The sequence below is a fragment of the Simochromis diagramma genome, unplaced genomic scaffold (genome assembly GCF_900408965.1).
Source record: "Simochromis diagramma unplaced genomic scaffold, fSimDia1.1 OVJJ01000026.1, whole genome shotgun sequence".
In the NCBI taxonomy this organism is placed as follows: Eukaryota; Metazoa; Chordata; class Actinopteri; order Cichliformes; family Cichlidae; genus Simochromis; species Simochromis diagramma.
In genome coordinates, this window is record NW_024386985.1 from 5,613,818 (window position 1) to 5,835,013 (window position 221,196).

General features: G+C 41.9%; 12 protein-coding genes and 1 non-coding gene across 35 annotated transcripts; 5 read left to right on the forward strand and 8 right to left on the reverse strand.

The window, feature by feature from the left end:
- The first annotated feature begins 23,851 nt into the window (after positions 1 to 23,851).
- Positions 23,852 to 31,419, forward strand: LOC120738589 (elongation factor 2-like). Its single transcript, XM_040039901.1, has 13 exons — positions 23,852 to 23,953; positions 25,119 to 25,333; positions 25,549 to 25,730; positions 26,148 to 26,359; positions 26,457 to 26,635; positions 26,911 to 27,016; positions 27,292 to 27,544; positions 27,688 to 27,883; positions 27,976 to 28,342; positions 28,470 to 28,823; positions 28,931 to 29,113; positions 29,687 to 29,819; positions 31,044 to 31,419. The coding sequence occupies exons 1-13, from the start codon at positions 23,951 to 23,953 to the stop codon at positions 31,235 to 31,237; spliced, it is 2,577 nt and encodes an 858-aa protein (XP_039895835.1). The 5' UTR covers positions 23,852 to 23,950; the 3' UTR covers positions 31,238 to 31,419.
- On the forward strand, positions 27,147 to 27,214 carry LOC120738992. The gene has a single exon (XR_005697088.1). It is a non-coding gene; the product is annotated as a small nucleolar RNA SNORD37 (small nucleolar RNA).
- Positions 31,420 to 33,900: 2,481 nt separating the features above from the next.
- Positions 33,901 to 38,885, forward strand: hmg20b (high mobility group 20B). Of its 3 annotated transcripts, none has more exons than XM_040039920.1 (9): positions 33,901 to 34,013; positions 34,343 to 34,494; positions 35,220 to 35,420; positions 35,551 to 35,671; positions 35,755 to 35,807; positions 35,894 to 35,960; positions 36,096 to 36,311; positions 36,517 to 36,649; positions 38,301 to 38,885. In XM_040039920.1, the coding sequence occupies exons 2-9, from the start codon at positions 34,414 to 34,416 to the stop codon at positions 38,311 to 38,313; spliced, it is 885 nt and encodes a 294-aa protein (XP_039895854.1). In that variant the 5' UTR covers positions 33,901 to 34,013; positions 34,343 to 34,413; the 3' UTR covers positions 38,314 to 38,885. The 3 variants fall into 3 exon arrangements, with proteins under 3 accessions (XP_039895854.1, XP_039895856.1, XP_039895855.1); XM_040039922.1 differs by having other exon boundaries at positions 33,964 to 34,013; positions 34,357 to 34,494; XM_040039921.1 differs by lacking the exon at positions 33,901 to 34,013 and adding an exon at positions 34,059 to 34,242.
- A 2,828-nt stretch (positions 38,886 to 41,713) lies between these two features.
- Positions 41,714 to 85,803, forward strand: unc13a (unc-13 homolog A (C. elegans)). 11 transcript variants are annotated; one of them, XM_040039894.1, is made up of 45 exons: positions 41,715 to 42,080; positions 47,894 to 47,923; positions 48,016 to 48,115; positions 49,446 to 49,563; positions 49,796 to 49,919; positions 50,270 to 50,340; positions 50,446 to 50,500; positions 51,227 to 51,256; positions 52,833 to 53,028; positions 54,208 to 54,327; positions 55,738 to 56,559; positions 57,073 to 57,166; positions 58,067 to 58,113; positions 58,289 to 58,367; positions 61,453 to 61,458; positions 61,637 to 61,711; positions 61,810 to 62,029; positions 63,050 to 63,277; positions 63,789 to 63,930; positions 64,417 to 64,586; positions 64,718 to 64,833; positions 65,773 to 65,936; positions 66,063 to 66,216; positions 66,408 to 66,476; positions 66,787 to 66,876; positions 67,272 to 67,406; positions 69,406 to 69,539; positions 69,733 to 69,818; positions 70,677 to 70,803; positions 70,919 to 71,015; positions 71,723 to 71,866; positions 72,077 to 72,154; positions 72,288 to 72,365; positions 72,536 to 72,624; positions 72,709 to 72,855; positions 73,593 to 73,716; positions 74,871 to 74,876; positions 76,578 to 76,607; positions 77,687 to 77,743; positions 77,892 to 77,972; positions 78,466 to 78,613; positions 79,377 to 79,433; positions 82,870 to 82,962; positions 83,369 to 83,528; positions 83,610 to 85,803. In XM_040039894.1, exons 1-45 carry the CDS (start codon positions 42,059 to 42,061, stop codon positions 83,896 to 83,898), a joined length of 5,502 nt encoding a protein of 1,833 aa, XP_039895828.1. In that variant the 5' UTR covers positions 41,715 to 42,058; the 3' UTR covers positions 83,899 to 85,803. The 11 variants fall into 11 exon arrangements, with proteins under 11 accessions (XP_039895823.1, XP_039895827.1, XP_039895824.1 ...); XM_040039889.1 differs by having other exon boundaries at positions 41,714 to 42,080; positions 72,536 to 72,855; XM_040039893.1 differs by lacking the exon at positions 79,377 to 79,433 and having other exon boundaries at positions 41,714 to 42,080; positions 72,536 to 72,855.
- A 1,044-nt stretch (positions 85,804 to 86,847) lies between these two features.
- On the reverse strand, positions 86,848 to 100,622 carry si:dkey-110c1.10 (unconventional myosin-Vb). Its single transcript, XM_040040604.1, has 35 exons — positions 100,596 to 100,622; positions 99,859 to 99,969; positions 99,557 to 99,725; positions 97,978 to 98,122; positions 97,712 to 97,868; positions 97,328 to 97,471; positions 97,132 to 97,213; positions 96,926 to 97,033; positions 96,724 to 96,836; positions 96,377 to 96,645; positions 96,205 to 96,286; positions 95,847 to 95,987; positions 95,571 to 95,702; positions 95,364 to 95,447; positions 95,149 to 95,265; positions 94,942 to 95,039; positions 94,767 to 94,853; positions 94,162 to 94,482; positions 93,172 to 93,328; positions 92,729 to 92,968; positions 92,393 to 92,602; positions 92,208 to 92,301; positions 91,969 to 92,117; positions 91,661 to 91,867; positions 91,443 to 91,543; positions 91,187 to 91,301; positions 90,474 to 90,579; positions 90,015 to 90,137; positions 89,538 to 89,689; positions 89,160 to 89,249; positions 88,926 to 89,088; positions 88,551 to 88,848; positions 87,855 to 88,029; positions 87,685 to 87,765; positions 86,848 to 87,596 (listed from the first exon to the last, which is right to left on the reverse strand). Exons 1-35 carry the CDS (start codon positions 100,620 to 100,622, stop codon positions 87,435 to 87,437), a joined length of 5,010 nt encoding a protein of 1,669 aa, XP_039896538.1. The 3' UTR covers positions 86,848 to 87,434.
- On the reverse strand, positions 89,037 to 92,831 carry LOC120738593 (unconventional myosin-Va-like). Its single transcript, XM_040039911.1, has 10 exons — positions 92,393 to 92,831; positions 92,208 to 92,301; positions 91,969 to 92,117; positions 91,661 to 91,867; positions 91,443 to 91,543; positions 91,187 to 91,301; positions 90,474 to 90,579; positions 90,015 to 90,137; positions 89,538 to 89,689; positions 89,037 to 89,249 (listed from the first exon to the last, which is right to left on the reverse strand). The coding sequence occupies exons 1-10, from the start codon at positions 92,567 to 92,569 to the stop codon at positions 89,124 to 89,126; spliced, it is 1,350 nt and encodes a 449-aa protein (XP_039895845.1). The 5' UTR covers positions 92,570 to 92,831; the 3' UTR covers positions 89,037 to 89,123.
- A 280-nt stretch (positions 100,623 to 100,902) lies between the features above and the next one.
- Positions 100,903 to 110,840, reverse strand: mbd3b (methyl-CpG binding domain protein 3b). Of its 5 annotated transcripts, none has more exons than XM_040039918.1 (8): positions 110,717 to 110,745; positions 107,004 to 107,072; positions 106,277 to 106,436; positions 105,125 to 105,262; positions 104,804 to 104,894; positions 104,448 to 104,625; positions 103,249 to 103,401; positions 100,903 to 102,028 (listed from the first exon to the last, which is right to left on the reverse strand). In XM_040039918.1, exons 1-7 carry the CDS (start codon positions 110,728 to 110,730, stop codon positions 103,254 to 103,256), a joined length of 798 nt encoding a protein of 265 aa, XP_039895852.1. In that variant the 5' UTR covers positions 110,731 to 110,745; the 3' UTR covers positions 100,903 to 102,028; positions 103,249 to 103,253. The 5 variants fall into 5 exon arrangements, with proteins under 5 accessions (XP_039895852.1, XP_039895849.1, XP_039895848.1 ...); XM_040039915.1 differs by lacking the exon at positions 110,717 to 110,745 and adding an exon at positions 107,413 to 108,132 and having other exon boundaries at positions 107,004 to 107,069; XM_040039914.1 differs by lacking the exon at positions 110,717 to 110,745 and adding an exon at positions 107,413 to 108,132.
- Positions 110,841 to 111,064: 224 nt separating this feature from the next.
- LOC120738598 (cytochrome b-c1 complex subunit 10-like) lies at positions 111,065 to 114,190 on the reverse strand. Its single transcript, XM_040039923.1, has 3 exons — positions 113,794 to 114,190; positions 111,734 to 111,865; positions 111,065 to 111,305 (listed from the first exon to the last, which is right to left on the reverse strand). The coding sequence occupies exons 1-2, from the start codon at positions 113,934 to 113,936 to the stop codon at positions 111,745 to 111,747; spliced, it is 264 nt and encodes an 87-aa protein (XP_039895857.1). The 5' UTR covers positions 113,937 to 114,190; the 3' UTR covers positions 111,065 to 111,305; positions 111,734 to 111,744.
- Positions 114,191 to 115,170: 980 nt separating this feature from the next.
- On the reverse strand, positions 115,171 to 139,305 carry tcf3b (transcription factor 3b). 3 transcript variants are annotated; one of them, XM_040039908.1, is made up of 21 exons: positions 138,752 to 139,305; positions 135,870 to 135,966; positions 133,922 to 133,994; positions 129,140 to 129,213; positions 128,445 to 128,517; positions 127,874 to 127,914; positions 127,542 to 127,674; positions 127,011 to 127,057; positions 123,132 to 123,228; positions 122,949 to 123,049; positions 122,595 to 122,688; positions 122,410 to 122,468; positions 121,752 to 121,827; positions 121,237 to 121,298; positions 120,879 to 121,076; positions 120,063 to 120,171; positions 119,769 to 119,916; positions 119,446 to 119,499; positions 118,122 to 118,351; positions 117,874 to 118,025; positions 115,171 to 117,744 (listed from the first exon to the last, which is right to left on the reverse strand). In XM_040039908.1, the coding sequence occupies exons 2-20, from the start codon at positions 135,942 to 135,944 to the stop codon at positions 117,880 to 117,882; spliced, it is 1,890 nt and encodes a 629-aa protein (XP_039895842.1). In that variant the 5' UTR covers positions 135,945 to 135,966; positions 138,752 to 139,305; the 3' UTR covers positions 115,171 to 117,744; positions 117,874 to 117,879. The 3 variants fall into 3 exon arrangements, with proteins under 3 accessions (XP_039895842.1, XP_039895841.1, XP_039895843.1); XM_040039907.1 differs by having other exon boundaries at positions 120,063 to 120,174; XM_040039909.1 differs by lacking the exon at positions 135,870 to 135,966 and having other exon boundaries at positions 120,063 to 120,174.
- A 7,789-nt stretch (positions 139,306 to 147,094) lies between these two features.
- zbtb7a (zinc finger and BTB domain containing 7a) lies at positions 147,095 to 172,422 on the reverse strand. Of its 4 annotated transcripts, none has more exons than XM_040039906.1 (4): positions 172,158 to 172,422; positions 158,791 to 159,354; positions 157,066 to 157,949; positions 147,095 to 155,007 (listed from the first exon to the last, which is right to left on the reverse strand). In XM_040039906.1, the coding sequence occupies exons 2-4, from the start codon at positions 159,274 to 159,276 to the stop codon at positions 154,572 to 154,574; spliced, it is 1,806 nt and encodes a 601-aa protein (XP_039895840.1). In that variant the 5' UTR covers positions 159,277 to 159,354; positions 172,158 to 172,422; the 3' UTR covers positions 147,095 to 154,571. The 4 variants fall into 4 exon arrangements, with proteins under 4 accessions (XP_039895840.1, XP_039895838.1, XP_039895839.1 ...); XM_040039904.1 differs by lacking the exon at positions 172,158 to 172,422 and adding an exon at positions 168,220 to 168,389; XM_040039905.1 differs by lacking the exon at positions 172,158 to 172,422 and adding an exon at positions 166,997 to 167,147.
- map2k2a (mitogen-activated protein kinase kinase 2a) lies at positions 164,510 to 185,543 on the reverse strand. 2 transcript variants are annotated; one of them, XM_040039913.1, is made up of 11 exons: positions 184,773 to 185,543; positions 184,371 to 184,581; positions 182,531 to 182,677; positions 182,296 to 182,373; positions 181,293 to 181,344; positions 178,346 to 178,470; positions 177,538 to 177,751; positions 176,214 to 176,278; positions 176,052 to 176,113; positions 175,459 to 175,504; positions 164,510 to 164,522 (listed from the first exon to the last, which is right to left on the reverse strand). In XM_040039913.1, exons 1-11 carry the CDS (start codon positions 184,859 to 184,861, stop codon positions 164,520 to 164,522), a joined length of 1,092 nt encoding a protein of 363 aa, XP_039895847.1. In that variant the 5' UTR covers positions 184,862 to 185,543; the 3' UTR covers positions 164,510 to 164,519. The 2 variants fall into 2 exon arrangements, with proteins under 2 accessions (XP_039895847.1, XP_039895846.1); XM_040039912.1 differs by lacking the exon at positions 164,510 to 164,522 and adding an exon at positions 173,595 to 175,343.
- Positions 185,544 to 188,548: 3,005 nt separating this feature from the next.
- Positions 188,549 to 201,546, reverse strand: pias4a (protein inhibitor of activated STAT, 4a). Its single transcript, XM_040039910.1, has 11 exons — positions 201,422 to 201,546; positions 199,183 to 199,564; positions 198,971 to 199,055; positions 198,822 to 198,863; positions 198,543 to 198,633; positions 196,618 to 196,746; positions 195,205 to 195,310; positions 194,616 to 194,689; positions 193,348 to 193,508; positions 192,429 to 192,580; positions 188,549 to 192,288 (listed from the first exon to the last, which is right to left on the reverse strand). The coding sequence occupies exons 1-11, from the start codon at positions 201,446 to 201,448 to the stop codon at positions 192,014 to 192,016; spliced, it is 1,524 nt and encodes a 507-aa protein (XP_039895844.1). The 5' UTR covers positions 201,449 to 201,546; the 3' UTR covers positions 188,549 to 192,013.
- Positions 201,547 to 205,983: 4,437 nt separating this feature from the next.
- Positions 205,984 to 207,472, forward strand: foxq2 (forkhead box Q2). The gene is made up of 2 exons (XM_040040605.1): positions 205,984 to 206,466; positions 207,098 to 207,472. The coding sequence occupies exons 1-2, from the start codon at positions 205,984 to 205,986 to the stop codon at positions 207,470 to 207,472; spliced, it is 858 nt and encodes a 285-aa protein (XP_039896539.1).
- The last annotated feature ends 13,724 nt before the right edge of the window (positions 207,473 to 221,196 follow it).

The window sequence follows — 221,196 nt, forward strand, 5'->3', positions numbered from 1 at the left end:
TCCTGGTGAAAATCCCCCCAAACACACACGCCAGGTCTTTATCACAGTCACTGTGTGCACTGGCACTAATTTCTTTTGTCATTTCCTTTTTCTCTGTGCCTCTTTGTCTTCTATTGTCATGCACTCTGCTTATCTTTTTCTGGCTGCTCCCGGTCGTCACAGCCGAGCATCTGTTTCCATCTCACACTGTCCCTAGCATCTTCCTCTATAACATCAGCACTTCTTCACTGCCTCCATAATCCTCCTCTGTGGTCTTCTTGCTTTTTCTCCAGCCTGGCAGCCCCATATTCAGCATCCTTTATCTATTCATTAAAAAATATTTTCCATTTATCTGAAAGGGTACTCATAAATTCGCTTAACAAAAATAATATTCAATTTACTCTCACAAACCTGCCAGGCTATACTTTATTATCATTCAAAGCAACAAATTATACTTTGTGCAAGCATTTTGCATATATATATATGTGTGTGTGTGTGTGTGTGTGTGTGTGTGTGTGTGTGTGTGTGTGTGTGTGTGTGTGTGTGTGTGTGTGTGTGTGTGTGTGTGTCCCACTGCTTGGACTATAATTTAATTACTTGCCATTTTTCCCTCTTTCCAGCAGTACACCAGTGATAGACATAAAGCTACATTAGGTCACACACAAGAAGGCCTATCTTTTTGAGATTCATTTATCATACGATTATCATATCAACAGATCTCTGTTATCTCGAGAACTAAGTCCACAACAAAACTACAACCTAGCAATTAGTCATAGTACCATGTAATCCCAGTCATCAGATACACGGTGTCAAGTATGTGATGTCATTCAGTTACTAAACCAGTGACAGTTTTATTAACAAGCTCCTCTACACTGCACTTTTGAATAGGGATTAACAGACAACTCAAAAATTTAAAATGTGCCTGCGTTAATGCAGGTTTATGGTGCTCGTGCAATATGATCTTAGAAGAAAACAGAAGACAGGATGAAGGTCAAATGTGAAAGAAGACTGAGAAGCAGCTGAAACCAGTATCTCCTCCTCAGTGCATTTTAATTTTCAGGTTGTTCTAAAGTCCCCTGCTTTTATTTCCTTCATCTGCCTATTAACAAAATGCATAGTGATTTTGATTTTTCGTTTTTTTTCTTCAACTGTGGGATTAGGTGAGATGCTGGCAAGGAGAGAAGATGATGGCTAATTTACAGTTAAATGAGCTTGTGTAATAATAAGAGTGGCTACATGCTCTAGCGAGGAGTGAGACACCAAAGGCAGGTGGCAGACTGAACAGAAAGCAGAACATTTTGATGCTCCGTAAATGGGCTGCACCTGCTTTGATGATTTTGCACTGGGGCGAAGTGGTCAGTGGGTGAGTGGGTGACTCACGGACACTGAATTGTTACAGCAGTGACTCATATCAACTAAAAGTCCATCACTGAACAAAACCAAAACCATGCCCCTACCTCTCTAACTATTAGACTCCAATTTCACATTGGATAGATTCCTTTGAAACGTTGATGAATTGCTAGGCCACAGTCTATCCCTCTAAAGAATGCACGCATTGCTACGTGTGTCTATCAGAGTGCGAACATCAAATTCCACATAGATCTAATGATATATACACATATGCTTTAATCTTAGTAAAACTTTCTCCTCTCTCTTGACTTGTCTCACTCTCTGTTTGTTTAAGTCAGTCAACTGTCTTGTCAGCTTTGCATCCTTCATGATACCATATACTGCAGAGACCGTGGAGAACAAGATTCAAGAATCCCGATTTCTTTTGTTGCCCCCCAGGGGAAACAAGTCAGTGTCAGCAGCTCCTCGTTGAACCTGAAATCCCAGCAGATTAAGGATGGAGGCTGAGTTGTGTTGTTGTTCAGGGAACATCCCAAAAATAGATCAGAAAATTCCCAAGGTAATTTGGGGGTTATGTTCACCGGGAAGTCTTAAGTTCAACTGGAGAGTAATTTCAGGGAAAACAGAGTAAATATTAGAACCGTGAGAATCTACAGCAATGCAAGTGGCCGTGTGTAGCGGTACTCATGAACAGGGCTGCTGTTTGACAGATGTAAACTTTACCATGACTACCACCTTTGTTTAAAGAGTCAGCATGCTGACATATGCGAAGGGTCTTTTTGTGGAACATTTATACGCGGACCTGTGTGGCTCCCAGCTCCCAGAGAGTGAGACCAGGTCCAGTGCTGGAGGATTTTGTTAAATGGTGTCAGGAGGCAGTTAAACTTGTCTAAGTCAAAAAATACAATCAGATTTTTGAAAACATACTAGACATCACATCCATTAAGGGTCCGATGGTGGAATGTGTTCAGTTTTCTATATCTTGAAACAATTACTGATTTAAAACTGAACTTTGAAGTGAAGTGTGAAGCTGTGCAAAGGGACACCAGCATCTGTCCTGCTTGAGGAAACTTGACTTCCACGCTAACAAAGTTGTAAGAATTTTATTTTATTGTGTTTTTATTGCGTCTTTTTCATCCTTTTCCTTAATATCACGGTTTGGATGTTTATCTGTATAGAACAAAAACTAACTGAGTGAAACTGTTACATGTACTAAACGCTGCTTGACTATGCTGTATTATGTTTATCTGTGGTTTGTTGCATGTGTTTGCCTTGGAAATATGCATGTGCATGTCAATGAATGACTGATCCACTGCAGAGCAAATCTACCAACAGATACACATAAAGCAAGTCTCAACAAGAACCTGTGGCAAGTACAGACACAAACACAATCAGGAAACCTTCATTTATTCATATTTTGTTTGCAAGGAGCCAGACTTCAGCAATAGTTCTTCCGGGCTGGAGAGATTTAACATATTTCTTTAGACATTGACTGCTTCTCACTCATTTTCAGTCCAGCCTGTGTACCTGACATTTTCTTTGTTGATATCATTCTTTTTGGGCCTGTTCCCTTCATTAGATAGTTGACAGGAGAGACATGCAACAAAGGTCCTTGGGTCAGACTCAAACCCAGGTTGCTGCTTTTGAGCCTTGCAGTGTGTGGCAGACATAGTCATCTCACTCACTCGCCAGTGAGCTAAACTAGCATGTGCATCTGACATCTGGGTTTTTGTTTAACTGTTTGTTGAACCACTTAACACTGACCTCATTCATGCATAAAAATGGCTACTAACTCAGGAGATGAACCTGTGTTGTGTCTACAGACAACAAGAACCAATTTTAAATTGCATCTCAGCAGCCTGTCGCGAAAACACAATTTGTCCCCATTTTTTCTGTTGGATCTATGAAAATGTCAAACATAACACAGTTTGACAGGCATATGTTGTATTTATACACCAACAAGATGACTTCTAAAGGTCTATAAGCACATCTTGTCTTATCTCTGCATGGCCACAGTGTGTCTTTTGAGGAAACAGGACAAGTGGAGGAAAAATAAATGATGAACAGTATCTCAAAGTCATCTCATGAAACAGGAAAAAGAAAATCCAACAAAGACCTGACACGGGACCTTAGAGATGCATGAACTTCCATCTATTATTCACCAAAGCCTTATCACAAGTGGCTTCACTGCAGGAGTGCCTGGAAGGAAATTATTCTTAAGGAAGGTTAATGATGCAAAAAGCCTGAGGTATAGCAAATTATGTAAGAAGTGGACTGAAAATCAGTGACAACAAACCTGATGCAGTGATGAATCCAAATGTGAACATTTTTGTTCAAATTGTCATGAATATGCACAGAAGAGGTCGGGAGAGAGGTACAGCAGTAATTGTCTACAGCCATCTGTCACACAAGGTAAAGGCTCTGTCATGGTTTGGGGATGCATAACAGCCAGCGCACTTGGGGATCTTATCAAAACTGATGAAATTATGAGCACATAAAAGCACTTCCCTCTATGCAACAATCTAGACAAAAGCATCTGACTGGTAACTGTTTCATTTTTCTGCATGGCAATGATCCCAAACACACTGTCCTTTGCAAAAAAAATACAGTCATGGATCGGCCTCCTCAGAGCTCGGACCTCAACATTACTGAAGCAGTGTGGGATCATCCTGACAGAGAACAGGACAAACGGCAGAAACATCCAAAGAAGAGTTTTGAAGTTCCTTTGAAGCCCGGAGAACTATTCCTGTAGATCCTCACAGAGATGACAGAGAGCTGCTCAGAGTTCAGAATGTGCTGAAGGTAAAGGTGTTCACACCAAACCTGGTGGAAGTGTCCAAGTCTCTTGACTTATTTTCCACTTTCCCACCAAAACATAAAGCAATGAGCGATGGCTTAAGGCTATCGCACAGTGCTTTAGGTTTGCCTTTACAACATGGTTAGCAAAGGATGAAACACTAAAAATGTGAAGGTTATTTTCAGTCCTTCCTGTTTGCCGTCATTATGTTTCAGTCATGTTGACATATTTTGTACTGGGATTTGTGAATTTTAATGTTCAATAAATAAAAAAATGCTCAGAAACAGGCAGTGACTGAGACAGTAAAGGTAAAGGGGAAAAAAAAGAGCAACATGTTTTTACTGGTTTTAGCCCACAGCATATTAATTACTTAATATTGAGGGAAGCAGCGATGAGCAGAGAAGCAATTCAGCAGGGCAGAGTCGCCATGGAAACTTGATTTGGTCATGTTACTTTTTTAAATGAATAAAACAGTTTTGTCATATCAATTTTTACACTTGCACTTACTCGATGTGATAAAACATTTCAGAGAGCACAGGTAACAGGGAGAGCTGAGCTGATGCAAAGAGATGGTTACCAAGGAGAAGCCAAGCCATGCTCCATAATTTTAGATTAAATCTGAGTTGTTGTTTTTTTTGAAATACTTGATCCATCTCCACAGAATAATAATACATGAAAAAGGACAAAGAATGCATCACCACTATAACCAGGATCTTCATAGAGTAGTTTTATTATTTTAATCTTTGAAGGTTTTCTGTACACGAGTGATTCGGTCCATCTCTTTGCATGTCACGATTTATAAAAGAAATGTGGATAAAACGTCAGTTACTTAACCAAAGTCAAACCTTTATTATGATGAGCAAAAGTCCAAAAGGCAGCTGAAAACAAAGTCTATCCAAAATATGAAAGGAGTCATGGTACAGTTAGTACAATGTACAAGACAAACTGAGAGATCTCGGGATAATAAAGCAAGGGAAATAAACTGAAACATAAGAGCCAAAGACCTACTAAAATAAAACAGGAAATAAGCAAACACATGGCATCAAACACAGAAACGCTGACTTGACACGCAGGACACAAGGCAGGAAAATAAACAAAATATATGACCCAGAATTGGATAAGCAGAATAGAATGATGAATGAATGGATAAAAAAAATAACTTTTTATGACAAATAAAAATACAGTAGAGATAAAGATCATTACCTGTTTTCACAGCCGGGATTGCAAACTTATACCTGAATTTTCACAATGTTTTCCTTTTCTGAAGTACCACGCATGCAAATAAGTGTATATGTAATATTACTTTACAGAGCTTTAAAAGGTATTGATTCTGCAGCTGCAAGTATTTTTACTCGCACTGAACCATCTAGGTCACCATTAATAATCTAATGACATCATTAAAAGCTGCATGAAGCTGTCCTAAAGTTGCTTGTCTCATTTGTTCACAAGCATGCAATATTCAAAGGTGTACCGCATGCTCTGAATAGTAACATCTACATTTGCACAAGATCCCACAGACAGCTAAGATTATCCACCACTTCTCTTAGCTGCTTGTACAATTCTTGGTCATGGGGGCTGGAACCCATCATCTGTCAGTGGGCGACAGGTCGACAGCATATCGCGGTTTAACACAGAGTGACAGATCATCATTCACACTCACATTCACTCCTACTATCACCAATTAACTTAAGATGCATGTCTGTGAGAGGAAGCCCAGAGAAAGAGGTACAGGGAGAACAGCCAGCCAGTGGATTCAAACCCAGAACCTTTTTTGCCTTGAGGCGACAGTGCTAAACGCTTCACTAATGTGCAAAATACTTCACTAAAGTGCCACCCACAGTGGCATATTTTATTTTATTTCATTTATAGAGGATAGGAGGTCAAAATAAGACTAGTTTAGCAACAATACATCAAGGAGTTGGTGAGATCTAACTGCAATTAGTATTTAGCAGCTTTTATTCTGATTTGAACCCTCATTGCTTAATGCAGTGGTTCCCAAACTTTTTTTGCTGGGCCCCCCTTTGTTTTATAAGAAAAATGTTCGCGCGCTCCGCGTGCGCACGCACACGCACGCACACATCCTCCAACCACACACACACATATTTTGCTCCATTGCGGTTTATTTCACACCTCAAACATTTAGTAAACAATTAAGCAAATACAAGTAATCTGCAATAAATTACAGATAGTAAGAAAATAAACTACTAACTCTTTTACGCTACGTCCGCACCTACACGGGTATATTTGAAAAAGGAGCTGTTTCGTCCACACGTAAACAGCGTTTCGAATCACCGAAAACTGAGATTTTTTTTAAACTCCTTTTTTGCGTTTACGTGTGGACGAGGAATAGAGTTAGTCGCGCAACATCAAAGGTATGTGCCTCTTTTCACGTCACGCTGTGCGCCACGTTATTGTTTACATGAGATGAATTAGAATAGCAGATAGAGACAAAATACTGTTAATCTGACTATCTGCCGGTTTTACACGCTTACATATAAACACGCAGTTACTGTCCCTCTATTTACAAAGGCAGAGGCGTCACGATGTGATTATTTTACGTGTAGTTGTTTTTTCCTGTGTAATAATATTCAACATTGCTATCAATACATTTTTCAAAAAAATGCCTCTCTGTGCAAAATGGGTTTAAAAACATGAACAGCTGTGGGATCCTGTTTGTCCGTGGTTTGAACCGGGGGAACAAATCGTGGCAGGATCAGCCTGATGTTATTTGTATCCCGCTGTAACTTTACTGTATAAAGAGCTGACATCTCCAAAATGTCAGGAGTAGTTAGTCATTACAAGAAGTGTTTGTGAACTAAAAATCAAGAATGTGGGATACTGTTTGTCCGTGATTTGAACAGCCCAGCGCTGCTCCCGACAAAGGGAAAAGCAATTCTGCGGGGGAGACCTACCTTGGCACTTGTGCAGGTGAAACCAAAGGGCAGATATGCTTCACCATATTTTCTAGTCTTTGGCTTACAGTGAAGTTGGTTTGGAAACATATTCAGCGATGCTTCATCTCCTGCTTTGCGTTTCTAACGGCCCGTGCTAGCAGTGTCCAAGCGTTTTGTTTTGTTTTTCCCCCTTTTCATCCCCCGCCCCCCCCTGCCATGGCTCTGCGCCCCCCCCCCCCCCCCCCTAGGGGGGGGGCCCCACACTTTGGGAAGGTCTGGCTTAACATCTGGGATCGTTGGTTTCCTTGGTCAACAGAGAACACACGGATATCATGATGACAGATTTTCTGCCAAATTAGATTTTATGTTCCTTTCAAAAATGTTTTACAGGCCACAATTTTCTAATAATCATTAGAAATTAGCCATACCAGATGAGGACTTAAGTTGTTGATTATCCTTAAAAAGAAATGAAGGATGAAGAAAGGTACTGAGCTGCATAACCTTTGGCCTAACTATTTTTTTCAGCCACTCAGATGAGCTTTGAGAGTCTTTGAGTTTCTACCTCGGTCTTCTCAAATAAAAATTATAAGTGAAATTCCTCCAGAGACTGAAAGCTGTGAAATAGGCCAACCATATTACTGCAGTGAATCAAATTTCATTTGTTGCTATTCTCATGGGATTGAGTGCTATCTATCTAAAACATTATCTATGGATAGACAATATTTTCCTGCATTCTATGTCACAGGGCCACAGACCCTCATCCATATCACCATATCTTCCGTGCAATGGTGCAGGACAATAATCTTTTGAAATGTTTTATTCAGCCTCTGCTGCCTGCGGTAGTAAAATAACACGGTCTGTCAACATCAAAACTAATAGAGGTGTAAATCCTTGCACCCAATCAAGGACAAATGTGAAACATTTAAATGAATACATGCCGTCCACAGAAAGTACAGCCTTGTCCGTTTTCAGTCACTGTAAAAAGTAGATATTTTTAGAGTACAGTCGACTGTTATGTTGGTAAAGAAGCAGGACTTAGCTGCCTAACCTTTGCCCTAACAAGGATATATCACTCTGTGTTTATTCACATACAGATTTACAAGCCTTCTAACATAATGCTGTGTGGTGCAATGGATCACAGATTCTTCTCACTTATTGTTTTGTAAATGTTAACATTGACTTGAGAAATTGGACTTAATCTCTTTTATTGTATGAGCAGCATTCACTGAAAAGACAGAAAATAATTTCCAAATAGGATTCAAGGATGGAGAGCGTGGTGAGGTGAAAGTACCACAATCATAATTTCTGAACGAGCCCCAAGGTGACATCTGAGACAAGGACAAAAAAATAGCTTGCAGCTTCTCACCAAACATATTGTCATTCGGTGAGTGCGAGATCCATGTAGAATGTGCACAGAAAAGTCAGCAGGTGTTGTGTGGCCAGATGTTGGGAATATATATATATATATATTCTGACACCCATTTTGAAAAAGTGCAGCACGCATCATTATGTACCCAGTACGCTGCTGTAGCTTGTTGGCCTATGATGTTTCATCTTTCTCTTTTGTTTTTTTGCCCTTTTGAAACCTTATTGCCACATTCATGCGTGTGACATGATTCATTTCCTTTTCATTTCTTATTCTTTACAATAAACAGAAATAACACTACCAACAAAATGACTATTGACCACAATATAGGACTTTATAATACAAACAAAACACCTGTGTTTTTATGCTCTTTATGTTTCTTCAAGGAAAATCCATGATCCATTGCTATCACGGTGGGTAATGTTTGCAGAGCGTGTCAACACTTATAGAAATATTGCTTCACTTTGACTGATCCACTAAATGATACTTTGCAAAATTGCATCCTGGTTACCTGATGTCTTTGTAACATGCTGTCATAGAGAGGCTGACAGAGTCTATTGGCATTATTTTCATTGACCATGTTGCAGATCTCCTGTTCATGCTAAGGTGTAAAGAACACTCTTCTGGCATCACAATAAGGTTGCAATGCAGACCTATACTGATGCATAGTCCTGGATAATAAATTTAGCTTGGAGGATGCAATATAATGCACTTTGACAATTTACATGGGTCATACAAACACAAGAGGAACACATACCGTAGTCCCATATAGTCCACAGATTTAATTTTAAAATGCACGTCTTATGTAATCTAGTGTACAGTTTTGTAATGCCATAGAATCCATGTAGACTGTTTCACAGTGCACGACAATATGACAGCTTGGTGCCTCTTTGGAACTGTATTTTTTTAAATATCAGCTTTTCTGCACCTTATAACCTTTTTGCATGAAACTTGCTGCAAATGAAAAACCTAAAATTTGCAAATAAACTTTACAGTTTCTCCAGAAATCCCTACCTCTGCTGTTTCCCACCCTTGCTTTTATCACACAATCGTTTTGAGATTTGGCTCAAAGACGTTTTTTGAACATTTTGCTGGGGCTGCATGCAGCTTTCAGCTCAGCTTCTTTATGCATTTATTCCCCATCCATGACTCCATATTTCTCCTGGTGTCTGAATTCAAAATCAAAACACATAATGTATTCTTTAAAAACAGGGATATTCTCATGACGAATGGGTACAAAGGGCTTTCTTTGCACTCTGTAAAGAAGTTTCCCCACCTCTCTTGAGACTCTCTGCCTTCAGCGTCAACCTTCCTTTGTTGTGCCATTCTGGATTAGCTGGCTTGTGAGCTTGCAGATTCGTTTGGTGTGTTCAGTGAGTGCACATCACAACCGCCACTAAGGTTAAAAGTTTTACCTTTTTGAAGACCAATAAAAGGTGAAAAGCTCAAATATTTTTCTCGTCTTAAGGCTTTCTATGATTTCTTAGTAGTATTATTTTCACCGGTGATATATGAAACTAAGAAGTAGTGTTTTGTTTTATATAGAGATCAAACTCTTTTGATGTGATTGTGCAGCTTTCCCAGAAGAATCAGAGGTTTTGTGAAAAAAGTGAAATGTTTCGTTTGTTGAAAAACTATAACAAATCATACAACATTAAAATAAGCTTCAACCAGCTTTGGTTGAAGATTGCTTTCCTCAACCCACCAAAGAATTTCCACAGAGAGAGGAATTTTTAAAAAAAATAACTCATGGAAAGTTGCAAAAAAATAGATATAGACTGTATTACTAAGATTTTCATTGACAAAAACCCATCAGTTTCTTCAGCCTCTTTTCCAATTAGGCTAACGAGTTTGTCCCAGCTGACTTGTGTGGGAGGTGGAACATATCCCGCTGACACCGACAGCACAGCTGATTTATTTTTCTGCCAAAATAACACATTTTATATTTTCTCATTGTCACTGCCGCAATAAAGTTTACTGTGTGGAGGAATTTGGAGTACTAGGTTAGGGAAAGATCATGCTGTTACGTGTATACAAAGATGCTGCATACTGAGACGTTGGATTATAAGGATCCTTCTGATTGTCTGCCAACCCATTCAGGGAGTATTCTGCCACTTCCTCTAGGTCACCTTGGATAGATTCGAGCCCCGCTGTGCCTCTGAATTTGATATGCAGTTGAGGAAAACGGATGAATGTGTAGCCATTATGATTATATGCTAAACCATCATTTATTCTGAAAGAAATTCCTTTATTAGGTTAAACCATCGAGTCCACAAGGGGTATGAACCCAGTCTATGGAATCTAGAGATCTGCGATGACTGAATGACCAAAAACTGAATGTGAGCTGGTTCATAACATTGTCTGTGAACATATTGCAGGCGGTAAGCTGTAACTATGTGCCAGCAGCAGAATGTTTCGGTGTGAATTACCTAAAACAGGGCAGATAATAACAGTGAATCAAGGCAAACAGACTGACTTTGCGGGGTGTAACATAGTGGTCACATTTAAACGTCTGCTGTATTTGTTGAGGATTTTTGTTGGTTTTACTCTGACATGTTTTGAGAATAGAAATCGATTAAAAATCCAAAGAACAAACAGATGTATTGTTTGAGCCTTTGACTGTGGTCAGCACCTGATTTTATCAGTAAGATTTTGAAAAAGATATGACTCAAAAACCTGACGCAAGCTTGCACAGCCGTTACATCTTTGATGGCACATACCGTACGCTATGATCCTTTTCCAAATGAACACATCTGTGACGAGCAGAAGCAGCATCTAACTTTTCCTAGATGAGTGCTAATTAGCAGACAAATTTACTCAGTTGCAATTATAGATAAAAGCTTTATCACTGTCATGTTTGAGCAATTTCCTTTTAGTGTAGATACATAGTGAATGACTGTGAGAGTGTCCATGGATGAACTTCCCTTTCACGGTAGGATTGCTGTCCATCCTGAACAGAACACGTGTCGGGTTGTCGCTTAGTATTTTATTTTCCCCCTTTAGCACCTAGAATAAGAAAATCAAAATTTCAGTGCAAACACTGGATATACTGGATGTTTTTTGCTAGTCAAAGAAATCCTTGGGAGTCTTATTCTCTTTTTTTCTCCAGCTTGTCATGCTTGTACTGATGCTGGCTGGTGAAAATTGGACCCTCTGGCTGTAATGATGCTTGAGACCTTTCGCTGTCTCATCAATGCAAGAGATGTTTGACCTTAAAATATGGTATGCACGTGTAAAACAGCAGTGCTGAAAGAAAAAAAATACCTGAACTCATAAGGAAAATAAAAAATTATTTTCTAGATCCATTCAACCATGCAGCTCATCGTAAAGTTACGACAAGGAGAGACATGACAGAAATATAGACATCCACGAGTGGGTGACTCATTATGAAGAGAAAGGAAATGATCAGATTTTTATGTCACTGATTGGTGAATGGAGGAGTGTAGTGATACCAATTTACAAAAACAAGGCTGATGTGCAGAGCTGTAATTACAGAGAGCTAACATTAATGAGCTATCATGAAGCTACGGGAACAGGTTTTTGAAGCTAGGTTAAAACGAGAGGTGATGATCAGTGAGCAGCACTATGGCTTCTTTCTGAGACAGAGCACTACGAATGTGACGTTTGCCTTGAGAGTTAATGGGGAAGCACAGAGAAAGTCAGGACAAGCTTCACTGTGTCTTTGTGGATCAGAGAAAGCAAATGATTGGGTGCTGAGACAGGGACTGTTGTACTATGAGGAAGTCAGGAACGGCGGAGAAGTATTGGAGGGTGGTCCAGGAAATGTATGAGGACGGTGACAGTGGTGTGGTACGAGTGACAGATGGGTGTAATGTGGGAGTGGGATTACATCAGGATCTTTTCTGAGCCTTTTTTCATTTGCATTGTTGACAGGTTGAGAGATGAGGTCAGGGAGGAGTCTTCTGGTATTCAGAGTAGGTAGCAGGTGGAAGAGCGCCTGCTGACGTGGAGGTATGCACTGGGGACGAGAAGAATGAAAGCCAGGAGAGACATGTGCAACAGTAAAAAGTACACAGAGTGTCAGGATCTGGCTTTGTGGCAAGCAGAGGTTGGACCCAAATGCAGGACTCCAGAGACAAAACATGAACTTAAACAGCTTTACAGAGGAGAACTAAAGCTCAAAGTACAAAAGAATAAACTCCTGGTTGTCGCAGTGTGCCAAAGCAGACTGTATGAATTGTGAAGAGTGGACCTAAAATGCAAACACGAAGGAACATGGAACAAAACTTGATATTAACAAAAGGCTTATTTAATAAGCCTGATGAAAAGGGTAAGTGAAGTTGGACCCTTTACACACGTACAAGACACTGACGTGGTGACAGCACTCTTTTATTAAACACTCTTTAACTGTGATTTGTAATGGGACACAGACACAGACACTCCCACTCCGCTGTCACGTCCGCTCTCTCCCTCCTCTTACTGTCACTGTGAACATATAAAGAGTCACAATCACAGTCACATCCCAGCACACCTGCTCACCCTGCCTCTGCGCTACCCCGGGAGCTCGCCGCGCCACCCCTCCTCTGCAGCCGGCCAGAGACCACACCCACGCCACAGGGTACAAAAACAAAGGGCAGATACACACTGGGGAGAAAGTAACTAGAACTACACTGGGAAAACTAAATGCTAAACACAAAAGACAAAGAACAAAACCTTGAACGTGATTTTTTTTTTTAAACGAACAGGCGAAATCCTGGCGACCCAGAGGCATGGAAACATGACGAGGAACAACAGATGACCTGACGATGAATGAATGAAAACACACAGACTAAATACTTGCAGGAGGTGATCAGAGGAAGTGGAAACATGGGGAAACATCTGAGGTTAATATGACTTAACGAGACAAAGGAAGCACAGCCAACTACAGTTTTAGATTTTAGGTTGTGAAGTATAGGGTTGGATGGAGGCAGATGATTCACTGTGGTGACACCTAAAGAAGACAAAAATGTCCAACTTTGCCTAAATTTGTGTTTAGCAAAAATTATATTAAATATTTGAGATCAAGAATCTGATTTTCAGGCACATCCTGGATCGTTATATGCAGCATTATCCTAGCATTTTTATTTTTCCCTTCATTTGTTTACGCAGGACAGATTTCATATCCTTGACTACACCGTGTGATGGAAAGCAGGCTAACTCGAGCACAGGACTCCCTGAGACAATTTATTCACAGGAAACAATTGTGCAACAATTTCTTGCAGCAAGAATCTTTGTTTAGATGCAGATTCGGGTCCACAAATCATAAACCAATCCACAGAGTTGTGAAGCCGAACTGCACTAACACTGCTAGTTCAGCAATCAGGAGGTGAATGAAGTTTTTCCCTTAGCTTAAGAAGAGACAGAGGAAATCGGCAGATGAGCCACAGGTGTGATGGTCAAAGTCGGGTGTACTGGCACGACACGGAGGCGTGGTTAATTCAAGCACAACCAAAACACACAGGAGAGTGAGAGAGCACAGAGCAGAGACAGACAGAAGAAGGGCTGGAGGACCACGACACGCCAAAATCGTTGCAACTGTGCACTTCTGATTACATGCCAGGAACAGTAATACCTTTATCCCTCTGGAAACAAACATCATTCTCTGTTTGCACAGCACTGCTCCTGTAGATGGCTTAGGCTTTTCCGTGCTAGATAACCAGCCCACGTTATGAAAAATTGGAAATTCAACATTATGAGGAAAAACCATTATGTCACACGATTGTGTTAGCATCTGCTGAAATTTGAAAAGTAAAATCACTGGCATGAAGTCATCCCAGTGATTTAGCATTTCAATCAGAATGCCTCAATCATTTGAATGAAGTCAAGTACAATGGAATTATACTGAATAGGTCTTTTACATCAAAGCCTTTGCTGTAAAAGCTCAGCTGCCAAAGACAGCATACTGCATTCAACATGTAGGCTATAAAATACAGTTTATTACATAATCATGATATTTTAGGGTTAGATGATACATTAGCGGTGTAGAAAGCTGCTGCACATTTTTATGTACTCTGTTATAAATCATATGGTTATAGCATTCAGTCTGTTGCCGCGTTCACTGCACTTGATCTCAAAATAACTCTTGTTGTTTTTGATTTCCTTCAGCTTGCCTTGGTCTATTGAGACTAGTGTCAGTAAAGACGCTGGGATCCCAGCTACTTACATAAATGGATTTCTGCTTTGATGAATGTGTATGCTCGAGCAGAATGCTGAGTCTTTCAATCTCGGAGACCGTGTCTCGATGTTTTAAACCCTGCAGTTTCAAATAGTCTGAAACTTCTCTGTAGTTGAGTCTACAGAGTAGTAGCACTGGATAGCTCTCAAAGTTTAGCGTTGTCACAACTAGACTTTTCATTCAAGGAAGAAAACAACAAAATTCTCCACCCTTTGTAAACAGCTGTGATAAAAAGGGTGCCAGATTAAACTTGTACCTTGACTAAACAGCAGTTTCTTTGGCAATTCAAAGACATCATTTGCTAATTGGACATAAGGAAAAGAGTGAGTGTGACGTGTAGTTATATAATCTGGAGTTTCTTAAGTACATTATTGAATGTTAGAGTATAAATTAAAGATTTCTGTTCTGCTAAGAAATGCTAATAGGTAGACTGAAAGCATTACCAAGAAACCCATTTGTGGCAGTGCTTGCTCAAGAGGTGTAACTGACATTTTGCTAAAGGGAGTTTGCATGCACAGTATATGTGTCTAATGCTGCGTTTCAGTAAAGCCTCTTTGCTGGCATCGCTCTGAAAGAGAGAAAAAGTGTCCTGCCAGAATTAGATCATGAGTCACTTTTAAATCACAGTGCTTTTTTTCATGTAAGTGCCTTTTTAAGGCTGTTTGCATTCAGTCACTTAATGCCCACAAATGCAAAATGTGAAATGAGATAAAATGCAAACTGTCAGCCATTGTTAACTACTGCCATTACTTTTGTAATCAGTGCCTGCTGCATGATATAATGTTGGTATATCCTCCCATCACTCTCCACTGCCTACTCTTCTCTATTGTTTCTCTGTCATCTTTTCCCTCTGCTTCCCGCCCCTTCTGTCTTCACTGATCCTGTCCTCTGCTTTTGTCCCCATCTCATTTCTCATTCCCCATTTACCTGCCAAGTGTAGGTTTTGACAAACCTAACTGTGAACTAGTGGATTTTCTTCTAGTCCCAAAACAAAAAAGTTTGTCATTAAAACATTTGCCACTGGAAAGCAAATACAGCCATTTATATACATAAGGGAAAACTATAGAGATATTATATCAGACTCTAACTAACACACACCTCTCTATTGATTTCTCTGGTCTCTGGACACCCTTTAAACATCAGCACGTAAGCAAAATAATTAAACATCAGCATGTAAGCATTGTGATTAAATATCAGCATATTACCACTGTGATTAAACATCAGTCTATAAGCTCTGTGATTAAATACCAGCACATATGCATCGTAATTAGACATGTTAAATTGTCCCAGACAAGAGTCAGACTCCAGTTTCCTAATCAAAGGTATGGTGTGCTGTTGTTGCTGAGACTCTACCTGCCTTCTAATGCAGACTGGTTAGAGTTTTTAAAAAAATGTCACCTCAAGGGGCTTTACACTACAAGGTAAAGACCCAACATTAATTCAGAGAAAACCCCAACAATCAGATGACCACCTGTGAGCAAGCACTTGGTGACGGTGGAGAGTAAAAACTCCTTTTTAGTAGGAAGAAACCTCAGAAGAGCCAGGCTCAGGGAGGGGTGGCAATCTGCTGTGACTGATCGGGGTTCAGGGGAGGAAGACAGGACAAAAGACATTGTTGTCTTACCAACTTAAACACATTAATAAATATGAACATCTGTTTAAAATGTCAACAGAGTGTATTGCTCAACACATGTTACATTCTTTATGCTACCTGGAGAAAGGTTTCACCGACAGAGAGTGATTTCAATCCATGTAAGTGAGTTGTGCAAAGTATCTGCTTGGAAATCTGGTAACACTAAACTGCAGTGCTCTAACAGCTGTTTCAGTCCTACAAGTACAACCTGAACATCCTGTTGACTCAATCAGGGACAAAAGTGCAACTTAAACAGTGACATGAAATGACTGAAGTGCTTTTTGAAGGGGACACATACACAGAGCTATAAATACAAACTTCAGAGCGGAGCGGGCATTGTTGTAGAGCGATTATCACAGCAGTGTTGTTCAAACAGCTCAAAACAGCCTCTGTTTACATTTTACTGACCAGGATCCTCTTGGGTGCCGTGCACGTAATGATTTTTTTTCTGCCCAGAGAGAAAGGACAACATCGGTTCTTTATTCAAGCAACTTAAAGAGACACAAATAAATCTGTCATTTTGTTTGTTTGTTTGTTTTGTTGGGTAGAGAAGGCTGAGATGGTTTGGGCATGTGCAAAGGAGGGACAGTGGATATATTGAAGATGGAGCTGCCAAGCAGGAGGAAGAGGAAAAACCACAGAGAAGAGTCAAAGACATGTGGAAGGAGGACATGCGGGTATTGATATCAGCATGGTTTTTTTTGTTGTTTGTTTTTTGGGGGGAGGGAAGGGGGGGGGTCAATATGTAGAATAGAATAGAATAGAATGGAATTAGAATAGAATTCAACTTTATTGTCTTTGCACATGTCACAAGTACAAGGCAACGAAATGCAGTTTGCATCCATCCAGAAGTGCTTTTGCCATAATATAGATATATTAATCAGAATCAGAATACTTTATTGATCCCTAGGGGAAAATATTTTTCATTACAGTGCTCCATTATAAACAAACATTAACAGAGACAGACAATACACTAAGAATTACAAAATATATATTAGCAATAATATAGATATATAGATATATTACAGAAATGGGTCTGTTATAGGTATGAGGGTACAAAATATGGGTCTATTATGGATATGTTACAATGTACATGGTATAGGTATGCTATGAATATACTATAACTATAAATATGGATGGATGTGTCCTCTCACCACTACTGTTCTCCCTCTACACTAATCACTGCACCTCCAAGAACTCGGCTGTTAAACTCCTAAAGTTTGCAGATGACACCACCGTCATTGGCCTCATTCAGGATGGTGATGAGTCTGCATACCGGCAGGAAGTTGAGCGGCTGGTACTCTGGTGCAGTCAGCACAATCTGGAGCTGAACACTCTTAAAACTGTAGAGTTTTAAGAGTCGCCATATCAGACAGCCCTGTGTCGACTGTGAAGATCTTCAAGTTCCTGGGTACCACCATCTCCCATGACCTGAAGTGGGAGACCAACATCAACTCCATCCTCAAAAAGACCCAGCAGAGGATGTACTTCCTGAGTCAACTGGGGAAGTACAGTCTTCCACAGGAGCTGCTGATCCAGTTCTACACTGCAGTCATTGAGTCTGTCCTGTGCTCCTCCATCACAGTCTGGTATGGTGCAGCCACTAAACAGGACAGGAGCAAAAACGAGCAAAAAAGTTATTGAGCTCGTTGAGAAAGGAGACATCAGAGGATGGGGGGGAGGGTTTGGTGGTCCTGTAGTCTGTAATGGTCTGGAGTCCTTGCCACATGCGTCGGGGGTTGGAGTTGGAGAAGTGTTCTTCTACCTTCTTTTTGTAATGGTGTTTGGCTTTCTTGATACCCCTCTTTAGCTTAGCCCTGGCTGTATTGTAGGCGTGTGCATCTCCTGACCTGAAGGCGGTGTTGCGGGCCTTCAGGAGGAGACGAACATCCCGCTTCATCCAAGGCTTCTGGTTGGGGTACATGGTGATCCATTTCTGGGTGGTGACACTGTCTGTAGTTTTGGAGATGTAATCCAGTACAGATGAGGCCCAAAGACTTTCCCTCTGCTTATTCTCTCTTCTTGTTAAGTAAAGAACATTATTCCAAATAACACACTTTACTAAAATTGTCAAAATGATGAGCATCATACCTGCTAAACATTAGCATAAAATAGCACATGTAGCAAAGTGAAGCATTACAGCTGTTAGCATCTTTGCTTCACAATACTACGACAAGCTCAAAGTACCTTGTTTTTCCTACCTTTACAGAGCCACCAGCAGACTATAAGTCACATGGGCTAACGACATTTGAAATTGGTAAAACTGAACTGAATTAATTATTGTTATTGTATTGCTATTCATCCATTGGTATATTTAATATTTCTTAAAAATCTATTGATATATTTCTTTAACATTATCTACACATACATCTTTTACAGCATCACAGAGAGCCTTCAGGCTACCTCAGCTGACACTAGAGACTGGAGACTTACAGTGAGATCACTTGGATGGTGTTGCTTACCCACTAAAATAATGTGGATTACATGCTCGAGGAAGCAGCACCCAAAGGACACTGGGATTACCAAAGATGACCTTAAGCGGCCTATGAACTTTTCTTTTTCAGGTGTGATGGCAGAAATGAAAATGTTCTGGTCAGTGAACATTTCTGGCTTTTTGAATTTTGCTTTGGGTTTGTTCACCTTGTGGCTCAATCCACTTTAGGTTTCATGTCTTTCTTGTCAGTACTTTAGTTACTCTAGCATTGAAGTGTCCACATACATGTTAAGATCACCTGATTTCATCGTTTTGGACGGAAACTGGCATGCAAGATTTTATGACATCCACATTTCCCCCATTCTATGAATTCATCATATCAGACAAAAACAGGCATTTTTTTACAATCAATGTTTAGATATCTTGAAAATGTGTCCACTGCAACAAATAGATTTAAAATAATTGTGTAATTTTCTTATTTTGGAGTAATTAAATGTTAATTTTCTCTTAAAAAAAAGAAAAGCAGTAGTCGCCCTCGGTAACTCAATCAGTTTCAAAGACATTGTTCTTGAATTGCCTTATAATGGATGTATTATTCAGCTATAGCTGACAAGAAGTCTGACTAATGGATTTCACCTTGCATGTAAAGTTCAGTGCTTCCAATCAAGACCATCTACCTTGAAACAAGCTTCAACATCAACTTCAAGTGCATGTTGTTTTTTATAAGATTGCTTATCTGTAATCATAAATAAGATTTAATCACCCTGAAATGAAAATGAAAGAAAAGGTTAAGGCTTAAGAGAGCAAAGTGAGGCTGATTATTCTGAGGTCAAACTAAAGGAAATATCTGGATTTGGCATCTCAGACTAGTGTCACAGAAAGTATTAGCAGAATAATATTCCTTAAAAAAATTTTGAATTTTAACAAAAACCATTGCCAGGTATGTCTGATGTGAGAGGAAACCATACACCTGTAAGAATCTGTGGTCATTTCAATGCATGTCCAGTTACTCAAGCTCAACTGCCTGTCGTCTCTCCCTGCCAGTCATTCAGCTGAGTGTTGTTTACAGATACGACAGCCCAATGGGAGCAGCAGCACGAGGCTTGAGAAGCAGCACAGGTATGTTAAATTAGAAAATTTTACACAGCCTACTTGTTGTCCTCAGAGGTAATTAATGCTGTCAGACTGGTACAGCGTGTGTGTGTGTGTGAGTGAGTGTGTGTGTTTTTATATGTGTATGCACGTGTCTCTGTGTGCTTTTGTTTGTCCCTGTGTGTCCATGTCCATGTTAGGCGTAACTGTTTTCTAATTCCGTTATTAAAACATTCATCCCCCCAGCGCTCATCTCCTTCCACTATAGTGGAATTTTTAAGCCCTTTAAACAATGCTTTTTAGGGCTATAGCATGTCTGTACAATTCATACAGAGCTCAATCTATCGATGGGTGTCATGTGATTCGTCATGAATTATTTCCTCACACATTATCATTGTAAAAAGGTGTCAATTTTAAGCGTGCACACTATGACGTGAATGCAATAAATGCATTTACATAAGCTTCTGAGTTCAGGCAGAACTGCAGGCATAACCTGGAAAATGGATGAATTATAAATAAGATTTGTGGATTGTGGATTTCGACAAAGATAACATTCATCATTCAAGTTTATTGCCATGGGAGATTAAACAAACATATCCTATGAATATAAACAGAATAGCAGCCACAGCTTCTCTGGCTGTTTTCCCCTCAAAGTTATTTGCAGCTCTCTGTACGCACATGAAAGCCACAAAGATTGAAAAGGGATCTGCAATTATGACGAACAAAATAAGAATAATACTTTGTTTTCTGGGGACTGGTTGGAGCAATCAGTCAAGTATAATCCAACACAACACCAGGGTCTTTATTTGCCCATGATTATAAGTAAAAACTGAGCTGAAACAGAGAGAGGTAACCATTCACGCTCACATTCGTACCTATGGCCAATTTACAGTCACAGTTATCCTAACTCTACTAATTGCATGTCTTTGAGTGGTTTATCTCCAGGTACCCTGCTTCATCCCACAGTCAAACACAGGGAGAGCATGTAAACTCCACATACAAAGGCCCCGAGTAGATGGTGAAGTTGGACCTTCTTGCTGTCAGGCGACCACTGTTCCACTTATTTTATATTTTAAAAAATACCCTTTCAAGGAGTAGTTTCATATCTTTTTTCATGCTTGTTTTGATTTTTGGAGGATAATTTTGTTAAAGCTTCTGGCCTCTGGCTCCTCTGGCAAAAAAAAAAAAAAAAACACCAAGTGGAGATGTTTGGTCATATTGCATAGCAACAGATTTGGTGAAAACTAAACACAGCATATCAGGACAAGCACCTCATATAAGCTGCTAAGATGTAATTGTCATACAAGAGGACAATTATCTCATGCAAAGCACCAAATTTACAATTTACAATACAAAACGAGGACTGAAAAAAACAAAAGAATCGAGATGTCACAATGATCTCGGTGAGACTACCTGTTTAAAAAACAGATTTAATAATAACAATATAGGCAGAATGTATGCAAGTGAGAAATGTGTGGTACAACTAGTGATGAAAATCATCATCAGGGGTTAAGGATTCACAATTCCATCATTTATTTGTTAATTAGAACAAAGCTATTGTTGCTCTATCTTCGGGTTGCCTGTATAACAGGTGAGTGGCACATACAAAAACAACAGAAATGACGATCATGATAATGGATATGAGTAAATCTGAGTAGGCTTCTGTGTTAAAACCTGGAACTGATGTGCCATCTACTGGATAAAAAAAATATTAAACAACATCACATTAACAATCTGATAACAATAAAGAAATATGTGTATATATTTCTGTATATATACATACATATATTGTTTGTTTGAACGTTTTAGCCTATAGTGTACCAAACAAAAGTACAAATATTGTTTTTTGCATATTAGTCAAGTGCCCACTCGTGTCTCATGAGTTTGGAAAATAGGCTGAAGAACTAATTAAGAGAGAAAAAAATTCAATAAACATTAGGAACTGATGTTTGATTACCAACGATTGCTTTAGGAACTAATTACTTATACTTTGGCCTTAAACACAGCAAATAAAGAGGGAAGACGAATGAAGGGCAGCAGCAGGCAACTCTGGCCTTCACTCATCTGTAACGAAAGAAAGGTGCGACTCCCCCTACTGGAGAGCTAAAGCATTACAATGGGTCAACAAACAATTAACCCAGGCATAACCCTATATTAGCCAATTGTTGCACACTTGGATTAAAATGAATTGAAACCAGTGTGGCTTTGTGAGTTCGCCTTTACTGTATCTGCAAATATATATATTGACATAGCACAACGTTACACACTTTTGCAGTCTCACACAACTCTTATAGGCGCACTGCACTGAAATTTATAAAATGCTTGGTACAACATAGACCTATTTACATGTTCAAACTCAGCACCGGATGTGCTTGGAAACTGTTCAGCTGTTCACAGTCACACCTATTCGTAATTTTCATGTTGTTTTAGAACTTGAACACTCAAAAACTGTAGAGAAAGACAACAGGTTAGTTACCAATAATACTCTTGCTGTTTCCTCTTGTTTGAGATTGTCCTCTCTATATTTAGGGGTTTGTCTTAATTCTGTTATTAATTATTATTTTTTTCCTACTTTCCTATTTTTTCTCACTAAAACTCTAACACTTTGCTCAGGGATAGTTTTAGGTTCAGGGCTAGTTTGCAGTGGTCACAGGGGGCATCCAGCTGGTACTTTAGGGTGAGCCGCCCCATAATCTGTCCACTGCCACTTTTCTAAGCCCAAGGTTCGTACACATTCTGTGTGAAAATACCATTCAAATGTAATCAGGATTCTTATATTCAATGAAAACAAACTTATGACAATAGTAATACTGTATGTGTATCCTTAGACATACAGCTGCTCCACTGTGCTCACACTGAAACCTGGAACTGGCTTCGATAAAACACATAAAGGTAGCATAAAGGTAGCAGGTAGCTGTTTAACACCTTCCCAAAACAGCTGTGACTCTGAGTAAATGCAATGATTTATATTGTATTCATAACAGAAATATTAAAACAACATAACAAGTGAGAAAATGTACCATTTTAAGAACGACCGTAATATTTGACAGACTGAGACACCTCAGTGACCCACTTCACATTTATCATTTTTATATGTTTGCATCAAAAAAATGTTTAAAACAAAAACTGGTTTAATGAATCCCCAAAACAAACTACTCAGTCTCTAACTGACATTGGGTAACATTTTGCTGCATTCGAAGACAGCTGGAAAGTCGGATTTCATAATTTCGAATGAAGTTCTTAAGAAGGTTCTTAAGTTTTAACTCGGGAAAATGGGGGGATCTCGGTGGCAGCCAAGAAAATAATGCTGATCTAATGGACCATCTTTTTTTAAAGGAAAAGAAATAATTAACCATCCAGCCATTCACAAAGGCAATCAACCATAATTGACAAAAGATTATAAATCATCATTTAAATTAGTTTACCGAGAGTATGTTCTATATTAAAATGATAAAGACAGGATATCGTATTAACTGTCTCCTTTCTGGGAAATGTTGTTCTGCCTTTAAGAGGATTATCTTCAGCTATAATTTCTAAAAACTCTGTCTTTAGTGTATACTTTTTACCAGTGCCATTTGGGATGCTGTTTTGCACAATAGCTGCCCTTTTTTATTTCTTTAACCTAACTTCATGTTTTATTTCTTTATTTTTATCGCTGTTGTATTTCATAGTGTAAGGACTACACTGGAGACCTGTGGTACTTTTACTTTTAACAGTGTTGTTTTTATTGTTGATTATCCTAATTTGTTTATTTTTACCTGTTAACATATCTAAATTTAGTATTTGTATGACTGGTACTCACTTTATTTTCCTGCTGACCTTGTTAGTGAAAGAGGCAAATATTTTACCGTTATCGAGCTACACTACAAGACGACATCTCTGGATGTGTTTTTGTTTGTGTTTAGAGCATGGTTACACTGGACAGTCCTGTGTTTCCTTTGTCGCCAAGTGTAAACTATCGTGATAACATATAAATCGCATCGCACCCGGAAGCAGCTGGAAATTAAGCCACGTTTTCCTTTATTTTGTGCATGGAACGAAAGTTCGAGTGCCCGATTTCAAATTATCGAATGCACCATTACGTGATGACGCATGTGGCTGACGCAAGCAGTATAAAGCGCTGTTTTCTGACGTCAGCGCCCTCTTCCCTGCCTATGCCCTCGTGAGGTGGGCAGTGTAAAATTCCTTGTCTCTTTTCTCCACCAAGAGAATCCAAAACCATCTGTCAAAATGGTGAGTTGCTGTTATTTTTTAAACTGAGTAATGAGTTGTTGGGCACATAAGCTTTCCTCACTGTCAATATTAAGTTGAGTATGTGAATATTGTAAGGATGTATTGTTACTTGCATAATAGTGTGTGGTCTGTGCTCTGATCAAAATGGCAACCATTTTGTTATCTGCCGGTGGCCTGCAAGGCCCACGAAGACTGACTAAAGGCAGTTTGAAAATGTTGCTAAATCATACATATCTATTTGCCTACGTTAGTGCCTCCGTGGAAGGATTAACGTTTATCTCCCGACTCTTTTAAAGGTTAAAATGATAAATTGTATACCGCTAATGTTAGCTAACTTTACAACGACTGCGTTTTGCGGCATCGTTAGCCGTCGTTCCAGTAAATTGTCACTTATGGCCATACAAATGTCACAGAACCAAGATATGAGTAGGCCTTTGAAAATTGAAAACGTAATGGGTCAAGCCAAATGGTTAAAAAGTGAGCTTGACCTCGTTCTGATCTGTAGGAATAATTTGCCGGTACGTCGGCGCTGTCAGTGTTAGCATTTAGCATGGATTCAAAGTCTGTACACGTGGCCTGCTCACGCCGACGTTATGCCGGGTGTTTGTGTTTTAACAGCCTTTTGCCAACGTATTTTTAAGTAAGGTGATACTTTTTTAAATATGATGGTTTTAAATCGATATTGGGATAAAACCCGGGGCAGACGACTTGGATACTTTTTTAAGCCAAACGTAGACAACAGTAACGTCATCTTTGATGATGGCGGACACCCAACGCCCAGGGTGGAAGTGCAGCACAGCTGAGTTTACCTTATGTAAGCAACATTTTTACAGGGCTGAGGGCGCAGTTATTGTTAGATGTAGCAAATGAACGATCCATGTATACTAAGCAGAATTACACAAAGCGTGAGTTATAGAGCCTGTTGTTTAGAATGAGGGACATAAAGGGGGTGCACTTTTACCGTTATCCCGTCTTTAGTATCTTGTCCCACATTAGTTGGTGTCACAAATGATGCCTTTAACCTCATCTGCACTTAACAGGAGAATCAAAATAATCACAACATTGTATTTTCAACTCACTTTCTTAAATTATTTTTATTTTAAAGCTTAGGGCCAAGAAAATCAGACATGTGTTAAATGGTCTAATCTTGACTCTGTCCCTTCAGGTGAACTTTACCGTAGACCAGATCCGTGCCATCATGGACAAGAAGGCCAACATCCGTAACATGTCCGTGATTGCGCACGTGGACCATGGAAAGTCAACTTTGACAGATTCCCTGGTGTCAAAGGCTGGCATCATTGCCTCAGCTCGTGCTGGAGAGACCCGTTTCACAGACACCCGCAAAGATGAGCAGGAGCGCTGCATTACCATCAAGTCAACGTAAGGAATTTTTTTTTTGCATTTTAATTGATGTGAGATTTTTAAATTGAAGACAACAAATGTGCTGGGATTAAAGAATCTCATCAGTTTCATATAGAGCTCAATTTTCTTAATACCTGTACAGTGTATTGTAGTATTTGGTCATTATGTGGTATGTTGGGCTATGTTGAGCACAGAATTTGTGGTAAATTTAAATGTTTTGTCTTAACTTGCAGAGCTATCTCCCTGTACTACGAGCTGAGTGAAAATGACACCGCCTTCATCAAGCAGTCCAAGGATGGCTCTGGTTTCTTGATCAACTTGATCGATTCCCCAGGGCACGTTGACTTCTCCTCTGAAGTGACTGCTGCTCTCCGTGTCACTGATGGAGCCCTGGTTGTGGTGGACTGCGTGTCTGGTAAGAGCCAAACCAAATATTTGTGGGCTTTTAACATTTTCACCTGCCAGTTCCAAGACCACAAAAAATAAGATACTAGGTGGTGTAGTAGAACTGCAAGATTTATTTATTTATTTATTTATTTATTTTTAAGCTGTAGCCCAGCTGTTTAATAGTGACCTGCTTTAGTGTTTGTGTTTTAGATTGGTTAGGAGAGATGAGTATTGGCATTGGGTTTCAGGACAAGTTTACAGTCAACATGACTAAAGAACTGAGAGTAAATTGTTTCCATGCATTAAGAATATGCTCGCACACCAAAGGAAGACTTGTGCCAGCACAGTCCTTGATAGTTTTTTTTTTTTTTTTTTGCTTATCTGAAATAAGATTTATAACTTTACATGCTCTTCAATTAGTTGTCGTATTATATGTCCCTACTAGGCGTCTGTGTGCAGACTGAGACTGTGCTCCGTCAGGCTATTGGCGAGCGTATTAAGCCAGTCCTGATGATGAACAAGATGGACCGTGCCTTGCTGGAGCTGCAGCTTGAACCCGAAGACCTTTACCAGACCTTCCAGCGTATTGTTGAGTCTGTCAACGTAATCATTTCCACCTATGGCGAGGATGAAAATGGACCTATGGGTAACATCATGGTGCGTAGCAGTCTGAACGTTTTAATTGGAACAAAGATTTGTCCGTTTTTCTGAGTACTCAGCACAGTTGCTGATATACTGTTGTCTCACTTTCAAGGTTGATCCAGTCCTCGGCACCGTTGGCTTTGGCTCCGGACTCCATGGCTGGGCTTTCACCCTCAAGCAGTTTGCTGAGATGTATGCAGCCAAGTTTGCTGCCAAGGGCAACGCCCAGATGACACCCGTTGAGCGCTGCAAGAAAGTGGAAGACATGATGAAGAAGCTGTGGGGTGATAGGTGCGTTTCTAATACATAGAACCTCAGCTGTAGTGTTGAGGGCTGTCCAGATGTCAGATTGAGTGCATGGGGGCTCTCTTAAAAAGACCATTTCAGAGGGAATTGTGCAGAGTTTAAAGTGATTCTGAGCATAAGGTTATGATGGGGAAATTGCACAGGGTGGGGTTTTTTTGTTTTTATACATTTTAATTTAATAAAGTAAATTAACAGTGGCTTCTGTTATATAAATGTTTTTAGTGTATCTGTAATGATTAATTACACTTTTTCTTTTCTAGGTACTATGACACAGCAAATGGAAAGTTCGTCAAGTCTGCAATTGGAGCCGATGGCAAAAAGTACTCCCGCACCTTCTGTGCTCTTGTTCTGGATCCCATCTTTAAGGTATGAAACCTTTGATAATGTTTAAGTATTTAAAAAGGGTTAACTGGAAGAAGAAATGGCAACATTGGCGGTCCTACCTTATGTACTTGTTAGTCTGCCTTAGTCAGAATAAAAGTTGCCTTGTATGCCTGCATGTGATGACTCAAACTTTCTTCACTTTGACCTGACTAATCAGTGATGACAACCTTAAGCCTGAGCAGGCGCAGATGCTTTATTAACGTCCTAGCATGTTCATACTAAATTGCACTGAACTAATCTGAATGGTTTCCCTCTAGGTGTTTGATGCCATCATGAACTTCAGAAAGGATGAAGCTGCCAAACTGATCCAGAAGATGGACATCAAGTTGGATAATGAGGACAAGGATAAGGAGGGCAAGCCTCTCCTGAAGGCTGTCATGCGCCGCTGGCTGCCCGCTGGAGAAGCCCTTCTGCAAATGATCACCATTCACCTGCCTTCCCCTGTCACTGCCCAGAAGTACCGTTGTGAGCTCCTCTATGAAGGACCTGGAGATGACGAGGCTGCCATGGGTATGCAGCTGATGTATTTCAAATTTGCTCATGCACCAAGCAGTTGACATTATTTGAAACACCTGCTTAAAATAACCCAGAATTTTAGTCGTTGGATTATTATTTTTAAGCTTGACATTGCTTTGCGTGTTAATGGTCATTAGGTATCAAGAACTGCGACCCCAAGGCTCCCCTGATGATGTACATCTCAAAGATGGTCCCCACCAGTGACAAGGGTCGCTTCTATGCATTTGGTCGTGTGTTCTCTGGGTCTGTGTCCACTGGCCTGAAGGTACGCATCATGGGACCAAACTTCGTCCCTGGCAAGAAGGACGACCTCTACTTGAAGCCAATTCAGAGGTTGGTTTCAGCATCTTCTTAATTAATTATTGGCATTAAATTTGTGAGGTAGGTAGGTCAGAACTGATTTGTCCTGCTCTGATCTCTACCAGGACCATTCTGATGATGGGCCGTTACGTCGAGCCCATTGAAGATGTGCCTTGTGGGAACATTGTGGGTCTGGTTGGAGTGGACCAGTTCCTCGTCAAGACAGGCACCATCACCACCTATGACCAGGCACACAACATGAGAGTGATGAAGTTCAGCGTCAGCCCCGTTGTCAGAGTTGCTGTGGAGGCCAAAAATCCCGCTGACCTGCCTAAGCTGGTGGAGGGTTTGAAGCGTCTGTCCAAGTCTGATCCTATGGTGCAGTGCATCATTGAGGAGTCTGGAGAGCACATTGTTGCTGGAGCTGGAGAGCTGCACCTGGAGATCTGTCTGAAGGATCTGGAGGAGGATCATGCCTGCATTCCAATCAAGGTAATATATTGACTTTAAGTAAAAGAGTACTGCACTTAATCTTAAGGTTTATACAACAGAGATGAGATATTTAGATGTTATTTTGTTATGTCCCTCTAAACATTTGTGCATTAACACTTTTTTCCAGAAATCTGATCCTGTGGTGTCCTACAGAGAGACAGTCAGTGCAGAGTCAGATATCATGTGTCTGTCAAAGTCACCCAACAAGCACAACCGTCTGTTCATGAAAGCCCGTCCCTTCGAGGAAGGCCTGGCAGAAGACATTGAGAAGGGTGAGGTTACCTCTCGTCAGGAGCTCAAGGGCCGTGCCCGTTACCTTGCTGACAAGTACGAATGGGACGTCGGCGAGGCCAGAAAAATCTGGTGCTTCGGTCCTGATGGAACTGGCCCCAACCTGCTGGTGGACGTTACCAAGGGAGTGCAGTACCTCAATGAGATCAAGGACAGTGTTGTCGCTGGTTTCCAGTGGGCCGCCAAGGAGGTAAGAGCATTGAGAGTATACTTGTGAGTGTAATATAAGCATTTTAAAAACGTTCTATCCAGTGATTCATGGATATTTATTTAAAAGTGGTGTTTGAATGTTTTCAGGGTGTCCTCTGTGAAGAGAACATGCGTGCCATTCGCTTCGACATCCATGATGTGACCCTGCATACAGATGCTATTCACCGTGGTGGTGGCCAGATTATCCCCACAGCCCGCAGAGCTCTCTATGCTTGTGAGCTCACAGCTGAGCCCAGAATTATGGAGCCAGTCTACCTTGTCGAGATCCAGGTCAGTGTTTTCCCTTGTGATGTTTTAGTTTCCAATTTGTAGCTCGTGGAAAATGGCACGGGGAAAGTTATATCCAAAGCTTGTGTCAATGGGTGGATTGTACGGGACAGTAAAATAAAAAAAAACTACAGTTATTAAAGTCATTAAAAGTGAAGTACAGAATACTTGGATTTCAGTGTTGGTGCAGTTAACACTTTGATAGACTGCTACGTTTAAAAGGGAGCCAGAAGGTTAAAAAACAAAGTTCGGTATTCTTGTTCAGTGAATCAAATTAGCGAAGATGAAGTATTTCACTGCTTAATAAGTAACCCAACTTTGACTAAAGCAGAGTCTCTAATAATACAGTTTAAATGGTTGAGTTGCAGGGCTGACGGTTGCTGCCAGCTAAACCTTGTAAATCTCTTTAATTCTAAATCTTGTTGAGCGAGTTTACCACACCTTTCAATGCACTGTGGAGTTTAGTAATGCTGATTTTACTCTTATCAAGTATTTAGTAGAATTATTATCACAGCTCACTTTAATAGCATTAAACAAACTGAAGTCGGTACCACTCACCATCTGTTTGCTCCACAGTGCCCTGAAGGTGCAATGGGTGGGATTTACGGTGTGCTGACCAGGAGGCGTGGTCATGTGTTCGAGGAGTCCAGGGTCATGGGAACACCTATGTATGTCATCAAGGCCTACCTGCCTGTCAACGAGTCATTTGGTAAGTCCTCTTTTGTTCTGAAGAGTCAAACGGCATCATCATCATCTAAGCTTAATTTATGTTCAGGTTTCAATCCCAAATTGAAAAATTACCAACAGGTGAAAGTTTGCTTGTTTTCTGTATTTTAAAATGAATATGAAGCTGTGTTATATTTAGTAGGGGTGCAACAATAATTGTATCGATATTGAACCGTTCGATGCAGTACTTTCGGTTCGGTACGCATATGTATCGAACAACACAATTTTTAATTTATTTTATCAACTTTCCTTCTGACGATGCTGTCTGTGTTGAGCGCTCAGTGGATCTGCGCCTAGGCGGAATAGTCGAACGCAGATTCACTGACCGCAGGGCAAGCTAGCGAGACAGAAGTTAAGCTTTCCTTGCAACATGGCAAATTGAACCTCCCCCACCCTCATTCTGATCTGGCGTTTGGAACTATTTTGGTTTTCATGTGACGTATGACCCTGAAGGTAAGCGCGTCATGGACAAAAGTAAAACAGTATGTTGGATGTGCCACGCAATGCTCAATTACATTAGTGGGAACTAGTGCGTTAGCGCAGTTAGCTCGTTAACATGTTGTCGTGTTGTGGCGTTAAGGTCATTTCAATGAGATTAACGCTGACAGCACTAGTGGGAACACAACGACTATGACTGCACATTTACGCCGACATCATCCTAGTGCAAAGACAAGTGGAAGCAGACAAAAACAACAAGCACGGATGCTACACACTTTACCCGAGTCATTTAGACAGCCGTTAGCACATGATTCTCCTTATGGGGACCTGATATGTTTAATATGCTGCTGACAATATACCCCAGAAGAAGCGTATAGTATAGCTTTTATTTTGGAAAGAGACATTTCTCTGTAATAAACTCTCTTTTCCAAAGATGAGTGATTTCTTGATCAGATTTATTTTTTTTATTACTTTGTTGTTTCAGCAACATTAAATTTAAAAACTGTACTTTTGAGTTAAAATATATATTTATAATTTTAATAAATGACAAATTAAATAAGCATGAACCTTTTTTTTTTTTTTTTTTTTTTTTTTTTTGTATCGAAAAAAAATATTGAACCGTGACACCAAAGTATCGAACCGAACCGTGAATTTTGTGTATCGTTGCACCCCTAATATTTAGATGTGACCAACAGGGGGGAAAATGTGTTTTACAAGTCATGTGATACTCTGAGTATACGAGGTATTAAATAATACTTTCTGTCACCAGGTTTCACAGCTGACCTGCGTTCCAACACTGGTGGCCAGGCCTTCCCACAGTGCGTGTTCGACCATTGGCAGATCCTCCCTGGAAACCCACTGGATGCCACATCCAAGCCTGGTGTAGTTGTCCTTGAGACACGTAAACGTAAAGGTCTCAAAGAAGGTGTCCCAGCCTTGGACAACTACCTGGACAAATTGTAAAAGCTTGGACACCCCTCTTGGCACTTGTCTCATTCCTCCATGCCCAACACATTTAAGTCTACGTTGTGGGACCGGACTGTACAGAACACAGTGAGCACTAATGTTTGCCAAAAGGATTGACAATAATTAAGAAATGACTACAAAAATTGTAAACGATAAATAAAAGAAAATAAAAACTTTTATGTATCAAGCTGCTTTCTTTATTGGGGATGATTGTGTAAGTCGTTTTCGGTTTTTTGTTTTGCCCACTCCTAAATCTGGTGAAAATGTTGAATTTGGAATGCTTATTCTTCATTTGCTTTTAGCCTGGCCTGTACTTCTTTCTTTTCTATATACCCCTGCTGCCAGCAACACCTGTGGCTAAAGACACTGTTCTGGTTGTTGGTCCATCCCATTCCCATTCTCAGTGCCTCAAAGCAATTTCATTTGGCACAAATATTTACTTTTGACTACAATCTAAAAATCAAACTGGGGAGCTGAAGCAAACTTATTGGCCAGAGACAACATTAGTTAATGTGCAGCACTCCACATGTCTAATAGGATAAAGTGATGACAGTTTATACTCTGAAGATTAAAAAGACTGGTGTGTGGGTGTGTACATCCATGAGCATCTTGTTAACTGTTTGATTTTATTGTACTGCAGTTTAGAACTTTGAAATCTAGTTAATGTCTCTTCAAGCCTATGGGGAAAATACACATATTTATTGGCATACAGTTAATAGTATATAACCTATATGGTCTTGTACAGAGATTTGCCTGCTCTGGTTATTGTTTGGTGGACATGAGTTCTCCAACTCAGATGTCACATGGATGTATTCATCTGTTGCAGCATGAGCAAAGTGGCTTTCCTGCATTTCCAGCGCTGCATAACAGCCACACCCAGAGCGTTCAGTGGGGCGGGGCTTAGTTGTCACAACGAAAACTTGTCGTTAGTAAGACTTCCTGCCTTAAACTACTCGGAGGCTTGATGCAACACTGGACATTATCTGTTTTCTAAGTCCTGTGACTTGTGTTTTTGAAGGAGTATTAGAAAAGTATGAATGGGTCTGTCATTCAAATACCCCAGGCTGACTGACCTAAAGCCTTATTTGGCTGCAAATCGCCTGGTTAAGACTTTAGAATTTAGAAATTAAAATAAAATCTAATACGGATGCACAAGAAGGAGCTTTGCCAGTTAAGTGTCAGGATGTTTGATATTTAAAGAGCACAAGTGTAAAAAAAAAAAAAAAAAAAAAAAATTGCATCATTGACTGATTTTGGTGAATTTAATGGTACAGTTTTAGTAATCTTCTATTGAATCTCTGTTCAGTCAGTGAGTAAAAAAGAGAGAACTTAAACGTTTAAAGGAAAAACAATGTTAAAATTCTGTTATGTTTTTTATAAACTGTCAAAAAAGTAGTTTGATGTGTTTTGAACCGAAGTAAAGAATATCTGCCGTAAGTACTCCTCTAATGCCAGCTGGTGACCGTTTACGAGTTCTGCTTGGAACATAGTTGCTATATATATATATAATATTAAATAAATTTGTGTCCCACATCATCTTTGAATTAGTGGTGAAGAACCTCAACAAAGATAAATCACGAATGGCTGAAGAGGGTGCTGCACTTCACATGCACGGCTTCATGGCATTTTAATTAAATAAAAAATCTGACCTATTTCCTTGACCAACACCACAAAAAGTAGAGAGTGCTTTTCACATTGATTAATTCAATTCAAGTACATATCTTAAGGGATATGGGGCAGCTTTTTATGATTATATGCCAAAGTATTATTTCTATTAAGAAGTAAACTTAATATTTCAACAAGCGAGAGAGAGAGAAAGTTTTTAGAAAACAGATTTGGGAGAGAGTTGCACAACAGCAAAGATGCCAAGCAAAAAAAAAATCTTTAAAGCATCAAAGTTCGAGTTAGGTTTTCTTCATCAGATGCTGAAGCGGATTTTCTGTAGGTAGTTTTCATGCAGTGGCATCCACGAGAATGCTTAAAAAACGTAAAACTTTAAAATAACTGCCTAAACGGGTCCCTGGAGGCTTTTCAAGATGGCTGTCGAGTTGCCAGACTTGCTTCAAGCAGGATTTTGTAACAGGTTGAAAACCACCTTTCCTGTATGTGCACACACCAGTAGTTACATACTATGACCACCAGAGGACACCAAAGTACGTAATGGATTTTACAGCAGACGTGGAAAGCACGACCAGCAGCTGACAAGAAGCCCAAATAGCGAATAGAAAACGAACTTCCGGTGAAGACTTAAAATAAAAAAGTACGAAAAGGTCCTATGGCCACGTTGTGCGCATGTTTCACTGATATATGTCACATAGTGGTGAATGCTTCGGTTTAGGCGACCCTGAACTAAGAGCCACAGTGGAAAACATTTTTACTGTCAGCCTTACAGCAATAGAGAAGTAATAATGTAGGAGATCTGTAGAGTAGAAAATAAAGATAAACACTGCTTGTGTTAAGCTGTTTTGTAAAAAAGTACGTAACTTACACAACTCCAACCATATCTACACGACGACAGAGCGTCTTACGTCACTACTTCTATTTTCCACCATGGCGTCCTGCCCTTACAGCTCTTTAAAAATTCATAACATGTTTAAAACCCTGCCTTTGTATTTATTCTATCTGATCTGAGTGCGGTGCATACTGGTTCTGGGTGGAAACGGGGGGGGTGAGAGGGGGTCTTCGACCAGCCAACCAATCACGAGTCTCCCTATCGACCAATCAGGAGACAGGCAGGCTGTTCTTCCTGTTTGGCTGAGGGATTCATTATCGGGTGAGTAATAAAATCCAAAAAGTAGAAATATATTTGTAAAAATCTATAATTTTCCGTGGTGAAGAAACACTTCTACTTTTAGGAGTGTCTGATTTTAATTTTTTCCACCAGAAGGGTGGGCGGTGTGGATTATCTTTTATTGTGTAGATTTCTGCCCGTTGTGTGTGTATGTGCGTGTGTGAGAGCTGCGACCAGTTAACGTTAGCCACACTAAACTGCTAGCAGTCAGGTTAGCTTGAAAATCGGCGTTATTGTGGGGAAATAGCTAATTATAATCGATGCTAGTAAATATATTTTGTACACTACTTAAACCTTCTAATTCTGCACAGATTTCTCCTCACGGAATTACTCTAACGGATAAACACGTTTTTTCTGAGAGTCAGCTGCACGGACACAGATCATGGGAGGGATCAAACAAGAGCAGAGTGATGCATCACAGCAGCCCAAAGCTTCACAGACAGCGGATCAACCCCCAGAAGAGGTGAGCACCGCTGCAGTTGACTAAAGTGGACTGGATTTGATGCAGTCAATTTCATTTAAATCTTTTAATTGGGAAAATAAGGGTGTTCATATTTGGTTAAATACTTTGCTTCAGCAGGTACACTCAGGTTTAAAAAAAGTTTTTGGACTCCACGGAGGGTCCTGAAACTAAGGACACACTGTGACTCATTAGTCTGCCAGCAGGGTCTTGATGGAGTGCTTTTCTGTGTCTCTTCCATCACTTGTTTTTGCATGCTCTTTAGATGTGGGCTTTGACTGGGCCATTGCAGCACCATGCTTCTTTTTTCAGCCATTCTGTTGAAGGTTTGCTGCTGTGCTTGGGATCACTGACCTTTTGCATGACCCAGTTTAATATACAGAGGAGTCGATGGTTGACTCATTGACTGCAAAACAAACCCAAATCATTACCCTTCTTCTGCCATGCTTTACAGATGTTTTGAGGTGTTTGTGCTGATATGCACCAAATGTGTTGTTGTGTTTTATGGACAAACATCTCTTCCTGGGTCTTATCGGTCCAAATGGCATAGTTCCAGAAGCCTCGTGGTTTGTTCAGATCTATATTTGCAATCCTGAGCCCTGCTGCCATGTTCTTTTTTAAGAGCCAGTGGATCTTAGCTGATTATTAAGGCAGTCACTAGCTGCATCAGGAGGAGTTAGATTAGACTGTCCTTGCCTTTCTGAGACTGTTGTTTCATCCATCTCCAGCCCAAGAAAAGAGGCTGGCCGAAGGGAAAGAAAAGGAAGAAGGTGCTGCCAAATGGTCCCAAGGCACCTGTTACAGGATATGTGCGCTTTCTGAATGAACGGCGAGAACATATGCGGGCCAGATACCCTGATTTACCTTTCCCAGAAATCACCAAGAGACTCGGAGCAGAGTGGACACGATTAGCTCCGATGGACAAACAGGTAGCTTTTAAAAGTGTCCCATGCACATGCAGATTGTTCAATATAACACAAAATAACGTCATCAGCTGGATATTTAGTGATGTTTTGCAGAGGGTGTTGTTGTATTTGAACATATTTCGTATACCAATAGCGTTATCTGGATGAAGCGGAACGAGAGAAGATGCAGTATGCCCAGGAACTGAAGGAATATCAGCAGACTGAGGCCTATCAGATCACCAGTGCTAAAATACAAGACAAGAGGATCAAAAAAGGTAACAACTACCCTCTGCTTACTGCTTTAGAGTTGCTCTGTCTTATGTGAGCTGTATGTAATGCACATACACTTTTTTTTCAGAGGACACACCATCTGCAGTTATCGGCACTAGTTCAGGATCCTCCTTAACAAAGGTAGGTGACGCTCTAATCAGTTATTACTGTTTTCTTCAGTGTCACTTTCCCGTCAGTTGTCCATTTGCTGACTCTTTCTGTTTTAGGCTTCTGACCTCTCAAGCAGATTTGACATTCCTATTTTCACCGAAGAGTTCCTCGATCAGAACAAAGGTAACAGAGGAACTGACAGCGCCTGACTAGTAGTGTTAAGACAGAACTGTGCCGTTGCTCTGTTAGGTAATCGGACATTCTCGATTAAACTTCCAACCCCGTCAAACTCTTTTTATTTTTATTCTCTGCGTTCAGCTCGAGAGGCAGAGTTGCGACGCCTCCGTAAGGCCAACATTGAGTTTGAGGAGCAGAATGCAGTGCTGCAGCGGCACATTAAGGACATGTACAATGCTAAAGAGCGCCTGGAGGCTGAATTGGGGCAAGATGAGAAACGTACCCAGGCTCTCCAGCAACACTTGATGGCCATTAAGCACACACTAGTCAACAGTCTCTCATCGGTGCCCTTGCCAGGTCAGCATTGTTTGGGTCAGACTCATGAAGGGAAATGCAGTAGGAGGGCAAAATATTAGATAATGCTGCTGTTATTGAATCTCTCTTTTTTCCTGACTTTTAAACATGTGGCTATAGCAACAGCAAGGTTTAGTTTATACATATTAGAGTCTCATCTGAAATGATCAAAATTAAACATTTGCAGTTCTGTATTTATCCTGAACAGGTACTGGGGAGACAGCATCTCTTGGAAATCTGGATTCATACCTGAGTCGTCTCAGCGGAGTACTCGAGGGCAACCCTCATAAACACCGTGCCCTGCTTACCCAGCTTTGTGAGGTCCTATCTCACCTGGACAGGTAATCTAATTATTATATACAGTACTCAGACTGATAGGGTGGATAATTTAAAATAGAATACTGGGAGCTGTAATGGAGCGAACGGATACTCTGTGTCGTCTTCCAAGAGATATATCGATTTGCTTGCCAAACACTGGCTCTCTGCGAAAGCAAAAGGTTATACCTGAGTTTGAATAAGTCTTTACACTTGAAATTCAATGTGATGGACTCAGACTGGGTGTAACACCATCAGTTTTTTTTCCCCAGTTAGTGGTCTGGTCTTTGTTAATGTCAGCTCAGGTGCAGCGTTTAGTGTTTAATGCTGCCAAACACATTTGACAACAGCTCAACACTTTGGCTTATCACATCCTGTTTTTGTCACAGATGTCACACCAGAGCTTTTTCTCACACTCCCTCCTGTGGCGACACAGGTGTTCGTGTCAAAAATATGAAGCTACGTCCAAAAGCTGGTTAGCTGCTTTGGGTTTTATACATATAAACAAACAAAATGTTGTTTGTTACTTGGTCAGCCTTATTGCTCAGTTATAGAAGAGCAAACATAAGACAGCCTCCTTTGTAACTAGGAAAAGCTGGTGGTTGCCTGGTGATTGCGTTGAACTTTTTCACATTTGACCAACTGTTGACCCAGATGTTGAGCATTCCCCACCATAAAACATCTGGGTGACCACTTTCGATCTCGAGGTGACAGAACACGTCACCTGGTGGGAGGCAACCTGTCTTCAAATCATCTGAGTCGGTGCTACTCAGCCAGTCTGCAACAGCAACAGATTCGCGATTTTTGCCGATTTAGTAGTGTATTATCACAGATCGGATCGAATTGCTAACCCGATCTCAAAAGTTTTATCCCTGACCGTGTCTGCAAACGTTTGCAGTCTGTTGCCATCTTCAAAGCAACTTTTCTAGGTGCTCCAAAGTTGCTTTGAAGGGAAAAACTGATTGCAAGTGATGCAGACCTGATCCCTGACTTCGAACCAACAAGATTACAAGTTCATTGGACACGGTTGCACTAATTGTAGTCATTCTGCTGTCTCCAACCACTGTTTTCCTGGTGTAACCGTAGCATTAAAGGACGCCTGCACAGGTAGCAATTCGCTTTTACACCTCGTTAGTTGTTAGCAAACATTTTAGGCTCTGGTTGCCTGTCATATGTTTACCTTTAGTTTATTCATTTCGGGTCACACCCTTTATCTCTTGAAGTGAAGTTGACTTTCCCTGCTTCACCAAATTGCCGCTTCTATAGTCGCTTCTTGCATGGATGCTTCTTTAAAGGCTGCATTTACTGCACAGGCATGAATGGTGTCAGTTTTCTCATCAAGAAAGTGAACAAACCAGTTTTTAAAATTTCAAACCATTACTTAGACACTCATGCGCTGTTATTAAACATATTTGTCTACGTTATAAATATAACTTTTACCTTCAGAGGTGGTTGTGTTTGAAATGCCTCCAGAACTACTGTGTAGGGCTCCACATTTACTGATTACTATATTATTTTCCTTCAAAATGAAGCACGCTTTATGATATGTGCATTACTATTTGTTAACAAATGCAACACACTGTAATATTGGTGCAAAAATTGCACGTGTCCAGGGTCTCCATTTTATCGTTTTGCTTTATATCTTGTCTCTAATGACGTGTTTTCATTCCTTGCCAGTGAGAAGTTATGAGGAGGCTGCAGACAGAGACACACCCAGTCTTGGATCACAGACACACGAGAGGCTTGGTGCTTTTAGGTCAAATCATTGCCAATCAGCAGAGCATGTAGATAGGAACAGGTACTTCAGAACAACACACATAATCCATGTCTGCATGCCTATAGTTTATGAATATGTGTGGACGTGTGTATTCCCACACATACATTTTGTGAATGTAAGTCTGTGCGGCGGGGTTGAGGGGGCTTTACAATTCATAAATGTCATCAAATAAAATGTCATTTTACTTTCTGAGCTGCCTTAATTAAGTCTTTTAGGAGTCACCTTCCCCTTATCGTGTAGTCGTCTACAGGTACATGGCGTGTACAGCAAGCCGAATTATCAGTTTACTGTAAATGATTTGTGGCGTGTGTTTGGCGGAGGGATGCATAAGTAGTTATTTTTAAAAACTGGAAAGGGGTGAGTATGCATGGTGGAATTTCTATTGATAATGTCAGGTTCTGAAATGGACAGTTTGTTTGCCATGTTGTCAGAAAACTGAATATTTGTATTTTTCCAGATGTTCATTAAACCATTCTGAAAATGGAGAATTTATGCACATTTATTGTTGACATAATTGTTTAAAGTGCACAGCCTCGTGTTTAAAACAAATAACAGAACAGCACGTCACACCTGCAGAGGTAGACCCCACAGCAGGTAACTAATTAGACGTGGTTTTGTTAAATTCAGTGACTGTAAAACGAGGAACTGTAATGATGCAGGGGAAGCTCCGTCCCAGCAGAGGGAGATGTGGGCCCACACACGGTTACAGCAACAGCAGCTGAATCCTGGACTAGCTTCACTGAGGCGTGCTTCATATTTTGCGAGTGTCATGCCAAGGTTTAAAAATGTCATCATTTCTGGTATTTAGTTGGTCACAAACAGCTGATGTGCTTCCAGTCGGGCACACTAAATCAACTTACCTAATTACTACCTTCTTAAAGTGGATGGTTTTTTTGCACCTCTGAAATTTTTAAATCTCAAACTATTAATGGCAGAGGAAAGGGGAAAATCAAGCACCGTCAAAACCATCTCCCAGCCCATCTTGAAGTATTTGATGAATTTTCTTTACTGTTCCCATCTTACCGATAAAGAGCCCCTTGTTGGCTTAACAAGGGGCTCTTTATCGGTAAGATGGGAACAGTAAAGAAACACGGAGGCACTGGAGACAGTTGTGATGGACAGGAGAGACACCTGTGCTGTCATCGTGGCCAAATGCTGCCTAACTACACTTTGGCTGAATGTTAAATTTGTGATGTTAGGAAGACCAGGCCTTCCTCCCACATTTCATCTGACACTGAAATGCCCAGTTCTTCCTGAAACGATCAATATTTACTAACGTCATAGATGTCATGACAAAGGGGTGAGTGTGTGTGTCACATATCTGTCAATTTTTCAGATGAGTAATTCATAAAAACGCTGCTTCGATTGTGAACTCTTAGATACAATCATCTGTACAAATCACAAAATTGAACGTGGATTTAAAAAAGATGAGGATGGGTATATTTACTGTGGAGCTGGAAGTATAAAGCATATTTATCTTTTCTATGTTAAGCTCACCAGCACAACAAAGTCTCTTCTGCTTCCAGTCCAGAAATACACAATCCATCTGTGCTGGTTTGAACAAGTGATTGTATGCTCTCAGGCTGTGTAGCAAGACATTTGGCGGTCCATAAAAGTTTTATTTGATTTGAAATCTGCAGGGAGTTTCTGAGAATGGAGTTATAACCACGTAATTTGTAGGAAGGCTGTACTCTGGAAAAGAACAGCACTCAGAGAGGTCTTTGAAAGTGACGTGGATTTGATTTTTAACCAGAGTGCAGAGACAGCAGACCGGTCGGCAGCAGGGGAGTCCCATTACCAGTAAGGGAGAGCACAGTAATGATACCTAAATACAGGAAGGCCAAAGCCAACCTATGTTTACTTTCTTCTACAAGCCGACTTTAACAATGCAAGGCTTTTCATGTGCCCAGACAAATCAAAGGATTACTGAATCCATTTGTCTGCACACAAAGGGGAAGGTTTTAGAAAACCTATAAGCATCTGCAGCTGATTGTATAATGCAGGCGATTGTGGAAAGGGCACCGATTTCCATTTTCTGCTGTGAGCCTTGACTTTGTCAAAGAAATTCAACTTTATGAAAAATCTGGTCGGATGAATGTGTTACTGTTTACACTTTTTCTTAACTATTTGCCATTAGTAATAGTATAGGTGATGCTAATTAATATAAACCAATATATTTGGAAATGTTTTGAGTCACCCTTCATTTCTTTATGTTTTGCTTCATAGGCAACAGATGTTTTTGACATTTTTAAAAGTGCTTTGAGCAATGCAACGCCAGCCTTTCTGGAGGGAAAGTTTTAAAGTTTTGGGGCATTGGCTGCTTTTTCACTCACTCTCAGTCCAGTCCTTGTCTTTCTTGGTCCGTCTGCCTGCTGCAAAAGCAACAGGTTTTCATTTCTCCAGCTGAATCTATGAAAAATATTTTAAAAAGTGTTTTTTCATCAACTAGGTGATTCACAAACTCCTATTAGCCAAAAACTTGGCACATCTCAGCATGATGTGCAGTGTCTCCTTAAAATTCGTTGTAGTATATACATGGAAAAAGTGCCAGGTTTAAATCTATATCGGATGAACAGAATCTAAAAGTCCTTAAGAAAACTTCCAGCAAAAACCTGACACAAGATCTGAAATGTGCATCTGGACCTTCAGCCGATCCATCTACTGTTCATTGAAGCCTCATCTGAAACGGTCTCAGTGGAAGGAAGAAGTCATTCTTAAGGTAAGGAAACGGGGAGGGAAGGCTGAGGTGTGCCAAAATATACAAGAACTGGACTGAAAATAAATTTGTGCCAACGGGTGTGATGGAGTGATGAATCCAAATTGTCATAGTTTGATTCATCATGCAATACCATCTGGGAAACATGTGATTGGCTTCATTTTTCAGCATGACAGGGATCCCAAACACACTCCCAGTGCAATTTTAATCCACGCCTAGATTAAAACCCACAGTGGAACACTATCAGTCATGGATTCCCCCCCAGAGCCTCAGCATTATTGAAGTAGTGTGGGAACCAAAAGCAGCCAACATCCAAATATTGACTTTCAATCTCATTAGAAGTGGTCAAACTCTGTCTTACATACCGAATTTCCATATTAGGAATATTTGCCAATATTTAAATAAATTGCTGCACATATTTCTTTTCTTTTTCCCCCCAATACCAACATAAAGAAATGAAGGGAGACTCGAGTGGGCTGCACATTACTGTATTTTTCCAAAAATGTCCAAAGTGTAAAGTTAGAAGTTAATAATCGGGGATTTCACTCCCCCCCTCCCCCTCCCCCACCTTTACACACCACCACCACGCGCTCTTACGTCACTGCCAGGAGCTGTCCACGCAGCGGTGGTGCTGAAGCTGAACAAGATGGCTGTGTGTTGGGGACCGGAGAGCTGAGAGCGAAGGGGTGAAAGAGTCTCAGATATAAGCAGTCAGCTCATTCAAACCAGAGCGACAGGACGGCGGAGCTGGCGTTCACCCTGCAACTGTGAAAACTTTCATTTTGATCAGCTGTAGCGAATCCCGTCGGGCTCTGGTCCTGCTCGCTGGCGACGGCAGGCTTCTCCATCTCCCGCCCAGCCATTCATCCCCGGACTGTATACTGCACAGATTAGCTCTGCCAGTTAGGAAGCTGGATCCTGTACTAAAGGCGCAAATAAGAGATGTCATTGCTGTGTGTTGGAGGTAAGAGGAAAAACTAACAGTCCGTGCGCTGGCTTGACTTGCTGTCCGTTTCCTTGACCTGCTGATGTGAGCAGTTTCCATAGCTCCAGTAGTATCTTTACAGCTTTTGGAGGGTTGCTGGTGATACTTTTACAATAGCCACCTCCTGCAGATAACATTACGGAAAAAATCTGGGGCTGTTAAATGATCATTCGATGCAAATAGCAATCTATGAGGCAATATTTCCCATCACCTGCATATTAGTTTGAATTTTTTCGCTAAAATATATACAGAAATCTTGCACTCCTCTTGCTGTCCATGCTAACGGTCCAGCCTCTTTTTATCCTTTGATTTTCTTTTTCTTTCTTTTTTCTTTCTTTTTTTTTTTTTTTACAAAAGCTGGCATTGCTACAACCGGATCGATTTATGTAGTAGGCGTATGCTTCTGGCAGCTACTGTCAGACATAGTAAAGCAATATGATATCCACTCTGCTCGTCCCTGTGAGGAGTGTTTTATTCTTTATTTTATAAAAGGTGATAGCATTTTGATTAAATATGTCGAATGGATCCCTCTCTCAGTTTCCACACATAAATACGCTCTGCAAAAAGGCGTGTTCCTTTAGGCTGCTGGGTTTCTTTACATTACGATTTCCCCTAACCACGTGATTCATTGCAATGCTATAAAATTTCCATTTCTCCCAATCCGTCCTTAAACATTGCGAGATTTTCCAATTGTTTCCTGTTATTTAAAGACCCAAAGGGTTATTAAACATTGTCTATGATGTTTGTAAAAATAGAAATCTGGTGTCTAGATGTAAAGGCTGTCAGTGAGGTGTCGATAAAACCTCAGCTGTCACGCTTTTGCTGTAAAACCTTTGCAGCATTTACAGGAAGTCACATGTGGCTGGTTTGGGGCTTCATTTCAGGCATTTTGTATGAGGAAAGGACTTCAGATCTTCATTTATTAATACATTATTTATTTTTTAACTGATGAAATGTAAATCCCTTGTTCGTAAATACAAATTTACCCACGTAGCTTTCCAGTTTTCCAAGTCTGCTTGTGCTAAAATTTGGAGAGTGAATTTGGGGGTGAGCACTTCCTTTTCCCCCTACATAAGGAACTCAAAGTTTATGTCTTGTGTGAGGAGATTTGTGCTTAAAATGACATTTTTCCTAAGAGTTTTTAAAAGTTTTCTGCTCTCCCTCCCAACAACAAAAACTTTCTCATGTTTTTTACAACAATGTCTTTACAACATATCCAAAGAACTGGCTTCTTTAGAGATGGCATTATAATTGCAGCTACAGCTGTGGGAGAACCACAAGTTTATGTAATCTAATATCTATCTATTTGAATGCATGCTGAAACTGTGCACATCTCTGCCTGTCGTGAGCCACTTCCTGGATACTGCTGCTCCTTTTACTTCTCGCTGAATTGATATGAGTTTTCCTGTTATTACAAATATTTTTTTATAACTATTTAATACTTCTAATGCTTAGGATCAAATATGTGCTATGCAGAGAATCTCTCCAGAGTTTTGGTGCATTTCCAATTCTGAAAGGCTTGATAAGTTTTGTGTTTTAAGGGTTAGTGAAGAAAAGATGAAAAACGGGATTTCCTCGAGCGTCTTCCTGAGATTTAACAAGAGGTTATAACAGGCTCTTGGTGTTTGCAAAGAGGCTGCTTTGCTGCTGACACCAGTGCTGGAGCTGATTGCACAGATGTCAGGATTGAGATTCAGGCTCGTTGGTGGTCCCTTTATGTCCTGAAGCTTTGTTGGCATAGCAACCCCATTGGTATTTTAGGTCTCTGCTGGCATTTTCTCATTAGCTTCTAAACACACTGTAATAGGCCTGCAGCTAGGTTAATATTGATACTATGTTCTTCCTTTCATGGTGGATGGGAGAAGAATAGAGAATTATGGGATGAACAGTATGGGCTGTCATGCTGGACTGCAGCAGTCACACAGTTTGCCTGCTGAGATGTGTGTGTGTGTCTCATGATGTTAGATCTGGTCTGTGAAATGATGGACTGTGCTACAAAAGCTGAGTAAGTAGATGGCAGCCATCCTTACTGTCACGCTTTGTAGCAAGATGCAAATTCAGGCATTATAGCTCTATAAATGAGTGAGCCATGGCACATGCGCTCATTAGCATTACTGTATAATTTAGCACCATATAAACCTTGACTACATTTGTCTTTTACTGTCTCGAAAACACTGCTATGTTACTGTACTGTAAATAAAGATCAGGAGCAATCATAGCAAAAAAAGATGACAGCGAAGGGCAATTTTTTATTAATTGAAGTATGTGCAACAGTTAGAATGAAGCATTCACATTCTGTTGATAACAATGCTTAGGCTGTAGATACTCTGTCTTGTATATGCTATATATAATCTTTAAACCGCTGACTGGCAGTTGTGCTCTCTCAACACAGTTAGCATAATGGCACTCTAATTCTTGTTGCAGGTATTATACTGTAAGGTTTCCTGTAAGATAAAGACCCTATAGTATTCTGGAGAAAACCCCAGCAATCAAACAACCTACGAGCTAGCACTTTGCAGCGGTGGGAAGACAAAAGCATGGCTGGGTGGGGGTGTGAGGAGGAAGAGAAAAGAAAAAGAGAGCAGAGGGAGACAGGTGAAAAACAATGGGCTCAAGGAGAGAAGACACAAATTTAATGGCATGCTACAGGCATATATAAATGCGTGGGGAGTAAAAGAGAGGTCAGTGGAGAAGAAGTGCTCGGTGTATCACATGAAGTGCTGCAGCTGTCTAAACTTATAACAGCATAACTACAGGTTGGTTAATTCACCTGATCCAGCTCTGACTGTAGGCTTAAACATTAAGGAAAGGTTTTATTCTAACCTTTAAAGCAGAGAGGGTGTCTCTGCTGAATCCAAACTGGGAGCTGGTTCCACAGAAGACAGAAAAAAGCTGAAGGCTCAGCCTCCCATTCTACTTTTAGAAACTTTAGGAACCACAAGTAAGCCTGCAGTCTGAGAGTGAATCACTCTAAAAGGATAATATTGTGCTATGAAGTCTTCAAGATACTATAAAAACTGCTAAATTCAATTCTAAAAGAAAATAGAAATAAGCCCTCTCTCACTCTCTCCCTCACTCATCAGTCTCACTGCAGCATTTTTGATGATCACATTGTTACTTACTAATACCTTCGCCTAAAACATTGTGTCTGACCAGATACTGACAGATACTGGTTTCTGGTTTCTAAGGCTATTAGGACCAAATGTAGCAGCCTCAGTTTTTTGGGTTTGGGAGAAAAAAATTGCAGAGCAACCACCCCTTTATGTAGTTTAATGTCATCTGGCTTCATAGATAAATAAAGCTGAAGATCATCTGCATAGCAATGAATATGTATTCTGTGTTTTCTGTTAGCATTGCTTAAGGGAGGCAGGTATAATGTAAATAGAATTGGTCCCAGCACAGAACCCTGTGGAACTCCAAGACTCCCCATTTACATATACATTTCTTAAAATCTTACACTCAACTGTATCAAATGAGGGCTAACAGCAGAAACACAAAAATTAGTCCACTATCAGCCATCGGGCCTAAGAAGGTCATTCGTAACCATCACCAGTGCTTCTTCAGTGCTAAGATCAATTCTGCAAACTGATTGAAACTCTTCAGTTATCCTATTATACTGCACATGATCGCCCCGCTGTTTTACAGCCACTCTTTTGTAGGTCTAAAAGCTAAGACGTCTGGCTCAAGTAAAAGCTTTTAAGTACTGGTTCAATTATAGCCACCTTGAAAGCCTGTGGTAGACATTAGTGACTACTTAGACCTTATTTACTAGTTAACATTATTAATAGACCATCAACTTCTAGTTGCACTGAGGTCACTGTGACTGAATATTATTTAGAAAACAGGGATGAGCTTTAATCACCAATTATTTTAGACTTGCAAGCTGTTTTTTTTTTTTAATGAATGACCATTCAATCAGTGTTCTTTTCTTTTTTAATTATAATATTTGTAATTTCCTTCTGTGCGCTCCCTCTTCAGTACTACAGGTTGATATTGCTGTTGCTGGTGTCAGTATAATGGCTCTGATGAAATAAAAAGAAATAAAAAGCCCCTTTAGCTCCTCTGAACCAGGGCACGAGTAAAAGTATTTGTCCAATTTCCCCGAGTGAAGAAAGAGAAAATGAAATCCTGTAATCACCGTGGCACCGACTCAACATTTTCTGTGGAGGTTTTGCACAAAATATCTAACCCTCTTTATTTTTCACCCACACCGCAGCAGTAACTAGCTACAGCAGTGTTGGTTTAGTCTCATGCCTGTGAGCAAGTAACCCCTCCACCACCCCACCCCTCTTCCCCCAGCTCTTACACACACACACACACACACACACACCTCTCCACTTTCCAGCACCCCCACCCCCCACCCCCACCCCTGTCACACTGAAGTGGTTATTTTTAGTGTTGGGGATGCAGCTCACTCTGCCTGCATCCGGCTCCACAGAGAGATTAATGGAGCACAAGAGAAAGAGATAGAAAGGGAACACACGTGCACACTCACCACATGGCAGGGGAAGCTTGTAGGGGCGAGTGATTGACTGAGAGAGAGGGAGAGAGGACCGATGGCTGGTGAGGAGAGGACTGTATATGTGAGAGAGAGAGAGAGAGAGTGCTGGCAAGGGTGCAGCCGAAGGTGCATCTGTCAATTACTGCCTACTTAAAAGCAAAGTACCCATTTGAGCTCGTCTTTGTCGAATGCATGTTCAGTGCAGTGAACCTTCCTCACCCCTTTGGCACGACTGCCTTGTCAGCAGCTAAAATATCAGGAAGGAGACTTTACTTTGATGTTGGCTAAGAACACACATGCTTCACGACACTTCCTACTCTGGCACTGGTTTCTTGAATCTGAATAATATTTAAGTGATAAGAGTGATCCCAGGGGTTTCCTGGGGTGATGCTATTTTTAGAAGCCAATTTTTCCACAATGATTATCGCGCCTGCTCTCTGTCACTGACTAAGAAAATGACTCAGTGTCTTTCTTTGTCATCATCATATTTGAAACTGTATTTTTTTGCCTTTTTTTTCTATTTACTTTCCTCCTCTATATTAGTGAGTCGGGCTGTAGGCTGTGCAATATAAAGAAATTCTTCTTTACATCCGTTCACACGTGCATGTTGCCGAATTTCCATTAGATAGATTTTAAGTAGCCTGTATTTTTTTCTTTAAACCTAACGTCAGTGAAAAGAAGCAATCATCAGGGATTAAATACCAGTCCGCTGAATATTAATACTTCACTCTTGAACATGGGGATGATGGGAATCGGCAGGGTGCAAGACTAAATGAATAATGAATAAGCTTTTGACGTCACTGTGGTTTTAAAAGTCATTTGGGTACCTCCAGTAGACCCTGCGTGGAGAAAATGGCTGTGGCACCTCAGCAGAGATTCGTCTGTTGTGTACAATAAACTGCAGAACTGTTCAGTGTTTTATCCATCAGCCTGTGTTGACAAGCATGATGGAAAACACACGGGTATCGTTCAGGCCATCTGTCCATCCAACAAGTCACTCAGAGACCCTGACGTCTCCTGCTGAACGGATGTAGTCTTTCATATTGAGAGCCTGGCATCTGCTCAAAGAGCAAAGTTTAGTTGTAGACCTCACACTTTCTCTGTAAAATACCAGACTACTGTCAGTCACCAAGCAACCATACTTTGATGCACATGAGCTACAGGCAGAGGCTCGCACTGCAAGCACAGGATGAAGCCTTTGAGATCCGATGATGGAATATGATCTCTTAAAAAATACACAAAAAAACCCTGACAGGCTAATTTCCTTTTTCTTTTCTCAATTTGTTCACAGTGAAAAAAGGCAAGCTTGATGGACCACAAGGTGAGTTGTGTCACGGATGTACTGCATGAAGCTGTTGATTGTAAAACACTGGGGTCATCGAGACCGATGTTTGAATCTGTTCATTTTCGCAGAGAAATTCAACACATACGTGACCCTGAAGGTGCAGAATGTTAAGAGCACAACCATCGCTGTCCGTGGCAGTCAGCCATGTTGGGAGCAGGACTTCATGTTGTGAGTGCTTCTCGTCCTGACAATGAAAAAAAAAAATCCAGGGAATGAAGTTGGAATAAGGCAAACTTTCCACACCTCTCCGGCATGTGGCTACTTTAGCAGCTACCAATATAGCACAGCCAAGTCTCCAACCAAGATTGTCATAAAACGAGTTTCAGCTTTAAGAAAAGAGAAGAATGCATGAAACGAGGACAGTATTGTGGCGTTGATGTTTTTAACTGCCGGCTGGAATTGAGACAACCTTTTAAGAGTCAAAGCTGCATTACCTTATTAAACTATCAGCTCTATTGTTTTATTTCCATAAGACATTTATAATGTGAACATATTCTTAATTAGTGAAAATAAACCCGTTTTCTCTGCAGCCCTGAACTGTCCTAGACATTACCTGGTGCACGTGCATGTGAGAATTCAGACATCTAATATGAAGCTGTCTTTAACCTGCGTGATGTCCAGTTTCACCCACGTGAGGAGTGAAATTGATGTTATCAGGGTGCTGTGGGAGTCAGCTGTAACATTTGTGTCGCAGTTTTTTTTGTTTCTGTTTTTTGCTGCCATTCTGCCTCCCTTCCACTCATGAGTGATGGGATGAAATAACACCTCTGCTGCTGTTTGCTCTGCTCCGGCAGATTTCACACATCTAGTCATGAAAGTTTCTCCCCATTCAAGCTTTATTAACACCTTAAAACTCCAGAATATCAATCCAACAGAAAAACTCTGCTACAGTCATGGTGCTAAATTAAATGTAAGGAATATCTTTAAAGAAGGGCTTTCCTCTACTTTTCAGCTTTCGGGGCCAGCACACCATCCAGCAAAGTCACCTGAAGATGTGTTCATCTCCTAAGGAAGCACTTTACGCTCATTATTAGGTTTTTTTCTTCATTTAAACCTAGCTTAGGAGCATCACTGTTCAGTAACGGGAGATGCATAGTGAGCTGATAACCTGCAAGCCAGATACGTAGTTGCATTACAAATGTTAGCTGTATATGAGCTTTTGAGTTCACTGTTGTTTATCACACATAAATATAGATAGTTTCTGTCTGTGCAGTCACTTATATGTTGTCGGGAGCCTGGCTGACTGTCACCTGTGCTTTTCCATCTTCATGCTGAATGACTCATTTCCCTGAGCAGATTGAATCATGGTGCATATCCATCACCAGATTAAATTCAGCTCCTCGAGGAATAAACTGTATTTTTGCTAAAAGTCTTGTGTAAACAGCCCAAGCCTCCACTCAGCTCATGACAGTATTCTGTATTTAACTTCTTTTTTTTTATTCCTCCTCATTTTTCTGTTTGCTTGTCCTTTTCTTATCCCGCCATCTCTACTGAGCAGTGAAATAAACCGCCTTGATCTGGGCCTCACAGTGGAGGTGTGGAACAAGGGGCTGATCTGGGACACCATGGTGGGCACCTTATGGATCCCCCTGCGCAGCATACGGCAGTCCAATGAGGTTCACCACATTCATCTTTCTGACTCAGACCTTTGGTTTTATTGGCAATGCTTACTAGCATTTCTGAATTTAGCATACTCAAACTCACATATTAAGCCGTAGATGAGAAGATTGATGGCAATGGTCATTTGTACGAAGACAGCAAATTAGATCCAGGGCAGAGGTGCCAAAATACGTATTGATCACACAGTAAGTGTTGCTGCAGGCATGTTTGTCCTTCTGTCTTTTCCAGGAGGGACCGGGTCAGTGGCTGACCCTCGACTCCAATGCGATCATGGCTGAGAACGAGATCTGTGGAACCAAAGACCCGACCTTTCATAGGCTGCTGCTCGACACACGCTTTGAGCTGCCACTAGGTTTGACATTTATCAGTGTTGTGTCAATAATAACGTTTAATTTATTTTGTATTAATTTGAATTCCTTTTTTCAAAAAATGTTACTAGTATTAGTACTGCTGCTACTTTAGAACTCTAAAGACTGTCTCATGATTCCTATTAGTACTTTTTCTAGTAGTTGCCTGATGCAGTTTTATTACTACTTCTACTACTAATACAACTAGCCCTCTAATGCCAGCCCTACTCTTTGATATAACTTGAGAAAATTCACTTTAAACTTTGGCAAAACAGTATCAGCACAAAGTCTTACAGCGTAGCGCCCAATATTTCACGTGCCAAGTGGAGAATCTCAAGTGTTTCTGTTTCTGCAGACATCCCAGAGGAAGAGGCCAGATACTGGGCGAAGAAACTTGAACAACTTAATGCCATGAGAGATCAAGATGTAAGAATTTTATTCTGCTGAATACTCTTTACTGTATTACCACAACTTTTTCTGCTTTGTATTGTTTCCTTATTCGTCTGTTGTTGCCGCTTTTCTTTGCCTCAGTACGCCTATCAGGAAGAGCAGGAGCGACCACTACATGCACCATCCACACAGTGCTGTGAGTGCCGCCAGCCTCCTCTTCTGCATTTACCTCCTCCTGCGCCCGATCCTGCTGTGCCCTTTTTATGCCTCCTGTGTTTCCTCTCCCCACTCCCTCTCCTCTGGCTCCTCAGCTTACTGAGAAGAGATGTAGACAGGAGGTTGAAATGAAGCTAATAGATGAAGGAAAGGTTAGCTGGCGAGAGGAAGGAGAGCCGATGAGATTAATCACAAATACATGCCTGCCTGAACACTAGAATGACTTACAGGTGATAGATCCGTGATGAATGTGAGATGACATATGGGGGGTGTCAGACACACTCCCACGCCTGTCCGCCTGTCTGGCAGTGGTGACACTGGGAGCAGGTGCATAACTGTGTGGATACTGTGGACCTGTGGAGAGAGGGGTTTGGTTTGCATCACGGTGCTTGTGTTTGTGCAAAGAAGATGTGTGTGTTACCTAACTGCATCGAGGCCAGCTGCCTTAAAAACAGTTTTTTCTAAAGACCTTGTGTTTTTCTCTGCTCAAACACACACACACACACACACACACACACACACACACACACACATACATAGACAGCCACTTATAAACTCTCTCCACACATATTTACATCATAAAACAATTATTTCTGAGGGCTAACGATCCTCCTCGTTTGTTTACCCTGGTTTTGTTGACTGCTTGTGTGTTTAATTTGTGGCCCAAACCTAATTTGGTTTTTCCGACTCCTTTATCTCTTCGCAGGTAATTGGAGTCTGTGGGGAGATCAACAAAGTAAGTTTCTTTCATGCAGTTCTGCTAACAACTTGGAGTAATTCTGTATTTATTGTCCATGTCTCACTTAATGTAATGATCTCCTTGCATAGTATTCCTCAGAGACCATTAACTGCCAAAAAAGTATTTCTTCTCCACATATCCTCCCTGAACTTCCCCTCACCTCATACCCTTGCTTTTGCAATAATACCTCAAACTGTTAAAATGAAATTGAATGCAGCTCTAGCTAAACTCAGGATGCATACATATTTGATGAGATAAAGAAGAGTTATTTTCGAGTGATTCATTATGAGACAGGAAGCACATAACCGAATAACTCCCACTTGCATCTCAGGCACTGAACTGTCTAAAACTCTGTTTCCACAAAATCGGAATCTTTTGCAAATCGTTTCAACCCGCTGGTCGACCTGATCAAACATCTCACAGCTGTATGGGTTTATTAGCAGCAGGTCAGTCTTTCATGAAGACATACTGTGGATAGGATGAATCATTTAATAAAAGACTGCGTGGGGAAAAAGTTTCACAATTTAAAAATAATTATACAGAATCTACAAAACAAGATCAAAAACTACGGTGGCCCTGAGAGGCCAAACGGACTGCAACTTAAGAAAACACCAGCAATAAGAAAGACGCAGCAAAAGCACCCAAACACAATGGAAATAGAAAAACGACAATGGAAATAGGAAAAGCGAAAACATAAATAGGAAAAACAAAAACAAAAATAGGAAAAAACAGATTTCCAAAAGCACAAGGGAAGTGTTTCTGGGGAGACAATAACCCGACGGACCAGTTGTAGGAACCAAAACATGCTAAGAATTGCGCTGGGAGACAATTAAAAGAAGTGGAGGATCTATTGGTTTTGTGAGGAAAGAAAAGATGAGAGGTAAGTGTGCTAGCCTAACTATTAGCCTAAAAATCCGTCATCAGTATTATATGAATCATGATAAAACTAGTTTTGGGTTCCTGCAACTGGTCCGTCCGTTTATTGTCTCCCCAGACACTTCTCTTGTGCTTTTAAAAATCTGTTTTTTCCTATTTATGTTTTCGCTTTTCCTATTTCTGTTTTGTTTTTTCCTATTTCCGTTGTCGTTTTTCCTATTATCGTTGTGTTTTGTGTGCTTTTGCAGCGTTTTTCTTATTGCTGGTGTTTTCTTAAGTTGCAGTCCGTTTGACCTCTCAGGGCCACCGTAAAAGAACAGTTTTCTCTGTTTCCTGTAAAAACGTGTCTTGTTATTCTTTTATTCTAGCCTAACAATCTTTAAGTATTTGTAGGTAAATACAGTTACATTGTAATTTAAATTAAAATAGATTAAAATTCCATTTAATTATAGGGGAATTACATAGTCACAGGCCTACAGATGTTTTCCCCCTGATTTTTAGGCTCTCATTTAGGATTGAATGAGAAGGAAAAAAAACTGGATTCTGAGCAGAGACTTCAACTATCTGAAAAGAAACAAGACCACCCCCCTTCTCTACGCCCCAGCTCTTTCATTACACACTCAATGTACTCAATGGTCGTCATCTTTTTGCCTCGCCAACCTCACTTTGTTCCGTCTCCCGCTGTTTTGGTGAACAGACGAGGACCCAGACAGCGCAGTGGATGACAGGGACAGCGACTACCGCAGTGAGACCAGTAACAGCATCCCACCTCCTTACTACACCACCTCCCAGCCCAATGCTTCCATGCACCAGTATCCCATGAGGCACCAGCACCACAGACACTCCTACACTGACGACATCAATGAGCTGGACTATGATCACAGAGCTATGAGGTAACAGGCGTACTACTACTGAGACTGAAGAACAGGGTTTTATTTTGCCTATGTGCACCATAAAGTTTAAATGCAACATAGAGAGAGGAGTTTTTGGTCACACAGAAGATCTAAATGTTTTAACGTTGTGAATTTAACATCACACTGCTCGTAAACGGAGCACTCCTCCCCGTCTAGCTCATAGCCATGAGACAAGTGAGCCCCTGCGGCCTTGTTTTGTTGCACTGTGTTGTACATAGTAACATGTCCCACTGTGCTCTCCTTCTCTAGAGAATAACCCTGGCCTCAGTGTATACAAGCATGCTGGGGTGCAGAGTTCTTGTATACAGGTTTTGTATGAAGCGGGCCTTTGTGGTTATCTTTCACGTGCGAATGCGTGTGCGCGTGCTTGCATCTGTGTGTGCACGTCGAGTGTGTGAGCATCAGAAACCCCTTGTGATTTCTGAACATAATGGTCGTCACTTTAGACATGTATATATGAAAGGAGGAGAGGCTTTAAACTCATGCATTTCTCAGAAAAGCTTAAATTGAAAGTTTGACCATTTGCTTTGTCAAGGCTGAGATGGATATAATAAATCTCAGCGTCAGTGAGACGTCTTTGTGCAGAAGCTTAATGGACAGGTTCATATTTTCAGCAGGTTGTACTTGCTGTTATTGTTTCTCCTTTTTATACTCTCTGTAAAGAGAGCCCTTCCCCATCCACTTCCAGTGTAAATGATGAGTGAAATCCATATTCCTTGTCCCGTGCAAATGTATTCATCTGAAGTTAATATGAGTTTTCAATAATCTGATTTAGACGAGCAAAGAGGCCGTGTTCAAAAGATATTCGCTTGTTAGTGCAAAATTCCCTAGAAGATGAAATTTCCCACTGAAATGACGGGAATATCTGCATTTGGTTTAAATAACCTCAGCCTCATATTAACTCCAAATTAAGATTGAGCCAGGACTGCTGTGGATCATTAAACGCTGGCGGGAAGAATAACAGCAAGTGATATTTTCATGTTCATGTGGACGCCTGACTGATGTTTTAAGACAACTTTGTGAAGTTATCGTTAAGCAGGCGGCACAGAGGCTCAGTTTGAGTTATAGCTGTCTTTCCAATATTTGCACTGAGCTCTACTGATGCTCCTCTCCCACCTCTCCCCTCCTCCCCACCTCCTCCCCTGCTCCTCTTACCAGACGCTATGATAGTTTAGACTCGGCCACCAACGGGCGCAGTGATATCGACTCAGGCTCAGGGTCGAGCCGGCGCACCAGTCGTCAGTATTCTCTAGACAGTAGGCACTCGCTGTCCGATAGGTGGGTCTCTGTACCTCGTCTCTAACTTCTCCTCCTCTTCCTCTTCTTCTTCCTTCTGCTCCAGCCTGTGACTCCGTCTCGCTGTGACGTCAGTGGTGGACTTGTCCCGTCCTCCTCGCTCGCTGTGCTTGCATGCATGCGCTCTTACCCTATCTTTGTATATGTATATTCTGTATATTTTAGAGGAAACTACCGAACCTGCATCTATCCTTACTGTGTTCCTGTGAAGAATCACAAACGATCACGCTTGTCCCCTCAATCTTTAGAAGTTCTGTGCTGTGTCGTCTTTACATGTGTGGGTGAGCGATCGGCGGGATGCGTGCGTGTGGTGTTTCGTAACAGTCGGAGACAGAGAGGTTAATTGTCTGTTGGAGTTTGTAGAACTGCCCGTGTGAGTCTGTGTGAGCGTGCCCATCTGTTTTCATGACAGCTTGTTATTACAGCTTCACCCTGTATGTGAGACTTTAAGAAGGGCCCTGTCTTATTGTGGGTGTCCCATACTTGGTAATTATACACATTTAATTTCCACTTGTGAGACAGCAGGAGCCCGTCAGCCCAATAATGTGGCCGAGCAGAGAGGCCGAGACAGATTGCGTTCTTTTTCATCTTCATTTCATCATGTTTTGTTTTACATTCTTTGTGAAGAAAGAGGGCAGACATGTGTTTAGACTCACAAATTATGCAAGCATTTGTCACTGTCTGTGTTAGTCTTTGAGACGGAAGAGAGAGAGAGAGATTGCAGGATAGGTTATGAATAGGAAAACTGGGGGTTGTGATTGAGTATTTATTTGTCCATTCAGCCATACTTTTGTGTCCTTTACTGTTCGTGCACTATGCATTATTAAACCAGCAGGACTGTAATCAATAGAGCCGAAAACAATAAAGCCGGTGTTTGTGTGCGTCTGTCAGAGTGTTTAAGGAAATAATCTTTCTATGTGTCTCATATCTCTCGCTGATTCAGTCTAATGGCTTCATTTATCATTGTGAATTTATCTGCTTTTTTCCACCAGTCTGCTAAATTATCCTCAACCTCGTCAGGTTAACTTCTTTTGTTTTAAATTAAACAATTTAAACGTTTACTTTATGAAAAATGCATCGTTGTGTTTCTGCAATCTAGTGTGCTTTTGTATGCCGTGTGATTCTGTACAAATTTGTGTTTGAACTAACAATCATAGTAAGCATTCCTGTTACTAAACAGATGAGTCCCCTTGCAGTTGCATCACTAGTCCAAAGCCCATTCTGGGTGTGATTTAAAGTCACTCCTCTTCTCCTGGTGGTTAGCTCTCTCCCTTTCCGGTCCCAACACAAGCTCCTTTAGTATCTCTGTGACACCCAAACGTGGAAATAGATATAGTTTACCTAATAACCAAAGGCTTATCTAACACGTGTTTTCGTTTCCCCTGCCTTCAGTCCCACAGACAGTCGTTACGCTTCTTCGGGCGAGCTGAGTCGAGGCAGCTCGCAGCTCAGCGAGGAGTTCGTTCCCGAGGACGGTGAAAGCTTGAGAGGTTCGGAATTCTACGATGAGAACGACTCCTATCATTCCTGCCACTCTTCGGTCAGCTACGGCAAGGAAGATTCCCCAGGTTGGGATGGTGAGGATCACCAAGGCATCTACAGCGATGAGGGAGGCTACCTCAAAGATGGAGGGGAGGAGGGGGCTCTGTATGACGAAGAAGAGGGAGACATGTATGGGGAGGAGGGAGATTACAACTATGAGGAGGAAGAGGAGGAGATGTCATATAAGGAAGATGAAGAAATGTATCCACTGGATGGCACACTGAGTGAAGACCAGGAGCCTCCCTATACCCCCACACCCACAAGCACTGCCCCCACCGTGATGCCCCCTTCTGATGGTCTTTCCTCCACCAGGCCGCCGTTGGAGAAGCAGACGTCGCTGCATCAGCAGCGACTTGCCCAGGATCGGCCTCAGTCTCCCAGCACGGCTGCTGGCCTACCTCCGGTCTCACAGGACAGCACAATGGCCCCTTCTCTTGCAGATTCCACCAAGCCTCCCTTTGCACCCACACAGCAGGATCTCTTTGGCACAACTACAACTACACCCACCCCCACAACTACATCACAGGTTCCAGCTCCAGACAGCAAGCCTCTGGAGCCTGAGCCCAAATCTGAAGTGCCAAAGGAGGAACCTCAGCCCCCCGAGCTTCCTCCGGCAACAGAGAGTGTCCCTCTGGCTCTTGAACAGAAGAAAGAGGAGCCTCCTGTTGCAAGGTGAAGTTGCATATTGTTATAAAGGGAAAATGTCAAAATTACATATGTAGTTATGTATAGATGTACTTCAAGTTGCTATGACCTACACATGAAAACACCAGTAAAGGGACAAGGACGGGTCACTACTCTTTACTGACACCAACTCAGTATGTGTGGTCTCAGCTCCAAAGACACTTCCCTTTACATCCAATTTCACTAAAATTACCTACCAGCAAGTATTAGCCTAAACAACACCTGCACAAAATAATTAATTTTAAAGTTAACACTAACCAACCACTTACTATATGGAGATAAAATCACTTAAAATAATGTATTCACATACCAGGAAAAGCGTATTTTTAGAGAGACGCACTTTTTTATTATTTCAGACAAAATAAGAATAATAATAATTTTGTATTAAAGCCTATATACCAATCAGCATGCTTGTGGTTAACAGATGTTGCTCACCTCTTCATTTCACTGACTTAGCGTGCGGCAATTGTGAGCTGACTTCTTTCTCAAACCATATTTCAGCTTCCCAAAAAGGGAAATCATGGAGCCCGGTCCTGCCAGAGCTAAAGCCAACTGGCTTCGACTTTTCAGCAGAGTACGACTACAACTACAAGAGGTACTGCCAGGATGTGTCTGTGTGTGTTCAGTTTATTTGTATGGTCCTCTTGCTTGCAGTCACTGTCAGGTGAATCCCTTCATTGGCAGGAACGGATCTTAGAGTTCGGTTCTGTTGCTGCTCTGCTGATTGCCTTGTTGCATCAATCCCTGCATGTCCTGTTCTTACTCTGTATTTTTCCAGCTTTCGTTGACTAGTCTGTCATTTTTCCCAGTTTTTGGTCGCAGCTGTGGATTATATTGTCTCGTGTTTGATAGTTTCTGTTTACCCCCTGTATTGTTTTTGCCATTTCATTATTTTCTTTTCAGTTGTTTGCCATCCTCGTAGCGAATGCATGTAGTCCATTCTGATTACCCATGGCAGGAGCTGGCTCTCAGGTGGGTGTGCCCTGTAGTGTGTTAATAAATCTAATTTGTATCGTATGTATCTGTATGGCTCACAGATATTTATGATGAGCGCAAGACGCACATAGGAAGCTGTTGCAAGTCTGTTAAGCGTCCTTTCCAAAGCCTGGTGTTTGTATCAATCAGGGCTATTTCTGTGTATAGTGTGACGTTAGTATCAGTGCCGCATGTCATTGTTTGAAGAGGCAAGCGGACAAAGAACATGTCTTTCAATAATGGAGCAGATAGAATTAGAGAAATGATTACACGGATAGCCATCTGGCTGTAATCTTCTTCCACAAACACAGAACTCACTGCTGATGTCAATAATCCCCACACTCACTAAGAAATACACACAGTGTAGTTTTTTTCACTCTGTTGTAAATCATGACTTTGAGAACACCTGCAGTCATTGAGCGAACTACAAACTACAATTGGAACTACAGCGTTGTAGTTTTCTGGAAGGCTGCCTTTTCCCGGTTTTTCCATCTCATCTTTTCCTTCTCTTTCTCCACAGGCCCGAGGAGAAAGTGTTGGCATTGCCTCTCTGCTTTTGTCAGCAGGGTAAGTAACCATGAGGCTGACACCGCTGCAGCTATTGAAAATCTATAACTTACCGACCAAAAAGAAAGACCAGTGTCTCAGTGCATTTATTTTGTAACTTATTCACGGTGAAGGTTCTAGCTGCCAGCTGTTAGCTGAAAATATAGCCGATGTTTAAAGTATGTTTTCTCTCCAGGATGGGTGGTGCTCTGTATAGTATTGACAGCATGCCAGACCTCAGGAAGAGAAAAGCAATGCCTCTGGTCAGCGATCTGGTGAGTTTCTGCACTAATCTCTTTATGTTCCTGTGACTAAGTGTCTCACATTTCTCAGATCCATCTCACTTGGCTCAGCAGTCCGTGCTCTCATCCTTAAATGTTACTCCTGTTTTCTGTCTGATTCTCTACTATGTTTATTTTCACGATCTTTTCTAATATTCTACTATTTTTACTCCTGTTGTTCTCTGTCCTTTACTCCACTGCATCCATGCCGTTAAAGAAAATGCATTGCCCTGCTGTTAAAGTCTGACAGGGCATGAAGCAAGGCAGAGAGGCCAGCGGCAGAGGCCAGAGGTTTTCTCTGACTGACGCTGATGTCTGCTACATGCTGTCATATAACAGACCTTTATTACCCCACCATGCTATGATCCTTATGCCTTTTTGACACTATCTCATTACCAACACAACTCTGACAGACATTAATCTTTCGCAGACTTCTATTGTCACTTTTCTTAGAATGTAGACAGACGCACTCTGTATCTCCGTGTCATTCTAAGGAATGTGCGAATAAAAGAAAACCACAAGTGTATTCAGGTTTTGAGAGCACATTGGTTGTCACAGTTTGGGTTTTTTTATCATTTAATTATTATCACTCGCTTAATCCTAATTCACACAGAGCTAAAGACCAATCGGTGACTATCTGGCAGTGTTGGGAAGGTTACTTTTAAATCCACTACAGGTTACAGAATACATTCCCCAAAATGTATTTTGTAACATATTCCATTACGTTACTCAATGAGAGTAATGTAATGGAATACTTTGGATTACTTGATAGATTATCATGCTTTTTACAACTACATGAATGACTATTGCTGTGTGATTTATTACTTTTACTGAAGGTTACTCACCATAGCAATGCCAACTAGATTTTTAAATCTTAATATAAAAAGAGTAACAGTAAGGTGGATATTAGGTAAAGCTGCACTTTTTGCAGCGATCTCATATAGAAAACTATTCCGTGTGTATATAAAACAGGTCCGCAGCTCCCAACCGTAGTAAAGGGTCCTCTGGCTAATACGTCGGGTTCGTGTCGGGCTCGTAGCCGAAAACAAGCTTTACTTTGTTGTCTGGGTCAACTTTGCTAAAAACACGAACACAGTGTAGAGTCGAGTCTTAATAGCTTACTTACAACTGGGCTACGCTGCCCATGAGGCTACATTCTTTAGGGCTATGCCTGTAACACTCTACCTGTTGCCTTCATATTAAATCATTTTTTGAACAATAATTTTTAAAAATATTTCGTCACGTCATTATGTGGGCCGCAAGTAGAGGTGACATGGGCCGCGAGATTGAGACCCAGGAATTAGAGCCTCTTAATGCGTGTTTTGTTGGAGTTTTCGCCGGCGTGGAATTACCAAAAATAGAGAGGGGACAGCCTAACACAGGGGTAGGGAACGTTAGTCCTCGAGAGCCGGTGTCCTGCAGGTTTTAGATGTGTCCTTGATCCAACACAGCTGATTTAAATGGCTAAATTAGCTCCTCAACATGTCTTGATGTTCTCCAGAGGCCTGGTAACGAACTAATCATTTGATTCAGGTGTGGTGACCCAGGGTGAGATCTAAAACCCGCAGGACACCGGCCTAACATATGAAACAGGAAAAGACCGCCGTGTAATCCCTTTATTTCAACAAAGTAACTGTATTCTGAATACCACCTTTTTAAACGGTAACAGTAACAGATTACAGTTACTCGTATTTTGTATTTTAAATACGTAATGCCGGTACATGTATTCTGCTACTCCCCAACACTGCTATCTGGTAACCACGTGTAACCAAGTGTTTGCTGGAGGTAGCTTCCTGGCACCGGAGGAAAATGGTTGCATAGAGGGTGCTGCACCAAAAACCTCCCTGTGACTGCCACAGTCGACAGTGGGTTGCATCAAAGATGCTGACTTGTCTGCAAATACTTGGCAACTACCAGCTGGGCAGTGTTAAAATTGCCCAGCTAGGGTGATGCTAGCTCGAAACAGAAAGCATTCGCCTTAAAATTTCTGCCTCAGTGCTGCAGTCACATTTCAAAAGGCACAACTTTCACGTTAAAAGTAAGCGAGTGACTGCAGTAATCTGTTAGCAATCATAAGCATGGTCAGAGACATTGGGATCAGTTTAAGCGATTCAGCATCGATAAACAAAATAAGTTACATAATGCACATGATACATGCACAGCTATAGTTACAACTTAATACCATATTACCAAATAAAAGCATCATAAAGCAACGTTGAAATGTGTCTGAAAAACTGATCCTGCTGTTCTTAAATAAACAAGCTTAACTTTGCTTGTCATAAAGACTAAAAGTTAAGGCCTGACTAACCCTGTTAGGAGTTTCAACTGGTGGTTTCACACTTTGGTTTGACATCTTAAGCATAACATGCTATTGATAGCTGTAGATATGCTGGTTTGTCACCTCTTGACAGATCCATGCTAGCTGCTGTCTATAGCTTTTGTTTTCACAGCACAAGAGTGGTTACGTCTTCTCATCGAACTCACAGCAGGAAAGCCAATAAGCATATTTAGCATATGATATGTCAAATTGTTGCTTTGATGCCAAATCACATTGTGCACTGGGAGCTGAAATAATGCCGACTCTTAAATCAGCTGCCAGTCAAAGCTCAGTGCCACGCTCATAAACACCCACCATGCACTGACAGGCAGGTGCACCTCTTTCATCACTCTCATTTTTACACACACACACACACACACACACACACACACACACACACACACACACACACACACACACACACACACACACACACACACACACAAACAACTTGTCAGACTGTCTGCTATTGATTTATCAGAGTGGAACACTGCCTGAATGAGCAGCAACTAGTATTTCATTCAGAAATCTAATATTCAGGTGGAAATGCAGCAGAGATTTTCTGAAAAATCCCAGTCTCCCTTGATTCCCTAATCGCTTCATTGTTGCTTTTTCACAAAACTACCACATATGCATAAAAAGTGCATCCATTTCTCAGCCATTCTTGCAATTGTAATTCTCTGGGTAAACCTCTTTCTCCTCTGTTGCCTTTTTCTAATACATTTCTACCTTTTTTCTCCCAACTTCACTTCACTGCTACAGGCTATGGTGAGTAGCGCACCTTTTGTTTATGAAATATCTGCAGTTGGTTATGAAGATATACTCGTTTTCTGGTACCGACCAAAGTGGTCACTCCAAACAAAAATATGCAGCTGTAATCTCCTACTCTGAGATTTATCACGATTAAAGAAGATATTATACTGACCACCCTTCTTCCATCACACAGTCCTTGGTCCAGAACTCCAGGAAGGCGGGCATCACCTCAGCCCTGACATCAAGTACCCTACATAATGAAGAACTGGTCAGTCCACATTTATATTCTTTAATTAAATTATTTCAAATTCTGCTCATAAGCTTTAACTCTGCTGACCTTGGGCTTATCTTTCTTACAACTTGCAGAAGAGTCATGTCTATAAGAAGACCCTCCAGGCCCTCATATATCCTATTTCCTGCACCACCCCACACAACTTTGAGGTGTGGACAGCCACCACACCCACGTACTGCTATGAATGTGAGGGACTCCTCTGGGGTATTGCTCGCCAGGGCATGCGCTGTACTGAGTGTGGGGTGAAATGCCACGAGAAGTGCCAGGATCTACTCAACGCCGACTGTCTGCAAAGTAAGATGAACGCCGGGAGGCATCACTCCATTTCAGCCCCCAAAGCATTAATGAAGTGAAGTGACTAGTTTACAAACGTGACAATGAAATCTAAATTTAGCAGCTCATATGTGCAGCGGGTAAACACTCCCAGTCACTGCTGGCGCAAAAAGACGGTGTAAATTCAGATAAATACAACCAGTAACTCCGGCTGGCTTTTATAAATTATCATTTTTAATCGTTTCACTTTTTTTAAAGACATTATATTTATGAGTTTTTTAATACTGACAGGTTATCTTTTTTTCACTGGCCTTCCATCAGAGACCCGATGCCAACTTCAGCTATCAGTGAACAGATCAATTAGATGTTCAGCTGAATTTAGAAGAGGTAGAGTGGGTAATCCACTGTCTGGGAGGGCCACTGTTTGATTCCTTGGCTCTGAAGCGTCTTAACTAATTGCCCATATTGTCATAAATGCATCTGTCAGTGATATATGAAGTGTGTCAATGTGGTTTTAATGATTACAGACATGAGAGTGAGAAAGGATCGCAGAAAATACCCTTTTGCTGAGTTTCCGTTTTAGACTTTTTGCGGTGTCAGTTCTTTTTATTTATTTTTATTAATAATAGAAAACGATGTAGTCCATTTATTTCCTCTCCTGTCTATTTGTCAGTGCCAAGCACAGAGCCTTCCTCCGTCCTCCTTCTCTTCTTACTCCTACATTCCTATTTTCGTTGTTTTCATGAGACGATATTACAAACCATTTGTCTTTTCTTGTGATCCGCCTCGCTCTCTTTCTATCTTTTTCACTCAGCATTTTATAGCCCTGCAAAAGCATCCTCTTATATTTCATGAAATACACCAAAGTTGTTATTATAGTGTTATGATATTCGTTTGAAATCATCTGAAAAATTGTAGAAATTTATCCACCATGATTTCAGGATCAGTAAGCATGAGCTCACTTCTCATCTCACATGGCACCTTTTTCCGTTTTTGTTTACAAATCTGATTCTTTTACTTCTCAATTTTCTTGCCAACCAGGAGCGGCAGAGAAGAGCTCCAAGCACGGCGCCGAGGACCGAACTCAAAATATCATCATGGTTCTTAAGGATCGCATGAAGATCCGTGAGAGGAACAAACCAGAGATCTTTGAACTCATTCAGGAAGTGTTCACCGTCCCCAAGTCCACACATGTCACCCAGATGAAGCAGATCAAACAGAGCGTGCTCGATGGCACCTCTAAATGGTCGGCCAAGATCAGCATCACAGGTTTGTGTCTATAAAAAGAGACAAGCTGCTGTTTATATGCAGTGAGCACAGGTGGCGTCTGTGGGGCAGTAGCTCAGAAGGTCAGTTGAATTAAGAGGCATCTGTTTCCATCCAAACACACGCACGCACGCACGCACACGTATACATAAACCCAGCGGTCCCCAACCTTTTTTGCGCCACGGACCGGTTTATGCCCGACAATATTTTCACGGACCGGCCTTTAAGGTGTCACGGATAAATACAACAAAATAAAACTAGTACCGGTACCGAAAAAAAGAAGATTTATTCATAACACACGTGAAAAGACCCAAGAAAACAGAGTTAACGATAAAAATGATAATAAAATAACGCTGAAAACCGATAAAAACCATACATTTCACACCTGAGCCTCAACTCTCGCGGCCCGGTACCAAACGACTCACGGACCGGTACCGGTCCGAGGCCCCGGGGTTGGGGACCGCTGCATAAACCCACTGGCCTTACCAGCTTGGCTTTTTTTCCTTCTTCCTAGTGTTGTGTGCCCAGGGTCTACAAGCCAAGGATAAAACTGGTTCCAGTGATCCGTATGTAACCGTCCAGGTTGGAAAGACGAAAAAGAGGACCAAGACCATCTATGGCAACCTCAACCCCGTCTGGGAGGAGACATTTAATTTGTAAGTCATTGGCTTTTTTGTATGGTTACTGTTAATTAACCTCCTAAGAACCGAACTCTTTTAATTTCTCTTTGCTGTTTGTGCTGATTGGGACCTGATGACTGCAAAAACAAAGAATTCTGTGATTTTTTTTTTTTTTTTTTTTTTACTTGATTTTTGGTTCTGAGAAAAATGAGATCCACATATGAAGACATTAGTTTTAAATTTCGATAGAGCAGTGGCAGTATAATGTCCTTGTAAGTGAATCTCAGGCTCTTGTAGAGCAAAATTTAGTATTTTGGTCTAGACAACCCAAAATGTGATGTCCACATATGTGAACGCCAGATCCTAGGAGGTTAAATAAACAAGGTCTATTTTTAAGGCTGGTGATTTCTGTTTACGCTTGAAGAATATGATACGTACGAGTCACCCTAGTAATCTGCCCTTCTTGTCTAACTGCCAGTTTACCTAGTATATTTGGCTCACTCTCCGGTTTGGTCTTTGCAGTGAATGTCACAACTCTTCAGACCGCATCAAGGTGCGAGTGTGGGATGAAGATGATGACATTAAGTCTCGTGTGAAGCAGAAGTTCAAACGAGAGTCCGACGACTTCCTCGGTCAAACCATCATCGAGGTCCGCACTCTGAGCGGAGAGATGGACGTCTGGTATAATCTGGGTCAGTTGAATTGGCACGACTCCTCTTTCTCCGTACACTGCCCCGTTTAATATACTGGATCTCATCACCCATCATTTCTTTCCAACGCAGACCTGGTGACTGTGTTTCTGTGTGTTTTGCGCTCTTCACAGACAAACGTACTGACAAATCCGCTGTGTCTGGGGCCATCCGCATGCACATAAGTGTAGAGATCAAAGGCGAGGAAACGGTTGCTCCGTATCACGTTCAGTACACCTGTCTGCACGAGGTAAACTCGCTTTTTATCTGTGAGTGAACATGCATTTAAAGAGGGTGAATGCTTCTCAACCGCTTTGTTTTTATTTGTCAGATTATCCTTTGTCCGCCGTTTGTGCATCATAGACAAATATAGTTTTTTTCCACATAACGGGCTGCCTAAAAATGTCAACTAATTTTAGCAGGTAAGGCAATGACGTTCACACTGAAAAAGACTGTTTTCTGCACATAGTCGTGTCTGCGGTGTAAAGAGACAGACTGCAGCAGTCGTTTAAATGCGAGTCAAAATGAACCGCTTCTCTTTATTTGCTATGTGCTGACTGAAACCGTTACGCTAGGTTTACAGGAATCTTCGACAAACAAAATTAGCTTTTGTTAAAAGTGTGTAATGTTGTTTTCGCGGCCTGCGTTTATGAATATGTGTGTGTGAAGCTGTCTTAAATGAGCCAAGCTAAACTAGTTAATTTGCTTGACTGATGTTCACTTTCATAACTGACCCATTAAACTTGAGTTAGTACTCTGGATAAAGGTAAAGATAGAGGCATCACACACACGTTTCTGCTCTGGGTTCGTGCAGAAATTCTGCTGATTGATTGTAGACCAATCCCAACTTTGTATGGAGTCATTACTCAGTCCATTACTCACAACACATTAGCTGACCTTAACTGACAAATGGGCACTGTTACTGCCTCTCAAGTGCCCATAAACCCACTCAGAATATTTTACAGTGGTGTAAGGTTTTATGGATGAGACAGCACCTTGTGTTGGCCTCATAATGTGGGTTTATGGCTCTTTATGCAGCAGAGCCAACAGACACAACAGCTTGTGAGGTTATAGCGCGCTCTGTCTTAATGGCTGAACTGTTTACAAACGAGTGATAACTGTTTGAATTTTTTCAAGCCTTTTTTCTCTTTTATTTCACTCACGCCGCCTTCTGCTTTCTTTTCCTTAGAATCTCTTCCATTATGTGACGGACATCCAGAATAATGGTGTGGTGAAGATTCCTGATGCCAAAGGGGATGATGCATGGAAAGTGTACTTTGAGGAAACTCCCCAGGAAATCGTAGATGAGTTTGCCATGCGTTATGGAGTCGAGTCCATCTACCAGGCTATGACGTAGGTTCCCGGCTGACTGCCCGACTCCAGAACGTCACCGTTTATAAGAAAGACCCATGTGTTCAGGCGCATCGTAGATTGTTTAGATAAAAATCTAACATTTGCCTGTCCTCCTCTCATTTGCAGCCATTTTGCCTGCTTGTCATCTAAGTACATGTGCCCAGGTGTGCCTGCAGTGATGAGTACCCTGCTGGCAAACATCAATGCCTACTACGCCCACACCACCCAGGCAACCAACAATGTCTCTGCCTCTGACCGCTTTGCTGCTTCTAATTTTGGGGTGAGTCAACATTTAGCTGGTTCAATAAAGTTAGATGTCATACTTTTATTAATTAAATACTTTTATATACTAATTTTCCCCTAACTATCGCAATGGCATAGTTTCTCTGTTATTTCCCTTTGTCGTGTCCTCTTTATCTTCATTATGTTTAATCACAGAATCTATTAGCGCGTTTCTTTTATTACCCACAGAAAGAGCGATTTGTCAAGCTCCTCGATCAGCTTCATAACTCTCTGAGGATCGACCTGTCCATGTACCGGGTAAGTTACTCTTATATAATTTCTTCTGGCTTATAACTAATGATTCTCTGCGTCCTTGCACGTCTCTCTTTATCAGAAGCAATTTGAGGAGGCAAATGTGTTAATCAGATTGGCAGCTCATCGGAAACGTGCACAGACACGTTGGGGAAACCATGTACGCCCACACAGTCAGAACAGGGCTTGCTGCCAGTGAAGATTGACCATGCTGGATCGTGCCCACAGATGCAAAAAACTGGACAAGCACAGATGTGAATTCATGTACTGTGGCTCGCCGTTTCTGATTTCTTTCCTTTTTTTGGCCCGATTGCAGAACAACTTCCCGGCCAGCAGTCCTGAGAGACTGCAGGACCTCAAGTCCACAGTGGATCTGCTCACCAGTATAACCTTCTTCAGAATGAAGGTATAGTCTCTTTCTCTTCCATTTTTATCCTAAAGCTTGGTGCTGAGTTGGATTTAAGGCTTTTCTTCAGAAGCAGAAATGGAGAGAATTCTGCAAACCAACTCGGCTTTCTTCACATCGTCTATTTAAGCTGCAGAATATCCCATTTTTCCCCCTGACGTGTCAGTGCTGCTGCCCTGCATCACTGCCTGATCTTTCAACTCTCCCACCTCCCACATGAAGGCTCCAGGGAGATTTTTATTTTCACTACTCCAGTCTTCTATGTTGCATATTTGGGAGAGCACTGTTGCCAAACTTTAACTATATTCTGCAGCTGTAATAAATTCATCATTTCAAATGTGAGCTCAAATGAATGATCCAGTCACTGCATGTCTGATTTTTGTGCCTGCGTTTAGGTCCAAGAGCTCCAGTCGCCACCCAGAGCCAGTCAGGTAGTGAAGGACTGTGTCAAAGCCTGTCTCAACTCCACCTATGAATACATCTTTAATAACTGCCATGAGCTCTACAGTCGCGAGTATCAGGCAGACCCGGTAAGAAGCAGCAGTGATGGGCTGAATGTCTGCGTGTGTGTGTCAGTGAATGTTTTTCTTTTTCCATCTTTGTCAAAAAAAATCAACTTTGAATTGATGTTTTTTGGCATAAACATAATAAAGTACAATAAAGTAAAGCCTTGTTAGCACACCATGCATGCGTACATGTACTGGACTTCAGAACATACAGAATCAAACAGTTAGAAAAGTGCAGATGTTCAGGTGTGATGGTGATGGTATCTGCATTTGTTCATTTTTTATTTACTTAAAGGTACATCAACAGTCTTCTATAATTTGCTTACGGCAAATTATAGAAAAAAAAGTGCTGAATTATGATTTGTTTATTTGGTTTATTTGTTTAGTCCATTTTTTCCTTGGTTCATGTTTGGTTTTGGACAAACTTGATCTGTTTTTAGTTGATATCGTTCTGAGCTTCTGGTCGTTACCAAGCAAAACACATAAACTTGGTATATTTCATTCAGTGGCAAAAGGCATTGAGGTTTCCTTTTGAATTTTTGCTGTAGATTTCCAGTGACTGATGATCGTTTTGCTTACATTTAACTTCTGTCCGGTTCAGTTTCCCTTAAGCAAAATGCCGGGAATAATGACAGCCCAACCACAATCTCAGCGCCTTCACACCTGCACCATTAAGTCTGCTTAAATTGAATTCTGGTTCATTTTCCGTCTTGGTGCGGTTCGCTTCTGCAGACACGAGCAGGGTAATTGCACTTGCAGTGAATCTACCACAGACGCATTCGAGGAGGCGGTCTCGATCCAGTTCCAAATGAACTTCAGACTGATTCGTTTATGGTGGGAACATGATCTGACCCAACCACTGAATGTATGCTGGGCGTTTGCCTTCTGATAGCCAGGCATGCTTTGCTTCCTGGGATGTAGCAGAGTACCATAAGCCTGCAGAGTACACAAACTTTAAAGAATTGGAAGAAGTGACATTGCAAAGTTATCCTGCAGCTCAGAATACTGCGTCTTCTACCTGCTTTTGCTATTGTTCCTCTTGCACATCTGGCCAACAAGCAGACTGAACTTTCTCATGCGGTTTGTAGCGACACGTTTTGCTTCGTTTGGAGTTTTCTTTGTGTGAAAACAAAGTAAGATCAAACCAGGGGAAAAAGCTTAAAGTTTTAGAAACTCATCAGCTGATTGAATTACAGGTGGAAGTACAACTTTAGTGATCAAAATCAGCGGTTTTACCCAGAAGTCATCACTACAAAGAGAATAATATTTACATTTTTACATTTCTAATACAAAAAGGATTTCAGTTTTGTCCTCATTCCATATGTAGACACTTGTGTGCATGTTGTAGGTTTGTATGTGTGTGTGTGTGTGTGTGTGTGTGCGCGGTAAGTCCGTGTCTTAGTCTGGTGAAGCCAGGCTCTTCCATCCGTCACTCCTGTAGCCGATTCCAACAGCGATTTCTAGAACTTGCTTTGAGCCCTCATTAAAGCACCAAGCCCAATTCTGACTTCCCCGTGAATTTCAAATAAGCATTTTTTCTCTTTGAATAAAACATTTCGTCCTGAGGGACTTTGCTATATTTTGTTGAAATCTCTGCAAGATCATTCTTCACTCTTCAAACCCTGCAGCAGCCAGCTCAGTGTTTTGTTTTGTTTTTTCTCAGCACATCTTCAGCTGTTTCAAAGAAGTCGACCAGACAGTTGACATTCGCAGTCTGTTTAAAGCTGTTTGAGCAGCAAGTGTTTAATATGTTTGAGTTGTTGAGTTAACAACGCAGTCGAGATTTCCCTCCAAAAACGTCTCCCCGTTGCAGACGACGGAAATATTATTGGTAAAATTCACATTAAGATTACACAATTACACGACTCTGCACATCCTGTTGTACGGCTTTAAAAACCGTTTCACTGATCAAAATTCACTTATGTGCAGATTTTTCAGCCAAAAGGGGCAATAATAGCAGGTAAACCTCAGAAAGCCATTGTCATGAGTCATTATAACGCCACTCATGTTGTTGCTTTCCCAGGCCAAGCAGGGTGCTGTGCCCCCAGAGGAGCAAGGACCCAGCATCAAAAACCTCGACTTCTGGTCCAAGTTTATCACACTTATCGTCTCAATCATTGAGGAAGACAAGAACTCTTACACTCCTTGCCTAAATCAGTATGTCTCTAAGTTTTCTACACGACCGTTCTACCTTTGTATTTGCTTTGTTTCCTTGTACAAATTAAAACAGAATGGGTTTAATGACATTTTAATGTTATGTAGTTATCCACAGTTTCTCATAGTGCCATTAAAACTGCACTCTGAGGCTCTCGTCAGCTTTCCTGGTTACATGTTCTCCTTCTGCATCCAGATTCCCTCAGGAGCTCAATGTGGGTAAAATCAGCGCGGAAGTTATGTGGAACTTATTTGCTCAGGATATGAAGTATGCAATGGAAGGTGAGTAAAAACCGATAATACAGTTAGTATTGTGCTGTAGTCTTAAAAGTAGCGAGCATACAAAAACACAGAAAAGAAAAGAATCCAGTTAATATTCAGAGAATTTAATTAAACGTCTGTGCTTTTGTTTAACTATCGGCTGCTGGTAGTTCAGCTCACTGGTTATTGGCCATAGCTGGACTCCCACTCAGTATATACAAATGGATATTAAAAAGCCACCTATTATATTAAACTCTCTTGAATGTTACAGTCATACAAACATTATACGCAAGTTTTGTTTTTGTATTAGCAATAAAATGATCCAGTTATTCTACTCGTGGCTATCTACATCCTCCAAAAACAAAAAAACATTTTAATCATTAAAACACATACGCCCACACACACACACACACACACACACACACACACACACACACACACACACACACACACACACACACACACACTGAATGTGTGCTCCATGACAAGCAGCTGTTCTTGCTGACTAACTGCCTGCCTGATTTAAATCTTCCAGTACCGCTGCTGAGAGCAAACATCTCATTTTTTCAAACAATGAAGCAAAATATATTAATTTTGGTAGATCTTGTGATATGCATATTCTGATTTCTAGCATGCATATTTTTTATCTGATATTTTAAAAAAGTATTTATGCATAAAAATAAAGTTTCTGATAAGAAAAAAAGAGGATTTGGCTCTATCCAAGCATGACTGGAATCATGTTTGTGTATTTTAAAACTATTTATTCTATAAAATGATCTGTAAAGTGTCAGTTTTTCAGTTTCTCTGTGCATAACAGACCTGCAGGAAATGCTGGCCGCCTAAACAGTCCTGGAAATATGTGTTTTCTCCTTTTCACAGAGCATGAAAAAAACCGCCTGTGCAAGAGTGCAGATTACATGAACCTGCACTTCAAGGTCAAGTGGCTGTACAACGAGTACTGCAAGGACCTGCCCTTCTTCAAGAGCAGAGTGCCTGAATATCCTGCGTGAGTAGCATCTTGTTTTGTAGAAACAGACGCATCCGGTGAAAAAGAATTATAGAATATATTTTTGAAATGCTCGAATTTAGTTTGCAAATATCTAAATTGTTGCTCCCCGTAGGTGGTTTGAGCCATTTGTCATCCAGTGGCTGGATGAAAACGAAGAAGTGTCTCGTGACTTTCTGCACGGTGCTTTGGAAAGAGACAAAAAAGATGGGGTAAACGTTTCCAGCTCCCTTCCTCCTTATCTCTCCTTCAGCCCTCTTGAAGCGCTGAGTCGCTGTTGTTATTCAAGCAGAATTATTGTAATCCATCCTTTGTACTTCCTCTGTCACACTCAGAGTTATCATCCAAAGTTTCTTCCCCACTCCCGCCCCGCCTCCCACACGTTCTCCTGTCTCCCCTGCATTCTTCAAAGACTAAAATAGAAAGCATGGACTCAGCAGTGCAGATTCTTGGGAAGTTTTCAAAAAGAGTGCCCGTGACTTGCATACGCTTAAAGCCAAAGATGATTCTGTTACAGCAGGACATTGTAAATTAATGGCCTTATTCCAAAGGTTTGACTGCAGAAAAGCTGTCCTCAACTCATTACCCTGACTCCCTGGAGTAGCACCTACTCACCTCTAGCCAATTAAGGACCAGGCGGTAACCAGCAGCCAATTACAAGGAGACAGACAGGAGCTCCCACCTGTCACTGGATGGCTGTCTAACTGTCTGTACGGCTGGCTCTGAGAGGTCAGAGTCTCTGTACAGGCAGTGAAATATATCAAAGGTCCAGTTTAATAAAGCATCTAATGGTCTGTCTGTATGGTCTTAGACGGGCACACAATCTCACCTGCAACCTTACTCATCCCCTTCTTGTGACTTTTTCTCCTTTAATTTTCCCCAGTTTTTAATCTTCCCGCGTATCTTTTCTGCCCTGCAGTTCCAGGTCACATCGGAGCATGCTCTGTTCTCCTGTTCGGTTGTGGATGTCTTTTCCCAGCTCAACCAGAGCTTTGAGATCATCAGGAAGTTAGAGTGCCCAGATCCGCAGATTGTAGGACACTACATGAAGCGCTTCGCCAAGGTAGGTGCAGTGAAAATGTCATTTGCAGGTTACAAAATAAAAATGCAAGACCGAGGTCTTCAATTTTTTTTCTGTACAAGTTACAACATTTTTTTATAATAACAGTAATAATAATAAGAACTTGGATTTGTATAGCGCCCTTTAAGAAACCCAAGGACACTTTACACAAGAGCAGAAAAAAAATATTTCCTTTGTTGTTTTCTTCTCCAGACCATCAGCAATGTGCTTCTGTCCTATGCTGACATCATTTCAAAGCTGTTTGCCAACTATGTCACCATGGAGAAAGTGGTGAGTGGCCAAAAACATAATGACCCAATGTGGTTTTTCCACAGATGGTCTGATTTTATTCTGTTTGCCAAAAACCGAAAGCCAACTTTTGGAATAAACATAAAAACATGCGCATGTGTCCGCTTCTTTTTAGCCCTGCATCCTGATCAACAACATCCAGCAGCTGAGGGTGCAGCTGGAGAAGATGTTTGAAGCCATGGGTGGAAAAGATGTGAGCAACTCTTCTCCACTCGCAAACAGCCAAAACTTAGACTGTTTAATTATTCAGACATAGTTCCTAATGCTAGTATATCAGCCATGTGTTATTATTATCCTATCACACAGCCGCCAGTCAACCCAAACAGCTGAGTGAGTTTGTGTGTTTTTATTGTGGCATTTTAGCTGTGTGTTGAAGCTAGTGATATCCTGAAAGACCTGCAAGTCAAACTCAACAATGTCATGGATGATCTCAGCAGGGTCTTTGCTGTCAGGTGGGAACACGCTCACACATATTCATATGCAAATGAACGCTACAGATGCAGTCTCTTAAACCTTCTCCCTTTCATCCTCTGTAGTTTCCAGCCTCATATTGAGGAAAATGTTAAGCAGATGGGAGACATCTTGGCTCAGGTTAAAGGAACCTCAAATGTGGGAAATGCCAGCAGCGTGGCCCAGGACGCTGACAATGTCCTGCAGCCAATCATGGAGTTCCTGGACAGCAAGTGAGCCAATCTTTAGCTTAAAATGATTCCCTATTTGGAAGCAAGTTTCTTCTGACTGACTGCCTGATTGACTTGCAGATAGAAGGTTTGAACAGTAGGTGGGTAGGGTAACGATGCTCGTGGCTAGAGCTGGAGATATTCCTGCACAATAACATAATCAAGATGAAAGAGTAGAGAAAAAAAAAGACCTTTAAAACACTCTGGAGACTGAGCTTTCATCTTTCAGGGATTACCAGTGAATACACTGATGTGATTGTTTGAATCTTTGGCTTTGTTGGTTGTGGTTATACGATATATGGATAAAATTATTAGTCCGCATCCTTTAATCTTTGAATTTGGGTGTTTTCAGTCCCATTCCCACAGGTGTACAGTGTACAATCCATCGCCTAGCCGTGCACGCTGTCTTTACAAACATTTATGAATTAACGGTTTCTAAAGAGTTCACTGAATTTAACTGTGGTGCAATAATAGGATGCCACAACCACCCTTGTTTTTGTAGGAATGACTTGGAAACGTCCATGACTTTATTTGCTTGTGAATGAATGAAAAATATTGAAATTTCCCCAAATTTTCTGCTTTTCTGAGCGTTTTTCCCCTCATGAAGGTATTTCTCTTTTTCACATTACCTCTTTTTCTTTTGATGATCCGATTTTTCTTCCGGTAGACTGTGTTTTTTCCCCTCTGCTGCTTAATACTTACGTCTCCTTCTTACTTGTGTCTCTCCCTCCTCCTGCCAGCCTGACTTTGTTTGCTAAGATCTGTGAAAAGACTGTGCTGAAACGTGTGTTGAAGGAACTGTGGAAGCTGGTGATGAACACCATGGAGAAGACCATCGTTCTGCCACCGCTCACAGACCAAACGGTAAGAGCGCATAGAAGTATAAATGCACAAAAGAACATACAAACATACAAAATAGACATATTTAGAGATGTTTTCTTGGCTAATTTGTGTAGACGAAAGAGACATGTACACATATCCATCGCTATCATCTCTTTACAAAATGTTTAATGATTATTTGAAGTCCATGCGGATGTTTATAGCAACATAAATGAAGATATTACATGTTCATATGGTGACCCCTGCAGTATATAAGGCCTACACGTGCACAAGTACGTTCTACTTACACCTGTTACTGCCAAGGCAACATCAAAGGACAGAAAGAAAGAAGAAGGAGGTGGAGAACGAGAGAAGGGAAAACAAATGCAGACATTTTGTGTGTGTTGCAATCCAACATGGCCCATGCCTAAGCAAAAGATCAAACAGTTTTTGCATCACATCTACATCCTACCCTCTGCTCACCCCCCCTACACGCAGTATATGCAGCATTGCCCTGCAGGTGCCTTCGTTCATCCAAACAATCCAGACGAAACCCTTAAAAAGAAAAAGAAAAAAAAGGACTGCACCATATCATTCCTGCACCAGCTCATGGCTGCTCTCCAGTATGTCAGTTGTTTGGAGAGATTCCTGATTTATGAGTAACTCACATCAGAGTTGCAGAAAAATGTTAGCCTAAAGGATCCGACCCACTTCTGAAAAGAATGATACATTTTGGAAAGCAGCCGCTCTTCTTTTGTTTGTTTTTGGTATATGTGTTATTTCTGTTTGGTTATTAACTAAAGAGCCTCATATCACTGATAATAAAGTGATAATCTGTGGTTACTGTGACCTTCAGTCACAGGACGCAGAGTTTAATGTGCGCCAAAGCTGCACGATCACACCCACAGCGACACTCTTCATGTGAAGCTGCTGAAAGTTAAACCTCGTATTTGCTTTATGAGCAAAGAGTTGATGCTGTAACGAGTTAGCTTAGGTGTTATGGCTGCCTGCTCAGTTCTCTACCTGTGCTTAGTCCAGGCTCTAAACAGGTGTCAGTTGCTCCACGTCCCTCCAGGCCTGGGGCCCAAACTTGTGATTTTGATTGATGTGGGGCTCTTTGCAGCTTGACTGACCCTTCTCTCTGGTTGTTGTTGTTGTGATTACTATTACATCCTGCTCCCACCGCTCTCCCTCCACAGATGATTGTAAGTACAGCACTCCTGTGTGTTTGTCTGTCTGTCAGTCCACGGTGGTCAATTTCTCTGCTATATGTGGCTGCGATCTTCCCCTGTTTTTACCCCACATCACACCGTCTGCCTTCTCACGACCTCACCTCTTTGATCTGTCTCATGTCTCCTCTTTTCTCTTCTCTCCTCCAAGTCTGTCTCTCGTTTGAGAAGACAGGAGCATGGTGCATTCCTAACTAGTTCTAATAGGTCCCACCCCACCCCTCAGCAATCTTCACCGATTAGCCCCCTCTCCCTTTTCTGCTGTCTCTTCTTCATGAACGCTCTCCTCAAACAGGAAATGGTACTCCTCTCCTCTGTTGTGCCTGGGTTTGGCTTGTTTCTTCTCATGCATTGCGCCCTTTTATGGGGACCCCGGTGAGGTGACTGATCTCTCGGTAGCTTGGTATCTACTGTCCCGACCAAACTCCAGCACCCCTTTTCCGCCCTTTCCAATCCTCTCACCCCACTGTCCCCACCTTTCCTACCTGTTTGAACTGTGTCCTGCCTTCCTACCCCCTACTGTGGGTTTGTTGCTTGCATCTGATCTATTTCAACACTGCAGTCTTCTCTCAGTATCCTGTACGACACTGTAGTGCACTGTATGTCTCTGCGGACCTGTCCTGTTGGTCTCTTCTGGTTTGGTTTCGTGTTCTGTTGTTGCTATAATTACTGTCATTGTGTTTTTATAAATAGTCTCGATGCTTTTTCTTGGGTTTAGGTTGTGCAAACGAGGTACACGGTTTGTTTTCTTAATGTCTTAGGACCAAATATTTCACTTTCTGATGCTGACAGCCTAAAGATGTATGAAAACATTTACTTTAATGTCAAGTTATTCATTCTGATCTCTGGTAACTTCCAATAAATTATTTAAGAGAAGCTGGTTTAACATCATAAAGATGCAGACTCTAAAATTGTTCTTTGGATGGAAGTTACTGCACAGAGCTTTAATGCTGCATAATTATTGAAAATATTATCTTTCAGTGATTCCACTAAGAAACTGGTAAAACTATCGGCCTGCCATCACACCTAAAACTCACTAGCACCATCCTGTTTAATTTGTGCATAAATCTAAATATTGTAAAACGATTTCTTTCATGATAACCCCAATTTTAGTCTGTGACTTTGTTCACGTGACTGAGCGCCCTGTATTTTTCATGCAGGTAAAATGTTCATGCGCTGTGATTGATAGCCAGAAAATGAATTTCTTATTGAGCATTTTAAAGAGAGTATGCATATGTTTCCCCTAGGTAAAATTTTTATTTTAACTTTGACCAAGATGTTATATTACATTTCTTTAATGGAAACTATTACGTGCTAAGATACATTTAGATTTTTCCTTTTTTCATGCTTCCTGGCACTGTTTTTGCTTTGGATTGCATGCAAACAGGTTACGAGTGGCCTGGCTGAAATATCAGACCACATGCAAACAATATCTCTGCAATGATCATAAGTGAACAGAGTGCAGTCAAAGCATTTACTCTCATAATGTTGGATTGGCAATCGATCAAAAAAAGAAATAAACTGAAAAAACTGACGAGGGTTTTTCCAACATTCGTTAACATTTTTAAAGCAACGTCTGAGCTTTTGATTGCACGCTCTTATGCAGCCAGTGAGCGTGAAGTCAGACAGCAGGGACTGGCCACTGCTTGAAGTATTAACCACATGCTCTCTTTCCAGGGGAGGCTGAAGAGTGCTTCTCACAGCGATGTAAGGACTAAACCCCTTCAGATCAATGTGTCTTGTCTCTCTCCTCCACGTCTTCTCTCCATGTCTATGTCTCTCTCCCTCAGCTCCCAGTCAAACAAAGCAGTGGAAATATTGTTTTTTTTCACTATCTACATAGTGCTTTTTATAGTGTGCTGTAAACATACCTCTATTGGATGTAGACATTTGTGACTTAAACACAGAAAGTCAGTGTGTTCAGCAGTCACTTAATTTGACTCAGACCTGGCTGGCTATGTGCAAAAAAACAAAAAGACAACAGAGTGTGGTTTAGCTTCACAGCCAAATCAAAGGGAAGCCAAGCTTGCAGGGTAAAAAAGTATATTCATCACAGCAGCCCCTGCAACCAAAGGCACATCTATCTGCACGACTTCTGACAGTTTAGCATAGAGTAGCAGTGGAGGGATGCTAGATTATTCTTCCCTGTTGCTTCCCCACAGTTTCAGAAGTGCACTCTGTTATTTGCTAATAAAGCTCTTCCTGAAACTTTTCTGCTATTCTTTTTTTATTGCATTATTTGAAAGAATACAAAACTACAGTTGGTTTTGGTAAACTTTCAAAATTTTAACCACAGTCAGCAGTACTTAGGATACATCTTCTTACAAGAGTACTGCATTAGGCTGGACCAATAAATACCAGCACACACCACGGTGAAGCTTTATAGCTGCTAAATGTGTGTGTGTGTGTGTGTGTGTGAGAGAGGGAGAGTGAGTGTGTCTGTGTGCATTTGAGTGCACAAATATGTCTATTTTCCTGCCCTTACTACGAGCTGAACCACTTTCCCTTCTCCTTGTAGTGTTTGTGTGTAATGTTTTGGAATGATTAAAAGACAGATAAGTGTGATAACAGCACTTGAAGGAAAATGGACCGTGACACCTGTAAAGCGGTTCAGAGTGACTGTTTATGAATGTGTGTGTCAGAAACGTCGCTGTCCTCTGTGTGACACTAAGCCATTTACCGCCGCCGTTGTTTTGTCCCGATAATAACAGCGCTCCTCTCTCTCTCTCTTTCTCTCTGCTTGTCTACCTTTCTTGTTCCTCCTTCTGCCTTTCTGTCTCTTCCAGGGCACTCAGCTCATCTTTAACGCTGCCAAGGAGCTCGGACAGCTGTCCAAGCTGAAGGTACAATATGTTTCTGCTACACTTACGCTCTGGGCCCGGCACCAGTGCTTCGGACTGAGTCTCTAATTGCTTAGAAAATATGCGGAAGGGCATATGAGGGGGACATATTGGTCATTTTGCTTTATGCCTCTCCCGCTGGCATCTTTAGGAGCACATGGTTCGTGAGGAGGCCAAAGCGCTAACACCCAAGCAGTGTGCTGTGATAGAGTTGGCTCTCGACACCATCAAGGTAGAGATTCACTTTCATTTTCAGTGATTAAACATTGAATATTCTCTTTATTATCAGTGCAAGCGTTTCAGGAAACAAGAATTCATAAATGTACAGTCTTAAAACCCAGAGTTTGGGACCAGGAAATGAGGGGTTTTTTTATCCCTTTAGGATGAATTAATAAAAGAAAAATAACACATAATTTCACTCCCAAAGCATTTTCCCAAGATAACACAGGCACCCACATAGCACCAAATGTTAAAACGATTGTTTAAAGCTCTACGGGGGCTCTAATTTGCACATCATAGAAGCGTTTTGAATTGTTATCTGCAGTTGTCAGTATTGACTGGTTTAGTGTTGGATTCATGTGTGACTGTGGGAATGTCAGGATTCGCTGATGATCATTCTGCTGTGTTTATAATTATTTGTGCCCTTTAATTCTTCAGTCAGCTGCTGGTCGGAAGATGTTGGTAAAATATGTTTGTGTTTTTTTCCCCGCCCTTTTATGTGACAGCAATATTTCCATGCTGGTGGTGTGGGTCTGAAGAAGACATTCCTGGAGAAGAGTCCTGACCTTCAGTCTCTCCACTACGCCCTGTCCCTTTACACGCAGGCCACAGACAAACTCATAAAGACCTTTGTCCAATCGCAGAACGCTCAAGGTAACGTACAAATCTGTCTGTGTCTGAGGGGCTTTGAATTTGCTTTACCTTCCAGTATCTTCAGTTGTTAAGTATGAGCTTAACTACCTACAGCATCTTACATAATTCTCTGAGGAAGGGAAATGTATTCCTTCTTCGCTCACACTCTCAGAGGAGCCCCTCTCGCTGCCCCCTCTGTTGATGTTAGGGTTTTCCCAAATGCCAAGTTTCTATACGCTCAAAGTATCTCACGTGCCTCGTAGAGCATAAAATTGAGACTGCAACAGCACAATATTTCTCACTGTTCTGAAATGCTGAGTCTCCTGATAGCGAGCTTCTGGAACTGCAGCCACTATTCTGTAGATGATCTGACAGCTATTTGCAATGAAAAAATAAATACCTACCCACTCTGTTTTCCTTCTCTTTGATGCTGCTGCTCAGCCTCCGTCCTCCTGTCACATAGCTGTGTAACAGCCATCCCGTTTCTGCCATCAGACGCTCACACATAGTCCCCGAGCACTGGTAGAAATGCCTTTTGAGTGGATAATCATTTAAAATTGAATTTTTTAACTAATGCCATGTGGCTTTTGATGTTGCAAGACACAGTTTTTTCACTGCTTATTTGGTAGAAGTAGCTCAATTTCCCCAACAAATCAGGGAAAATGCTTTTTACATGTTGGTCTGTTTTCTACTCTGTAATTGTGAAACTCTCTGCAAACCTCATATTTCTTCGTGTGTCTCCTTTCTCTGTCTACTCCCACCTCCTGCCCCGTCTGTGGGACAGTGTTCGGCGGGAAGGGGGTGAGATTCACCACTAGTGAGGATGTTTACCCAGAAAAGGGTATGTGGCACTCAGGCTGAGGCTCTGAGACACCAAGGACCACCAGAGAGCCTCCAGAACAAAGCCCAGCAACCTCCACCTTTTCACCCCCCCCCCCCCACCCCCACCCCCCCATGTGCATCCTGAAACTCTCCTGCCTGCTCAGATTCATCCCAACAGACAAATGCAATGCACAGACTGAACACACTCTCTGCCTTTTTGAACACACATACATGCCCACCACCACAGCAAGAATGGTAACTTTATGCATTCATGCATGAAACGTACACACTGATGTCTGTATGTACAGAACTGCGCTGAATACATACGCCGTGGACAGTATGTATGAGCAGACACGACGCATGATGCGCGGACATCAGACAAATATAATAGAAATGCATTAAAGCGTGAAGGAATTCTGATGCAGCATGATGTCACCCAGAGAAGCCAGGGGGCTAAGTGTGTGTGTGTGTGTGTGTGTGTGTGTGTGTGTGTGTGTGTGTGTGTGTGTGTGTGTGTGTGTGTGTGTGTGTGTGTGTGTGTGCACACGTGGGAAAGTACGTGACTGACCAAAGCAATCTGATGAGTCTGTCCTCAGGTTGTAGAAGCAATTATTTATTTCCAGAAACACTGGGAGGAAATCTTTTTTTTACAGTGTCACTGTCCCTCCCACTGTGTTTGAAATGGCAGATGCTTGAAGAGGAAGAGTAGGATTATTATGAAGATGATGATGGCTGTTGGCTTAGTTTGTCTGGGAGGGCTCTCTGTCCTTCCCTACCCTGCGATCGCATCCAAAAGCAGGCAGAGATGTAAACACCCAGTCAGCTTCCACACGCAGCGCCACCCTCCCCAAAGCGGTGATGGGAAAGGGTTCTCAGCTCGTCTCCCCTTAACAGATCTAGCCAATCACAAACAGTCCATCGGGTCAGGTGGTCTGATTTCCGTCTCTTTAGATCAGAATAAAAGAGTCTGACTTGCTCTCAGATGCGGTATGTTCATACACGCTCACACAGAGACATATGCATTCTGCTGTTTGTGTGTGCACTTGGCTTCGCCGTTTAATTTGATGCTTCGATGATGATCTGGTGCTGCGCAAGCCCTAGCACCCCGACAGTCATCTCAGATGAGCGGCTCAATATGACATTGTTAACACTGCAGTCTGTTACACGTCAAGTTGTGTCACTTTCCTCTGGAAAGAGACCAAAGATGGAAATGTGTAAGGAAAGAAAAGCATTCAAAGTAGATTTTTATGCAGATGAATGCCTAACTGTGAAAGGTATCCACTACCAACAAATACTAGCAAATGAATTTTGTTGGAATAGTTGAGATTTTTAAGTGTTGCTCTGAACTGGTGTGTTCTCAAGTTTGATTGTCTGACTGAGCTGAATCTCACTTTCTCATCCTTTACCTGTTCAAAATGGTGACACCAGCTTTTTAGTTCTGATGAAGTATGACTGGAAATAATTCAAATGCTCCTTTTTGCAAGTTTTATGGAAAATCATCTATTTGAGATTGAATAAACAAGCAGCAAAGAAGCGTATCTTTCGCCTTCCTGCCAGCTGGTGGATGTCCCTGACTGTAACAAGGAAGCAAATTAACTCCCTGTCAAACAGATTTCACTGAGTAGTTTCTCCAACCATATTAGAGTGGATGATTAGAGCAGGATGAATGACCAAAGCTCAGTGGAATTTACTCGCAGCTGAAAGAGTCTTTGATCAGCGCTGACGGTAGGTCTCGCGTGCTGCTGGCTGTGAGCGCCGATATTTGCGGTTAAAATAATCAACTCATTTGTGAATAAGTGGCAAACTCAGGCGATGCTTTGGCACATTTAAAGTACAATTCTGAGATTTAATATCTATTTTGGTGACGTTTTGCAATATGGTGCAAAATGTGCCTCTGATTGCCGTGTTTGTTAACGAAGAAAGGGGCTGCTTTTTCCTGGCAACATCTTCCTGCCTCCCAGCCAGAAAAGTTTCTTTCTCATCTCTCATGGATGTCCTCTACTGAGTAGACAAGGCCAGATGGATGACTGCTGCTCTCTTTGGTCCTGTTGGCAGTGAAACCAGCAATCCCATAATGCTCCCCTGAGAGATGCAGAGAGCCGCGTGCCAGGAACACTCTGCCGTCTAACTCCCACAGACACCTTGTTTAGTGGGCGGCTGGTTAAAAACACAAACACACAGGCTGCTGGTCGTCGCCACAAAGATACCGTTGACAGAGCGAAGACGCTAATTAAAACACTGAAAATTAATGTCCATCTGTCACTGTATCCTTCTGGAGTTGTACGTGGATATAAACCGCTTGTTCACATGCGGCACAAGGAAAGATCATCATCCTCCCTCCCAGACAAAGGTGTTAGAGCCTGGTGAAAGCCATCTAGACTTGTCATCTTCTTCCTCAGGCAAAAAGTAGAACTCCAAGGACCCCAAACAAGCCCAGGTCTGGCGTAGCGTAGAGATGGAACAGTTAAATGACTTTGATGTTTGATTGAAATGCAATGAAATGACTGATTTTAACCAGGAAACATCTGAGCGGTCAGTTATGAGGGTGCGTGTCGCTCTCGATCCATAAACTTACATTAAATGATGAAAAAACTAAACAAGGAGAAATGAGAGCAATCTCTCTTCAAGAATGGAAATATAGACATTAAAAGGACAAAAGAGCAGAAAATATGAAAAATCTTCTATTCGCTCTTCTTGCAGAAAGCTTTATTAAAGCAGTCAGGCATCAGTAGTGTCATCCTATACCGACGGGCCGGGGAGGCCGAGCTGCTTCTCCCTCCACGTGGTCCCTCCCTCTCTTGGCCCTCCTCTTGACCATGCTTGGGTAAAAGACTTTACCAAGGAATGGGTGTATCCATCTGAGCATGCCCAGACATGATCTGTGTCGGTGGGGGGGGATCCACACCGTTAGCTGACCTTCTCCAGCTTCTCTCCTGTCTTCTTCTCTGCCTCTTACTAACCACCCCGCATCCTAACAGACACTTTGCATCTATGAGTGGGCAACAGTTACCACAGTGATTGCCTCTCAGTCGCTCAGGTTTAATCATAACGTAGAATGCATTACCAAAGGAGATAATACAGCTATTGCAGGCTTATTGTTATTATTATACTCTACCGGTATTAAACACATATGCCCACTCATAGCTGCTTTGTCTGAATGTCCACTTCCAGACCACAACATATGCACAAGCAGAACTCTGTGCTTTATTTTAAACGCTATTATTTTATAAAGAAACATTTGAATAGTCAGTACTCTGCTTTATATTCACCAGGTTATAACTGAGTCCATTTCGTTGTTTCTTTTGTGAAACTGAAATGGAAGTGTAACTTTTTTTAAATTAAATTATGGAGGAGAATTCGAAATAGAGGGCACAGCGGCTGCGACATTAGCACAGTGGAGATTGGGAGACTCGAGGGTATTAATGGCACTTTTACTCTTTGTCCTGTCCCGTCAGGCTCTGGGGTGGACGATGCTGTAGGAGAAGTGTCCATCCATGTGGAGATTTTCACTCACCCGAACACCGGAGAGCACAAAGTCACAGTGAAAGGTGAGCAAAAATATTTTGTATCTTTGTTGTTTTCACATTTATTGGGACTGAATCTGAGGGTATTTCTGGAAATAACATTCAAGTCATAGTTTAACATTTAAACATTGCTAGACCCCGCGGGCAGGACTGTATGGCCATAACAGGGCACCAGAATATAGCTCTAGCTTTCATCTGCCATAGAAAAACATGATTTTGTAATGAATACTCTTCCAATTCTATTTTCATTATCTTGACCATAAACTGAATGTGAGGCCTGAGGGAGAGCCAGTATTGTCTGAGTTTCCTGTTCACTCGCCCTCGCTCACCGCTCCACTTTTTCACACATTTTCTCCACGCGAATCTCACAGTCACCCACACCTTCCCGCTCTCTTTCCTTCCTTTAGCTCTGTCTTTCTGTCTGTTTCAGTGGTCGCTGCAAATGACCTGAGGTGGCAGACGCAGGGAATATTCCGGCCTTTTGTGGAGGTCTATATCATCGGCCCTCACCTCAGTGACAAAAAGAGGAAGTACGCCACGAAGTCAAAGAACAACAGCTGGGCTCCCAAATACAACGAGACCTTCACTTTGTAAGTGGTTGATGTGCATCGATGATTTGAGGGATTGTTTCGAGAGATTTTTGTAATATTCTCCATCGCCCCACTCTGCAGCACCCTGAGTAATGAGGTGGGTCCTGAGTGCTACGAGCTGCAGGTGTGCGTGAAGGACTACTGCTTTGCTCGAGAGGACCGCACCGTGGGCATGGCTGTCCTTCAGCTGAAGGACGTGGCCCCTAAGGGCAGCGCCGCCTGCTGGCTGCCGCTGGGCAAACGCATCCACATGGATGAGACGGGACTGACCGTCCTGCGCATCCTCTCCCAGCGCAACAACGACGACGTGGCCAAGGAGTTCGTCAAGCTCAAGTCCGACCAGCGCTCTGCTGAGGAGGGCCGTAGCTAGGGGGCCAATTCGCAGTTTAAAATGCCACGTCAGGAACTCGAATCAGATCAGAGTATCTGCCCAGGAGCTCTCCTGAGCCACTGCAAGCCACTGCCCCGATTATCCAGTGTTGTAAAAGCACACATAAGACAAGAATCGCCACACATACTGTAAATACATTTATTTCAGTGGAAATGACAGAGTGCGAAGCAAAGCGTCACTCGTTTTCTGAAAACGCACCAGTGTCTTTATTGTTACTGACTTCATCAAACATGTTTTTGATTCAGTTATACATAGAGTTTAATCTTAGAGCATATAACTACTTTCCTCTAATCCCAGAGGACAGCCATGCCATCCCACACACACACGCACACCTCACTTGACTGGTCAGAGTGAGAAATATCTTGTAGCCTTTAATATTTTGGCTTTCTTTCTCACTCTTTCTCTGCCTTTTTAACCTTACCCTCAACTTTACCGACCCCCAGCTCCTCTCGTCCCTTCCCTAGTTTGCAACCACTTAGAGAAGGGACCGCAAGTGCCAACAAGGAATTGCTCAAATATGCCAAGACCAGCCCTAAGCACAACCGGACCAACTGTCCACCTGACCCGTAAACAACTACAACGGCTGCAGCCTCAAACATTCCAGATATTGGGTAGGGAACACATACAGGGAACAAAGCACTATTTAGTTATGATGAGTTTAATATTTATTTACTTTTTTCTTCCAGATTATATCTATATTTTAATAATTCTATATATCATCATATATATATAAAATATTAAGGACATATGTAAAGATAAATACAGGATTGTTCGATGGAACTGTGGTCGGCTAAAGATTGTCCTCGTCCGTCTCTCTGTCCGTCTACCCTGTAACAGAGCACACTGCCTGACACCCTTAATGCCTTCCGTCTTGTAAACCCTTGCACATTATGTATGTCCTGTTTCCTATAGAGAGCGGAGCCTGGTGATCAAGCGCTGTAAATCATCGGACTGTATGTGTGTGAAAATGAGTGTGAATGTGCGATACAGTGTTTGTAATACGTTCTAATGTCAACCTCGTGTGACCGCCCGTGTTGTCTGTCACCTGCAGATGTAATCACTGAAAGCCATCACAAGTGAAGGACGTCACAACGGGTGGGGCGGGAGTGCGATAAGATTCGGGGGGGTTTTTATTGTTTCGTTCAGTTTGTTTAATTTAGCACAGACCAAGGTTATATTGTGCGGTGGATATTTCCATCTGGTTTACTGCAAACATTCCTCAGCCAGGCAGCCCTGTAAGGACAGTCAACTGCCTTTAAAAAGTACGTGCTAATTGAAGTCCTACATGTATAATTAGATGATTGAAAACACAGTCCCTGAGAAGCTAAAATAACCACGTGGGTTACACAGCAGCACATTCCCCAACACGGGGAGAGCACATACCGCTAATGATCCAGCGCTTATCGCGTCTAATGATCCACCTGCAGATGCCGTAACCCTTAATCGTGAGTGAGAAACGAGACCTCTGCTAAAGGGCTGCAGATCCAGACCGAGCCAGGTCTGGATGTGACATTTAAAAGAGGGCCTACTGTCCACAGTACAGAGATGTAGTGTGAAAATAGAAGAAGCACAGGGGCTTTGCTACACATAAAAACACATTTATACTCTGAGCTTGTTTTACAGCAGTTCACCTGAAGCTACGGTCACTTTCATGTGAAACTAAATGTTTTAAAACGACTGCTCGCTGTCTGACATGTCTCTCAATGCGACATCTATTTTTAAGAAAATACCCTTTAAAAAAAAGAATATATTTGTTGTTTTCTCGTGAACAAAAAAATCATGGGGGTGATGATAATAACAGGATGATCGGTTGGTTGGATGTTTTTCTGCCTCATTACTAAGATGCCCCCTCCCAAACCTGAATAATATCAAAGTCCCCATTATTAGAACAAGGCCTACAAACTGAACTCTATGCATCTGATCTATAAAGTCTCTGTAGATGAGTGATTTGGAATCAGTCTTATAATGTTTACATTGTGGATTATTATTCTAATTATATCAGCACAAGCGTTTGTCTGATATGTTGTAAATGCCGTCTCTGTTTCGATGGGCCGAACATCACAGCTGCGGTAGAGCTGACCAGAGACGGGAAGTTTGGTCAGCTCAGAGGAAACCGATCGGGAGGGAGATCGATCGCTGCGGTCGGGTAGTTGTAAATAGCTCGGATGTAACAAACACACGTCATACTATGTGAAGTGAAGTTTCGCTGCTCTTTTGTAGACTTGAATTTTGCTGCGAGTGACTGCACAGCTGGTGTTTATGTGCGACTGGGTGCCCAATCTGGAAATGTAGCTACTATTGAAGGGTATAGAAAGACCGCGTGCACTCTAGAGATCAATAACAGAGCGTCTGTATTACTTTAATGGGGCCTGATCAGGAGCCATTCAAAGTAATGCATCGTATATCATTATATATAACATGCTGCCTGCTAGTGAAAACTACTCACAGCTAAAAGTTAAGCAATCCCTTAATATGATCTTGTGTGTGTACAAGGTCTTTTATTAAGAGGGCACATCTACTTTTAATAGCAAAATCAATAACAGGTACGCAGCTGGAAATGCCACGAAAAAAAACAAAAACTTTATTGCTGTTGACAATGATACTTTAGGAGAGGAAATTCTTCCCCTTCCTCCACCTTCAGAGGCCCGGACTGCGTGTTGGATTATCAGGTTGGCACGTTGAACAGGAACGCACACACAGAGGTGGATGAAGCACAACGAAAAGCACACAGACACAAGTGGACACACATGCATGATCCGTCCTGAAGTGTCTCGCTGAGCAGGCCACACAGACAGATACCTGCACAGCGCTGCTGGTCCGGTACTTCCAGATACGGTGCATGATAGGAACAATAAACAAAAAGTAAAAAAACGTGTATTGTGCCAGCACGCATAATTATTTGATGTTTAACTGCCAATTGTTGTCTTCTTTATTTTGATATTTAATTATCGTTTTCTATTTTTCAAATGTTTGTGAATATATAAATATGTATTACTGATGCTGTGTAGTGGTACAAAGTACTCGCATGAGAATTTTTTTATACACGAGATGTTTCTAAAGATTCTTTCTTTTGGGCTTGTTTTTTATTATTATTATTATTATTATTATGGTTGTTCTTATTGGGGGTTGAGGTTGCTGGGACTGCAGTCTCATTGTGTTTCTGCTTCCAATAAAATATGAAATAAAAGCTCGTGGTCATTCTTTGTCAAACTGTTCAAAGGAATAGCCACATTTAGTTTTATTTAGTTATATTGATTAAATTTTATCCAGGTCTTTAACACGTGCTCTCTTTCATGCCATTTTAGCTATTTTTCCGAGATGTACCTTTCTGAAATAACTCGCAACCTTCTATAAGATGCAGACTACACCGATGACAGCCTAATTAAACAAGTTAATGCACATTTTAAAAGTCTGAAAGGAGAAATTCTCAGTAAGTCATTTCAATTTCCAAGGAATAACGTCAGCAAGTTAGGAGTTAAATTCACTGGAGCATTAATAAATTTGCATCCTGCTTCTTATGCTTTGCGCAGAAAGGAGATCTTGAGGGAGTCTGGGATGACTAACTGCTCCGCGCTGAGGACGGGGGGAGGCGAGTAGAGGAATATGACAGGAAACACTCTCCTCACATCCATTAGGAGCTGTGAAGGCTGACTGTTAGAGCGGCCTTTGAGAAGCCCCTAGGAAAGCAAAGACAAGAGAGGAACATGGGATGCAGTGTATTTTCCACACGAGGAACATGTTTAACCTTACATCTGCAGACTGTACCTGAACAGAACGTATGAAATTCAGAGTGACTCTTTCATCCAGATCGCTGTGGGGGGTGTAGAGGGTCAGAATCTTCACGATCTGTCAAACAAAATAAGAGACCAGCAGCCAATGAAATCATGCACACACGTTCGTCTCCTAGCAGAATCCAAGTAGACAAACAGACCCACCTGCTGGCTGGACAAGGCACTGCAAGTCCGGACGATCCCCTGAGCATCCGCCTCGGTCTTTTTCCCCACCTGCAGCAGCTGCACTGCCTGGATGAGGGGCTCTAGTGTGGCCACAGCGCCCCCTGCCTGTAAACCGCGGCCCCGCAGCCACTCCTCCAGCACGCTCACATTGTAGCTGTGACAAGAAAAGGATTTGAGATAAATCCGTGTTTATTTCTATAAGACCACACAAAGGAGGTGGAAAGAACAGCATGCAGACTGTTGTGCAGCACGTGATCTAGCTCTGGAATACAACAAAGGCGAAATTAATGTTGACACTCTTTCAGGGTGCTGATTATTAAAGTTGAAGCTGTGTTTGTGGGGATGCTGTATTATACATATGACATTCATCTCTGCAGTAGATCTAGGCTGCTGTGGGCTACAGCTTCTCTTTATTTAACAAGAGCGCTGAAAAATCTCCTTTCAAATTTCCTTTATTTGGCCTTTACATGCTAAATGCTAATCTGAAAACAACTTAACCTCATTTTAGATCACACAACTGAGATACAAACAAATTGAGGTCATTTAATTTTTAAAATTTATGGACTTCAAAATCAAGATATACTAGTTAATGCGGAATATGTTTATGGTCTGCGTCTTTATTTGCATCTCATGTCAGACTGTAAATCTAAGTGCAGGGTTAAAGTGTGTTTCTACCGTATTTGCAGGCCACGACTCCAGCTGCACATGTCCTTCCTCAGCAGCAGGCTGTTAAAAGCAGAGGCACAGATGAGGTAGGTGAGCTGGTGAAAGGCTTGCTCCATCAGGGTCTTGGGCAGAGCTTGTTGAGTCAGAGCGGTGTGAAGGGCTCCGAGCTCCCTCAGCACAGACGCCATCGTGGGAGCCTCGCCTCCTACAGTCCTGGGGTCTGAGCCGGCCCGCTTCCTGCTCACTGCCAGCTTCGCCGCTGAGCCTGATAGACCTTGGATGGTTTCGCTCTCCAACAGGGCAGGGACTGAGGGAGGGGAGAGTTAGAAAATAGATAAGAGGAGCAGAGAAGGGGAGAGCGTCAATCATCACTTTTTGCAGTACCTATGATGTTTTGTAGACGGGTCTCGGTGATGGAAAGGAGCTGCTGATAGGCCTGGATAGAGAGGTCACTCAGGGTGCGGATCAAGTCATTCATATCAGCAGACAGGGGAACCAGTGTGTCTGAGTCGAGGGTCTGAAAAGCAATCAGTCCAGTCACGTGTGAAAGTAATCAGTGAATCCTAAACTTTTATAATCTAGTCAGTGATGTAGAAAGTAAATGAAAGCTGAGCCTGCCTGCTTTGGAGAGTGCTGGGTCAACAAGTCGTGGAACAGACAGATGTTCTTCAACCACAGAGCAGCCATGTCTATGTCACTGACATGTTTCTGCAGAAAAACGATGAAAGGGAAAATGGTTACATTTTAATTAGAAATCATTGCTAACAATGAAAAATGAAACTGTGATTGTTTGAACAGATGTGTTTAAAACAGACTTTGTTATGGTTACGTTGGTATGAGATGCTCATGTGGGCCAAATTAATCACAAGGACAAGTTTCAAAGTCAGCTGTCAGTGTCATTTTGTAAACGGCTGCCTGCCTGACTCGACGTGAACCGTCCTCAAACATTAAACTTCAACCATACGGCACACCGAGAAGGCTCAGAGATCAGGTCACCTTCAGAGCTGCCTTCATAGCGGTGACAGCAGCGCTACAAAGAGAGCGAGCGCGAGCTTGGTCCCCGCTGCAGTCGGCCTGGCGGACACACAGGAAGAGCACGCTGGCAGGCAGACCGGGAGCCAAAGACAGGGCGCTGTCAACACGGATGTCTGAAGCACAAACAGAAAGGGAAGCAGTGGCAGAGAGAGGACAAGGCCAGGGCAATGCTGTCAGCTTCAAGAGCTGGCTACACTTATTTCTACAGTGACATCATACTTACCGCTGAATTATTACACATTCAAACCCTGCCCTCCAAATTACATTTTGACACATTTTGCCATCATTATAAAAGTGCTTGATTATTGCCTTTCAAAACATGTTTTCAATCTCATCCCTCATCTTAAACGCCTGCTTCACAGCTCCTCAAAACCTTCAAGAAAGAAGAGAAAAAGAGGTGGGTGAAGATGATTGAGGCAGACGGGGGGTTGATCTCACCTGTGACGAGATTCTTGATCAGTTTGGTTTCGTCTCTTTTTCTACATTCCAGTAAACCAGTAACTGCTGCTGGCTTCGACTGGGCAGGAGAGGAAGTCTCTGTGGCCAAAGCTGATGGGAAAACTGAAGAGGAAACACGCCGTGGCAGTGAAACAGAGAACAGCACATTGAAAACTATAAATGTAGAAGATTGTTAAACTGAGAGGCAGATTATTGTAATTATATTACTCTAATAATAAGTGTTCATTTACCATTGGTAATAAAGTCTCATGATCAAAATGTACACAAATCAAATCAGTGATAGAGCCGCCAGTCATAGGCCCAGTGAGGGAGCCTATGTTAGGCTATTGTTGCATTGATGTTTTTTGTTTTAAAATTCCACAGGAGACTCAGCGCCTGCAGATTTTTTCCAGCCTGCAGTGACTTTCAGCTTCCGGGCTCATTCAGGTAAAGTCTCACCTTGTGTCAGAAGTCGCCTCAGTGAGACTGTGTTTCTCAGTTCCTTCAGCTCTCTCCTCAGCCTCACACATTCACGCTCTCGGGCTTCCAGCAGCTCCTGAACATCCTTTAAAAAACACATTTAAATTTGTGACTTCAGCCTCAATGTGAATATATAAACATTATAAACGATGATCTGAAACAAAGTGACACGCAAACAGTGACGAATGAATAAATGGTAAACGTTACAGATGGACAGCTTTAATAAGTGACAACCGTCAGATCCAGAGAACTCTTACAGTTTTATTATGACCTGAGTAATGATACCAGTGAAATGTCCTGCCGTGACTATTTAGACCGGGGCTGGGGAACTCCAGGCCTGAAGGCCTGGTGTCCTGCAGGTTTTAGATCTCACCCTGGGTCAACACACCTGAATCAAATGATTGGTTCATTACCAGGCCTCTGGAGAACTTCAAGACATGTTAAGGAGGTCATTTAGGCATTTCAATCAGCTGTGTTGGATTAAGGACTCATGTAAAACCTGCAGGACACTGGCCCTTGAGACCTGGAGTTCCCCCACCCCTGCTTTAGGCAATGTTTTCTGTTTTAACTTCTTCTCTTTTTTTAACCTCTCCTTTTATTGATTTTTCCAGCCCTTCTCCTAGTGTTAGGCTTTCATTAAAGAACTTTTTTTTTTTAAAACCCTCTCATGTGGGGCTTTAATAAGTTTATACCTGTCTCTGTGCAGCAGAGGAAGAAACAGACACCGCTTGGGCAAGCTGACTCCTCAGAGTTTCCAGTTCCTTCTCCCACTGACTGCACTGGTTACGTAGCTGGCTCTCCAGAAACCTGAAACACACACACACAGACATGTAGATTAAGGACAGAATAACTAATAATGAGCTCATCCACCAAATATAAATCACTGCACAAAACTGAAAGCTAGTGCTCTGCCAAAATGAAGGAATGAGTTGGTGTTGAGAGACTGACTTGTTTGCCACTCGTACAGCATCATAAGCATGAGCCAGATCTTCTCCCTTCATTTTCACCGATGGGTCTTTGGCCACGTCCATCTTCTCCATCAGCTGCTCCTGTCATTACAAACATGAACACAGTGAGATAGTAAAGGACACTGCCTGTGCTGGTGATGCTGCAGTGACGATGTGAAAGTTAGGACTTCAGTCGTGTGGTCCTCTTTATTTCATTACCATTGAGGCTTCAGAGCTCCACACTGAGACTCTCTTCTCTGCAGAGGGGGACGTCACGCTGATCCTGCGGACCTCCTCTGGGGATGGAACAGCAGATGGGAATGGTGATATGGAGAGTGGGGTGAGAGACTGGGGGGACAGCGGCGTCGAGGGAGAGAGAGGTTCCAGACTCTGGGTGGAGTCGGTTCTTCTGTGGCCTTTGGTGCGCTGCGACATGAGGAGGAAGAAATTACAGGAAGCACTCAAGATTAATTTTCAAACGAACAAATTGCATTTAAGGCTGTCTCCCTTTGCAGCTAGCTAATGACCTCTGTGAGCAGACTCATCTCCCTGAGGTTGTCATATCTCTGCTCCAGTCTGGTGAACTCTCTCAGGAGACCCTGATACTTTCTCCTCTCCTCGTCCACCTCTGCCCGAAGAGCCGAGGTCACCTGAGACACAGCCTGATGCACACACTCTGCACATAGAGAGAGAAGGAAATGTTTGACAGACACAGACAGAAGAAAAACAGCTGTGACTGTACAATGCTAGTAAAGGGAAGGCCCACCTTCTTGTTTTTCTTCTTGTTCCAGCAGGGAAGCCGAGAGATCGTCTCTCTCTTTGCAAAAACTCTCCCTTTCTTTCTGTAGTGCTTGCAGCTCCTTAAAGAATCAAAGTCAATAAACAGACCAAATCAGAAGCATTCCCTACTAGATAAAAGGAGGAAAGTGTGTTTATTGTTTGGAGACCTACTTCTTTAAGCTGGAGGATCTCCTGGGCAGCTTTCTCTTCAGCTCTTCTTCTCTCCTCTGCCTCCTTTTCGCTGATAACAGGCCCAGGCGGAGGCTTCTCCTGTAACTGGCTCTCTAGTTTTTGTATCGTTGCCCTCAGAGCCGCCAGCTCGGCGCTGGAAGCCTCTCGCTCTGCCATTAGGGTTTCTCTCAAAGCAGCGCTCTCCCTGGCCTGGATGCACACAAAAGCAACTTTGCCATGTGAATGTAAAGTGAAACGACCTCTTGACTCATACAATTATTTAATGCTTATCAAAATCACATGAGATGGTCAAATCCCTGCACAACTCTCACCCACCTCCTGGTCTGCTTTCAACTGCAGCTGCATCAGTTTGACCTCCATGCCTTTGTTGAGCTCTCTGTATCTCTCCACAGAGCGGGCCTCAGACTTCAGTTTCAGCAGCTGTCTCCTGGCAGCCTTGCGGCGGATGCAGCACTGCATGAACACGACCGCCGCACGTACGCGCCTGTACGCCTGCCTCGCCAACCACCCACGCACCGTGGCCTGGAGCAGCACGGCCGCCCTCTCTGCCACCAGCTGAGGAACCAACAGGGCTTTAAATGCATTCAGGTCAAGTGTTTATAAGTTGTAATTGCGTGTAAATAGCCTCTTTTAAGATTAGAGCAAACATGGATAAAACATATTTACACAGGAAAATAAATCAAACCCGAGTATAAAGGTTGATGCCATTTTTTAAACATCTGCTGTGCCCTGTAATGAGGGAGACACTAAATGCTGACCAGTCTGTATCTGCGGCGCTCCAGCATCCCCCTGGTGAATGCCTGGATGGTGACGGTGGCGTGTCGGATCATGAAAAATAGCTGCCTGACCACCATCATACGATAAGTCTTCTGGATCACCAAGGCAGCCCTGGTGTAGCGCAGGATCAAAGCCAGTCTGCAGCCATGCAACAAAGAAGAGTTTCATATATGGAATATTTTATTAAGTTTAGACTTTTGTCATTTTGTCTTCTTTCAGCTGCTCCCTTTAAGAATCCCCACCGTGGTTCATCTGCCTCCATCTCAACCTATCCCAGCATCCTCCTCTGTCACACCAACCCTCTGCATGTCCTCCTTCACTACATCCCTGCACCTTCTCTTTTCCTGCTTCACGGCGGCTCCATCTTCAACATCCTCTCGCCCTCCTCTGCACATGTGCAAACCATCTCAGCTGTCTGACTCTGAGTTGTCCCTGCGATTGACTCATTCTTAATCATGTCCAGTGAGGAGCTTTACGTCTCAATCTCAGCTCTCTGTCTTTTCGTCAGTGCCACCGTCTCCAAGCCACACATCATAACAGGTCACGCTGCCATTGTTTAAACCTTTACTCCCATTCTTGCTGCTATCTTTCTGTCACAAATCACCCCTGACACTCATCTCCACCCACTGCTTCACCTCTCTCTCTGCTTTTGATAGCTGACTCCAGGTATTTTCACTCATCCACCTTCATTTCCTCTGCTCCCTGCAGCTTCATTGTTACACCCATCTCCCCCTCTTGCTTTTACTTTCATTCTTTTCTCAGAGCATACCTCCACCTCTGAAAGCTTTCCTTCACCTGCTACCTACTCTCACTACAATCATCTTCTAAATCTGGGTAATCATATCTAGTGTTTCAAACATTAACAAGAATTCTAGAAAATTCCTATTTTTCCTTTAAAAGAAATGAAGTGGCTTAGCCTGACATAGCCATACATCATAGTAAAGAGACACAAACACTCTTGCTGTCCTCACCGTCTGGCCAGCGCCCCTCTGCTGTATCTCTGTATGGTGAGAGTAGCCCAGTGGATCCTGGTGTATCTGATCCGTGCCAGCCATCCTCTAACCTGACTCTGGATGATCACAGCAGCCACTCTCAGTCTCTCAGCTCTCAACCTCTCCAAAAGAGCCACCTGACCAGCCCGGAAAAATACTTTTGTCTTTCCAAAGCAGTACTGGTCCGGATCTGGGATGAGCTGAGGCAGGGCCTGTCTGCACGAGGCCTGGGCCTGGTCCTGGCTCTGAGGCCCCCGAAGAAGAATTCGATACCTGCTGAAGAACTCCTCATACGTCCATCTGGATTCACAGATCAAATAGAGTAAATCTCAGAGAAAAACAGTTGATATTTCTGTTTTTATAACATAAAAATCGATCAATCAACCATTTACAATAAGATAATTATTTAATCTCGATGAACAGTTATACAAATTGATTCTTTTGCTACTTCGTGATAGCATTTAAGTCACTGTTTTGATTAAGTTTTTTGATTTATGTGACAATCTTCGCACATGTCTCAGAGCCACACTGTCACGACACTGTGCTCGTATTATAAAGACTAAAGTCTTAGAATTACTCAGTACCTGGACGGATAACCTGCTGCACTGATGCGGATGGTCTCCAGCACCCCACAAGCTCTTAGCTGCTGGACTGTCCTCTTAGGGTCAAACCTAACATGTATATAATGTTATAAAAGCAGTACCCATTAAATCACACCAAAAACCTTAGCTGTGGAAGTAAGCAAAAGTAAGGACTCACAGAAAAGGCTCTTTGAGGTCATTGGGTTTAATACAGCGGACGTAGTGAGGGGTGGTGCTGTTGAGAGTTTCCATTAACATCTGTAAGGACTGACGGAACTGAGAGGCCCAAAAAAAAAGAACAATGAGCAGGAAAATTATGTTTAGGATGAATGGATGTGCAAAAAAAATGAAAAGATAAATGAAAAAAGAAAGAAAAACATCTAACCTGAAAGCCTACTGTCAGCTTGTGTTCTCTGGTGGCTCGTTTACCTGAGCGAATGCTTCCATTGGCCACAGGAGACGCATTTCTCTGCTGCTGGAACAACTCAGCGACCAGCTCAGACTGAAGCACGCACACACACACACACACATACATACAGCGCTGGTGAAACTAATGTTGCTTAGAAATTATAAATTCATATATATTTAGCACATATCTACCTGACTTGCTTTCAAAATGTTAATGAGCTCTTCAAAGACCGTGTCTCGATTTTTATCTAAAAAGCCATCGCATTCATATTGGACCTGACGAAAAGAAAAGAAACCATCACTGCAAACACAGACACACTGAAGAGAATTACAAAAGGCCCTCAGAGAGAGCTCAGAGATTCACCTGAGACCTGACGAATCCAGCATTATGTCACTTACCGTGTCAGCAAAGTGCAGGACGATGAAGGCGCTGTTTGACATGCGAGGCTTCCTGAAGTGAGGGTGAGGCTTGCTGCTCAGGTGCTGGTCGTACAGCTTGCGCACCCAGCTTTCATCAGAACCTTTAGGCATCTGGATAATGCACAGATGGACAGTTATTACACATGCTAACACAGTTGTCACAAATGTCTAAGTTAGTTAACATGCAAATGCTTTTATCCACACAGGAAAAAAAAGATACGAGAACGAACAGAACTAGAGGATTGGATGACCAACCCTGCACTCCTCATCCAAGAGATCAAACATGCCCAGCTGTCCCTCTATTAGATCGATGCACTGCTGATTGTCACTGAACTCAATCCGGCTCCATGCAAGCTCCTCACGGACGTACTCCTCCTGCTCCAAGTGGAACACATGCTGCAAACACCACCAAACAAGTAATAATGAGACAGAATTAGAGAAAGACCATACCCATGATGGAAACCAACAAAAGACTGAAAAGACAGTGATGTGAGCGCAGGTGAAAGGACTGATTTCTTTGATATAACAGTTCAAAAGCAGCATAAACTAACTCTGACAAACACGACACAAACAGGAAGGGCACAAATCACAGAGGGAAAGGACGACAGCTTACTCTGTTGAACTGTTGCTGCAGTTTTTCATTTGCATAATTTATGCAGAACTGCTCAAAACTGTTCCTTTCAAAGGTCTCAAACCTGCTCCAAGGGAGACACCTGTCAGTCCACGTCAAAGGCATATAAAAACTTTAATCACACACTGCACAGTCACAGAGTTCATTCACTCACCCATAGATATCTAAAACCCCTACAAAGGATTTGGTCCGTCCTTGCTGGGCCCGCAGAGCTGAGTTGAGCCTCTGGACAGTCCACGCGAACAGCTGACCATAGATGTGTTTAGCAAGTGCGTCTCTGGCTTCTACGGCCTGCTGGCCAGTCATAGGTTTAACCAGCATCTCTCCTCCTACAGCAAGTCTGCGATGGCACAGCCAGTGAGCCATCTGAGATCCCTCAACTCCAAGCAGCTTGGAGAAGACAGCCAGAGAGCGGTCCTCTGCCTGAGAAGCAAAGCAACTATTATGAAGGAATATGAACAAAAGACGAGTGAATGCAAAAGTATTCATGTAGATCATTACATCAATGTAACCCCGGTCAGAGCTTCGCCCACTGGCTTGAATGTTGACATTTCCCAGGTGGAGCACAGCTGACAGGATCCTGAAGAGTTCCATCTGTTGGTCAGGCTGCACACCTGCAATTTCAACATATATAACGTGAAGGATTTCCTGTTTTATCTTCAAAGATATATCATACGTGCATGATTTGATGTAAACATTCTACCCAGAATGGTGAAAGCATTGCGAGTGCGCTCCAGGTCTGACAAATCATCAGTACCAGGTATCTGCATCTCTCCTCCCTGGTTAGTGTAGCGGAAATTCTCAGGAGCATCTGGACTCAATAAAACACACTCACACTCAGTGCACTGTGAACCTAATAACGTGGACACGGTATTCTTCTGAGAACAAACTGAGGGGGTTGCCTCTCACCCAGTTTGAGGGACCTCATTTCAGGCAGCTCTCTGGATGCACACAGCTGATAGAAGATATGGTAGTTCCTCTCTGTTGATGCCTTAAAACAAACAAATAGGAAGAAAGCACGGATGATGCATTATTTCTACAAGACATTTGTGGTTTTGTGTGGCTTTTTGCTCTGGCCTAACTATATTGTAGCAAGTTAGTTTACCTGGAAGACCACCCGTGACTTCTCCAGCAGATAGGTCCTCATATTGGCCCCAATGATGTCCCCCTTTCTGCCAAAGCCAATCTCGATGTACTTCCCAAAACGACTGCTGTTGTCATTTCGGGTAGTTTTAGCATTACCAATGGACTGAAGACCAAAATATAGAAGTTTTTATATTAGTAGAATTTTTTATACTCTGTACCTTACAAAGTTGCACAGACCGAAATGTTGCATACTAATAAAAATAATGGTGAGCAGAGGTTATTCTTTGTCTCTTTACTAAGATTTTTTGTCACTGATTCAGGTGTGCAGCGCTTCCTAAATTTGATATTAAAACTTTTAACCATAACGAACATTCAAAAAGAGGGAAATATTTGGGTCCTTTACCTCCATGATTGGGTTGGAAGCCAAAACTCTCTCCTCCACACTGGTCTGCTGTGCTGCTCCTCCAACCACAGCGAAATATCTCATGGTGAACTTTGCAGAGACAGTTTTCCCTGAGCCAGATTCCCCACTGATGATGATAGACTGGTTCTTCTCCTCCCTTTGCACAAAGACACAGTGACCATGACATCCCACACAGTGTAGTTAATGCTCAGAATATTCAAAAAGTTAATTAAGCATAAGGCCACCAAACACCCAGGACCCCTGACCTGATCATAGTGCGGTAGGCCTCCTCAGCCACAGAAAAGATGTGTGGTTCCATGTCAGCCATGTCCTGGCCGCTGTAAGCGTCTATCACCTCCTCTCCGTATATTGGAAGTTGGTCATATGGATTTATGGCCACTAACACAATACCTGGAGACACGGGAAGGAAAAGCAATCTCACCACGAGAACCTGAATATTAATATATACCTGAATATATAAACATGGCTGTTATTTAAAAACAGATTTTAGAATAAAACTTGAAATTCTAATATAATGAGGACGTGAATAAATGCTTTTATTTACTATATAATAATGTGACACTGCTACGTTTCATTAACTTTTGTTCACTCTTTCTGGAGCAGGTCATTTCCTGCTTGTTGTTGGTTGCTTCTCTCAGTCATAGCAGATACAATCATGTGAAGAAGAAGGACTTTATATAATCCTGCAAAAAACTAAGTAAACACCATGATTCAGTAGGTTGTAGAACCACTTTTAGTGGGCAATAACTTGAAGGAATTGTTTTCTGCATGATTTTATCAGGCTCTCACATCGCTGTGGAGGAATTTTTCTTGAAAGTATTGCTTCAGTTCACTGAGGTTTGCAAGGTGCGCTGGCCCTGTGGCTGCAGAACAAGCCCGAAACAATGCTGGACAGCTGGTGTGAGGTGTTTGTCCTGATATGCTGTTTTTGGTTTCCTCCCAAACACTGAGGCTGTGCTTTATGATCACATTTATGCTAGTCTATTCAGAGAGCAGAGGCTTTTTCCTGGAACCTTTTCCAAAACAAGCCAGTCTTTCAGACTTTTTCTAACTTTACCATCATAAACCTTTACATTTAATGTGCTAACTGAGGCCTGTAGACTCTCAGGGGACTTTGGAGGGAATTTGCTGGAAGATTTTGTTAAGCACAACCAGATTGCCAGAGACCAGCAAATTACCAAAACCTTAAACTGTATAAACTAAAGTTAATCAAGTGCATTCGATTAGCAGCACCTCGCTCGTACTTCTCCTTTTAATTGGAAGCAGTAAAGGTGGGCTTAATTTTCACGGGGCTGAACAGAGTCCTGCAAGCTTTCTTTTTCACATGGCTGTAGCGGCCCCTCCCTGAGCCTGGATCTGTCAGAGGTCTTTGCCCTTCAAAGTGAGTTCTTCTTTCACACCATGGCCAAATGCTGCTCATGTGGGATCATTGGATTATTGGATATAGGATCTTTGCCATCTCAGTGTAATATATATTGAGATGTCTGGTCATGAAAAAGGTCAAACATTTATATATAAAAATGAAGATTTAGTAAGATGAGTCATCTAATTCAAAGATAATGTGCAACTACATACATAAGAGTTTTTTTCTTTCCTTTTACAGTGTGGCAGTGAGGGTGTAGTTTCAGCCTTTGACCTCCTATATTATAGACAGCATTATGAGCTGCAGTATAATCATGCAGACAGAAGCACACAGGAGCTGTTTCTGGCTTTTTTCCAGCAGGAATTTAAAGATCCTCTCTCACTCTCGCCAGTCTATTGTTGGTTGAGTAATCATCCCTGTTTTTCTAAAGTTCCCTGCCATCTCTCCAGCGCAGTGCTCACCACAGTATGTGTAGATGCTGCTATAGTCCAGGAATCGAACCCGGAGGTTATGCAGCACAGCGGGCTCGTGGAGAAAGCTGAGAGCTGTTAGATCATTCTCGCCCTCCAGTATGTCGGGATTCCCCAAAGGTGGGAGATCAGAGGGAGAGCCCACTGGGTAACGGACCTCCTGTCATTGAAAGCGGAAGTTAGAAGTCTCGGATGTAAGACATCGCTGAGAAAGGGGTTTTAGACAGATGCAATTATATCAAAATTGAGCATTTGGTTTAATCTATAGAGCGTAAAACAGTACTGCATCTCACATTTCCATTTGAGAGCTGTAGCAGCAGATGCTTCTCTCCAGGCCTGTAGTCCTGGAGAAGCTGGGCTGAAACCCAGACAGCATCTGGGTCAGGAACCCACACATTTGCCCCCTAAAAAAGGAACAGACTGTCACAGGTGTGCAAAACACAGACTGAGTGAAAAAAGAAGAAAAGTGCAGGATTAATCTGGATGTGCTGAAAAATCTGAAAGCTGATTTTATTTGCCATTTTATTTTTGTTGAACACTGTTAAGGTAGATGTCACACTTCCTGGACTCACCCAGTGAAGCTATTTGGTACCCATCAGCATAAAAAGCTCCTAAACTGTGTTAAAAATTAACCGCAGTCATCCTCCCTCCAAACTACCCGCGAGGATTAGGCATTGTTTAAAGCTGAGAAATCCAATTCGCTAATTCACTTATTAATGCACAGATTTTACAAATAAGCTTCCAGTCTCACACATTTTTCATATATTCAGTAAACACTTTAATACCTCAGACTAACACACTGCTACCAGATCAAAGATCAGGAATAGTCCTAACTTGGGCAATGAAACAGACTTGCTTACCTGACAGACTCATAGGATGCATCTAATTAGTGCACACCTGTTCTCAAAGATAAGTAGCAATGCTGTTTTTATACACTAAAGGATGTTTCTTATTCAAAGCACCTCGAAATTGCAGATTCCATAAATAATAATAAATCATTGCAAAGCCCTCAAGTTAATCCTAATCTTACCTTGCTGTACAATTCCAGTGTTGCCATCTTTAATGATTCAAAGCACGAGGACAAACATCACTTAACACAAGAGACAAGGTAACATCTGCAGGTCCCTCTGAGCAAACAGCCGGTATCCTCCCTCTCCTTGCAAAGCCGCGTCACATCCAGCTGACAGTAGCTTGCACTTTGTCCACATAAAGACACGAGGACTGGAAAGTTAACTGTTAATCTGCGAGGAGATGCAGTGATTGGATGTGCCGAGTGTGAAACATTTGTCCAGAGGTGATCATTGAAGGCATAAAAAAAAAAAAAAACACTCAGCACATTTTGTGACATACTGACTCATTTTAATAAGCAATACAATCAAATTCATCTCAGCAAACAGCCTGCTGATGTTTTGTAGGGAATTTCATGATTTCGCATTATTCACTGGGGATTAAAAAATACAAAATATTACCGCTCTCGTGATACAATGAAAAGACAGTGAGTCTAAAATTCAGCTAATTTGCTTTCTACCCAATTCTGTGCGTGTGTTTCAGAGGAGGCAGCGTATTGTGTGGTAACATTGACACATTAGAATTATTTTTAAAAAGAAAATACATGAACTGAAGCCGTGATCGTAACAAAGCTTTGAATAAGCAGCGTCTCACAACATCAGTAAGCACCTATAACGATGATGAGAGTTAAAACAGTAATAAGTGTACAACGGAAAGAGGTCTCGCGTCATTTCTCGCCCACAGTCCCGTCGTGCGCTCTTTTCACCTCAAAGCCAAAAACCTAAAACGCCTTTCAGAACGACTGCCTCCTCTTTGGTCAATACTGAACGGGACTCAGCACAATGCAGCTGGTGCAGAAGATGTTTTCTCAAAATGACAACAAAAACTGGACTCTGCCCGTTCCAACGGACACAAACTAAACCGTAAGGACGAGCTGTGCGTGTGCTGCGTCAGGAGTGTATCGTACAAATTCAAGAAAGAGAGATGGCAAACGTACAAAAACATTCACTTCCAATCTGCCCGGAACAAATCGAGTTTTTTTCTCTAATGTTCAGATTTGACGTGATTGTCACAAAAAATACATACTCATTCAAAGCTTTTTAGTAGAAAACACACTTATCACCGAACACTGAATTTGCCACGATTTAGATAAGTTATTATTTTAGTATTCGAAAGTTCATTTGATTTCATTTATTTATTTATTTTCATTTCCTCAATAACAATCACGTGGGCTCTAAAATACGGCCGAGGAGTCCATCCAGTGGAGTTATTGATGAACGGATGCATTTGAGACTTGTTTCTGGGGTCAGGCGAAGGGAAAAGGGCTCTTTAGGTCGTACTGGAATAAGTCGGGCTTAGGTTTAGGTTCTTCAGAGCTGGACTGGAATGGGGAATCCTACTGTTCATGGTCGTAGATGTAGGTGTGGAGCGACTCCATCTGGACTTTGCAAAAACCTACAAGAGAAAAAAATATTAGCAAATCGATTTATTGCACAGGTGATATTTTATACAGTGTAGTGTAATGACTGCACTAAGTTACAGAACAGGAATGATTTGGATCATCACTGAGAAACGGTTCTGGGTTTGCAACAAAAAACAAACAAACTGCAGAACGCGTCAAAGCTTTTGTTCCACTCGTTTTTTGTGGATTTTCTCCCCCACATTTATCTTACAGGCCTATAAAAGAGACAGGTAACCCCAGTATATTACATTTATACACGTTTTTCCCACCTCTGGCTTTAATGCTGCTCATCCACCTAGAACAGCGGTGGGTAATTAATTTTCCCAATGGGCTAAAATAGAAACTGGGACTGTTGCGGCGAGCCCCCCCGATAACCTTAAAAAGACATAAAATTAATATTAAGCAGACGTGATTTCAACTTATTGCTGACACACCGTGAGCTAGAATGTCCTGTTGCAAGCTGCCCTGTTCTGGAGATGCTGGCGCTAACGCATTTCCACACTTGTGTCCGTTTAAATCAAACCTCTTATTTTTTTGTAAAGATGCAAACACTCCGGTGAGAACCGAAGCAACCAGGCATGGACCCTTTGGAGGGTCTCTGATCCAAATGAATTCCAGAATGGTTTGTTTATGGTGACAGCATGATCTGACCGTTATCTGGTTAACTACCAGGTGTGTGCAGCAGATTTGAGCTCAACACTTTACTGTGGTCAGCCATGACAGACACAGACATGCAGAGTACACAAACTGTAGGAACTAATCCAATAATGAATACAAATTCTTCACATTATCCACTAAATCAACTAAGACTGGTAACTGAATTCAAGCTTTTTTCCAGGCGCTCACTTATTCATCCAGGGGTCACCCCCATTAATGCGTATATTTGATTTAGCGGGTTTTTACACCGGATACCTGCCCTGATGTGACCCTCCCGGGGATCCGTCTCTCTTCCCCATCTTGAACAGTGTTGTGTCTACTTAGCACTAAATGTGCCACGACTCAAAAAAGTTGTTGTGACCGGATTCATCCAGGAACTATTTTCATTCTGCAGATTAGTGTTATCTACCTTTATTATAAAAGAGAAGTGTGATGTATCTACAACCAGTATTCACTCAATTGGACAAAATAAGCCTGGACAGATAAACAGTGATACAGAGTTTAAACACATAAATCTAATCTTTGAGTAAACTGTCACTTCAGTGTTTCCACCAACCTGTGCTATACACTCTCCATGTCTTCACTGCCATTGCCCTCTTCCTTTAAAGCCTCTCCTTCATTGGCAGCCTCCTCGACGTGGGCCAACATATCGGCCATGAGTGCCTCTTCCAGCCGCTTCCTCACGCTGTACACCAGCTCCTCCTGCTTCCTACACGTAAACACAACAGGAAGCTGTTACAGTTGGCAGTTACATCTGGCCATAACAGCCATTAAACCAACAAAGAGCAGATGGTGTCTTTACAGAGATCACTGGTCACTTGCTATGGGTTGAGGAACACTGACCAGAAGAATACTGGAATTGGGCTAATCAGAGATAACAGAAAAAAGGCAAGCTTACTTTGAATTTGGCAAATAGCCCCATTTTTCTAATGCATTTAAATTTGGGATAGAAAGAATCGATACCTGTTGCATCTCTCTTTATCTTAATGACCTTATAGTACCATATCACAGCATTAGAGCACTTCGCTCTCGCACTGCAGGCTTACTTGTTGTTCCTAGAGTATTTAAAAGTACAATGGAAACAGCCTTCAGTTTTCAGTTCCCTCTTCTATGGAACCAGCTTCCAGTTTGGATTCAGGAAACAGACAGGCTTCAAACTTTCCTTTTTGCTAAAGCATATAGTTAGGGCTGGATCAGGTGATGCTGAATCCTCCCTTAGTTATGTTGCTGTAGGCATAGGCTGCTGGGGGATTCCCATGATGCATTGAGTGTTTCTTCTTCACTCACTATGTGTTATTAGACCTCTCTGCACTGAATCATACTTTTTAGTAATCTCTGTCTCTCTTCCACAGCATGTTTTTTAATCCCGTCTTCCTTCTCTCATCCCAACCGGTCGCAGCAGATGGCTCCGCCCCTCCCTGAGCCTTTTTCTGCTGGAGGTTTCTTCCTGTTAAAAGGGAGTTTTTCCTTCCCACTGTTACCAAAGTGCTTGCTCATAGGGGGTCATATGATTATTGGGTTTTCTCTGTATATATTATTGTAGGGTCTACCTTACAATACAAAGTGCTTTGAGGCGACAGTTGTTGTCATTTGGTGCTGTATAAATAAAATTGAACTGAATTGAATTCAGTTCAATTTTACTCCACTACTGGAGGTCTTATTTCCTGGAACTGAAAATCACATGCTCAGGTAAACATGAGTAGATTTTTTTTTCTGAAAACCCAAAACACGTGTAGACTGTTTTAAGAAACCCACCGGATGTCTTCATCAGTGACTATGAAGGCCTTGCACAGTGGCTGCGCAGTGTTGAGCCAGACTCCCGGGTTCTTCTCCACAGCGGCGGACAGCTGCCCGGTGATTGGAGCAGCGCTCGTGTGCAGAGCGCTGGCAATCGCCGACAGGAGAGTTTTATCTGTGCAACCTGGACCGACACCTGTGGGACCAGCATGTGGTTACCAGACACTTTCCAGAAACTGTTAACTACACCCATGTTTATTTATATTTTATCAAAGTTTAGCAGTTACTGAGCTCAGTCGAAAACTGCTCTTAGAGGAAATACCAAAATGTCATTTTAGGACATAAAGTGCTTGGTGAGGCTGATGAAGTTTTACCTTGCAGGCCTTTAGGCAGTTCCATTGTTTTCACCAGCTCCTCTGCAATGTCATAAGCATTCAGACCACTGAGTTTCTTCTCCCAGAATAACTGTGAACAAAATAAGGAAGAATGTTTCAGCTGCAGGCAGTTCTCAACAGAAATACATTGTTCCTACGAATGCAGTAACCCCCCCCCCCATCCACCAGTATTCAAGCAATACTGGTCTGTCCAGTTTCCTAGCTACACACACTCTTCATTATCTAATCCTTTAAATTACAGTGTCAGATTACAGGCCTCCTGATTTCTCTGGCTTATTGTCACAGTAACAGTTTATTCACCTGTCTGGGCTGGTCAACGGCTTTCTGAGGGTCCGTCTTCACTTTGTTGTTGGGATGGTTGGTAACCTTGGTAACGGGCTGCTTAAAGATGGAGGCCGTCTGTCTGACTGGGAGTGATGTGTTCAGGTCAGGTTTACCCTTAACAAAAATATCAACAGAGGATGAGAAGGACAAGAGAAACAGGATCCGTCTCATTCAACTAGAGAGCTAAAGCCTCTGCTTCATAGGCTCAGAGACCGGTCAGCCGCTGCTTGGTGATGGCAAACGGTCGCTGGGGGAAATCAGTCATGAAGAAGAGCGTGCTGAACCAAAAACCTCCAACTGATGGTTGTGATCGAATGCAGCTCGTCACGGTCGCCCATAGCTTGAATGACTTGCCTGCAAACACCATTTTACTCTTTGAGCTGTAATTAAATTTGAACTTGTACCACAAACTATGTTTCATCTCATTCTCTCCGATCTGTATCTGCACTCAGCACATCCCTCATTTCTGATTTAATCTTACATGTTGTATCCACCAAAGAAACACTAATCAGTTTCCTGAGCTGTGTTGCGAGCAGTGGACGTCAGACTCTAGCTCAGATCATAAAAATGTAATCATGTAATCTCACCATCATTGAACAGTTTGTCCACTCTAACTGCACAGTTTTGTTGGGTACATTACTAAAATGTGACTTTTCCGCAGGTTTGATCATAATGCATTCGTTCTGCATCACTCCAGACCGAACTGTCAGGAGAATATTTCGAGAAACTCCTCGCCATCACCTTATCTGGAGCGGTTAGCTGTGCGACCCACAGAAAGTGTGGGCCGCACAGCTAACCTGTTACCACAGTGATCGATGCAGGTTAACAGAAACATCTCTGAGTCTTGCTTTAAGCTCAGTCTACACAGCTACACTGTTAATCTTGCTTGTACACTCCTTAGAGCTACTGATCCAATCTGTTTATCGAGACGAGCACCATATAATCCGCAAAAGAGATTAACTTTACAAAGCAGTGGCTGCATGCGTCCTTCCTCCACTTAGATCACAGACTTCACACTCGGGATTCTGGCATGCAGATAAAAGGGCAGACAGTAAATAGAACACAATTCTGGAGCCCGCTTTAGCACTGAGGTCAAGCGGCTGATTTTCACGAGGCCAACTGTGTCACCTTGTTCTGGCTGTTGTTATCGTATCGCAGTCTCTGGCGATTCTTGTTCAGCTTGCTCATCAGCATCTTCCCCGTGCGGAAATCAAAAGAGCTGAGGTCCATCTGGTTACCAAGGTAACGGGCCAGCTGAGGCTTGCTCCGAAACTTCTTCCCAGATGGACTAACGAGGAAAATGCAGAGATGAGGCAGGGGAAGAAAAAAAAAAAAAGGTTAGCACTGCCTCTCAGCAAAAACAAAGGTCACACCGAGACTGAAAACACGAAAGACAAAAAACACACAGAGACCACACAGAAAAGTGTAACACACAGACGACAACATGCAACAAGTCAACAGCAACAAAGAGAAGCAGGAGACATCCAAATGAGCGGATGAGCACTTTGTGAAATGGATGCAGACTCCACCTTGGCTCTGTCACCTACCAACAAGCTGCACACGTCTCAGGAAAAATGGGCACATATGAAAATATATACTGAACATGTGTAACTACACCCCACCCTCCTCCATCAGTGATCACAATGTGAACATGGCAAAACTAAAACTAGTCAAATGTTTCAGGGTGGAAACATTAGAGCTCCGCTGCTGGGAGCAGCAGCAGCATCATCTTGAGCCTGAGAGATGACCAAACAAAGGAACAACTGTGGGTGGATACGTGCTAGAGTAACTCATGCAAATGCATCTAACATCACACACCACAGTGAACACCAGTAGGATTGTACATTTAGCCTACCACAAACTATACAACCGACCCGCCTCCCCCCTCTCTTGCCTCTGTTCCTCATCTTGCTCTTCTCCTCTGCTAAATGAGAACAAATCTGAGGTTTGTTGATTCACTTCACTGGGAAATAAAAGGTCATTAGCGGAGATTACACGGAGCTTTATTTATCTCAACACCCTGGCAGGTATGAGGAGCTGCTGCTAGCCTGCACACACTCCTTGCAGTCCCAACAGTTGTTGAGGACTTGGCCCGGCTGGCCTTGTTGTTGTCGTGCAGCAAACAGAGCCCCCCTCCTTCCCTCCCATTCCCAAACTTTACATCGACACCGAACACACTCCTGCCCCGCTTCCGTCCGCACACTCGGTGTCTCGTGCAACTTCTAAGTTTTGTTTTTGTTACAAGCCCTTAGCTCGTGCAGTACCTAAAATAATAGACATCGCTCTTTCCAGCTGACAAACCGGACTTTCTGGTCACTTCTTCCATTTTCCAGCCTTTGGGGAGAGCAGTGCAATCCCACCTTTTCTTCTCCATTTCCCACGCGAGTAATCTCTAAATCCACTCAAACTTACTCCAGATGACCACAGTGGCTTTTAGGAAATGTGCCGATGTATATTTGTATATAATGTTGTTGGGACGGCAGGCCTATGGCGTCTCACGCTTTTGTTTCGACCATGTTACTACGCGCGTCCTCTGGAGTAGATCTCTGCGCGAACATCTCGGCTCTTTGTCGTCGCGCAGATCGCTCCGCCGCGGACCTCAGCCACATCACTACCTGACTGTCTCTCCGGGGCACGAGGGCTACATCCGCAAGGAAAACAGGACACATACGTCAAAACGTCGCGACACAAACAGGAAGCTAGTGCGTTCGGATTTCGGTAGAAAAGCACGTCCTTATCGAAGCGTGAGCTGATTCTTGGGTAAAGTAGAGCAAGCGACCGGGGGAAAGGAAGATATTACTGATGTTTAAAAAGGGGAAAATAATCCTCCTAAACCTGGAGGGTCAAATGTAAGGCCCGGGGGCCAGATTCAGCCCAGCAAAGACTCCAATCCGGCCCACTTGACGGCTTTGGAAAATGTGCAGGAAGACATAAATCTTTGGACTTTTGAAAGTTTTTTTATGCAAGATTTGCAGATTTTTTTTTTTTTGCTGATGAAGCACTCCTTGAGGCCATACATACTACAAGCAATTAAGTGATAGATAAATAATTCAAAACATAAAATTTCCTTTTTTAAACAATCAGTCCAAAAAAAGGACATTTTCTGTGAATTATAGTAACTTTCTGTTTTGTTATTGCAGGACATTCTGGCTAATGAGCTGCCTGTAATTTTACATACTAATTTTACACAGTCACGCTAAAAGATTAACACGTTTAACAAAGTAACACGTGGATAAACTGAGACGTTTCTTTTTCTTACATTATCATATTTCTCCAATAAGTAGTTACATTTATTTACACTGACGAAAAGGGCAGTTTCACCGGTCCGGCCCACTTAAGATCAAAGTGAGATCCATGTGGTCCACAATGTTAAGTAGCCGTGCTCTATACTGACCCCTGAAGAGGTCAGTGTTAAAACATGCATTGTAACGTAGTTACATGGCAGTACACGCAAGAGTTATTATACTCATTTTTTATTTGTATTTAGTTTTACACATTTATTTCTAGTAAAGTTAGCTGCCAGAGGGTTTTTTTGTTATTTTAGTTAGATTTCATTAACTATAATAACCTTATAGTAACCTTCCATCCAAAAAGGTAATAATTTTACTGCTGTAAGTAAATTAAGTCTTATGATTTGGTAATGAAAATATTAAACAATTTCAATTTATTGTAGTAACAACCAGCCTGTGTTAAATACTTGTTCAATAGTAACTTAGAGCATCTGCATCAACTGTGGCGGCATGACTGAGGAGGACACTGGATTACCACCATACCTGTTTCAATGGAAGTCATCATCAGCTCACCAGGCTGTCTTTAACTCACAGGCTTATTTACAAATGAGTGTTCTGTGTGTTTATGGTTATTATTCATAATGGTTCATGATATGGTTTCAGATAAGTTGTTTATGCTTGGATTTGTTGTGCAGGCTACAAAGCTGGCACCATTGATTTCATTTAAATAGCAAAGTGAGTTGCCTTCAGGTTGTATTTTGCCTGTCTGTAATCTCTTAGCTGAACATATGAAGTTCAATTATCTGAACTGGTATTAAGTTTGGGCTCTCACATTCACAATAATTTTCCTAATGTTTTATACTCGGTTGTCTCTCAAATTTTTAATGTTAAAATCTGAAACTTGGGTGACAAACCACTTAATCTTAAAGATTTTCTTAAATATTTGAGTAACAGTTGAGTAATGAGTCTTTTCAAACTATTTATTACATGAATATTTTCATATTCACATTTGAATATAAACAGAACAAACTTACACACGTTTTAAACCCAAAGCTTGTGTGTGATATCACCAAAGACCGTAAAACGGATACGTTCATGTGTTTTAATTTATTCTTGTTCTTTTTCCTCTAATTTAAATATTCACATTCATTTTTTTTTAGTTTTATAAATCAAGACTTTATAGAAATTGATGTGTCTTAATTGCATGCATTACTCAGGGAGATGATCCAAACATTCTCGTACACCCGGACAATGACAAATAAAGATATTCTATTGATTCTATTAAAAACAGCTAATACTGAAAAATAGTTATTTGAATGCATTTGAGTAGTTAAATTCTTGACTTTGAAATGTAAGGTTTAATAATAAATAAATAAATTGAGATCTACTTAGCGTTTTTCAGTTTTTGAGTGATTGTTCATGTTGAATTAAAACAATGTTTTATCAAATATGTGAATGCAGTTATGCGATTAAATATATAATTATAATATTATGATTGAGTATAGTATGACTGCCTCCCCCTTGCTGTGCTTAGTTATACCAGAGTTTGGGTTATGCAGCTAAATCCTACAAATTCTTGAACTGAAGCGACCCTGTATACGCTTTTATTTTGACAGATCTTACAGGAAGTTGTGCGTTCTACGTCCCCGTAGCTTGACGTCAGTGTCATAACACCAGAGCAACGTTAATCTATGGGAAACATAAATTAGGCTGCAGCTACAAATAGACCGTAAACAATAAGCACGAAGCGGCGCTGACAACAACCACGACCGGCGCTAAATAATTAAATCCAGCAAAATACGCAAAATAAACACATTTATTTGTGGTTTCTTCACCGAAATGCGCAGGTTTCTGTGTGAACTGCGTGAAAGTGGAGAGCCGTTTCACCACGACAATGCCGACCGTTGTCATTCAGGCTCGGAGCCGGCTTTTATCAATGAACAAAGTAGATGTCACCGATGTACCGCACAGCATTTCAACTACACGTCACGCTTAGTTTCTATAAGAACAATGCAGGAAAAAGAAACATTATTTCTACTTTGCACGGCTAAAAATCTGCGCCGAAACAGCACCGTGTCGACGCAGTCCTGCCTCCGTGCTTAAACCGTATTATCTGTGAATCTCGGGGATATTAAAGCATGCTGCGAGGCTCCAGGGACGCGGACAGCCTGGCTTCAAGCCGGTGCATGGATGTTTGCAGAATGCGAGGAGACTAGACGGCTGGATTTGCCTGATCGATGGCAAACATAGTTTCCGAACATATTCCGAATAACGCATCAAACGCTAGTCATAATTACACCCACAGCTCGCGGTTTTATTGTCCTTTACGTGTACTTACTCGTTTTTATCCATCTTGAAGACACTATCTGGTTTTCTCCCTCTCGCTATGTTAAATCCCTTCTCCCCTCTCTTCTTTCAGTCCCCTCCCCCTTCGATGTTAGAAATGAAAGACATTATCCACGCAAATTTCGCAGTCTGCCTGATAAAAAGAGCATAATGTCTGGCTCAAACTGGCCTCTTCTGGTTGAGCTGCTGGGCTCGTTAGGCTGAATTAATATGCAATTTTAAATTATTTTTACAGCACGAGAAAAGCATGCTGTGACCGCTACTAAATGAAATAAAATAAATAAATAAAAACATCCAGTTGATTTTTATGCAAGTAAATAAACGAAAATTTCTCACCATACAAGTTTGAACAAAGCATTTTAATAGTTGTACATTTAGAGAACAAGGAGACATACTGGGAGTAAATTACATTTATTCACATTTAATAACACTGAATCAAAAACAGCAGTTTATAAAGAGAGTGCATCTTGAAGTCCAAACTCCTAACAAGCCCTCAGTGACTGACTGTTGAGACAGGGCATCCCACAAAAGCTCAAGGTGTGAAAGCAATCCACCCAAGTGCCCATCCCAACGTTGTGGTCCTGCAGGCAGACACACGGCCCGTTTATTAGAAAAGTGTACATGAACACGTCAGGCTGAATGGCTAACTCTTGTTTCTCTCTTAGGAAACCTTCTGCCTGATGCAACAAGTGAGTGATTTCTGACATGATAAAGAGGTTGGGATAGGGCGAGGGTTCCAAAGGTCTGCAACTATTAAATAGGGTCTGTTTTAACAAGTAACACATGTACAAAAATGACAGAATGGATATCAAAGATATTATCTACAATATCTGTAGTACACCCAAACATTGCCACATTATTCATAATAATAAAAAAAGAAAAACTAAATCATTTTCAAACATTAATCATACAGAAGCATGGAGCCTTTATTCTTGCACATTACTTCAGTGAACAGGAAAAGAAGAGCAGAATGGTCTGCACACCCTTTATACACCTGTAACACACTCACATGTTAAGAGTTTACTCGTCTGTCTTGAACTTCCCTCTAACGTACGGCACATAGTCTAGGATTAATCGCCAATCTGTGAAGTGAATGAGTGCCACGCCGCCCACTGTTCCCCAGGCAACCATGTTTGGGACCCTGGAAGGAAGAAAACAGGACTCCTGAATAAGACAGAAATGTAACCACACCCTCAATGCCAGCTTAGATTACACCCCTCAGTCACCATACGACATGGTAGTAATAGTCTGTTATTTATTTTGTACTGGATGCCGTTTTTATAGATACTATTATATATATATCATTATTTTATTTTTTTTTATTTAGATGACCATAAAAATAAATTTTCTTGCAAAAAGATATGCACAGTGTGACAAAGTGGATGAGCAATTGTCCCAGATGTGCTGACTTTTTTTGCACATTATTCTGTCTCTGTATTTATTTGCTATTTGTCAAAGTAACATTGCTGCACTAACTATCCCGGGTTTATTTGTGTAAGCATTCTGTTGCTGGGAAAACACACATTCTGCAAATTAAGGCAAATACTCAGTTACATGTTTCTTTATGTTTTATTATGTTACAGGTTAAGTCAATTGTTCATACTTACTTTGTTCTTTCTTTTCAGTCTTCATGTAGGTCAGGTGTGGGGAAAGGCCCACCTAGCATTTCCTTATTTTAAAGTGCTGATGATGCCACTCATGACATCAGCAGGTTGAACCAAAAGGAGGGGTTTCTTTTACCATAGAAATGCTTCCTTTTGTTTGTTTCAAGGTCTGAAGGAATTTGTTGAATCTTTTTTTTTTCCGTAAATAGAGCCGTTTAGTTGTGTAAAGGTGCTAATTAGAAGTGTGAGGAGTTTTTTTGTCATTTTTAGTCAACTATGTAGAGTTTTAGATCACTCAGCTCAAGCGAGTGGTACTGGCTGGACTAATTGAAGGAAAATTGATGGCCCTATATATAGTCAGTCTCTGCCAGACTCAGATGATGAAGGAGAGGTGAGCTGTGTTACTAAATCCATGTACTTTTGAGTTTTGTTAATTGGGTTACTTTGGGGGGGAAGTTTTGTTAAGTTTCACGTAGGATGGAGTTCACTATACATAAATTGCTCACCTCTGGAAACCCGAAAGGTCTGCTGAGTCTGCTTCTCTACCACCTTCCATGATGTTCGAGTCTGACTACCTCACACACTGACAAAGAAAGAGGAACTCCTGTCTGAATAAAAGGGAATAATTTACTAACAGAAAAAAAGAGGTTTTAATGATTTGGAGCGATACAGTTTGTTAGGGAGTAAAACATTCCCAAGTTTTATATATGAATAAAAATACAATATACTAAGATTATATCAAAAAGGCAAAATGATGGGGGCAGGCAGCTTACTAATGCCATTCTGCTGCAGGTGCTGCAGGCAGCTCTAAGCACGCTGGAAACAACGGAGGCGGCGCCGCCCTGCTGGTCAAACCTTGTGTTACACCATTTCTAACAATATTTTGGAAAACAATCTCTTAATGGCCTATAATCAGCCTTTTACCTCTAATAAAGGTACACAAACATCAGTTTGACTCTAGTTTTACTAAACAATGAGTGAGGATTTCCTGTTATTAGTTATCCAAACTGGATAATATTAATGTTGTAAATGGTTAACGAGCAGTAACTAAACATTCCGGTTTAATTAAGAGTATGAAAAACTGGGAAATCCTTACATTTGATGCAAAAAATAAGAAAATATAATAATAATAATTCTCATGTACACTATTTTCCATCAGGCCAGTATGAGCGGTTCTGTTCTTACTGGGAGGATCTGGATGTATCACAGCATAACAGACATAAACCTTGACTCCCATATCACTAACTGAGCTGTAAACCAACCCAGCTGTAACACTCAGCCATTTAGTTCACCATTTAAAAAAAAAAAAAAAAAAAAAAAAAAAAAAAAAAAGCATCTCTATGGTAACAAACAGCTAGCCAGCTAGGCTAAAAGGGGTGACGCAGGACACACGAAGGAAAAAGGGGAAAAAAAAAAAAAAAAGCAGGACCAACCCCCCGTAAACCCGCTCCACCTCTTAACTTACCACGTCCTCGCAATACCTATGTACTTGGCTCCGATGATTTTATTTAATATTTTCTGAACCATTGTGACCTTCTCGTAGTTGCTCTTGTCGCGAAGGACCCCGGGCTGTCTCTTCTTCTGCCTGTTTAAAAATAACCACCACATCCGCGGTCGCGTGCAGCAGTGCAGGGTCGTTTCAGGCCACCATTTTAAAGAGCTGCGTTTACAAAAGAGGGCTGTTTAAACATGTTGGCTTCAGAGCTCCAGTAACGGCTCACATCTGCTCTTTAACGTGGCGCCTTTGTTGCATTCTGATGGCGCTCAAGTGAGTTTTTACCCTGTCCGAATATTGGCAATAGAAAATATGGACAAATTAATTTAACCCTTTATTACAATGGTTTCCTTTATTTTCCTTTTTTTTTTTTTTTTTAATGTATACAATATTCAAAAGCCAGACATTGGAAAAGGTATAATCTGTTATTAAAATGGCACATTTATTGCTACATTACTGTTATTTACAGGACAGTTCTCAACTATATATATTTATATATGTAAATATATATATATGTAAGAGAGAGACAGGCTGAGTCAGGCGCTCTGAGGACCAGCAGGCAACAGTGTCCTCGCTCCAAGATGTCAAGCTCTGTGCCTGTGAATGTCGTTAACACTCAATGGTCCAACCCCCTTTTAGTTCAACAAAGATGTGACAAAACTGTCGAAAGAAAGTTTTTAATTATGCTCTCGTGTGAACAAAACAAGTCCAAGCCCATTAGCTGAAACATTTACAAGCTCCTGCAGTGACTGGGGTGGCTGCTTGTTTGTCAGATTTCAAACTGTGTCTATGTCAAGACTTCAATCAAGAAAGAAAAAGCTCCCCCCGCCACAGAAGTCCAGCCCAGGGAATACTAATTTACATCTAATCCGATTCTTCTCTTGGAATTGCCATCGCAGTATCCAGTACACAGATTGATCATGTGACAATAGACAAAACTTCAAAACACAACTTTTTGACTTAAGTGATCAAGGATGTCCCAAGAGTCTCCATCAACACCATCAAAGAGCTGGAAGAGTGAAAGGTTGGGGTTTAAAATTGTCACTAGTGACGACACATACTGAAAGTCACTGCAGCGAAGGGCTTGGACGCCACAATGCAGAAAGTCTTTACACCTGAAAATAAACTGTCCACGCCGACACCATGCAGCACATACCGAAACAGGTTTCTGTGCATCAAAGGCAGACAAGCAGAGTCAGAAGCAGCACCTCTTGAACCCTGCCACGCTTTAGCAATACAGGACAGACAGAAAACTCAGGACCTGGACCCATGACCTTCACTAACACAGCAGATTGGACAATCCAGTTGAATATTTCAGGGGGGAAAAAAAGAGGAATAAAAACTAAACAAGATCTATGTAACATTTATTTATTTTAACTAGATACACTGAAAGAAAAATCTCTTTATACCATTTAAACTTCTTCCTGAAAACTGAAAAAAGCATTAGGAGAAGGGAGGGTGGGGGAATGAACAAGTACCTCTTTAATCTCCATGATAAATGAAATGATATGGTTCACAAAATAAAAACGGTCTTAAATGAAAAAAATAAAATAAAATACAAGTTCAGGCACTGATAAGGCATCACTCTCCCATCATGACATCTTAAGTCTTGAGAATGAAAAGGCCACACTATTGATTTGTATAGGTCTTTTTCTTCATCTCTTTTTGTAGAAATTAAACACACAAAATGCTCCACCTCCCATTTGTGATTACATGTTGGTAAAAAGAAGCCATTCACAACATGACATGACATGGGAATAACATCACAATAACACTGTTTTTGTTCTCCATATTGCCCTTAACCTTACACCCAAACACGGGCATCTGCCTCCAAAATAAACGAGCAGGAAGTTGAACAGCGAGCTGCACGCCAAGCGCCGCTCGATTGAGGACAGACATCAGAAACAAAGAAGAGTGAAGTGAAAACTATTACACGGTACTGACAAAACCCAGGAACACAACTTTGAAAATGAAGGCGATCCACATTTGTATGGTAGCTACATTCAAAAACCAGTTGCATAATTACTGTTAGAGACAAAAATCCCCTCCCCCATTTTTCTCCAGCGCCCCCTGCTGGGGTCAAAATGCCTCAGCAGGTCCGTGACACCGATTCTGCCCACGCGCTCCCAAATGGACAGAAAGAATTCTCTTGGGTAGCTGATGAGACGCTTCACAACTAAAACTGGAATAAAAGGACACACCAAACGCTTTTAACATTTTCCATTTGTCATCCCGTCAACCCTTTTCCACCGCCATCCCAGTTCAATTTTGAATTAAATGTCAAATATCCCCTTATACAGCTCATCTACAATACACTCTAAACTTCAAACTAATATTGCCATTTATGTAAAAAATCTACAATGTATAGACTAACAAAAAATATATATTTTTATATATATTTAATTTTGAAAAATGAAACAGAATAATGTATGAAGTGAATTTACACATCACACTTCTCTCGGTAAGAAACGTGAAAACACACTTACTCAGGAGAAAGGTGAAGGGCTGCAGTTCAGTGGGAATGCTCATTTAGGAAACAAAGCTTCGGTTACACAGAAGCTCGTCTGCTTTAACGCCCGCGGACTGATGAGATCCCTCCTTTGTAGAAACCCAGATTTTTATTTTTTTTTTAAATCTTTTTTTTGTAATTTTTGTTTTTCTCCTTTTGCTGAACTTCAATTAAGGGGAAATATTCGAGCCGTTAAGTCTGTTGGCACCATCAAAACCACTTCAAAGATACAGCACTAAAGGGCGCTGTTCACTCAGCGAGTAATTCAAATGGCTTTCATACAGACTTTTACAGGGACTGAAACGTGAAACAGGTCAACACTCAAAGTCCAGCCTAAAACTACACGACTGTGCTTTCGTCTGTGGATGCTTTAGTACATAAAGCGGTACAAAAACCTGGATCGATAACAAGCAACTACTGGAGTAACACTTGAATTTGTGGTCAACAAACAGGAAGAACAGTTTTGTTTTGTTGACAGATTCTCCCACTTGGATAGATTATCGTCTTCAAGGAAGAAGTCTTCAATTCCAAGTCTCCAGATGCCTCGTGTGATGTGACCGGGCTCCGGCCAGAGACTGTCTCTAAGTCAGAGTTCCGTCTTTCATGCTTCAAGCTGCGTTTCAACTGTCAAAACTGTGACCTTTGCCTTGTGACCTTTTCCCCAACCTCCACACACACACACACACACACACACACACACACGCGCACACACACACACACGCACGCACACACGAAGAAAATAACTTTGACAGTTCAACTTCAACTATGGGCTTGGTTACATAACATATGTAAGACTGTACCATCACGCTGGGAATGACATACATTAAAAATAATTGCTCATACACATAAGCAATCCCTCACAATAAATGTTCCTCACATGTAAAGCAATTTGCTTAAATGTCAAATAGAAAACATGTAACAATTAGGCACAAATCCTTGATTCAAATTATTTGTTTAGGTCTCTCTCTTCTCCCCCCCCACTCCCACCAGAGCACCTCTCGGCAGTGTGTGAAGCCCCAATGTGTGGCAGGACAAAAAAAAATAAAAATAAAAAAAGTACTCCTGTGTTCCATCATTATCATATGGAAACCAGGAAAAAAAGAAAAAAGTTTACATGTAATTTAAAAAAAAAAAAAAAAAAAAAAAAAAAAAAAAAAAAAAAAAAAGGCAGTTCTTCACATTTGAGCTTGTAGTCATGGTTGGGAGTGCGACAAACAGGCTGTGTCAGTTTTGGCAGTATGCATGTGTGTACGAGTGTGAATGTGCATCTTGAAATTTGAACGGACAATACACAGACATGTCCACATACACACGCTCTCACTCACACACACACACACACACACTTGAGAATAACGGGTGGAAGAAATCTGTTAAGGCCACATCCTCTGACAGCCAGAAAAACACCACCAGATCTGGAAAAAGGAAGGAGCACAATGACATGATGCAACGACATTCCTGCATAACACACAAATGATAGAATATGACTGCGGGTATTGTATACTTGCAAGTAGGTTAAATTCACACGAGTCTTTTGGGCCTACCTGGTGTTACATGTGGCCAACTGGATTGTGGCCATCTCCACCCATGCTAGGATGGCCTCCTGAGAGCTGCATGGGTGCTTCACCCACCACCCCAGACACCTTCTCTTCCTCGCGGCGTTTTAAACACGCTGCCTTTGGGTTTAGGTTACGCTCTGAGAAAGATGAACACAGAAATGAGCCTTCTTAGTCCTCGAGAGAGGTCCACAAAGCTGGGATTTTCATCCATAAGAGTCTACATGCAGACTGACCTCTGACTTGTTGTTCTAAATTGAGGATGACATTAACAGCTTGGTGAAGGATGAGAAGTTTGGTCTGAGGTTTGTCGTGGCTGAGGTGCAGCTGGCACATCCTCCCAAGCTCCTTAAATGCCTCGTTGATGTCCCGTACCCTAAGGCGCTCACGGGCATTGTTAGCCACTCGTCGTTCCCTCTCGCGCTCCATCTTCACCTCGGGGGGAAGGTCCTCATCGTCTTCCTGACTGGTTTCAAGCAAAAATGAAAGGATGAAACTACAAAATAAAAGTGCTCATTCTACCAGTTCACAGTTTTAACCCTCTCAGGCTCAAATTAAACTTTCTGTTGCTAATGCACAACCAAGTCCTGCAGTGGTACTTCTGAGTAAAAAAAAAAAAAAAAAAAAAAAAAAAAAAACTCATAAAATATGTATGTGGGGTAATCAGGTTGTTAGTTTTTAACTGTTGCAAATCGGCAACACCTGCCTCCAGAGGGTTAAGCAGACTTGTTAAAGTGCTGGGAAAACATTACTGAAGAAAAGTGCTGGGGGCAACACGTGTCTTGTAATGCAACACTTGAGTTGCATTATAAGCCAGCAGTTTATATGTGAATGAGGAAGAACACCATTTACATTGTGGAATTATTTGCATCACTTTGAATTTGTGGAGGGAAAAAAAAAGGGCAAAAAAACAAACAAATGCAAAATGCAAACTGTGTACAGACTAACGGCCTCTGGACAACATAACCAACAGGCGCAAAGAATCACAAGGGCTTTTTTCTTTTTGATCCTGCAAATGCACCTTAGTAAAGGGCTCTAACCTCATAATACAAAAGTTCATTTTAAAAGAAACAATTCCCAACCCTGCTGAAGAAGCAGTTCATATGATCATTTAATGAAAAGGCTTATCCCACACAAGTTCAATTAGAAAAACATTCTCTGCTGTGTGTGAAGTGTTAGCAGATTTAAAATCTATGTCTTGTAAGAAGCTAAGCATGGTAAGCAGCTTTAGCCTTCACCTTTACAACCCCGAACTTCTTAGGATTTTGTGCAGCGTTGTTCATTACTGTGATGCTGGACTTGGGATAAATGTCTATTGTTTCATCCTTGCATTTATTTGTAGTCTAAAAAGCATTTTGGGTTCAAATTTCAAAACTTCCAGGTGGTAACTGTGCAGAAATGGTGACTAATGAGTAGCAAAGTTCAGAATGAGAAATACTGTGACGACTCTGTCGAGCAGAGATCGTTTAGACATCAGCTCCAGCGGCATTTGTTTGCTCAGTGGTGCCTGGCAAGAGCCCACAAAGCATTAGAAATTGATTCTCTATTGGAGAAACTTACTCATCTTTCTGGTCTGAAAGGCCAGAGAGCATCTGGAGGGTCAACGCCTCCTTTCTGAAAACGTGACATGAAGGGAGAGGGGGGTGGGTTTGACATCGTTAAAAACCTAACAGAGCCTAGGCAATCACTGGGAAACACAGGAAAGAAGAGATGACTGAGATGAATTAAACTTGTATAAAAGTGACAGCTGACTCCCTTTATATTCTCTTAGTGACAAAACGATCCTCACCTTTGTTTGACAAAGTAATAGTTTAATTCTGTAAAAATCAAGCTCAACGTTTTTAAAGTTTGAGGTGAAAAGACTAAACGTGCAAGGACCTTACCTTGTTCGACTGCGTGCCGCTTTGGTGTCCTTCTTTTCCTCCTCTGACTTGTCTGCAACAGATGAATTTTCATCATCCTCCTTGTCTTCTCTTTTGATATCTGAGCTGCTGGAGGAGTGTGAGGAGCGAGCCAAACCACCCGGGAGACCTACGGACAAACACAGTGCGTGAAGCTTTAATATTTTCAGTTTCAGGAGTGCATACAGCACCGGGGAAGCTGATGAAGTCCAAAAGAAATCTGTGTACATGTAAAAATAGACATTTTTATAATTAATAATTATTAATCAAACTTACTGGTAAAGCCTTCTGGCTGGCTTACTGCTGGTGTGGGTCCAGATGCGTGATGACCGTGCAGGAGAGTGCTGCTGGGAGGAAGACCTGTGGGCTCCTCATGTTTCCCACCCTGCTGGTAAAGGTGGAGAACGGTCACGATAGACTCACGAGGACAGATAAGAGCAAAGCTGATACACAGACTACAAAGCCCCCCCCCAACCGAAATCCAGGAAAAAAAACCAACCCAAAACTGACATGACATGTATTGAAAATAACTGAATACTTTTTGACATTAATAATAAAAAAAACAAACTCATTTGCTAATATTTTTTGGAACTGGTTTTACATAACTCGGAGACAAAGTATATAAAATGAACTCTTGCTGTACACCGTTTGGCCAGCAGATGGCACAAAGCATCACAACTGTGATGGTTTTTTGTTTCTGGTGGAGATAAAACCCAGACTAATTTTTCTGACTGATTTCCCCCCCCAATTTAATCCAAATCCTTTCTCGGAAAATAGAAAATATTTATCTGTTCAAAAGGACAATTTGTTGTGCATCATAAAATTAAACACAAACTTTCCCCTAATTGTAAATCATTTCCCACGTCTCAGTTTTCTAACATGTTTTAAAAACCGGAGCATGTTCGTTTAAACCTCGACACTGACACAGCCTCTTCAGGAGCGTACCGAATTTGAATCTCTATGAATGAAAACTTAGACCGCGCCAATGCTTAGACGAGGACTTTTGTCTGCTTTGTGTTTCAAAGCAGCATCACGAGCCCACACCTCTCTTAAAAACAAAAGAAAACATGTTGAACAGAGCAGGTGACTCACCATTGCGGGATGTCTGTTGCTGAGGGCAAGACTTGCATTGGGGAAAGCTGGAGAGAGGCCTCCGAGGCCCCCGTTGTGTACTGAAGACAGCAGGTTGTGCATGTCAGAGTGGGCGCCCTCTAAGCCGGGGCCCTGGCCCACAGCGTGGCTACGGAGCACGTGGATGGCCTCTTCCAAGCGATCCTCCATTTTACTCTGCTGTATAAATACATGAAAGATGTGCTAAGCTGTCAAGATGAAGGTGGGACATCAACTATTAAAACAAGTAACGGCATACAAAGGCTAGAAGAACACACCCATACCGGCAACGTTAGGTTTTTAATTACGATTGATGCAGCAGAGAAATATTTTGGCATACCAGTGCATGTGGTGGCCCTTCATAGTTGGGTGTGGTTGGTCTTTGCCACTGAGACTGAGGTCCTGCAGAGAGAAATATTGGGTGTCGGTTAAGTAGCATTTCTCAACTTTTCACCAGGTGGCACTGCAGACACGTTTTTCTGCTGAATAACATTAAAAACGCACAAGAAAACATTCACTCAAGTTCAACACACTCATTCTTCGATGACAAAAATGCAATCGGGTCAGACTGAACAAGTGAAATGAACTGTACTCATTAAGGTACTGTCCAGTTCACGCTGATTCATTAACCAAATTTGTGGTTGCACGGCAGAGATAAAACCACCTTAACTCAGTTTACCAACCTTTTGATTTGCTAAATCTACACAGCCTTGAAGTTCATCAGCACAATGCGGAACTGATACAAATTTTCCACATATTTAAAAAACAAGGATAAACATAAACATCTGTCATTTTAATTAGATTATCTTTTATTGTGAGTTTTTTGAAGTACTAACACCATATGAGAGAATGTACCTGCGATGGCCTGAGGAGATCCAGGAGTAGATGGAGCTGAGGAGAAATTATTACTGTTGTGGTCCGATGGGTAAATCTGAAAGTATGAGCAGATAAAAACTTAAAACAAATTCAAATTCAATCTCCTGGGTTCAAAAGGTAAAAATACTCATAGGTAAACATGTCCATACATCTTTTAATGTCTAAACTTTCTTCTAAAAAATAAAAGTAAACAAAAATAAATAACATTAAATATCTAATGGTTAGATATTTCTTATTGTCATGACCTTGGAAATGCTTAAGGACCCAGGTTATTGTAAGCAGAACAGCAAAACAACTGATTCAAGAAGGGTTTATAAAATTTAACTATGCCACTTGAAGCCAAAAAACAGCTGTTTTGGTTTTTCACTCCCCCTTCAGGATATATATATTTTTTTAAACAATCAATCTGTTTTGGATAAAACTCTTTATATCCAAAATAATCCTACACCATCTAACTAACATTTTTGCCATTTTCAGACACTCCCTGAGCTGAATTTCCACTCATGTCTCCAACAGAATTTACCATCACTGCTGATTTTCACTTCGTTAGAGGATATAAAACTCTCGGGAAAATTATTTAAAGTGTTTTATTGCCCAGCACTAATTTAAAGCAACAAACAGAGAGAAAAGAACTCACTGAGGCAAGAGCCTTTCCAATTTCATCTCCTGAACTGCCAGCTGTGGTGCCTCGGTTGGCTGCAGAGATAAAATAAATGCGAGTCAGATGACTTGTTAATCTGAAAAAACAACTCAGTCTGACCACGTAGCCGTCGAAGCAGTGACGGAGAGGTTTGCGACGCGCTCTTTTCAAAGGTTCTTTACCCATTATGCCTTCTCCGTTGATGGTGGGCGTGTGGTTGTAGGTGGTCGGGGCCGAGTGGAAGCCGTTGACCTCGCTGCTGTGCAGAGGATAGCTCTGTGGGGACAGAGGCAGGGGTGATGTTTCTGGGATACAGGTAGCGTCATAAAGCACAAAAGCTGTTCACAGAAAAAAAAATAACCCAATCTGCATTGTGTACTTGATGCCTTGAGAATGGGTACGGCATGTTGAACATCCAAACAATTAACAGCACGTTTAAAATAAACCACGATGACTTATACTGTTGTTACGTGTTGTTATGTGGATGTTACCACAACATCAACCATCAGCATGGGATTGAGGCCATTTCTACTCACCATCCTGTCCTGTGGATTGATTGCAGAAAAGGAGCCTGGTTGTCCAATGTGAGGGGAATTACCCAGCATGGCAGAGTAGCCAGAAGATGACCAGGGGTCATCTAAGAAAAAAATGTTTGGAATTAATATGAAAACAGTTCAAAGAAGATTACAGGGCAATAGTAATATTTTATGAAAGGTTACCTTGCAAGTAAAAAGAGGTAGGGTAGACTCCAGGCTTAGCACCAGGATATCCCCCATTTTCTCTGGTATACTCGTCACCAGATGTGGAAGCATACACCTAAACAAAGAGACGTGACAAACAGTTGGACTACGGTTATACAATACTACAATACACACCAACGTTCATGTGTGTTAGCGGTTTACTATGAATCCTGAGCCATCACGAAAGATGAAGTACTGTGGCATTGATCCATCTCGTCTTTGCTATGGATAACCATTTAATTACACTAGCGCCAAGTGACCACAAGATGGCAAGAGGGAGTCTGCCAACGATGGAGGAGGAAGGCCGGCTCCTCGCCCGTGGAGGAGAACACAGTGGCCATGGCATGCTGGGCACAGCGACGGCTTAGATCCCAGTGCACAGTGAGCACTTCCTCTCTAGCTCCTAGGACCCCAGTGACATCGCACTGCCTGGCCTGCAGCCCCTCCCTATAACACACTTGGTATCAGCTCGCACACATACCATGCATTCAGTGAGCCAACACACCCATCCATGCACAATCCAAAAGCTATGTCCTCAAACTCGCACTAGAGCGTCAGAGGATTGAAAATGACAAAGAACAGCTCTGGTTAATATTGTAGACATTTTAAATACTTGCACCTTAAAGAATTCAACCGCACATTGTTCCTAAATATTGCAAACGACCACTGATGCTAGGCCTCCGAACACAGCAACAGAAGACGGACATGAGACGCCTTCAGTTTCCAGACTATCAGCCACCACTGAGTCCTCCTTTTCCTCTCCTCCTCTGTACTACATGCAGACAGAGGGAGAGAGAAAGAGAATGGAGGCTATGCTGCAAAGAATGCTAATCCAGAGAAGGGATTTTTTCTGTAATTTGATTTAACAGGGAGAAGTGGAAAGGGAATGGAGAGATGCACTTCTAATTACAGAGCCATCTGCCTGTTCCTGGACCACATCCAACTCCACAGGCAGCTGGGCTGAGGAGAGGGAGAGAAGAGAGGGAGAGAGATGGGGGCTGGGATCCAGTCAGCAAGACAGAGAGAGAGGGAGAGAGAAAGAGGGAGAGATTGCAGTGGGTAGGGGGTGGTTAAGGGGCAAGGGGGAGGACTGAGGGGGGGAAAAAAATGAAGGCCCTGATGATTTATGAAATGGGTAGAGAGATAAGGGGTGTTGAGGGGGACAGGAGAAGGTAATCTAAATGACTTAAACAAAGCTTGATATGGCCAGGGGAGTGTGAAGGAAACAGGGGATTTAAAATGATCACGGTTAATTCAGGGGAAAACATGATGGAGATGGCTTCATTTAACAATAGGCTTTGAGTTGTTCTTTCACGGGGAACAATGTCGAGTGAATCCTGCCGCTCTAGATGGGAACACAGGACTACACAATGACTAGTGCTGCTGGATAATTGTATTCTCAGGAAGAAAGGGATTGCTAGGGTAAAATCCTCAACTAATAGGGGTTTAATGTAATTCAGGTTATGACCGTGTAAAGGTCTCTACACCAGGAGGAGAGAGAGAAAAAAAAAAGCAAAAACAAAAAACACACACACACACAGATATAAAAAAAAAAAAAAAAGAAAAAGCGGCTTGTGGCAAGGGGTGGGGAGTAGATGAAGATTAACATCAAACTAACCTCAGAGCGCTTTATTCAACCACAGGGGTTTGTGGTTAGTATACTGGACAACTAGGGGGCAGAAGAGAGGCTCCTCCATGTTTTTTGTTTGTTGCACATGAAAAGAGGCGTACGATTTGCACGGTTAGGGTGAGGATCTTGTGCGCAGGTAACGCTGGGAAACTGAAGTCAGCTAGCTCGAGGGCAAATGAGATATGGCGTTTACAAAGCAAAACAATTTCTGAAACTCAAGTGGATAAAGAAAAGTAGAATATGCTGATGAGGTGGTTTAAAAACAAACAAAAAAAATAAATAAAACAGCGGCAAGAGAGGAGTGTGGGAAGAAGGAAAGACCACAGGATCATCACCAGCTATCATTAATCTGGGCTCAGACACGGGGCTAAGAGGCCTCACAAGCACTGCGCCTCACAACTGGGTCACTCACAGGGGGAGGCCCACCCAGGCCATCATGTGGTGAGGCGTAGGCAGAGGGCTGGGTGAGGTGGGGGAGGGGGGTTCACACACAGAAGTCTCATCATTCGCACTAAAACCACGCAGCCATCGTTCACGCTGCGGGGACTGACTGAGGTTCAGACAGTGAGAGAGAGAGAGGGAGGGCCTCGACCAGACAGAGCGTTGACACTCCATCTCTGTGATGTAGTCGCTTTGGCGAAGCCTGTCTGCACGTAAAGGTTTCGGCAGCCACTTCAACGCGACAACACCCACAGGTGGGAGACGGCAGCAGAAGCAAATTTCATAAACAAACAAGAAATCAAAAAATCTGGCTAAGCACAGAGTTCGCCGAGTTCAACTTTGATCTGTTCCCATAGTTACGCTCCGAGTCAATCTGATAAACACCAATCTAATCAATGCACAGACTGTACGTCAACTTAAGAGTCAAAACGCAGCTCTGTTCAAGTCTGCCTGAATTTCCTGTCAGACTACACTTCAAGACGTCTTGTATGGACCCTGTCAGACATACAAGCCTTTGAATCTGCCTTCTTTATGCGTGTAACGCTATCAGCCTTGGTCTGAGTGAACGCCTGAATAAAAATCTACGCAACATACAATCAGATTATTTTAAAAACAAAAAAAATAGGGCAAAGATGGCTAAAAATGTTCGAGAAATTGATTTTAATCTTTCCTTCTGCTTGTGTTCATAGCATAGGATATGTTCATCTTCGAAGTCAGAAGACACTTGTGCAGTGGCAACATTTTATATTGATGATCCACCAGCAGCTTAGACATCGAGACAGAGTCAACAGCAACACATGCAAGCCACACACGACCAGGTTTCTGAGTTTAAATAACCTGCAATCACTGCACAAGACACATAATGAAAAAGATTTCTAGTCTGAGTAACAGCAGCACATGCTGAGAAAATTCTTTGTCAGCATTCACTGACTGTATATTCAAACATGTAACAATGACTAGTATCTCCAGCTATGGTTGGCTGCCATCATCCTCACATCAGCTGCATCAGCAGCTGCCAACTCTTATAATGTGACAGTACAGTCTGGGCCCTGCGAGACACTTTTTTACCTTCGAGCAACAATTTCTCAGTTTTAAATATGTTCAAACAAGAAATTTAAACACAACTTTTTGTTTTGTTTTCCCCAGGCTCAAACGTTACAAATAGCCCAGCATTGAAAAACTAAAACACAGACACTGTCATGTAAAGAATTCAAACTTTGGACAGAATTATTATAATTGCATAATTAGCTATACATCTACCTGTTTGCCCACTATAAAGGCGCAAAAAAAAAAAAAAAAAAAAGACAAATTCACAATATTTTACGAATATTTGTTTGACTTTGAGCACGATAAAACCAATGAAACCTTGAACTACATCAGAAAACAAGACTTGAGACCCAAACCTTGTGCGATTTGTGCGTCAGCAAACCGCGAACCACGTGTTCTATCAAAGTGTATCATTCAATCTAGGCTACAGAAAAAGGTATGTAGACGTCAACAAAGCACCTAAAAGCCTGCAAAATTACTTGACTACATGACAATCAACCCAGAAAACCACTTGAAACCACTTGACTATACAGACAACCACAGTGATGATGTTTACTGGGGCCTGAGTTGCCTAACTGTCAGCTCGCTAAGAGTCTGACTGAGCAGAGGGTCTTTACCCCTGTCTGTCACAGAACTGTTCAAGCAGAGCGAGGACAGCAGTGTGTGTGCAGAGAGAGAGAGAGACGGCGAGAGAAGGGACTGGCTGCGAGCGGTGTAGACGAGCAGAAATAAGCTCTTACCGAGGACGGCAGGCCAGGGGGTTTCCGAATCTTCTTTGGCTGGGTTTCTACATACAGGCAGCAGAGACATACAGAAAATGTTTAAGAGGCAGGAACACAAATACGGACTAAGTGAGGGTACATGTCATGTTAGCATGTTTGTATTTTTAAAGCTAGACCAGAAAATAAAAATAATAATAAAAAAAACAAAACAAAAACAAGATGCAGCAAGTGCTTGCCGCTCTGTACACGCATCAGTTTGAATGAAATGCCAAGGTGCATTCATGTGCATACACTGTAGCTTTGTATTTAGATTTATGTTCAACAGAACGACAAAGAGAAAGCTGTTTTGGTCCCGATGATCTGACGACACATTTTAAACGTCACTTTGGGCTACGGGTCATTGTAACGGACAGTTTTCACCATTTTTGGAGCTACCGAACACAACGCAGTTAAATGATCAATAAATAATCAGCAAATGAATTAATCCTGAACGACACACATACAAAAAAATAAGTACTTAGTAGCCACACTGCATGCCCCATGACGTACCTATGGCTCCTTCAGGCGGCCTTCTCCTGGGGTTGTTAGGATATGAAGGATAAAACTGAGAGCCAGACTTCAGACCAGAGGGTGACATGGCATCTGGGCTGGGCATTGCAATGTCGCTAGGAAGAAAACCAGGCTAGGGGAGGACAGAGAGATAAGATTTACTAATAAGACACACAGAAGCGTGGGAAAGCATGGTTTCTTTTCTAAGAAACCAAGACCGTTGTCAATTCAAAGTGCCCGACATGAAAAGAGAACTGAAAATACGGGGCGTCTTACACACAGGCAAACTACATGAAATTAGGTCACACATGTATCCTCGCTGTTAAACATACCTGGTTTCCAAACGAAGAATACGGTGGTCTCTCATTTTTACCTGTGAGGTGAACATGATGGGACATTTCAACATTAATTCAAGTGAAACCCTGAGCTGTATACACAGATTAAGACGCAATGGACTGTGCTAATACAAATGAAAAGTAGGTTTTTCTAAAGTACAAAAAGTCCAGAGATGCCCTCCCTTTTTTTCCCCTCAGTACGCTCAGCTGCATAAAGCCGCCCGCCAGACAAAACCCTAGGGAAGGTTTCTGCTTCAATACCCCAACATCCCCAACACTCAACGAATGAGCACACACACACACACACACGCACTCACACACAGATATAAACATATGCATATACATACACATTCTGCCATCCAGAAGACAGCTCTATGGTCATAAATATATGCACGACTGTCCAATCGGTCTCCATCAGTTTCTTAAAGCTGGCGTTTGATAAGGCAACATTCATCTGGTACCAAGGATGACGTTTTTATATTTTGTAAACTGATACGACTCAAGTGCTAAAACTTAAACAGATAAAAGTTACATGTATCAAAGTTTACTTAAAGGAAGCAGAACATACCAGCAATCCCTGAACTGATGAATGGAGAGGACAAGGCTTCGTGCTCACTGTAGTGGGATCCTTCTCCATAACCCTGTGGGAACAATGGCACACATAAGACAACTAACCATAAAAGGCCAAGGATGGCAGACACTAACCTCAGGCATATAGACTAACACGCTTACATGGCCAGCTACATCTTTTTAGCACCCCTGCGTGGCTTAGCTCTTATCCTCCCTCTGCTTTTCTGTCTAACAGGATCCATGCCAAACAAATCTGCATCAGCTCGAGGGAATCAAACCAACTTTCTTAATTATCAACTTGTGGTAATCAAAGCTTGCTGCATCCATTTCACCCCCCTGTTCCTTGTATTTACACAGAGTTGTGCCAAGACAGTTATGGTAGATGTGAAGCTGCAATTACCGGTGGGCTTCGACAGAGGTTTGGGCTACCAGAGAGCTTGCCAATGCAGGATCCTGGGCCAAAGTTATTAGGTAGAAAGTAAAACTACAGCTTCAAATTGCATATGGCACACAGATGAGAAAAGTACTAAGCTGTAGTTGTGGTTGGGGGATAGGACGTTTGTGTTTTCATCTATGGCGCAGCGGTTAACTGAATGTGAGTGAGTGACAGTGTCGTGGCATCTGGTGTTAAAGCTTTGCAAACTTAAAGTCATGAGCGACTGAAGAGGCCGAGCGTGTGCATTTGGAGCTTACCCGTCCTTGGCTGAACGAGGGGCTGTTCTGTTCCGCGGAGCCCCAAGACCCAGAGCCGCTACGCTCGTCTATTGCTGCAGAGACACACAATGAAAGGTAGGGAGGAACGGCATTAGTCCAAACAAACTAGATACTAGAAGAAGTGAGCAGTCCAAGGGGAGAACCTTAAACCACTTTAATGTGCATTATTACAGACATGAACGGTTTTGACCCTGGAGTTGAACAAAACATTTTATGACTATAAGTGGCCACAATGGGCATTTCATAAGGAAGCCAAAGAATTCACACTGATCAAAGCAAATTCTCTGTTATGTTAAACCATTTCCAAAGATACACGTAGGATACATGCTGTTTTTTATGCTCACTGAATAACAGGACGTTTACCATTAGCATTCTAATGTAATCCAATTGTTGTGAGAGTAACATGTCATCTAAACCACATTTAAATTCCACCCAGTCAATTTGACAAACAATGTGTGGTGCCAAAAATTGAAATGCTATGTTTTAGGTAAAGAAAAAGCCGATGCGGAGCACAAAGAAAACACAGCCAAAAGACTGGTGGAGCAGAAAACTCCAAAATACCCCCATCATCCCCTTCTCCCTGTCTTATGCACTAATGCTATCCAGGCTCTCTGGAGACACAAGGCTTAATTGCATGCTGATTTGCATAATTGTGCATATTAATGCGGTTTCCTTATGAATATTCATATTTCGTCTTTGATTTTTGCCTAATTAAAAAAATGTGTGTGAGAAAGCAAAAGAGAGCGAGCGAGTGGAAGGAGAAAGCAAGGGGACGAGGGGGGGGGGAGACAAGAGTGAGAGGGGTCTGGGTGAGATCAGCAGCCCGGCTGACGAGCGAGAATGAGTGATGAGACTAACAGAGCGGTGCAAGCACCTACACACGCTGCGACAGCCGTGATCTATGGAGCTGATGCCAGTGGCATGGAGAATCAGGTGAGCCGCTAGGAGAGGGCATCCGAAAAGATCGGCCGTGCCGAAAGGCCATGGCACTACTAAAGCGCAGCTCCACCGTCAACCATGTCCGATGGCACAGGACGTCAGCAATGAGCTCGCCGCTAAATAAAGATGACAGACTTTGAATGGAGACACTTAAGCCAAAGCTCCGTGCCAGCAGAAGTAGTACCAAATTAGTGAGATAAAAATCTAGTCTAGATGAGAGGACTCAACAATGTCTGCTTTCAGCCTTGCAAATTTTCATTCAAACAACTTCTCTTTGCCACTTCAAGACACTCTAGCGTCATCCAAAACTGCTGTTAGACCATGAGTATTTTCACAAATACAGAAAAGTAACTGGTGACACACACGTTTACGCATCGCCGCTGTCGACAATAACCTGCACTCTGCACAGAGTTGAGAGAGTAACTTCATCTTCGCAGCTATTTTCAATACCCCACTCATCCGCCTGTGAAGCCTCCATTTGGACAACGGGGGTGCAGAGGATGAAGTGAAAGCACGGCTGTGCAGGAGAAGTCTGACAACGTTGTTTCACACTTAGTGGAGTAATTAACTCGGAGGCAATTAAACAAAGGTGGAGAGCTGCCGAGGTGACACTGACGCCTAGGAGAGCCCAGCAACGCCAGAAGAGAGATCTTCCTATTGTTGTTAATCTCCTGTCACGTTTCATGTCAAACAAAATTTCAGTGGTACTAAATTAGAATTAGAATAAACCGTGTATTACATTATAGGTGCTATTGTGCTGCTCCACATGCTGCCATAAATATTTTTACCGTCCAGCACAAAAACAAACAGTGAACATAGTGAACTTAGTAGCTATCAACTGTTATCAGCTGTTGCTGTAATTGATCATCATGACATCACGTAGTCATGATAATGCTACTGGGTAGCAGTGCTCACACATTTCCTTACGTTCTTTGACAGCACGCGGTTTGTTTGTGCTGCATTTTATCATTTTGCCAGAAGAATACTTTTCAGTGTTTCTATAGTGGTATTTGTAATCACTAATAATGACAAAAAGTCCCACTGAAGTACATCAGTAATATATTATTTAATTATTCACCTTTTTAAAAACAAATAAAATTTCTAATTGAAAGAAAATGACGATGTGAACAGTTCTGACTAAACCCTTACATTGGCGTCTCCTCTCAGCGTTTACACTGACAAGGCCTTCCAACGTTACACAAGGACAGCAACAGAGTACTTAAGAAATGAAGCTCATGCCAATTAATGCATCTAATCTCTAATCAAACTTAAACCATTTTCAGTCTAGAAAGGCAATGTGACCATTACTACTTCACTTTTGAAAAAAAATAAGCCATCAAAATTATTTAAACTTGCACTTACTTGCATTTCTTTCAGTAAGCAAATAATACTACCACTAAACACACAATTAGTCTGGATTATCATTAATAAGTCGAGGGTTTAGCATGAAAACGACAGGTTCTCTGGATTTCTATCACGTCCATCTAGATTTTGGCATGACCAGTGCAAATGTACTCAACATAGCAAGGCAAATACTGACTCACAAGCAGAGCCCAGAAAAATATTTATTCACTGAGCCACAAACTTTCTCAGAGCTGCGAGCTCTGAAAACATTTAATTTAGCTGAAGGAGGAAGCCACTCGCCTTTGAGATTTCCCCTTTCTGAGGGCTTCGATTTTCCTGCTGCGACAAAGTAAAGTACAGAAAACTACAGTACGCGACAGTCCTGCAGCTGTGTGCAGGCGGACAAGCTGAGGTGCAAAAGGTAAATGCAAAGCTAGCCAGTTAGCCGCCTAGAGAGGCTACATGTGACAATTGTTTGTTGTGATCTGAGGAAAGCGAGCTTGTCACGTCCCCTGTATTTGTGTTTGTGTGTGTGTGAAGGGGGTTGGAGACGTTGCCAGCAGCTGCAGAGGTGACAGAGGGGACGCCTGCCTGAAGGCTTGTGGGCTTGGCCAGCTCCCACCACACCGTCACACTCTGCCTCCCCTACTTCTTAAACATCCCACACTTCTTGCCAATCCTCTCCTCTTTCCTCTAACATCCACTCTACTCTCCTCGACACACCCACACCCAGCCACCCACACACACACACAGGCCACTGAGGAAGGGAGGACGCCTAATGCAATTAGCACCCCTCTGAGCACTTTTGTGCTGATGAATAGAGGTGGTCTGGTGGGCCACTGGGCTACTTGCGGCCGTTCCCGCGCTGCTGGATCCCTGAATAGACAAGCCGCCGAGGTGACGTCATAGATAGGCGTTGTGGTTTAATGGACATCATTTCGAAAATAAGTCGGTTTCCTGGCCCACAGCCATGCAGTACTGTTTCCCTTACAGTGGCTAAGCTTCAAAAACAAAACAAAAAGAGGCAACTAAACGCCACATGTACCCATTCCACCTACAAATAATGCACATTCATTTAATGCTGTAGTTTTAATAACATGTTTCCTCGTATAGTCACGTTGTAGTCGGTGCACTGTGCGTGTTATAACACGACACAGATCTACGAGAACCTCTTAGGCTGGAATTTGCACATTAGCTTTTTGGCTTTCTAGTGCCATTAGAGGGTACCTGCCGATCTCCAAAATGTTAAAGGTGGCAGCTTTAAGTATCACATTAAAATGGGTTTCAATGACCGAGGGTCACACTTTGGGACGTGGGGAGGGGTGAGGAATTAACTCCTCACTGCTTAGTAATTGCCTGCTGTAATAGAAACAAACAGAATCCTGCCTTCCACAGGCTGATCCCTCTATTCAACAAGCTCTCTCTCCCACTCTGGCCACTCTCTGCATGCTGGGCCAGTTTAAGAGGCTGCAAGCTGGGGGTGAGGGACATTGTCTCAGATTCAAGCCATTTCCTGCAGATCAGTGGGGGTAAGAGCCCTGTGCTGTGTTGGGGGAGGAGTGTTTTACACTTCAGGGTGGGGGAGTCGTTTCAAGTCCATAAGCCCCCTTCTTTGCCTTTGTTCCTCAGTGGCCAAGTTCTCACTCTGGGGAACACTGGGGAGTGTGACTCGATTTCACACACCAGGTTGGCAGGGTGACAGAGGAATGAAAGTAACATGACTTACTAATAACCTTCAGGAAGAGAAAAAAAAGCTTACTCGAAGCCTTCAGGTGCTTGAGTGGTTTAATTACGGATAGTTTCACCTTTAAAACTGTGAAACAAATACGAAAATTGATAAACAGACATAGAACAGGCTGCAGGGTTTCAGTGAGCATCTTTTTTTTCCTGGGACTGCTTCCATTACATTACTCAGTGTAATACATGTAAACAGATATAACCACAAACACTTTGCTATACATTTTTCTTTGGCAGAAAGCTGATCCAATGAAAACTATTCAGTCTGTGGATTAGAGGGGGGGGGGGGGACACGTCAGTTCTGAAAATATAGTTACAGTCTCAAATGAAATTCTGTAGAGCAGCATGCACCACAAATAAAATTTACCTATATGAAGGAAGTGGAAAAGATCTCAAAACATCGGTAAATAAAACTGAAACTGTCTGCACGATAAATACCACAAAGGTTAGGTTAGAAATTTTCGTCACCTCAGAGGGTTGACCTTTAATGTGTGTGCTCCATTATGTCATCTGTAAATTACAAAGAAAAAGCTTTTTTCCCGTTACTCCAGTTTTACATTTATAATACCGTTAAAGAGAACTGATTTAACAGCAAATTTGCTTAATGTTGCTGTGTCAAATCCCACATTCAGCCACCGTAATGTCAATTAAAAAAAACAAGTGGTAAGATTAAGAACTGTGCAGGAATCAAAACTAATACAGTTTAAGAAAAATGCAGTGAGATCAAGCCGAAAAGCTTACCTGATCCACCAAACTGAGAGCTGGCGAGTGTCATCGTTCTGTTTTTCCCATTGGCTACTGGAGGCGCGAACATCTACAAGACAAAAGCAGCGAGATACCATAAGTAACAAGGAAAATGATGGCACACTTCACACATCCTATTTTCACTAATGGCTAACATCACATCACACACACAAACACATCGTTCAGTTGTGAGTCCCCCTCCCCACCCCCTCCACCTTACAGGCATTTCAGATTTGGATGAGTCTAAAGTGAGATATAAAGGGGATTTTAAAAAACAAAACAAAAAACTCGATTTAACCATCTATAACTTTCAGCATCAACATAAAAACCTAAAAATCTATCAAGTTATAAATATTCTTGATTTTAAAAGATAAGTGATGTTTTATTCTATGGCAAACAACGCATAAAACAGTCTAATTAGGTTAGACCCAAAACAATACAAAATACTGCCCTTTGAAATGAAACTATAATGACGTAACTGACGTGTGTTAATAATGTCAGCAAGCCACTCTGGGTTTTACCACGGGACCATCTTTCAGTGACACGGCCAAAGTCTGCTGTACAAACCAAACATGCCTGTAACTAGGACAGAATAACACAATCTTCCATTGCCGCACGTGATTTTTTTTTCCTTTTTAAATGTATGACGTAGCCAAAGATTCTGATTAAAAGACCGTCTTTTCTTCCATTACGTTTAACTGCCTAATACACATTAGTTTTCTTTATGTCATGGCCAATCTCACTTGCTTTCCTATGAGCAGACAACAAATAAACAAAGAGGAGGAAATTCGTTTGTGTAACGTTCAACAGTTTCTCACCCAATTACCAATGTCATATTTATACAAAACATCTGCTGATACAAATTGGCAGCTGATCAATCTGGGCTTTCCTAACAAACCCAAGTGACTAACAATGAAACCTGCGACAAAGCCCTGCTCAGAACATAGGCTAAGTTTCTTTGAACTCCAGCACAAACAAAGCAGCTAACTGCAACAAACAGCATTATAATGGTGCTTTACTAATAACATATGCACACAAAATACATTTCTGTTGTTCTCTGCCGTAGCAAAACAACATCAATTCAACTTTGGGGGGGAAAAAAAAAAAAAAAAAAAAAAAAAATCTCATATGACATTACGTCTGCTAACGACAGCTCACTGAGAGTCGGAGTTTGGAATTACCGATTATTCTTTGCATATAATAATTATCCAGGGCTTGCAACTTAACCTCGCCAGCTATTTGGGTTATTGAGGAGAAAAGAAAAATCTAACACAGCTCCACCGGGGCTCCGTGATGTTTATGTCAGCTGAAAAAAAGCTTCACAATAAACTGAAACGCGGGTAAATAAAGCTCAACAGAATTCCTCTATCCACTTTGTAGATAATGTCTGGAGCATAGCTCTCACAGCATCTTTGTGAAAATGTCATCTTAAAGACTAAAAATGTGACAATAAGAAAGGTGGAAGCTGTCTGCTCAGCCACGGTCTTCTATCACAATATTTCCCCCTAAGAACCTCCTCACAACACAAACAGCAGTGAGATTATTTGTACCGTTTCCTGTAGCTGCTCCTGACTCAATATTTACATTTTAAAGTGGATTCTGTTTGACGGCAGGACGATCAACTTCCTCGTAACCTATATCTCTGCATCACCTCAGTAATTGGGTAGCCTAAAGTGTGACTTTATTCTCACCCATCACCTGGAGTACAGCATGACTTTTACCTGCACTACTCTGATGCCAAGAATGAAATATCTTGATCTGACAGAGAGGCCGTTATACAGAGATTTTAACATTTCTATTTGTAACGTTAAGCTTTTTTTTTTTTTCCCCCCCTTGGTCTTTATCCCACATCCCTCTGACCTCCGCCTATGCCCAGACCTGTATCGCACTCTCCTCCTCCCATAGCCACCCACCTACCACTGCCACCCAGAGCCCGCTCTCTTACCGCGCTGAAATCCAGGAGGTCGCTGAGTTCCTTGTCAGTTTCCACTGCAGCCATTCTTTGCTGCTGTTCGTTCATACCCTTCAGTTTCTAATAAACCCTACGAGAGAAATTTGCAGATACAGGATTTTAATGGCGCTAGCAAACACAAAAAGAAGTTACATGTTCCTCTTAAACAGAGATGATGGCAAAGGATGAGTTAAACTATCCTACTTTGTCTAGCTCACACCCCCTTCGCTTACGCTTTTTTATTGGCGGGTTTTTTCTGTCTCATTAGACACCAGTGCAGGGGTGCAGTATGTCAGCAATTTGGCTAAAAGTAATTTTCTCATGACCTTTTTTTTTTTTTAATTCAAAAAGTTCCCCAAATATGAAAATTATATGCAGGTCTTATTTAAATGTTGCATATTTGGGAAATAACTCAATGAAACATGGGCTAGCTACAGCAAAAAGGACAACACAAACCTACTGACCACTACACACCATAGGCAGGTCTACTTAAAAATGCAAATTTCCCCTCAGACATTGCCTTCCCATCCAGGCAGTGGAGGAGACACCGCCATGAAGTGATGAATACTCTGCCTTCAGTCAAATCACTTCTAAGTAATGACTTTAAAAAAAAAGTCTTTCATTTTACGCAACCCTGGCAAATAACACAGCCATATGTCGATCATTGCTACATAAAAGAATTTACAATTACAGACATAATTGGGACTATTGTTAGCCCAAGGAAATAGGGGTGAAAAGCAGAGCTAATGACTGTATGCAAACACGTCATTACCAAATTACCATATGTCAACTCAGAAAGGACCTTGTCAAATGACACAGTGAGCACGAAGACTGGATTTACCCAGTGTTTTGCATTCCAACGCAAGCCTGAGGGCCGCTCTCTGATGCCGAGCGGTGTTTCTCTACGCCTCACAGGGAAACTGGGGGTAAGGGAAGCAACTGGAAGAACAGAAGCACTCGGACACCAACAGGTGGTGTACTTTTACAGCCTCTTTTCCAATTCAGCACTAGCATAAACAGATGTTACAAATAATAACAAAAAAAACAAAAAAACAAAAAACAAAACAAAGACAAGAAAGATGCACATCCTGGAGAAATGCAGGTGTGTGATGTAAACACGGGGCAAATTTGGAGTTTTCTTAAGAAATAAAAAGTCTAACTGGGAGACAAATCCTTTGTCTGCATACACGAGAAAAGTTATTTCAAAGGTAGCCAAACACTGCTGTCCCAGTACAGAGAAGGCAGAACAAGTGAGACTAATTTAACCTTGGGACGAGGAAAGGAAGTGAGCATACACAAAACACTGCCCCAAGTGTAAATAGGCTAGAAATATGGCTGTCATTGCCATCCCAAACTTTTAGAATAAGACGCCCTACAAAAGGAAAATCTGCCATGCACACACACACACACACGCTGCTAAAAAAAAAAAAAAATGACTTTAGCACAGAGTTAAATGGAGCAGAGCACATGGAGGGGCTTAATGTTAACAAAATGGCATCTTCAGCTAGTGCTGGATCAATATTTGAAGAAAGCACATTGGGGGTCTTTGTCACCCACACAAGGCAGAGAAGGCAGGTCATTCTCCACAAAAGGACACTGCACTTCCAGTTATCACAAAACACTGAGCCAAACCGAAAACAAATCACCACTTAAACTTTATAATAAACCCTAACGAGTTGGGTTTAGATAGCTTCCCGAGTTTTTGGCTTTCAAACACAATGATAGGCCAAATTAGGTCCCTGTTACTTAGCCAAGAAACAAGCATTTGAGGTTGTGTCCAATCCAGCCTGCTGTTAAAAAACAAAAAAATAAAAATAAAGGGGGGAAGGCTATAACATGTTTATAACAATGCTATTACTACAAGAACACAATGAGCATGTTCTACTGTTGATTCAAACACTGCATGAAAGTAACGGATGTTGGGGCCTCACGCCATAAACACGTTAATAGGAATAGTTTTACAACAATGCCAGAGAACATGTGCACCACAGGATGCAGGCTGCACATTATTTGATCAGATCCGCTAGGCCATATCCAGGGACCAACCTTTTCTCCCCCCCCCCCCCCCTCTTTTTTTCCTTTCTTTCTTTTTTTTTTTTTTTTTTTTTTTTTTTACTGTCAGCTAAACCCACTCACGGCTTATTCTGATCCGCGGTGACATCGTCCACAAGACCAACAAACTACGTCTAATCAGTGTGTAAAACAAGTACCACGGCCCTGACCGCCCAGAACAGGAGCGAGGCTCCAAACTTCATGCAACAGATACTAAAGCTCTTTCTTTCGCATGTTATTAGGGTCCAATCGTGCATTATGAGGGAGCAGAGTGGAAGAGACGGTGGGGGTGGGAGCATGAGGAATTTCCTGCCAAATGTGCAATAAAATAAGTCTAGCTGGTGGCCAGACACTTCCATAAAGGAATGTTTAAAGGGCTACCAAAGGGATTTTATGGAAAGTTTTTCCCGGCCTGTTTGGAAAACACACGTCGGTACGCATCACAAAGTTCAGCCAAAATGCTGGACAACGTAAAGATTTTATATTTTCCCTCGGTGGCTCGGAGCTAAAGCGGCTAAGGCACACGGTGGAAAAAACAAAAAAAACAAACCGAGGCTCGTCGGGCAGCTCGAACATTTAACGTTAACGGGCTCTTTTTGCAGAACAAAGGAGTAATTTCCTTCTCTCTGTGGTCGATGCGGAGACCATCACACACTTGGCTCGCCACCTCAAACCAGACAAAAACTTACATCCCCCCGCTTTAACCACACATTCCCGAAAACTTTTCGACAATTTGCAGGCGTCAAAATACGCGTCAATGAAAGCCGTCGAATTCGTGCAACTTCCCCCGAAACACGAAGTGTACAGAGTGTGTTTTTTTTTACCTCTCCTCCCCGAGTGTCTGGTATCCAAGAGTAAAAAGAAAAGCGGAGACTCGCAAGGAGAAAAACATAAAACTTCAAGAGTATTTCGACCTCAGTGCATGAAACGCATTGGAGCACAGTAGATGTCTTCCTTTTGTCCCGGGAAGCCTGTTTTTTCCACACAGCGCCCACGTGTTTGTCTCTCTGTAACAAGTCTGTGTGCAAACAAATCTATTATAGTAACTAATCTCACGTCTTCCTTTTTTGTTGTTACAACTGAGATGATTTCATTCTTCTCGTAGACATCTTCACCACCTCCGTCCACATTGTCAGACGCAACAACGTATCCCTCCGCACAAACGTGACGGCCTCAACGCCAGCGGTGTCCGATTTCAAACGCCTTTCGGAGATGGGCTGTTTTTCAGAGGGGGAAAATACACACTCAACGTTTTCCGGTACTCGAAACACGGGAAACCTGTACCCGCGACGCTCGGTTTGGGCTCCGGTATCTGTAAGCCTCAAAATACGGGAGCGCTACGAGCACTAGCGTACCCAGCGGAAGGCTATCGTAAGAAAGTTACCTGCGATTACACAGCAGCAGCTCGACGAGATGGCACGATAAATGCGAAAGAGCTCAGCCAATGGGAGCGCGTGTGTTCGTGATTGACAGCAAGGGAATCGAGTGCGCGGCCGGAAAGGCTGTTAAGGGCCGCCTTCTTCTTGACGCTCACTTTCCCTGTGTGCTCAGGGAGGCTGGCTGAGGGGGGCTCCGTGCCCGCTGACATCATTTTATTTATGCGGTTGGTGTGCACGCTTTTCCATTTATTTAAAAATCAACATTTTTAAACGGCGGCTTTACATATATCGATTATTTCTGTAATTGTGTACTACTACTGCTACTTTAAGATTTCGCAATAGTTATACAATACTGTATATAAAACTAGCTTCATTTCTCTAGCTAGTTGTTACACTGACATATGCATGTTATCTTTTACATATAGGGTACATATGTATAGATTATTTATGTGGTGGTTGCTTACCTTCATTTGTATTAACCCAGCACATGTAAGCAGTATTTAATGTGGACGTTTTCAGACAATGTCCACTTTCTCTAGACTGTTTAAATATTAAAACATCAGCTCAGTTGCACTCATGGCATTAATAAATCTGATGCTTATATAATGTGTGGTGTACTTTCAAGACCCTTTCTAATAGCTGGGTTTTTTTCTAACCAAAAGTCTAAAACACCAAAACAATACTATATTCAAAAACTTAAATTAAAAACTTACACACATGTTATCAAAATAAATCTTCTGTCTCCACACACTCAGCCAAGTGTTTCTGCAGGCTACTAGTTTTTAGATCCGGTCCGCTTCTTGTGAATGAGCTGACAACCATAAGATCAACATGGCCCTAGTAACTGCCTGCTCCAGAGCAGAGCGGAGAGGAGGGAGAGCAGAGTATAGGATCACAGAGAAGTGGGGGTGAGAGGGAGAAATACTTCAGAAAAAAAAAAAAAACAGTTCAAACAAGGAGGGCACACGGAATGATCAACTGAAATTAAACAGTGACGCTAAAATGTCGCTTTTATAAGGTAACCACACCAAAATGTAGACGTAGACGCTAGATCAGCAAAATTGTCATGTTCATAATGAAATGCAATAAGTTTAGATAATGCCGTTACCGACTCTAATGCCACTGCCTTTATTCAATATGCACGCAACCTGCCAGTGTGATTGTGCTCAGATGAAAACACACAATAACCTCTCTTTTCAAAGGTGTATGTAGGTGTTAGACAGCTGTTGTTTTTAACCTGAGGGCATACCATGTCAAAGAAGAGGGAAGTTAAGAGAGCTGTCCTTTGTCTTCTGCCTATAAACTAGTTATTATTTTATATACATTTGGGACCGATAAAAGAGTGAAATCCACAGAAGCATCTCTTTGCTATCAGAGTTATCACTATCAGCTACTACAAGAAGGCTATCATTTGAGTTACTGTGTGGGCAGGATGCCCATTCTTTGGGTGTGAGCTATAACAACAAAAAGACATTGAAAATACAAATTCAGCATAGTGTTATTATCCACCCTGAGGCCCCAAACTGTCTGTTTACACAGAGGTTACCAGCAGGGAGTGGGAATTCGCTGTCAATAGGACATATAGGTAAATAATCCATCGGGTGGGTGTCCCCTGGGTATAAGAAAAGCCTTGCACAGAACATTAATTAGTCTCGTGGACCATCTTAGGAATGTAATGGGGTTACAGCTCGGAAGAAGCGCACATATGGGCCATAAATACCTTCACAAACATACCGTGCACCCATTCACATTCGTTGGCACATACAGGTACTCACACACGTACAGACGGCAAAATATAAAGGCAGCTTTAGCATCACAGAATAATCGCGCAGCTATCAGCGAAAGGGCACGCCGAGTTATTTGTCTAACACCAATTTCGAATCCCTTCATTGAGGAACGTATTAATCAAAAGATTAGACACGAGCAGATGGAAACATCTGTTTGGGGAAATGAATTTCTAGTGGAGTCAGAGAAAAATCTCTCGTATTCTTGCTTTTTCCAGGAGACGTTAGGCCTTGAGTAAGAATAGTGCTGTTGTCAGTATTAGCAATGAGGCTTGTAAGCCCTCCAAGTAGTTTGTAGTAACAGCTGGGTCTGACATGGAGAGCATGTACAAGGGCAGCCAGGCTGAAGAGAAGGAGGGGAGGGGGGTGGTAAAAAAGACTTTAAAAAAACATATATATGCTGAGGATCTTCATCTTAATGAACACACAGAGCGTCCAGTGGAAATGTGTTGTATAACGGGCAGCTGATGACTGGAAACGCTCTTTCAAGAATCATCTTCTCATGGACCATCATAGAGCTAAGGACAAAAAAGTTCTCTTAATATGTTTTTCCTGATACTGAGAAATCTAATTTTATATTCAGCTGTAACAGAATAATTAGTCCAGGTTGGAATATGCGAATGTTATATCACTGACGCAGACATAAAAGAACACATAGTGACCTCTTAAAGCCCACTTTTCACACTGAAACGATGTTTGGTTATCCACACTAACTGTGGGTAATCTACCACATGGTAACCTAAAAGCCCACGGCGTCATTATACAGGAAGGACTAAACAAAAACAAAAATATGTCATCTATAATCTGAAAATACATTCACAGGACAATGGATGGTTAACGGCACAATGGGGAGGGATGCTGTCACACATGCCCTTTTTGATTCCTTCGAGCCATTCCCAGCTTCATATCTGTAATTAACGACAGATGCACGTGGAAAATTAGCATATGTTTGCCACATTGGTGCTAATCGGTCATATATTTGTGCATATTAATGAAACACTCTATCTGTGTACATGTATTTTGAATTGCGTAAATTCACACAGGAAATAACGGCGTGCAATAATGTGCACTTAATCCTCTTGGACTGAATCAACAATGCTTTGCAGAACGCTAACTTACAGGGCCGTCCTGCATATGTCACCTCTGATATAGCTCGCATAGGAGCCAGGCGCGCAGGCCGAAACACATCACTAGGTTATATCACACGCGAGGATAAGCTCGTAAACATACAGTATAGGCAGCGTGCATAACGCAAACAGAGCTCCGTGGTGAGGCAAGCTGCTCACCTCACTCCATACTGAGCCCCTCGCAGCCTGTAATAGTAGAAGCTTAGGTTTGGATGGGGGGAAGGGCAGAGGTGCACAGGTTTCTGATCAGACAAGAAAACTAGGCCAAGACCAACAATCCCTCTCTCTCCCCGAACAGCCCCGGCCCCTCCTGAAAGATACAACTTTGTTACACGGCTCTGGCAATCACTTACAAGGCTGTCATTAATGGAAAAGCAACAGAGTGATTTTTAGCCACAGCATGTGTATTTAGAGGCATAACCACTTCTCATAGCCGGCCTATGATTCATGCTTTCTTGCCCCTTTGGAAGCTGTCCTCCAATAAGAGTTAGAGGCTGGGGGTAGGAACGGATAGATTGATAGCGTTGGCTGAGTGCCCGTGCTCCGAGTCTATCTGTGCTGAAGGGGAGGAGACGGGGGGGAATCTATCTGTTGTGCTCTCTGTGCTCATGATAAACTGACTCCCGTCAAGCTTCTTCCCCCCTATTACAGCTCGCCTGGCAGAAAAACACCCAAACTCACCCTGACTTCCAACACGTTAAGCAACAATAAAATGTTGGGGGGGGGTGATTTAAAGAGGGCAATAATCCACAAGGTTATGCTATCAGTTGTCAGCCAGTAGCTGGACGGCATATGTAAAACAGAGCAGTTGTTTTGGAAAAAGTGAGAACCACACGCCAGCCCGAATTCGAACAAGTATTCAAAGCAGCCAAATTTAAGGGAACACAGTGAACCCAGATTTCTGTGCTTCACAATTGGGACCATTGTCAGCAGCAAATACAATGTCTTCCTTCCTTATCCGCAAACTGTAATTCCCACAGAGCTCCACAGTTAGAAAGAAAATGAGTTTGAGGGATTGTCCATGACATTAATCCTCACAAACACTACAGTGCTAGGCAGGATCCAATACAGACAGACAAACACAAAATCAAATCAACAATCTATTTACCAAAGGAAAAACTAAATCAACAATCTTTTTGGCTTCTGTCTACTCTCATTTGACAATGGCTTTCCTGGATGCCGCTTTCCTCTGTTGTCTCTGCTGATTTTATGGGACCCCTCCCTGCCATCTTGGATTCCCATTATTGTGCAGTTGTATGGGTGCCCCTGTTCTGCTACCCACGCTTCAGGTACAGCGAACAGAGCACAGGCTTCCTGTTTACAAAGCCGGGCAATTGAGAGACCCACCACCAGACTGTGCAGCTGAGGGGAGTGGAAAAAAAAAGAAAAAGCAGATAGGACTCTGCAGCGGTGGTTGATATTGTGGGGAGTGGAGGGTGGGCGGGGGGCGAGGGATGAATAGGAAGGTGAGAAAAATAAAGAAAGAGAGGCAGACCGAGCAAACTGAGCAAGTGCAAACTAGGCAGGAGTATTCCTACCTCGGTCCAAGAAAAAAACCTCAAGCCCCACTCTGAAAATAATACAGTAGTCACATATCGAGAGGGAGGTGTGCGAAAAGTCACATGATAACAATCAGATCAAAAGCTGAATTGACTCTAAATCAATTGAAGTAGGCATGTCAGGGCTGCCCGGGACACGAGGGGGAAGAGAGGGAGTGAAAGGGAGATAGATGTGAGCCCGTGTGGGGGAGGGAAGCAGAGATTGTTGGTGTCGTGGGAGCACTGCAACAACAATAACAGCAGTGTGTGCGTGTGTGTGTGTGTGAGCGACAGAGTGAATGAGTTAGAGTGGAAGTGAGGATGTGTTATGGCTCACAAAAGTGATGAAATGACATCTCCTTTACTTCAGCACACAGCTGCTATTGCAGCAAAGAACACACTGTCGAGATATCTGACCTTCTATTTTCTCGGGTAGCCGCTGGTCAGAAGTGTCTGCTTGCCTGTCATGCTCACCTCTAATTAGCTATAGCTGCACAATGACCGCACTGTGTCCATTGCAGCCAGATTCCTGCCTATAGATACTCATATAATCAGTGTAATCTTATTTTCAGGGGTGTTCACTGAGGGGGGGAAAAAAAGCTGAAAATCCAGCGTGCTGCAGATGTGTTTCGAAGGCTGTTTGTTGCACATTTATATTCCCTAAATACTCTTGATCATTAGATGTATTACTGAGTAAGTAGTTAAAATAATAGAGTAAATACTTTAGATTAAGCTCTTAGGTAAAAAAAAAATCTGATATGAAAACTTGTGGGTATAAAAAATATTTAGGTTGAGCCTTCTCTTTTTCGTTGTTTTCTCGATTTCTTTCATCTCTTTTTCTCCTCCCCTCCCCCTTTCTTTGCAGATTAGAATTCATTAGCAATCAAAGAGCCTCCAGAGAGCCTCAGCTCTTAATTACCTACTCATTTGCATTTTTGCATATTAATGACTGCAGGGTTTTGGTACGGTTTTTGCCGCAGTGGTTTAAAGGCACCTCAGTCCTCTGTTCTCTGGGGAAGAGCAGAGATGTCCAGAGGCAAGGCTCCAAGCCTGTCCAGTCCCCCCTCTATCCTCCCTGATGGGAGCTGGACGGAGCAAGTAGATGAGAAAACGGGGGGGCGGGTGGATGGCCGGAGGCATATGGGACGGGTGGGGTGTGGTGATTTGGGGGGAAGAAACTACTGGGGTGCACAGGTTAAAGGTCAATGTCCCTTATCAGCATAAGAAAGAACACATGTCTTCTGCACCGCCTAATTGTTGTCATATTGAGCAGTTTAAACACCTGATCTGAACAAAATATACCCTGAGAGAAACTGGAAATCTATACTGCAGAGATCCCTCACGTGGCTTTTATTGAGGACGGCAGCTAGTTGGGATGAAACTCATGTCCCACAGTGTGCAGAGGCAGGGGCATTTTATATCCCAGGAGAAAGGTGTGTAGTGGTGAAAATGAGGCTAGAGTGTGTGTGTGTGCGCGCGTGTGTGTTGCCGTTTCCTTTTACAATGCAGCCCCTCTCTAAATGCTCACTGGAAGGACAGTCGGCGGCTTACTCAGCGAGCCCTAATGACGATGGCGCGAGCAAGATTTAGAAACCCCACCTTAGCGCACCAGCGTTGCAGACAAACATGTAAACAGAAAGAGTTGCAGACACTTGTGTGCACGTTCACATGCGCAGACTGAGGGAATAACACCGCTAGTAGACAACAGCTCCCAGGCATCTCCTGGCCCCCGAAGTGTTGCTTTTCCTCTTATCCAATATGTTTTGACTGCAACAATAATGCCTGAACATGGAAAATAACATCACACCCCGCTGTGATTTTAGATACCTTACAAACATAACAATTAATGACTTGGAGCCCTGAGACATCTGGCCAGGAGATTCAGCATGACTGAATGAAACATCTCATACTCTCACACGTTACCCAGCGTGCATTTGTCTTACTGTTCATGCTGAAGCTGGATCCCGTTGTTGGAAATATGGAAAGTGAGCATTTTTGGCATTTAAAATAAAAATGTCAGCAAAAAGACCATGCTTCAGTGTAGTGTTAGTACATGCAACATGCATGACACATGTAGTTTGCATGGCGCATCCCTGAATGCATACTGCTCACAGAGTGGGCTTAAGTCGACTTAACTGCTATTAGTGGGGCATTATAAAATGTGTGTGTGCACGTGCAGTCAGGGCCCGAGGACTGCAGCAATGTGTGGGCTATTGGGGTGGGGTTAATGAGCTATTCTGTGACCCCTGTCACCCCGCGGGATTGCCTTGGGGAGACAGGCTGAGACAAACAGGAAGACAGGGTGACAACAAGCCTGTGGTTGCAGTCTGCCTCAGGACTTCTTGTTAGAATTAGTCTTAAAAATAGTAGAGATGGCCTCACCTTAATTCATATGCTTAAATAGCATCTTAGCCTTTTCCTTTGGAACCAAACTAGCTAATTACAGTTCTCTTGTACTGCATTTATAACTGAAATATAAGAAGCATTATGGTGTGCACAGTAATCTGTTATTTATTTAATAACTGGGGAGGTCTTTATTCTTCAGTCATAATGTACACACTGTGTTGTCATGTCTGGTGAAGAGGATGAATGAGCCTAAGAGATGTATGGCAGCAAAATGAGGCTCACTCGGCCTTAAAAAGACAATAGCAGCGACAATACTGCCACCTTCTGGTCAGTTTAGAGAACTGATTTCATAGGTGGCAGCCGTTTATGAGGAAGGCCGTAAAACAAACACATAATTTAAGAAGATCACATAGAATAAGAATGCTATGATTACACATCTTTCTAAAGGTAATTGTGTTAGCTTTGTGTTGACAGGCAGGTGTTGTTCTAACACCTTCCTGTTACAACTGTAGAATTTAAAAAGTTATTTGATAGCGAGTACTATAACACTGTACACGCTGTATAATTAACAGGCCTTTGTTTTATAACACTTCCACTTAAGAGCACTGTTTACACAAACTTGTGTCTTATGTTAAAAGACACACACACACACACACACACACACACACACACACACACACACACACACACACACACACACACACACACACACACACACACACACACACACACACACACACAATTATCCACACAAAGCTTTGCAACCATCATTTTTAATAGAAAGATTTTATATTCTTTAAACCAGACAACCAGATGCCAGACATTTTTGGATATATTAAAAAAAAAAAAAAAAAAAAAAAAAAAAAAAAAAAGGAAGAAGAACAGAACAAATAAAAGACACAAAATGGAATTATATGGTTTAGACTGTGGATTTAGTGGTCTCATGTACAATTTCTTTGTGTTGCCAAAAAGTGCAAATTCTCTGAAGAAAAAAAATAAAAAAAAATAAAAAAAAAATCACCTATAGTTCACCCTGCAGCTTCCAACAGATACACACTGACAGATTTCTTAGCAATGAGCAGAAAAACAAAAGAGGTTATGGAATAAAAATCCACACTGAATCATGTAGAGAAAAACATCTGCTGCACTCTGAATATGTCTATTTATATGTTCTCGTCGCTGTCACTGGAGTTAATGGTAGAAGTGAGCAGGTATTCCACCTCTGGGATAAATTTGTGATACACAGAGCGATGCATGTGCCCAGCAACAGGAATGAAAGAAAAAAAAAAAAAAAAAAAAAAAAAAACAGCGCGCACACACACACACACACACACACACAGACACATGTGGAGCAGCTGTTTTCTGCTTCATGTGATTCAGTGTAGATTTTCACTGAAATGTCCAGATTTGAGAACTGGGTCACTTTAAAATGTACATCAGAAAAGAAAAAAAAACCCAACTCTATAAAGAATTATAGTAATCACAGTTAAACTCAATCTATAAATAGTAGCCTATTTGTCTTCTCTCCCACGTTAAACCATTTACTGAACTATAAATTTAATGAATGCTTATTATGATCGATAGTATTCTTTCCGCTCTACTGCAGTAATCTTGATTCGTCGTAGATGTTAAGGCCAAAACGTACGTCTGTACGGATCTGAGAATGGAAATGACGGTTATTTGACCATTTCGTCCTGTTTTTCATAATCATTTACGCTTAATATGGATACCAGATCCAACCTTTACCAACAGACAAAGAGATTCTGCAGTAGATACGACACTGCATGTTTAACATTCAGCACAGCGAGCCTTCTCAGAAAGCTTTGCAACTGTTATACAGGTTTCTGTTTCAATAAAGAGTCTCCAGAAATTAAATCAAATCACCTTTCTCCCAAAAGATCCCAGACAGCGAACAGAGAGCAGGTGGGGGGGGGAGGTTTGTCCCGTACCCCCGCCACCATCACCAATGCGTGACTATGCAACAAGCTGCAAAACAGGTACATATAACAGAGATGTGTTTGTTTGTGATGAGGCGACAGCCATCTTCATTGTAGATACCAAATATTCAAGTTTTTTCTCGTTTTTTTTTTCTTATATAGTTTTTGCATTTAAATAATCAGTTGCATTGAGAAAACAAAAAGACAGGGACAAAATAACCAAAACAATATTGATAAGGATAAAATAAAAGCACACAATTTCAGGATGGCCTTTCGCAAAGTGCTTTTGTTACAATCGCAGAAGCTGATAAAAGGCAGCTTGATAGTGCTACACCGGGGCCTTTTAAACTATCTGTCTACATGTCTGTCTGTCACATAGTAGTGGGATAAAGAGGCTAGACAGACGGACAGAAACAGCCATCCGCAGAATGTCTAACACTTCCTTGTCCCTCCTCAGACGCACGACCTTGCTAAAAAGTGGGAATCACAGTATGAAGTTATGGAATGTATCCCAAACTGGTTTACGTTACCAACAAGTGAAAATGTCTCCTCTTCCATACCTCATCCACACCTCCCTCCCTTGCCAATCCCCCTGCTGAGGATGTGTGATCTTTGATCAAAAGCCAGTCGGCAGCAAAGATGTTGACTACGAGTCCACAGAGAGGGAGAGCGATGGGAGAAGAAAGTGAGAGAACACGCAAACCCCCCCTCCCCTGTGCTTTTCCAACCCCATGTCTTTTCAAGCACGCTACAGTCCAACTAATAAGACTGAATCCCAAGTGGCTTCCTTCCCTCCAACTAACAATTCACTGGATCAATATTAGATGGAGAAACAAGGTTGGTCGCATCCACTTTACAAAGAGGGAACTGTTCATGCCAGTACCTTTCTGGGAATTATTACGGTAAATATTTGTATGACGAAGAAAGAAAAGACAGAACAAGAACACAGAGTTTGATTAGACATACGATCAACTGAGCAGACACTGAAACCCAATGCATAGCAGTGAATTTTCCACCTGAGTAGTACTTACATAGAGACAAAAGAGATATGCAACATTCTGATGGTTGCAGTTCCCCAATGTGAACTCTGCGGTGACCTCTTTTGTGTTACGTTTCTTAGGCCACGTATTTCCCATCAGCGTAGAGGACCAACACTGAACAGTTACCTGGGCTTCCTGCTCTCATCCCTGAAAACAACATTCAGCCCTCTCCTACCACCTGGATTTGCTCCTCCCTGTATGCCAACCTTTGTATCTCCAGAGACAGAGAAAGACTCCAAGTGCAAACTGTCCCCGCTTGGCTGAGAGCAGCCAACAGACAGCAGCCTGCCTCTCTGAAGGACCCAGGGCTGTCTGTGTAAGTGCCAGAGCCACGCTGTGCATACTGCCGTACTGCATATGCTGCGCTCAGCTTGCCCTGCTTCGACAGCCTGATGGAAAACGTGCAAAAAAATAAATCAGGTGTGCAGCAAAATGACGAAGCAAAGCAAACAGCCCCCTTTCTGCTGCCACGAGTCGCCATATCACCATATTAACAGTCACCCCATCCTGCTTTGTTTGATTTGTGCAGTTATCGTGCTTGTTATTGTCTTTGTTTTATGGCCTTCTCAGATAGATTTACAAAAAGTCTTTGATAATAGCACAGAAAAAAATAACATTTCAAGGTCCATTTGAAAGAAAAGGAAAAACAAAACAAAACACAGTTGCAATGAAGTTCTGAGACTGTCTTGGTGCAGCCTGTGTCAGAGTAACCTTGGCCTGGGGCTGAGGCTGGGGACACACCAGCTGTGGAGCCACGGAGGCAGAGAGAGACACTAATATATCAGTTCATTCAGTACTAACTATTGTTTTAGTACGAGCCAATCAGCTTTCACAATTTGGTTTCAATGTTACAAGAAAAGTGTTTAAATGGTGAAAAATAAAAATAAAAAAATAATAAAAATATAGAGTTTTTTTTAAATTTTTTATTCCTGTCCACATAAGGCACACTGTGGCCCTTGTGTCTGCACAATCCACCTGGTGGGAGTGAGCCTCAGCCCCACGCCGCATGACATTACCATCTGAAAACACACACACACCACCATGAGCTCAGCACTGCCCAGTCAAGGCCACAAAGTCACCGTCTGTCTCAACCAGAGAACATTTAAACTCAGCTCAAACAGCAGAAGGTAAATGGAAATCATCCAATTCAGCAGTAACAAAAGTATTTAAAAAACACATCAGATTTTAGGATCGATAATCCGTCAGTGGACTCAACATAAGACAAAAATCTCAGAATGACAAAGAACTGGAATGAGTATCTGTGGCATCGTCAAACATTGCATCTGAGCCATCATCAGGAACGAGTAGGGTTTTTTTTGTTTTTTCAGAGAAGATTTGCTGCTTGCCTAAATTTTCTATATTTAGATTTTCATGTATAAAGAGCACGTATGATTGACTTCTATCAAAAAGACAAAAAAAAAAAAAAAAAAAAGAAAAAATCCCAAATCTCTTTTTAAGAGCCTTCAGATTAAACAGTAAAAGTAATAATCAAACATTACATTGGTAGCTTAAAATGCCCAGTGACTTAAATGAAAGCAGTTTTTTTTTCTCCTTTGGTGTTTATTGTTGCTGGACGTCTGTATATTTTGAATATACTATACATGATTATTTCTACGGAGGGGTTGGATGGACTCTTAATGAGACCACTGAGTATTAACCACACTGCTCTGTGCTCATGGAAACTCGCAGGCCTTTCTGAGGTCCCCTGTCCTTTTCCCATAAGCAGGACAAGGACATTTAACATTAGTGCAAACTTTTGCTCTTTCAGCTAAAGCACCACTTCCAGTGCTATCAGGCTTTTATCCATAACCCCACCCAAGCACCCATGCCCCACCTTCCTGGCACAACATCCCAAAACCATGACCACACGCACAACACACGCACGCGCACACTCACACTAGCATATACACACCCACACGCACGGCCACGTATAATTATTAGAAGAAAAAAAAAAAATAGCTGTAGCACAACACGTTATTTTAAGAAAAACGAGTGTAGACAGAAACAAAAGGCTATACATCCTTACACCTCAAATTCTATTTTCCACAAGGATACAAAGAGTGAGAGAAAGCAAACTCAAGTAAGTAGACACACATTTCTGCATATGTATTCCAGAGAAGGGCATCTGTGTGTGGCTTAGTCAGGGAGGCCCAGCCTGGAAAAATTATAGACATACTTTCAATATCTCTTGTTTACAGTAGACTAAGATGGAGGGCAAAAAACTTTGGTTAATCAACAAACAACATAAGACATTTGGGGAAACATTAAGGTCCAATGAAACATTGTGTTTAAGATGACCCACGGGTCTTGACAGGTAAAACTTCTGCCACGTCAAGATAAGTGGGTTTAGGCAGTCCAAGCCAAGTACCACAATACATGAAGATCACAAGACATTAGACTGCCCCGCTTACATCGGTCTGCCTGCAGGAGTCAAACTGTGCAATAATTAACCCCATCTTTATCATAACGAAACAACAAAAATAGAAACTAACTCTCAAGACCTGGCCAAACCCTGACAATGGCCAACAAGGGTAAACAAAGAGTTATGCAAATCTGCACCAAGAGAGCCGTGAAGTAAACAAGCAACTGTCCAATGTGTTGTTCTACAATATGGTATTTTCGCTCCTGTGGTACCGCGGACCTATTATCACTGCAGTTCCTCCGAGAACACATGTAGATTTTAGAGTAGCTGGTGAACAGATGGGGTAGACACCAAGTTTGTTTATCCAGCGTTGTCCTGAGACCCTTCAGCCTGCCAGCCAGCAATGCATGCTTGTGCACATGCATGCAAAAAAAATAAAATAATAAAAATGCATGTATGCACGCACACAGCGCTCTTTCCACTTGTCTACCTCCTCCTTCTATCCCCTTACTTTACATTAAGACGAAAAAAAAAAAAAAAAAAAAAAAAACAATCACTAGATTTTTTTACAACTAAATTCAAGTGCATTCAGTTACATGGATTGATTTACTCTTTTTTGTGTGTGTGGACCTGCCTGGCTTCTCTTGTAGAGATCGACACTCGTCTCCTCTTTTCTTTTTTGGCAGCTTGTTGTCAAAACCTGAACGAAACCAGCGAAGGAGCTCGACTTCACCATCACGCACTGAAGGAAAAGGCTGATCTCATTTGCAACTGGTTTGTTTCAAAGTACCCGTTTCGTTGACCAAAGTGCCCTCCTCAGTAACAAAGTGCAATCATGACCTGCCTCTTCCCATCCAACGTGCAAAAGGACTGATAGTTGGAAAAAAAAGCACTACTGCAGAAATTACAGGGTGGGCTGGGGGGGGGGGGGGGGGGGGGGGGGCACTCTACATCACATGCATGTTCTCTTAACGCAAAAGGCTCAATGTGCTCGTATGGAAACTAAAGTTGGATTCTGGAGTTTATTATTGTTTAAGACGAACAAATCCAAACGTATGGAGTCGCTGACAATATTCAAACACATATGTCAGCTCTGGTGTTTTCCCCTTCTCTACAGGATACCTGGACCCAGTGAGCGTGTGTGTGTGTTAGCGAGACAAAGTGTATTGGGGCTGGCAGCTCAGGGTGCATGTTTGAACAGGCTGTGGCTGACTCACACATGCTGATGATGTGGCCAGAGGGACCCTGGCTGCTACGCACACACACACGCAAACACAGTCGCACACTAAACTGCCAGCACCAGGCGTCCTCCCCACAGTAACACCAGGCTCTAATATAATAATATCCCCTCCAGGCTGGTTCGGGGGCATTAGAGGACTACAGAGGGAGAGGGAGCGAGAGAAAAGGCCTGATTTGATCCCCTCCTGCCTGGAAACGTGGCTGAGCTGGGGGAGATTATTTTTTGGAATGCAACAGACATTGCGAGATCCCCCTCCCCTTCCCTCGATCCCCTCCCCCATCAACCAGCTGCAGCTGCGCTCCTATTTGGCCTCCCAACTTGGACAGGTATTTATTGCTCTCTTCATCATACAGGTTGCCTTACGGTTGTGTGGTCCCCAGGGCAAAAAGATTGGAATAAGCATAAACCTCCTCGCACATCAGCCCGCTTCCTTTAAATATTACCTCTCCCTCAGTTGGATATCTTTAGTAAAGCTGTGCAAACATAGAAAAAAAAAAAAAAAGGTGCTCGTCTATCTCTTCGTACTCTTTGTCACTCTCTCACTCAGGCTCCTTTAACCTGCGGTTGGTTAAGTGCTACCCGCGCCTTGTCACACAAGGACAGAATCCGAAAAACTGCAAAAAGTTAAGCACATTCATTCAATCGACCCCCTCGTCCTTTGGGCAGGAACTTTACATATCAAGTGTTAAGTTTAGGACAAATGGGTGAATCAATGCTTTTTTTTTTTTTTCCTCTCTCATCGAACATTCATACAGTTTGTTTTGTTCACCCACAAGCTTCACTCTCTGAGAAATATGACATCAAGCCTACGAGGAAAAAAAAAATGTGATTGGTAACTACAACTCAGCATTAAGAGGGGCCAATGTCATATCACCACCTGCTGTATATACATGTATACAATAATAAAGTGTCAAGTACCCAAAGCAGTCAAAAAAATAAAATGTTGAGAAACAAAAATTAAGACAAAATCAAAAGGGCGAACAAACATATTGACACTGCAGGGCTGTGAGGGATAAGAGGCCACGTAGTAAAGCCAACACGTACATTGACAATGGTAGTGCTTCAGAAACACAAACCCTCCACCCCTCGTATTCCCGAGTCCTGCAATTGGCGAGCCCCCATTAAAGTGGATTTGACTCAAAGTGAATTTGCTTTTCAGTAAGACAAGCCATAGATTCTTAAAATGCATTTTAGAGAGTAAGTAACACTTCAATCAAACCCCTGCCTCATTCTTTCTGGAACATTTAGAGAAGAAAAACTGTTGCATCAAAACTGTGGCGAGTTTTCCTTGCATATGCCATATTGTGGCAATGGTGTTTCTATGGTAACTGTACATTTCAGACCTGCAAAGAATAGAAAAAGAGTTGTTTTCATTGGGAGGATTTGTCCTCGCTTCACCCGTACAGCAGCCAGAAGGTGCTTGACAGACACCTTTCTTAGAGCTTGAAGGCTGTGAGGACAAAACCAATAAAAATCTAAATCAACTGCATAGTTGCTCAGAGTTCCTTTGTATCTATCATACATTTGCCTAAGCACATATGCCACATATGTATAAAAACCCTATTATTACAAAGAAAGAAATGACCCAGAAAGTGGACGTAATGGGTGCATGATTTGAAGCGTTCTTTGCTCTTTAACAAATAAACCAACTTAAGTGCTTGCAATTCTACGCCGTGTCCTAAGTAATAGGAGAAAGAAATATAAAGATTAGATTTTTGTGACACCCTGATTTGGTTTATAGAGGAATAGTTAGTTGTTTGTTGTAGTTTTTTTTTTGTAGTTTTTTTTAAATTGCCTTTGCATCTTTAACTCCTCTCTGTTCATTGGCCTGTCTCACAGGCGGTGCAGAGTGACTATGGTGTCCAGCAGTGTCCTTGTCTTCCCTGCAGTCTCAGGGCCCTGCCTCCCCTGCTAGCTCCTGCAGCTGAGGACTGTGTGCATGTGCTCCAGCAGCAACCTCCATCTCCGCTGCCGAGGTCGACTCCGATCGCCGCCTTCCCCTGATGGTATGAGACCCGGGGCCGGTGTCGGATCCGGGGCTAAGCAGGCCCACGGGGGCCTCGAGGAGCCCTGGCTCTCTCACGCGAGGTTTCCGGCCTCGACGGGAGGGGATGCCGTTGCAGCCGTCCTTCTTGAGGTGGCGGTGCAGGTGATCCGAGCGCACAAAAGTCTTAAAGCAGCTCGAGCACTGATAGGGGCGCAGGCCGGTGTGTACACGCATGTGGTTCTTCAGGTCGTAGTTGTGAGCAAAGGCAGCTCCACATTGTGTACACAGGTAAGGCTTCTCTCCTGTATGCTTCCGCATATGAACCTTGAGCTTGTCCTGCCTGAGAGGGAGAAAAATAAACACGGTCGAGTAAGAATACAAAGGCAAAAACTCTGCTGCACTAGAAGATCGGTTCACACCCATTTGAATGCACTTAGTGCACACAGCCAACTTCAGGTTCTAATCACTCGTGCAATATCACGTACAAACACATAATTAACTCAAACTATATTATTAATTCTCACACATACAGTGGCCAGCCTAATATGCTTTGGATGGATTTATTTCCCATTTAAGAGCCATCTCCTGGATCTCCTCCAGTTCTGTGAAGGTACCCTCTCTAACTGACGAGAAGCCATAAACTTAACCTTTTAATTTGTGTAAATGCACGCAAGAGCACTATTGCTAAATGATAACAATATCAGTTTTATATCAGCGTTTTACGCCTTTTGTTAACATGTATTTGACGACAACACAACAACAATTGACAGATTGCAAAAATGTTTAATGGAGACTTGAATTTCCTCTGCAGCGCAACGGTTCCAGGATAATTTGGAAAGAGCTGACATTTATTGTGGAGTAGTACTGTAGTACTGAGTGCAGCTCAAGTTTGCAGCTTATATTTATCCACAAGAGTCGTACTGGGACCGACTTCTGTAGGTGTCGCACATGAGCGAATAAAACAGCTCATGTGGAAAACTTGCTTTCCAAATTGTGAGGTCTACAACACTGCAGTCAAAACAGCATACAGCATGACTCTATATCAAAACGCATCTCATAACACAAAACTATTTGACTTTCCAATGACACCACCTACTAAACTTTATCAGACTTCTTTGGCCTTCATCTGACTCTTGTCCTTCCCTCCCCCCTTTAGCCCTTACTATCTCTCCAGCTCCGAGCTCTTAAATCGCCTAACCCTTCTGTACCGAGGGCAGAGGGCTTCTAAACAAACAAGCGTAGTTAAGACAACTGCATCTGAACACATACACACCCACCCACAGGTGTGTGTATGCAAGTGCCAGGTAAGTGGATTAGCTGTCATACAAGGAAACAAATAAACCCACTGCAACGCTCAGAGGTCTGTATACCTGTGCCCTAAATAGAAATGTTAACCACGAAACGCATGTGTGCACACACACATACACAAACACACGATGCAGACGCATAGTTAGGGTGAAGCATTGGAACAAAGTGGCACACTGACAGAGGTGAATTATTTAAAGGACAGGGGTGATTTATTACTGTGCGATGCACACTCTTAACCCTGTTCAAACAGGATTAAGATTACAGTGCCCCCTTCCCACTGCCAATCTGAATTTGCGTAAATTTAGATCGGTCTTCCCTACCTGCCAGCAGAGGTTTTGGCTATTTCTAGCCAACTGTATCTATTTCCAGCACAAGTCCACTGATTAATTAATTAAAGGAACGATTTCATGGAAAAGTTAAGACTTAAATAAGAGGAAAACATGTGCACTCGAGTACCCTTCTGTAGCCTAGTCACATTTATTTGAGCAGGACATGGCAGATTTCATTAGAGAGGTAAGGGAGTGACAGAAAGAGAGAGGAGGGGGTGGTGTAACTACTCTGCCGTGGGCAATAATCAACATAACCAGAGATCAAAAGTTCACATTACTGCATTGGAGCACATAGAGCACCATCCAGCGCCTGTAATCCCCCTCTGTATCAGAGCACAGCACTTTATAGCAGCCTTCCACTAGATAACACTACCATGGCACTGCCTTCTTTTATAGGACCCCTACGTTAAAATTCCAGGACTTTGCTATGAAGGCTGTCACAATAAAACAGACCTTTACAACCCTCCAGCCCCCTCTCTCTGACCTGAAAGATTCTACGTGGCATTGTTATTAACATTCAGCTTCAATGTTATGTCAGGAAAAATCCTGGTTAGGGCCTAATCACTCCATCTTCACGTAAATACACACGCACACACGCAGCTTCACAAGCTGCACTGTCTACTTAATACAAAGCTAAGTTGGTTAGCACTAATACTCCTGCTCTTGGCTTTGTGTTTCCCCGCTGCTGGCCATTTTGTCAACAGTGTCCAAGACTATTAGCACATGTGACTTGAGGAAGTCTCTTCATTAATTGGGCTTACCTGGTAAAGCGCACTTTGCAGATGGCGCATTCGTAGGGTTTCTCTCCCGTGTGCGTTCTGATGTGACGCGGGAGCTTGCCTGCCCCTTGAATGACCTTGGAGCATATGGGGCACTTCTGGAAGGCCTTGGAGCGCATCTTCCGTTCTCCTCCACCCCCGCTGGCTCTCTCTCCGACCCCCCTCTCTGCTCCTACTCTGTCTTGGGCTGTACTGCCTCTTGATAACCAGAGTGATGGCACTCCCTGCGTTACAGCGGATGACGCTGTATCTTCGTGCTGTGTACTGCTAAAATAATTCAAGTAAAATTCCATGTCAGGGTCATCGCCATCTCCCTGGTCCTCACCGGTCGTAGCACGCTCCTTCTGCCTCTCGATGGAGTCCATCATCTGCTGCAGGAGGGCACTTGCTGAACCCCTCTCCGTTATCATCGCCTCCCTACAAGCGTCCTCCGTTTCGGGCTCCTGCCCCAGCCTAGAATTGTGAGGGAGGTAGAAGTGTCCGTTTTGGGACGGAGGGTAGTATGAGGACCCCAGGGTTCCTCCGTTACCCTGCACCGTGTCCCCATCCTCATCTTCATCCTCATCGTCGTCTTCTTCCTCTGGTTCCTGTTTAGGGACCTGGGACAAGGCGAGGGCCAAGGGGGAGTAGTACTCGCTGGGGCCAACAGGGGCCCCGTTGCTGGGGGTGCCCCCGTTACCGTGATTAAAGTGCAGGTGTGCGGTGGGCAGGTCCCTGAGCTCCGGCGTGCTGCAGCTGCTGCTCCAATGCGCCCCTCTCTGGAAGTACTCCAGATACTCCCGGGCCCGCACCCGGTTCCCCTGCTCCCTTCCTCCTTTGCCTTTCCCATCCTCATCTTCACCCTCATCTTTTCGCTCACTGCCCGCCTAAAAATAAGAACAAACGAAGTGTTACAAGCCTGTGAAAAAAAAAAAACACAAATAAAAACATAAAGAGAAAACAGACTAAAGGCAGAGGAGGAAATGCATGTTTAAAATAAAATGTTTTAAAATGTTTATCAGATACAAAAGGATGATGCGTGCAGACCTGTAGGGTCTGATGCTTTTCAGCACTGACTCGGTATCCTGGATGCAAACCGAGGCGCTCAGTACGCTCATGGGTATTAGTATGCGCAATGAGAAAATGAAAACTAATTGGCAAAGAACATTCATGCCCGGTGTATGTATAAAACAAACAATAATGCAGCACACGATCCTGTGTATGTCTTCGCTGCCGTACTCTGTAACTCTTAAAAACACCAGTCTTGAAAAAGGTTGTCAAGAGGCTTTAACTTTTGATAAAACGTAACAACAGATGCTAGAAAGCTTCCAATAATGATTTGACATCACGTCATCTTATCTCATGATGTAAAGCATTATCCATGCAGTGCAGCATGTCACAGCTACACTTGATCACGTTGAAGTGTAGTTGCAATGTGCTGTGTCTGTACTCTGTTAAAGAGCATGCTGTCGCTCCATGAATGCTGTTGGCTCAGAATGAGTAAGCGCTGAACTAACCCCACGGCTGTGGGAGTGCGTTTGGCATAGTGAGAGAAACTGATAAAGGCCGTGATATAAGCTTCACTATGCTGAGCATTAATTGAAGTTGATGGCTTAATGACAGGGTGGCCCTTTGACCATGTGAATGAATCAGTTACTTGGATAAAGTACAGTTCATACCTAAATTTGAATTGTGACACAAGTTACTTTAGCATTAAAAGTCTCATACCGGCGGGGAGAGCACTTTGGTGTCCAGCAGGTGCGTACAGACATCCTGGACAGGTGGGATTTCCAGGAGACGTGCAGCAGCAAGGATCTCAGCCACACTGCTGTGACTGACTGTCAGCGTGGCCGTGTAGGCAAAGTCCAGCAAAGCTCCCAGAGCCTCCGCTGCCACAAAGTCGATGTTGTAGATGTTCTGTTGGTCGGCGGCTACCCCTGACGTGAAGAGCTTGTGGAAGTAGGTGCTGCAGGACGCCAGGACGGAGCGGTGAGCTGGGAACTCCCGATCTTGGGAAACCAGGAGCACGTCACACAGCAGCCCGCTGAGCCGCTGCTTGTTCAGGCTGCCCAGTATGTCTGCGCTGTGTTCAGGGAAAGGGATCCCCACAGGACCTTCCTCCGCCTCTCCCGCTCCACCTCTCCCTCCTCCACCCCCACTGCTTGCTATCCCCCTGAGCCGCCTTCCGCCCCTCCCGCCGGCTCCTAACGACATCTTCCACCAGCCTGCCGCCGAGCCGCCTAGCACAGCCCCCACCCGTGTATCCGTCCTGCCGTCTGTCCGTCTGCCTATCTGAAGGAGAGTAGAAACAGGTGGAAAAGAAAAAGAGGAAATTAGCAGACAGGTATTACATGGGTGCAGAAAGAGAAACAAACATGTATTACCTGAATCAAAAGTTTGCGGAGGCCTTATTTGAAAATTATTTAAATATCAAGCACAAGAACGGAGAGCTCTCAGTTCACAGTACGCAGCTGGTAAAAATACACGCATAAAGATTTTTAAATATCTTTGGAAAAACTGCAAAAAACATCTACGAACTTGGGCCATATCTGGTAGCCCAAAAATTGACAATATTGTCAAATATAAAACTGAATGTACAATTAGGATGCCTCCATTTGAGCTTTGAAGCAACATGTGAATACAGTCAAAAGAATTTCATTTCTTAAAAATTGTCATAACCAGTCCGTAGCCTAATATGACACCATTTGAATACAGACTTTTTTCTAGGCTATGATCTTCAACCAAATAAACTGTACTGACTTTTCCAGCCGGTCAATAAAAATTTCTAATGAGTCACTCATCTTTATTCATTAATTTCTTGGCAGTTCAAGAAAACTTCTCTGCTGCTTTTTCACACCAACATGTCGACAGTTTCTGTGAAAATACATCAAACCTTCCCAGAACCACATACATCAAAATCTTCATGACATGCTGCTCAAAAATAAAAAGAGCCTGCTATAAACCTGACTGAAACCAAACTTCACCATGAGCATTTCACACTTGCCAAATTTGCTGAACGCTGTAAACAATTTACTTTGTTCAAGCAGATTGGTTACAAACTCTGTGCAAAACAGGACTGTTACATATATTTGGTGCAAAGAATTAGATTCTAATGGTGCTGAATAAACAGTAGCCTGCAACAATTTACATTTGGGTCAACAATTGGGTGAAGATGTTTGGACTGCATCCATGCAGGTGGCTAGGAGCCCATTTCCTTGTATACACGCCCACATCTATGGGAGTGTGCATGCACTTGTGCAAGGAATCAAGTAAGAGGTCGTGGAGGACAGATAGGCAGAGGGCTGTGGGGATCAGAGTGCATGCTGGGAGCTGGGCTGTGCAGGCTATGCTCTCTGTGTCGGTGGAGAGCCAGAGAGGGAAGTGAGAGAGGTGGAGGAAAAGAGGTGGAGGAGGGGGGGGGGGGGGGGCTGCCAGAGCAGACCCTGTGGAAAAAACTCCACAGGAGGAGGAAGAGGACACGCAACAAGCTGCGAGGGAACGGTATTAAAAAGGGAGGTTGTCAATCCGGTCTGAGCTGGTTACCCCACCCTGTACTGTGTGCCAAGTTTCAGAAAAGGCCTGTCCCCTCGCTCACATGTGGGGGGAGATTAAAATGATCGACTGAAGCCTGCGCAGTGGGAGGGGGGTTTCGGCAGAACAAGCCATCCTTGATTTCTCTATGAACGCACGGGCACACAAAATACTGTAACATCAATAACATATCAAACACACACATACAGACTCCAACCCTTTCCCCCCTTCTCCATCTGCCAGGGAGACCCAGCAGGGGGCAGCGGGTGGTGGTGGGAAGCAGGGATGTGTTGCATGTGCTGCTCTCTACGAGAGCAAGGCATTGAAATGACATTCCTTCAGATCAGACCTTCTGGTGTGTTTGTACACTACACCCCACTAACAAACCTGCCAAACCTGGCTGCCTCTCCTCTTTTGTCCCAGTTCACCCATGCTAACCTCTCCTTCTCTCTCCTCTGGAAAAATCTGATGACACACCTGAGATTTGGCAACATGTCACCTTTGTACAAATAAGCAGATGCATGTTTAAGCTTATTATGAGCAACTAAATAGGTCAATGATTTTTTTCTTTTTGCATTAATTACCCAAAAATCTAAAAGCTTTTACATCCAGAGATCACACACAAGACTGATTTACGTGTTTACATCGTTGTGCTGTGTTTGATTAGTGTTAAATATGTAATGGCTCCACCATTTTTTTTATTATTTGCTGTAATTCTCTCTTAACTCAATTCAGTTTTGATAGGCAGCTGACCAGAAAGCCTCTGCAAACACTGCCAACGTCTTTCGCAAAGCTCTGATAGAAGCGGACTGTCAGACATGGCAAGAGCAAATTTTATTATCCAACCCCTCATCTGAATATGTTGAGGGAGGGGAGGGAGATGAGAGCAAAGACAAAGAGAGATGACACGGGAGGGAGAGAGCGAGCACGAGCGGTGTGAGATGGAAGAAAGAGCAAGAGAAAGGGCAACCACATGGCTACCGGTCATGTCCTTCGCAGGTGGAAATAGATCTCTGTGAGCCCATCCAGACCCGAGCCAACCTGCTTTTCTCTAACACAGATCTACAGCACCTGCACTAGACCAGACAAGCTTGTATAGCACGCTATCCCCCGCACATACAAAGCTGACCCTAGGTCACGGCTTTTTGGGGTAAAGACGTTGAGCTGAGAGGAGATAAAGAAAAAAAAACAACAAAAAAAAAACCACACACGCATACATGCGCAAACTTGATTCAGCGCCAATGAAGCGCGGAGGCACAACTCCGCATGCAAAAGCCACCTGTCCTCAAATAAACCTACAAAGAGCACTACGAAAGAGGAAACACAGTGCAACAAACCTGATCCTGACACCTCCTCATGGCTTGAAACATTCCTTATCACTAATTCATGCCTGTGGGTGACAAGGCCCACAGCCCGGCACAAAGCAGCGCAGCAGCTGTCCGTGTCCCTGGTGCTCCACTTCCAGGGTAGGGCCTCCTCTCAAAGCTCAGTCCATGAGCACCCAGGCCTGCTTTGCAAGTCAAACAAGTCCTTTAAAATAGGACCTACCCATCCCTTCCCCGCCCTCATCACCTTCATTTCATCTGTAATCTGCCCCTTCCCATATATCTGCACACAACGGTCGTTTTTGACTTTCTGTTTTGCTGTTGTTTCGATTGACTGTGCAGTGACCTATGCATTAAATATCTTTGCCAAGACAGTTGTACCCGATTTTAGTCTCACTCGCAGACAAACACGTTATGACGGGAAGCGCGGGTATTTAGTAAAAGCAGTAGTATTTTGGCCGAAACACATCATCTGTGAAACATACCACTCATTCCAAAATACAAAGAAACAGTCTGCGCAACCTCAGGTGGTTTTTAGATGAGAAAATATATTGCCTAATGCACACAACAACAAAAAAGCAACCGAAAAACAACCGTCAACCAAATTTCACAGCGAATACCACATCAGTATCTGTCTGTTATTCAAAACTTTCAGTTACCTCTTTCTTAAACTTGAAAAACATAAAAATTTGTAATTGGCTCATAAAAATATTACACAACTCAAAAGTGCTTTAAAAGAGAACAAGCAGAACAAACACGAGTGAATTAAAGAGCCCTTAAACTATAAATGCTAATGGAGCATGTAGCAGCCATGTTTTAAAAGTGAAATGCAGGAAAGTTATTAATTTGATCTGTTTGTAGTCCTAGACTTTTTACAAGAGAACAATTATTTCTCAATTTTACTTGGGTGAAGACTTTATGCATTCACCATCTCATTCGCTATCCAAGTAACTCATTTATTAGGACCTCAAGTGTTTGTATAAAGACTCGAGGAAACTGCGGCTCCAGAAATGAAAACGTGAAAAATCTTTGCATCTGGTTGGCCCTATGGCCCCGTCTATTCTTCCATAACACTTAAAAAAAATAAATAAATCATATCTCTTTCTCCCTTGCCCTTATTTCACAAACTGACTCAACTGTTTTTGCCTCTATGGCAACAACCAAGGGAATCACTTTACTCAGGTCAATAAAGTTCAAGGTGGGACAAAGAGGACATCGCAAGATAACTGGAATGAGGAGGGGGGTGGCAGTTCCTAGGAAAAGTGGATTTTGATCAAGTGCCACGGCTAAGTGACTCATTGCTGCCAGCAGTGGAAGGAAACCTGATTGGTCATATTGGGAGCGAAGCAGGAAGAGAGTAAGCAACTGATAAAACTGAAGCTGCGAGGGCTGGCCTAGGCCTGGCAGCTTTCACTAGAAACTAACCATGGAAGCACTGCCAAAACATAGACACAAAGCCAGTGAAAAGGTGGTGGGTGAGGCAGGGCGTTAAACTTACAAGCTCGCTCGTAACTCATGAGCACATGGAGGCCCAGGAATCCGGCTCAGATGTCAATGATAAACTCAAGAGATCTCATTCGGTTACCTGGTATAACCTGTTACAATAAGTGGAAAGGTAACCACCCACAAGTGGGGCAAAGTTTAATTTGAGGAAGCCAGCAGGGGGATTTATGATTTCCTTAAAGAGTGTTCGTGCTGCCGTACAGCTCCAGAAGAGAGACATGTAGCTGCTGTCAATGATGTGCAGAAGCCCTCAAACTGTTCTGAATTTGCATGGTTTTATTTTCCTGACCATTTGCACTGTAGTACTCAGACCCACAGCCTACTAAACACACAAACAAATAAAAACAAAACTGTGATTCACTTTAGCATGACACATCAAAATGACTGCTCTCGCAATGCACACAATAACAGAAGTATATTTCTTTTTGCACCTGGACATCTTCTCTTATTAGACAGCATTTTACTTAAAGCATATGTAAATGATGTTCTGATGTAGTTTAAACTCCTGAAGTAGCAGTCTAAATAAAAAGGGACCTTAAATAAAACACTGTTGCATGCACTACAAATCTTGTTTTGTGGTCACTAAATGTAGAAAAGAAAATACCACGCTGGTAGATAATCAAATCTTTCAGATTTTTTTTTTTTTTTTTACAAGTAAAGTTTTAACTTCAACAATTCTTTAAAGCCAGTTACATTTTTGTGGTTTTGATGACAATTTTGTGCCGCTGATCAGAATTATAACACATGGTAGGGAGACTAGCTTCTCTCAGGCTGCAGCATAATAAAACCACATCCACAGTCTGAGTTCCTTTTAGTGTGAGTAACATAGTTCGACACTGCCATGCTGCCAACCAGGAAGTGTATGAAAATCTAAGACGTGCCTTCAGAAACCGCACTACACCCCTACACTGCGTCGTCCGGCACAACTTGAGCTGGCCAATCGGTCGGTCTCCAGGCCCAACATGCCCCGGCTGCATCGCTCTGTGCATGCGCAGTCCAACGGGGAAAGAGGACTTCCTGTGAGTCTGTTGCAGGCGTGTAACAGAACCCGCTCTGTTATCAGATGACCAGCTCTCTGCTTGCTCGATCTCTCTGTCCCTACTGTCTGACCCCCCCCTCCACGCACACACCACCGCCTCCCCCTTCCTCTCATCTGTCGCTCTCATCTCATCATTGCTCCATCTCTGTCTCAGAGTCTGCACTGCATAGTATCCACCACATCACCCACTTCCCCTTTCCACTGCTGAGGAGGCAAAGCAGCGCAGACCAACCCACCCTCCCGAGTCTCACCATCCCCTAATGCATCCCACCCATCGTCTCTCTTGTTTCATTGCAAACCGATTCTCTAAATCAACGTGCGGACAGTGTCAGTTTGGTCTCATATCCTCCTTCCTGATCACTTGGCCTTTCTGCTTAATTAAAAATGAGCCTTTGGACTCTGTCCTACAGTTCTTAATATCAACTTCACAATAAATTAAAGTGTTGACAGAAGCCTGCCGCCTTCGACTATTCCATGGTTTTTACTTGATATTGAAAAACCCTCGCTTAACAAAACATTTAACTCCCCAAGTGTGGAAATTCAAGTCTAGCTTCACCCCCCCCCCCACTCTGAAAAACATCTCAGCCTTTTACTCTCCCACTCTAATTTGATCAGGTTGTGTTGGCCTCTCCATAATAAATGTCCCAGAAGAGAACAGAAGAAGCCCCTTTACTCCCCCTAGACTTCAGCACAACAACAGAAAAACAACAGAGAGGGGTCTGTCTGTCTAGCCAGGCTGGAAGCTGTGGTATACTAAGCAGCTGACCAGGGGAACCAAACATTAGGGGGAAGTGAAGCTGCATTCACCATGGAGGAGGCTAACCAAACAATATGAACTGGAGATAAATGTGCAAACGCATATAAAAGAGCATGTATAGAGACGGGGCAGAGAAACAGTTTAGCACACAGCACGACAAGAAAATATCAACACGAGTGACACTAGATACTAGAGATTATGTGACCACATGAAGAAGAAAAAAAAAAAGTAAAACTCAACAAACACAATGACTGTTACATGCGATGTACAGTACACAGCCAACATTTCACTCCGAAACGAACCCTCAAACTGCCACGGCGACATCACGCAACCTGTCTTCTCAGTCTGTCTGAACCTGCTAGTTTTGGGCCATAGTGGTGTAGGCACAAACATACAGGAATATCAAACTGTATTCAGCCTCACCGCCAAATTGATGGGTGGTGTCTTGGACCTGCCCACAGCCACTGAAGTCCCCTGCAATTCCCCTGGAGTCTATTGTTGGTAACACAGACGCACACGCATGCGTGCACACACCCATACAAACACATATGGCGTCCTAGTTTAACCTCTTGCTGGAATTCTCTTGAAATAACTATACTTTTCTGACACAGTAGTACCTAAGAAATAACACAGCACAACATCAACACAACATTTACTGTAACTAATACATACATGCATTTGTTTGTAACACTGGGCTAAATAGAAAATATTGCCTGTCACCTTCTGAGAAACATTCCAAACACTTTCCCAGCACTTGGGCGTCTTCGTGTACTGCGCTCTGCTTGTACCCTCTCCGTGCCCACACACTTAAAAAACGAGTTCAGCAAGTATGCAAAGCCAAAAAATATGCATCTGGTTATCGGGCAAAGCAGTCGAGGGTTGCTATGAAGTCTTTAAACCACGAGCCGCAAGAAAGCATTACACGGCAGACAAGATTAGAATCTGCTTTTAACAAGATACTGGTGATGAAGGGGGTGAATGGACTACGCAGAAAACATGTCATGAGATTGACCGTGGTGCAGCTGGCTGAGAAAACCTGAAATCAAGCCACAAGAACATAAGTTCTCCAGGAGAAAGTTTCCAGAGCTTATGTGCTATTTTAATATTGCATGGACTTCGCTGTGACAGCTTCCCCTACAAGCGAAAATCAGCTGTCACGAGATGTGTCACATATTCTCTTTGTCAGCAAGAAGAGATGCCACTTACTGATGATTCTCAAATAAGCTGTTGCTCAACTGCTCACCTGTACCCTGTCAGCGATCAGCGTGGTCGCACTGCTACAGTCTAGAAAACATCTGATATGGTGGTTTTTGTGGAGTTGGTTTAACAGCCCTAAAGAAGCAGCAGTACAGGATGTGCGACTGTCTTCATCTTTTCACTCTACTAATAATAGCAGCAGAGCAATTTAATCACAGCAGTAGGTAAAAAAACATTCAAAGAAAAGTGCATCTTAACAGCATAAAAATAACCCCCGTGCACAATGAGCTTAAATGGCCAGAGTTTAAAAAGTTAGCGTGGTGGAAAGGAAAAACTTTGTTTAAACAAGCAGCTATTTCTCTGTGCACAAACTTGCACTCAACAGTGACCTATTTGCCATTCTCTCCTTTATCTGCAAGTGGGTCAAGAACTCTGAACTCTGTCAAGCCCCTTTGCTCTCACCCACAACATGCTATGGCATTTATTTCCTCTGCTTGCCTCTCGTCTCCTTTCAGTGACAGCCTAAAGACCCAGTTTGTGTACGCGCGCGGGTGTGTGTGTGGATGCCTTTGTGGTGCTTACCAAATAGGCTGAAAATGTTTCCCGAGCCCTATCTGCCTCCCCTGCCTGCCGGCCAGCACTGCTGCCTCCGTCTCTGGGCAGGGCTAGAGCTCCACCAGACAGGAAACTTACGAGTGGCCCTAGTCATACAGGCAAGCCCTTGCCTGATCCCACACAAACAGACACCTACCCCCCAACCACCAGCACCAACACCACCCCACCCCCCCTCTATTTTCAGCCCACAACTCAGCTTTGCATCCCCCACCCTCATTGGCTTGACAGCAGCTCACTCACCACACCTCCTTGTTGGGATAGGCTGGCGGCTGTTCCCTTTCCTGGATGGCCGAGGGCAAGGCACTCTGGGATATAGAGTTCTGCAACTCCGTTTGACCTGGTTTACGGTCCCTGCTGTACACTACGAGTCCCAGCTCCCTCTGCCCTCACCACCCCCACTATCTCCAAGCCTCCTCTAACGTAAGCACTCGGAGCTGAATTATACACTACAGTATGTTGCTAGCAGGCTGCCAGGTATTAAAGTACAGAGCAGCCATGTAGCAGGGCAGAGATTCGCAGGGGAAAAAAAGCAACAACATTTCAGCCTCAACTGTCAGAGCAGTACTGAAGTCTTTCATCAGCTCACGCTACAGTGACATGGCAGACCCCTGAAACTCCTGCCCTAATTTGTGACTTATTCATATGGTGAGCAGTGTACCAGTGCCACTCCAACATGCCCTCCACACACAACTCACACCACATGGAGCCTTTCAATCGCTGCCATCCCCAAAAGTTGTTGCCATTGCTTTTACCTTGTCCGATTGAATTATTTTTGGTTCCTCCTCCTTGTTCACTGACCCCCCCACCCCTCTATCTCTTTCTCTCGCTCTCTATCTCGAGAACCCCCCCTCCCCTACTGTCCCTCCTCCACCACCTCCACCTCCTCTAAGTGCTTCCACCTGCCTGAAAAGTTAATGCCTTGAACACATCCTATAAACTTTATCTCAAGATTCCCCAGAGGTAAAGAGCAGCACAGAGGAAGTACTTTAGAAGGATTAAAAAAAAAAAAGAGGAACCTTAACTGGAGACTACTGCTGCGACCCACCTCTCCTCTCCTCTCTGGCCAACCCCCCACCCTGCTCTCCTCTCTGGCCCCCTCCCTCATTCCTCTCCTCTTCTGCCCTGCTCTCCTCTGTTCGACAGGCCCAGGGCAGACAGAAGGGGGGGATGACAGGGTGTCTTTAGCTCACCTGCGATGGCCGTGGTGGTGCTTGTTGTGGGTTAGCTCAGCCCTCTCCTCTCCTCCTCTCCGGAGCTCTCTCTCCCTCTCACTGTTGTGCAGCTTAAAGCCCCGTATGCGCTAACCAAGCAGCAGCAGATCAACTCAATTCCCTTCCTGGTTTCTGGAGGGCAAAGAGGTCCCTCCCTTTCTCTCTCTCCCTCTCTCTCTCTCTCTCTTAAAGAAACAGCATCCCCCCCCCTCGCTCTCTTCTCCCTCCTCCCTCCATGGAATAAAAGTAAAGTGAAAATCATTTTGCGCTAAAACAGTTGACAGTTAACAAAGTAATAAAGTCACTCACATGTAACACCAATCATTAACCCACGGCTTCCCACTCAGCAGTTTCACAGTGAATGTCTTCCAGTGTTCCCCTCCACAGACAATCGTGTTTTTTTCTTTTTTTGGGGGGGGGGGGGGGGGGGGGTTAAAATGCTAAACAGTGTTGTAGTCCGTGTCTGTTCTCACCCGCCTCATCTCTTGCAGCTCCTTTCCTTTTCTCTGTCAGTTGAGTCGCACCCACCCATCCTATTGCCTGAGGTCATGGTGTCCCACCCCAAAAGCAAGTCTTGGCACATTCCAGCACATACACTGGGGGCTGCCAGCAACCCCCCTCTATACACATACACTCTGGCTCTGCACAGTGTTTGTGCATAATACCTGCCAGGCTCCAACAGGTGAGGTATTAGAGAAGACATTTCTAAGTGAAAACGTGTCTTACCCACTGTGGAGAACAGCGAGTTCCCGTGTGTAAATTTACAGTCCGTGTATCTGATGTTGCGCCACTTCCAACCACCCACCGGCACACCCCCTCAGTGAGAGCAAGCCAGCCATTGTACCACTGAGTGGGATGGAGCATAAGATGTATTTGATAATCGTGTTGCACCATGAACCAACCCAGCACACCTCTGAATGCACTTTTAAGCAAGATGTTTTAAGCATACAAGACACACTTTACACAATGTTGCTGTTTGTGAACAGTCTTTGAGCCACACAGGAGTCCCACAGTGTAGCAGAGCCTGACACTGACTTGGCACTGCACACATGCAGGGGAATTAAGGGCTATTTGGCAGGGTGAGGCAGTGACACACTGTCTGTCTAGAGGGCACTGTTCAGCCAATCTCCACATTAGCACGTGGGAGTTATAGCTCACAAAGTTCAGAAAAACATGTGAATTGCATGCAGTATGTGAACCTTTGATGTTACCACTTGCTATAATTTCCAAAGCTAAGACAAGAGAATGCAGGTTGACCGGCTGTGGCCAAAGCGAAATGAAAAAAACAACAACAAACAAACAAAAACCAAACCAGGATATACACATTCACATAAATACATAAAATTTTCACAAGATGCCTTCTATTCAGTTTTGCCCTAATTACCCACAATGAAAATGAGTTGCTCTCAGTCCACAGCAGTCTGAAATGATGTCAGACATTTTTATAGCAATGTCGCCTTTCGGTCCAATATAAACTGGTCCTCCCCAGTGCCAGACACCCCACATCAGATCTGGATTTGTCATTACTGTCTGAATGATGGTTTTGATTATATCTCAACAAAAAAAAGAAGGCAGTTAACAAGAATTCCTGTCCACAGACTGCCATGACCTTCTTACAAAAAGGTCGATATATATTTAGTAAAAGTAAAAGGTTTCTGTGACCACAGGCATAGACTTTTTTGTATAATCTCCAGTTTAGTCTTTAGCACATTTCACATGCAGGTAATAATGCTTAGTTTAATGAAACTGGCACAGGCTATTGTGTCTGTAAACATTTTTCCTTCCTGTATATGCAGGCCCCAAAGTACACTATCAGTGTAACTTGTAACTGTGAGTTGCGTGTTATTATAGCTTTCGTTCAAAAGGATTTCTAATGTACTAATGAGTGGAGAGAGTGTGTTGAGAGGATGGAAGGAGCACTTTGAGGAGTGCATGAATAAAGAAAATGAGAGAGGGTGGACGACAGATGGAGGAAAGTTAGTGAATCAGGAAGTGCAGAGGATTAGTAAGGAGGAAGTGAGGGCAGCTAAGGCATGAAGAGTGGAAAGGCACTTGGTTCAGATGACATACCTGTGGATGTCTAGAAGAGGGCAGTGGACCTTTTGACACTGTTTAACTCAATCTTAGAAAGTATGAGCCTGAGGACTGGAGAAGAAGTGCACTGTACTGATTTTCAAGAACAAGACTGATGTGCAGAGCTGTAGTAAATACACAGGGATAAAGCTGATGAGACACACCGTAAAGCTGTGGGAAAGATTTGTTGAATCTAGGTTAAGATGAGAGGTGACGATCAGTGATCAGCAGTATGGCTTCATGCTGAGAAAGAGCCCTACAGATGTGATCTTTATTTTGAGAGTGTCAATGGAGAAGTACAGAGAAAGTCAGATGGAGCTACAAAGTGTCTTTGCGGATCAGAAAAAGCAGATAATTGGCTGCTGAGAGAGGAACTGTGGCACTGCACGAGGAAGTCAGGAATGGCAGAGCAGTATGTGAGGGTGGTGCAGGATATGTATGAGGACAGAGGCAGCGGTGAGGCGTGAGGTAAGAGTGACAGATGGCGTTAAGGTGGGGGTGGGATTACATTGGGATCTGCTCTGAGCCTCTTCTTGTTTGCAGTGTGGACAGGTTGAGAGATGAGGTCAGACAGGACTCTTCAAATGAGACTGTGATCTGTAGTGAGAGTAGGTAGCATGTGGACGAGAGCCTTCAGAGGTGGAGGTATGCTCTTAGAGAAGAGGAATGAAAGTCAGGAAAAGGAAGACAGAATACCTGAATGAGAGGGAGACAGATGTAACAGTGAAGCTGCAAGGAGCAGATGAGTTTAAATACCTGGGGTCAGCCAAAACAAGAGAGGTAAAGCAGAGAGTGCTCCATCCCAAATATAGCAAAAAATATTCAACTGGATTAATGTCAGGGGATCTGTCCAGTTAATAGCATTCACTTCTGTCTTTAAAAGAATGGTTACTTAGTTACGGACCAAACAATGCTCTACCAACATTCACCGGGCATGTGTTCATGATCTTTGGTAAAATTTAATAAGGTCTCTAACTCGTTTATTCTGTTCCAGCCCAGTTCGGCCACACTGCATTAGAAACACGCAGCGGGTGTTACCAAAATTTTTTCCAATGTGGGTGACCCAGAGGAAATCAGAATATTAGATCAGAAACAAACACAGTACAGAAAACCAGGACAGAAATCATTGTTTGTGTTTTTTTAGGCTCATGTGCAGCTATGTGCCTATAACGTGAAAATTGGCAGAGCCAGAAAAGTGCTTCATATAAAATAACTGTTTAATCATACACATGTAGTAAATATCTATAGTAAAATATCTAAAGTAAATTTACTCATTACGGGGAATGGGCCTTTTCAAAATTATGCATGTTCATTAACAATGTGGACACCTTTTTTATTTTTATTACTCATGTAATACTGAGTACGTTTATCTAAAAAAAACGCATAATACATTAAAATCTCTAAAATAAGTAAATAAAGCTTTAAATTCAATAATATAGAATAAAATGCACATTATTTGCATACAAAATACAGTGGAACAGAAGTAATAGAGCCTGGAGCCTGGATCTGCCGAAGATTCTTCCTGTTAAAAGAGTGTTTTTCCTTCCCACTGACGCAAAGTACTTGCTCACAGGGGGTCGTCTGATTGTAGGGGTTTTATCTTACAATATAAAGCACATGGAGGCGATTTTTGTTGTGATTTATGGTTATATAAATAGAAACTGAACTGAACAGAACTAGAGCAGCCAAGCGGCGGTGCTCGGCCTCTAAGTTACTTCTGCCTCAGTTTGTTTTATTTTTTTTTTTAGCGTAGCTTCGATCTGCCTCTCAATGCTAAAGTAACACTGCCCCAAAAGTTTTTAAAAATTACATTTAAAAAAAAAATTATCAAGAATAAAACTTACCGCGCTGAAGTCAGCATTCAGCAGCCTGGATTCCAGTCGCCATTTAGGTGTTAACCATCAAAGTTAGCTAACTAGGCTATCCCTACTCACGGGCACTGTTGCTAGGGTTACCAGCACTGATGTACGGAATTCTGTCAGCCAATCAGAACAACTCCACAGGCAATAATTAAGAAATACTAAAGCCATCAAGCCAATCCTACTTACTACCTGCCACTCAAAATTCAGACTATGCACCAAAAGTAAGATTTTGTAAACATGTAGCCAAATTGTATTTTTATTTCATCTTTTTTTTAAATCCTTAGTTACTAATTTCTTTAAAATTAATGATTAAAAGCTGAAGAAAAAGCTAGCTGCAGTTTGAATATCTTAACTATTCAAATTAAAGGGGCTACACTCACAGGCAGTTTTATTAGACACACCTGTTAATTTCCTCTTTATCTAAACAGCCAATCACATGGCAGCAGCTCAGTGCATTTAGAAAAGAAGTCATAGTTAGGACAACCTGCTGAAGCTCAAACCGAGCACCAGGTTGGAGAAGAAAGACGATTTAACTGACTGAATGTGGCAAGGTGATTTTTCCAGACAGCCTGGTCTGAGTTGAAATTGTTGATTTACTGCGTTTTCCCACACAACCACCATTTGCAGAGAACGGTCTGAAAAAGAGAAAATATCCAGTGAGCAGCGGTTATCTGGGTGAAAACACCTTTTTTTGACGTCAGAGGAGATAGGCCTGACTACTTAAGCTTATAAGAAAATAAAAGTAACTAATTTCCAAGGTGTGGAGAAGAGCAATCTGTGAACACAAAACTTAGCAGTGCTAGAGCAGCAGAAGTCCACACTGGGTGCCACTCTTGTCAGCTGAGAACAGGAAACTGAGGATACAACTGACAAAAATTAGGCAACAGAAGAGTGGAAAATGTTACCTGTTGTGATAAGTCTGGATTTCTGCTGCAACATTTGGATGGTAAAGTCAGAATCCTGCCGTTTACAGTTTAGGCTGCTGCTGCTGCTGGTGTAAATGTGTGTGTGGGGGAGGCGGGGGTCATGACCTGGCACACTTTGAGCCACGCTGAAACGCTACAGCCTGACTGACTGTTGTTGCCATCCATGTTCAGTACATTCATCTTGGCTGCTTCCAGCAGGATAACACACCATGTTAAAAATCCCAACACGGTTGGGTCACAAGGTACCAGGTCAATAAAGCACCTTTGGGAATCAGTAGAACACGACTACAGGAACTGAATGACACCATCATGTAAATATATCCCATAATCTAACCCATGATGAGAATTTGTCATTTCTTTATTTAAGGCATGTGTGAAATTTAAAAAAGGTCCAACTCAGGATTAGCAATGTGTACCTAAAAAAAGTGGCCAGCCAGTGTGGATGCATAATGCAGACTTTAATGTCTGCTATAAATGACAAGGAAATGTTGCAGTACATTCACAAATAGGTTTTATTTTAATCTTTTTTTTTTAATTTTTTTTTTTTATACATTATAACCATACCCAACACATTTTATATTATAATAAAATGACTCTTGTCATTTACATAAATCAAGGATTTGTGTATTAAGACTGCAAAATAGTACTGTAATTTTTGTATATAGCTTTGTACACATACAGGTGACAATGCATCCATTTTGCTCTTTACAAATGCACATTTTTTGGGGGGGGGGGGGGAGGGGATAAGAAAGGGCAGCCATAAGCAGAGGATACAAGAGCTCTAGCAAGACAGCAGGATAGTAAGTAAAACCACCACCAATACTGACCTGGGTTACAATGCTTGGTCAGACCCTTTGTACGACTTGAGAAGTCTGATGTCCCACTTGAAGTCAGGTTGTACTTTTAACAAAATTAACTGGGTTTAATCACAAGGAAAAGCATTTTAGCAATAATTCAACCGAAATCTTTCAAGAGCGAGCCTCCGGGTTGGCTGCATCCAAGGAGAAAGCTCAGAGCGCCACATGTAGCAGTACGGTGAAAATATATACACCTCAGGGGGAAAGTACAGACAGACAACATAGAGAAAGAAAATGTCAAATAAAGCCAACATGATTGAAATCTCTTAAACATTGCAGATTCAGGATTCTGATAAAAACACCATCTAATCATCCCCATCATGAGTTGGGAAACCAAATACACAAACAGTATTAGAAGATAATAAACCATGCTATATTGTCCCATGAATACATTTTTGTTTCCTCAATGTCAAACACATTTTGGCATATAACGGCATGTGTGTCCTCCCATGTGAGACAGAGTGTGGGATGCAAATTGAAATAAATGCTGAAGAAATGATGTCAATCAGCACTTAGATCACTGACTAAGAAAATGAGAACATTCAAATTACAGTTTCATACTGTTCATGAATCTGCACACAAGAAAAAGATCAGCCATCAGGAAAAAAAAAAAAAAAAGTAGTAGTTGTGAGTACCCTCTTTGGTTTGTGACATTGTTCATTTGCCAAAAAAGTGAAAACGACTCCTTACACGCTCATTTGCCCTGGATTCTACTCTCAAACTCGATTATTATATTGGAGGTAATTGCAACAGAACCTTTTAGCATTTATGATTCTAATTAAAGTAGCTGCATTTACCTTCAATAAAAGCAATCGCGAGTTTGCAAGTAGATAATATGCTTTGATTTCCCTACGATTTCCACCAAATCTCTACAGCAGGTTCTTTAATAAAATACAGTCCCATGTGCCATCACCCATTGCCATAGAAAAGGTTAATACAGAATATCTGACAATACAAAATAAGTTTGTCAAAGCAAATTTAGCTGACACACTGGCAGCCCTTCAGTGCTTTACATCCTCTGTAGCAGTGTGGAAAAATGAGCTGTGGCTGCTCTCGACACTGTCAAGGTGAAGCTGTGGTCTTACAGTACAATGACTCAATGGGCCCTGCTGCTGGTGAAGAAATAACTGGGGAGGGGGAACAAAAACTGTTTGAAGCTATAGCAACAAGAAAAAAGTGCCAATATTTGTGAGAGCTTCTGTGTGTACACGTACAGGATATGCACGTGTACGCACAGAGGTCCCGAGACGTGGCAGGGCAGCGTGGGAGCCCGGTCACTCGGCGCCGCGGGTGGGAGTGCTGGGCTGGTTGAGGCCCATGGTTTTGCACAACCAGCCGGCAAAGTCCACTTCCTCCACTTCTGATCGCTTGATGAATGTGTGACTCTAAGGAAAAATGAAACTTCAGTTTTTATTGTTATCAGAAAAACTAAACAAAAAACAGATGGGTTAAGTATCAAATTAAAAATAATACAATTATAATAAATATTAGGGGGCCCACCATGAGCATCTTCAGATCCGCTCTCTCGGCTGGGTTTTTAATCAAACTGCAGACAAAAATGAGATAAATATGTTAAACATAAGTAAAATATCCTTTGCATGCATGTCGTTCACCATGTATATGCAGAGGATGCTAGAAGGCCTTGTTCCGTTTCAGAGTTCACCTTAAAACAAGAGTTTACCATGTATGCACGCATGTTCTTTAGTAGTTTTGACATCAGCCGCAGTGCAGTATAGACTTTAGACAAGACTGATGTAGAAACATGTGCAACAATTATCTGAAACAATATCTCTGTATTCATAGACTTTTTAAAAAGGTAAAGAACAGTAGATACTATTCTGCACTATTATGGCAAAAACGTTATTTTTATCACTAGTCCAGACGGGATCTTTATCCGAGTGTGGTGCTGACTTGTTTCCTAACCACCTCAAACCTGCACAAGCACAAAAACTACATGCATGCATTTAATTACAAACAACTCTTGCAACAGGTGTGTGAAGCAATTTGGAAATGTCAAAGTTTTCTGAATAGCTTCCTTTCATAATTCTTCATGAGCTGAGAAAAGAAAGACAAACGTCACATTCGGTGCTCACCATTTTGTCACAAAGTCCTGGAAGTCACTGGTGAAGACACCAAGCGGCAGTTTGGGGGGTGGCTGAGGAGGAAGCAAGAGTTAAAGATTATACACTGACTGAGGAAAGATGTGAGTGTCTGTTCATACTGTGGAAAAAAAAAAAAACAGACATTGCTCAGACCTCATTGACAATGTAGTCCAAAAGTTCAAAGATGGCCATGGCAGGTCTGCTGTCCATCCCAGATCCTGTGGGAAAAGAAACAGACACAATCTCTGGTTAGTCTTCTTTAAAATACATTTAAATGCTTTAGTTTTAATTTTACTGTGCATTTTCTCAAACTGTACAACAACACAGCAGCTCTTGTGCTGCCAAAAGCTCTGTATGAGCTCTTGTCTCTTTAAGGCAGCCATTATAGTCTGTTGCAGACACCAACAGCTGACACCAGGGCTGAGTAATCATTCCTGAAGTCTGCATGTGTATTTGGGGAATTGTGATGTAAAGTTCAAGTTTGCACATAACCATTTCTTTTTTATTTTTTAAAAAAATTAAATTTAGGTACTGTGAGCCCAGTCATCTCTACTGGACGACTCAGCTGTCATGTAAAGCTCTTCAGCAAGGCTAGAGACTAGTTAAGTGCAGAGATTATGTTTCCCCATGAGGATCAATAAAGATTTTTTGGCTTTATTCAAAATTACAAAGTTGGACCACACAACCAGAATGTGATTGCTCTATTCTCCTGTGGATGCCAGACAGGTTAATGCATGAAAACGATTTCATGCATTACTGTTGCTGAATTATGAATGCACCGTGGGGGTTTTGTTAAAAACATGTATACCATTGGAAGTGTGAACATAGACAGCCCAGTTGCACAAAAGGCTAACCCTCACCCTGTCAAAAGTCACCATCTTCAAATTTCCACATTTTCTGATTGTTTATTGCATTATGATTTTGACATAGCTGTGACCTGTGAGTCAGCTCTGAGCATACAGTCAAAGTAGAGTCAAAGTTGGCATGTTAATTGGCAGCCAAAACTGCCAATTAACATGCCAACTTTTCCACTGCTGTGAGGACAGGATTGTCAAACAACAACAACAAAAAACAAACAAACCCTTACCCGCTAGGCTTCCAGTTCCTCAGATGCTAGGAGTGCATAAAGACTAATGTTTGTTCTTAAAGCCAACAACAGAAAATTTGGTTGAGATATTTCAGAGTTCGCTGTATCCACTCATACACTGCACGAGGCCACGCCAGAGTAGCTGCTAGTCAAGCATTATGGAAAAGTGTTACACACTGGCCTCGGTAAGGTTAGGAGCAACGTTTGCTTTTGGGAGAGTATAACTCCCTTCGTTGCAGACTTCACAAATCTTTTGCATACACAAAACCGTAAACAAGACACTAAAGGGAGGAGAAAACCCACAAAGCATAATATGAGCACAAATCTAATCTAATGTCAAGTAATCTGCATAAGTTTATAGGCACGTGTGTGTGCTATTGCCCTTCATACCACTTATAGGCCTTCCGGGTGGTCTAGGCCTCTGCATGTTGACGTGAGGCTCTCCCTCAGCCCCATCCACAACGGCCCGTCCAAAGATGGCCTCCAGTTCTCTGGCGTCTGGTGGGGGGATGGGGTAGCGGCCAATCGCCAGCTCTACCAGAGACAGACCCATGCTCCACACGTCAGACTGAACCGAGTAATGAGTGCCCTGCAGTCTCTCCGGCTGTTGAGAAACACATAACTACGTCACAGAGCCGGTGAAGCCAAGATGCCAAGCAGGAGAGAGGGCTGGGCGGCGAAGGCACAGGAAGTGGAGGAGAGGAGTGGGAAGAGAAGAGGAGGGGGGTGTTATGGCAAGCAGAGGTGGGGTGTGGTTAGGGCAAGAGGACAGAGAAGAGGGTTTGGCAGGAAGTGGACAGCAACTTTGGACTGTTTTAGGGGTGAGCAAGGACAGGTGTGTGCGTGCCTGTGTGTGTGTTTTAGGAATTGCAATCAAAGGGCAAGCTTCTCTGCACCAGAGGTGCTTTTTTGGGAGTAGGATTGGACACACAACCAGCTTTTGGCACTGCACCCACCAGGTGTCTAAGAGTGAGGGGAAAGGACGAGAAAGCTCAAGCACAGTTGCCTCCCTATTTGCCAAAGAGCCCTTCCTGGGTACAGCCCGTGGTTCTTGGCAGGGGAGTGAGGGAGGGCCAGAGGAAAGGAAGGCAGAGGGTGGGACCAGAGAACAAGAGCCATGTGAGAAGAGTGGAGAAGGAAAGTGGGGATAGGGCCAGAGGAAAAGGGGTGGGGGTGCAGGCGCGCAGAGCTGACTCACCGACATGTAGGAGCGCGTTCCAACAAAGGAGTTGGCCATGGAATCTATGAGCTGGCCGCTAACACCGAAGTCGCACAGCTTGATCTCCCCACGAGAGTTGACCAGTATGTTGGAGGGCTTGACGTCTACATGGCAGAGGGGACATGGACAAAAACAAATGCGCATTACATTTAAAAGAAGAGGCTCTTCTTCATACTGTGTTTCGTCTGTCATTCCTTTGGCTTACACGTTTCTGTATGCAAGAGAAGGCACAGATTTATTACTAAATGATACCTAAAGAAACAGCAGACACTGCTACACTGGTGTTCTGATTTACACGCTTCTGTGCAAAACATTTAGGAATTGTCATTTTCAGAAATAATACCATTAACATTTTTTTTTTCAAATACAAAGTACAGAGAACAAGGAAAACAAATGAATACTTTGTGTGACCATCTTGTACCTTTAAAAATAGAATAATTACTCCTTGACACACACGCACAGTTTTTCAGTGTGTTTGTTGCAGGCTGTTGCAGACATGGTGATAACATGTTTTTCCTGTGCATTTCTGTGTCTCTAAGATGTGGAGGCTACAGCAGCTGCTGCACGTCTTAACTTCCTAAAACCTTTTGCACTGAACTCTATAGAGCTTTGCGAACGTGTTTGTAAACCCCCCTTGCTTCATGTCTGAACGAGCCCCAGGTCACCTTTCTCTGCTTTGCTCTCGTGAAAACTGCACATGACCAAAAAGGCACATCTATCATGTCTGCTTTTATTTTGTTTTGCCTGTTTCTTTCTCTCCATCATGGGGAGAATTGAAGCTGTAAGGAACATAAATCTGACCCAAGTTTGACTGACAGAATGACATGACTTTTAATGTCGCTGAAACTAGCATTATGTGCTTATACATGTGTGAAGTGAGAGCACAACATTTCGATATTTTGCGTGATAATTAAAAGAGGGACACCAAATATCAATAGTTTATGATGTAACCTCTAAATAGAAATTTAATCTTTTAGTGGTAGAATAATAAAAATCTGTGCTTTGATGAGTAGCATCAGAAAAGCGCCACATTTAAATTAAACGTGAGAACTTAGTTTTCAGATTTCACCATGATGGGGACAAAGAAGAAAAAAAAAAAAAAGTTTCCTACGAATGTTAAAAATAATCTGAGAAAACTACAAACACAAATGCTCATCTCACGTTCGGCCATCCTGAGATAACGTTAGCTGACCACGGCAAAGTTAAATCGGTTCAACCAAAGAAGCCAACCAACACTTGACATACTTAGGTTGGCATCCTGGTATCTTCCAATTCAGAATGAGCCAAGAAAGCAACACAATCCATCCCCCTAGTTGCGACCACAATCTTCTCTTACATGCTCGAGCTTCTGGAACTCAGAAGCATGACATCACATTTTATCCCATCACAACCTTTCCTGGATTCTGGAGAGAAGTGACGTTCAAAGTTGAGGCAAGAGTGCAGCATAAAAGACTGCATTACTTGCAACGCATGGACGTCATGGGCTGCAGATTCATATGTGTCTATAACAGCTCATTATCTCACAGAAGACTGGTGACTCAGGTCTCTCATTCAAAATGTGTGCAATAGCACTGTAGTCCATATATGCTCGTCCATACAAGTTGACCTAGGCTGCCCGATCAGCCTGTCTGCTTCACAATTTCACTTTGCAGCAATAAAAACAACTAAAGCGATTCTCTGGCGATTCCCTCCTACAGGAATACTGTGATATATGTAGGGAAAACATTTACGTGCATCTATTGTTTGTATCCCAGTTTTTATGTGAGACAATACCATGAACTTATGCTTTCCACGATGGATAGAAAACGCTTTCTCACAAATACAGATCGTTCATGCTTCATAGAAATATTGAAAACAGGACTACAGTCTTCCGTGCAGGCCACGGGTGGCATGTACAGAGCTCCCAGCTCTTGCTGAGTCCCTGTTGTAAACAAGCCCAGTCCTCCACATATCCAATTCATCGCTGAAAAACATCCTGCAAAATAATGGTGTAGGACTGAGCCCTGCAATCTGTCCTCTGCGGTGTATGACCCCCTCCCACCAACCAAGGACACGTGAGGAGAAGCTGAGAAAGAAATGGCATGAAAGAGCGGGAGAAAGATGGAGGGAGACGCGGAGGGAGGGGTCAACAGGGTGCGGTTGCTCTATAATCACATCTGAGAGGCTGTAATTACCGCCTGAGCTCACAGACAACTCTGTCCTGGAGTACCACCGACCCTGTAGCACTGAAACTTCACTGCACGATGCACTTCTTGCTGCTCCCTTTCTCAGTAATTTTCACAACAGCACACCCATGTGTCCTCACTTGTGTGCAGAGAAAAACCTGCCTGAGATGCTGTGACCTGTCATTTCAATGAATACAAATAATGTTTTCATGAGGACAATATGTTTATTCTACAAATTCCCTTGATGAGAAACTTGTTATTTTCCCCCCCAAAAAGTAGCTGGTCCCGTATGTGCATACGTGTGCTAAAGCTCTTAAGATGCTGATGCATGTGAAGGGAGAGCAATGAAGACAATTAATACAAATTCAAATGAAGAAGTACAGATACTACTGGCGCCCGTCGACTGGATGTGGTGCATTTCAAGTGGTTACACTAACCTAAGAAGTTCAGACATCTGGAAATACCGATCAGACCTAATGTCCAAAAAGCTTTATGTTATAGTTTAAGAAACTATAATCCATGGTCTGAATCTCTACCGGATGTCTCTAAGAAGTGTCTACAAAAACATTGATAACCTATTATCAAATGAGGCTGACGTGCCACATATTTTATATTTTATCCAAACCCAAATAACTCTATGAAATCACTGTGTTACAAACAAACTCCATATTTGGGCTTTAAGATACTACAGAGATTTGAAAGTGTTCCAAATGAGATTTTGAGCACAACTGTAATTTATCGGGACTGAAGAACAGCATTACCTCTGTGCATGATCTGGTGCTTCTCTCGCAGATATGCCAATCCCCTCAACACCTGTAAAGGAGAAAAAAACCCCAAAACATTCAGTTTACAGACATACAATCTAGGAGTCCACACACACGGCACTGTACTGTGCATGCAACTTATGCATTATTGGACAACACACAGCTAGTTGAGCAACATCACAACCACAAGCGAAACCACAAAGAACAGCACACATGCAAAAATAGGCACAACCCTTTTGTTTATATTGCTGCCAAATTCGAACAGCAACTATATTTCAAAAGAAAAAGGTGTTGGATTAAGTCGCTCTGTGGTCAAAATTTAAGCATCGGGATACATCCATATGCTGTCCACAATTACAGGTGGACACAGAGGATTCATTTAGCTCAATATGTGACTACGGTCAATATCTCTTAACCTTAAGTGCTGTGCAGAGCATCTCACATCACAGTTCAGTGTTAACTGTAAAAGTTTTCCTTTGATCTTCTGGATATAAAATATTTGAATTTCTTCATTTTACCCTAGTGGACAGGTTTAAAATTGTGTAATAAATAGGGTATGAACGTCTCAGAAAATCTGCTTTGTGGTCAGAAACGCCTTAAAATCCTCGAGTCCAGAATTATTTTCACACATCACCTGCAGCCGTAAACCTTTCTAAACATTACCTGATGGGATGTGAGAACGTGAATGACCGACAAAGTCGACATTAAGTACACTTTAACCACCAGCTGCCAAAGAGTCTGACTGCTCTGATTTTTGGAGATTAAGAAAAGAAAGCAGAAATTATTCTGCAGAGACTCCTGCCTCAAAACGTCAGGAAGTGAACTCGTCTAAATCACGTGATCAATTTCAGAAACTTATCAGGCCCGACTTTCCTGACATCGTCCACAGTTCATGTGAGAAGACTTGTGAAGAAAATCATATTTTACAGCCTGTAAATACACACCTAAAGCCACAAAACAAAAACAAACAAACAAAGTAAAACATCAATGGTGTACGCACAGCTATGCTAACTTTTCCAAGGATTTCTTCTGGGATTCTTCTGGCTTCTTTAAGAACCTGGTCCAAGGATCCACCATCCTGCAGAGACCAAAACAGTCCATGTTAAGACAGACAAAACTGCCTGTAGCTGTGGGAAAGTGTGTGTTGCACAACATAAGAATTCTCAGGTGATGTGATTCACAAAATCGATTCCAGTCTCACACAGAAATTGCAGCTAACAATCTTTGTCTCTCACCATGTGCTCCATACAGATGCTGATCTCTCCATCGCTGTAGAAGGCGCCATAGAAGCCCACAATATAGGGCGAGTTGCATTCATGCAGGACCTGCAGTTCTCTGATAATCTGGTTTCTGATGGCAGGTTTGATTTCCAGGTGGATCAACTGACGAGAAAAAACACAGAAACGAAATACTGTTTTAATTAGTGTTGCATGCAGACGATGCAGTTACACCGTCTGAAGTCCCCTTTTTACACTTGTGGCACTTTGTTAGGCACACCTGCTCGACTGCTCATTAAAACACAAATAGCTAATCAGCAACAAACAGCAGCAACTCTGTGCATTTAGGCATGTACTCGTGGTCAAAACGAGCTGCTGAAGTTCAGACGATAAGAAAGGGGATGAAAGGTGATTAAAGTGACTGAACATGGTTGTTGGTGCCAGGCAGGCTGGTCTGAGTATTTTAGAAACTGCTGATCTAATGGGATTCTCCCACACAACCATCTCCAGGGTCCAAAAAAGAGAAAATATCCAGTGAGCAGCAGCAGTTCTGAGCAAAAATACTTGCTGATGCAATGGCCGTAGAGCTTTGAGTCAATGGGAAGGCAACAGTAACTCAAATAGTCACTCATTGCAACCAAGGTATGCAGAAGAACATCTCTGACTGCACATTGCTTTGAACCTTCAAGCAGATTGGCTACAGCAACAAAAACCCACAGCGGGTACCATTCCTGCCAGCAAAGAACAGGAAACTGAGGCTACAACTTGCACATCTCACTAAATGTGAACAGTAGAAGGCTTGATCTGATAAGTCTCGATTTCTGCGTTTGGTGTAAACAACATGAAAGCACGGATCCATCCTGCCTTGTATCAATGGTCCAGGCTGCTGGTGTGGGGGACAGTTTCCTCACACACTTTGAGTCCCTTGGTACCAAATAAACATTGTTCAAACACCACAGCCTACATGACTATAACTGCTGACCTTGTCTATCCTTTTATGGCCACAGTGAACCATCCTCTGATGGCTGCTTCTAGCAGGATAATGCAATGTCACAACGATCACATCAAACTATTTTTTTGAACACGACAGTGAGTTCACTGCAGTCAAATGGCCTCCACAGCCACCAGATGTCAAGAACCTTTGAAATGTTGTGAAACCAGAGATTCACATCATGGATCTGCAGCAGCTTCATAATACCATTATGTCCGCATGGACCATAATCTCTAAGGAATGTCTCCAGTTTAGAAGAACTTTCAACAAAGGTTCAACTGACATCCACAGGCCTCAAGCCTGAGCTCGCTTAGACTGCTGCTGCCACATCTGTATAAAGTCTAGATAACTTACTACATTCATTCTTATATACCCACAAAGAGATAGATACTAAGAGATAAGTATTTAGTGTATGAAACTACACTTTGATAGTGTGAAAGGAAATTTAAAAAAGTGTAACATAATGGCAAATATCTTTCGTAAAAGCACACAAGATAAGATGATACTTGTGATAAGGATGCCATTAGGGTTTGTCGTTAAAAAAAAAGTGAAGGTAATATGAACAAAACATTTCACAATGGAAAAAATGTGTCGGCGCTCTTTGATAAGCTGAGCTATGCAGCTCAGGCGCTGCCAATAAAATACCTCAGGCATATCTTTGACATTTACCTGAAACATTTTTGTTTCTGAACTTCAAAACTAACCGTTTTGTTGTAACCGTTTTATTATTTTCAGTTCCCTTGTCTTTCTCCAGAAAGAGGCGTTTCCAGACATGGTGCACTGATAACATCTTAGACTTGAAGTGGAATGCAGTTTTTTTTTTACTTTCACTTGGAGAACAGCTGTTAAACAATCATCATTCTTCACCTTCCGAGCCATGACCAAGCCCGAGGGTTTGTGGCGGACTTTGTTGACCACCCCTCCGTTTCCTGCGCCCAGCTCACATATGGGTTCGAAATCTTCATCCTTCAGCTCCCCAACCTGGGCTTTCTGGGTGAGAAAGGCTTCCAGCCGTTTCCTCTGCTGTTCATCCAGGTCCAGCTCCCCCAGCTTCTTCTGTAAGGCCTCGAGGTTGGCTCTGTAAGGAGGTTGCATTTGGTTTAGCAGAATTCCTTAAAAGGAGTGAGAATTAACATATGCACCTCCTTATACGGTGGTGCAGAACGAAATTTTGCGCAACTCCAGTAACAGCCAATTACCTCGGTATAAGGACAAAGCAATTCACGATTCAGTGGTTTAACACAATTAATCATAAGGCACAGCACTTACTCAGATGCAGCATCAATGGTGTTGGAGGTGGCCTGTCCCTCTCCAATGGGCGTAATATTAAGGGGACCGGGTTTTCTTTTGGGGCCCATTTCAATAACAACCCGAATTGACTTTGTCCAAAATTTAAAAATAAATTAACAAAAAAGGCAAAAAATTCTTTAAAAAGAAGCACAAAACTGCAGTGAACTAGGCTGCTGCTAGCCTAACCTTTCCCTCGTGTGAAAGTCAGTATTAAAAAGCAACAGGATCAGCTCTAGTATAACTTGGCTAGCTAACGTTAGCTAAGTTAGTGCACTTTCGGAAGCATGTCACTTAGTTAATCTGGTAAAACCTATCACCCCGATGTGCTCTTTAAAAGTCAGACAGCTTCTTCGGTTTAACTGACTTATAGAATTCGAGGTGTAGACATTTCTGTCACTCAGCTTCTTCTTGGTTTTCTACCTGCTGCTGCTAGCCATTAGCCACCTAGCTGCTCCTGCTAACTAGCGCTACCTCCTGCAAAATCGTGCCTTGCGCCTCTCAGTCCGAACCTGCAGCCGCCTCTCACAGCACACGGGGCCGCCCGCCACGCTTTTACCGGCAGCTACACCGGGACACCGACTCGGCTTGTTTCCCTAAGCGAGAGGGCGGGGTACGAAAAGTAAATCCGTCCGCGATACACTCCGGGGTGTAGGGTTATCAAGCGGCGAAAAGGACTGTGGCTAATACAGGAAGCAAGCAGCTGCCTGCAGCATCAGACCTGACACCAACAGGGAGAGCCCGTGATAAATAGCGCGAGATTGGCTTTGACAAGTTGATACGAGATATGCAAAGAAAAAAAAACTCATGGGTGGGTGGATGACATATGCAGTTTGTGGTAACACCTCCAGTACATTGTTTTTAACGGGGAACAAGCTCATTTTAACCATATGTCATCTGCCCTGTGCAGCTTTGTGTATTTATTAGTAATAAGTAAACACACAAGAACAGAAGAGGGGGGCAGTGTTTGCTGCCATCTGCTGGCGGTGGTTGGCAATAACAGGCTCAAGTGAAGATAGTTTCACTTCATCTTAAATCAGAAACGATCGTGATATGAAACTAAAAATATAAAAGACCCCACCTGGGAGCGATTTTCTTCTTCTTAATTGTACATCGTAAAAAACTGTATTTGACAGAGTTTTGAGAAGGAGGGGGGCGGAGTGTTGTAGTTTAAAAAATGATTTCTTTTTAGAAAAATGTCCATATATACACTAATATTTTATGGGGTCTTTTTTGGCCATGCTCTACCGGTCAAATTCGATTGAGTGGCTTTAGAGTCATCTTGTCAAAAAATCAAAAATATTTCTATTTTGGCATGAGCTTTCTATTAAAATAATTATGTTTCATATAACATGTACCCGTGTGGAAAAACAAACCACGGTCATCTATGGCCTAATGTTAATATATCAAATGACTGAATCATTCTCTGTTATTGTCTTTTACAAACAGTAAATACCACAAGTTTCCCCAGATTTCCTGTGCAAAAAAGGTTTTCGATGCCAGTGAGATGTATTCATGTACTCGTACTCATTAATAAAATATATGGTATAACAACCAAGCAGATACCATTTTTAGATGGCTCAGTTTTCAGTAACATCCTGAACTGTGAGACAGAACACTATATATAATAAGTATCACACTATCATCTGGTTATGGACAGGAAATGAGTACATTAGAGGTACAGCTCAGGTCGATCGCTTTGCAGATAAAGTTAGAGAGATGATCTGGACATGTAGAGAGATAATGATACACTGGACAAAAGGTGCTAAATATGGAGTCAGTAGAAGAAGAGGAGGTTGTTCATGGATGAAGTGAAGGAGGACACACAGAGGACTGGGGTGACAGAGGAGGTTAGAGTAGGAATAGAGATGATCTACTGTAGTGACCTCTAAAGACAGCAGAAGAAAGAAGAGGCGCACTTATCATGTGCTTCTTTTGTGGGAAAAAAATCCTGACAGTCTTGTGATCTGCTGTGACTCTTTAATATATCTTAGTCAAGTTCAACATCACTATGATAAAAAGAAACTCATCAATGAAATTTGTAATATTAAAATATTTACAAAATATTGTTGTAGTTGGATGGGTCTTCCTTCCAGTGTGAACAAGCAGACATGTTCTTATTATTAAAGGTCACTTGATCAGATAAATAACACATAAAACAGATGGTTTGTTATTAAGATTTAAGCAACCTGAAAAAACAGACACATCCATTACACTAAATAAGTGCTGCCCAGCAATTAACAAATAGATTTCAGAGTTCCACATGAATCACCAAACCTGCCAAACTCTAAAGATGTCTAAAGGTGTGGATGACTGTGTTTGATTCAGGTTTTTAAAAGTTTTTTCAGATGACCAATAATGTGTCCAGAACTGGCTGGTCCATCAGAGTAGAGGCCCAGAGCACCAGAATTTCATCACAGCATCTTTAAATAACTCTTCCAGCAGTTTGCCTTACAGCCCACTATAATAAAGAGATTTTTAGATTATTAAACTAGTGTTTGACATTAAAAACATGAGGCGAGCCCAGGTCTTTTGGGGTAATGTTCTCCCCACAGAGGAATCAACGCACTGGTTGGCAACGGAAACATGAGGGCAGACACGTGACCTCGGGAGAAGAAGCTTGCAGCTGTTATAAAGCACAGTGCTGGGTTGGTTTAAAGCATTGTTGCTGCCTTAGGGAATGAATTCCTTTCATGAATTCTTTCAGCTGCGATTTCCTCAACATTTCAAAATATGGTTCAAGTACATGTGAGGCCAGTAGACCCAAAACTGAAGTTGGATTGGAAGTGGAGCTTTCAGAGTAATGATCCCCTGCGTACAAACAAATCCAGGGAATGGCTCAAATGGAAGGGGAAAAAAAGAAAGAAAAGAATGGCCTGCTATGCAGTTTTGAAGATCACTGTGATATAATGGAGGGATTTGAAATGGGAAGGAAAAGCAATAAAACCTTCAATAATCTTGCAACTGAAAGAGGCGTCAAAGCTTTAGTCAGAATGGGGACAAATGCAATGCTGGCATAATTTCTGCTAAAGGGGGTACAAGTTTCTAAGAATAAAGGTGCGCTCACTTAAAAAACCCAAAAATATATATATATCAAAGCCTTTGTAGCAGAAATGACTAAATGAGGCTGTTTTCATGTTGAAGTTTCTGTCTCTAATCTGTGGACGCCAAACAGAAAGAGGACCAAGTATTTGTGTAGTCTTTTCTTCAGATGTGAAAAATGTTGTTTTTTTTCTACATTTAAAAAAAAAAAAAAAAAAAAAACAAAAAAAAAACTTCTGACAACTCCAGGAACTGTTTTTGTGACAGGATGGGAAACAACTACAGATAAATACGTGTTGCTTTTGTCTGTGATGAATATAAAGGTTTCAGTTGTGCTAAACCTGAATCCCCAATTAGACTGCAGTGTGACATCGTTCCAGTACGCTACTCATCGCTATCGTTCTCATTTCCTGTCAGCACTCAACGGTCTAATAATGGCAAAAAAAGTTTACAAAATATTTTATGTAACTATGACATCCCAGTGATGCTACCAGTGGTAATCTTTTATTTTTAAAACAGTAAAACCCCCACAATCCTCCCTGATACTCAGGCGGGATGGATTTTATTCAAAACACATTTTCTTCTTCTGGAGTTGAAGCGTACCTTTTTTAAGAAAAGTAGGCACGCCGAACAGTTCAAAGTTTGCAATCCATCACAAGGCTGCCCAGCTCAATAAATTCAGAAAATCTAAGATAAAAAAAAAAAATGCAGACTGCTGTTTTTAAGAACTGATTTTTAATTAATTCCACACGTCAATAACAGCTGTTAGAATACGATCATTTTTTTTCTTTTTTTAATTTTACAGTTTTATCCTCAACAGGCATCAAATGAGTCCCCAGATCTGAGCTTTTGGTACAGATATGACAATCCACATGTTAACCAGTCCTCCCAATAGTGAGTGGCATCAGCTTCCAGTGCTGCTGCCCTCTACAACTTCTTATTTTCCACTTGCCTATAGGAACTGGAGGCAATTCAAGGCTTAATAAAATATTATTTAAATTTTATTGTCTTTAATATGAACATATATAAAAAAAAAAACAAAAAACAAAACAAAAACAAAACATTTACATCATGGATTGTAAGCCTCTGCCCATGCTACCTTATGCATTATTACAAGAAGAGATGCCACTACAAAAACACCAGGCCCTCAGCTCGCTCTCTAGCTCCCAATCTGCAAAATTACCTGGCTCAGTTCCACAGCAACTACCTGCACCATCTCTCATCTTTAACCATAAGGCAATGAGAAGTTTAGGAGAGCCACACAAATAATGACCTTCTCTAACATAGCAACAAATGAAAAAAGTGATTTTCATATGTATAGCAGTTAGTTACAAATGCAGAATGCCTTAAAGGCGGCTATTAGAGTTTTTTTTTTTTACAATATTTTGCTTCAAAGCACCTTAAATATCTTTTCAGGGACACACTGATGCGTTAGAGGCCAAATGCCATCAGTCAGTCTTGTGCGGATTCCCAAAATATTTTTCTATCTGTATATTGATTTTGTGAGCCATCAAAAGAAGAAAAATGGAAGACCACATTTGACTCCATCTACTTTTTCAATCATCAACGATGTCAGAGGATGCACTTGGAACAGCGAGGCCTCAGATTGATGTGTATATGTCATTTCTGTGCACTTGAGCAAGTCAAAAGAAATCCTGTGCTGACAGCAAAGGGAAGCAAAACATGCAGAGCGCCTTTCCAACCCTGTCACGGTGGAATAGGACCGCGTCCACTTTCACATTTTCTGATTCGTATGGACAAGACGAATGATGACAAATGTTCACAATGGGCGGGGGTCCCTTAACACGCACTACATGGGAGCTTTTAAAATAAATAAAGCATTATTAAGTCGATGAATGCATCACATGAAAGTGCAAACAGCTCTAGCAAGTTTTTTTCTTCTTCTTCTGAAACCAACACTGATGATCCCCCTGCAGATAAACCCAAATGCATGCCCAGAGTCTCTCTTACTGCTTCCCCTGTGGGGGTGGCACAGAGCGGAGCAGACAGGTGAAGTAAATACAACAACTCTAATGTTACTCCAAGAAGCCACTCCTTCTGCCGATAATGTTACAGCACTGACCAAGAACAGGTAGATAGGATCTGAGCCAGTGTTCCTCTGGGCCTACAAGACGGGTATCTGCAAGATTAGCTACAAGCTTCAATAAAAATGCTTAACAACACAGAATTGGGTAAAACTCTACAATCAAAATCTAGAATAAGAAAACGGGAAGAAAAAAAAAAAAAGAATCGAAGTTGTAGCTGTGGTTAACACTGCCACCAATCCCAAGCAGTAAATGCAGAGAAAACACTGATCCCTGTGTGAGGAGCAGCCATCACATACAGACAATATTAGTGCAGGTGCAGAGGAAGTTGTAAGCCTACAGCATGTAGCAATTAAAGTCCAATTCTATTGCATCAAATAGATATGACCTTATCTACATTGATAGTAGGCAGAGAAGGGCTGCTGGTCGAAGCGCGCTACTTGTTCCAGACACGACCATCTGTAACCTAATCAATGACTTTCAACTTGTTGGGGTTTCACTCGATGACACTTCATTAAGTTTTGTTGTGTCAGACATGTTGAACCCACTGCAGCAAAATACTCCGAATGGCACTTTGACCCAGGTCGGATTCATTCAGTGGCAAAGAAAGCAGCGTTCAACAGCAGAGCCGTGAGCACAGATCAATGTACATCTCCACACCAAATACCAGCAATCAAGAGCTCCAGTCTATACAGAACTATGCCAAGTATTATGTAGATTTACCACAAACTATTAAGAGAATGCCATGGTCTTAAATAAATATGATAGTTTCAAAGCAGGTCACAACTGTGGGATAAAATGATGACTCTGAAATCCTGTTCTGTCCACTTGACTGGAAAATATTGATTTAAACATGCGGTCGCGGACTGGGGTTCTCATCTAAAGGCTAGCTCAGCTGCGCTTAAAACCATAGGCTTCACTCTTTACTACTTCAACAAAAAAGGCACCTCATAACCATTTCCCCCTCAGTGAACTCTTAAAAGATGTCTGCTTTGGCATAGCTGCCACGCAGTAATTTTGATGAGCTAGATCCATGTGGAATTCTGAGATACCAATCCTAAGAAATCCTGTTACAGACACAACTGCAGAAATGTTTTACAGAGTGAAACAGTTGCTGACCAGTTTTTGAATGTCTCTCACTCCTACAGTTAGCCTGGTTATTCATACTCGAACTCTCCTTCAACCAAGATTTTTCTTTTTTTTTGTTACAGAGGGATCAGAGCTGAATGAAACAATGGAATAAAAAAACCCAAAACAAACAACAACAAAATGCAGGAAAACACTATATCCAGTGTAAAATTGGATTCAGAAAAACTCGTCAATTCTTCCGTCTTCTTTCAAAGCTACTCTCTGGTCAGTCTGCCAAGTTTTTATGACTGAGGTAGGTTCTTTTTATCTAAGGACAAAATAAAAATGGAAATCACACACTGAAGCCAGTATTGTGTCCTGCCATTTCATAATAAAAATGATAAATTCCTGAAAAAACCCTTTCAAGCTTTGAATTCATTCTGTCAACAAAGAACAAAATAGGAAAGGTTTAAATTTGCATCACACTTCAGATATCTCTGCTGTGTCCTCCCACAAATGTTTTCACTTGTTTTCCACCTTCTACCAAAAACTACTGAGGAGCTTCCATTTTCAACTTGCCTGTGCATCACAACTGTGACAAAAATCAGAGACGCAAACATTGAACGCCCATGGCTAAAAGAGCCAGGAATTCCAAGTCATATACAAAGAGAGACGAGGTCGGAGTGGGAATAGTCTGGAAAGAGAGAAGCAAGGGTTGTGACTGTGGTGGGGTGCTCAATCCATTCAGTCTCTTCAGCAGAGGCAGGACAGTACAGATGTTCACTGTAGGGTGACAATTGATCAAGAAGTGTAAGAGTAGCTTCCAGTGGTGTACAGTACAAAGAGGAATCCTTATCACTGTAGACTGAAGAACCATGGACAGTGCATGTTTGAGTACGTGTTTGTCTGCCTGCCTGGATATAAACCAGAGCTGCTAAAAGGCTCTGACGCTGGGGCAAAAGGGTGGGTTGTTGCATCTAGTGGATTACTGTGTTCCTGTCCTCATGTTTTAAGGCCCCTGCCTCTCTGTCTCTGTGTGTCAGTCTAAGAGGGGACAGAGTGGTGGGGTCAGTAGGCAGTGACCAGGTCCTTGTCGTAGTTGTATCGGCCCCTCTTTGGGGCAGGACTGTCGGCGCTGTCCTCAGTGTCCTCACTGTCTCCTCCAGCCCCGCCCCCCTCCTCCTCAGAGGAAGAGTCAAGAGTCAGATCTACCACCGCACCCCCACCCGGTGCCACAGCAGGTGCTCCCGTGACTCCTGGCATCCCCACAGAACTGCTTCCAGACTTGGCCGTCAGACTAGTGCTGCTGTGGGCTGGTGAATGGCCATTTGCTTCAGGAATGCCTACAGAGAGGAATACAATTTCAAGGTAAGGAAGAAGATTTTACTCTCATTACCTTCAGCGCACACAAACACACACACACAGTGCAAAAACCCCCCAAAACAACTACGGACAAGGGGATGTGACAGGGCTGAAAACTTACATATATCAACAACTGGGTAGTCAGGTGTGTTACTGCGTTCTCTTTCCCGCTCCCTCTCCTTCTCATCTCTGATGGGTCGCCAGGAGCCGTCTGTTAAGTACTCTATCTCCTCAATGTCCTCACTCGTTTCTTTTAGAATCTCAGATAACAGCCTGAAATGCACACCGGCCATTAGAGACGTGTCACAAAATAAGTTTATACACGGGAAAATCAAACTAATAGCTCAGTTCTCACTCAAACGCACAATTAGAAATGAAATAATAATACCATTATTATATTATACCATTAATGCCATTACAACATATATATGTCAAGATACTGAAGTTCCGATGAAGAAAAACACAACATATACTTTAATCTCTTTCATGAATGAAAGGCCATTTAGGAAAACAATACTTCATGATTACACTTTCAAATATCAAACCTGGGTCAGGTAAAAAAAAAGGTCTTTCAAGCAAACTTAGTTTAAGGAATGTAAATATATGTTGCACAAAGCTTTCAGTCTTTGCTACAATAAGATGTGTTTGTGAGAGCTGCTGAGAACTTCCAAGAACAAAACCGTAAATTGCTTTTTTTTTTTAAACATACTTTTCGTATTAAGAATTATCTGTTGTGCTGGTAAATGAAACACACAAGTGTCGCTTCTGTAACATAAATGAACAGCAGGTGGAGAATGACAAATTTTGAAACACAATGAGTGTTCATACCAGACCAAATAAAAAGAAAAAAAAGAAAGCAGTACATGTTGGTGCATGGTTGAGCTTGTATCAAGAATCCCTAAAACATCTCTGCAGCTTCAATGATGTTCCTCAAACTGGCATCACATACAGGTACTCAAAATTACACAATACAAACTTTGAGAATTTACTGACAAAGCTGCAGGGGCGGGACAAGTCAAAGCATGCTCTCATCTCCTTACCCATCAATAGTGAGGAGCTCAAATGGAGCGGGCTTGTCACAGACTGGGCAAGTCCATGTGGGCTTCTTTTCATTCATCTGAAGGAAAAAGACTGCATCGAAACACTGAAGGTGGGCACAAGTTAACACTCGACATGGTACCCCAAGCCGCATCTTCACCAGCTGGAAGCGAGAAAAAAGGAACAGATGTGATATCGGGTGATATCATGCTTTTTAAAACATTTTGGGAGTTTTCTAATAGTTAAATAAATTGAGGGGCTTTTAGACACAGCATGACAACAGAGCCACAGGACTGTGAAACAATATTTTCCGACAGCACTGCACTAAAACAACATTTCTCTCTGTATTTGTCAATCGATGTCCTGGAAACAAGTTTCCTTCCAAATGGTCACAGAGTTTCCCCACCCACAGACATTAGTGGGCGAGCTGGCCCCATCTATTACACACTCGCACAGATATATGTGGTGAATAACTTTGGCAGTGTTTTATGAGTTTAAGGAGCAATCTGCAATCACTTTACTATTTGACAAAGACCTTGCTCTTATAGTCAAAGTTTGTCGCTGATATCCAGCTTGGCCTTGTCCTTCCTGTAATGTTTTCAGGCTGGCCAGGTCATCAGTGTGACATTACTTATTATGAGTCAGCTGCTTCCTCAGAGAGGATCTTGTCTCACAGACAGGATTCCCACTACACTGTGCTGGACTGCAGCTGGTAATGGCAATCCTATCCTGGAGGTGTGCTGCAAGTTTCTGGACTGCGAACAGACACTATAACAACTGGAAAACTGGTTCATGTGCTGCTCTGTCAAGCTCACAGAAGCTGCTGAGCAGCACAAAGGCTGCCGTTGAGAGCTGCAATCCAAGATGGTGGAGTCAGAGTATGGCCACAGGATGAGACTCGCTAGAGAGTCAGCCTATTACACTGCTCAATTATTTGTCACAAAGCCATTTAAACCCCAAAACCTTATTATTGAATAATGTATTAAATAAATGTGCATGGACACAATGAGCTTTCTACAAACAGATATTCACTGTAGAACAGCAGTATAAACATAGCTTTGCTTTCACTCCAAGGTTGAATGGATGTAATGGAGGTAAACTGTTTAAACTGAATATTTGATTAATGTGGTGAAGATATTCCCTCCACGCTGTAGATTGTCCTGCTTTTCTGCTCTGACTGAGCAGAAATCATAATGCATATTTGCAGCAAATGTGGCACGAGTTGCTTTGTGTTTTAAAGCCCCTCCATTTGTGATCAGGATGTACTCACTGGACAGATGAGAGACACTCTGAGTCCTGTGGTCGCAATCTCGCTCTCTGGGTCGAAGCGTAGTTTGTCTTGTACTGTAGATAAATGTAAGTACACGGTTATTACATTCTGTACCAGACATTATTCTACATTATTTAAAATTAACTACACAGCGAGAATGGATATAAACAGTTTTTACTGATAACGATTCCACTTAAAGATTACATTTTTTACTGAATCCTGATCAATGTTCCAAAAACTTAGACCTACACAGGTTTTAGCCATCAACAATTATTTTATTATGTTAAAACTCAAAATTTAGTGTTGAAACTCCAAGTGCTTGCTATTATTAGTCTGATGTCATTACTTTACAATGTGCAAATATCAAAGACATGTGGCAGGACTAAAAAAGGAAATGTGTACACTGGAGGAACAACCTCGAACTGATCCTTGACACACATCCGTGCAAAATCCAGTCATACCAGAAACAAAATGTTCAGTTATTGACTCCTACATTCTGCACTGAAGTGACTTTGTGTACCTTTCATCTTACTCTGAATGTGAAAGCTGCAAGCAAAAATATTTTGGTGAGTGTAAAAGCATCACTTACTGCGCTCACGGCAGCGTTCTGCACTCTCAACTGAGCAGAGTTTAAGCTGGCTGAAGAGGTCTGCTGCGGTGAAGACCCTCACTAAATACACCGCCACAGAGTAACGCTGCAAACACAGATCAACAGATTTTTAATAAAATGTAACAAGAATTTATCCACAGAGAATCGGGAACTGATAGTGGAATTTAAACACGATGTTATTGTAAGAATTCACTCAAAATTTTGAAACAGAACCATCAAACTAGTACAAGGTAACCTCTCTAACAATTATGAGACATCAGTGAATCTGCAACTTGGACAAGCAGCACATAAAATTATTTTGTATAAAGAATGTTCCCCATGTTTGATTGTGGTTACAATTCACAGGCGAGTGATGAAATATTCACCATTTAATCTTTCCACGTAAAAATATATATATGAGACTCGCTAGAGAGAGAAAATAATAACAATCCATTATTATTTTCGGTTTTATTATGTGACAATACTGGGCAGCACTGACGAGTTATATAGTTAATTATTACAGTTATTGTTAAATTAAAGTGCGAAGCTTTTTTCAAATATAGTGTTTACATTTTTTAAATAGGGGATTAGAGAAAATAGTCCCTGCGCTATTCTTGCGCTTACATTTGACTAATGTTATATCACTGTATCAAACTTTAATTAGAAGAAGTGTCATCAGTGACAAAAGTCCACTACAAAAGCAGGATGGGAAATGCCACTTTTGTACTTACACTTAGAAATGTTCCGGCCAATAAAACTGTGTGTGTGTGTGTGTGTGTGTGTGTGTGTGTGTGTGTGTGTGTGTGTGTGTATATAATGCCACTAATATCATTATTAGTTTTCTTTAAATACAGTGATATTTTGAGGCTATATCGCCTACCCGTTATGGATTATATCACACAGACTTCTTCTGAAACTTGCTAGGCCAAGAAAATTTTAGACTTTTACAGACTCTATATGCTGAGCAGTGAATTTATTATTTATACATGGCAACTGCAGACAAAATGTGTGGAATGTGCATTACCTCAAGTACACGACACTTTTAAATTGAGCCGTTTCATCACGTGTGATCAAGCTGTGACTAAAATGAAGTTGCTCAAGATTTGCACAAACCTTCTTGTTTGTACAAAATGTGATAACAAACCTAACCAAAAGTCCCTTCTGTCTACACACATACTCTCTCAAAATACTCAGTGTGGTGGCAACCGTGCTTACAAAGGTGTATTACACATGCAGTCGAGTGAGGCCAATGAAACACTCAAAGATCTACAAGTATCAGCATGCCTCGATGAATTACAGAACCTTCCAAGAGGAGCTGGACAGATTAGCAGAATAAAAAATAAATAAATAAAAAATATCTGTGCTAATGACAACCCTGAGAGCTACGGCTGCAAAAGGCAGGATTCAACTGACCTTTCCAAAGTTTCCCCAGGTGATGGTGACTCTGTTGGTGACATTGGAGAGGTGCAACCACGGAGTGATGTTTATAGGACGACAAGGACGACGAGGTTCAACACCAGGCTTATTGGAAGGATAATATCCCTGTAAAACACACACAATTTAAAAATAAATAAGACTGCAACAGTTAATTATGTAATACTTCATCTCAAATATCTTTTCATAATTTCAAAACAGACACCTTCTTCACACTACTTTTAGCACAAATGAGGGTTGTTTCCTTTACCATGCACAGCTAACCTGCAATATGAGCTGGAGGTCATATTTTTAAGTGTTGATTTACCTTCAATCAAAATATTCAGTTTACAATAGGGCTGTGACATATATCATTTGAGATAATACCAGTACAAATAAAAAACAAAACAAACAAGTTAAATCATGATATCAAAGCCACGTGTTTACTTCTACTGCTAGCACAACAAGACAAGCCCCGACATGCCTTGAGTGAGAGCCACATGACAGCCTGTGATTACAATTCAATAAAAAGGGAGTAACTTAAACAATCTTTATGCATAATTTTTCTCTTCTGTACTTACTTTCATTATTATTATTATTACTGTACATCCAACATTATTATTGCACTACAATGATGCTGGCATCTTGTAGCAATCAATCATGTATTAGGTGCTTTCATGAATGACCGCAGATCTTTGGAAAAGGATGGAATTTTCCCTTTATTTTGTTTGCACTGGGTGTCTGTGGCTCAGGAGGTAGAGCAGGTCATCTACTAAGTGGAAGGTTGGTGGTTTGATCTCTGCAGATGCCAAAGTATTGTTGGGCAAGATACCGAACCCCAAAGTGCTCAAATGCATCCACCCAAATGTGAGTATGTATGAATACAAAGTGCTTTTCATTCGGGCCTATAATAGGGTAATATATATATTATAAATTATGCATGTACGTATAGACATGTGTGTGGATGGTTGAAAGAGGCATGTTATATAAAGCACTTTGAGTGCTCCAGTAGAGTAGAAAAGCCCATTTAAATAAATGCTGCTGTTTGCAAGGTACGATCATAAAACATCATTCACTATAGTTTTCTACATCGATCATAAATATCATTATTGGAAATGGCAATGAAATACTGTGTTAAATTTTTCAGACTTTAACCCAACGCTAATTTACAATTTCAAAAATGAAATCTGATATTTAAGAGAGTGAAATTTGTAACAGATGTCAATTCCGCTTGAAAATGACTTAATTATCAGAATTATCAGGCTAGCAGCTTAAAAAAAAAAAAAAAAGAAGGTTCAAATTAAAGTTTAAAAGTGTGATTACGAGGCAAGGGAATTTAAACCTCTTAAAATTTCTTGAGACATTTAGAACTCACGTTATCTAAAGCACAATGGAGCTTTTCAACAATTCACAGTATGTACAAACAGTCAGAGATTAAAATATCTGTGTACTAGACAGAATGGCAGGATTAGGCCAGGAGCCCAAATTTAGACATTTATGGCCAAATTTGAATCCTCGGGAGGTCATAGTCACACCCTCCTAACCTGTCATCTAGGTGCTACCCTGCCAGTTCGATTTCTTGTGGCACACCTTAAGCCACATAGTATCGGCCAGCTGGAGAGCTTCCTCCTAAAGTTTTGTTTCCTGAGGTCTTCAGATAAGCCAACATCATCTTTACCCAAATCTTATTTTTCCCCTTTATGTTGTTCAAGACACACTTACATTAGGTTATATTATCCATCATTGTCATATTATGACATTTTATCACTGACCTGGTAAAACATCTGTGACTGACACCCTGAGTGTATCTGAAAACGATGCTATGAGCTATGATTGAGAACACACTTCAAAACAGGAAAACAAGCCCAGCTTTAGTCATGTCTGTATTATGAAGGTGTGGGACATTTCAGAGTTAATCAACTCACCGGCACATGACAGTAGGACTGATTAACTTTGACAGCTATGTTGGGAGGATACTGGTCCTCCTGAACACCAATGGAGTCTGTGTAACAGATTCTGCAACAGAGAGCAGTAACAGAGGAATAAATGAGTGAGGTCTTCTATTGTAAGAGACTAAACACAAACACTGTATATAAAAAGAAGCAATTTATCCTTGTTGGTTTGAATTATGATATTTTTATGACACAGTCACTACCAAAAAATCAACCCCCCCCCCCCCCCGAATGTTTTTACTGGGAACTTACCTAAGAACCACTTGGATTGATCGGATTCCTGGACGAAGTTCACTAAGAAAATAATAGGTCACGAATTAAAATGAGCTTCACAGAGATATTTTTATATTAACCTGGGGTTAACCTAAAGTGCAGTTTTAACAGACAGTGTGACTTTTTACCTTGCATTTCGAATCTGGTCTGCTTGGCTGGGTGTTAACTCAAAGATGCACTGACTGTCCTGGAGTTTCTCACTGTTCTGGGCAACTGTAAGCAGATGGAGACAAAATCCATTGTAAAAAGAGAACAGTGCAAATTCTCAACGTCGAGTAAAAATGCAACGTTTTCCAAAAACACAAAAAGACAAAAAGCCTAACAAATAGTCCACACTCACTTAGCTCTGTTGGTAGTAGCAGTGTCTCTAAAGTTTGGTAGAAGGGCAGTGGCACTAGCTTCACCTCTGCTGCAGGTGTGGTGATCGGTTTGGAAATGCCGTTGAGGTAGTCTGCGCCCTGAGAGGTGGCAGTAGGGGAAGAGCTGAGGGATGAGTAGTTAACTGGGACACTTTCCGGACGTCGTGCAGCCAGCCATCCAGATGTTTTAGGGAAACGTGACTCGTAGAGCTGCCGGACGTTCTTCAGCAGCTCTGGGCTGTATTCGGTCTGCACTAGCCTCAACGCACGCCCCACCAGGTCTTGCTTCAGCCCACTTTTGCTGCGACCCATTGAGGCCAGCAGCGTCTGCAGGTCTGAGACCCGGAAACTTTTGACCATATTCTAGTGAGAAAACAAGACCAAAAAAATACAAAAATATAACAGGATCACAAAAACAATTAGATTTCTGGAAAGGCTGAAGTGACAAAGTTAATTTCCAAGTTCAGACTTTTTTTCAAGAGCCACATCTCAAATGAAGGAGTTTATACAATGCCAATTACCATTTTCACATTTGTCCAAGAGAGGAAGATACATGTTGTTTATATTCTTTCATTTTACTCAAGTAAATCTATTAAGTAAATGAATGAAATAATTTAATATCGTGTCCAAAGTCCTGCGTAAACACACCTACACACTTCTTTTTAACCCTTGGAAGATGCACAGAGTTAATTACAGGTAACTTATATGTAGAACAGAGTTGTTCACCAAACTGCTTGGTACTTGCTAAAATTAGCATCTGTCCTTGGTCACTTTAATCCTATAGAGGATTTAAAGTGTGTTGTAATTAGCTGGCTATATTAAGAAGTTCACTTCCAACTCTAAGAACAATGGCTTGGCCATGATTCAAGTGATCACACTAATTGTGGTAGTGTTAATTAGGCTTTAGAACCATAAACTTCCAAAGGTGGCTTAAAAGTATGAATAGACCTTGGAAACGCACTAATTCCATCCACACTATCTGTCATTTAACACACAGAAAGCTAAAGGAATAGTCTGGCAGGTTCAGTTACAATGAAATAGGTGCCTAAAAACTACTATTTCTTGTTAGTGGCCTAGAAATGTGAAAATAGTGCAATAGTTCTTACCTACATGAAATTTTATACATACAATCTGTTTACAGTCCACAACAAATGTAAGACAAATACGGCTTTGCAAATTCTGCATGTTTATGGCTCCATTAACTGTTTAATATAATTTTAATTTGTTGTTTATGGCTTAACAACCTCATTTGTACACCAATCCGAAAAATGTAAGCTGAAGACACACCGTAGCAGGAGAGGATGTTTATTTAGTAAAAACATATGAGGTGCAGACGCACATTGAACTGCAAAGTAAACGCAGAATCTCTCATTCTCGACATAATATGCGCCAATTTTCTGCAGCCTATATACAATACTTGCATAACATATGGAATCGATTATATGAATACCGTATGTGGTCGTATCATCCTATGTGAGGTCGTTTTTTTAAAAAGAAAATTATTATTTACTTATGATGAAGCAGAGAGCACACGAACTGGGCTCTAGGGGCAAAACACGGGATGTTGTTGTTTAGCCGCCAGACAAGCCTCAGCTTTGTCTGACATGGCCGAAATAGACATAAGTGGAGAACTGCTTCATGTCTATATTAAAAAAAAAATCCAAAAAAAACAGGACTTTATGGATGGATCCGACTGAACCGCTGAGCTTCAAATACAGCTGCGTTACAGACTGCTCAACCTCACTTGAACGTTGCTAGTGTAGCCTGCGCTATCGCCGGGCTAGCTTCTCACACTCGGCATTCAATCACGACTGCTAGATATTTTGACAGGTGCACAGTTCAATAAACTAACCGGTGAACTACAGATATTCCTGTAAGCCAAATAACGTCAAACGGTAACATGCCAGAAATCAGGCTAGACCAAAAACAACCACACGCTTATATGGTCTCATCATTCATTTTCGGTGTCTTCCTCCAGAGCCAGCGTGATGCTAGGTGAACCAACGCACTTGCCTGGTTAACATTTCCAGGCAGGCTAGCTACCTTAGCACCATAGGCTAGTTCGTTTCGTCGTGCTTGAAATACACCACATTTGTAAGAGTAAATACCCTTTAATAATATTCGCACAAAACCCACAGTTTCCCCACAACTGGGGTGACTTTCAGCCCACAATCCCGCGCACGTCTCCTATCAAATCAAAGCCAACCAAGCTCTACTTGCCATCGCTTCCACCAGTTCGGCCGCCATCTTCGTGCAGCAGTACCGCGAGAGTCAGAGACGACGGCCAGTCTTGCACCAATGGAACAATGACCCTGCTTCGATAGACAGTCATCTCCAGCCAATCACAGCGCGACTTTTGCCAGCATCCGAAGCGATTCACTGAAAATAGGCGGGACCACGTTGTTTTAAAGTTACAGCACAACTTTTAAAAAACACTAAGAGGCAGGTCTCCCTTCCAAAATAGGCCTCTGTGTCGATTAATAACACCACGTGTCAAAGTATTTTAATATTGAGGCTGTTTCAATTTTATAGTTTTGCGATATTCTGAACTCGTGTCTTAAAAATAGTTTAAATTCAGCGTGACGGGAAAGCATGGGCTGTCAAACGGATTGGGTCGCATGGTCCCTTCAATTCCCGTCCGAGCAAAATATTCCATTTCAGGTTAGTCGACCAGCCGTGAGATGTGGCGTTAATGCTTTGTCTGAGGCATGTTCATAATTAAATTAAAACGACTTATTAAGAAAACACACTTAGACTGTAGGTATAGTCCTGCAATACCTACTCTGAATCACAAATGCCAGGTTGTGTTAAGACATCAGCAAAATGGAAATATGTTTGCTGAGGGAAATATCTGCTCCGATTGATGATCCAGCCCTGCTTTTCCAAAACTCTTCACATGTGGGCAAAGAATAGCCTCATGGAAAAACCAAAATCAATTGAGGGAATTGCAGTATCATGTAATAACATGGCGTGTTTTGTTGTGGCTCCGTTTTGGATGGGAAACGTCAATAAGGCAGTGCTGTATTTCAAAAAGAACAGATTGCTCTGCTTCTGTGCTGACTTACAAAAAAAAAAAGATTATATTAATTTAAATTACAAATAAAACTTAAATGGGAAATCTGAGATTCCCTTTCTTCAGTCATTCATGCATTCATTCTCTGTTTAGTGCACCTCCCCCTCAAAACAAAACCCATAATCTCAGCTTCATGTTTTACACAGTAAAGGCTGTTATTTTTAGAATTCTAACTCTTCACGTTTTTGTAGTCACTGCAGTGACTACAAAAACGTAGTATGAGGCTGAAAATAATTTAATAAAACTAATTACAATGATAGCTTGAAAGGTTGCATAGAGTGGTGTTTTAATGTTGTGCATGCGTGTCTTGTTCCATTACTTAAACAGAAGAGGGCAATATGGTCCATGATTTGACCTGACTGTGATTAAGTGCATCCCCTCTGTTAAACTGAAAGAACAAAGCAGATCACCATACTGCTGATGCCTACAGGCTAAAGCTGTAAATGCTACGAGAACAGGGTGGGTTAATTATACTTAATGTTGAATCAGTTACATCGTTATCCATTCTCTGCTGAAAATACACTTTTATTTGTGTAAGATCCCAGAGATATTCAGAATAAAAAAACATTTAGGTTGAATAACTGTCACACACTGATTCAAATAAACTTTTTTAGGTACTCTTGTTCAAATGCCTGTTAATGCAAATATCACATAGACGTGGTAAAGATGAGCTGTTGAAATTCTGAGCACCAGAATGGTGTAGAAAGGTAATTTAGATGACTATCTCCACGATATGGGTTTCAGTATCTGATGTGTTGGATTGAGTATTTCAGAAACTGTTGATCTACTGTTATTTTCCTTGAAAAGGAGAAAATATCCAGTGAGAAGGGGTTCGGGCCAGACTGTTTGGAACTTACAGGCAAGCTAAAGAAACTCAGTTAACCACTCGTTACAACTGAGGCAGAAGAGCATCTCTGAACACACATGTTGACCCTTCTGTCAGCTAAGAAAATGAGACTAAAGTTTGAGTGATCTCACAAAAACTGGACAAAATGACAGTCTCAATTTCTGCTACGTTTGGATGCAAGTGTCAGAACTGGGGTGAACAATGAAAGCATGGATCCACCCTGCTTTGTATTATTGGTTCAGACTGCTGTTAGTGGTGTCATGGTATGGGGGCTATTTACTTGGCACATTTTGGGGTCCTTAGTAGCAACTGAGTATTGTTTAAACACCACAGGTTTTGTGAGTGTTTCTTGCTGACCACGTCCATCCTTTTTATGACCACAGTGTACTGCAGTGTCTTCCAGCAGGACAATGCATGGCATCACAAAGTTCAAATGATCTCAGATGACTTTGTTGAAAACGGGAGTACTCAAACAGCGCCCACAGTCACCAGATCTCAGTCCAGCAGAGCATTTTTGGGATATGGTAAATGAGATCACATAATGGATGTGCAGCTGAAAATCGGTAACACTTTATAATACTATCTGCAACTAAAGGTGTAACTCCCCTGTAATTAAAAGGAATTTCAATGTGTTTTATTTAAAATGACAACATTTTATTTAAATTTATCAACAAGTAAAAGAATTAGGGGTACTGCATTTTAAGTAGGGTGAAATTTCATGTTAATTTTGTGGAAAAACGAAAAATGTTTCTCCATCTTACAGGCCATATTATGGAGTGCTTAACCTTATCTAACTTCCATGTATTTTGCAGGAAAGGAGACACTTCTTTTCAAAGTTATGTTTGAACAGTGATTGTGAAAGAAAAAAATTGAAATGCCGCCATCATTATAATGTCGAACTTTACTTCAAAATACTTGTTGTGTATTTATGTATTTATGTGATACTTAAATTTATTTACAGTTTAATCACTTCTTTGCTTCCTGGACAAACCCAACTTTAAACCCCCTTATTCTAGTGCACCTACCTTTAAGTATTTGTATGTAAATATAATTATATTGTAATTTAAAATAAACTATGTTGAAATATATGTTTATTAGAGGGGAAATACACCCATAAAGTTTTACTGGCAAATCTGTAGCACTGTGTCATGCAATCATGTCACATTACTGGTGTGCCTAACAGAGTGGCTGGTGACTGTATAGCCTACCATAGACTGTAAGTCTGATACAGTTTCAGTTAAGCACTAGAAGAAGCAGGCAGAGAGTATGCACATAATGTGGTGTTGCTTGAAGAAATCTTCCACTGATCAAAAACACACAAACAATAACTTTCTGTAACTATGAAATCAATTAACATTGCCAAAAATGTTAATTTCAGCAGTTTGAAGCATGATGTTTGATTTGTACATTGTAACATAAATAAATCTGATATTTATTTGGCTGAATCTGATTCAGCCAAATCTCCTTTTTGTTGACATTACAACATACCTACAGAGAAAGGTTTAGAAATGTTCAAACAACATGTCAAAATTGATTTAAAGGAGATTTTTATTCCATAAGGATCTGAAACAAAACCTTCATTAAAAGATAAATCTTAATCAAATGTAGAAATGAATGACTTAATGAAATAACAAATTTTCAAGTCAAGGGAAATAATTATTTGCATACAGAAAAAATAAACTATATTAGCCAGTAAAATATCCTGCACAGTTACAGAACACAATATAATACGGTTTAATAGTAACCACAGACAGTTTTTATCTTTAAGACAGATTTTAAACAAAATATATAATTATTGTTTTAACTGAACTAAAAAAAAAATCATGTATATATGCAGTAATTTATTGTTACATGTTAAAAAATAATTTTTCCACCATCTAATAATTGAAGTAATAAAAGGTATTTGGTAACAAATTAAATAAAGATGTTGAACGATCCAATATTAAAAGAGTTTATATCAAGAACGGGAAGTGAACCTTTCTAATTTGTCATTCATACGCTTCACTTTTCTGTAACCTCGTCGCCGTCGATGGCTGCAAGAGACATTAATGGTCTTTGCAAATAAATACGTGACTTATCTCCAACGTGCTGAAGTTGACCCATTAATTACTCCTCGATGGTAATTGAAGTAATTCTTTGGACAGTATCCTGGACAAAACGACTTTAACAGGATAACTCTGGCATCTAAAAGGCCTTTGATTCTACATCCACCTAACATCCATCCTTTGCACACCATGTCTTACTAAATCTTGAGTGTTTAATCTCCCGTAATTACAAAGATTTGCTTAGGTTAATAAAAATAATCCGCCTCAATTGAGACCCCCCACTTGGACCTCCCCTGTGCCTCCTTTGCCCCTTTCTGTGAGGGATAAAATCACAGTCATATAAATAGAGTCACCTTCACATCTTTGAAGCACAACTCTTTGATTCGGGAGCAAAAGGCTGACGGATACCAAGTGATAGGTTTGGATTGACAGGGTTATCAAAGAATCGAAAAGATTTACCGAAAATTTCTTGGCAAACGAAGCGTCCGCATTTAGTCTTGGCGACTGACGTCATTTCCACAGGTTGAGATTGGGTCACTCGTGAGCGCATCAAGGTTAACAACAGTTGAGAGGCTCATCTTTATCTGTGATCTTGTCAACAGTAAGTCTTCGGTGAAAGAATTTAGTGGCAGCGAGACGCTGGCTTTATGAAGGCTCCTAATTTTAAAGAACAATAGACATGCTGTGCAACTTAGATACACAGTTTTGAGAAGACGTTTGGGAGAGATATTTTTTATTCATGACCTGACACCTGTTCAACAGTCAGCGTGAAATCAATAAAACCTTTGCCATGAGCTTGAGATATTTTAATTCAGAAATGACAATGGAGGAAAGAAGCAGCCGCAACGGAAGCAGAGACAGACTGGGACTGAGCTTCACAATTGACTACCTGCTCTTTAATAAAGGAGCCAAAGCTTCTAAAGACGATGCAACAGCAAGTCGTGCTGCAGAGCAGATAACGAACGACATGCCAGGTCGTCAGAATCCTAAACTCGAAGAGGTGGGGATTCGCTGTGAGATCCAAGAGAAGGGTCTACAGAGGTCAGAGGTAGATGCTGAAAAAAGGAAAGCCAAAGAAGATGAGGGGGATGAAGACCAAAAAGAGGAGGGGGAGGAGGAAGTGACCACCACCACTACCACCACGTCTGCGAGCTGCGGTACAGAGAAGTCTGCGGACAAACCCAACCAGTCATACATTGCACTCATCTCCAAAGCGATCCTGGCGTCTGAGCAGAAGAAACTGCTTCTGTGTGACATCTACCAGTGGATCATGGACCATTACCCATACTTCAAGAGTAAGGTATGTTCATGTCTTGTGGTTTTCTATGTATGTAGCACGTAGCGATAGATATACCGTACAGGAACTCAAAGTGAAACTGGGCGATAATTCGAAGCAGAATTTCCAAGCAGATGTTTGCTGATGTTGTTAAACAGTTTCAGGGCAGATTACAGGAAAACATCGTTCCCCAAATGTGTTTAATTCAGTCTCTGAAAACTAAAGTGGCCGCCATTTTCGCAAATAAAGCGACCTACTTGGCGCTGGTAATCTGTCTGAGTGGTTAGGCAATTAGGTGCTCACAGGGACACTAGATGATCTTGTTGTTGGCGAAATCACAAATAAAGTAATCCTGTTGCTAGGTTGCAAACTGCCTCTGCCTTTACCAGGTGCTACAACAGATTGGGTGAAGCCTAGTGGATTAAAGTTGATCACTGGTTTGACGTGCTAAAAAGGTAACTCAGGGTGTTGTGACTTACTCAGATCATATACGGTCTTGACACGCCACAGCTCATGCTGCCAACAACAGGACAAGGTGACATCCTGAAGCGGATCAGTGATACTTAGCAGCCCCTTGTGTTAATTTTCCAATGGGGACACATTGTTTGACCCCTGCTTTAATTTTGACCTGACATATTTGTTTTCTTGTTCGCAGGACAAAAACTGGAGGAACAGCGTGCGTCACAATTTGTCCCTAAACGACTGTTTCATCAAAGCGGGCCGGAGCGACAACGGTAAAGGCCACTTCTGGGCGATCCACCCATCAAACTATCAGGACTTTTCCAATGGAGACTACCACTGCCGAAGGGCAAGGCGGAGGGTACGCAGGGTGCCAGGACAGCTCCCGCTTTCCTCCCTGAGCTCGCCCTACCACCCCGCCATCGTCCGTCCCCACAGAACAACCTGCTGGTGCTGTCCTCAGGCCTCTGCACTTCCTCTTCAATGCTTGGCACCCAGACTCTACTGGCCTTGGTCCAGCATGCAGCCACAAATAGGGCTCCACCTGGGCCTAAATGCCTCTGTACCCTGAGATTGAATTGTTTGTACTGTTGAGGTATACTATGCTAACAGTTTGGCCCTGAAACACTATTACTTAAAAGAGAATTTTTTTAATCTAATGATTATATCATTAGGCAATGTTAAAACTGAAATGCCCTCTGGCAATATTACATTATGTTTATATGCTTGTTAATGAGTAAGAACAAAGTGATTTTAGGGCATTTGATGATTCAATAAAATGAATGTCTTAAAGCTGTGGCACTTCTTGAGTTTATATTCAGAATGTTTTAGAATAACAAAAATAAAGTGTTTGGAATCAGCTCATTAAAAAGTGTGTTGTCAGCTCTGTGTGCACGTGTGTGTGCAGAGGGTGTGTGTGTGCGGATGTTGCTAAAAGTGAGCCCTTGCTAAAATACCACCCGGTGTTAGATGCTAATTAGTCAAAGCTGTCGCGATGCAAAATCTTTTGCATTAAGAGACTAAAATCAGGCTTTCCAAAGCCAACTCCCAAGGAAATGAGGCCAGATAATCTCAGCAATCCTAAATAGTTTCAAGAAATAGGAAGCTTATCACACAGTGTAATCCGTAACCTCGGCTGCAGAAAGAGGGGAACCACGGGAGGTCAGGGATGAAGGAAGCGGAGGAAAGGGAAGGAGGCAGTGAGAGATTGAGAGGAGGGGGCACTGATTAACTGGGGAGAAGTGGGAGGGTATTTAAGGGAGTGTATGTAGATCAGGGGGTCTTAGGGGTTTGACAACTGAATGCCAGTTTAGAGAGGCAGTGTGTGATTGAGGACTGCACAGGAAAACTGCACTCATCAAACACTGTTAGTGTTTGTAATGCATCTGTTCAGTGGATTGTGTTATATGCTGTTTTTTGGCATTTGGTGCTGGTTACAGCTTTTTAAACTACTAGTGTGGTGGCCGTAGCATTCCTTGACATTAGCGCTTTTTGTGAAATCTATAATAGACAAGTAAACTGAACAATAAAAGCTCCCTGGTTCTCTTTATGTGCTGCTATATGACAAAAATAACTGATAAATTTAAAGTAGTGCGCTTTCTTTATTGAGCTGGCAGGCTGTGTAAGGGCTGCCACTGACCTTCAGGCTGCAGGAGAAGAACCCTACATGAGGATGAATGTCATAAAGTAGAATATTAAAGCTATTCAAACACTGAAATTTATCTTATGTATCAAACATTTTTTGAACACACTAAGCCAGAGTCCCTGTCAAAATAAGGGGAGTGTAGAAGCCGTAATGGTGATGTAAACATCTGTGGATGTGTCTTTTTGTGCAACATGGCACATATGATTGAAACTTTAAAGCTGGACAGTTCATCCAGCGTTGTTATTTTGTGACACCAAAATGCTGCCACACTAAGAATCAAGTCAGTCTTTGCCTGTCTGGCTTTACATCAATAGTGAAATTCCTCTCTGACTTGCAAAGGTTGGCATTTACATCCACAGTGCCTCAGCCTAAGAGGATTAGATCATACATTGACTTTTCTGAAGTTTGTTTGTCTCGGCTCACGGGGGCTTCTTATTTGCAAATTATTGAATATTTGAATAAAGCAGTATTTGACATTAGATTAGAATCTGAATGGACAAACAGGGATAAATTCAGAGAGCAAGAGAGGGAGCAGGAGCTATGCAGAGCAGTTATTTTCTGACGATGTTCATTAGAACAATGACAAAACCATCTAATTATTTTTTGTTCGCCAAATCTTCCTATTCAATGTCAGCGGCTAATTAGAGACCTAATTTGCTTAATTCCCATGATTTGGCCTCTGCTTAAAATCCTCTTCAATTCAACAGCTTTAAGGCTTTAATTTGGTTGCATATGTTTGCTGTACACACACACACACACACTCGCGTGTGCACACACACACACACACTCGCGCGCACAAACAGAGGCATACAAACATGCATTAGTGTACGATGCACACACATAGAATTCCCAAACTGTTTAAATAAACAGACACAATCAGTTTTAAAATCATTCAAACGTCACATGAAGAGAAGTTCACTGACAGTGTTTTTGTTCTTTTTTGTAGATATTTGACATATTAAAGACGTAAGAGCCAACCAGAGCGGTCTTTTGCATTTTCTTCCAGATAAAATATTGTGCGTAACATCACCTTAGTTCAACATAATCATACCAGATTATAATGAACGTTTTAAGGAGAATCAGATTGAGGTCATGAGCTCTGTGTGTGTGAGTGTGTGTGTGTGTTCATATGCGTATGTCGTTTTGTTAATCTAATGAGATGGGCGGAAGGGTGCAGGGGGCCGTAGATTAAGGCCCAAAGATTTGTTGCTGATTAGCAGAGAGTGAGGTAAGAAGATCAGTCCTGCTGAGATGGCGATGAAACATTATGGCCGTGTTTTAATACACTACATTTACAGCAGCATTCCAAAGCTGCTTCCCTTTAGTTTGTATGTGTCGCGCTGATTTGACTATAGGCAGAGTGTATCATTGTTCACACAACACAGGAGGGAGGCTGAAGCTATACAGGCAGCTAGAAAAAATGATTTTTCATGTGCAGGATTTTATAGTTTTCACCTTATAGCTGTTGTTGTCTGTCCTGTGAACACGTTTCTCTGACTACATTTGTAGCTCAGTTATTCAACCCACCGATTGTGACTGATTTAAGGGAATGTGTCACTCTAGGACATGTCCTCCCTGCCTTTCTCTTATTTGAAATGATAATGCTCAGCGAAATGTCAAAAGAAATTCAGATGGACACTGATAATCATAAATAGTCATAAATAGATTTAACAGCCTTAATTCAGTGTATTAAAAATCTATAAATTTCAATATGTGGTGATATAAAAAGTTCCCTTTCTTAACACTTTAAATCCTAAAGATTATGTATTTTTATTTAAGCAGGGGTCCTTGGCTCACGTACAGCTCTGATATATATATATATATATATATATATATATATATATATATATATATATATATATATATATATATATATATACACACATATAAATAAAAGCTGGTGTTCAGCAGGTTGTAAATCAAGAAATAATGATACTGTTTCATCCAGTGAAGGCTGAAAATGAATGTATATTTTAAAAAAAATGCAAGTAAATGCAATTAAATGTCAAACTTGCAATATTAAGAACAGCTTATTTAGTATTTGCTTTTTGTCTTCATTCACTTAATTATTTGTCTCTGTAAGTTGTGGCTGTGGGACTGCAGCTGAATAGCTCTCAATAGGCCCTAAAGGCTGGAGAGCCTAAATTGCAGCTCTATTAGAAAGCATGATTGCATAGAAGTAAGTAGTATTTAAGTCTTGGGAAGCGCTATAGTTGAACCAAAACCAGCTACTTTTCTCTGGTTGTGTCCCACTATGAACAATAGCCCGGCGTTACTTCGGCTTCAAAGACTCCATAATAGTCAATCGATCAGAATGCGAGGCGCTATTCTGCAGATTACTGTTAACAATAATTTGCCTCCCAGTGCACCGTTGCCATCTTTGAAGCAATGTTTTATTGCCTTTTTTTTCATCTGCATCTGCCATCCCCGAGGTCCACTGTTTGATCTCTCCCCACCAGTGTCTGTCTCCCCGGGGTCGCGTTGACCTGTTGATTGGCAGCTGCGATCAGACATATGGTGGGACGAGGCATCGACCGGAGCTCCCCGGAGACAAAAGCAGACTAGTGGGGTTTTCCCCCCTTCTTTCCCCCGTGCTGAGGTGCCGAGCAGCAGGACAGAGGGAGAGGTCGGATCCGACCACTAGATGACGCAAGGTGCAAGCGAATATTTCCCGCAGCTTTTCGACCATTTAATGTAAGTCGATGTTGCAAAGTTTGAATGTATTCAACCCGCCAACCTTTTCGGATTTTCCTGTTAAGAAGACGTGATGCATGATATGTTTGTAGCAGATAATATTTAGGCACATTTATCTGGGCTAAAGGTTTGCTTTTTATTGCCATTTTTTCATTTTTTATTATGGAAATTAATTTCCAATGCGATTATTTAGCCATGCATCCCCAATGAGTCATAAAAACAAAACACAAAAACAAAGTAAAACCAGGCCCTGGTGTGCTGGCCAAAACCATAATGTAGGTGTGGCTAAGTAGCATGATTTCCTCGTGTTCACATAGGATTTCATGAGTTTTGTCCAGCTGTGAATGTGTGTGTGTGTGTGTGTGTGTGGGGGTAGGTAGGTGGGTGGGTGCACACTGGAAACTTTTTGGGGTTAGCTTGACTTTTAGGAAAAGAAAGCACAGATGTGATGCTTATCCTTGTGTGTGTTCCCCTTTGCATGATCATAGCAAACAGAATGCATGCCACCCCCATCTCTCCTCCTATAGTGAGTACCGTTGCCATAGTGATCCATCCCTGGCCAGGGTCTTGCAGTGGTCCCCTTTGACCCTGATGCGTGACCCCTGACATTTAGGCCACGGCCAGGGTCAAAAGGTCAGCGATGGCCGGAGGGCAACAAGAGCACTACCATGATTGGCACCCTTGACATGTGCGCTGCTGGCTTCATCTGCAGCGCTCACCTCCCTCGCAGTTTGCACCTCTCATTTGCATTTCTTACCGAATGAAGACGGTCAGCTGCAGGAGCTTCATTCCTTGTTTTACATTGCACTTCAGCCGCCAGCAATGTAAGGTACGGTATAGTATATCTTGCATTCATGTGTGAGCCCCACATTCTAATTTTACACCTCAATTTTGTGTAAATTTTAATGATAACATATAATCTGCAGTAGGCTGGCATCCTGTATCATGATGGTTATGATAGCAGTAATGATCATCAGTATTCCCACAGCCTCCACAATCCGCTGTGTGTCAGGATATTTATAGGTCCTCACGTGTGTGTGTGTGTGTGCGTGTGTATGTGTGTGTGTGCATGGTGCTTCATTTCTGGGGGGAGAAGGGCAATGCACCACACCACGGTTCTTCTCGTGGGGAATAATTACAGAATCGTGTGTACTAAAAGTCATGTGACCCTAGCCTTCTGCTCCCAAATAATTTATCCCTCCGGCTGATAGCTCGTCAATATCAATTTATTAATTTAACAGTTCTGGACTGATAAAAGGTAGTGCGCACAGTTAGCTTGCTGAAGCGGAGAATAAGGATGAATTTTACAGTGCAATGGTGTGAGGGGAAGGAAAGAGGGAGAGACTGGAGGACAAAGCAAGAGGCAGAGAAAAAGGCACAGGAGTGATCAATGGCAGCACAGAGCGGAGCCGTGCATATTTGCTGTGCAAAAATGGGCCACCATCACTCATATTCCAAAGTTATTGAGCTAAAGTTATGAAAATTAATACACTTATTATCACCATATTAAAAATTAAGATTGAAGACAGCGAGCTTATTGTATTGATATTCAAATGCCTCCAATATATTGATCAGAACAACCCAGTTTTACTCTAACCTCTTTGGGCGAGCCAGTGTTTCTGTCATAGAAGGAAAAAAAGATTTTGCAAGAAGAGCTTTTGAAGATTTTAATTTTTAACATGAAGAAAATCATTTTGCATCAGTAAGCTAGCTGACAACCCTCGGAGGTGTTACACAGAGTAATTGTTTCCCCCTAAGATGCAACCACCAGGCCAAAATACTCCACAAAAACACAGAAACTTGACCTCTTATAACCCCTGCTGACCTCACAGCACTTCCTTTGCATTTTGATTTTTTAAAAAGGGTCCTGAATTTACATCTGGCGTAAACACATACTGTATATCATCCACAACAAAAGCGTCAAAACCTGCAACCTAACCTATTCCCAGAGCCATTACATAATATCCCTGAAGGAGGCTAAAAGGTATTTTAACAAGACCCTCTGCTCTATGACATTTGACCTCTTCTTAGTTGACCTCGAGCTCCTGACCCCACTTACACTAGCCAGTGACACCAAAGAACACATACACTACCCAACATTAGGAAAACAAAGAGGGGGCGATTAATCCACAAATGGATGCATATGAGGATTCAGCACTTTTAGACCGAGGCTGAGAGACAGCTTCTAATTCCTGATCTACGGCTAACCCAGTCATTTTTTTTCCTTTGTAAAGAAACCAAACAAGCAGCAAATCCCATCGGTTCTGGTTCCGTATGTAGCGTATAGTCCTCCCTTCTCTGCGGGCTCCGAGGCGTCCCTCACACGGACAATCACTGTAGTGGATTCTCCTCGGCTCTTTGGAGAGCTGCAGTGTAGCAAGTGTCAATAGAAGTGAAGTGTGCGAATGCGAGAGATGATAGACTGAGGTTAAGAGGTGTCAACACAGAAAGAGAGAGGGCTCAAGGACTCTTCACCGGAGACACTGACACTCTCCTCAACCTCCACTCTGATTAACCCACTCTAAAGACAGCATTTAGACACAAATGCTTCTTACACACACACACACACCGTGCTAGTTCTTGAAAACACACTTTCCAAACCCCGATGTCTTTCCTCAAAGTCACACACTTCTCTGTGAGGCTAAATCTCATCCGTGTCTCTGTGTCAGACACACATCAGCTCTGAGGTGTGGAAACCTGAAGATGTGTTGTTCACAGGCACAGAAACTCTGAAAGGTTCTGGCAGCCAGGAATGGATTTGTTACACCTCTGATGTGCTGTATATGTTCAGCCAAGTGTAAGACACAACAGTGCCATCCCACAGGGCTCGGTAGCTGTCAGGTGGTCTAGTGCGATATACAAACTGCAAGAACACACACAGGGTTGCATACATTGCCATCACATATGAGTCCACTGAACCACCCACTTCAGTCAGACTGTTTGTGTGACATTGTCACAAAGCTCCCGCGATCAAGTGTGTTGTCCTTAAAAGCGCTACACTCATCTCATCTCGAGCACAAAATACATAATCTTCATTTTGTTAAGTACCCGTTTCTTGGGAACTTTATTAGAAGATTTTAAATCGGTTCATCTCCTGAACTTGGCTCCATATTATAAGAGTACAGTTTGGTGTTCATGTAGATTTTGATGTAGTAAAGTAAACTATAGCTCTGTCCTGCTGGTTGTTCTGAGTTTAAAAGGAGGGTTTGGTTTGGGAGCATTGAAGGGCTGCTTCTCCAGAATAACCCAGTTGTTTAATATGCACACAGTGGAGTTCAAAAATATGAGAGCGCTAACGAAGATACGTCAGTTTTTTGTTTCAAATTGAATAAAAAACGCTATTCAATTCAATTCAATTCAGTTCTATTCAGATCAATTCAAATCACAACAACAGTTGCCTCAAGACGCTTTATATTGTAAGGTAGATCTTGCAATAATACATACAGAGAAAAACCCAACAATCATATGACCCCCTATGAGCAAGTGCTTTGGTGACAGTGGGAAGGCAAAACTCCCTTTTAACAGGAAGAAACCTCCGGCAGAACCAGGCTCGGAGAGGGGCGGCATCTTATTGCAATTGATAATATCTGCTTAACAATTTGAGTGAAAAGTTGAATCCCAGAAAAGGAGAGACATTTTTACAGTATTAATCCTTTTCCACTGAGACGCATATATTTTGAAGATGGAGCATGTCTCAGAAGAACTGAGTGCAGTCAATTTTCCAATAAAACATGTCCAACTCTGTGGTGAAAAAGAATTCCCCGACTTGAATATTCCCACCACCATTTTTAGTCTTTGTTTAAGTCATTCTCACTTCTGCTTATCTCATATCATATTTTAACAAACCCAGATCTTTTTGGCTTTGTTTCTCCTCCTGAGAAGTTTTTCAGTGACCACCACCAAACAGCAAAAGTACTAGTAGTCTTGTATTCTTTATTTAGCAAATTCTGTAAATTTGATTAAGTTATTTTTGATTTCTTCGTGGACAGTGCTTGATATATTTATTTTATGGTACCGAGGCAGCGATTTTCAGCATGCTCGGTGTGGACAACTTTAAACTGAAATCTGATCTAATTAATATGATTTTTTTTAAAGGATAATAAATAAACAACAGTTTGTTGATGCTCTTATACTCATCTTTGATCCAATAAATTTTAGCTTGATTTCTTTATTATTGCTAATGACTGGAGAGTGAATTTCTTGAGGAATGCTAGAAGGAGTTTGAGAGTCACCACTGGAAGCTGAAAAGGACTGCCACTGCAGAGAATAACAGGACTGAAACTTTCTTCTGATGTTTTCCACAATCATGACGCCCTTGTTAAGCAATGCTATGCTGGAAACTTTAGGCATGCATTATAAACAATTAGGCTACTGCTGCAACTTGGTATTTGAACATCTCTCTGACGAGCAGATCAAATCCAAGTGTGTAGTGCCTCAGTGAAGGGAGACGAGTCGAAAGAAATTAGACCTTTTTATACAAAGATTAAACTCTCCTAAAGTAAAAGGATCTGATGGGCATTTTGTTTGCCTGAGTTAGAGGCAGAGGTCACTGATAATCTATACAGAGTCATTGCTTTTTTCTATGATTAAACATTTCAAAGGGCACAAGGGGTCGCTGCACGACTGATGAGTATGAAAATTATAAGAATCATATTGCTATGGCTTTTGAAGTCACCAGATTTAAATTCTTCCACCAGATCTTTGGGAGCATTGACATGTATTCTGAAAAAATGCCGGTCCAGGCCGCCATCAGATATCTAGATTTCTCTATAAAGAGCAGCTTACATTGGTTGGATTTGGATTCATAATTTTACACAAGACATAACATAATGTGATAACACAAATAAAATAACCCGTGCACGTTGCACAGTGAAACAATGTGCGTGACGATGCACAGCGGGTGCTTCTGAAGATGAGTAAGAATATTTATTTTAGTACATGCATTGCATTTACTACAGATTAATTACTCACTGTTAGCGTTCTCTGCTGTTCATGAAGTCAGTTTTTTGTTTTTGCATTCTGAGAAACAGGCTCAGTCTCACTTGTAACCTTTTTTCTACCAACAGAAAAATAGTCAAGTCAAATTTATTTGCATAGCACATTTAAAAGACATTGTGTGTCACCCAGAATGATGAACAGAATAACAATGTAGTGATAAAAAATATTATTAAATGATTATTACAAAAATGATGACTAAAAAATTATTAAAAGATAGCAATAATCACAATGAGACCTATTTTACTGAGTATACAGCACTTGTTTCAGTCACACCACATACTGAAAACCTGCATGCAAATAAAGCGTAGCAGTTATTTAGGACATAGACGCTTTAAACAAATCTATAAAAAGTCCCATTTGATTTTCATTCATCAGGCGAGTTGTCGTACATATTATTTGTGTGTACGTTACAAGGTCAGCGTATTCGGTGCTGCTGGGCTCAGCCCTGCTGTTTTTGTCCTCCTTAGTGTCCAAGCAGTTCTCGTGACGTGCCCTCGCTCCATCACTCTTAAACATGAAAGCAAATGGCAGTTCTCAAGTGATCAGAGAAAACTGCACAGAAATAGAGATATAACACACACACTTGTGAATGCTATAGATCGCAGAATGTGAGAACACTGCATGAGTCAATACCTAAATGAAGAAAGATGCTGATGTGAATGCAGATATATGACTCATATCTGTAAGAGTTGACATGCAGGCAGGTTCATGAATCTTAATAATCAAAGACGAGAATCAAGCAGCTTGAATGGCATTACCAAGATATGTCAGCGTAATGACATGTGAGTATTTAAAACAAATAGTCACGCTGACAGCGATGGACCAACTGCTGACAAAACCCTGTGTCTCTTCCCATCCCCTCCCTTCCTGCCTCAAACCCTGTGAGGTAGAAAATATGGAGATATGAAGAGGTTGGGATGGAGGGAGATAAGCTGAGGCGGAGATAGAGACAGGTGAAAGAGGTAAGGGTCATAGCACATGCTCCTCTTGGCCTTCTCTCGCCAATGTTGTTTTATTAGCCCTGTCAGATTGTAATTTACCCGACGGTAAACATACAGAACGGGCTTAATTAAGAATTTTTGAACGGGGATACGGTCAAGTCCGGAAACATTAGAGAGATGCAACCGGGTGTCGTAAAGATTGATTGAGACAAAGGATGGAGGGACATGGTTGGAAACAAAGGGTGGAGGGAGGGGGGTGAGAGTGGTGAGCATGTTACACCGGAGGGGTATTCTTGTGTTGCTCAGGGCAGTAGGGTGAGATAAGTTTGGAAAGATAGGGACAAACGATTTTTAATGCATTAACAACCGTGATGTGCGAGGCAATAACAAGGACAAGATCGGCGTTAAAATGTTTGACATCCTGCTTCGAGATCAATGCATCCCGGACAGGGCACACAGACATAGGACGCATATTCACCTCAACTACTACAGATAACACACACACACCTTAACAGGGCACAGAGCTTGTGGGTGGGTCCACGAGTTAACAGCCTTCAAACCTCAGGGCGATGTGTAGGAAATAAAAAACAATACCTATATCCACAACAATATCCGCAGGTAAAAGCATCTTTAAATCAAAACAGAGAGAGGGAGCATCTGGAGTCGATTGTTGAGAGCTGTGCGGACCATGTAAAAGGCCAGCAAACTAAAAGAGTAATGAGCCTATCCATATCTCCCCATGGACCTTAAGTTTGCATTCAATACATTATTTACAGCTGAATTTTTACGGAGGTATAGGTTCCTCTCAAGGGTGTTTACAGACCGGTGCTCTAACTGCTCTCCATTGCCTGCAGTTGAGTTGGGTAACGTTTACGAGTAATGCTTGTATCTCCGTGTTTACAAGCCTGCGTGTGTATTTGTAACATGCATACGTGATTCCAATGTAGATCCCGAGCTGAAGAAAATTTGGAAGAGAGGGATAAAATCTCAACTTTTTTTGGTGCCAGATATAAATTAATAAGCCTCGAACAAGCAAAAGGCAAATTTAAACAAAAACAAAAACTAGCCTCTTTAGAATAATAACTCTTTGGATTTACTATCAAAGTGTAGATTTAGTTTCTCATTTAGTTAAGATTAATGTGTTAATCGAGCTTCTGAAAGTGAAATGTTTTTAAAATGTTTTGGAAATATATATATCCAGGTGGCTGACTGTTGAGGGGTTCAGGATGAATCGTTGTATAGTTTTGGACTATGTTAAACTTTTTTTTTTCGGGGGGGGGGGGCAGTGACCTAATGCTCAATGTTTGAAATCATGTAGCACAAACCAAGTGTAGTATACTGTGTCATTACGGAGGCAAACATGAACAATTGCATTCTGAGCTTTACGTAAGTGACTTGCTTTAAAAGCTAAATTTATGCGATGACCTACAAACGAGATACTGGCAAATAAAATTCCTGCAATCAAAGTACATAGTTATGTAAATGAAACATGAGATTAAGCGTGATTTCAGATGCAGGATTCTGGTGTGAAATATTTGTCTGCATGCTCTTTTTAAAGCACCGTCTCTAGATCTGAAGGATTTTTTTTATAATAAGCCCCCTCCTCCTCTTCTTCTAGCCGCCAGAATACACACAAGCTGCTGTAGCCTGAGAAGTCCCTGCTCCCTTTGTCTTTGTAGTTCAGCATCTCCCGTCCAAAATACTGTAACTTCTGGGAAACAGGGAGGTCTCAGTTCTCTGCACAGAGAGCTACACAAGCAGAAACTCTTTCTCCGGCTCTTTATGACGCTATCTCTTTCTCTTTGCCTTTGTCTCTCCCTTTTCAAATAGACTATTTGTCATCTCTGAAATAGAGCATTTTAAAAATTCAACCTGGAGCCAACCCCCACCCTAACTCCCCTCTATTCTCACTCTCAATTCCCCAGACTCTGGCCAGCTACGATCAATAGCCTATTGATCAACTCTCTCCATTCCCATTACACACCAGTGCCAAAAGAGCCAACCATTTTCCCTGAAAAGCTGAACTGGGCCACATTTGCAATGGTAAGGTTTCTCTAATTCCAGCGGTTTATTATTAAATGCATACAGCGTATGAGTGCTTTGGTGCTCTGAGATGTTGAGTGGTGAAAATGCCAGAGAAAGGACCTCCGTAAATGCGTTTACCTTTTAATTGAAAGGTATTGCACTGTGGTAAAGCAGAGTATGGTTTTCCACTTAAGTAAAATAGGAAAGGTGAGAGCATTACCACATACGTAGAAAGTAATTCTTTTCCCAGTTGTTTCTACTTCATTTCTCTCCCCCGCCCTCTGTCTTTCTCCTCTCTCTCTTTCCCTTTCTCGCTCTCTCTCTCCATAGACAATGCTACGGGCAAAATCAATACTGGAAAGAAAAAAAAGAAGGCATATTTTTAGCCTGTTATTATATGAGCTGTATGAGGAAAATAGTGTTTGTGGGAATGACAGAAATGCCAAGGTGCTGATAAGAAGAGGATTGGGTGGGGGAGATACAAAAGAAGTGAAAGAGTGAGAATGATGGTGGTGGTGGGCCGTATAGGAGAGAGTCTAATGGAGATGGATCAAACGAAGGTGGAGATAAGATGGGGTAACTGTGAGAAAATGGCTGATGTCTTGACTGGCGATGTAGCAGCATGGTCGGCAGCCGAGCGGCTGCAAAAAGATGTGACGGCGAGGTTTCTCTTAAGGATTTTTAATGTGTAAAATCATAGCAATCTGTTCTCTTATTCTTTTATTTTGTTGTCTTGCATTTCATTCATAGTCATATGCTGTTTTCTCTGTCTTTCTCTGCTCCTCACCTCTGAAAATAAATGGTCCCTTTCAGTCTTTATTACATTTAGAAGCAAAGATAACATTTATTACTTAGAACATCTTCTTATGCAGCCTGGCTCCACCTCTGAGCATGTTTGTGCTCTCTGTGGATTGCTTTATACTCAACACAGACTACACCACAGCCCCCACTTTCACTCCTGCTGCCAGTAGCTTTCTGATGGACTCCCCTCTCCCTAACCTTTTTCCGGGCTCGCTGTCAGTCAAGCTCCGGCTCTCCTCTCATTGGCTAGAGATGCTCTGTTGATCAAATGGCGGGCTGTCCAATTGGCCGAAGAGCTCAGGGGGGAAGGAAGGGATTGATTTATCTGTGGTATTAGGAGATCAATTAATCCCCATTGTGTGTGCCAGCACAGATAGTCCGATGTGTCTTATTTGGTATGGCTTGTTTCTGCTCAGCCAAGATAAGAGTCTCTCCCATCACTTCCCTCTATGAGCAACAAATCAAATCAAATCGAAAGGGATGACGGCACGGAGAGGGTTCCTCCCTAGGCTGTGGCTGGCTGATCACAATAAGCAAGGGCTATCGATATGAAAAGTAGTCTGTGCAGAATAAATGCTGCTCATCTGAGATGTCTGCCCTGTTGCTATGACAATGCAAGGGGGGGATAAAAACATTTTAAATAACTTGACTTGCCTCGTGACCCCAGTTATGATTGATTAATGGCATTTAATTCAAATAACACAGTGGTAACAAGTTGCATACAGCTAGTCCTGCAATTATTAGTTAGTTAAAGATCACGTGCTTATAAGGCACATTTATCAGATAAAAAAAGGTTGTCTCCAAAAGCAGTCTCTGTAGTTTCTTCAGCCTCACTGACAGCAGAAGGACCGTGCATTATCTCTGCTCGCTCATACTGTAGCATCTTTTTGAGGGTCGATCTTGACATCTGTGCATACACGTGCAAGCAGCTGACCTACCCTTAACTTAGTGTTCAGCTAGCACAAATGTAATAGATACAGTTTTGATGATCAATCAATAACTTTTCTACTTGATTTTTCGTAATGATCGCATTATTAACTATTCCTTAATTAAAACAAGTCACAGGCAGATGTTGGCCCCAGCTTGTGATGGACATGTTTGACGATTTTCTGACATTTTGTGGACCAAACTCTTGATCAATGAATCGACACAGGGTTCGGCAGCTTAATCAATAGCAGAAATTAGTTGCGC

What these genes read in the sequence shown, in the direction of transcription:
- pias4a (XM_040039910.1), bottom strand. Translation starts at nt 201,448, where the DNA reads ATGGCGGCCGAACTGGTGGAAGCGATG. An exon ending in TCAATCCAAGTGGTTCTTAG is followed by an intron (nt 198,634 to 198,821) that starts GTAAGTTCCCAG and finishes TCTCTGTTGCAG; the next exon opens with AATCTGTTACACAGACTCCA. An exon ending in AGAACGCTGCCGTGAGCGCA is followed by an intron (nt 194,690 to 195,204) that starts GTAAGTGATGCT and finishes ATTTATCTACAG; the next exon opens with TACAAGACAAACTACGCTTC.
- si:dkey-110c1.10 (XM_040040604.1), bottom strand. Translation starts at nt 100,622, where the DNA reads ATGGCAACACTGGAATTGTACAGCAAG. An exon ending in AGAGGGGCGCTGGCCAGACG is followed by an intron (nt 93,329 to 94,161) that starts GTGAGGACAGCA and finishes GCATGGCTGCAG; the next exon opens with ACTGGCTTTGATCCTGCGCT. An exon ending in GTGCCTTGTCCAGCCAGCAG is followed by an intron (nt 87,766 to 87,854) that starts GTGGGTCTGTTT and finishes TTTGTTTGACAG; the next exon opens with ATCGTGAAGATTCTGACCCT.
- LOC120738593 (XM_040039911.1), bottom strand. Translation starts at nt 92,569, where the DNA reads ATGGCAGAGCGAGAGGCTTCCAGCGCCGAGCTGGCGGCTCTGAGGGCA. An exon ending in AGATCCTCCAGCTTAAAGAA is followed by an intron (nt 92,302 to 92,392) that starts GTAGGTCTCCAA and finishes TGATTCTTTAAG; the next exon opens with GAGCTGCAAGCACTACAGAA. An exon ending in CTATGAAGGCAGCTCTGAAG is followed by an intron (nt 89,250 to 89,537) that starts GTGACCTGATCT and finishes GTTTTTCTGCAG; the next exon opens with AAACATGTCAGTGACATAGA.
- map2k2a (XM_040039912.1), bottom strand. Translation starts at nt 184,861, where the DNA reads ATGGGCCCCAAAAGAAAACCCGGTCCCCTTAATATTACGCCCATTGGA. An exon ending in GCATCTGTATGGAGCACATG is followed by an intron (nt 182,374 to 182,530) that starts GTGAGAGACAAA and finishes TGGTCTCTGCAG; the next exon opens with GATGGTGGATCCTTGGACCA. An exon ending in TGGACTACATTGTCAATGAG is followed by an intron (nt 176,114 to 176,213) that starts GTCTGAGCAATG and finishes CTTCCTCCTCAG; the next exon opens with CCACCCCCCAAACTGCCGCT.
- LOC120738598 (XM_040039923.1), bottom strand. Translation starts at nt 113,936, where the DNA reads ATGTGGTGGTTATTTTTAAACAGGCAGAAGAAGAGACAGCCCGGGGTC. An exon ending in ATAGGTATTGCGAGGACGTG is followed by an intron (nt 111,866 to 113,793) that starts GTAAGTTAAGAG and finishes TCTTCCTTCCAG; the next exon opens with GGTCCCAAACATGGTTGCCT.
- foxq2 (XM_040040605.1), top strand. Translation starts at nt 205,984, where the DNA reads ATGACAATGGAGGAAAGAAGCAGCCGCAACGGAAGCAGAGACAGACTG. An exon ending in ACCCATACTTCAAGAGTAAG is followed by an intron (nt 206,467 to 207,097) that starts GTATGTTCATGT and finishes TCTTGTTCGCAG; the next exon opens with GACAAAAACTGGAGGAACAG.
- mbd3b (XM_040039914.1), bottom strand. Translation starts at nt 107,522, where the DNA reads ATGGAGAAGAAAAGGTGGGATTGCACTGCTCTCCCCAAAGGCTGGAAA. An exon ending in AGCGATGTCTATTATTTTAG is followed by an intron (nt 107,073 to 107,412) that starts GTACTGCACGAG and finishes GTTCTCATTTAG; the next exon opens with CAGAGGAGAAGAGCAAGATG. An exon ending in GGTCGGTTGTATAGTTTGTG is followed by an intron (nt 106,437 to 107,003) that starts GTAGGCTAAATG and finishes TTTCCTCGTTAG; the next exon opens with TCCATCTGGGAAGAAGTTTC.
- zbtb7a (XM_040039903.1), bottom strand. Translation starts at nt 161,963, where the DNA reads ATGTTTCAAGCCATGAGGAGGTGTCAGGATCAG. An exon ending in CCAAAGTGCTCTCCCCGCCG is followed by an intron (nt 157,950 to 158,790) that starts GTATGAGACTTT and finishes TCTTATTTTTAG; the next exon opens with GCGGGCAGTGAGCGAAAAGA. An exon ending in TGCAAAGTGCGCTTTACCAG is followed by an intron (nt 155,008 to 157,065) that starts GTAAGCCCAATT and finishes TCTCCCTCTCAG; the next exon opens with GCAGGACAAGCTCAAGGTTC.
- unc13a (XM_040039889.1), top strand. Translation starts at nt 42,059, where the DNA reads ATGTCATTGCTGTGTGTTGGAG. An exon ending in AGAGTGCCTGAATATCCTGC is followed by an intron (nt 70,804 to 70,918) that starts GTGAGTAGCATC and finishes TGCTCCCCGTAG; the next exon opens with GTGGTTTGAGCCATTTGTCA. An exon ending in AAAGAGACAAAAAAGATGGG is followed by an intron (nt 71,016 to 71,722) that starts GTAAACGTTTCC and finishes TCTGCCCTGCAG; the next exon opens with TTCCAGGTCACATCGGAGCA.
- LOC120738589 (XM_040039901.1), top strand. An exon ending in TTCTGGATCCCATCTTTAAG is followed by an intron (nt 27,017 to 27,291) that starts GTATGAAACCTT and finishes GTTTCCCTCTAG; the next exon opens with GTGTTTGATGCCATCATGAA. An exon ending in TCCAGTGGGCCGCCAAGGAG is followed by an intron (nt 28,824 to 28,930) that starts GTAAGAGCATTG and finishes GAATGTTTTCAG; the next exon opens with GGTGTCCTCTGTGAAGAGAA.
- hmg20b (XM_040039920.1), top strand. Translation starts at nt 34,414, where the DNA reads ATGGGAGGGATCAAACAAGAGCAGAGTGATGCATCACAGCAGCCCAAA. An exon ending in CGGATCAACCCCCAGAAGAG is followed by an intron (nt 34,495 to 35,219) that starts GTGAGCACCGCT and finishes ATCCATCTCCAG; the next exon opens with CCCAAGAAAAGAGGCTGGCC. An exon ending in GTTCCTCGATCAGAACAAAG is followed by an intron (nt 35,961 to 36,095) that starts GTAACAGAGGAA and finishes CTCTGCGTTCAG; the next exon opens with CTCGAGAGGCAGAGTTGCGA.
- tcf3b (XM_040039907.1), bottom strand. Translation starts at nt 135,944, where the DNA reads ATGAACGAACAGCAGCAAAGAATGGCTGCAGTGGAAACTGACAAGGAA. An exon ending in ACCTCCTGGATTTCAGCGCG is followed by an intron (nt 133,995 to 135,869) that starts GTAAGAGAGCGG and finishes TTTGTCTTGTAG; the next exon opens with ATGTTCGCGCCTCCAGTAGC. An exon ending in GCAACAGACATCCCGCAATG is followed by an intron (nt 120,175 to 120,878) that starts GTGAGTCACCTG and finishes CACCTTTACCAG; the next exon opens with CAGGGTGGGAAACATGAGGA.